Source organism: Sus scrofa, chromosome 3 (assembly GCF_000003025.6).
Source record: "Sus scrofa isolate TJ Tabasco breed Duroc chromosome 3, Sscrofa11.1, whole genome shotgun sequence".
NCBI lineage: Eukaryota > Metazoa > Chordata > Mammalia > Artiodactyla > Suidae > Sus > Sus scrofa.
Genome location: NC_010445.4, coordinates 15,961,761 through 16,237,097, shown reverse-complemented (window position 1 = coordinate 16,237,097; position 275,337 = coordinate 15,961,761). Strand labels below are relative to the sequence as shown.

Genomic DNA, 275,337 nt, shown 5'->3' with positions numbered 1-275,337 from the left:
TTGGTCTTTTTAAGGCCACACCCACACATGGAGGTTCCCAGGCCAGGGGTCACATCAGAGCTACAGCTGCCGGCCTACGCCACAGCCACACCAGATCTGAGCTGTGTCCTTCGGCCTACACCACAGCTCCTGGCAACGCCGGATCCTTAACCCACAGAGCGAGGCCAGGGATCAAGCCCACAACCTCATGGTTCCTCGTGGGATTCGTTTCCGCTGTGTCACGATGGGAACTCCAAAGCACCACAATTTTCATAGCAGCATTATTTACAATCACCAAGAAATGGAACGAACATAAGTATCTCCTAACAGATGAATAAAGATAATGTGATATATACATGCAGTGGAATATTATTCAGTCATAAACAGAATGAAAAGTTGCCATTTACAACATCATGGATGGATCTGGAGGGCATTACTCCAAAGCAAAAAAGAAAAAGTTAACAATGAAAAAGAGAATGATGTCTATGGAATGACATGGAGAAAACTCCAGGATATAAATGAAAAAAAAAAATCAAGGTGTAGAATGATAGGTATTTGCTATTGTTTGATTATAAATGCTGAGACTGCTTCTGGAAAGACACCCCACCCCCCAAAACTGGTAAGAGAGTTGGCTCAAGGGGAGAGGAATTATGTGGGTTGGGGAACAGGGATGGGAGGGAGACTTTTTGCTGGAGGAACTTTTATACCTTTGGAATTTTACACCATGTGCAAAAAGGGAAATTAAAAAGTGGGTAAGATATGGAAACACCCTAAATGTCCACTGACAGATGAATGGATTAAGAAGATGTGGTATATCTACACAATGGAATACTGCTCAGCCATAAAAGAAGAACAAAATAATACCATTTGCAGCAACATGGATGGAACTGGAGACTTTCATACGAAGTGAAGTAAGTCAGAAAGAGAAAGACAAATACCATATGATATCACTTATATCTGGAATCTAATATACAGCACAAATAAACCTTTCCACAGAAAAGAAACTCATGGACTTGGAGAACAGACTTGTGGTTGCGAAGTGGGGGGGGGGGGAGTGGGATGGACTGGGAATCTGGGGTTAATAGATGCAAACTACAGCCTTTGGAATGAATAAGCCATGAGATCCTGCTGTATAGCACTGGGACCTCTATCTAGTCACTTGTGATGGAACATGAAGGAGGATAATATATGTGTATGTGTGACTGGGTCACTGCTGTACAGCAGAAAACTGACAGAACACTGTAAACCAACTGCAATGGAAAAAATAGAAATCACTTAAAAAAAAAAAAAAGAAAAGTGGAGGCAAGTGACTGTGCTGGGTAGGAAGCAAGCAAAGGCAGAAGATGGCTCCAGTGTGGTATGGTGTCGTCTTGGCTGAGCCAGTGTCCTTCCTCCAGAAGCAGTGCTGACAGCAGACGAGCTGCAGCCACGTGCAGGGAACTTGGGGTGGAGAGCAGGAGCTACGGGCGAGGCTCCGCCAGTGACTGCCTTCAAAGTAGGCACCTTGTCATAATAGGAGAAAAAGGGATTCCATGGCGTGTCTTCTCCATGTCATTCCTGTGGCAGCCGAAGTGAAGTCATGTCTTAAAATTTCCCCCAATTCTGCTTGGGCAGTTGTAACAGTTGCCTTTTTTTTTTTTCCTTATTCTTGCCTGCCTGGGGCATGTGAAAGTCCTGGGGGGCAGGGTGCAGGCAGAAATCCAACCAGTGTCATGGCTGTAACCAGAGCCACAGCAGTGACAAGACTAGATCCTTAAGCTGCTAGGCCACCAGGGAACTCCAACACTTGCCATTTTTAGCCAAACAGTTGAAACGTGTGAAATTGACCATGCGAAATTAAAACTCTGTAAACTCAGTGTGAAAAAAATTTAAATACACTCCCAAAATGATGCCAAAAAAAATGCTTAAGAAAATTGCCTTTGGTCAAAAGCACCCATAGAGATACCTTCAACTACCCAGGACTAGAAAAAAAAAAAAAATCAATTAAAAAATTTTGCTGGAGACCCCTGAAGCAGCAGCCAGCTTGAATTTAAGAGCCACTATGTGTGGTTCTCTGCGCTCAGGCCATCAGGAAATAGCAACCCAGGGAGCTATGAGCCCTAGGTAAGCAGTGCGGGGTGGGTTTACCTCCTTGTGGATGCTGCCAGGCATAGGTCTCAGTTCTTTTTCTGCCCCTCACTCTAACTCACATTTTTCTTAACAAGTTTGAAAGAAACCTGATGACGTCACTTCATCTGCTACCCTTCTGATCAGCATGTCCCCTGCCTGCTTTTAACACTGATGTTGTGTAATTCTAATTAAACATTATATGTTCATCTTGGATGTATATTTTGCGTGACAAACCATCCCAGACCTAGTGAGGCAATAACCATTTTAGAGCACTCATGAATTCTCTGGGTCCGAATTTGGACACGGCCCAGCAAGGACGAACCGGCTCTGTTCCACTACATTGGGGGTGATCTCCACGGCTGGGGGCTGGAATCATGTGCCCCGGCACTTGCAGGGTGATGATTGGAAGCCGGTGCTCGGCGGGGCTGAGATACAGCGCCACCGTGTGGCCGTTCTCACCTGGTTTCTGCTTCTGAGAACATCTACAGGTGCCATCCCAGACTCTCCCAACTGGCATGGCCCTTTATGAGCTAGGCTTGGTGTCGCTCACGCCATTCTCCACTGGCTGAAGCAGTCCCAGGCCTGTGCAGGTTCAGAGCGTCAATGCTCTCTCTGCCTGGGAGGAGCTCCAGAGAATGTGGGGACACCACACTTGCTTATTTTCTGTCTCCCTTCTATGAGGGCAAGGACTCTCTCAGTTATCTTCCACTGTATCCCTTGTAGGCACACAAAAAACTGTTATTTTCAGTGTCCATCGACAGAATTGCAAAAAGATGTGGTGTGCATACACACACACACACAGCCAACAGAGTATTACTCAGCCATTGAAAAATGAAATACTGCCATTTGCCGCAACATGGATGGACTGAGAGATTATCATACTAAACCAGAGAAAAATAAAACCATATAACTGGCAATGATATGTGCAATCTAAAAAATGATATAAATAAACTCATTTACAAAACAGAAACAGGCTTCAAAAAAACTGTGGTTACCCAAGGAGAAAGGTGGTGGGAGGGAGAGGTTGGGGGTCTGGGACTGGCATGAACACATGATTGTATACTGAATATCAGATGGTCAACAGGGACCTGCTGTGGAGCACAGGGAACTCCCCTCAATATTCCGTGATAACCTAAATGGGAAAAGAATCTGAAAAAGAAGAGATACCATACATGTATAAATGAATCACTTTGTTGTTCAGCAGAAATTATTGCAACATTGTAAATCAACTACACTTCAATAAAACTTTAAAAAAATGTTGCCGATGCATGCTGTATCACGCTCATGTGTACAGTGTCATTTTATTCCTAGTTTTTTTGTTTGTTTGTTTTTTAAGAAAGCTTCTCAAATGGCAAGAGCATCTTCTCAGGTGTCTGTGGGGATCGCCAGATGGCCCAGCCACCTCACGTTTTCTGAATTCACACACTGTCCTCAGAGCCCCCAGCCCTTCCATCCTTGCTACTTCCCAACACCGTGGTCCTGCCAGAACCTACAAGCTGTTGAAGATGCCCTCAGATGTGACAAGGAATGGGTGTGACTTACGAGTTCCCAGGACCAAGTGGCATTTGCAGGTGCAACAGTGTCAAGAAGAGGAGGGGCCCCTGGGTTTGCAAGGCAGGTGTGCCCACACCGGAGGGTGAGTTCCCTGGACCCCGAAAGGTAACAGATGGAGCTCAGAGACCTTCTGGGTTGAGAATTCCCCCTACTACGATGCCACCTCGATTCTCACTGAATCCTTATCCTTTTGGCCAAGATCCTGAACTTCTCCATACACCCTGGCACTTTGCTCTCAGCAGAACAAGAACTTGACATTGGGAGACCAGCCAGGCCTTGGGGGAGGACCACACAGTACTTCCCTTTGGGGATGCCTCTCAGCCACCGTATGCCATCTTGCTGGGATGACAAACCCAAGTCACCTGCTCTGCTCTAGCAACTGGACAACCCATGGTGGCCCCTCCACTGGACACATCCTCTCTCCTAAGCCAAGAGCCTGGCTTGTGCCCTACATGTAACTGATCAGTGTATCTGTCATGGGATCATGCACCTCAAGGGCAGAGACACGGGGCAGAAAAATGGCTAAAGCCACTCCGGCAGCAACTCTGAGGTAGGACAGCTGAGCAGTTTCTACTACTGATGCCCTCTCCCCAGCACAGGTGCCAGATTCCTGTCTGCTCCAAAGCCATGGCTCCATCTTCCCTTGAACCCTGTAGCATGTCCCACATTTTTTTTTTAGGGCCACACCCACGGCATATGGAAGTTCCCAGGCTTGAGGTCCAATCGGAGCTACAGCTGCCGATGTACACCACAGCCACAGCAAGGCAGGATCCGAGCCAAGTCTGTGACCTACACCACAACTCACAGCAATGCTGGATCCTTAAGCCAATGAGCAAGGCCAGGATCAAACCCGAATCCTTGTGTATACTAGTCAGGTTCATTACCGCTGAGCCATGACAGGAACTCCTCCCAGACTCTTCTCATGACCTTCCTATTGCTAGAGAGGTGAGCTGGGTTCAGTGACCCCACAGGGTAACAGAAAAGCTAAGCATGGGGGGTGGTGAGGAAGGTGCAGAAGTCACGGAGGGAAGGGAAAGCGAGAGGGACACGGGGACCCTTGTCATTCTTTTCCAGCACTGGAACATCCTGTATTTGTGGAAGCCTTTGTCTGATGAGGCTGAATAACCCCTGGGTGTAGACATGAAGAACAATCAGGGCCCTGATGGAGGTGTGTCCCCCACTCCCACATCCGCATGTTGAAGCCCTAACCCTCACCCCCAACGTGACTGTATTTGGAGACAGAGCCTGTACCGGGTAGTAGTTAAGGTTAGATAAGGTCATAAGGGTGGGGCCCTGATATGACAGGATTAGTGACTTTATAAGAGACACCTCTCTCCACTTCCCCGCCACCCCCTCCAAGCACGCACAAAAATGAGGTCCTGTGATGACACAGCCAGAGGGAAGCCACCTACAAGCCACAAAGGGAGGCCTCACTAGCAATTGACCGTGCTGGCACCTTGACCTGGGACTTCTAGCTTCCTATGAGAACATCAGTGTCTACTGTTTCAGCCACTCACTCGGTCTAGAGTATTTTGTTAGGACATTCCTAGCTGAGGATAGGAGCACATGACCCAAGCTCCAGCAGTCAGGGGCAGCCATCCATGTCCCATCAACCAGAAGCATGTAACAAGGAGTGGGTGGATCTGGCAAATCCCTTTGGTGAAGAGGTGAGCTGAAACATCCAGCCCCAATGGCAGCTTCCAGGATCGGGGTGGGTGGTGCCAGCCCTATTGGCGATCTTGTGTGTCTCCAAAATGGTCTCCACCGAGCTAGTGCTGTGGGTGTTCTTACTGTCTGTACAGCCTACAAGCCTCTTTCCTTGGTCCTTTTGGTGACTCTGTGAGCCAACCAATATCAGCCCTTTTAAAAAATTAAACCAGGAGGAGTTGCCTGGTAGCCTAGAGATTAAGGACTTGGTGTTGGTACTACTGTGGCATGGGTTTGATCGCTGGCCAGGGAATCAACTAGGAACCATGGAGGCTGTGGGTTCAATCCCTGGCCTCACTCAGTGGGTTAACTTTTTTTGCTGCACCCATTAGTGAGGTAGAACATACATACCACAAGCATACAGTTGGCTGAAGTTTTACAAAATGACTACCCTCATGTAATGAGCATTCAGACCATGAAAGAGAACAGTAATGCCCCACCCCAGAGGTGTTCCTCAAGCCTCTTTCCAGGCACTACCACCTTCCTAAAGGTAACTACAGTCCTGACTTTTTTTTTTTTTTGGCCACACCCATGGTGTATGAATGTTTTCCGGTCAGGGAGTCCTGATTTCTAAAAGCACAGTTTAGTGGATCACAGAGAGTAGATTCCTTTGTGTCTTGCTTTTATTGCTCCATGTTATTTTTGTGAGATTCATGGATGAGGTTGCATGTAGCAGTAGATCCTTCATTGTCAATGCTGTAGAGTACTCCTTACCATGAATCTACCACATGGTAGCTGTTCGTCTCTTACTGGGTGTTTAGGAGTTTTTCACCTGGGATCTATTATAAACAGTGATGCTATGGATATTGCTGTCTGGCATACTGTTGAACACAAATAAGCATGTCTTTGCATCTGGGAGTGCACCTCTTGGGCCCTTCAGGTACCGCCCGTGGCAGATGATACCGAATGGTGTTTCAAGGTAGTTTTACTAACGTATACTCCCATATAGTAAAACGTATAGTTTTACTAACGTATATACTCCCACCAACAGTGTATTGAAGTTCCCTTTGCTCTGCATCTTTTCTAACATTTAGAATGGTATTTTTATATTTTAACCACTCTGATAGCTGGGTTTATTGGCCATTTGCATATTTCTTATTTTGAAGAGCCTGTTTTATTTCTTTAATTTGTGTGTGTGCGTGTGTGTGTCTTTTTAGGGCCGCACCTGCAGCATATGGCGGTTCCCAGGCTAGGGGTTGAATTGGAGCTGTAGCTGTTAGCCTACACCACAGCCATAGCAATGGACAGATCTGAGCCACAGCTGTGACCTACAGCACAGCTCATGGCAACACCGGATCCTTAACCCACTAAGCAAGGCCACGGATCGAACCTGCGTCTACATGGATGCTAGTCAGATTCGTTTCTGCTGGGCCACGACAGGAACTCCTGAAGAGCCTGTTTTAATATTTTGCCCATTTAAAAATTTGGTGATCAACATTTACCTGATTTTTTTTTAAACCACACTCACAGCATGCAGAAGTTCCTAGGCCAGGGATCAAACCTGCCAGCGACAATGCTGGATCCTTAACCTGCTAAGATCTAATTTTTTACTTAACGAGCTAAGTCATTTTTCGAATAATGTATTGCAAGACTCTCCTCTCATTTTGTGACTTGCCTTTTCAATCTCTTAATGATACAGTCTGATAAGCACTTAGGTTGTTTCCATATTTTGGCTATTGTAAATGACACTGTGATGAACATAGGGGAGCATCTATCTTTTCAAATTAGTGTTTTACAATTCTTTGGATAAATACTCAAAGTGGGATAGCTGGATCATATGGTAGATATAATCTTTACAGACTGTAAATGGGGATTTTAAAGTAAGCGATTTACAGCAATCCCACTCCTGGGCATTATCTTCAAAGAAAACCATAATTCAAAAAGATGCATGTGACAAGGGGGGCAGACACCAGAAGTAAGAGAGGCTACAACTTTATTATCCATAAAAAGGTCGCCGCACCAAAATCCTATAAAAATGACAAGACAGAGAACTATAACTCAGATGAGGGAGAAAGGAAAAACCCCAGAAAATCAGCTAAGTGATGAGGAGATTCTCAGCCTCCAGGAAAAAGATTTTAGATTGTTGATGCTGAAAATGATGCAAGACATTGGAAATAAACTGGAAGCAAAGATGGATAACTTACAGGAAACACTGAGCAAAGAGATACAAGATGTAAAACAAACAAGAAGAGATGCAAAATACAATAACTGAAATAAAAAATTCACTAGAAGCAGCTAACAGCAGAATACAGGAGGCAGAAGAACGAATAAGCGAGGTGGAGGACAGATTAGTAGAAATTATGGATGCAGAAAAGAAAACAGAAAAAAGATTGAAAACAAATGAAGAGAGTCTCAGAGAACTCTGGGACAACGTTAAACACACCAAGATCCGTATTACAGGGGTGCCAGAAGAAGAGAGAGAGAAGAGGACAGAAAAAATATTCCAAGAGATAATAGCCAAAAACTTCCCTAACATGGGAAAGGAACCACTCACTCAAATCCAGGAAGCACAAGTACCATATAAAATAAACCCAAGGAGGAATACACCAAGACACATATTAATCAGACTGACCAAAATTAAAGACAAAGAGAAAATCTTGAAAGCAGCTAGGGAAAAGAAACAAATCACATACAAGGGAACCCCAATAAGGTTATTGGCAGATATTTCAGCAGAAACTCCGCAGGCAAGAAGGGAGTGGCATGATATACTTAATGTGATGAAAGGAAAAGACCTCCAACCTAGATTACTTTATCCAGCAAGGCTCTCATTCAGATTTGAAGGAGAAATCTGTAAAGGTTTTGATAAGCAAAAGCTGAGAGAATTCAGCAACACTAAACCAGCCTTACAATAAATACTAAAGGAACTTCTCTAGGCAGAAAAGAAAAGATAGCAACAGGAAACAAAAATACCACAAATGACAAGGCTCACCAGTAAAGGTATATATATAGCAAAGATATGAAATCATCCATGTGCAATTATGCCACCAAAATCAGAAATCATGAGAAGAGGTGGGTATAAATGCTGGACACCGGAGATGAACTTGCAATTAAGAGAACAACTTAAAACAATCTCATATACATATAGACTCTTATATCAAAACTTCAGAATAACTGCAAATCAAGAATCTGCAATTGATACGCAAGAAGAAGATATAACAACTCAAATACAACGCTAAAGATAGTCATCAAACCAGAAGAGGAGAAAACAAGAGAAGAAGGAAAGAAAAAAGAGCAACAAAAATCCAAAGCAATTAATAAAATGGCAATAAGAACGTACATGTCAATAACTACCTTAAATGTTAATGGACTAAACACCCCAACCAAAAGACAAAGACTAGCTGAATGGATACAAAAACAAGACCCATATATATGCTGTCTTCAAGAGATCCACTTCACTTCTAGGAACACATACAAATTGAAAGTGAGAGGATGGAAGAAAATATTTCATGCAAATGGGAATCAAAAGAAAGCTGGAGTAGCAATACTCGTATCAGACAAAATAGACTTTAAAATGAATACTTTAAGGGACAAAGAAGGTCATTACATAATGATCAAAGGATCAATCCACGAAGAAGATATAACAATTTTAAATATCTACGCACCCAACACAGGTTCACCACCATATATAAGGCAACTGCTAACAACCTTAAAAGGAGAGATCAACAATAACACAATCATAGTGGGTGACTTTAACACCCCACTTACAGCAATGGACAGATCAACCAGACAGAAAATCAATAAAGAAACACAGGCCCTGAATGATGCATTAAACCAGATGGACTTAATAGATATTTATAGGACGTTCCATCCAAAAGCAGCAGAATACACATTCTTCTCAAGTGCACATGGAACATTCTCTAAGATTGATCACATCCTGGGCTACAAATCCAACCTTGGTAACTTTAAGAAAATTGAGGTCATATCAAGCATCTTTTCCAACCACAACGCTATACGACTAGAAATCAACAAGAAAAAAACTGCAAAAAACACAAATACATGGAGACTAAACAACATGCTATTAAACAACCAATGGCTCACTGAAGAAATCAAAGAGGATATTAAAAAATACCTAGCAGCAAATGCCAACAAAGGTACGACACTCCAAAACATATGGGATGCAGCAAAAGCTGTTTTAAGAGGAACGTTTATAGCAATACAAGCCCACCTCAGGAAACAAGAAAAATCTCAAATAAACAAGCTAACTTTACATCTAAAGCAGCTCGAGAGAGAAGAACAGACAAGACCTAAAGTTAGTAGAAGGAAAGAAATCATAAAGAACAGAGCAGAAATCAATGAAATAGAAACAAAGAAAACCATAGAAAAGATCAATGAAAAAAAAAGCTGGTTCTTTGAAAAGATCAACAAAATTGATAAACCTCTAGCCAGACTTATCAAGCAAAAAAGAGAGAGGACTCAAATCAATAAAATTAGAAATGAAAAAGGAGAAGTAACAATGGACATCACAGAAATACAAAGGATCATAAGAGACTATTATATGCAACTATACGCCAGTAAAATGGAAAACCTAGAAGAAATGGACAAATTCTTAGAAAAGTACAATCTTTCAAGACTAAACCAAGATGAAATAGAAAAGATGAATGGACCCATCACAAGAACTGAAATTGAAATTGTGATTTAAAAACTTCCAACGAACAAAAAGTCCAGGACCAGATGGCTATACAGGTGAATTCTATCAAACATTTAGAGAAGAGCTAACACTTAACCTTCTGAAACTATTTCAAAAAAACTGCAGAGGGAGGGATACTCCCAAACTCATTCTATGAGGCCACCATTACCCTGATACCAAAACCAGACAAAGATCCCACAAAAAAAGAAAACTATAGGTCAATTTCACTGATGAACATTGATGCAAAAATTCTCAACAAAATACCAGCAAATCACATCCAACAATACAGTAAAAGGATTGTACTTCATGAGCAAGTGGGCTTTATCCCAGGGATGCAAGGGTTCTTCAACATCTGCAAATCCATCAGTGTGATACACCACTTTAACAAGCTGAAGAATAAAAACCATATGATCCTCTCAATAGATGCGGAAAAAGCCTTTGACAAAATGCGACACCCATTTCTGATAAAAACCCTTTAGGAAGTGGGCATAGCGGGAACTTACCTCAACATAATAAAGCCCATATATGACAAACCCACAGCGAACATCATTCTCAATGGTAAAAAGCTGAAAGAATTCCCGCTGAGATCAAGCATGTCCACTCTCGCCACTACTCTTCAACACAGGTTTGAAAGTCCTAGCCACAGCAATCCGAGAAGTAAAAGAAGTAAAAGGAATCCAAATTGGAAAGGAAGAAGTAAAACTATCACTGTTTGCAGATGACATGATACTATACCTAGACAATCCTAAAGACTCTACCAGAAAACTGTTGGAGCTTATCCACGAATTTGGCAAAGTTGCAGGATACAAAACTAATACACAGAAATCAACGGCATTTCTATACACTAACAATGAAAGAGCAGAAAGAGAAATTAGGGAAGCAATCCTGTTTACCATCGCATCCAAAAGAATAAAATACCTAGGAGTAAACCTACCTAAAGAGACAAAAGACCTCTACTCTGAAAACTACAAGCCACTGATGAAAGAAATCAAAGAGGACACAAATAGATGGAAAGATATACCATGCTTGTGGACTGGAAGAGTTAATATTATCAAAATGACTATACTACCTAAGGCAATCTACAGATTCAATGCAATCCCTATCCAATTACCAAGGACATTTTTCACAGAACTCGAACAAAATATTTTGAAGTTTGTTTGGAAGCACAAAAGACCCAGACTAGCCAAAGACATCCTGAAAAAGAAAAATGGAGCTGGAGGAATCAGGCTCCTGGACTTCAGACTATACTACAAAGCAACACTTATCAAAACCATATGGTACTGGCACAAAGGCAGAAATATTGATCAGTGGGACAGGATAGAAAGCCCAGCATTAAGCCCACGCACCTACAGCCAACTCATCTATGACAAAGGAGGCAAGAATATACAATGGAGAAGGGACAGCTTGTTCAATAAGTGGTGCTGGGAAAACTGGACAGCCACATGGAAAAGAATGAAATGAGAACACTCCCTAACACCATGTACAAAAATAAACTCAGAATGGGTTAAAGACCTAGATATAAGACCAGACACTATCAAACTCTTAGAGGGAAACATAGGCCAAACACTCTCTGACATAAACCACAGCAACATCTTCTCAGAGCCACCTCTTAGAGTACTGACAATAAAAACAAAAATAAACAAATGGGACCTAATCAAACTTAAAAGCTTCTGCACAGCAAAGGAAACCCTAAACAAAATGAAAAGACAACCCACACAATGGGAGAAAATCTTTGCAAGTGAATCAATGGACAGGGATTCATCTCCAAAATTTATAAACACCTTCTGCAGTTCCATACCAAAAAAACAAACAACCCCATCCAAAAATGGGCAGAAGATCTAAACAGACAGTTCTCTAAAGAAGACATACAGTTGGCCAAAAAACACATGAAAAGATGTTCAACATCACTCATTATTAGAGAAATGCAAATCAAAACCACCATGAGGTACCACCTTACACCAGCCAGAACGGCCATCATCCAAAAGTCTACAAACAATAAGTGCTGGAGAGGGTGTGGAGAAAAAGGAACCCTAGTACACTGTCGGTGGGATTGTAAATTGGTGCAACCACTGTGGAAAACAGTATGGAGATTCCTCAGAAAACTAAACATAGAACTACCATTTGATCCAGTAATCCCACTCCTGGGCATCTATCCAGAGAAAACCACGACTCGCAAAGACACATGTACTCCCGATGTTCACTGCAGCACTTTTTGCAATAGCCAAAACATGGAAACAACCTAAATGCCTGTCGACAGAGGAGTGGATCAAGAAGATGGTGTAAATATACACAAGGGAATATTACTCAGCCATTAAAAGGAATGAAATACTGGCATTTTTAGCAACATGGATGGACCTAGAAATTATCAAGCTAAGTGAAGTCAGCCATACAATGAGACACCAACATCAAATGCTTTCACTGACATGTGGAATCTGAAAAATGGACAGATTGAACTTCTTTGCAGAACAGATGCTGACTCACAGACATTGAAATACTTATGGTCTCTGGAGGAGACAGTTTTGGGAGTGGGGGAATGTGCTTGGGTTAAGGGATGGAAATCCTGTGAAACTGGATTGTTATGATCATTACACAACTACAGATGTGATAAATTCATTTGAGTAACAAAAAAAAATTTTTAAAAAGTTACATGCACCCTGATGTTCAGATCATCATTATTTACAGTAGCCAAGACATGGAAGCAACTCAAATGTCCACTGACCGAAGAATGGATAAAGAGGATGTGGTACATACATACAATGGAATATTACTCAGCCATAGAAAAGAATGAAACAATGCCATTTGCAGCACCATGGAGTGACCTAGAGATTTTCATGTTAAATGAAATAAGTCAGAGAAAGACAAACATCATATGATATGTGGAATCTAAAAAAAAAGGATACCAATGAACTCATTTGCAGAACAGAAACAGATGCGAGCTTACAGTTACCAAAGGGGAGAGCTGGAGGGAGGGATTGCTTGGGAATCTGAGATTGGCACATGCGCACTGTGGTTTATGGAATGACTGGCCAGTGGGGACCTGCTGTACAACATAGACAACTCTACCCAACATTCTGTGATAATCTATATGGGAAAAGAATCTGAAAAAAAAATGAGTATGTGTAGATGTATCACAGAATCGCTTCGTTGTACAGCAGAAATTATTGCAACATTGTAAATCAACTATATTTCAATTAATATAAAAAATTAAAATTATACCCCCCTAAAACATAAAAGTGAAGATGTGGAAAAAAAAGGGATGTAACAGTTACAACACTAGAAGCATCGGGTGTGCCAAGAACTCTGGAAGGAGAGGAAGAAAGTTAGGGATTGCACTTAAAGTCAGAGGAGTCAGCAAGTGTCCAAGGAGAGAGATGGGGTCTAGCAAATAGTGGGTGCGTGGAACCTGGGGTGTGTTCAGAGGAATGGTGGGAGAGGGACCCAGGGACCAGGGCAGCTGACCACGCCTGTCCTTAGGGGCCACTCTGAGGAGGGTAGCCTTGATTTTTAGACAAGATGGGCAGTCATTGAATTTGGACACTGACAGATAAACTGGAGACTGAGAGTAAATCCAGAAAATAATTTGTCTTTTTTTTTTTTTTCTTTTGTCTTCTTTTTTAGGGCTGCACCTGCAGCATATGGAGGTTCCCAGGCTAGGGGTCGAAACAGAGCTGTAGCCACCAGCCTATGCCACAGCCACAGCAACACCAGATCCAAGCCACATCTGCGACCTACACCACAGCTCAGGGCAATGCTGGATCCTTAACCCACTGAGCGGGGCCAGGGATTGAACCTGAGTCCTCATGGATCCTAGTTGGGTTTACTGCTGAGCCACAACAAGAACTCCAGAATTTCTGTTTCTGATACAGTACAGGCTGACAAGGGAGAACCATTCAAAAAAAAAAAAAATGCGAACTAAACTTCAGGGAAGCTGATAATCGACAATGTTATATGTCAATTATATAACCATTTTAAAAAAGTTTAATTAAACTTATTTATAGTTGACAATGTTATATGTTAATTACATCTCAGTTTAAAAAAAAAAAAGAAGTTGGATCCTGACCTTATACCATGTATAAAAGTTAACTCAAAGTGGATCAAAACCCGAAATTTAAAACAAAAACTTAAGACTGTTACAAAAGAACTTAGGGGACAATATTAATGCTATGAGATTTGACCATGATTTCCTGGATATCACATGAAAGCACAAGAAAAAATAAGTTGGACTTCATCAAAGTAATTTTTGTGTACTAAAAAACACTACCAAAAGAGTAAAAAGACAAACTACAGAATGGAAGAAAATATTTGCAAATCATTTATCTAATCATTTATTCATCCCCAGAATGGGTAAAGAATTCCTACAACTTAACAACAATGAAACCCCAAACAGCCCAATTCAAAAATGAACAAAAAGAATGTATATATGTATGTGTGACTGGGTCAACTTGCTGTACAGTAGAAAATTTACAGAACACCATATAACAGCTATACTGGAAAAAAAATCATTTTAAAAAATTGGACTGGAGTTCCTGTCGTGGTGCAATGGAAATGAATTCGACTAGGAACCATGAGGTTTCGGGTTCTACCTCTGAGCTCGCTTAAGTGGGTTGAGGATCCGGCTTTGCTGTGAGCTGTGGTGTAGGTTGCAGATGCAGCTTGGATCTGGCGTTGCTGTGGCTCTAGTGTAGACTGGTGGCTACAGCTCTGATTAGACCCCTAGCCTGGAAACCTCCATATGATGTGGGTGCAGCCCCAAAAAGACAAAAGACAAAAAATAAAAATTAAAAAATTTAAAAATGGACAAAGAACATACATAGACATTTCTCAAAAAAAGATGTACAAATTGCCACAAACCACATGAAAAGATGCTCAATGTATTAGTCATCAAGGAAATGCAAATTAAAACAACAGTAAGATAACAACATTATACTTAGGGTGGCTGTAATTTTTTTGAAAAGGAAATAAAATTGTTGAGATGTGAATAAATTGGAACACTCATACCGATATGAACATGAGATGGTGCAGACACTGAGGAAAACAATTTTGTGGTTCCTGAAAAAGTCAGATATAGAACTACCAAATAATTTAGCAATTTCACTCCTAGGTGTTTCACCAAAAAGAACTGAAAGCAGGGACTCAAAGAGATGCTGTAAACCAGTGCTCATAGTAGCATCATTCATGATGCCAAAAGGTATCAACTACCCAAGTGTTTATCAACAAATGATAAACAAAATGTAGAAGATACATGTAATGGAATATTACTCAACCATCAAAAGGGAAGAAATTTCGATGTATGCTACAACATGGATGGACACTGAAAACAGCATGCCCGAATTAAATCAGACAGACACAGACAGATAAATATTCTATGATTCCACCTATACGAGGTGTCTAGAGTAGGTAAATTCATAAAGACAGAAACTAGCATACAAGTTACCCAGAGGCTGAAGTAGGGAATAATGGAGAGCAATTAATTAGTTAATGGTGACAGAGTTCACATCGGGCATGAAATTTTTCAAAAAGGTTTTGTTACACAACATTTTTTCTGGCCACACCCACGGCATGTGGAAGTTCCTGGACCAGGGATCAAACCTGTGCCACAGCAGCAACAACGCCAAATACTTCACCACTACACCACCAGGGAACTCCTAAGATATTTTTGATGCCACTGTACACATAAAAATAGTTCATATAATTATGATAAATATGCTGTGTATATTTTACCATAATAAAAATATTCAATGGGCAATATGGCACAGTATAAATGAGTAAAGAAATGGCTAGAATGGTTTTGGATTTTTATCACCTGCTATGTAAAGTTATCTTGATCTGAGCACATATTTTACAATGTGATTTATTATCTCATAAGATTTTTTTTTTTAAAGAATGGATATATTTATTTTTTTGTCTTTTGTTTACGGGGGCGTACCCATGGCATATGGAGGTTCCCAGGCTAGGGGTCTAATTGGAGCTGTAGTTGCCAGCCTACACCACAGCCACAGCAACACAGGATCCGAGCTGCATCTATGACCTACACCACAGCTCACAGCAATGCCGGATCCTTAACCCACTGAGCAAGGCCAGGGATCGAACCGTGTCCTCATGGATGCCAGTTAGACTTGTTTCCGCTGCGCCATAACAGGAACTCCTCATAAGATGTTAATATAAAGTGAAGTAATGTGGAGAGGGAGTTCTCCTTAGTCCTAACTTCCAGTCCTTCTGTTTTGTTAGCCAGAGGCAAGGACTACTAACATTTTTAGGGAATCCTTTTTAGTTAATATTCAAGGCATTTAACTGTGCATTTTTCACTAATTACAGTTATATTTATTGTCCCATGCCTTACTTTGTTCACTTATCCATATATCTTAGAGATCTTCGCATATCAGTGCATATACAGCATCTTATTCTTTTTAACGACTTGCATGCTCATCAACTGGTAAATCATCAAAACCTCCCCTCCAATGGACACACAACCATGTGTCAAAAATATGTACTCGAAATTTTGTATATACTTCCAAACTTTCCACTGAAGAAATGATGACCTCTTTTTAGAATCCCATAAGTAACATATGAGAATACCTATTTCCCACATGAAAAATATTGAGCATCTCACCCAATATTTAAGAGTCGTTTATATTTCTCTCAATGTGATCTGCCTGATCATATTCGTTCCCACTTTTCCTACAGGCAGGTGGTCTTTTTTTTTGGCTGTGCCTGTGGCATATGAAAGTTTTGGGACCAGGGATTGAATCCATGGCGCAGCAGCAATCTGAGCCACTGCAGTGACAAAACTGGATCCACGGTGCCAGCAAAGAACTCCCAGTCTTTTTACTGACTTCCACAAATTTTGGTAATCTAGAGAATTTTTACCATCTAGGGAATTTACCTATTTTTTTATAACAGGGGTTATCTTAATTGGATTAACTCCCAAACAGAGTCCAAAGTAAGAACGTTAGTTTCCCTGGGAGCACAAGAGAGGGAATGAAGATATGACACAGGAGAGAAAAATCAAGAAAATGAGTATTGGTGAATGGTTTACCACTGTGGACACCGAGAGCTGAATCCTGCTTAGGACTCTCCAAAAAGCCATATACAAGGTACTTTAGAAATTTCCTGCCAAGGGATGAGGAAGTTGATGTCTTTATCCAACAATTCACCACCTCAATAGCTGATGCTGCCCTTATGGATGTAAAATCCCTACCTTTCTGGGCTGCACCGTACACAGGCTGAGCCAGCCCTGCAGGCAGAGAAAATCCTTGGGTCATGAGACAAAGGACACAGGCGCCGGGGTGAAAAGCTGTCAGCATGATTGGCACCTGTCGATGGCAGAAGACCTTGGAAGGGGGTCAGAGGATGGACGGGAATGAAATATTAGTAGCATCTGCTAGAGTCAGAATTCTACACCCACATCCCATCTGTTTGTCTTTCAACTTTTTCACAAGTTTTTTTTTTTTCTTTTTTGGCACAGAGAAAATTTTCATTTTGATACTGTTGAATTTAAAATATTTTCTTCTGGGACTTAAAGGTTTTATATCACACTCAAGTCCTTCGCTGCTCCAATTAAAAAAAAAATCCTCCCATGGTTTATTCTAGAGGGTTTTTAAAAAAAATTTTTTTTTCTTTTTAGGGCTGCCCCTGAAGCAAATGGAAGTTCTCAGACTAGGGGTCAAATCAGAGCTGTAGCCGCCGGCCTACGCCACAGCCACACCCCATCTGAGCCGCATCTGCAACCTACGCCGCAGCTTATGGTGGTGCTGGATCTGTAACCCACTGAGCGAGGCTGGGGATAGAACCCACAGCCCTGTGGATACTCTTAGAACCAGAACCAACAGCTCAAACAGCCAGCTCCCGTAGACAACCAAGAACCAACCAGTCCAGAATGCGAATGCCCAACATTTTGACTTTGTTCATCTACAACCCACACTCTTACCTTGGAACATTCACACCCTTTCCTCCCACCCTTCCCAGGACCTGATCTTGGAACTTTCTCATCTTCTCCTCCTACCCTCAACCACAAGCCCCTCTAAGACCTACCACCCCCCATAACATTGGGGAGCCTGAGCTGGCTCTCAGTTCTCCTGGCCATTTGCCATCAAACCTACTTGAAGCCTCAACCCTCCAGACTCCCTGCCTCTATTTACTTCAGCCCCAAACCCATAGCCCTTTCCCACTCTAATAGATACTGGTCAGGGTCTTAACCCACTGAGCCACAACAGGAACTCCCTATTCTAGAGTTTTTAATTTCATCCTTTTAAACATTGACACATTCTGGAATTTATTTTGACATAAGGTGTGAGGTAGGGATTTATATCCGTCAAGGTTCCTTCCTAGCTCCAGGTGACTGAATCTATTCTAGCTAATTTAAACAGTAAGGGAGTTTAATAATGAAGGTAAAAATAGCCCACAGAGCCCTAGGAGGTCCAAAAATTCCTATCGTTGGCTGAGCTTTCAGAGCCTTCTCTCAAAATCACAGTTTGATCTAGGCCACCAAGGAGCTCATACCTTTGTCATAATAGAAAGCCACCTGCTGGATGAGAACCTACTGCCAGAGGGGCTAGCCCTAGAACCATCTGACATGATCACAATCCATGACAGCAGGATAAAAAACCCACTCCCAGCCCCAATCCCCACATGTCTCAATTCTGAACCCAAATTCTTGCAGGAATGTATCTGAAGCAATACCTGGGTGTTGAAGGTACCACTTTTCCACCCTCTGTGTATAAGAAAGCACATTAGAGAGAGAGTTCTGTGAAGCAGCCCATGGCAAAACCCAGTTTACCCTTTTCTTCTCAAGGGCCAGCTGTCCCCAGTTCATTTTCTTGCATTATTTCAAATTCCACTTTTGTCCGCTATGAATTTCTGTACCTATGTGAGCCTGAGTTTTCTACTGCATTTTATTCTCACATGCCTACTTGTGCAAGTTATTCCTGTATTCATCTTACCATGTCTTACTGTCTGGTCATGCTCATCCCTCCACATGCCTGTGATGCTTATTTTCAGGAAATTTCATAGCTCTTTGTGCGAGCTTACTAGTCACATGAATTCTGGAATTGGTTTAAATAGCTCAAAATTAGTATTTGTATAGGAATTGCATTAAATGAATTATTAAATATTTTGAGAAGTGAATCTTTATAACACCAATTCTTTGGAGCCAAGAACATGGTATTTCTTATCATTTTTCAAAGTCTTCTTTTGAGTCCTTTTCAGTAGTACTGTAAAGAGAACATTTACATGTGGTTCTTGAGCAAGTGTTTTAACATCTCCCACTGTTGCAGACTCTGCTCCGGATAAAAGTCAGCCCTGAGATTTAATGAGACTTCAGTGGCAAAAAGCCAGAATAATCATTGTGTTTTGAAAAGCGAAAACAATTTTTCTGTTTTAAGTGAATAATGGAACCTCTAAGTCATTGCTCTCTTGGCAAAATAAACTCTTTAATGGCTTTTTTTTTTTTTTTTTTTTTTTTTGCCTTTTTAGGGCTGCACCCACGGCATATGGAGCTTCCCAGGCTAGGGGTGGAATCAGAGTTATAGCTGCCAGCCCACGCCATAGCTACCGCCAGGCGGGATTTGAGCTTTGTCTCCAACCTACACTACAGCTCACAGCAACGTCGGATCCTTAACCCACTGAGCAAGGCCAGGGATAGAACCCCTGTCCTCCTGGATACTAATTGGGTTTGGTAACTGCTGAGCCACAATAGAAACAGCTTAATGGCCTTTTAAACTAAACAAATGGGTCCATTTGGGGGAAGCACACCTGTGGCAGGTGGAAGTTCCTGGATCAGGGACCAAACCCACACCATGGCAGTGACCCAAGCTGCTGCAATGACAATGCCAGATCCTCAACCCACTGTACCACAAGAAAACTCCCAAATGGGTCCATTAAAAAAAATTACACTGTCTTAGTTTTCTAGGGTTGCTGTGAAAAAGTGCCACAAACTGAGTGACTTAAAACAATAGTAATACAGGGAGTTCCCATCGTGACTCAGTGGAAATGAATCTGACTAGTATCCATGAGGACACGGGTTCGATCCCTGGCCTCACTCAGTGGGTTGAGGAACCGGCATGGCTGTGAGCTGTGGCATGGGTCACAGACGTGGCTTGGATCTGATGTTGCTGTGGCTGTGGCATAGGCCGGCGGCTACAGCTCTGATTTGACCCCTAGCCTGGGAACCTCCATATGCTGTGGGTGTGGCCCTGAAACAAACCCACAATAGTAATTCACCCTCTCACAGTTCTGGAAGCTAGAAGTCTGGAGTCAAGGTGTCAGCAGCACTATGCCCTCTGAAGGCTCTAGGGAAGACTCCTCTCCTGCCTCCGTTTGCTTGGGGAGGTTGCTTCCAAGCCTTGGCGTGACCTGGCTTGTGGCAGCATAAACCCACCTCTGGCTCCAGCTGCAAAGGGCCTTTTCCTGAGTCTCCTCTGTATCTGTAGATCTTTCTCTGTGTCCTTCTAAGAACAGCAGCCACTCAACTTGGGGTCGGCCCTAATCCAGTAGGGCTTCCTTTTACCTTGATTATATCTACAAAGATTCTCCTTCCAAGTCAGGTCCCAGTCACAGGTCCCAGGGGTTAGAACTGCACTGTACCTTTTTTGGGGGCTTGGTTGAGCCATAGTCTTGAAATTATTTTGCTTTCATTGAGAGGTTTGGGGTGGTGATAAATGGTTCTTTTCTGCGGACCGAACCCTATGCGGTGTTCCCATCAACTCTTCTAGCAATTACAAGATAAACTATTAGGAAGGAACAGCTGTCCTAGCAGCTCTAAACAGCTCATTTAGAAATAGAACAGATTTTTAAATAAAGTCTACTGGGTTTTTTTTTAAACAAGTAATTTCTGTGTTTGAGTGTAGCTGTTTCCTTGGCGAATGGGAACCTGTGATTTGGTTTCTGTTTTTGCTTTTTTAGGGTCGCACATGTGGCATACGAAATTTCTCAGGCTAGGGGTTAAATCAGAACTGCAACAATAACAACAAAAAAAGAATCTAACTAGGAACCATGAGGTTTCAGGTTTGACCCCTGGCCTTGCTCAGTGGGTTAAGGATCCGGCATTGCCATGAGCTGCGGTGTAGGTCGCAGACACAGCTCAGATCCTGTGTTGCTGTGGCTGTGGTGTAGGCCTGGGAACCTCCATACGCTGCAAGTACAGCCCTAAAGAGACAAGATAAAATTTAAGAAAAAAAAGAAAAGAAAAGAAGCAGTCACTGGCCTAAGCCACAGCCACATCCATGCCAGGATCTGAGCTGCATCTGTGACCTACACCACAGCTCACAGCAATGCTGGGATCCTTAACCCACTGAGCGAGGCTGGGGATGGAACCTGCATCCTCACGGATACTAGTCGGGTAACACTGAGCCACAAGGGGAACTCCCAGAACCTGCAATATGGATTACATGTCCTGTCAATAGAAAGGAAAAAGTGGTGGAAATAAGTGTTATAACTGGAAATTTTAATCAATAAGAAATTTAAATGCCAAGGAGGTTTTCATATCATTTAAATTGGATATGCTCTTTAGTCTCAAGTTTTTCTTATACAATGAACCTAATTTGGACAGAAGAGGATTTTTATTAATACAGATGGTTATTTTTATAAAAGTTCAGATCTGTCAACACGACCATGTAGGTCCATCTGCTCTCCATGTGACATGTGATGGGTGGTGTCAGTCCCAGGGAAGTTTTTTTTTTGCTTTTTTAGGGTCGAACCCGAGGCATATGAAGGTTCCCAGTATAGGGGTCGAATAGGAGTTATAGCCGCTGGCCTACACCACAGCCACAGCGACACTGGATCCAAGCCACATCTTCAACCCACACCACAGCTCACGGCAATGCCAGATCCTCAACCCACTGAGCGAGGCCAGGGATCGAACCCACATGCTGATGGACACTAGTCGGGTTCATGACCGCTGAGCCACGACGGGAACTCCAGTCCCAGGGAACCTAAGCCTCGGCTTTAGAGTGTGTGGGATCAATCCATGAAGCATTCAGCTATGTGCAGTCCAACTGAAACGGAATTTACAAAAGTGAGGAAACACTGTTTACTTAAGGAGAGGGACTCGAGCAAGACTAAAGGAGAAACCACAGCAAGGGGCTGAGTCTGGCTTGAATTTGGTGCATCCCAACCTGCTCCAGTCTGCTGGTATCCTCCTCTTGGTGTTACTTGCAATTGAAGAGACCAGGATAGACTGGGTCTCTTTCCTTCTAATATAATTGGGTTTTGAAGGGTGAAGCAGCAGGTCCCTTTCCTGGAGCCCTCCCAAGGGATTTCTCTTGAGCCGAAGGGATAGTTACGCTAAGAAATGAGGCTGGATAAGCTTCCTCTCTTTGGACCTGAGGTGACTGGGCCTGATCTCTAACGAGGGAAGATGTTTCAAGGCTTGTCCCCCAGGAAGAAGGGACTGGTTCCTGTCACGGCAGGCAACCTTGTAACGGAGCGGGAAGGCACACCTGGAAGTCTGGGCGTGTAGGCTGTGCAGCCACATCTAGTAACAGGAGTAAGTTACTCTCCTCTTTGGAGTGGGTTTCCCTTCGGCTGCCTCTAAACCTGCAGAGAAGTTTTATCAAAATACAACTTCTAAGATTTCAGCAAGATAGCAGAATAGGAAGAAGTCACAGCCTCGTTCCCCCACAGAAATACTGAATAAAAATACACACAGGAGTTCCCATTGTGGCGCAGTGGAAAAAAATGCTACCAGTGAGCATGAGGTTGCAGGTTTGATCCCTGGCCTCGCTCAATGGGTTAAGGATCCAGCATTGCCGTGAGTTGTGGTGTAGGTCGCAGACTCGGCTCGGATCCCGTGTTGCTGTGGCTCTGGCGTAGGCCCATGGCTACAGCTCTGATTCTACCCCTAGCCTGGGAACCTCCAAATGCCGCAGGTGTGGCCCTAGAAAAGACAAAACAAAACAAAACAAAAACCTCAACCTAAATTTACACCTCAAGGAGCTAGAAAAATAAGAATGAACTGAGACCAAAGTTAGCAGACAGTAATAGTAGTTAGAGCAGAAATAAATGAAGTTAAAACTAGGAAAACAATCTTAAAAATGATGAAAGCAAGAGTTTGTTTTTCAAAAAGATACAAAATTGACAAATCTGACCTTAGACTAAGAATAATCAAACTAATAAAATCATAAATGAAAGAGGAAACATTACAACAGATGCTACATAAACTTAAAAAGAGACTACTATGAAAAATTATATGCCAACAATTAGGATAAATCGAGAAGAAAGGGCTAAATTCCTAGATACAGCAAATCAAAAGTCTGAATCATGATGAAATAGAAAATCTGAACTGACCAAGAATGAACAATGCACTGGAACAAATAATCAAAACTCCAGGACCAGATGGCTTCGCCAGTGAATTCTACCCAACATTTAAGAAAAATCAATGCCCATCCTTCTCAAATTCTTCCAAAGAATTCAAGAGAGAGAATGCTTCCAAACTTCATGAGGTCACCCTGATATTAAAGCCAAACAAACACACTAACAGAAAATTATAAGCCAATATCTCTTATGAATATAGATGCAAAAATTCCCAACAATACTAGGAAGATGGAATTTAAAAGCATATTAAAAGGATAATACACCACCATGTTTATGTTGGATTTATCCCTGGATTGAATGGATGATTCAACATAGAAAAAAAAAATGATACACCACATTAACAAAATAAAGGATAAAAAAAAAAATCACATGATCACCTCAAGAGATGCAGCAAAAAAGTATTTGACAAAATTCAGCACCTTTCCATGACAAAAATGCTCCACAAACTAGGCACAGAAGGCATGCATCTCAACATAATAAAACCAAATGTGGCAATCCCCTAGCTCACATCCTACTCAAACAGGATAATGTTGAAAGCGGTCCCTCTAAGATCAGGAACAGATCAAGGATGCTCCCTCTGGCCACTTCCATTTAACATAATACTGGAAGTCCTAGCCAGAGCAATTAGGTAAGAAACAAAACTGGAAAGGAAAAAGCAAAATTATCTTTGCTTATATAATCTTATAATGTGGAAAACCTAAAGATTATACACACACACACTTAGAATAAATGAATTCAGTAAAGTTGCAAGACACAACATACTAAAAAGTCACTTGTGTTTAGTTTCTTTCACAGCCAAGGACTAGACCTTTTTTTTTCCTGGTCTTTTTAGGGCCACACCCACGGCATACGGAGATTTCCAGGCTAGGGGTCGAATTGGAGCTGTAGCTGCCAGCCTATACCACAGCCACAGCAACGCCAGATCTGAGTTGCATCTGCGACCTACCCCACAACAGCTCACGGCAACACTGGATCCTGAACCCAATGAGCAAGGCCAGGGATCAAACCTGCAACCTCATGGATACTAGTCAGGTTTGTTAACCACTGAGCCACCATGGGAACTCCCTAGACCTCTTTCTTTTTGAACGCAGCATAATATCCCATTGGATATTGGATATTGTGTACATACCACAATGTCTTTATCCATTCATCCACCTACAAACACTTGTATTTCTTCCATTATTGTAGCTATTGTGAATAATGCTGCAATGAACATGAAGTGCAAACCTCTCTTGGAGGTACTAATTTCAATTCCTTTGGGTATATACAGGAGAGGAATTGCTGGATACTATGGTAGTTCTATGTTTTGTTTTTTTAAAGAAACACTGCATTATGTTCCATAATGACTGCACCAATTTTTAATTTTTTGTCTTTTTAGGGCCACACCTGTGGCACACAAAAGTTCCCAGGCTAGGGATCAAATCAGCATTGTAGCCACTGGCCTATACCAGAGCCATAGCAGCTCAGCATCAGAGCCGTGTTTGTGACCTACAGCACAGCTCAAGGCAATGCTGGATCCTTAACCCACTGAGCAAGGGCAGGGATTGAACCTGAGTCCTCGAGGATACTAGTCAGGTTCACTACTGCTGAGCCACAACGGGAACTCCACGGCAGCACCAATTTACATTCCCACCAACAGTGTGCAGCCTTGCAAACACTCATTGCCTTTATTTTTTTTTAATGATCGCCATCCTAACAAGGCTGAGGTGATCATTGTATTTTGATTTGCAGTTCCCTGATGATGAAAGTTGAGCATTTATTCGTGGCACATGGAGGTTTCCAGGCTAGGGGTCGAATCAGAGCTACAGCTGCTGGCCTACATCACAGCCACAGCAACACGAGATCCCAGCCATGTCTGCAACCTACACCACAGCTCACGGCAACACCGGATCCTTAACCCACTGAGCAAGGCCAGGGATTGAACCGGCAACCTCATGGTTCCTAGTCGGATTCATTTCTGCTGCACTGTGACAGGAACTCCCTGTTGGCTATTTTTATTTATTCTTTTGAAAACTGTCTGGGCGGGGGGGGGGGTCTGTTGTCCATTTTAAAATTGTTTTTTGTTGTTATTTGGTTTGTTTTTTGTTTTTTTCTGTTTTGCTAGTGAGTTGCCTGAGGTGCTTATATATGTGAGATATCATCCCCTTTTAGGTACAGGGTGTGCAAATAGTTTCTCCCAATCCATTGGTTGCTGTTTCATGTTGTTAATTGTTCCATTTGCTGTGTAGCAGTTTTTGGATTTGGTATAATCCCACTTCTTGACTTCTGTTTGAGCTTTCAGACACAACAAGAGAAAAAAAACTCAGGCTATCACCAATATGTGGAAACCAAGAAAGGCGAATACACAGACACAGAGTATAAGAGTGGTTACTAGAGGCGCAGAGTTAGAATAAATGGGGAGACGTGGGTCAAAGAGCACAAAGTTGCAGTCATGCGGGATAAACACATCTAGAGACCTAACGTACAGCGTGATTAGAACAGCTGATCTGTAGTGAATACTGGAAATTAGCTCAAGTAGATTTCAGTGCTTTTATCACACACACAAAAGATAACTCTGAGGAGATGATATGTTAATTAGCTTACCATGTCTCTGTATCTATCATGTCTATATACCAATCAGGTTGTATACCTTAAATATATAATTTTTTAAAATTTCGTTCCTATATATTAACAATGAATCATTCAAGGAAGATTACGATAACAATCCTGTTTGCAACAGCATCAAAAAACAATTCAAGACTTAGGAATAAACTTATCCAAGGGGGGTGAAAGACTTGTACACTAAAAATTACAAAACCTTATAAAAAAAATTGGAAGATACACAAATAAATGAAAAAACACCCCATGTTCATGGATTAGAAGATTTTATATTGTATTTGTTTTTTGCTTTTTCGGGCCACACATGTGTTCCCAGGCTAAGGGTCAAACTGGAGCTGCAGCTGCCAACCTATACCCACAGCCATAGCAACACCAGATCTGAGCCACGTCTGTGACCCACACCACAGCTCATGGCAACACCAGATCCTTAACCAGGGAGGCCAGGGATTGAACCTGCATCCTCATGGATACCTATTGTGTTAGTTACCACTGAGCCACAACAGCGACTCCAAGAAGACTTTATATTGTTGAAAAATCCATACGACCCAAAGTGATCTATGGATTTGATGTTATTCCCATCAAAAATTCCAATGGCATTTTAAAAAACAGAAATAGAAAAAGTCATCATAAAATTCATATGGACATGGATAGGACCTAAAATTGCCAAAGCAGTCTTGAGAAAAAAGAACAAAGCTGGAGGCATCACATTTCATGAGTTCAAAATATATTACAGAGCTATAGTAATAAAAACATCATTATAGTATTGGTATAAAGACAGACATGTAGACCAAGAGAGCAGAATAGAGAGCCCAGATATAAATCCACCCACATATGGTCAATTCATCTTTGATAAGGGTACCAAAAACACACACGAGGGGGTAGAATAGTTCTTCAACAAATGGTGTTGGAAGACTGGATTCATATTCAGATAAATGAAACACAACATCTGTCTAACAAAATCAGCTCAAAGTGGATTAAGGACCTACGGACTTGAAACCATAAAACTCTTAAAAGTAAAACCTAAGGAGAAAATCTTCCTAACACTGTTCTTGGCAATGACTGGGGATCATACCAAAAACACAGATAGCAAAAGCAAAAATGGACGAATCAGACTACACCAAAGTAAAACACTTCTTCACGGCAAAGAAAATAAGTCAAAAGAATGAGAAAGCAACTGATAGAATGGGAAAATATATGTAAATCGTATATCTTAAGTTCCCAGGCTAAGGGGTGAATCAGAGCAGCAGCTGCTGGCCTACACCACAGCAATGCCAGATCCTTAACCCACTGAGCGAGGCCAGGGATCGAACCCAAACCCTCGTGGATACTTGTCAGGTTTGTTACCACTAAGCCACAATGGGAACTCCATAAATCATATATCTGATAAGGGGTTAATATCCAAAATATATAAAGAATTCATACAACTCAATAGCAAAAACATAAAACCTAAACAACCCAAGTAAACAATGGACAAAGGACTTGAACAAACATTTCTCCCAAGAACATACACAAATGGCCAACAGACACAGGAAAAGATGTTTAACGTCACTAATCATCAGGGAAATGCAAATCAAAACCACCAGGAGACAGCACCTCAATCCTGTTAGAATGGCTATTATTAAATTAAAAAAAAAAAAAAAAACATAAAAGAACAAGTGTTGGCGAAGTTGTAGTGAAATCAGAACCCCTGCACGCTGTTGGCGGGGGGGATGTAAAATAGCACAGCAACTAAGAAAACAGTGTAGACTCCTCAATAAAAAACAAATAAAAATAAATAAAAATAGGAGTTCCCATCATGGCTCAGCAGAAACAAACGTGACTAGTATCCATGAGGAGGCAGGTCTGATCCCTGGTCTCACTCAGGGGGCTGAGGATCTGGCATTGCCATGAGCTGTGGTGTAGGTTAAAGATGTGGCTCAGATCTGGCATGGCTGTGGCTGTGGTGTAGGCTGGCAGAGCTACAGCTGCGATTCGACCCCTGGCCTGGGAACCTCCCTATGCTGTGGGTGTGCCCCTAGAAAGACAAAAATAAAGAAAGAAATAATAAAAATAGAATTACCATATGAACAGTAGTCCCACTTCGGGGTACTTTTCCAAAAAGCGAAAGCAGGGCCTCAAGGAGGTATGTGCACTCCCATGCCCACTGTGGCGCTATTCACAAGAGCCAAGATATGGAAACAACTCAAGGATCCGTCAACAGCTTCATCAACAGGGAAATCATAGTACATACAGAAAATGGACTTTCTTCCTTAAGATAAGGAAATCCTGTCACATGCTCCAGCATGGGTGGACCTTGAGGACATTATGCTAAATGAAACAAGCCAATCACAAAAAGACAATTACTCCAGGATCCCAGGTATGTGAGGTATCTAAAGCCATCAGACTCACAGAACAGAAAAAGTGGTCACCAGGGGGTCAGGTGTTGGGAGACATGTTTTTATAATATTTTCTTAGCCTCTTTGCTGAAAACTCCATCTGGTCCTTCCTTACGTTGTCCCGTCTTCCTGCTTGAGAAACAGTTCCAGTGATGGTAAGTGACTTAAGCTTAAGAACAAAGACCTAAAGGCATGGGTAATTCGCGGGGTCAGCTGAATGAGGACATAATACATTGGTCTAGGCACGCCGGACCTGTGCAGGTTGTCACACCATTTGCACAAGCATGATGTGTCCTCTAAAGAATAAGAGAAAGAGGAAGCTCATGGTCAAGTGGTTTATGAGTGGTCGTCAGCAGAATGTGCATTAGCAAAGAGAACCAAGGTGCAAACCTAGGCACACAGGGTTGCCGCAAATAGGCATGCCCTTTGCAGAAGCACAGTGAGGATTCTCTGGAATGCTATGCATAGAGAGCTAACTCAAATGCTAATGGTTCTTAAACGCCTAAAGTTTAAAGTAAAAGTTTAACCATCTACCAGCTAAGTGACTTAAAATAATAAAAGAACTTATAAAATAATAATAATAATAAAAACCCTGTATACTGCACTTACAACCCCCTTTTCACTTGACATAATCCTCAATAAAAGCAGTGTAGTTTCTTGAGGCAGGGCTCTTGGTCCCTGAGACCTTGAGTCCCCCGGTTCACACCTTAAGATAAATGTCTCTGTGTCTTGTTTGATGTTAACTTTTTTTCCTTAAGTTCCACAGCACCCGTTCTTCAGCCCTATCCTGCGGAGCTGGTCTTGGCAGTCAGGGAGGTGAAAACAGGAATTATTCAACAGAGTTTCAGTTACACAAGATGAAAAAAAGTCTTGCAATCCATTGCATAACCGTGTGCATATATTTAACAATACTGTACTACACACTTAAAATCATTAAGAGGGTAAACTTATGTGTTTTTTAACCCCCCACACATACTCACAAAAGAGCAGGGTAGGGCAGTGTTTTAAGGAAGTATCTGGAGGAATCAGGCTCCCTGACCTCAGACTATATTACAAAGCTATGGTTAACTGAAACAGTATGGTACTGGCACAAGACAGAAATAAAGATCAGTGGAACAGGATAGAAAGCCTAGAAGTAAATCCATGAACATAGGTTAGATAATCTATGACAAAAGAGGCAAGAACATACAATGGAGAAAAAAGACAGTCTCTTCAATAATTGGTTGTGTTGGGAAAACTAGGCAACTACATGTAAAAAAAAAAATGAAATTAGAACATTCTTTTATACCATATGCAAAAATAAACTCAAAATGGCAGAACGACCTAAATACAAGGCCAGAGACTATAAAATTCTTAGAGGAAAACATAGGCAGCGCACTCTGATATAAGTCACAGCAACATCTTTTTGGATTCACCTTCTACAATAATGAAAATAAAACCAAAAATTAACAAATAGGACCTAATTAAACTTAAAAGCTTTTGCACTGCAAGGGAAACCATATACAAAATGAAAAGACAACCCACAGAATGGGAGAAAAATCTTTGCAAACCAATCAACTGACAAGGGAGTAATCTTCAAAGTATACAAACATCACATGCAGCTGTATAATCAGAAAGAAAAAAACAATACAATCAAAAAATGAACAGAAGATTTAAATCTTTTTCCCAAGAAGACAGATGGCCAAAAAGCACATGAAACGATGTTCCCCATAACTATTAGAAAAATACAAATCAAAACTACAATCAGGTATCACTTTACACCAGTCAGAATGGCTATCATCAAAGTCTATGAACAGGTGTTCCCACTGCGGCTCAGTGGTAATGAACCCAACTGATACTCCTGAGGACAAAGGTTCGACCCTTGGGCCCATTCAATGGGTTAAGGATTCTGTGTTGCCGTGGCTTAGGCTGACGGCTGCGAGCTCTGATTCAACCCCTAGCTTGGGAACTTCCATATGCCACGAGTGTGCCTCCCCCCAAAAGTCTACAAACAATAAATGCTGGAGAGGGTATGGAGAAAAGGGGACCCTCCTACTCTGTTAGTGGGAATGTAAACTGGTGCAACCACTATGGAGAAACTATGGAGGCTCCTTAAACTAAAAATAGAACTACCATATCATATAATCCAGCAATTCCACTCCTTAGTATATGTCTAGAGAGAAACCATGAATGGAAATATATGTACCCCAATGTTCTGTGCAGCACTATTTGCAATAGCCAAGAACTAGAAGCAACCTAAATGTCCACAGACAGAGGAATGGATAAAGAAGATGTGGCCCACATACCCAACGGAATATCACTGAGCCATAGGAAAGGCGGAAAAAATGCCATTTGCAGCAGCGTGGAGGGATCTGGAGATTATCATGCTAAGTGAAGTCAATCAGACAGAGAAAGACCAGTATCACATGAGATCACTGATATGTGGAATCTTAAAAAAAAAAAAAGATACAAAAAGAACTTATTCACAGAACAGAAACAGACTCACAGATCTCAAAACCAAACTCCTTTTTTGGGGGGGGGGGTCACACCCGTGGCACATGAGGTTCCCAGGCAAGAGGTCGAATCGGAGCTTGCAGCTGATGGCCTTCACCACAGCCACAGCAATGTGGGATCTAAGCCACACCTGTGACCTACACCACAGCTCACAGCTGGATCTTGAACCCACTGAGCGGGGCCAGGGATCAAACCCACATCCTCATGGGTACTAGTCAGGTTTGTTTCTGCTGTGCCCCAATGGGAACGCCTCAAACCCAAACTGACGGTTACCCAAAGGGGAAACGTGGGGGCAGGGGAGGGATAAATGAGGAATTTGGGGATCAACACAGACACACTACCATATATAAAATAGACAACTAACAGGGACCTACTGTACAGCACAGGGAAATCTACGCAAGACTGTGTAATCACCTATCTGGGGAAAAATCTGAAAAGCAATCGATGTATGTATAACTGATTGACTTTGCCAGGCACCTGAAGCGAACACAACATTGTACATCAACCAAACTCCAATATGCTTTAAATGAATAAATGGAAAGAACAGTCAAAACCATGGAGACAAGAACGACAAGGGTGGCAGAGAGACGTCAGCAGCACGGCTGATCGAAATGCTCCCTTTCTCTCTCCCCTTCACTCTGCAACCAGTAGAACACCCACAACTCCAAGATGCTCCTATCCAGCACACAAGATTCTGGAGCATTCCGCCCATCTGCACATCATCTAAAGAGGGGTGGACTGGAGCAGAAACAGGAGGTGGAACCAGGGAAACTGGGGAGATGGTGCCTGCACTCCTGGCCTTCTGGCGAGGATGGCAGAGCCCGCAGCACCAGAGAACCTGGTGGCAGCAGGGAAGGTGGTGCACGTGACTCCAGCCTCAGGCAGCAATGGCACCTGCAGCCACAGGTAACAAGGAGTGACAATGGAGCCTGGGACTCATTCCTCCAGCTGCTGAAGTGCCCCCAACTCTGGCCCCTGCCCCTCCCCGTCCCACAGTGGTGGAACCCAGGAACTTTACAACACTGAACACAGCAGAGGCGCCCTCACTACCCCAGCTACCTCCTCACCGTTACACATCCCTGTGAATCAAGGGATCCCAGACATACACAAAGAGCCCACCATCCAAGTGCCCCAGGTGGTGATGCCAGAGACATTGGTAACAGCTAGACACCAAGGACCCCAGAGGCACAAGAAACAACAACCAGAGCACAAAGCAACACCTCTGACAGAGGCTGTGGACAGTGGGCAGGGCAGACTCTCTTACAGAACCAGAGGCAGCTCAGGGAAGAGAAACCAAACACGTGTGCTCTAGCGCCACCTACTGGAAAGCAAAAGAAAGGCCTCTAAGTTCTAACCTGATGAATCTTTATTTAGACTCAAATAAAAAGGTTTTTGTCATATCAAATGTGCCAGCAAAGGAACAACTCATCTAGCACTATGAAGAACGACAGTAACCCTGTGCTACAAAAATTAAAATTACAATTCTCCAAAACACAATCTTAAAGTCATGGAATATTGCAATCTACCATAGAGAATTCAAAATAACCGTTAGGAAGAAACTTAGTGAAAAGAAACTCAGAAAGGCAGTTCGATGAGCTAAGGAAGAAGAGCAATGAACAGAAAGAATTTTTTATCAAAGAGATTGAAATTATAACATGAACCAAAAAGGAGTTTCCCACTGTGGCTCAGAGGAATGAGCCCAACTAGTACGTGGGTTCGATCCCCAGCCTCACTCAGTGGGTTAAGGATCTGGCGTTGCTGTGATCTGTGATGTAGGTCACAGATGCAGCTCGGATCCTGCATTGCTGTGGCTGTGGCATAGGATTGCAGCTGTTGCTATGATTTGATCCCTAACCTGGGAACTTCCATATGTCATGGGTGCAGCCCTAAAAAAACAAAACAAAACAGAAATGGAGCTGAAGAACTCAATAAATGAGATGAAGAATGCATTAGAAAGAATTAGAAGGGGAGTGTCTGTTGTGGCTCAGTGGTTAACAAATCTGACTAGGAACCGTGAGGTTGCGGATTTGATCCCTGGCCTCTGCGCAGTGGGTTGGGGATCTGGTGTTGCTGTGGGCTGTAGTGTAGGCCAAAGATGCGGCTCAGATCCCATGTTGCTGTGGCTGTGGTGTAGGCCGGCAGTTGTAGCTCTGATTAGACCCCTAGTCTGGGAACCTCCATATGCCATGGGTGCGGCCCTAGAAAAGACAAAAAGACGAAAGGAAGGAAGGAAGGAAGGAAGGAAGGAAGGAAGGAAGGAAGGAAGGAAAGAATTAGAAGGATGTCCCTGGTGGCTCAGTGGGTTAATGACCCAACACCCTCCATGAGGATGTAGGTTCAATCTCTGGCCTCACTTAGTGGGTTAAGGATCTAGCATTGCCCCAAGCTGTGCCACAGGTCACAGATGCGGCTCAGATACAGTGTTGCTGTGGCATAGGCCGGCAGGTGCAGCTCCAGTTCAACCCCTAGCCTGGCAACTTCCATATGCCACAGTTGTGGCCATAAAAAAATAAAAAAGCACTGGAAATACAGCAGACCAAATGGAAGAGAGAATTAGTGACCTCAAAGATAGAAATCTAGACATGGTAAGTAGAAGGGGAAAAACAAGTAAGATATCAATAGATAGGGAAATTCTCTGAGAACAAATTGACTCTTCTAGGAAGGGCAACATTAGGGTAATGGGTATCCCAGAGGGAGAAGGGAGCAGAGAGTTTATTTAAAGAAATAATAGCTAAGAACTTCCCAGACTTGGGGAAGGAACTGGATATATAAGTTCATGAAGCCAAGAGAACCTCTAATTATCTCAATGCAAAAAGGCCCTTTTAAAGACACATTACAGGGCGTTCCCATCATGGCTCAGTGGAAACCAATCTGACTAGCATCCAGGAGGATGCAGGGTCAATCCCTGGCCTTGCTCAGTGGGTTAAGGATCTGGCATTGCCGTGAGCTGTGTCGTTGGTTGTGGGTATAGCTTGCATCTGACCGTTGCTGTGGCGCGGGCCAGTGGCTACAGCTCTGATTTGACCCCTAGCCTGAGAACCTCCATGTGCCACAGGTGCGGCCCAAAAAAGACAAAAATAAAATAAAGACATTAAAATTGCGAAAAGTCGATGACAAAGAATTTCCAAAGGCAGCTAAGGAAAAAAGGATGGCAACCTACAAAGGAGCCCTTATTAGGGTATGAGCATATTTCTCAGCAGAAACCCTATAGGCCAGGAAGGAGCAGAATGACATTCTCAAAATACTGCAAGACGACAACTGTCATCAAGAATTCTCTATCACAAAAAGTATCCTTCAGATGTGGAAGAGAAATAAAGACCTCCCCAGGCAAACAAAAGCTTTGAGAATTCAACAACACTAGAGCTGCCTTAGAAAAAAATGTTGAACTCTTCTACCAGCAACAAAAAGGCCAAAAGTATGCAAAATGTTGAGTAAGGTTATAGACAATCAGAAAACTGCAACTCTTTATTAGAACTGGTTTTTAAACACTTTATTATAGCATAAAGATGGAGAGCAGAAAAATAACTATAGCTACTTCAACTTGGCAACAAATTCACAGAATAAAAAGGGATAATTTGAGACAAGAAAAGCACAAAAACCAAAGAGGAAAGGACAGAACCTATAGAAGTAAACGAAGATAAAACGCGTTCAGCAGAAAAAGAACGATTTTATCTATGAGACATTTTCTATAAATCCCATGTAGCCACAAAATGGAAATCTAGAGCAGAGACACAAAACATAAAAACTGATAAAACTTAAAAAAAAAAAAAAACTAAACCAAAATGGCAGAGAGAAACACATAGGAAAAAAAAATCAACAGTGAAGGTATGTAGCAACCAGAAAAGATAAAATGGCAGTACTAAGTTCTCATCTATGAATAAATCACTCTACATGTAAATGGATTGAATTCACCCATTTTAATGACACAAAATGGCTGGATGAATTAAAAAACAAGACCCAGCTATATGCTGCCTCCAGGAGACTCACCTCAGCTCTAAGCACAAACATAGGATAAAAGGATGAAAGCTGATACCCAAGTAAATGGAAGCCCAAAAAAAGTGGGTGTGGTCATACTCAGACATAATAGACTTAAAGCTGAGAAAGGTAATAAGAGACAAATATAGACAATATATAATGATAAAGGGGGCAACTCATCAAGATATAACATTCATTTATATATATGCATCTCACATAGGGACACTAAAACATATTAAGAAGTAATTAATTGTCCTAAAGGGAGAAATCAAAAGCAACACAAAATAGTAGGGAACTTTAATACCACATCTATGGATAGATCATCCAGACAGAAAGTCAACAAAAACAGTTTCCTTAAATGACACATTACAACAGATGGATTTCATAGATTAGTACAGAACATTCCATCCAAACACGAGAGACTACATAGTTTTCTCAAATGGATGTGGAATTTTCTCAAGGACAGACCATATGTCTGGATACTAAACAAGTCTCAGTAAGTTTCAGAAGACTGAAATCATATCAAGTATCTTTTCCAATCATAATGGTATGAAACTAGAACTCAACTACAAGAAGAAAAGTGGAAAAATTACAATTACGTGGAGGCTGAACAACATGCTACTGAACAACTATTGGGCCAGGGAAGAAATCAAAGGAGAAATAAAACATTAACCAAAGACAAATGAAAATGAAAATACACCACAGCAAAATCTAACAGTACTAAGTTCTCATCTACAAATAAATCACTCTACATGTGAATGGACTGACTTCACCAATTTTTAAGTATTGCAACAAAAGCTGCACTCAGAGGGAAATTTATAGCAATATAGGTTTACCTCAAGAAACTAGAAAAATTAAAAAAAAAAACCAATCTAACCTTATACCTAAAGGAACTAGAGAAAGAACAACTGAAGTGCAAAGTCAGTAGAAGGAAGGAAATAAAGATCAAGAGCAGAAATAAATGAAATAGAAACTAAAGGGACAATAGACAAGATCAATGAAACTAAGAGCTGTTTTTTAAGAAAGATCAACAAAATTAAACAAACTTTTAGCTAGCCTAAGGAAAAAAGAGAACTGTGATAAATCACAACCAAAAGTGGAGAAATAACAATGAAGAGCACAGGATTATAAGAGACTATCATGAACAGCTATATGCCAAACAAACTGCACAACCTAGAAGACATGGACATATTCTCAGAATCATAAAACCTTCAAAGACTCAGTTGTGGAGAAATAGAAAATCTGAATAGACTGATCACTAGCACAAAGATGAAAATGGTAAACCAAAAAGGTCCCCCAAACAAAAGTCCAAGACCAGAGAGCTTCACAGGGGAATTCTACCAAACATTCAAAGAAGATTTAATACCTATCATTTTCAAACTCTTCCAAAAAATTAAAGGGGAAGAAACACATCCTAACTTATTTCATGAGGCCAACATCACCCTGATACTAAAACCAGACAAGGACAAAATACACAACAAAGGAAAATTACAGGCCAGTTATCTCTGATGAGATAGATGCAAAAATCCTCAATAAAATATGAGCAAACCAAATACAGTAATACATTAAAAGGACCACATACCATAATCAAGTGGGATTTAGTCTAAGGATGCAAGGATGGTTCAACATCTTTAATAAATATTTTGAGCACAGCAACAAAATGAAGGATAAAGACCATACGATCATCTCAACAGATGCAGAAAAAGCATTTTATAAGATTCAATGCGCATTTATAGTTAAAAACTCTCAATAAAGTGGGTACAGGAGTTCCCATTTTGGCTCAGCAGAAACCAATCTGAGTAGCCTCCATGAGGATGCAGGTTTGATCTCTGGCCCTGCTCAGTGGGTTAAGGATCTGGTGCTGCCATGAGCTGTGGTGTAGGTCGCAGACGTGGCTCAGATCTGCTGTTGCTACGGCTGTGGCTTAGGCGGGCAGCGGCAGCTCTGATTGGACCCCTGGCCCGGGGAACTTCCATATGCCGCAAGTGCGGCCCTAAAAATAAAAAAAGTGGGTCTAGAAGGAATGTATGTCAACATAATAAAGGGCACATGTGACAAACCCTCAGCTAACACCAAACTCGGTGGTGAGCTATCCCTCTACAATCAGGAACAAGAAAGGGATGCACACTCTTGCCACTCTTATTCAACATAAAATTTGAAGTCCTACCAAGAGCAACTAGTAAAAAAAAAAAAAAAAAAAAAAAAAAAAAAAAGTCAAACTGTCACTGTTTGAGCATGACATGATTTTACATATAGAAAACCTTAGGAGTTCCCGTGATGGTGCAGCAGAAACGAATCTGACTAGGAAACATGAGGTTACAAGTTTGATCCCTGACCTTCCTCAGTGAGTTAAGGATCCGGTGTTGCCGTGAGCTGTGGTGTAGGTTGCAGACGCAGCTTGGATCTGGTGTGGCTGTGACTGTGGTGTAGGCTGGTGGCTATAGCTCCAGTTGGACCCCTAACCTGGGAACCTCCATGTGCCGGGGGTGTGGTCTTAAAAGGACAAAAAGACCAAAAAAAAAAAAAAAAAAAAAAAAAAAGAAAGAAAGAAAGAAAATCCTAAAGACTCCGCCAAAAATCTATTAGAAATTATAGGCAAAAAAAATATGGACATTTTTATTATTTTTTGCTTTTAGTGCCTTACCTGTGGCATATGGAGGTTCCCAGGCTAGGGGTCTAATCAGAGCTGTTGCTACCAGCCTACACCACAGCCACAGCCATGCCAGAGCCACAGCCACGCCAGATCTGAGCCGTGTCTGTGACCTACACCGCAGCTCACAGCAACGCTGGATCCTTAACCCACTGAGCTAGGCCAGGGATCGAACCCACAACCTCATGGTTCCTAGTCGGATCTGTTTCCACTGTGCCACAATGGGAACTCCTGGACATTTAAATTTTTATTATTTTTTGCTTTTTAGGGCCACAGCTGCGGCATATGAAAATTCCCGGGCTGGGGGTTGAATCAGAGCTACAGCTGCCGGCTTACACCACAGCCACAGGCATGTGGGATACCAGCCACATCGGCAACCTACAGCACAGCTCACGGCAACACTGGATCTTTAACCCACTGAGCAAGGCCAGGGATCAAACCCACATTCTCATGAGATACTACCTGGGTTCATTACCACTGAGCCACAATGGACCTCCATAATATGGACATTTTTATAATCTAGAGATTCAATGCATTCCCTTTCAATATCCCAAGGACATTTTTCACAGAAGTGGAACAAAAAAAATTCTCAAATGTATATGGACCCCTAGCCTGGGAGCCTCCATGTGCCACAGGTGTGGCCCTAAAAAAAGACAAAAATAAATAAATAAAAATCAAATGTATATGGAACTGCAAAAAACTGAATAGCCAAAACAGAGAAAGAAAGAAAAAGGAACAAGGCTGGATGTACCACACTCCCTGATTTCAACTTAGATTTCATTACTACCAAGAAATAGTCATCAAAACAGTGTTTTTCTGGTATTGTCAGAAAAATAGATATATAGATTAATGGAACAGAACTGAGAACCCAGAAATAAAACCACATATATGGCCACAAATACTTAACAAAAGATCAAAGATCGTACAACGGAGAAAGGATAGTCTTTGATAAACGGTGTTGGGAAAACCAGACAGCCACACACAAAACATTAAACTAGAGCATCATCTCACACCATCCAGGAATATCAACTCAAAAAGGATTAAAGAATGTAATTCCTGAAACCATCAAAGTCCTAGAAGAAAACATAGGCATCATACTCCTTTCCATCAGTCTTAGCAATATCTTTTTAGATAGGTCTCCTCGTGGAGTTCCCGTTGTGGCGCAGTGGTTAACGAATTCGACTAGGAACCATGAGGTTGCGGGTTCGATCCCTGCCCTTGCTCAGTGGGTTAACGATCAGGCGTTGCCGTGAGCTGTGGTGTAGGTCGCAGACGCGGCTCGGATCCCACGTAGCCGTGGCTCTGGCATAGGCTGGCAGCTACAGCTCCGATTCAACCCCTAGCCTGGGAATCTCCATATGCTGCGGGAGCGGCCGAAGAAATGGCAAAAAGACCAAAAAAAAAAAAAAAAAAAAAAAGATAGGTCTCCTCGGGCCAGGGAATAGAGCAGAAATAAACAAATACAACTACATGAAATTAAAAAGTTTCCACACAGCAAATTGGTGCCCATCCTCCTTAAACTCTTTCAAAAGGTTGAAGAAGAAGGAATACTCCCAAAGACATTCTATGATGCCACCATCACCCTCATTCCAAAACCAGACAGAGATACCACCAAAAAAGAAAACCATCGCCCAATATCATTGATGAATATAGATGCAAAAATTCTCAACAAAATCTTAGCCAACCGAATCCAACAACATATCAAAAAAATTATACACCATGACCAGGTTGGGTTCATCCCACGTTCACAAGGATGGTTCAACATACGCAAATCAATCAGCATCATACACCACATTAACAAAAAAAAAAAGTCAAAAATCATATGATCATCTCAATAGACGCAGAAAAAGCATTTGACAAAGTCCAACATCCATTCATGATCAAGACCCTCGCCAAAGTGGGTATAGAGGGAACATTCCTGAATATCATCAAAGCCATTTATGATAAACCCACAGCAAATATAATCCTCAATGGGGAAAAACTGAAAGCCTTCTCACTCAAATCTGGAACAAGACAGGGATGCCCACTCTCACCACTGCTCTTCAACATCGTTTTGGAAGTCCTAGCCACAGCAATTAGACAAACAAAAGAAATAAAAGGCATCCATATAAGAAGAGAAGAGATAAAACTGTCACTGTATGCAGATGACATGATACTATACATAGAAAACCCTAAGGACTCAACCCAAAAACTCCTTGAACTGATTAATAAATTCAGCAAAGTAGCAGGATATAAGATTAACATTCAGAAGTCAGTTGCATTTCTGTATACCAGCAATGAAATATTAGAAAAGGAATACAAAAATACGATACCCTTTAAAATTGCACCTCACAAAATCAAATACCTCGGAATACACCTGACCAAGGAGGTAAAGGACCTATATGCCGAGAACTATAAAACCTTAATCAAAGACATCAAAGAAGATGTAAAGAAATGGAAAGATATTCCATGTTCCTGGATTGGAAAAATCAATATTGTGAAAATGGCCATCCTACCCAAAGCAATCTACAGATTCAATGCAATCCCTATCAAATGACCCAGGACATTTTTCACAGAACTAGAACAAACAATCCAAACATTTATATGGAACAGCAAAAGACCCAGAATCGCCAAAGCAATCCTGAGAAACAAAAACCAAGCAGGAGGAATAACTCTCCCACACTTCAAGAAATACTACAAAGCCACAGTCATCAAAACAGACAGACAGACGAATGGAACAGAATAGAGAACCCGGAAATAAACCCTGACACCTATGGTCAATTAATCTTTGACAAGGGAGGCAAGAACATAAAATGGGAAAAGGAAAGTCTATTCAGCAAGCATTGCTGGGAAACCTGGACAGCTGCATGCAAAGCAATGAAACTAGAACACACCCTCACACCATTGCACAAAAATAAACTCCAAATGGCTGAAAGACTTAAATATACGACAGGACACCATCAAACTCCTAGAAGAGAACATAGGCAGAACACTCTCTGACATCAACATCATGAATATTTTCTCAGGTCAGTCTCCCAAAACAATAGAAATTAGAGCAAAAATAAACCCATGGGACCTCATCAAACTGAAAAGCTTTTGCACAGCAAAGGAAACCAAAAAGAAAACAAAAAGACAACTTACAGAATGGGAGAAAATAGTTTCGAATGATGCAACCGACAAGGGCTTAATCTCTAGAATATATAAGCAACTTATACAACCCAACAGCAAAAAAGCCAATCAGTCAATGGAAAAATAGGCAAAAGACCTGAATAGACATTTCTCCAAAGAAGATATACAGATGGCCAACAAACTCATGAAAAAATGCTCAACATCGCTGATTATAAGAGAAATGCAAATCAAAACTACCATGAGATACCACCTCACACCAGTCAGAATGGCCATCATTCATAAATCCACAAATAGCAAGTGCTGGAGGGGCTGTGGAGAAAAGGGAACCCTCCTGCACTGTTGGTGGGAATGTACAGCCACTATGGACAACAGTTTGGAGATACCTTAGATATCTATACATAGAACTTCCATATGACCCCGCAATCCCACTCTTGGGCATCTATCCGGACAAAACTCTACTTAAAAGAGACACGTGCACCCGCATGTTCATTGCAGCACTATTCACAATAGCCAGGACATGGAAACAACCCAAATGTCCATCGACAGATGATTGGATTCGGAAGAGGTGGTATATATACACAATGGAATACTACTCAGCCATAAAAAAGAACAAAATAATGCCATTTGCAGCAACATGGATGGAACTAGAGACTCTCATCCTGAGTGAAATGAGCCAGAAAGACAAAGACAAATACCATATGATAGCACTTATAACTGGAATCTAATATCCAGCACAAATGAACATCTCCTCAGAAAAGAAAATCATGGACTTGGAGAAGAGACTTGTGGCTGCCTGGTGGGAGGGGGAGGGAGTGGGAGGGATCGGGAGCTTGGGCTTATCAGACACAACCTAGAATAGATTTACAAGGAGATCCTGCTGAATAGCATTGAGAACTTTGTCTAGATACTCATGTTGCAACAGAACAAAGGGTGGGGGAAAATCTGTAATTGTAATGTATATATGTAAGGATAACCTGACCCCTTTGCTGTACAGTGGGAAAATAAAAAAATTATAAAAAAAAAAAGTTTCCACACAGCAAAGGAAACCACCAACAAAATGAAAGATAACCTGTGGAATTAAGGAAGACGTTTGCAAATGACGTATCTGTTAAGGGGTTAATATAAAAAAATATAAAAAGAACTCAAATAACAACAAAAACAACCTGATGAACAAATGAGCATAGGAGCTGAATAGATATCTTTTTTCCAAAGACATACCGATGGCCAACAGGCATGAAGCAATGCTCAACATCACTAATTATTAGGGAAATGCACCTCAAAACCTTAATGAGATAACACCTCACGCCTGCTAGAATGGCTATTCCCAAAAAGTTAAGAAGTAAGTATTGGTGGGGATGTGGAGAAAGGGAATCCTGGTACAGTGTTGGTGGGAATGTAAATTGGTGCAGCCACTATGTCAAACAGCATGGAGATTCCTCAAAAAATTAAGAATTGAACAACCAAATGATCCAGGGGTCACACCTCTGGAGTTATTAGCCAAAGAACACAAACACTGGAGTTCCCATCATGACTCAGCAGAAACGAATTTGACTAGTGTCCATGACGACGCAGGTTCAATCCCTAGCCTCACTCAGTGGGTTAAGGATCTGGTGTTGCCATGAGTTGTGCTGTAGGTCACAGATGCGGCTCAGATTCTGCATCGCTGTGGCTATGGTGCACGCTGGCAGCTGCAGGTCTGATTCAACCCCTAGCCTGGGAATCTCATATGCCTCGGGTACAGCCCTAAAAGGAAAAAAAAATACATAAACACCAATTTGAAAAGATACAGGAACCTCTATGGTGACATTTACTCCAGCCAAGATGTGGAAACAATCTAAGCGGCTTACACACACATACACACACGTATACTGATATCCTCATGGACATTTAATCAGGTTCTTAACCCACTGAGCCACAACAGGAACTCCTAAAATGCACTTCTTACTGGAACTGTGGTTCAAGAGGCTGGAAGGTGCTTGCTCTGGTCGCTGCTCAAGGCGATGGTGCCGAGTTGGCTTCGGAAGCAGAGAACAGCGCTGAGAGACCAGGTTGGGTTGCCTTGGTCTGGTTCCAAGCCCAACTCCGATTTCCGGCCTCAGAGCAAGCCCACCTCCAGGGTAAAGGATGCACCCTCAGACCCAGTGCCTGTCAGTAGAAGCCCCGGGGGGCACAAGCATCTCCTGCAGCTTTCCTTCCTTTGCTCAATGGCAACACTGGTGCTAGGCTTCCTGAACTTTCTCACCCAGGTGGAGCCGCTGCCTCAGAGGGTAAGTATTTTCAGGACCGCAGGGTGGTGGGTGGGTCTCCTGGGCCTTGTGAAACCCAAGGACAGAGGCTCAAGGGGCCATTTGGGATGGTGACCTAGGGGTCCAGGGCGGCAGCTAAGCACCTTCCTCACCTCGGTCCTAATTCTACCTGTTCTGCAGTACTTGCTTCTTAACCACCATCTATCTCCTCCTAAAAGCCTTCGTTTTCTCTCATTTTTTGCACTCTATTTTTGGTTGAGATTCTTTCTGGTTTCATACTTTTAAATATATCCTGGGATGCCCTCTCTTTGCCAGGCATTGTTTTCCTGTGGCATAAATCTTGTCTTCTCCCAAGCATGAGATGCTTGGGAGAAAGGCCTTATGTGCCTTTAAATTTTTTTTAAATTAAAGTACAGGTGATTTGCAATGTTCTATCACTTTCTGCTGTACAGCAAAGTGACCCAGCCATGCATGCATGTACGTGCTGCTTTTCAAACCATCTTCCAGCACATTGTCCCCCAAGAGACTGGACAGAGTTCCCCCTGCTGTACAGTAAGACCCCACTGCTTATCCATTCTAAATGTAAAGGCCCTTTAAAAGATGCCTCGCAACGACTCATTGGACTGAATCAAATTACAGGCTGAGATTGGTCAAATAAGGACCACGTCTATTTAGATTACGAGGATGAGGGCTTATTTCTCAAATTCAGGCTGAAAACAAATTACGATAATGAGTACGAGTCATAATAATCACCACTCAATGTTTTTGTGTGTGGGTGTCATCTTAAGTTAAACTGATTTGTTCTTTTTGTTTGGCTCATTGTTTTCTATGCCAGAACTGGGCAGGTGCGTTATGTGGATCATTTACTCTTTGATCCTAACAGCCCTAGATGTTACAAATTATAACCACTGGTACCATTTTGTCAATGGCTACACCAAGATTAAAGAGGCCAGGACTTGTCCAGTGTCATGTTGCTGGTGGGCAGGAGAGTGGAGACCCAAATCCAGGCTTGAGCCCTAAAGCTAGGGGCTCCGTCATCACTTAGAAAAAAGCAAAGCAACGCACTCAGCTCTGACGGTCATCACAATCATGGCCCAGTATTCATGGACCACAAAGTGGCTTCACCATTTGATCCTGGAATCTAGGACTTTATCCTTTGGTCCCATCCTTGGCAGGTTCTGAGACACTGTCAGGTGACGGCAGACATTGGGAAGCGATGATAGGTGTAACTGTTGGTTCTCCAAGCACAGGGGCGCTGCCCAGGTCAGGTGGGGAGAGCCGAGCCAGCAAGTGTCATGGGCACAGGTGGATGCACCGTGGGGGGGCGCTGGACAACAGTGTGGGTTTTGCCCCTTTAGGATGCGTGTGATACATCAATGAGGCGCTGCTTCATAAGGTGTGCCCCCTTGGGCACCTAAAGTCTTAAACCTCATGACATGGGTCATGATGAAGGGCTCAAGTTTGCAATCAAGAAGACTGGGGTTTGAATTCCAAGAATGAACCACACGGCTGCTTCCTGAAGAAATGACTTAGCCTCACACTAACTTAAATCCCGTGTCTGCAGCGTGGGGATAATGATAAAAGAGATATAGTGTGCTCAGTACTCCCCTCTGCGCCTTGTCATGGGGGATGCTGAGAAAATGGCCCCAGGTACCCACCTCCTGGTTATTACAGGATGGCCCAACCCATCCTGAACCCGATTCCATGATCTGCATATGGTCCCTTAATTACAATAACATCGAGGTAAAAATGACTATGAAAGGGCCTTCAGGAGAGACTTTTGTCCAGAGATGAGAACTCCATCTTGTTTAAAATGATGAAACCATGCCTTAGGTGAGGTTAAGGACCCTTCTGGAGGCTTCATGCTATTACGTGATAGAACCAGGTCTGTTTGATCTGTTCTTAATGTCACAAAAATTAACACGAAATTCATGTGGCTACATGGAAACTCCTTGGGACACACCAGAAAGTCATTATTCTTTAAAAAGTTATGCAAAAACAGACATAGAACAGAGGTGTAGTTGCCAAGGGGGCTGGGGGAGGGAGTGGGATAGACCGGGAGCTTGGGGTTAGTAGGTGCAAACTATTACATTTAGAATGGATAAGCAGGAGTTCCCGTCATGGCTCAGTGGTTAACGAATCCGACTAGGAACCATGAGGTTGTGGGTTCGATCCCTGCCCTTGCTCTGTGAGTTAAGGATCTGGCGTTGCTGTGGCTGTGGTGTAGGCCTGTGGCTATAGCTCCGATTAGACCCCTAGCCTGGGACCTCCATGTGCAGCGGATGCAGCCCTAGAAAAGACAAAAAGACAAAAAATAAAAATAGAATGGATAAGCAATGGAGTTCTACTGTACAGCACAGGGAACTATATCTAGTCTTTGGGGATAGAACATGATGGAAGATGGTATGAGAAAAAGATGTGTGTTTGCATATTTATATATATAATGTATATGTATTCCTGAGTCACCATCTCTATGGCAGAAACTGACAACACTGTAGTAAATCAACCATAATAAAAATCAGTTAATAAAAAAATTTATGCCTATCTAGTATGCAGTACAGACATTAAAAAAACCTTCCTGAAACTCTTGGTGGGTGGGTTTTATTTCAATACTGATCAATACTTGGGTATTTAATCATCATTAAGCACTATAAAATAGACAATTACGGGGCATGACTGCAGCCATAGCAACACTACTGCTCCCCACTCTTCTTTTCTCCCCGTAAATATGAGAGACCTGTTATTTATGTGAAGTACAAAAATGGCTCATGGACACAGAAATACCAGACCTATGAGACAAACACAAAATCCAAAATGTGGCACCACCAAAGTTCAGATCATTTCAGGAATATTATCAAGGGCAAAATAATAGCTTTAAAGGAAAATCATGGACATTAGATCCTAGACATTTTGGGATAGCAAGTACGATCACGGATTGTTCTATGGGGACAAAGCCAAGATGAGTTACCTGAAAATTGCACGAGATTTGGAAATGTCCGGTAGCCCTCACTTCCCATCACCATGAGGGCGTTTCACAGAAATTCAGCCTCACTTCTGGCTGGAGGAGTCACGCATTTTCCGCACGTGCCTGAGTTTCTCTTTTCAGGGCGGTTGGAAGGGCTGCCTATGAAATGTGTTCATGGATCATTTCACAGGAAAAGGATGGGGCTGTCTGCACGGAGTTCTAGGAATGACCTGCTTTCTGAGACTATGAAGCTCTGCAAAGGTCAAGGGGCAGGGAGCTTCCTTGCAAAAACTGAGGTCCTGGAATTCCTGTCGTGGCGCAGTGAAAACGAATCTGACTAGGAACCATGAGGTTGTGTGTTCCATCCCTGGCCTCACTCAGTGGGTTCAAGATCTGGCGTTGCCATGAGCTGTGGTGTAGGTCGCAGATGCAGCTCGGATCTGGTGTTGCTGTGGCTGTGGTGTAGCCCAGCGGCTGTAGCTCCGATTAGACCCCTAGCCTGGGAACCTCCAAGTGCCTCTGGTGCGGCCCTAAGACGACCAAAAAAAAAAAGAAAAAAAAAAAGAAAAAAAATTGAGGTCCTTTTCTCTTCCGTGCCTGCCTGAGTGGGACTTTCTGATGACCTCGGGTGTCTGGGGTCACAGACGTGTTCTCTGCCCTGGGAAGAGTCAGTTCCCTCTGGACATCACGGGTTTTCTTCCGGGTCCCTTTTTATCTTTTCTTCCAGCTAAGCCTGTGATATCCGTGACCTCACGTAATACTGTTTCCTGTCCCTGGCCATCCCAGGACTTCCTGAAGGCTGGGGCTTAGAAGGAAGACTGATCACGAAAAATTGTGTTCTGCCTTCAAGGTGGCCTTGCCGGTGGCCCGCAGGACCACAGGGGCGTTCTCCAAGGACACAAAGCGTTCACTAGCTCAGTGCATTCCTGTGGGGCTGGGGATGGAAGGTCCATCTCAGTGCCGTGTATTTGCCAGGTGTTTTGTGGGGACAAGTTGGGGCAGAGGCTAAATAGGCTCATAAATTACTACCGACATATACCAAGTTCAAAATGGTTTTTACCTAACATTGCTTCTCATGAAAGGTATTCTGGAGAGTCTAATCGCCATCCACCTGGGGGGCAACTGAGACTTTGCCAAGGGAAGTGAGAGGTTGCCAAGGCTGGTGGTTGGCAGAAGCAGTGCTAGAATCCTTTTCTTTTTAGGGCCAAACCTGAGGCATATGGAGGTTCCCAGGCTAGGGGTCGAATTGGAGCCGCAGCTGCCAGTCTACACCACAGCCACAGCAATACCAGATCAGAGCTGCATCTTCTACCTATACTATAGCTCACAGCAACAGTGGATTCCCTGACTTACTGGGCAAGGCCAGGGATCGAACCCGCATCCTCACGGACACAACATCAGGTACTTACCCAGCTGAGCCACAGCAGGAACTCCTGCAATCTGATTTCTGACCCCAGGAGCCCCTTCACCCCAGAGGCCCGTCTCCCTCCTGGTGAGGTTGCAGGAAGGAGGGGCCCCAACACCAGTTGCTACTCCCCTGTAGCGGAGTGGCTGTCTCAGGGATGGGCATTCACCACTAGTCCAGCAGGGCCCAGAGTTTGATAGACAGTGAGGGTCTGAGTCAGGGCTTAAGAAAACCAAAAAGCTTTAATCACTAATAAAGGCACATTTCAGTCAACCTGAAATTTGACAACAGTTCCCACTGGGTCGTTCCCCCACCCCCACCCCCCCCGCCTTTTCTAGGGCTGCTCCCTCGGCATATGGAGGTTCCCAGGCTGGGGGTTGAATCGGAGCTGTAGCCACTAGGCTACGCCACAGCCATAGCAACGTGGGATCCGAGCCGCGTCTGCAACCTACACCACAGCCCATGGCAACGCTGGATCCTTAACCTACTGAGCAAGGCCAGGGATCAAACCCTCAACTCTTGGTTCCTAGTCGGATCCGTTAACCACTGAGCCATGACGGGAACTCTGGTAGTTTTGTTTTTCTTTGAAACTATTCAGGTTTGGGATGTTTGGCCTCAATTAGAGGCAATCTGGTAACCAAGTCTGCAGCGTAAGAACGCTGCAAAAGGCCCTGGCCGCCCCTCCCTCTACAAGGTGGGCCAGGGCCGCCCCAGGGAACACACAGCCATCCGCAGGCTCTGTGCCCCAGACCCCGTTTTGTTCTGGTTACACGGCTCCTGAGAGATGCTGGAGAGGATCAGGGCACAGATGATCTAGAAACCCCAGCCTCTGCTCCAAGAACACGTCTCACTTGCTTTCCCATTCGGACACTCTATTGCCGCAATATATGAACAAATTCCATCTCTGTTACTTGCCTAGAAGTAAAAATCAGAAAGCTCTCTACCTATTTTTCTTCTCTGCCTCCATCTTTTAGTAGAAATCCTACTTTTAACATTTGCCATCAATTACTGTGCAACAAAATAAAAACTATGTAGATTTTTTACTTGATGTGGATGCCGAAAGAATTCACCTTCACAGCATCAGTAAGTGTTTTCCAGGGTTCCCATCGTGGCGCAGTGGAAACGAATCTGATTAGTATTCATGAGGACACAGGTTCGATCCCTGGCCTCATTCAGTAGGTTCAGGATCCAGCATGGCTGTGAGCTCTGGTGTAGGTCGCAGACGCAGCTTGGATCTGGCGTAGCTGTGGCTGTGGCATAGGCCGGCGGCGACAGCTCTAAATGGACCCCAAGCCTGGGAACTCTGATGTGCCTCGGGTGCAACCCTAAAAAGACAAAAAACAAAAAAAAAGGTGTTTTTTTCTCCAAATACATCTTTTGAACAGAAAAATAACATGAGATATTCCCCACAGAGAAAAAAGTAAGCACATCTGATTTCTTAGTGGGTTCTGAGAGTATAATTGCCTTGAGCATCAGGAAGTATAATCTGTATCTCTCCCAACACAATGGGATGTGGTGCAGTGATGTATCTGCAGATGCAGTGATGTATCTGCAGGTGCAGTGATGTATCTGCAGGTGCAGTGATGTATCTGCAGATACACAGTAGCCTCCCCTTAAATTCTAAGACCCCCCAATGGATGCCTGAAGCCTCAGAGAGTACCAAGCCCAATATATACACTGTGATGAAGTTTAACTTATAAATTAGGTACAGTAAGAAATTAATAATAAAATAGAACAATTATAAAAATACACTGTAATCAGACACAGAGAACAGACTTGTGATTGCCGAGGGGGAGGGAATGGGATGGGCTGGGAGTTTGGGGTTAGCAGATGCAAACTATGACATTTAGAATGGGTCACAAGATCCCACTGAACAGCACTGGGAACTCTATCCAATCTTCTGAGAGAGACTATGATGGAAAAAGAATATAAGTATGTATATATATAAAAAATACGTATATGTCACTTTGCTGTACAGCAGAAATTGGCACAACATTGTAAATCACCTATACTTTAAGAAATGATTTTTTCCATTATAGTTGGTTTACAGCGTTCTATCCATTTTCTACTGTACAGCAAAGTGACCCAGTCGCACATATACATATACTGCCTTTTTTGCACATTACCCTCCATCATGCTCCATCTTAAGTGACTAGATATAGTTCCCAGGGCTACACAGCAGTAAATCAACTATACTTTGATAAAAATATATGACAACCAAAATTATATAAATATGGTCTTCCCAAATATCTTGTACAGATTGAATGCTCCCCCCTGCCTTTTTTTTTTTTTTTTTTTTTTTTTTTGCCTTTTTTATCTTCACTAAGCACTTATGTACCGGAGCTGTAATTTGCAGTTTCAGGTGGAACAGTAAGCCTAGCACAATTTTTTTTTGCTTCTTCACAATTTCTCGGACAGGTTTGTTCTTACCCTAGATCTTAGCAATCTCAGTATATGATTTTTTTTTTTTCGTTTTCTTTATTAAGTTGAGAACTTTCACATTTTCACTTAAAAGCAGCAGTTTACAGCTTCTCTTTGGCACATGCAAATTGCCAGCATCACTCCTCTGGCACTCTGGGGCCATTTGTTAAGTAAAATAGGGTTAAATGAACACAATCCATCTGGGAACAGAGCTGGCTACTAAGTAACTAGCGGGTGGATATGTGGGACAAAGGCATGATTCACTTCCTGGGTGGGACGGAGCTGACAACGTGAGATTTCATCACACAACTCAGCATGGCGAGCAGTTTAAAACTTAAGAATTATTTCTGGAATTTTCCATTTAATATTTTTGGATTGCGGTTGACTGCAGATACCTGAAATCACAGCATGAGAAACCACGGATAAAAGACAACTTCTGTATCTCCTTTATTACCTATGGGTTCCTTGAGGGCAAAGGGCGTGTCTTTCTTGCCACTGTGTTCTCAGCACCTGGCATCGTCTACCTGGTTTGTTTTAAATAGATCAAGAAAAAGCTCTCTTGTTTATTTTAAAGGTTGGTTCTAAAAGCCCCGGGAAGTCTAATCTTAGAAAGGGAAAGAAGTTTTTTGAAAACACATCATCTTCAGACAGTGAACTCACTCACTGAAAGGCACCCGATTTCCTTGCCAGTTGGAACAAGTTACTATAGATGCCCAGGTTGCTGGACGGAGACAGGGTAATAGTCATGGAAGCCCCCTAGTCCTCTGTCCTGGAGCGAGAGAGAGTACAGAGCACTCCCCCTCCAACAAGATTCAAAGGAGCTGCTTTCCCAAGCCCGTTGTGTGCTAGACATTGTTCCAAGTATTTTATGTGCATTATTCCATTTAGATCATCAGCAATGGATGAAGCAGCTATTCTGAGCCTTCTTTCAGAAATTCAGATAGTGAGGCTTAGTGAGATCAGGTGAATTTGCTTGCATGTCTTAGCTGACTTTAACGAGCCACAGAAACCACCTAGAGCTTGATTTTAGGGGGAAAAAAAAAAGGTAAAGCGGGGCTAGGAGGGTTCATTTAAGGATCCCAAGATATTTTGCTGAACCCAAGGGCAGACTTGCCACTTGATTTAGGAAGGTGCTGAACTTGAATCAGGAAAAGAGCTGGGAATCCAGGAAACCCACCTGTGGTTCATATCTCTCTCCTCCTGCAGAATTGGTGTTTTTTTTGACTCTTGGCTTGGTGAGGATAATGACTGACTCAGAGATCAATCATGTACTACAGGTCCAGCCACTTGCAAAAACCTGATCCTCTGTCCTGATTCTAAACTCCTTAGAGAGACCATTGTGGCTTCTTAGAAATGCCTGGAGCCAGGCACACATATACGGTAGCAAGAGTCTCTCCATGCATAGCAAGACTGAGAGACAGATTACAGGCAAACCACGGGAAGGACTGTGGAATGAGTAGACACTAAAGACCTGCCTGCTGACTGTACCAACTTCACACAACTAGTTAGAATTAAATTCCTGTTTTTCCCAACTCTGTTTCAAACAGATTCTGGGCTTTTTTTCTACTCCTATGACACTTAAAAAAAAAAAATCTGTTTGAATTTAGTGTTGTCACTGTTGTGGCTCGGGTTTGATCCCTGGTCAGGGAACTGCCATGTGCCATGTGCGTGGCTAAATAAATTTTAAAAACCTGCTTGATGATTTCTTTTTGGTCCCTTTTAGCCTCCCAAGACGGCATCACTTTAAAAACCACCTTATCTCAATAGATACAGAAAAACATCTGACAGAATTCAACATCCATTCATGACAAAAACTCTCAAAGCTGGTATAAAAGCAACACATCTCAACCTAAAAAAGGCCATTTATGACAAATTCACAGCTAACAATCATACTCAATGGTGAAAAGCTGAAAACCTGCCCTCTTAAAAAATCAGGAGCAAGACACAGATGCCCACTCTTGACAATTCTGTTTAACGTACTATTGGAAGTCCTAGCCACAGTAATCAGACAGAGAAAAGAAAAGGCATCCAAATTGGAAGGAAAGAAGTCAAAATATCACTATTTGCAGAAGACATGATATTGTATATAGATGACATGGTATTATCTATAGAAAACCCTAAAGTTTTCACCAAAATACTAGAGTTCATCAATGCATTTGGCAAAGTTGTAATAGATTTCATTATATTAATTTTATCCTACATTTTTTTTCTTTGTCTTTTTAGGACCGCACTCCATAGCGTATGGAGATTCCCAGGCTAGGGGTCTAATTGGAGCTGTAGCCACCGGCCTACATCACAGCCACAGCAATGTCAGATCTGAGATGCATCTGCGACCTACGCCACAGCTCACGGCAGCACCAGATCCTTAACCCACTGAGCAAGTCCAGAGATCGAATCCACATCCTCATGGATGCCAGCTGGATTCTTAACCTGCTGAGCCACAATGAGAACTCCCTACTGTGTTTCTATACATAGATCTAATGAACTATCAGAGAGAGGAAGCAAGGGAGTTCCTGTTGTGAAGTGGCAGGTTAAGTATCTTGTATTGCTGCAGCTGTGGCTTGGATTTGATCCCTGGTCCAGCTGGGAACTTCCATATGCTATGGGTATGACCAAAAAAGAAAAAAAAAAAAAAAAGAGAGAGAGAAAGCAAGAAGAAAATCCCATTTTCCATCACATCATAAAGAATAAAAATACCCACCTAGGACTAAATCTAAGAATGTAAAAGACCTACACTCAGAAAAGTCTAAGGTGCTATTGAAAGAAACTGAAGATGACACAAACAGAAAGATATACTGTGTTCACAGATTGGAAGGATTAACACTGTTAAAAAGACCATACTACCCAACAAGATCTACAGATTCAGTGCAATCCCCACTGAAATAGCAATGGCATTTTTCACAGAAGTAGGACAAATATTTCTGAAATTTGTATGGAAACATCAAAGACCCCAAGTAGCCAAAGCAATCTTGCAAAGGAAGAGCAGAGCTGGAGCAATCGTGCTAACTTCAAGCTATACCACAAAGCTACAGTCATCAAAACAGCATGGTACTGGCATAAAACCAGGCACATATTTCAATGGAACAGAACACAGAGCCCAGAAATAAACCCGCACCCTATGGTCAATTAGCCTATGACAAAGGAGGCAAGGACGTACAATGCCTCTTCAATAAGTGGTGCTGGGAAAATGACAGCTACACATAAAAGAACGGAATTAGAGTATTTCCTCACACCACATGCAAAAATAACTCAAAATGGAGTTCTCTTGTGGTGCAGCAGGTTAAGCACCGGGCATCATCACTGTAGTGGCTTGGTCACTGCTGTGCCGCAGGTTTGGTCCCCGGCCCAGGAACTTCCACATGCCGTGATGTGGCCAAAACAACAACAAAAAAAGCCAAACGTACAAACCCAAAACCCAAACAAAAAAACCTTCAAGTGGACTAAAGATCTAAATGTAAGACCTGAAACTACACAACCCCTAAAAGAGGAAGAACACTCTTTGACAAGCTTGAGCAGTATTTTTTTTTTTTTTTGCATCTGTCTCCTAAGGCAAAGAAAACAAAAACAAAGATAAACAAATAGGACCTAATTAAACGTAATAGCCTTTGCACAGCAAAAGAAACCATCAACAAAACAAAAACACAACCTACTGAATGAGAGAAAATACTTGCAAAGTATATGACCAATACGGGGTTAACATCCCAAGTATATAAACAGCTCATACAACTCAATGTCTAAAAAACAAAAACCCAATTAGAAAATAAGACAATCTGAACAGACATTTTTCCAAACACGACCTACAGATGGCCCACAGGCACGTGAAAAGCTCAACACTGCTAGTCTTCAAAAAAATGCAAAAAACCCCCAGTATCATCTGACACCTGTCAGAATTGCTATGACCAAAAAGACTTCAAATAGGGAGTTCAGGGGGTTAAGAACCTGACTGCAGCAGCCTGGCTTGCCTGCAGAGGGGTGGGTTAAAGGACCCTGCATTGCCACAGCTGCAGGGTAGATTGCAGCTGTGGCCTGGATTCAACCTCTGGTCCGGGAACTTCCATATACCTTGGGTACGGCCATAAAATAAAAAATAAAATTAAAATAAAGAAGACCACAAAGAAACAAATGTTGGCGAGCATGTCGAGAAAAGGGAACTCTCACATGATATTTGTCTTCCTCTGTTTGACTTCACCCAGCATGATCATCTCTAGGTCCATGCAAATAGGAGGCTCTTATTTTAAGGTCATATTACACGATGAGCAAAGCGGGATCCAAAGGAGACAGACCCCCGAGAAAGGAACAACCCGGGAACCACGTGAGGTACCCACTGGGCCTTTCTGCCCTCTCCTGAGTGAGGTCTTCCCTCCTCCGTAAATCTCCTCTCAGACAGGAGCCCCTTCCTTCAGGTGAGCTGACTTTACTCAGGATGTGCTCCAAGGACTTGTCCTTTCTAGTGTCCTGTTTTGTTTTGTTTTGTTTTGTTTTTTTTTGAACTTCTGGTCTTGAGTAAAGGAATCCCAGTCTGCTAGGTTTTTCTCAAAAAAACCTACAGGAGTTCCCACTGGGGCACAGTGGGTTAAGAATCCAACTGTAGTGGCTTGGGTTGCTCCCGAGATAGAGGTTCTATCCGTGGCTTGGCTCAGTGGGTTAAAAGATCCAGCACTGCAGAAGCTGTAGCAAATGCAGCTGGGATTCAGTCCCTGGCCCCGGAACCTCCATATGCCATGGTGTGGCCCTAAAAAAATATATACATATACATTATATATATTATACATAATATATACACACACACTTTTTGATACAATATATGTGGTATCAAATGATGCAAATGATTTACGAAACAGACTAACAGACATAGAAAAGGATAATTACCAAAGGGGAAGCGGAGGGAGGGGTATTATCAGGAGTTTGGGATTAATAGATACACACAAGTTTATATAAAATAAATCAACAACAAGGACGGATAGCACAGGGAACTATATTCAGTATCTTGTAACAACTTCTACTGAAAAAGAATCTGGAAAAGGGTATGGAACTGAATCACTTTGCTGCACACCTGAAACTAACACAACATTGTCAATCAACTCTTCTATAAAAGAAAAAAACCAAAAACCAAAACCAAATGAACAGGAAAAAAAAACTTGTTACCACTTTAAATGAATTGGACCAACTTAACCCAAAACAATTTAGAACTCCAATGGCCATTACTGGGACCTTTTGATCTCCCCAGACTTGCTTTTCTTAGACCCAAACTAGAGGACCAAGACTCTAAAGTTAAAACAAACTGAACGGGACGCCTATTTCGACTGGTGTCTTGAAAGCATACTCGGGACTCTACAACTGTCCTTTTTGCCAAATACCGTTTCCAGATCAATCAACGCTAACAAACAACTGAAAGAAGACAAAACAGCTTCTGAAGCCTCCATCCTCCCCCCACACCCTCCTCCTTCTCTAATTCTCTCGCTGAATTTTTTTTCTCCACACCGCTCCCTACCTCTTCCTTATCTGATCCCACTGGGACCCGTGCCTTTATAAAATCGGACCCTCTGAAGATCTAACGCGAAGCTTCTCAATTCCGACGTCCCCTGGAAGAAGGAAAACTGCAAGCTACCGTCCAAGACTTTGCTAAAGTAAAGATCCCCAGACATTTGCGGAGAAATTTAACGTAAGGGTCCAGACTTACCGACCAGATTTCTCAGACTTACACCCCGGAGCTCATGCGTCTCGGTGAGAGCCAAGCCCAAGACTGGCTGAAAACAGCACACGGGGAGACGCACAGAAATCTCGAGATCCGCAAATGAGAGCCCCTTCCCCTGCCTTGATAGACCTTCAGGCTCAGGCACTCTTCAAAGGGCTTCACCCGGCCTTATTCCAATCAATGATTGATTGGAATAAGATTCAGGCTTGCGCCCCCACGCCTCGTGAGCCTCCGCGTGATTATGACAGGCAGCTCCAATCATCTTCAGGGAAAACTCGGGCTTTCCTATGGATGTGGATTCCACTTGGGTAGCCTTCAACCCTGTTTGTTAAAGGGCTGAACGGGAATCATTCCCTTCCAGTGAACAGGGCCAGGGCGGACTGAGATATGGCGTTGCCTCCTAATTCCCGGGATCGGGACTCTGAGGACCCCAGGGGCTTTTGCAAGCCTTCGTCCTAACCAACGTGGAGTGGGAGGTCTGTCTTTGTCCTTATTGACACCGTAGCTGCTACACTCTCAGGGTTCAGCCACACTGGACCGGGGGCTGGACCCCAGGGGACTGAAAGAGTTAAATTGTGGGTGGGTCTCTAAGAAATCTTAACCTGTTCCTCCCTCTGACCCCATCCCTTTTGGTAGGGTCCTCCAAGAGACACTCAGCCTTTCTCCTTAGTTCCTCTGCCCCTACCCATGTATTAGGTGGCGATTGTTTTTGTTGTTGTTGTTGTTGTTTTGATATTTATCAAATGTCTTACTCAAGGCATCTTTTTAAAAAATGATTTTTATTTTCTCCATTATAGTTGGTTTACACTGTTTGGTCAATTTCTACTGTCCAGCGAAGTGACCCAGTCATGCATATATATGTACATATTCTTTTTCTCACATTATCCTCCACCACGCTCCATCCCAAGACTAGATACAGTTCCCTGTGCTGTACAGCAGGATCTCATTGCTTCTCCATTCCAAAGGCAATAGTCTGCATCCATTAACCCCAGACTCCCAGGCCCTCCCAGGCCCTCCCCCTTGGCAACCACATAGGTGGAGATTTCTTCAAGAAGTATTGTCTACATTTTCTTGCAAAAAAGGGGAGATCATTTTATTTATTTTCTTTCTTTTTTTTTTTTTTTTGTCTTTTTGTTGTTGTTGTTGTTGCTATTTCTTGGGCCGCTCCCGCGGCATATGGAGGTTCCCAGGCTAGGGGTCGAATCGGAGCTGTAGCCACCGGCCTACGCCAGAGCTACAGCAACGCGGGATCCGAGCCACGTCTGCAACCTACACCACAGCTCACGGCAACGCCGGATCCTTAACCCACTGAGCAAGGGCAGGGATCGAACCCGCAACCTCATGGTTCCTAGTCGGATTCGTTAACCACTGCGCCACGACGGGAACTCCCTATTTTCATTTTTTTAAATTGAAGTGTCGTTGATTTACAATGTTGTGGTAGCTTCAGGTGTACAGCACATGGGTCCCGTGATCCATATCCATTCTTTTTCAGATTCTTTCTCCTTATAGGTTATTACAAAATATTCAGTATAGTTTCCTGTGCTCTGTCCTAGGCCCTTGTTGGTTGGTTCTCTGTGTTATATATATAATAGTGTGTCTATGTTAAGCCAACCTCCTGATTTAATCCTCCCCCTCCCGCAACTGGGAGATAATTCTGGAATTTGACAGTAGGGTTGTTAAGGAAGGGCTCACTGCCCGACATGCGTAGAAGCCAATACTATGGCACTGGTTTTGGGAAAATAAAGCACTTTATTGTGAGGTCAACTGGCAAGGAGATAGAAGCAGGGCTCAAATCTGTCTCCTTGATCAGAGTTTGGGGCAAAATCTCAAGGGTTGGGGGTCAGGGGAAATTCACTCTTGGAAGAAATTGATTGGTTAGCTTCAAATCAGTGCATATATGGTAATCAAGCTACTGGGCCTCTGGAAGCCTGATTTTCCTTCTTGTAGGATTCTCCCTTCCTAAAGGGCCCCCATGGCCACCTTTCTATCAGTTCTGTAGATGGAAGCTGTGTGGTTCTGGGGTCACCCTGGAGACACAGGTTCCGGTCTTGCACACATGCAGTGCTGTCTGTGAAACAACTCCAGATTTGATGCATCACCAATCTGTTTTAAAGGTGCAAATCCAGTTTAAGCTGGTCAGTGTTTTTTGTGCTCTTTCAGTAGCAACCAAAATAGCCTTTCAAGGTGGAGCCCATGGAGACTGAAAGAGCCCATCCTTACCTGGGATCCTTTAGTTTATCAGGTAAACAATTTGCATCTCTGCTTCCCTCTTTGCAGGAAGACAGCACTGACAGCATTTACACGTTAAAACGTTTAGCCTTAATGGGACACAAAGTCTCCAAAGAAAAATTGGAGTTTATTCAAACTCAGATTTCATGGTTGGGGCACCTGCTCTCAAAACAAGGACTACATTGAGATCCAAATCGGTTTCATGGCTTTCTGAGCTTCCCCAAGGGCAAAGCTAAACTTGGGTCAGCTGGCTACTGTTGCAATTGGAAAAGCTTGTTAATTCCCCTGCCTTTGGCCTATGAAAGCCTTTTGCTAACAGCCTTTTCTTTCTGTGATCACCTGAAACCTGTTTCTCTTCCTTCCTTTATGGACAATATTCCTCATGACTGTTTTGACTCATCACCTCCTGACCTTCAAAAGGACATGTAGGACCCGCCTTTTGGATAACACTGACTTTTTGTGGCTTATCGATGATTTTTCTATAGAACAGTGAAACGGCAAATCTTATGCTGGGTATGCGCCTGCAAGTCCCCTTGACGTCATCGAGGCAGCACATTTGCCCTTGGCTGGCTCAGGCCAACAGGCTCTGACTTGAGCCTGCATTTTGGCCGAGGGCAAAAGAGGAAATATCAATGCAGAGAGTAGCTATGCCTTTGGAGGAGCTTATGACTTAGGAGTGCTCTGGAAACAGTGAGGCTGCCTCACGTCCAGTGGGGACAGAATTTAAAATGGCCCTTATGGCCAGGAATTATTAGATGCCATACTCTTACCAGCCATTCTGACCAATTATCAAGGTCCTTGGGCATTCTGACCTTGAGTCCCTGGAGGTCAAAGGAAACCACCTCTGTGATATTTTTGTAAAGAATGCTGCTCTCAGGGAAGCCAACGACTAAACCTCCGCCGTGGTGTGTGGTCAGGCCACTCCAAATGGTTGTCCTTTTCCTCTTTGCACATTTCCTCCTTGCCCAGTCCCTGCTTCACCTACACTCTACCTGTGTGAGCCTACTTGCCAACCCCCCGCCTCAGCTAGTGATCGCTAATCCTTAATCCACAATGGCTCCACCTGCTAGTTTATTAAAAGGGAACATCTGGTCTGTGATGGTTGTTAACCTGAGGGGCTACCAGGGATGAGCCCTAGCTGCCGGTTTCCCTGGCAACTAATGAGCCAACCTGAAGTCAACTGCCCCTGTAAACAGTAGCCTTCTTCTCCCCAGAGTAGCAAGAATGTTGTCATGCCCTGCCTATTGTCTGTCATACCTGATGGAGTGTCACTCCGGGACATTTATTGTGGACGTGCAAGATCCCCTGTGCCATAAACCGTGGTTCCTTGTAGAATGTCTGTTCCTCATATCCTACAGAATAATTTTTAAGCTTTATATGTGTTGACTGTCAAACTTTTGTAGAATCAACATGCCTAATAGGGTGATGCTGGCTCAGTGTTGCAAGGTGATCTTTAGTACTTTTGATTTTTTTTTTTTTTGGTCTTTTTGCCTTTTCTAGGGCTCTTCCTGAGGCATATGGAAGTTCCCAGGCTAGGGGTCAAATCGGAGCTGTAGCCGCCGGCCTACAACACAGAAACAGCAACTCCGGATCCAAGCCTCATCTGTGACCTACACCACAGCTCATGGCAATGCCAGATCCTTAACCCACTGAGCGAGGCCAGGGATCGAACCCGCAACCTCATGGTTCCTAGTCGGATTCGTTAACCACTGAGCCACGACGGGAACTCCAAGTGCTTTTGATCTTGATAAGATCTCTTTTTATTGAAGTATAGTTGTGTTAGTTTCTGGTGTAGAGCAAAGTGATTGAGTTACGTGTAACACACGCATTCTTTTTCATAGCTTTTCCATTATGGTTTATTACAGCATATTGAGCATAGTTCCCTGTGCTACACAGTAGGACCTTGTTGTTCATCTGTTTTATTTTTTTGTCTTTTCAAGACCGCACCTGAGGCATATGGAGGTTCCCAGGCTAGGGGTCAATTCCGAGCTGTAGCCGCCGGCCTACACCACAGCCACAGCAAATAGGGATCCAAGCCTCATCTGTGACTTACACCACAGCTCACGGCAACGCTGGATCCTTAACCCACTGAGCAAGGCCAGGGATTGAACCCGCAATCTCATGGATACTGGTTGGGTTCGTTAACCACTGAGCCATGAAGGGAACTCCCCCTTCCCACTCTTTCCTCTTCGGTAACTAAATTTCTTTTGTCTTTGATTCTGTTTCTGTTTTGTATAAGTTCATTTATATCATATTTTAGATTCCACATGTAAGTGATAACGACATTTGCCTTTTTCTGACTTACTTCCCTTGGTATGATAATCTCAAGGTCCATCCATGTTGCTGCAAATGGCATTATTTCATTCTTTTTTAATGGCTGAGTAGTTTTCCTCTGTGTGTGTGTGTGTGTGTGTACATCTTCTTTATCTGTTAATGGACATGTCTCGGCTAGTGTGAATATCCCTGCTATGAACATCGGGGTATATGTTTCTTTCTGAATTAGAGGTTTCTACAGATGTATGCCCAGGAGTGGGGTTGCTGGACATAGGGCGATTCTATTTTTAGTTTTTAAAGGAGACTCCATACTGTTTTGCACAGTGGCTGCACCAATTTACGTTGCCACCAATAATAATGGAGGGTTCCTTTTTCGAGGCAAGGATATTTTAAAGGTGAGAAAGCCTGTGTTAGAGCATGGGCGCTGGTGCTCTGTCCTGCCCCTGAAGAAAGCAATGTCTTCTCACTCAGCCAACAGCTTGTTCTGTGGCCGTGGACATTTATCACCAAACTTCTCTGAAATAATATTAACTACAATTTACTCTGCCTGTACTGTGGGAGAGGTTTAGGCTTTGCATACATTATCAGCTCCATTTTAGTCATGAGGCAATAAAGGCTCAGAGAGGTTAAGTGATTTGCCCAAGGACACACAGCTGTTCAACAGCAGAGCTGGGGTTAAAGTCAGTGTTTCCTGATTGTAGATGCCATATCCTTTCCTCCATCATTTAGAGAACAACTGAATTTATAAAGCTCCCCAAAAATGCTCAGGGGGAAAGAAAGAAGAAAGAAAATAGGCAAAGTTCTGCTGTTTGCTAAACTTGAATTTTGTGTGTGTGTGTGCTACTGTTCGTTATCTTTTTCAGTCCTAGGACAGTAAAACTCAACAGCTTTCAGCTCCAAATGATGGCGAAGACTTTGTATTTAAAAAGGGATCTGTGGTGTTGGAGTTGGGACATACACACCTGAAGAGACACTCTTTTGAGACTGAAAGAGAAGTGGAGCTTTGCACGGCCACTGGTCATCAGTAGAGCTTTGCACAGGACACTGGTCATCAGTGGACCCAACAGGAGTTGTCCTCTGAGGTCTTAGGACTCAAGGCAGGAACGGTTATGAACACCAACCAGGTGGCTTGACTCTTGAGTAGGTCTGGGGCAAAAGTGCCTGGATCTGAGTCTCTGAGTCCAGCTGGAGTGTACAGGTGTCTGCTGAGGATGCCGGGTCTCCCTCTGTGTCCGTCAGATGAGGGGCGGGAAGGATCCCGGGCTTCTCAAGAAAAAGGACAGTGGAAAAGCCATAACCCTTCCCCCAAAGACTTGACTTGTGATCTGGGATGATGTGACATAGAGCAATGCTTTTGAAACTGCAGATCATGGCTGGCATGAAGAACAATAAAAAAAGAAAAAAGAAAAGCAGTGAAACAGAAAATAATAGACACAAGAGAGTGCATGAAATAAGGGAATTTTTTTCTTGGCAAAACCTGTGATGATATATGATGTACACACAGGCTGAGTCATGATGGAAAATGGAAAATGATAGAAAATGGGTTGCTCCAAAAATGTCCATGTAGGATGCCCTGCTTGTTTGCCCTTCTGTGGTTTACAATAGGCTAGACTATTTGGAGAAAGGCAGAACATTCAAAGACTGATTAAAGGAGATTCGGGAGTTCCCTGTTGGCTCAGTGGGTTAAGGATCTGGTGTGGTCACTGCTATGGCCTGGCTTCGATCCCTGGCCTGGGAACATTCACATGCTGTGGGTGAGGCCCAAATAAATAAATAAATAAAGACGTAGATCTAAGATCCATGTCATGAGACTCAAGGACAAGAAAATGTGGCAGTTGTTTCACTGGCACCGAATGCCTGGGCTGAACTCAGCCTTGGAGGAGAGCTACAGGAAGCAAGGTCAGGGCTAGCTCACACTGTCTGCCCCTGGCGAGGTGAACTGTGGCGAGAAGCAGGTGTTCTACTCCAAACCCTCCTCTCCTCCCCTTTCACTGGGAACCTTCTACCACCTCCTGTCTCTGCGTGATTTGTGTTATAAATGCTCCCCGGCTTCCCCGGCGGCTGTCCTAAGTAGCCTCACAGCATCCGGACCTCCTAGTGCCCCAGCGAGGTGCAGGACCTCGATATGAAACAACTCACATTCCTTCTTGGGCTTTTTGCTCTTGCAACTTGCTCTCTAGGGCCAGGGTCATCTGTTAAGGTCCTGGTCACACAAGGGACAGAGTTTAAGACCTCAAGTTCCCAGAACCAGGGAAGTTTCCCAGGGTTTTCAAAGGGCAGGGCGGAAGAGATCCTTGAAAGGGAACATGGATGAGAATAAAGATTGGATGTCTTTCTAAATTTACCAAAAAGCTTATTTAAAAAAAACAAACTTCTGGAGTTCCCATCATGGCTCAGTGGTTAGTGAACCTGACTAGCATCCATGAGGTTGCGGGTTCGATCCCTGGTCTCACTCAGTGGGTTAAGGATCCGGCATTGCCATGAGCTGTGGCGGGGGCTGCAGACGTGGCTCAGATCTGGTGTTGCTGTGCCTGTGGCATGGGCCAGCAGCTGTAGCTCCGATTCAACCTCTATCCTGGGAACCTCCATATGCCTTGGGCGTAGCCCTAAAAAGACAAAAAAAAAAAAAAAAGGAGTCACTGCAAGGAAGACACCTTGACCTCCTTTGTCCTCCTGAAAGCAGTAGTCTCCCACATGAACCGTGACCCCTCTGGACCAGGAGGGTAGAAGGTATATTATAATCAGAGACAGGATTTAGGGACCACAGGGCTGTAGAAACACTGTTTCTTCATTAATTTGCTACCCCAAGCCCCAACCCCTTCGTCTTGTTGCTTCATGAATTTATTGCTTAAAAGCTGCCTGCTTTGGTCACTTTGAGCCTCATGTTTGTGTGGGTTCCTTTATGTTTGCAATTCAATTTGCTTTTCTTCTGCTCATCCGTCTTGTGTCAATTAAACTATGCAAACCGCTAAAGAACCCAGCTGGAAAAGTCTTCGTCCCTACACCTCCGAAAAAGGGACAAGAACGGGATGAAACCATAATGCACTGCTCCGTGATGGGCTTCTCTGCCCACCCCACCACATCTGCCTCTTTCTTTCTTTTTTTTTTTTTTTTTTTTGTCTTTTTCAGGTTGCACCTGCAGTATATGGAAGATCCCAGGCTAGGGGTCAAATTGGAGCTACAGCTGCTGGCCTACACCACAGCCACAGCAACTCTGGATCAGTGCCTTGTCTGCAACTTACACTACAGCTCAAGGCAACACCGGATCCTTTACCCACTGAGTGAGGCCAGGGATCAAACCCTCATCCTTATGGATACCAGTCGGGTTTGTTAACCCCTGAGCCATGACAGGAACTCCTCTACTTTCTATTATCACGGACATTATGGAATATTAGGTCTCTATAGAACCCGGAGATATGTCTCATTTATAAAAACTACTTAATACTTTACAATAAGGAGGGATCTCAACTTATTTAACTATGTGCTATTGATAGTTATTTTTAAGTCTTCTCCATAGAAAACATCCGTGTATACATACCCTTAAAATTTAGATAATTTTATTTCTGGAGGATAGATACCTAAAGGTAAGATACACATACTTAAAAATTTAAACATACCACCAGGTTGCTTTCCTGAAAGGTGTAACAACTTACACTTCCATCAGTAAACGTGTGAAAATGCCTGTTCCCTTGGTCCCTCCCCCACACTGATACCCCCTCACCAGTATCAGAATTAATCTTTTACGTTTTGCTCAATACGATGGCTAGAAAAAGACTTTTCATTATTTTGCATTTCTCTGAGAGAAGCTGACCGTCTTATTTTGCATTTATCTCTAGTGCCTGGGGTTGAGCCTAAGGACTTTTTTTATTGGTTTGTCCTGATTTGTTGGCATCCCACCTGTCTTAAATGTTTATTTTACTTTCAATCATATTTTCTCTAAACTCTCTTGAGCTATCTTTTGTCATTGAGACATTCTGCTTTTTTATGTGGTTAAATCTCTTATTGTTTTCCTTTATAATTTTGTAGGTTCTGTTTTCCTTAAGAATGCCTCGTTCAGGCAGCTCCTGTTGTGGCTCAGTGGAAATACATCTGACCAGCATCCATGAGGACGCAGGTTCGATCCACTCTCGCTCAGTGGGTTAAGGATTCGGCTGTGAGCTGTGGTGTAGGTCGCAGAGAGGGCTCGGATCCAGCATTGCTGTGGCTGTGGCTACAGCTCTGATTCTACCCCTAGCCTGGGAACTTCCATATAACTCCTGTGCGAAAGACAAAAAAAAAAAAAAAAAAAGCCTCTTTCAGGTATTTTCCTGTATTTTCTAACATGTTCCTGATTTTATTTTTACACTTAGTCCTATAATTCATGCAAAATTAATTTTCTCCATGTTATGATGTAGGAGTCCAACTCAGATATACAATCAATAACACAGGGGTCATTGAGCAAATCACCCATTATTTTGTTCACCATATCGAAATATCCAGAACATTTTGTTTCTACTTCTTTCGTAACACATTTGCTCCAACTTAGCAGTTTAAAATGCATAAACTTGTTACCTCACAGTTCTGTATGGCAGAAAGCCTGTTGTGGTGCAGGGGGTTAAGAATCTGACTGCGGCAGCTGGGATTGCTGCTGAGCTGTGGGTGCAATTTCCAGCCTGGCACAGTGAGTTGAAGGATCTGGTGGTGTAGCTGGGGCTCAGATTCAGTCCCTGGTCCGGGAACCTCCATGTGCTGAGGGTGTGGCCATAACAAATTTTCTAAACAATTCACACACACACACACATACACACAAATCTTATGCTAAACATGTAATAAAAATGTTTATGCTATTGCTCTCATAAACTTTGGGACTCGTTGACAGTAAGGATCTTGGAGTTTGGGGACATTTTATTAAGGACTAACGCTTCTGCGGGTTGCTTGGGAAAATGAACTACTGTGGGTGAATGTCTGACTTTTCTGACGCAAGAATACACTGTGTAAAGTTGCCTCTGTGAACATCAGCTTTGGGGTGAACTGACACCTGAGAATGAGGGCCCTTGACTCTGGTTTGGGGGGGTTCATAGTTGCAAGAAGTTTATCTTCTGTATTCACACCCACTTAATACCGGAGGCTCACTCAGCTTTCCTGAATGAAGTCAGAATGGCCTCTTTGTACCTGGTACTCACTGCTCTGGAGGATGTCTGTCTTTCTTAGACGAGCCTCCAAGGGAAGTTTCATGAATATTTCAAGTTATACCTTCTGTATCTCGAGAAGATCCATCAAGCTCTTTTTGCTTGATTTGGTAACACAAATGTTCCTACTTTACACGGTTGTAGTGTTCTTTAACTGGTTTTTACTCAAAAGCAAATCCCAACTGCAGTGATAACAAGCCTCCTTTTTTTTTTTCTTTTTGGCTGCACCTGCAGCATGCAGAACTTCCCTGTCCAGGGACTGAACCCAAGCCACAGCAGTGATAACATCAGATCCTTAACCTGCTAGGCCACCTGGGAACTCTGACAAACCCTGTTTTGTTTTTTTTGTTTTTTGTTTTGTCTTAATGCCCCACCCACGGCATATGGAAGTTGTCTGTGACCTACACCATTTCTCACCGCAACGCCAGATCCTTAACCTGCTGAGCAAGGCCAGGGATCGAACCTGAGTCTTCATGGATACTAGTCAGGTTTGTTACTGCTGAGCCACGATGGCATCTCCTTTGATAAGCCCTTTTAAAAATAATATTCTATACTAATATGAAATCTTACTTAGGGCAGCCTGTTTAACAAAATTATTGAACTCCTGAACAATCACCACATCTGAGAAAGCCAGGCAGTAGCTCATTCAAACTTTACAGAATTATCTCTTTATACCCATTTCATTAAGAAATGCTTCCCTCTTCCCCTTTGTCACACCAATGTATGCCCCAAACCTTTCTGTAATCTGCAGTTTTAGCTTTCTTTTATTTTTTATTTTTATTTTTTGTCTTTTTGCTATTTCTTGGGCCGCTCCCAAGGCATATGGAGGTTCCCAGGCTAGGGGTTGAATCAGAGCTGTAGCTGCCAGCCCACGCCAGAGCCACAGCAACGCGGGATCCGAGCCGCATCTGCAACCTACACCACAGCTCACGGCAACGCCGGATCGTTAACCCACTGAGCAAGGGCAGAGATCGAACCCGCAACCTCACGGTTCCTAGTCGGATTCGTTAACCTCTGCGCCACGACGGGAACTCCTGCAGTTTTAACTTTAAACCCCAAACTATTTTACTTTGATTTACCTGCAAGATTCCCAGTCTTGATCGTTTCTATCTCTGCACAACAGTGACAAATGAATGAACTTGTGGCCCCTTTCCTTCAAAAGCACGACAACCATGCTTGTCTGCCCCAGTGAGAGTGCCACTCAAGACTCTTTTGGCATTAAAGTGGCCAGCTCTCCGGGCAGAAAAATCTCAGATACGAGTGGTATTGAGTACAGAGGACAGGTCCGCTCCTCTCTGCAGTAGAAAGGACTCTGTTCTTTTCGACTCCATTCACCATTTATCTCCATTCTTTCCCAACCAAAAATATGTAGGAATTTGGTGAAGCTGATGACTCTTCGTGGGGTGTTTGGAAGGGGCTCTGGGCCACTCAAGCATGTTTGCTCACAGTGCTGTGAAACTGTTTTTGGAATATCCAAGCTGAGAAAGAATTTGGTCAGGATTAGACTCTTAGCTCAGGAGAACAGGTGCCGCTCTAAAATTACATTTAGATGCATTCGTTTTGTAGGTACCACTAATAGTCACGTGGAGATGAAAAGCAATGGCTCTCATCATCTCAGCCGTTAATACTATTAGTGGCCAACTATGTATTCACAACCACCTCTAGTGTATGTGCAGCAGCAGAAAATTATTTTCAAAGAGTCAATACCTTAAATTTCAATAATCTAAGAGCAGGTACACAAAAAACTATAAATAAGGAAACTGGCTGCTACCAAAATCATAGGGACCTTATGATGGGGGCCTGGAGGAAGCAGGTAGGTTGCAATGGGATGTGGGGCTGATGCCTCCCCCCATCACAGCCCATGGAACACGTGTGCATGACACCCTGTGGTAAATGAGAGGGGCTGTTTGCAGGCAGAGACAAAGCCCTGAGGGCTGAGGGCATCTGCACAGACAGAAACCACCCGTGGCACACCAGCGTGCATGGCTGTGAACAGTGGGAAGCTCTAGCTGAGCTGACAAAAACTCAATCGAGCTTTAATGGTGGATTTGAAAAAGTCATTTGGAGTTCCCGTTGTAGCTCAGCGGGTTAAGACCCTGACTAGTATCGTGAGGATGTGGGTTTGATTCCTGGCCTCGCTCAGTGGGTTAAGGATCCGACATTGCTGTGAGCTGTGGCGTAGGCCGCAGATGTGGCTTGGATCTGGCCTTGTTGTGGTGTGGGCTAGCAGCGGCAGCTCCAATTCCACCCCTAGCCTGGGAACTTCCATATGCTACAGGTGCGGCCCTAAAAAAAAAAAAGTCATTAGCAGCCAAATTTGTCATTACTCGTCCTCACTGCTGATGGCAGGGGACCCTCCCCACCCCCGCCCCGCCGGAGAGCATGCTTCTCAGTCCTCAGATATTTACTCCACAACCACTAGATCCAAACCATGGGGGGCACACACACAACTGGCTCATCTCCTGCCCCCAATCGGGTGTGTCAGGCGGGCGTTTCAGCAGCTCTCTGGAATACGAGGTAGGGCCAAATGAGGGCAGTTCAGAGTGGTATGAGGTTATGGAGGCTGGGAGCAAGTAACTGTGTGGGACCAGGGAAGCTGCCCAGAAAAAAGCTGAGCCAACAGAAGCAGCTTAATCTGCAACCTCACTCTGACCAAATGTGCACAAAAAAGCTTGCATGGAAAATGCCAAACAAAGAGATAAGCCCTGAGGCAATCCATTTCAGCAGTGGGAAGATGATTACGAACGACAATTAGTAGAAGGTAAATTTTTTTATTTTTTATAGGTTCAGGAACATGACTCAGATGGATCTACATTTGACACTCCTTGAGGTTCCGGCTTTAGAAGACATGAGTATGAGGATGGGAGAAACTTAAGGCAATGCTGGCGAAACCTTCTCCTTTTCTGCTGGAGATGCAGCCCTTGAACATTTTTTAGCAATTACCACTTTCAACCTGAAACACTGCTCTCACTGTTGTGGCTAGAAATAAAGTATAAACCTCACCGGTTAAAATTATTTCCCGGGACTTCAAATTTAGATTACTTTGTCAAACAATAAACTGTCTAAGTAAAATGGAACCAGTGAGGGGGTTACTTAGAGATTGTTATCAAAACAGTTCAATTTCGGCATTCACACCAGTGCGTATTCCCAAATTATCAAACCAGAACGCTTCGAACATGAAGAGAAAAAATTCTGACTTCATAATATCTATTGAAATTATTGTAAAAGGGGCATTTCTGGGAACTTGAATTAGCAGCAAATTCTATGTGCTTAGAAAACCAATCAGAACCTGTTCAAGGGAAGAACTCTTTTTTCATTTGAAAACTGCTGTCCACGAAATACATCTGCATGGTCATTTTGAGTGAAGCCCTACTCTGTATTCTACACTATCTCTTTTGAAGACAAATAGATTTTTTTTCTTTTTTGGCTGCCCCATGGCACATGGACTTCTCGGGTCTGAGGTTTCAACCTACGCTGCAACCGTGGCAACGCTGGATCCTGAACTTACTGTGCCGGGCTGGGAACTGAACCTGAGTCCCAGTGCTCCAGAGATGCTCGCTGCTCATCCCGCTGCACCACAGCAGGAACTCCAAAGAAAAGGAGATTTTGAAAAACTTGCACACTGTCTATTTAAGTGTTCAAATACTAAAATACTTAAGTTCAACTATATCTCAGATAATAGTAGCTAAGATTTACCAGGTATTTAACAGAACAGGCCCTGTTCTGAGCATTCCTCATACTGAATTAAGTCCTGCTAAGAACTCTCCAATCCTACCAAACAAGAAGCAGAGAAAAGAAAGGGAGTTAGGAAGCTGTCTAGAAATACAAGCCATAGTTTAACAAAAATAAAAAGTGGTTTTATTGATTGCATATAATTTCAGCTCTAGTAATATATATTATAAACTTTGAGAATTAAAAATGACTATAATCTAGGTTATGGCAGCATGTCTGATGAATATTATTTAAGTCCTGCTCACTCATCATACATCTATTTTTCAGATAATCAGGAAGTTACCATCCAGGCTTTCTATTAGGTCACGATGTCACGACAGAGTTCCCCCATACACGAGTTTCTTTTAGGTAGGAATTAGACACTCTGTATTTTCTTTTCTGGCAAATACTTCCTTTCTGTCATACAGATACATCCTCCCAGTGTACAATGTACTTTTTATCCACAAGGGTTGTCTGGAATGACTTTCACCCTGGAAAGCTACAAAGGCCTACGGCAGCAACGAGATGCTACTCCGGGCTTTATCTTAGATTTTTCACTTTTGCCTAAAACCCCGTTTTATAATTAAAACTACATCAATCCCACATTATAACACTTACTTAGGAAAGTCTTTTTGAATACATGTTTGCCACAAAGATGGAAAAACATCAAACCTTCCGAGCAAGTTTTTGGCAGATCACAGAAAGAAAACAGGATTGTGGGAAACGAAAACGCTTTAGTGTTGGCCAGCTGAAGACACTGGAGACTGTCACTCGAATTTCTCATCTCCTTCTTCGACATCTTTCAGGTTGAGCACCTCCAAAGAACCTTTGCCTTTCGTCTCCTTTTTTATCAGCTCATCGATTTCTCTGAAGCAGCCGGGGTCGATGAGACACACCTGAAACATTTACCACAGCTGTTGACCACACGAGGAAGAGCAATCCAACAGAAGGGACACCGTTTAACTTCCTCTGAGATGAACACACCACACTTTCCAGATCTCTCTACAACCGCAGTTCTAGGCGCATCAGACAAGACAATGCACAGGACAATGGGCCCAGCCTCTGCACAGCTTCTGGCCCAGCCTCTGCCCCTAAGTACACATGCAGGCCCTGGGACAGGCATTAACCTCCTGGCTTTTCTAGACGCCTAGGACTGTTCTAGATTCCTTAGCTGTAAAATGTAGCGGCTGCATTAGAGGACTCTGGTCCTTTTCACTCTACAATTCAGCATGAAGGTACGGTGCAATGAAATCACCTCTTTGTAAACACATTTGAAGCAATAAAACCAAGAAGCCAGAAGGCCTATTCAAAAACTAGGAGCAAAGTTTTGCAGATTTTAGAACTTCAGAGAGTGTCAGAGTGTTGCTCACGGCTAGAGTGGAAAGCTCAACAACCAATGCTCTGGAGCTCACTCATCTGTCAGGAAGCTGTCTAGCTCTGAGACAGGTATTTGCAGACAGCTGAAGGTGCTCTAAGTCTGGGGGGTCCGGTGAAGACCCAAAGAAATGAGGCTTTTTGCTGCTTCTTTAAATTGCTGTGTGGTAAATGAAATGGACAAACTTTTAGGCTTAGTTCCAATTTCCTCCTAATAGCAAACTCACTGTAAAAGATCTTTCCTCACCGAAAATGAAGACGACCCACGTCGTGTCATCATGATTAATTTAACCAACAAACCAAAGTTGTAAGTGGTCTGGTTTGATGTGGACCTTGACCTTTCCCCGAATTCTAGCTAAGGCTGTTTCTGCAAATGTCTTACTAGTCACACCTTCTAACTGTTTGTGAAATTTACGACTAGAAGATCGACGTTTCAGTAACACGGAAGTAAAGAAACAGCAGTGTGTTAATCTTACAATTTCCAGCTGTTGACCGTAGTCTTCACTTTCAATAACCTTGATCAGAGGCTTGAGCTTTTCTTTCAGCTTCTTCCCTTCGTTCACTGGAAGAATGAACCGCAGTCTCATGTGAGCACGTTCTATCTTCATGTTCTCCTTCAACTGCTTTATCACTTCCAAAGCCTAGCAACACAAAAATGACAACATCTGCACTGTCTTTGTTTCTTCTGCTGCGTTATCGTGGAAGGTATTCAAAATAAAGCAGTTCCCAGAAGCTCCCAAGTGGCACAGCAGGTTAAGGACCCAGCATTACAGCAACTGCGGCTCGAATTCCATGCCTGGCCTGGGAACTCCACATGCTGTGAGTGTGGCCAAAATACAAAACAAAACAAAGCAGTTTCCATCTAGCTGGACTGGATGAAGTTTCTGAGATGACAAGAAGAATGTAAGCAACCAAAGGGGAAAAAAAAAAAAACCAGATAAACTGGACTTTAAGATGAAAAACATTAGTGCTTCAAAAAACTGCCATTGAGTTCCTGCTGTGGGGCAGCGGGATGGATGGTGTCTCTGCAGTGCCAGGATGGGGGTTCGCTCCCCAGCCTGGTGCAGTGGGTTAAGGATCTGGTGTTGCCACAACTGTGGCATAGGTCACACCTCTGGCTCAGATTCAAGCCTTGGCACGGGAACTCCATGTGCCCTCCACACACACACACACACACACACACACACGAAAAAAAACAAAACACTACTGACTGAGAAAGTGAAAAGATAACCCATAGAATATGAGAAAACACTGGCAAATCATACATTTGATAAGGTACTAGCATAAAATATATAAAGATCTCTTGCAACTCAATAATGAAAAGGCAATCAACTGAAAAATGGTCAAAGGATCTGAAGAGTGATTTCTTCAAAGAAGACAGAGGGTCAATATATCAATAAACACATGAAAATATGCTCAAACCATCCATCATTAGGGAAATGCAAGTCAAGACCAGAATGATACTCCCAGGATGGCTATAATCAAAAAGGTGGACAATAACAAACATCATTGAAGATGTGGAAAAACTGGAGCCCTTGTGCACTGACTGGGGAAATGTAAAAAGACCCAGCTCTTTTGGAAAATGGTTGGGCAATTCCTCAAAAGGTTAAATGCAGGTACCACATGCCCTATCGATTCCACTCCCGGGTAGAGAGACAGGGAAATATAGGTCCCCACTAAAATTTGTAATGAATTTCATAGCAGCATTATCAATAGTCGCTAAAAAGTGGCAACAACCCAACTGACCATTGACTGATGAATGAACAAAAAGCGTTTCCATACAATTCAGTCCTAAAAAGGAATAAAGTACTGCCTTGTGCTACAGCACGGATAAATCTTGAAAGGGCCACATATTGTATGATTCCATTTATATGAAAGGTACAGACTCGACAAGTCCATAGAAACAGAAATAAAATTTGTAGTTGACAGGTAAGGATTTCACTGTGGGGAGATGAAAACATTCTCAAATTAGGTAGTAGGGAGGGTTGCAGAAACTTGTGAATAACACGATTGAATTCTATGCTTTTTTTTTTTTTTTTTTTTGCTTTTTAGGGTCACGCATGCAGCATGTGGAGGTTCCCAGGCTAGGAGGTGAATAGGAGCTACAGCTACCGGCTTATACCACAGCCACAGCATCGCCAGATCTGAGCCGCTTCTGCTATCTACATTCTAGCTCACAGCAACGCTGGATCTTTAACCCACTGAGCAAAGCCAGGGATTGAACCCACAACCTCATGGTTCCTAGCCAGATTAGTTTCCACTGCACCATGATGGGAACTTCCGTTTGATTTTTTTTTTTTTTTTTGATTGAATTGTATGCTTTTTTTTTTTTTTTTTTTTTTTTTGTCTTTTCTAGGACTGCACCCGTGGCATATGGAGGTTCCCAGGCTAGGGGTCCAATGGGAGCTACAGCTGCCAGCCTACACCACAGCAACTTGGGATCTGAGCAGCCTACGCCAGAGCCACAGCAACGCAGGATCCGAGCCGCGTCTGCAACCTACACCACAGCTCACGGCAACACCGGATCCTTAACCCACTGAGCAAGGCCAGGGATTGAACCTGAAACCTAGTCAGATTTGTTAACCACTGCGCCACGAAGGGAACTCCTGAATTGTATGCTTTAAAACAGTGACATTCATCGTGTGTGTCATCTAAAAATAATAAAAATTCTAACAGGTGGAGTTAAAAATGATTCTTTAAAAATCCAAGTTTTATCTTTCAAGGTCTGACTTCAATAGGAAAATGAATCCTCGTACATTTGAGTTTGGTTAAAAAAAATCCCACCACTCCTCTCTAAACCTCCTGTCCTTTCCTTCCTCTCTCCCCAAACCTCCTACCCTCTTGCTTCCAAGTAGCACCATCTTGTTATTACGGACTGATTACTTTATTTTCCTCAGGGAACACTGATTTTCACGGAGGGTTTTTGATGACAGTAAAAACCCACTCACCTGCTGTTTTGTACTCTTGTTGGGTTTGACTGAATAGTGGATGTCCTTCATGGCTCTCTCGATAAGGATGACAGTGTACGGTCTCTTTGTTTCAGGGTTCACACATTTGTCAGCCACAATAGTTGCAATGTCCCTAAACATCTGCTCCAGCTGTGTATGTCGTTCTTTATCAGACACCTGAACCTCTCCTTTAGTCAAAATCTAAAAAAAAAACCAAAAAAACAAAAAAACAAAACCAAAACCCCAACGAGTTTAAGAAAGCAATGTCTTCATTTTTTTAATATCTTTTTTTTTTTTTTTTGTCTTTTGGTTGTTGCTATTTCTTGGGCCGCTCCCACGGCATATGGAGGTTCCCAGGCTAGGGGTCGAATCGGAGCTGTAGCCACCAGCCTACGCCAGAGCCACAGCAACGCGGGATCCAAGCCGCGTCTGCAACCTACACCACAGCTCACAGCAACGCCAGATCCTTAGCACACTGAGCAAGGCCAGGGATCGAACCCACAACTTCATGGTTCCTAGTCGGATTTGTTTCCACTGCGCTGAGACAGGAACTCCAAGAAAGCAATGTCTTTATTTCACATTATTGGCTAACTGACCATGGAATTAATAACTGGGGAGAAAATTAAAACTAAAATTAGAATTAAATTTCATTCTCTGATACTGATACTTGGCAGTAATTTGAGCTTTGCTTAAAGGATGCACCAGATTATCTTGTTCTAAAATCATACTCATTTAGGTGAGGGGAGGGGTAAAAGTAATCTTAGTGAAGGGTGTAAATGATGAAATACTTAAAATTTTATTTTCAGTTATGTTACAATAAAAATACATAAATGGATGAAATAAGGCAGTTTAGTAGGAAATCTAATTTGGGGCAGCTTTGACAAAAATATCCATGTCTTGAATTACTAAAAATGATGCTGTAAACACCAAATTACTTCATGGTAACTGTTCATTCCAAAAAATAATACTTATTTTAGAGTTCCCATTGTGGCTCAGTGGTTAACGAGCCTGACTAGTAACCATGAGGTTGCGGTTTGATCCCTGGCCTCACTCAGTGGGTTGAGGATACGGTGTTTGTCGTGAGCTGTGGTGTAGGTCGAAGACACAGCTCAGATCCCAAGTTGCTGTGGTGTAGGCTGGCAGCTGCAGCTCCGATTGGACCCCTAGCCTGAGAACCTCCATATGGTGTGGATGGGGCCCTCAAAAGACAAAAAAACAAAAAAAAGTAACCAACCCCAAAATAATACTTATTTTTATTAATTATTTTTATTTTTTTCCATTATAGCTGGTTTAGAGTGTTCTGTTAATTTCCTACTGTACAGCAAGGTGACCCAGTCACACATACACATATACATTCTTTTTTCTCACATTATCATGCTCTATCATAAGTGACTAGAAATAGTTTCCACTGCTATACAGCAGGAGAAAATAATTGCTAAAAATAATACTTTAAAGTTTAACCTATCTCTAAGTACTTACACCACAAATGGATATTAGGGTCGATTATGCTGCAGTGGTTAGAACGCACCTGCTTACAGATTTCAGTCTGGTCATCTGTTCCAAATGCACTGATGAGATCTTCCTTCTTTGCAACTTGACCTTTAGAAACATTTACAAACACTGAGTGGGTCTGTAGAACTTCATCAAGATCTTTTTCCCTTGTGAGAACAGGAGAGAAAGTCCTAAATAAATACTTTTGCAACTTGGAAGTTCGTTCACATATAAATCCAAGACGGCAACGATACAAATAGTAAGAAACAACTACTTCTAAACGACCCTTGGTGCCCGGGGAACGTTTTCCAAATTGAGAACTCCATTTGTATTCACATTTACTCACTGGGGAAAAACATCGTGGGAATATGCGTGAATCACTGAGGGGTGGGGTCAGGCTGCCGCCAAGGAATTCCGTTCTCTAGATGGCAGCAGTGAATATGCTACGCACTCTAGTTAAATTACTGGGCTTAGATCTGTGACATGCACAAACTATAGAAGTACCTGGAAGACTACGACCTTTGCCTTGATCATCATTCCGAGAAAAGAACCACAATTAGAAGGGTTTCTTGGCCGTAGCTTTTATGACATTACAGCAAAAGCAAAAACCAAACCCCAAACCACACCAACAAAACAAAAAAGAGAACGTTCGCTTTAGACGCTAAGCGCGAGCAGCAGGAGTAAACTTCCCACTTCCTTCCCTGACAAGACCCCAGCATGGCAAACTCATTAGACAACCAGAGGGAGGTGGGCTCCAAGGCTATCAGCTCCAGCTCCCGCCAGGGATCGGAGGGAGAGGGTCACTCACACGCCGCTCCGCCAGCCGACGACCTTATTTTTGTAGCAGGCGATTTCAAAGCGCTTCCCGGCTCGCTTCATCCGTACCACAGCCACATTGGTCAGGCGTATCTGGTTGGTGGGGGTGAAAATCGACATCGCGGCCACTCAGCGACCTTGGGACCGGCGAACCAAGGTAAACCCGCGCCGCCGGCCTGAGGCCACCTGCGCCTCGATGTAACCACCCGGCGAGCGGCACAGTCACGCCCGCAGACTGGGCGACGCAGTGACTAACACCCTCGCGGGCCACCCCAATACACCCAGCTGACTTATTGCGCAGGCGTCAGGTGTTGCGGGAACCGCGCGAGGAAGAGGGGGCAAAAACGCCTGCGCATTGTGGCTTTTACGACATCATTCGGCGCCGGAAAGAGTAGCGCTCTTCCTTGACGTAATTTACTTTCGCGAAAGAACCAAAGAGCTCTGATTGGCTGGTGGAGATGTTTGGGGACCGGGTGGAAACTCTGACGCCGGTGCCTCATAGTTCCGGGAGTTCAGGGCCACGCCCCCCTTAACTTTACCTTATATAAAAATTGTAACACAAAATACTTAGAGAAAAGTGTAATGAGCCCCCATGTACCCATCATTCTTTCCAACAATTATCAATATTTTGCTTTTCTTGTTTCATTCTCCCTCTTTTTTTTTTGGTTGGAGCATTTTAAAGCAAATCATCTTGTGGTTTTAGCTTTAAATAGTGAAACTTCCAACAGATACACCTAACAAGATTAACCATAATCCCCTAATAACACCTCCTAGCCAACTCACAATCAAATTTACCCTAAATAATGCCTTTTTTACAGTTGGTGTGTTTCAACTGAGATTCAAATGGGATCACAAATTGCATTCGGTTGATTATGCCCTTAGTCTCTTTTAACGCTCCTCACCCCCCATTTTTTCCCCTAAATCACTCCTGTCTAATTCGGCTTTTCTCAAAGTCCGTTCCCTCCTCTATGCGGATTCCTGAGTGTGCAGGAGCTTTCCAGTTTCCATTCTCGGAGCCCTGGGCAGGGCTTTTCTCTGGGCCCATTCCTTCCCTTTCTGAGCCAATCCGACGGGGCCGGGAGTGCTCTGGATTACACTCACCAAGTTCTGGGCGGTGTTTTTTCTGGGCCCGCCCCCTTTTCCCTCTGAGCCAATCCGAGCGGGGCCGGGAGCTCTCCGGTTTCTTTTCACCAAGCTCTGAGCGGAGCTCGCCTCTGGGCCCGCCCCTTCCCCCTCTGAGCCAATCCAGACAGGCCTGCGAATGGCATGGCTGCCCCCAGTTTCTCAGGCTCTGGGCACACGGCTAATGCTACAAGGAGGTTCTGGCGGTTTCCCAGTATTCGCGCCGGACGCTAGGTTTGTTAGGTCCGCTGTCCTGGGCTCCAGTCGCGCCGCAGGACTTGGGCTCTAAGAAGAATGGGTAAGGGCCCCCAGCGGGCAAGATTCCTGGGGCGGGAAGGGAGAGAGCCGTTTTTCTGAGACCCTCGGGCCCCTTCCCCCGGAATACGTTGACCTTCTCACCCTGGGACCAGTGTTGCTGAGGACAAGGGAGGACTGATCCCTGCTTGTGACCTGGCTTTGGCCTTTTGAGGCTAGGAGATGAGTATAGACCTATGCCCCTAAACTCATGTAAAGGGCAGAAAAAACCGCCTCTCCCCCTCACCCACGGGTGTTGAGGACTTTTGGTCCTTTCTAGGATGGAGTAGCACCTGTAAACCCCCAATTTTAGATTTCGGCTTTTAAAATTGCCCCCAAGTTCAGCATTTAAGGCCAGGTCCATCCATAGCTCCCTTTAAAAAGTGGGACTTGAGGTCAGTTACTTGTGCAAGTAGCTCTTGGTCTCTAAAAATAAAATTAAAAAAAGAATACTTTCGGTTTTATTTTAGGGTTTTCTTATGGAGCAGCATAACAAAACAAAATTAACTTGGTTAATTAGTATAATTCCACATAAAGTGTTTTGACTTTATGTTCATTCTTTTCCGAATGCTATAACCAAATGAAATAAAATTTTATATATTTTTTGAATTAGCATTACAGTCAGAATTATATCACGTTACCACATAATGTGTTGTTTTTTGTTTGTTTTTTTTTTTTTTTTCTTTTTTGCCTTTTTTTTTAGGGCTTCACCCGTGGCATATGGAGGTTCCCAGGCTAGGGGTTGAATCAGAGTTGTAGCTGCCGGCCTATGCCACAGCCACGGCAAAGCCAGATCGGAGCCACGTCTGCGACCCATACCACAGCTCACAGTAACGCCGGATCCCTAACCCATTGAGCAAGGCCAGGGATGGAACCCTCATGGTTTAGTCAGATTCGTTTCCTGTGCCAGGACGGGAACTCCTATAATGTGTTGTTTTTATTAGAGTTGCTTTTTATATATTTCTTAGCTGATTTGTTGAATATGAAGGTTGCTTTGTTTTTTTCCCCCTTTAAAATAAGGATGGGTATCTTTGTTTATGTAGCTTTAAATAAAATTACATTAATGTATCATTTTAAATTTAGATCCTTTGGATACGTGGGACTTCTCCTCGCCTTTGATATCATTATGGATAAACAGGTTTTACATATATTTGGGCTTAGCCTTTGGCTTTAGCCTTTGGATATGTTTCCAGATTGTTATCAGGAAGCAGGTAAGTGGACTTATTTTTTTTCACAGGGAAGTATTTGGTGTCGGTTTTTACAGACAATTCAAAATGCAGATTTTTTTCTAAGGCTTCCAGAAAAGTACAGAAAAGCTAAGGAATTTTTATTTTTTGGCTGCGTCTGCAGCATGAGGAAGTTCTGGGGCCAGGGATGAACCAAAGCTGGATCCTTTAACCCAGGGCACCGGGCTGGGGATGGAACCTACACCCCTGCTGTGACCAGAGCTGCTGCAGTCGGATTCTTAACCCCCGTGCCACAGCTGTAACTCCTCAAAGGAACTTTTATGTTTGGTCTCTAGACATATTTTTTTTTTTTGTCTTTTTTTTTTTTTAGCTATTTCTTGGGCCGCTCCCGCGGCATATGGAGGTTCCCAGGCTAGGGGTCGAATCGGAGCTGCAGCCACCGGCCTACACCAGAGCCACAGCAACGCAGGATCCGGGCTGCATCTGCGACCTACACCACAGCTCACGGCAACGCCGGATTGTTAACCCACTGAGCAAGGCCAGGAATCGAACCCGCAACCTCATGGTTCCTAGTTGGATTCGTTAACCGCTGCGGCACGATGGGAACGCCCTCTAGATGTATTTTTTAATGCAGAAATATTTTTTTGGTCGGTTTTTATAGACTAAGTTGTTTACCTTGTCTTGAATGGGCAGTGTAAGTCTTCTTAAGATATAGGAAGACTTTGGAATGAAAAATTAAACTTTTGCAAAAGCAACAAACCTGTTCAGCACCTTTAAGGGGTAATAGTCTTCTCTTTTCTTTCCACTAATTAAGAATCAGAAAATAAGTTCCTATTAATGATCCACTACAACGTATTATGAATGAAAGTATGCGTAGTTTGATCCTGGAGGGAGCAGCAGTCGTTATAGTCTTAAGAAATGTGCGCCCTCCCTTTAAAGAACCTGATTATATGAAGGGGTTAATACACAAGGAGTACAGTCGAGAGATTAAGAGAATAATAATAAAATCAAGGTCAGTATCTGTCCTAATGAAGTTGGGAAAAGAGTCACATTTAATGGATTTTGTGTTTATTTCAAGGACAAGAACTCACAGGAAAAGACTGTTCAAAATGCATCACGGAATTTGATGACCAATGGCTCTCTCTCTCTTGAAAGGAAGGAAGTCTTTGTGTCTGGAGTGAAGATTTTCTATGGTTCCCAGACTGGCACAGCAAAGGTGAGAACTTTGTATCCTACTTTTCCTTGGGTTGCCTGATCTTTTAAGCAAATCTTTGAAAAGCCCCCTGTACCAGTGACCCAAAGTGGTCGTCTAACCTCTTTTCATCTTCTTTTTTCCTTTTGCTAGCCTACATTTTTCCTTTGTGGGGCAGTAGGTGGGTTTTATGTCTTGTGCCCAATGTCACTGATGAGGGGGTGTCTAGTGGGCATTATCCTGAGAGGTCTTTGTCCTGAAGCTTGCTTCTGCTCAGTGGAATGGAGACTTGGAGTTCCATTATTGGCGCCTGTGGGTCTAAACATAGGGGATAGTGAAAAATGGCAGCAGTAGTGTCCAAGATGGGCCCTTACTTTCACAACTTCACACATCTATTTAATGAAATGTGTTTTGACTTCTGATAGTGTTAAAAGTGTTAACGACACGTTATCTAATACAGGTGAAATACAGGCTGCAGATACATAGCTGAAAGATGCCTTAACTAGAGCTGGATGCTGCCTGCTTCTTTGTTATGAAGGTTGCAGCTATTGCTTTCTAGGAAAAGGTTCTAAGGCTAACACTGAAAATGAATTTTAAAAATGCTCAATATCGATATTTCGGTAGCCTATTAGAAAGGGATCTGCTGCCCTCTTGTGGATGTTTTGCAGAATACGCCCTTTTAAAAGATTTTCAGTTCTCAGTGCTGGTGCTTTGCTCCACATCCTAATTGAAGGTACTTGGAATTAACTTCAGTCTTAAGCAGCAGAGGCAGGAGGAAATGTCAGAAAAGAATCTGAGCCGCCAAAACCAAGTCCTTTTATGTTACTCGTAAAAGATCTCATTCCCAGCCTCTTTTATGTGTGCTTTTACATTTTTAAAAAATATCAAATTAATACTTGCAGATGGTAACAAATCCAGGTGTACAGAGAGTTCCTAAGAAAAATACTCTTTGGAGGATCTATTTTAACCATTTCTGTTTTTCGTTCCCCTGGGGCTTATTTCTTTAACCTCTTTGTTCTGAGTTTCTAGATTATCTAACAAGTTAGATAAAAGTTAATGACTTCTATGAGTCTGTTCTTCGGATCTCAGCAGCTTAATATTGTTGCTCACATCTTGGTTGATAAAAGGTAAATGGCCCTCCTTAAAGGGGTGCCGCCCGAATTTCTCCTTGGCTTTCATGTCTGATTGAATCATGTCTAGCTGGGTATGGAACACTTGGTCAAAGTTTTTCCGCACAACTTTGAAGATATTACTTCCTTGTCTTCAGCAGACAAGGTCAATCCCCTCATCCCTTTGTAGGTGGCTTTTTTGCTGTTGTTTTCCTTGGAAGCTTTTATTTTTTATTTTACTTTTATTTTTTGTCTTTTTTTGCCTTTTCTAGGGCTACTCCCAAAGCATATGGAGGTTCCCAGGCTAGGTGTCTAATGGGAGCTGTACCGCCAGCCTACGCCACAGCCACAGCAATACAGGATCCGAGCCACATCTGCGACCTACACCACAGCTCACAGCAACACCGGATCCTTGACCCACTGAGCTAGGTCAGGGATCGAACCCGCAACCTCATGGTTCCTAGTCGGATTCATTAACCACTGAGCCATGATGGGCACTCTCTTCTTGGAAGCTTTTAGAATCATTCCTTTATCCTTGATGTTTGGAGCTTCTGTGAGAAGGTGTCTAGGTTGGGTCTGTTTCAGCTATTGTATTGGATACTTGGGCTCTTTTGAAGATTTGTGTTCATCAATTCTGCTAATATTTCTCTTGTAAACTTTTTTCCCTTCCATTTTCTCTGTTCTTTATTTCTGGGACTCTTGTTAGCAGACGTTGGACCTTTTAGATGGTCTTCATTTTATTTTATTATTATTTTTTAGGGCTGCACCCACGGCATATGGAGGTTCCCAGGCTAGGGTCGAATAGGAGCTGTAACTGTGGGTCACAGCCACAGCAACACCAGATTCGAGCCACATCTTCGACCTACACTGCAGCTCATGGCAACCCCAGAACCTTAACCCACTGAGCAAGGCCAGGGATCGAACCTGTGTCCTCTTGGATACTAGTTGGATTCGTTTTTGCTGAGCCATGGCGTGATGGTCTTTATGTCTCACATTCTTTCTCTCACAGTTTTGTTGATTTTTTCTTTACACTCTGGGTTCTTGGATTTCAATTCCAAACCTTTTTATGAATGATTTAGTTTGCCCATGTTTTAACTGCAAAAATGCCATTCTTTTCCATTTTCGTAGCATCCTTTGCATGTAAGAGTGTATTTCAGTGAGTTCCATTCTCTCCCTGATCTTCATAGGATGTGTAGGAGGCGACTCAAAATTAGCATGCTCCCGACTCAGCTCCCAGTTCCCTGCCCAGGCCTCTTCCCCCTCTAGTCTCTGCCATTTCGATAAATGGCAACGTCATCCTTCCAGTTGCCCAGTTCAGAAAGAACCTTGGACTTTTCTCTTTTTCTGACTGCCCGCACCCAGTCTGTCAGCAAGTCCCGTGTGTTCTACTTTTAGAATAGGCGCAGCTTCCGGCCACCTCTTGCCACCTTCACGGCTGCTGCCCTGGTCCCGGCTGCCCTCCCCCCTGTTTTGTCTGGGCTACTGCGGTCCTTTCAGCCTCGGGCTCCTCCGTTCAGCACCTCCCTGACCTCAGCGTCCGCTCAACTGAGCAACCACAGGACCTGTGAGAACTGAGCTGAAATCGCGTTAGTCACCTTGGTTCAAACCCTGCGATGACCCCCTCGTGCACTTATTGTAAATGGCAGCACCGTCCCGGTGCCCGGAGGCCCTCCCGTCTGGGTCCCGTTACCTCCTCCCCACGTCCTTTGTCCCCGCTTTTATCAGCCTCTGTTCCACGTGTGCTCCTGCCTTGGCCCTTTTCACTCATGTGTCCCTTTGCTGGGGGTGGCCTCATTGCTTGCTCTCTCATTTCCTCCAGGTTTGGCTCAAATCTTTTTTTTTTTTTTTTTTTTTTCTTCCTTTTTTAGGTCCTAACCCGCAGGATATGGAGGTTCCCAGGCTAGGGGTCTAATTGGAGCTGTTGCCACCAGTCTATACCACAGCCATAGCAACACTGGATCCAAGCTGCCTCTGTGAGCTACACCACAGCTCATGGCGATGTTGGATCCTTAACCCACTGAGCAAGGCCAGGGATTGAACCCAATCCTCATAGCTCCTAGTCGGGTTCATTAACTGCTGAGCCACAAAGGGAGCTCCTGGCTCAAATCTTTACCTCTGAGGCTCGTGGCAGTGTTTTTTGACACCAGATACTTGTTTTTCCCCAGCAACAAGCTGACGCTGGTAGTGACTACCCAGGTTATTGTCACACCTCCCTGAGACACCTGCCCCAGGTCCCAGGGGCCACCTGTACTTCTGACCGCCCAGCCGTAAATTCCCACAATCTCCCCTAAGGCTCGCCGATTCCCTAGAACGACGCACAGAAGGCTGGGAATTGCTGCACGAGCGCTTTCCTGGTTTATTCTGATGGATGCAGCTTGGAAAGACAAATGGAAGAGACGCAGAGGGCAGGTCTCAGGGGAGGGGTGGTGGCCCTTCCAGTCCTATCTGGGCCATCTACCTCCGGCCTATTGGTGTGTCCCCACCCCTGTCATTTAAGTAGGACTGATTGAATTAAGTCATTGGCCTTGGCCCTCTTTGATTGAACTTCACCTCCTGCCCCTCCTCTGCTCACTGGGTGAGAAGGCGAGAAAGGTCTAAGCCTCTACCCCCAGGGTTGGTTTTCCCATGACCGGCCCCCATCCTGAAGCAACTCAATTTCAGGGCGGGGGGCGGGGGGGGGGGTGGGTGGAGCGGGCATCTATTTGTTTACTCTGAAGTCCAGTTTCTATTGGAAAAGGATAAATTTTGGGTTTTTGGCCGTGCCTGAGGCATGCGGACGTTCCAGGGCCAGCGATCGAACCTGCATCACAGCAGCGACCAAGCCATAGCAGTGACAGCGCCAGATCCTTGTCCTTCACCTGTTGCGCCACCTGGGAACTCCTGAATTTTTTTCCTGGGTTACCAAGTTTTCCCTTTTTCTTTGAGTATCATTATGTATTTTCATCACGTCAGTCTGTCAGCTCTTTTCTTTTTTGATCGTCAGATTTTCACACTTTGGCTTCTGGGCTTTTTAGCTGACTCCTGCATCCTCACCCTTTCCTCCTTTCTATAAATTTTTTCGGCTTTCCTGACGTATAATTGAAGCATGTGAGAAATTGTGTGGTAGAGGTGAGAACAGTATTTGTGTGAATGATGAGACCTGTCAGTGCCAGGGTAAGTTTTCCATGACAGGTGCCTCATCTCCTCGCCATCGGAAGGAAATGAAGACTGTATTTTTCACTTATTTAGCTTATTGAAGGCTTCACTGGGTTTTTTTTTTTTTTTTTTTTTTTTTTTTTTTTTTTTTTTTTCCTGTTAGGGGTTTGCAGCAATTCTGGCAGAAGCAGTGACCTCCCTTGACCTGCCTGTGGCAGTGGTGGATCTGAAGGCATATGATCCGGACGATTATCTGCTAGAAGAGGTTGGTAATTGTCTTTTTTTTTTTTTTTTTCCCCCTTCAATCACAACTTTCCAATTGTATTGACCTCCTGTGTTCTGGGAGAAGTAGACTCTTCAGAGTAAATTCAGTGTTCACGCTAAGAGACGGCAGCTGGCTGCGTTTTCAGGGTCCATCAGATCAGTGTGGTCCGGGCGTGGATCTGAAGTGATGTGGCCGGGGGTGGCGTGGGGCCCCCGGGTGTGCTGTGTCACTTTCCTGGGGCTGAGATTAGGGTGGAAAGCTTGGGCGGTCTGAAGTTCCTTCCTGCTTTGACTCCGAGACGATTTGTGTGGCTGTGTGCTGTGCACGTGAACCGCGCGTCAGCCTCTGGCATCCTTGGGTGCCAAAGAGTGAGCTTGAATCTGCTCTAAATTATTTGTTAAAAATTCTTAGCAAACTCGGAATTCTTACTCATAAGAGATGACTTAGAACTTCCCTCCTACTTGGAGCTGTTAAGGTAACACAGCAGGTGAAATGCTGGCTCACAGCACTTAGATGTGTTTTGTGTCCCATGGAGATGATGGTGCCAAGTGAGTGTTAAGTCATTTTAAAGTTTGATTGCTTTAATTTTTCAAGTAGTTTATTTTTTAATTTTTTTGTCTTTTTGCCTTTTCTAGGGCTGCTCCCACGGCATATGGTGGTTCCCAGGCTAGGGGTCTAACTGGAGCTGTAGCTGCCGGCCTACACCACAGCCACAGCAACGCGGGATCCGAGCCACGTCTGCAACCTACACCACAGCTCACGACAGTGCTGGACCCTCAGCCCCCCGGGCGAGGCCAGGGGTTGAACCCGCAACGTCATGGTTCCTAGTCGGATTCGTTAACCACTGCGCCACGACGGGAACTCTGAATGTCGGCGTTTTAAAAAGGATTTTCTTCGTTGTGATAACAAGTCTTGGCAACTCTTCTGAAACAGTTACTTTCTTGGTTAGGTCACTAGTAAGAGTGTCTGTGCCTTCCTGGTTGCCACCTACACGGATGGTCGCCCGACGGAGAGCGCAGAGTGGTTCTGCAAGTGGCTGGAGGAGGCAGCCAGTGACTTTCGATTTGGCAAAACCTACCTGAAGGGTATGCGATATGCCGTGTTTGGCCTGGGAAACTCCGCCTATGCCAGCCACTTCAACAAGGTAGGTACGAGGTAGGCACGTGCTGAGGCATAGGGATGAGTTCTCTTTTAGTTAAAAAGTCACCCACACGCATCCATATATAAGTGGGCATATTTTTTTTTTTTTTTTTTTTTTTTGTCTTTTTAGGGCCACACCCGCGGCATATGGAGGTTCCCAGGCCAGGGGCTGAATTGGAGCTACAGCCGCCAGCCTACAGCACAGCCACAGTCACACCAGATCTGGGCTGCGTCTGCGACCTACACCACAGCTCAGGGCAACGCCAGATCCTTAACCCACTGAGTAAGGCCAAGGATTGAACTCTCGTCCTCAGGGATATAATTGGATTGGATACTAGTTGGGTTCATTAACCACTGAGCCACTACAGGAACTCCAGGATGGGCATATATGAGGTGGTCCGCAAACTTTGGTGGTACTTAATAATAAACTTTTTTAAACTTTTTGTGTTATTCTTTATTGCTGGGAATTGCTACCGAAGAGTAGGCGCTCGGTACATTTTTATAGAACAGAAGGAAAGAAAGTGCCTCCTGTTGTCTAGCAACTTAGTGCCCTGGCTTCATGGCATAGCCTTCAGCCTTCTGTCCCCAGGCAGGACCTTGTGGATGGAAGGTCTCTTATTCTTTGGACTTTCTCTGTTGTGGAACAACCTTTACCGCCCAAGCAAACTGTTCAGTAGAGTTGAACTCATTGTCTTGTTTGTTGTTTTTGTTTTTTTGGCTGAGCCTGTGGCATGCAGAAGTTCACGGGCCAGGGATCAGACCTGAGCCATGGCAGCGACCTGAGCCACTGCAGTGACAAGGCCAGATCTATAACCTGCTGAGCCACATGGGAACTCCAAACTCATTGTCTTTTTTTTTTTTTTGTCTTTTTAGGGTAGCACTCATAGTATATGGAGGGTCCCAGGCTAGGGGTCGAATCAGAGCTGTAGCCACCAGCCTACACCACAGCCACACAACGCCAGATCTAAGCCTTGTCTGAGACCTACACCACAGCTCATGGCAATGCCGCATCCTTAACCCACTTCGCAAGGCCAGGGATTGAACCTCTGTCCTCATGGATGCTAGTCAGCTTTGTTTCCGCTGAGCTATGACGGGAACTCCAAAAACTCATTGTCTTTTAATCATTACTTTTTAAAGGGAAATAGAAGAAAAACATTCACTGCCCTTTATGTAATAAAAATCCATTGTTTTCCTGGATTTTTCTTTCTAAGTGAAATTAAGTTGGCTTCTTTTCTTTTGCATTCTGTTTGAGGTGCTTTAGTTAGTTAGTTAGTTATTTGGAAGTTCCTGGGCCAGGGATTGAACCTGTGCCACAGCAGTGGCATCACAGGATCCTTGAAATACTAGGCCACCAGGGAGCTCCAGGGAAAAACGTGGAGGCTCTCCGTTTCTTAGTGGTTCTGAAAAGTGACCAGAATTTTTTCTGTGTACCCTCTCCAGATAGGGGCCCAGCCCGGCTCACCTGTCTTTGGTAGAATGTGAGTAGAGAGGAGGGTGGAGATCCTTCTTTCTTCTTTTTTTGGTCTTTTTAGGGCCGCACCTGCGGCACATGGAGGTTCCCAGGCTAGGGGTCCAATTGGAGCTGTAGCCACTGGCCTACGTCAGAGCCACAGCAACATGGGATCTGAGCTGAGTCTTTGACCTACATCACAGCTCACAGCAATGCCAGATCTTTAACCCACTGAGCGAGGCCAGGGCTCGAACCCTCATCCTCATGAATGCTAGTCAGGTTTGTTAACCACTGAGCCCCGATGGGAACTCCTTTTTTTTTTTTTTTTTTTGTCTGCCATATCGTCAAAGGAATTAGAAGGTAAAGTTCAGATATGCAAATGCTCTGTTTGCTGCCTTGCCACGCAGGAAGGCTGTTGCGTTTTTTGAACTCTTAACTCTGCTTCTTGATAACCCCGTGCCTCACCCCAAGTGATTCATATTGCAATAAAGTGCATTTCTGGCTTATGACATCATGAGTCTTGCCAAATGGGCTCCATCTATACTGTGTTGTTTAATTGTCTTTGGCCCCGTTGGTTTTAGTATTACATTTTGGAACCCATTGATTTTGCTACTGAGTTATTTCATTCTGACCATAATTTGGATTCAGAATTTTCAGATCCTTTAGGTACTGACTCTTTGTTGAAGAAAAAGATTTGGGGAGTTCCCATTGTGGCTCGGTGGTTAACGAATCCGACCATTATCCATGAGGACACGGTTCGATCCCTGGCCTTGCTCAGTAGGTTAAGGATCCAGTGTTGCCATGAGCTGTGGTGTAGGTCACAGAGGTGGCTCGGATCCCGAGTTGCCGTGGCTGTGGCATAGGCTGGCCGCTGCAGCTTTGATTCGACCCTTAGCCTGGGAATTTCCATTTGCCACAAATGTGGCCTTAAAAAAGCCAAAACAAAAACAAAAACAAAAAACAAAGATTTGTCTGCTCTTTTGGGAAAATAAAATCTTCAGCATCTTATCAGAAAGTATCTGCAGCCTTTGAGCCCTGGGGCTGGAGGGCTTGAAGCCCTGTGGCTGAGTGGTTCCTTCTTCCCAACGGAACCCCAGGCTGTGGCAGAGCAGATCTGCGGGCCTCTGACCTGGAGGGCTGGCTGTGTGTTAGCTCACTTGTCTGTTTGTCCCGCAGGTGGGGAAGAACGTGGACAAGTGGCTGTGGATGCTGGGAGCTCATCGCGTGATGGCCCGTGGGGAGGGTGACTGCGATGTGGTTAAAAGCAAACATGGCAGCATCGAGGCCGACTTCACAGCTTGGAAGGCCAAGTTCATCTCCCGACTACAGGCACTCCGTCAGGGAGAGAGGAAGCCCTGCAGTGGTAACTGCAGGAAAGGCAAGTGCGAGTCTCATCAGCGCGGCACAGGGCAAGCGGAGCCAGGGCCCCAGGCTCAGGAGGGATTTCGTCGGAGAGATGCCGAGGTATGTAGCCCACATGTCTGGCTCTCGCTGTTCTCCTCTTGTGTTTGGAGATGTGTCACCTTTCCCTTTGCTTGGCTCCTGGTTAGAAGGATGATCTGAAATTCACGGGGGGTTTAGAGAGAGTATGGCTTGAGGTTGAGCCACGTTGTGCTGGGTGCCTTCTTGTGTCTCTTCTGTTTTTTTTTTTTTTTTTTTTTTGGTGGTCTTTTTTGTCTTTTCTAGGGCTGCAGCCACAGCATATGGAAATTCCCAGGCTAGGGGTCGAATCGGAGCTGCAGCCAGCAGCCTACGCCAGAGCCACAGTAATGCGGGATCCGAGCCACATCTGCGACCTACACCACAGCTCATGGCAACGCCGGATCCTTAACCCACTGAGCAAGGCCAGGGATCGAACCTGCAACCTCATGGTTCCTAGTCAGATTCGTTAACCACTGAGCCATGATGGGAACCCCATGTGTCTCTTTTGTAATCCTTGCATTGCTGGAGTCCAGTAGGTTTCTTTTTTCTTTTTTGTTTTTATGGCTGTACCCGCGGCATATGGAGGTTCCTAGGCTAGGGGTCCAATCAGAGCTGTGGCTGCCAGCCTATGTCATCGGAATGCCAGATCCGAGCCACGTCTTTGACCTGCATCGTAGCTCATGGCAACGCTGGATCCTTAACCCACTGAGCAAGGCCAGGGATCGAGCCTGAGTCCTCATGGATATTAGTCGGGTCCGTTAACCACTGAGCCGCGACGGGAACTCCCTGGAGTCCAGTAGGTTTCTACCACAGTTGGCAGGTCAGGGAACAGGCCTGGAGAAATCGAATATATCCTCTGCTAAGCTTGTAGCTTTTTCACCCCCAAGCTGCGGGTTCCTCCTGACCTCTCTCTCTGTCTCTTCTTTGGCTTTTTAGGGCCGAACCCGCAGCGTATGGAAGTTCCCAGGCTAGGGGCACATCGGAGCTACAGCCAGGGATCGAACCTGAGTCCTCGTGGAAAACGAACCAGTCAGGTTCGTTACCGCTGAACCGCAGTGGGAACGCCCCCACCTCTCTTATTCACTGACTCCAGTCACTCAAACTTGAAGGCCACAAGGCATCCCCGCTGCCTCTCTTCCATCCCTCACATTCTAAACATTTCTCTTTCCTCCTCCTTTAGATGCTCCCCATTCCTTTGAAGCGCCTCTTTTTTTTGTTGTTATTGTTGCTCTTTAGGGCCGCACCCTCAGCATATGGAGGTTCCCAGGCTAAGGGCTGAATCAGAGACACAGCTGCCGGCCTACACCACAGCCACAGCACCGCCAGATCCGAGCCACGTCTGAGACTGCACCACAGCTCACGGCAACGCTAGACCCTTAACCCCCTGAGCGAGGCCAGGGATCGAACCCCAAAACCTCATAGTTCCTCGTCGGATTCATTTCCGCTGCACCACGATGGGAACTCCTGAAGCTCCTCTTATCAGGCTGTATCCCTGCTGTTGTCGTTGGGCCACCTGGTCACCCGCATCATTCAGAAACAACTTTGCGTCTGACTCCCTGTCTTTCTCCACCCTGGCTCCTGGCGTTCCTCCTTGTGGCCAAGGATCCACATGGCTGATTTATCCAGCACCCTGGCCCACCACTTTCCTGCCCTTCACACCCTCAGGAACTGTTTTCTCCACTGACCTTGGCCTCCCATTCCATGCTCACCTCTGACAGGTCACGTTCCTGTGACCTGAACTCTGACCTCTCTCTGGTGCTCCTCCTTGAAAGTTCTTTGACCCCATATTTTTTCCACTGGGTGATGCTGACTGCTTGCTTACTTTCCTTCTGTCCTTATTCAGTTTAACTTTTATACTCATCCTCCTATAAACATCATAAATTGCTTTGCCTTCCACAATTCCACTTCTTCCTTTTTTTTTTTTTTTTTTTTTTCTTTTCCCCGGCTGCACCGGTGGCATGTGGGATTTCTGGTGCCAGGGATTAAACCAGCGCCACAGCAGTGACAATGCCAGAACTTTAACCCATTGGGCCACCAGGGAGCTCCTTCCACCCCTTCCTCTGACTCAGTTTGCTCAACCCCAGGCCAGGTTGAAACCCGTCTGCCTCCTCATTGACCACTGATTTGTGACCACGGGCTCAGGCGTGCACTCAGAACTGCCCCCAAATCTCTGACCTCCTTTCCCAGATGGCCCTTCTCACTCTTCAGGACAACTGTTCAGGGCTCTTTCTCCCTACCCCTTCCCCCAGCTCTCAGATGAAGGCGCCAGAGAATTCCCTTACAGCCTCGTCACTCTGTCTACAAACCCTACCGTCTTCTCTGCCAGTGAGACCAAGGATCCGGTTCCTGTTAAAGCCTGCCCTCTGCAATCTCTGAAATCAAGGACTTGGTTGCTTCATATGCTGTGTGTCTCTCTCCTGTGTTGTTCATCTCTCCCGCTCCACTGGAGGGTCTCCAGAAAAACATACACATGCTTTGCAATCACCTGTGTTTACTTAGACCCAAAAAGCAAATAAACAAGTCTTTCCTTTGCTCTCTGTCTTTCAGCTGCTCTTTCCTTTTTCTGCTCTTTTTCTAGGTGGTCTTTTCGCTTATATTTGTTTATTTTCCCTCCAGCTGGCCCTTAACATTTTAAAAAAAATTTAAAAAAAATTTAGAGACGTTCCCCTTGTGGCTCATTGGGTTAAGAACCTGACACAGTGTCTGTGAAGATGCGGCTTTGGTTCCTGGCCTTGCTCAGTTGGGTTAAGGATCTGGCACTGCCACAAGCTGTGGCATAGGTGGCAGAGGTGGCTCAGATCCATTGTGGCTGTGGTGTCGGCTGTGGCGTCGGCTGGCAGCTGCAGCTCCGATTTGACCCCTCGCCCAGGAACGTCCATACGCCACACGTGTGGCTCTAAATTGGAAAAAAAAAAAAAAAAAAAGGTAAAATATGCATAATATTGAATTAACCATTTTAAGATACATGCAGTCCAGTGGTATTTAGTACATTCCCAGTTTTGTGCAACTATCTACACTGAAGTCCAGTACCTTCTCATCAGCTCCAAAGAAACCCCCTTAACCATCACGCAGTGACTTTTCACTCCCTTTCCTGCAGCCCTGACAACTTCCACTTGGCTTTCTGTCTCTATGGATTTCCTTATTCCAGATGTTTTATACAAGTGGAATCCTTCATACGTGACAGACTTTTTTTCATTTAGCATAGTATTTTGGAGGGTCATCCTTGTTGTAGCGTGGAGCTTGGGTATTTAAAAAAGAAACCCAAGGCGTTCCCTGGTGGCTCAGTGGGTTAAGGATCCAGCGTAGTCACTGCAGTGGTCGGGGTTGCTGCTATGGTGCAGCACTGATCCCTGGTCTCAGAACTTCCAAATGCCGCAGGCGTGAGCCAAAAAGAAAAAAAAAAAAAAGGCAAAGAAAATGAAACCTGAGAGCCCTGCTTGATTCCTCCCTTTTCCTTATTCCCCCATGTAATTCCTCTCTTAAGTCTGGTTGGTTCTTCGTTTAGAACAGGGGTCAGGGCACATTTTGTGTGATGGGCCAGCTTGTAAGTAGTTTTAGCTTCGTGGGGCACATGGTCTCTGCTGCAGCTGTCGCTTCCACCCTCGTATAAAGAACGTAGCCATGGGTAATGTGTAAATGATGGGCACCCTTGGATTTGGCCTGAGGCTGGCCCACCTCCAGCCTAAAGTATCTCACGTCCATCCAGTGAGCTCTCAGTCGGGGAGGGTTTGGTGGACGGTTCGCTGTGTTGCCCACGTGTTGCTGAAGCCTTGATGTTGCAGGAGGAGGAGCTCCTTGGGAGCACCAGTGAGGAGGAGTCTGGCTCAGAGGACCAGCAGAGTGGCAGTTCTGTCATTGACGTCGAAGACCTCGGCCAAGTGATGGATCGTGTGAAGAAAGAAAAGGTAACTGTGACTTGGGAAGCAGTGAGCTGGGGGCCGGAGGTTGGTTACCGTCTCGTGTCTGTACTGGTGCGTCGTCCCCCTGAGATCATCCCTGGACAGTGTTCTTTCTTTGCCTCCTGTCTTGAGATCTCATTTGAGACCCGTTGGGTCTCTTGACATGAGCTTGGTGAAGATCTACTTCAGCCCTGGGGAAATGAGCTCGGCGTAGGATGGGCAGCAACTGAGAAAAGGGCGCATGGTTGGAGGTCTGTTACCCAGTGTCGTGGCTGAAGGTGACAGGGTGGGCAGCGTGACGCGATGGGCTTGTGTTGCGATTCCAGGGAACTCCCATGTGCAGGTGCCTCCCTGTGGTGAACTGAGTGGTGCTGGGCTGAGAGACGGCAGCGTGGTCTGTGAGTGCTGCGATCAGCCGCGGTGCAGGCCTAGGCCTCTAAGAGAGGTCAGTCTAGCTTGTCATTGTCTTGGTGACTCAGTAGGTGCAAGAATGTCCAGTGCAGTAAGATTTTATGAAGATTCCAGTGATCTAAAATTGAAATCAGAATTCTGGCTTCATGGGATTTGTGGCATCTCTTTGGCACCAGGACACAGGTTCAATCCCCAGCCCAGCACAGTGGGTTCAAGGATCCTTGCTGTCACAGCTGCGGTTCAGATCCAACCCCTGGCCTGGGAACTCTGTATGCTATGGGATGGCCAAAAAAGAAAAAAAAAAAAAAATTGAGATGATATATGTAATAATACAAAAATATAGGATTAACATATACACACTACTATGTATAAAATATGTAATCAACAAGGACCTACTGTGTGGCATACAGAACTCTCCTCAGTATTCTGTAATAACCTATAGGGGAAAAGAATCTGAAAAGGAATGGGTAGATGTATACATGTAAGTGAGTCACTTTGCTCTACACCTGAAACTAACATAGCATCATAAATCAACTCTACTCCAGTTTAAAATAAAAATTGAATTAAAAAATATAATACTCGCAATTTCTGTTTGCGCTTTGGGAAATGAGAATATTCTCAACTAAAAACTTATCCAATGCGTAAGTCTTAGAAGCAAAAGAAGGAAAACTTTGGGAACCTCTAAGAAAATCAGTGATAAAGTTAACACAGACTCAAAGAATTCAGTAAGGTGGTAGGAGGTAATAAGGTAAAAAGTCAAAAGTCTTTGTGTTTCCAGATAATAATTGGTAAGACGCTATAGTGGAAGAGGAGACCTCCATTTTCAGCAGCCGCAGAAGACAAATAAGTATGTAGGACTACTTTTAAGAAGTACTCTTAAGTCTTTTGTAAGGCCTATAACCCAAAAGTACCCTGAGTGTAAAACTCTGTGCTGTCGAAAATGAATTTAAAATTACGATCTTTCTGGAGTTCCCGTCGTGGCGCAGCAGAAACGAATCCGTCTAGGAACCATGAGGTTGCGGGTTCGATCCCTGCCCTTGCTCAGTGGGTTGGGGACCCGGCATTGCCGTGAGCTGTGGTGTAGGTCGCAGACTCGGCTTGGATCCCACGTTGCTGTGGCTGTGGTGTAGGCCTGCAGCTACAGCTCTGATTAGACCCCTAGCCTGGGAACCTCCATATGCTGCAGGAGTGGCTCTAGAAAAGACAAAAAATAAAAAAATAAAATAAAATAAAATTGTGATCTTTCTTATTGCAGAACTTTGTTACTTATTTCCCAATACTTTGACGTTTCTGTGTTGTCTCTGTCATTTTTAGAAGCTTTTGTATTTTGGAAGCCCTGGCGGAGGAGCTGTGAAGAATGACGAGTGAGGGGATGTAGGTTCAGAGCCTGGCCCAGCCAGTTCGTAACCTGGCCGTCTCAGGGCCCGGCTTAACCTTCTCTGGTCTTAGTGCCTTTGTCTGAGACACATGGATCGTAATCTCTGCCTTTGTCATACTGTTGTGAGTTAGAGGAGAACGTGTACATGAAAGTGCATTGTAGCGACTTGGAGTTCCCGTCGTGGCTCAGCAGTAACGGACCCAACTAGGATCCATGAGGTTTCGGGTTCGATCCCTGGCCTTGCTCAGTGGTTTAAAGGATCTGGTGTTGCCGTGAGCTGTGGTTTAGGTCACAGATGTGGTTTGGATCCTGCCTCGCTGTGGCTATGGCATAGGTTGGCAGTTGTAGCTCTGATTCGACCCCCAGCCTGGGAACTTCCATAGGCTGTGGATGTGGCCCTAAAAGAGCCAAAAAGAAAAAAATGCATACAGCCTCTAAAAGCCTAACAGACTGAAATGGGAAGTAAATTTGCTTGGATATTTTAAATTTGCTTATGTATTCTGCTATAGGTGGTCATTTAGTCTGTTTCAGGTTTTCTCTTCTTGTCATTAGCACTAGTCTGAGACCTTTTTTTCTTTAAAAAATGTATTAATTTTTGCTTGTTTTGTGTTTTCCCCAAGTGGATATACTGGGTCAAAGCAAATGTATAGTCTTATGGCTCTTGATTAAAAATCTGAGTAATTTTCCAAGGTGAAACTGTCTTAGAATAGATTTCAGTATATGAGAGCCTTGATTTAGATTGATTTCTGTATCTACTAGGTTGAGAGAAGATATTTATTTATTTATTTGTTTTTTGTCTTCTTAGGGCCGTACCCGTGGCACATGGAGGTTCCCAGGCTAGGGGTCGAATCGGAGCTGTTGCTGCTGGCCTACACCACAGCCACAGCAACTCCAGATCTGAGCTGTGTCTGTGACCCACACCACAGGCCACACGGCAATGCTGGATCCTTAACCCGCTGAGCAAGGCCAGGGATCGAACCCGCGTCCTCATGGTTCCTAGTCGAATTAGTTTCTGCTGTGCCACAATGGAAACTCCTAAAAGAAGATATTTAACGCTTTATTTGCAGTGCATAAAGAATTTGGAATAACTTTTGTTCCAACTTTAAGATATGATTGACAAATTAAATTGTGTATACTTAGGTTGTACAGTATGTTTTTTTTTTTTTTTTTTTTTTTTTTTTGTCTTTTTGTCTTTTTGCCATTTCTTGGGCTGCTCCCGCAGCATATGGAGGTTCCCAGGCTAGCGGTCGAATCAGAGCTGTAGCCGCCAGCCTACACCAGAGCCACAGCAACGTGGGATCCAAGCCGTGTCTGCAACCTACACCACAGCTCACGGCAACGCCAGATCGTTAACCCACTGAGCAAGGCCAGGGACCGAACCCGCAACCTTATGGTTCCTAGTCGGATTTGTTAACCACTGCGCCACGATGGGAACTCCATGTACTGTATGATTTTTTTAAGGTTACGATGTGATGATTTGATATATATATATACACATATATATATATGTATACACAGTCAAGTTAACACATCCATCACTTCATCTAGTTAACATTGTGTGTGTGTGTGTTGAAAACACTTAAGATCTACTTTCAGCAAATTTCAGGTGTATTGTAAGAGTTTGGAATAGTTTGTGGTGCATTATTTTCTCTGCTTTGTCATCTAATGTCCATTAGAGGGCACTGGAGAAAAAGCACTGGGGAAAAATTTGGTCATCCATGTAAATTATTTTTCAAAGTGAAATGATTTTGGATTTTATGAACTTTAAGCAGATGGCTTATGATATTTCAGGTTTCTCACAGACATTGCTCATAAAAATCATCAGATCTAGGGGGAAACATATACCTGTATCTCCAAGTTCAGTGCAACATGAAAATAAGCTACCCGTTTCTGTCATTATTATTATTATGTTATTTATTTATTTGGGCTGCAGGTGAGGCATATTCCAGGCTAGGTTGGGGTCAAATGAGAGCTACAGCTGCCGGCTTACGCCACAGCCACAGCCACACCAGATCTGAGCTGCATCTGTGTCGTATGCCACCGTTCATGGCCACGCCAGATCCTTAACCCCACGGAGCAGGGCCAGGGACCAAACCTGCGGATACTAGTCGGGTTGGTTTCCAATGAGCTACAACGGGAACTCTTGTTTATCATTATTATTAGGTTAAAGCCGAGTTTCCAAGTGGGTCTTGCGTGTTCATTTTGTTTTGGACACAGTATACTCAAGTCAGTGATGCATGTGTGCTGGGTTCTTGTTTTTCACATATTTATTCTATTTCATTAGTCATTTTCTTTGGGGTCCTTTCGCACATGTTCCTGAGCTGCTTTCTGCTTGGTCAGCATTATCGTCACACCAGATTACCTTCACTGTTCCTGTGGAGGAGGCAGAACGCTCTAGTACCTAAGAGCGTCAGCCGTCGAGTTGGGCCAGAGCCCTTCTCTTGCAAGGGTTCTTTTTGAATAACACTCACTAATGTCCATGGCATCACACTCTCTCAGCGTGTGTGTCTGGGCAAGTTGTTTCACCCTCTGTGCTTCAGTGGGAGATAGTAACAGTAACTGCTTTATAAAGTTGTTATAAAGATTCAATAAGTTAATCCATTTAAAGCCTTTATTTTACTGCCTTCCACATATTAGGTCCTTGATAACGAATAATTATTAGTGTCTAAGAAGATGTCCTCGGAGTTCCCTGGTAGCCTAGTGGTAGAGTACTCGGTGTTGTCAACTGCTGTGGCTCGGGTCACTGTGGTGGCACAGGTTCGATCCCTGGACTGGGAGCGTTTATATGCTGTGGGGGTGGCCCGAAAAAAAAAAAGATGTCTTCAAATGGGATGTATTTGGTGTGAGTAGAATACAGCCGTGGTTTTCTACCTCCCGCCCTCTGTAGCAGGTGCAAGATAGGAGTGGTAATTCTAGGGCCGGAGAGAATTGGGAGGGTGGGAGGGGTATTTAAGAACAAGAGAACTAGAACTTGAAACTCTGCAGAAGGAGAGGGGATGGGGTGCTAGAGGGACATGGCACTTCTGGGGAGCTCTGTAAGGAGTTTGGTTGAGAGTCGAGGAGGGTGTTCGTGGAGAGGTGATGGGTTGAGTGTCGAGAAGGATGTGCATGGAGAGGTGGCGGGGAGGAGGCAGGCAGGGCCAGCGTCCTGGAGGCCTTCTCACCCTCTCTGGGAGGGCAGGGAGCCCTGAGCTTTGTCCTAAAGGCAATGGGAGCCACGTGGTTTGATTGAATAGGCTGAGGGGGTTGAAGGTGTGGGGGGAGAGCGCCAGGGTAGCTTCGGAGGATTAAGAGAAGTCAGACTACATCTTGCATGAGCTCATTCGGTCCCCACAGGCGTCCCGCCGCCTGTGCTGTTAGCACCTCCACTTGCCCTGTTTACAGGATGGGCCACAAGCTCCGAGAAGGAAGCCAGTTTGTCCAGAGGCACGTGGCTGCCAAGTGGTGGGGCCAAGCCTAGGCTCCATCTCTTTGGTTCACTCTGCTGTGCTGCCTCCCTGGGGAGAAGTGGTTTCCAGAAGGGAAGCTGCAGAGTCTAAGTGGAGAACAAGGAGTATGGAAGCGGCTGGCCGTGCCGAAGCTGTTTGTTTTCTGTCTCTCATGTTGTGATTTGTCAGTGTAGAGCAGATTGCTACTTATCTTCTTCTCCTTCTTTTCTGCAGTAAATAAATGTTGCTAAAATACTCCCCACAGCGTGTTCTGGTTAAGCAGACAAACAGTGATATCAGTGTCATTAGTTGGGGAAATAGATGGCGATGCTTGGTAATTCCTCACCAGAGCAACGCTGCACTTTTCGGGAAGGAGCTCAGCGTGTCCAGTTCTGATTACAAGGTTGGATGGTACCGCAGCAGAAGAACATGAGGCTGGTTCTCCTTTCCTAAGTATTTTTAAGGCTTTAAGGGTTTAGTTCACCCACAAGCATATGGTAACATCTCTTCAACCCCAAGACCCTGCCTTTTAACCAGCCTGATTGAGCCATAGCCTGGACAGCCAGGAGCACTTAATAGTAAGGTCTGAAATTATTTCCCTGAGTTAGGTTATCCGAAGTAGAATCACTGGGCCAGAGGGAAACACTTTAAAGCTCTTGGCATACCTGGTCAAAGTGCTTTCCAAAAAGTTCGGAAAGCATTCTTAAAACCTAGTGTACACAAAAGCTTTGAGCCCCGTCGAAAATTGGTCACTTTAAAACTGAGCTATGACAGTGAGGGACATATGGGGATTCTGTTATTAAAGAAATAGGAAGCTCTAGAAGGGGAGTTCAAGTGCAGAAGGTGGAGTTTCAGATACACCCGAGGAGGGGTTTGCACTATTGAATGTTGCCAGATCTAGAATCTGCTTTCCAGAGCTAGAAATAGCTAACTAGTAGCTTTGAGGCATTTACTCTTTTTTTTTTTTTTTTTTTTTTTTTTTCCCGCTGACAACATGCCCCGGATATCAATACTGATGATGTCAGCCTGGCTCCAGGCCCTCAGGCTGACTGTGTGGGAAAATGACCTCTAGGAGTTCCCTGGTGGCCTAAGGGTTAAGGACTTGGTGTTGTCACTGCTGTGGCTCTTCTGCATGCCTGGGTGTGGCCCCCCCCCCAAAAAAAAGTGACCTCTAGAGAACTAGAGAGTCCAAATCTGTGTGAACTGATAATGAAGGGAATCGCTGGATGGTAAACAAGCATCAGTGAAATAACCAGATAGACAGATTTGAACAATCAGTCAAAAAGACTTTTTCCTAGAAGCAAAAGTGGTAAAGAAAAGCCTGTTTGTTGCAGCACACCTGTTTGGCACTTAACTATCCAGGTGGAATTTTTATCTTCAAATCTTTCACGCCTCCCATTTTTGTCTTGTTTTTATCCTAAGCAGTGTTGGGGGAGGGGAAGGGCGAGGTAACTGATTTCTGGGATGAAGGTTTGAAAAAGAAATTAGGTGATGTTGTCTCATAGCTTTTTTTTTTCCTTTTAAAGAAAATTAGGACCACTTTTTGGTTCCCAGGATTACAGCAGATTCATATACGTCTGTCTGTCTGTAAAGAACTTTTCCCTTATTTATAGTCATTTTCCTTGGTGCCCAGGAAGCGAGCTGATGATCGGCTGTCCCTTTTGCATGTCAGGAAATAGCAGCTTGGAGAGGGCATTTGTTTTCTTTCAAGACAAGAGCGATGGGTGTGGGAGTTGGGAAGGGGTGGAAGTAGAGGTTGGAGACCAGGGAGACTGTTGAGTTTGGCTATTGTAGTTGTCCCTTAGGTGACACCAAGGCTGGGGGCTAAAGCAGGGGCCTTGTGGACGGACTGAATCCGTACCTTGGGAATTAAACGTTTAGAACTTGGTCACTCTTTGTCCAGTGAGTGTTTAGGAGGGGGAGGAATCAAGGTTGACCAGTTCTGGGTTCTTCATTTATCTCTGCCGTTATAGCCATTATTAAAAAAAATAAATGAAAAGTAAATAAAAAATTAAAATATACAGGTCCTCTGTCAGTTGTTACGTTGCTATATTCTAGGCAAACGGAAGAAATGCCTGCACATTGGAGATTAGAATTCGAATAAGAATGGGGCTTTGCACTTCCTTGGGGAGTGTTGTGAGCCGTTGCATTTCTTTTTCAGAAATGAAGTTACTGCTGCGTATGCAAGATAGGACTAAATTGCCATAGAGGGAAAGAATGCTAAATGTTTGCCTTGAATGCTCAGGACCTTTAATCATAGCCTCCCATCTCTTTCCCTGTAAACTCTGTGTCCAGATGATTGGATCTGGAGTAGCTGCACTCACATTTTATCAGAGATAATTTCTCTAGTGATGGGCCATGGACGGTGGTCCATGGCCATCCTTGAAGAGACTGTTCATTTCTTAGGGGTCAGAAGTTTGCGTTGAAAACCATAAGGAGGTGTCTGAAGCTCTGACCATGGGTGGTCCGAGGCCAGGGTCATGGGCTGGATCCAGTTTTGGATTTATGTGGTCTGTGGGGTCAGCAGATAAGCTGGCGATGTTTTGTGGTGACAGGTTTTTGAGGGCAGATATTGCCACCTACTGTTAATTCTTGCATGATTAGTAGGGAATTACAGCAACTTACTGTAGAATTACTTCAGAGACATCTAAATGCTCTCAAGGTCAAGGTTAGTTCATTTTGCTCTACCGCAAGCCTTCTCAAGTTCCCATCTTTGCTTTTAGGTCTGAAATAGACCTAAAAAAAAAAAAGAAGAAGCCAAACGATTCTCTTATTTTTAAATATTTTAACAAAATAATAACTGTAGCTTTTAAATTTTTAAAATGAAATGCCCAGCATTAAACTGATTACTTTCATAATGGATAAGAACAAATGATCGATGTTTGTTTATACATTTTTTTTTTCGTTCCATCTGGAAATGTGTAGTGGAGAACTCTTTTAACAGAAGCAAAATCGTTCATTAACTTTGCACTTTGATTATATTTAGTAATTTGGAAGGCCGACTTTGACAATGCATAGGGACCTGCTGTGGTTGGAGGTTTCTCATTAAGTACATTAGCTCCTCTATTTTTTTTTTTTGTCTTTTGTGTTTTGTCCTTTCAGGGCCACTCCTGTGGCATATGGAGGTTCCCAGGCTAGGGGGCTAATTGGAGCTGTAGTCGCCCGCCTTCGCCAGAGCCACAGCAACGCCAGGTCCGAGCCAAATCTGCAACCTACACTGCAGCTCCTGGCAGTGCTGGATCCTTAACCCACTGAGTGAGGCCGGGAATCGAACCCGAAACCTCATGGTTCCTAGTCGGATTCATTTCCACTGCACCATGATGGGAACTCCTCATTAGCTCCTCTAAAGTGCTTTTTCACTGACTTCCTATTTACGAGGAGTCCCTGGAGTAACAGATGAAGTACAGAAATTAACTCTGAATTTCACTGGTGTACTTTCTCTGCTTTTAAATGTTTTTTTAAAATGCTTAGTCTTGTTTTACATGTTATGCACATAGAGAACTTTGAGCAGACAGAGCAGTACAGCCGATCCCTAGTCCCTACTGCCCAGCTTCAAACATGGACCATCCTCTGTTCAGACACAGATCGGAGACATCCTGTCATCTTGTGAGGTGTTTCCATTTTTAGGCAGCAGGGGCATCACTGGGAGCCCGCCTCCTGATTCACCAGGGGCTGGACGTTGACAATGGATAGGCCTGAGGGTGGCTGGGGGCTTGGTGGTAAGGGCTCCTACCAAAGTGAGTTGCTTTGGATTTCTGCAGGTCTTAGCAAGGACTGATGAGTGTCTCCTCTGAAATGTTACTTTGCGTGTTGTCTTGACCTTGGAACTTCCCAGCTAGGGGTTGAATAGAAGCCGCAGCTGCTGGCCTATGTCACAGCCATGACAACACCAGATCCGAGCCATGTCTGTGACCTCCGCCTCCGTTTGTGGCAATGCTGGATCCTTAACCCACTGGGTGAGGCCAGAGAGTGAACCTGCGTCCTCGTGGATACAAGTTCTGAACCCACTGAGCCACATTGGGAACTCTGTTGAATTTGTTAATTAGCACTTTAGCCAAATGCCAAAAAGACATTGCGATACTTCCTTTTTTTTTGGCTACGACCATGGCATGTGGAAGTTCCCTGGCCAGGGATCAAAGTCACACCACAGCCATAACCAGAGCCACAGCAGTGACAACACTGGATCCTTAACCTGCTTAGCCACCAGGGAAGTCCAAGGTAACTTTAAAATATATATACAGAATTCCCCTTGTGGCTCAGTGGAAAATGAATCTGACTAGTATCCATGAGGACGCAGGTTCAATCTAAAAAGACCAAACACACACACACACACACACACACACACACACACACACACACAAATATGTATACATTTAATGAGATTTAAAAAGAGAGGAGGGAGTTCCTGTTGTGGCACAGTGGAAACTAATCTGACTAACAACCATGAGGTCGTGGGTTTGATCCCTGACCTTGCTCAGTGGGTTAAGGATCCGGCGTTGCTGTGAGCTGTGGTGTAGGTCACTGGCAGCTGTAAATCCGATTCGACCCCTAGCCTGGGAACCTCCATTTGCCTCGGGTGCGGCCCTAAAAAGGACAACAACAACAAAAAACCCCAGCATGATGCAGGGCCTGGTACAGGGATCAGAGTCGTGCTGTGAATTTTCTAGTGGCCGAAGTCAAAAGGAAACACAATCCCTCTTAGGTTATGCTTCAGATTTCTTTCTGTCACTGAAGGCAAATTTTCACCATGGGATTTTCTAACAGAAGCCTTTGGGGCTGCAGGTGGAGGTGGTAGCGTAACTTGGTTTCCGAGCAGATGGCTCTCTGGGCATTTTTGACTTGTTTTGGGGCTTTGCAGATGTTATAACCAGCAATGGCTATAATTTAGTGAAGTCCTGTTACATATCAGGCATTGTGCCCGGTTATTTGATCTCATTTAGTCTTCAATACAGTTCTGCTCCACAGATACTACCTCCCCCGGCCCCTTTCAGGTGAGACAATGAAATGCAGAGAAATAACTTGCTGAAGTTGGGTAGCTGCCTGTGCTCAGATGGCGAAAACTATTTGACATCTAGAGAAGTGGATTTTCAATTTATGTTGTGTGGGTGTATGTGTTCGAGTATGTGGTCACTTTTTCTGAGAGCAAAACCACAAAGACTCGGGCATAGCTTCAGCTCATCTCTTGGCTGGACATGGGGTCCCTTCGGATGGAACAGGGGTGTGGGCTGAGGGTCGTGACGAGCCTTTTTACCTGTGCTGCAGGTGGATGGTGGTTGCGCTGTCTTTTTCCCTGCATGGTACCAATTCTGGCTTTCCTTCTTTTCATTTTAATACAGAGAGAAAAGGCGCAGCAGGAAGGGGAAACTGGCGTGTTGAGGAGTGCAGTGAAGAACGAAGCCAATGAACCAAGAGCTATGATAACTCCCGCTCTCCGAGAAGCCCTTACTAAACAAGGTGAAAGTCCTTAGGAATTGTTACAGTCCGATACCCTTAAGTGTTCCAACTTATCGCTTCAAAGAGGAAGCCAAAAACTAGGGATTGCCCAGAGGGAAAAAGATGAAGTCTCTCTCTCTGTAGTTGGCTCAGCCACGGTGTGGTGGTGGCAGCTGTAGCTAAGTCACAGTCTTGTTTCTGTGGCTCACTTAAACGCTGGCTGCCTGGACCAAGTCTCCTCTCTGCTTGGTTTATTGGGATGGAACTTGACTGTCAGTGAGGCTCAGGTATGCAGATGGAAGATGCACCCATTGGCTTCTTTGCACATCACAGATTCTTCTTCTTTTTTTATTTAACAGCTGCACCTGCGGTAGGTGGAAGTTCCTGGGTGAGGGGTTCCCAGACCTCCATCACAGCCACAGCAACACTGGATCTGAGCTGCAGCTTCGCCCTACACCACAGCTTGTGGCATCGCCGAATCCATAACCCAGTGATCGGGTCCAGGGATTGAACTTGCATCCTTAGGAACACTGTGTTGGATTCTTGACACGCTGAACTATAACGGGAACTCCTACATTGTTTTATTTTTATTTTTTAAAGTATTCTGTTTTATAGTCTTTGTCGGCTTATTAGCTGTAGCACTGTTTTGTTATTTAGTGGTTGCTCGAGATTCTATACTATAGGTGTCACAGTATATCCGAGTGGAGGTTATACCACTTCATGTGGCAGAGAAGAGCCTTCAGTACGTCTGTTTTTCCCCCTTAACTTCTATGCAATTGTTATCATTCATTTTGCTTTTACGTATGTTTTAAGCCATGTACCACACTGTTATTTTTTGGTTTAAGTAATCAATTATCTCTTCACAATTTAAATAATTTTAAATGATTAGAAAAAATCTTATACGTTGACTCACGTAGTTGCCAATTTTGATACTTTTCATTCCTTTGTGTAGATCTGTATTCTGTGTGCTGGCCTTTTCCTTCTGTCTGGACTCCTTTTAGCATCACTTGTATGTGGGTTTGATGGCGATGAATTATTTCAGCTTTTGTTTCTCTGCGATAGGCTTTATTTTACCTTCATTTTGAAAGGGTTTTTTTTTTTTGTTATTTATTCATTTCTGCTTTTTTGATGGATAGTTTTTGATGGGTGATAGATTTGTAGGTTGGCAGCTTTTTTCCTTTTATATTGTCCCACTGTCTCATTGCTTCTCACAAGGGCTCTGCAGCCATCTTTTCTTTGTTTCTTTGTTCCTTTGTTCCTTTTTGGCTGCCCCAGGGATATGGAATTCCCGGACCAGGGTTCAGATCCAAGCCGCACTGCCACAAGCTAAGCTACAGCTGTGTCCCAGCGCGCCCAAGATGCTGCTGATCCCTTTGTGCCACAGCGGGAACTCTCCCCTCCCACACCCCCCGACCCTGGCTTTTTTTTTTTTTTTTTTTTGGTTAAAAAACAGTGTAATTATATAAATATGTCCTCACAATTTGTTACATCTTATTGATTCTTCAATATAGGCATTACACCATTCTAGGTGATGTGATAAACAAGACATTATAGACCTTACATCGTACCATGGAAAGAAATGGTTATTAATAATACAATTGTAGAACTGTATTATTTAATTGTGCAGTTGCATTCTTTAATTATAATTATCATAAATTCTTTGATGGAGAGGAAGTCAGAATCAGATCCAAGAAGACTTCAGCATTCCAAGAATGATGTCAAATGACCCCTTTCATGGTGGATTATGCATTTATTTACTATGAGATATATTTCTTCTCCAGAGATTCCTTGTTTGTGTTTCGATTGTAGATTTTTGGTTTGCAGTTATTCTGAAGTTTTGATATAAGAGTTTATATGTATATGAGAGTGTTTTAAGTTGTTGTTAATTGCAAGTTTTACGTTGTTCTTAGTTGCAAGTTCATCTCCAGTGTCCTGCATTTTTACCCACCTCTTCTCATGATTTCTGATTTTGGTGGTGTGACCCTGGCTATTTTTAAGATTTTCTTCTAATTACTGATCTTGAGCAGTTTTAATTATAATATATCTAGTATAGTTTTCTTCAAGTTTCTTTTGCATGGGATTTGTTGAGTTTCTTAGTTCTGATTTTGGCCATTAATTCTTCAGATATTTCACTGCTACTCCCTTTCTCTCTTCCTTGGGGACTCCAATTATATGTATAATAGGCCACTTGAATTTGACCCACAGCCTGCTCTTTTCATTTTTTAAAATTCTTTTTTCTGTCGTGCTGTACATTTTTTGATAGTTTCCACTGCCGACTTCAGGTTTAACTCAGTTATCTTTATCTTCCGTTAGTTATATTCAGTGTAATTTCCAGCTTAGATGTAGTTTTCATCTCTAGAAGCTCAGTTTAGGGCTTTTTATATCTTTCATGTCTCCTCTTAACTTTTGGAGCCTATGGAGTACTTAACTGTTTTAAGGTCCATATCTGCTAACATCTGTGTCATTTCTGGGTCAGTTTGGTTGCTGGATTATTTTCCTCATTACTGGTTATGTTTTCCTGTCCTTTTGCATGCCTGGTAATCTTTGATTGGATTTTGCATCTAATTTTACCTTTTTGGGTGCTCAATATTTTTATATTCCTATAAACTTTTTTTTTTTTTTTTTTTTTTTTTTTTTTGCTTTTTAGGGCTACACTCAAGGCACATGGAAGTTCCCAGGCCAGGGGTCAGACCGGAGCCATACCTGTCAGCCTACGCCACTGTCACAGCAACATCAGATCTGAGCAGCGTCTGCCACCCACACCAGAGCTCATGGCAACGCCAGATACCCAACCCACTGAGCGAGGCCAGGAATCGAACCTGCGATCCCATGGTTCCTAGTCAATTTGTCTCCACTGCAGCACAACAGGAACTTCCCTATAAATATTCTTGAGCTTTGTTCTGGGATGAAGATAAGTCACTTGGAAATGGCTTGAGCCTTTTAATCTTGCCTTTATGATTTTTGGGTGAGACCAGATCTGAGTCTCTCTGCTGTACAGCTAAGTTTTTCCCCACTAATGAGGCAGAACACTCCTATGTACTCTTGCTTTGCAAATCTTGAAGTTTTTGTTTTCTTCTGTGGCTGTGCCTGTGACATGCAGAACTTGTGTCACATTAGTGACCTGATCCACAGCAGTGCCAACACCAGATCCTTAACCCACTGAGCCACCAGGGAACTCCTGTTGAGGTTTTTTTTGTCTGACTGGCAGGAATGGACGTAGTTCCCAGCTGACTGTGAGCACCAGGTGTATCTCTGATCCCTTCAGATGGTTCTTTCCCATTACTGGGTGGTTTTTCTCTCACCTATACACTAAGCAGTGCTCAAGGAAAGACTTATAGGAATCCCTTGCAGACTCTTTTTTTTTTTAAATGGCCACATCCACAGCGTATGGAAATTCCTGGGCCAGGGATTGAATCTAAGCCACAGCTGTGGCAGTGCCAGATCTTTTAACCTATTGCATGGGGCTGGGGATTGACCCTGTGCCTCTGTAGCAACCTAAGCTGCTGCAGCCGTATTCTTAACCCACTGCACCACAGTGGAAACTCCTCTCTGTAGACTCTTTTAGTTCCGTCTCTCTGTAGCTTTTGTCCCTCCAGTACTTGATCCTGCAAACTTTAGCCACCAGGGCTCCCCAGACTCTACTTCTGTGTCCTCAACTCGGGGAAAGTAGCGAGCTCTGCCTGGGTTGCCTCTCCCTGCTGCACGGCCTGGAAGCTTTCAAGGCAGGAAGCTCAGGTAATGGTAGGGCTCGACCTTGTCTGTTTCCCATCTCTCTTGGATCATTGTCCTTTGTTGCCTGATGTTTTGTGTCTTAAAAACTGTTCTTTCATATATTTTGTCCAGTTTTCGGTATTTCAGATGGGAGAGTAAACCCTGTTACTCCTTCTTGGTTAGAGACAAAATCCTGCACTGTGATTCTTAGTAACTGCAGTGTGCTTTGTGGTCGGCTGTGGGTCTCTGCACCCTGTACGGTGCGGGGTTTTCATACCTACCTAAATGCAGAATTTTATAGAACCCTTTGTTTCTTGGGAGAGAAAGATATAAAGAACTTACAGGGTCTGATTTCTACAGGCGTGGTATAAGCAACATATAATGTAGGAATCCGAAAGGAGAACTAGAATTTTTCTCTGGGAATCTGTTAAATGCTTATTATTCTGTATCTGAGATTAGCTATTCCTTTGGACTTGTTTCGTCTTCAAGTAGAGATGCAGGGCTTTATTTACATGCAAGATGTTTACCTACATGTGGAAGAGGATAAAAGATGAAGCCCTGTAATGTTGCCACTAGAGACTTCTAATCCAAATTGACATTATTCCATTAATCATCGCACTGTGAATATGCATGTTTAACCAGCCACCGATCCACTTACGCCGTCATCCAGACTGTATTTCTCCATTTAGCTCATTTGTCTGCAAGTCAAGAGTCTTTTTGTGCCAGAGACTCATGGTAATTGTGGCTTATTACTTGAAGCCCTCCTGAGGAACTTTATTACTGAATGCTTTCTGAAATCAGAACGTTCTCCTTGTTTGCTCTGCTAGTTTGTTAAAATGGGGAAATGTGATTGCTTTGGCCTGGCCCTTCCATGCTTTTCCTACCTTATGCAGCTCAAAAGATTTAAATGGTAGGTCGTGGAACCGTACTGAGAATGCATGTCGGATTCTTAGAATTTGATTTTTCCACTTTTGGGGGCGGTATTTCTTTATTTTATTCTCCTGGTACCCATCTGATTCTTTATCTCTTCTTGAAGATTATTGATGAGAGTTCCCCAGTTGTTCATTTGAAGTGTATTGTGACTTGCTTTTGCTGGATGGCTCAGCATATGGTTTATTTTTTATAAATGTTCCTTGGGTCCTTGAAAAGCCTCCTATGGTTGTTGAGCGCAGTGCTCTGTGTTATTGATCAGGTTTACTGTGTTGCTTCAGATCTTGGAGCTCTATTAAGTTTTTGGTCTCTGAGATCTGTTAGATACTGAGAGGTCTTAGACTCTCTCCCTGTGATTTTTGGATTTGCCTGTGTATTTTGAGTCTGTGTTATTAGGTGCATACGTATTTGAAATTGTTTTTATCATTCTGGTGAATTAAACCTTTCGTGTTTTCTGCCATTGGGTTGCTTGTCATTATTTAAACAAAGAAAAATGATTTTGCTATAGTTTTAAAATTACTTTTTGATATGAGGCTTTGAATCAATTCAGTATTATGTTCCCTGTTTTTTCATTCAGGTTATCAGCTGATTGGGAGCCACTCTGGGGTGAAGCTTTGCAGGTGGACAAAGGTATCTGTTTCTGTTCGAATGCTGTTTCTGTTTTATGCAACTTTTTTGTTGTTGTTGTTGTTTTATGCAACTTTCATGTGGCTATTACATGCCATGAGTGTTACCATTTTATTTATTTATTTATTTAGGGCCGCATCCACGGCATATGGAGATTCCCAGGCTAGGGGCCCAACTGGAGCTGCAGCTGCCAGCCTACGCCACAGACACAGCAACATGGGATCCAAGCCGAGTCTGCAGCCTACACCACAGCTCACGGCAATGCCGGCTCCTTCACCCACTGAGTGAGGCCAGGGATTGAGCCCTCATCCTCATGGATACTAGCCAGGTTCGTTAACGCCGAGCCACAATGAGAACTCTGAGTTTTACCATTTTAAAGGTATAGTTTACATTTAATAAAATGTAATGATTTTGAATGGATTAGTTAAATGAGTTCAGCTGGAACTCCCAGCATATTTTGATGGGTGTAAAAAACCCTTATCCACCATCTGAATTACGATATAGACTATTTTCCTCACCCTGATAAGTACGTTCATTAATGCCCGTTTCTAGTCAACACCTCCTCCCCCACAGCCAGGCCGCAGATGTTCTCATTGCTGTCGTTGTCTTTTGCTTTTGCCTGTTCTAGAATTTCACATGAATAGGATCATATAATGTGTAGTCTTTTGCAGATGGCGCCTTAAACTCAAGCTGATGTTGCTGAGATTCACCCAGGGTGTCATGTGTATCAGTAGTTCACCCTTCTTATTGCTGTAGTATGAACTTTCCATGGTTTTTAATCTGTTGATAGACTTTTGGGTTGTTTTCAGTTTTTGGCTACTGGCAATGAAACGGCTGTGGACATTTTTGTACACTGCTTTTTTTTCGCGTGTGACCATGCATTTCAATTTCACTTGGGTACCTACTTGGGTGTGAAATTGCGAGGGTCGTGGGGTTGGTATATGTTGAACTTGATAGGAAACTCCCAGTCTGTTTTCAGTGTGGTGGTGCTATATGTTACACTTGCATCAGCAATTTATGAACGTTGCTACATGGTCTCTCCGTTGTGTGGTATTACAAATATTTTAAATGTCAACCATTCTGGTGAGTGGGAAATAGTACCATTTTGATTTTAATGTATATTTTGCTGATGTTCCTGATGATAAGGAGCACCTTTTCGTGTGCATATTGGCCTTTCACAGTTTGTGAAGTGTCTATTCAGATATTTTACCCAAGTTGAATTGTTTGACTTTGTATTATTGATTTGTAGGAGTTTTTTATTTATTGTGGATATGAGTGTTTTTGTCTAATGTGCACTGTGAATATTTTCTCCTAGTCCGTGGCTTCCTTTTTCATTTCCCTAATGGCATCTTTTGAAATTTTTAATTTGAATCAAGTCCAGTCTATCGTTTTTTTCTCTTTTGTGGGTAGTGCTTTTTGTATATTAAGAAACTTTTGCCGACTTTTAGGTCACAAAGATGTTCTGTGTTTTCTTCTGGAAGTTTCATATATAGTTTTAACTTTTATGTTTAGGCCTGTGAATTAATTTTTATGGGTAGTGTGAGGTAAAGTCAAGATTGTTCCTTCTGGAGTTCCCATCTTGGCTCAGTGATTAACGAACCTGACTAGTATCCATGAGGATGCAGGTTCAATCCCTGCCCCTTGCTCAGTGGGTTAAGGATCTGGCGTTGTCCTGAGCTGTGGTGCAGGTTGCAGATGCAGCTCGTATCCTGCATTGCTGTGGCTGTGGCCTAGGCTGGCAGCTACAGCTCCGATTCGACCCTTAGCCTGGAAACCTGCATATGCTGTGTGCGCGGCCCTGAAAAGACAAAAAGACAAACCTGCCCTTTGTATGGATTTTCAGGTGTTTTAGCGCCATTTGTTGAAAAAGACTTTCCTTTTACCATTGAATTACTTTTAAGCCTTTGTAGAAACTTCAGTTAGCTGTATATGGGTAGTCCTCTTCCTGAGCTATGTTTATTCTGTTGCATTGATGTGTTTGTCTGTCCTTAAGCCAACACTGCATTATTTTGATTACTGTGGTTTTGAAATCATGCATCAGAAGTTCTCTGCCTTGTTTTTGTTTTTGCTTTTTTTGCTTTTTTTGTTTTTTTTTGGCTGTGCCCACAGAATGTGAAAGTTCTTGGGCTAGGGGTTGAACTCTCACCACAGCAGCGACCTGAGTTGCTACAGTGACAACACTAGATCCTTAATCTGCTGTGCCATAAGGAAACTCCCTCTGGCTTTTTTTTTTTTTTTTTTTTAATTTTTAAGATTCTTTCCCTTTTTTAGGGTCCTTTGCATTTCCATATACATGTTAGTATCACAGCCTGTGAATTTCTCTTGAATCTATTTGTTTTGTCTTCTTAGATTTTGTATTTGTCTATTTGTCATCTCTTCAGCACAAGGCCAATTATATGAACTGTAATTTCTTTCTTTCTTTTTTGGCGGTACCTGTGGCATGCTGAAGTTCCCAGGCCAGGGATTGAACCGGAGCCACAGCAGTGACAATGCCAGATCTTTTTTTGTTTGTTTGTTTGGCTGCATCCACAGCATATGGAAGTTCCTGCGCCAGGGATCGAATCTGAGCTGCAGCTGTGACTTGTGCCAAAGCTGTGGCAAAGCCAGATCCATAACCCACTGTGCTGGCCTGGGGATTGAACCTTTGCTGCCGCAGAGACAATGCAGGATCTTAACCTGCTGTTTCATAGCGGAAACTCCTTATTTTGTATATTCTTGATGCTCTGGCACTTGCTTGGCTGCACCCACAGCATGTGGAAGTTCCCAGGCTGTGGATTGAACCCCCGTTGTAGTTGCGACCTGCATCACAGCTATGGCAACACCAGGTCCTTAACCCATTGTGAACTTCCTTTTATTTTATTTTTTAATGAAAATACAGTGACATACAATATTATGTTAGTTTCAGGGATATGACATTATGATTTGACATTTGCATGCATTATGAAGGGATCACCGTGCCAAGTCTAGTACCCATCTGTCCCCATACAAAGTTATTACAATATTCTCGACCATATTCCTTCTGTTGTATATTGTAGCTCCGTGATTTATTTATTATATCATTGGAGTTTTGAACCTCTTAATCCCCTTCCTCTATTTTGTTCACCCCCTCTCTGCATTCTGGCAGTGACCCATTCTCTGTATCTGTGAGTCTGTTTCCGTTTTCGTGTGTTCGTTTTGTTTTGTAGATTCCGCATGCGAGGGAGAGCATGTGCCATTTGTCTTTCTCTGACTTATTTTACTTACCATAGTGCTCTTCAGGTCTCTCCACGTTGTTGCAGATGCCAAGGTTGCCGTCTTCTCATGGCTGAGCGATGTGTACCTCAGTTTCTGTATCCGTTTCTCTATCCGTGAGCACTGAGTTGCTTCCATATCTTGGCTGTCGTAAAAAAAATGCTGCCTTGAACATTGGGGTTCATGTATCTTTTACAGTTAAAATTTTTGGTTTTGGGGGTAAATAGCCAGAAGTGAAATTGCTGGATCGCATAGCAGCTCTATTTTCAGTTTTTTGAGGAACCTCCATACTGTTTTCCAGAGTGGCTGCAACAGTGCACAGCCATAGCAGGAGCGCTTGAGGGTTCCCTTTTCTCTGCATCCTTGCCCAGCACTTGTTATTTGCTGTCTTTTTGATGAGGGTGATTCTGAAAGATGTGAGGTTGGATTTGCACTTGTGGTTTGCTTTGCCCTTCCCTGATGTGATGGGTAGGTAGCGATATTCAGCATCTTTTCCTGTGTCTCTTGGCCATCTGTATGTCTTCTTTGGAAAAATGTCCATTCAGGTCTCCAGCCCATTTTGTAATTGGGTTGTTTGTTTTTGCTGTTGAATTGTATGTGTTCGTGTACATTTTGGTTATTAACCCCTTATTGGATATATTGTTTGCAAATATCTTCTCACATTCAGTAGACTGCCTTTTTGTTGTTTTTGATAATTTTCTTCATTGTGCAAAACCTTTTTTGACTTGATGTAGTTCTATTTGTTTATTAAAAAAAAAATTTTTTTTTTTTTTTGTCTTTTTAGGGCCACACCCATGGCATGTGAAGGTTCCCAGGCTAAGGGTCGAATTGGAGCTGTAGCTGCCAGCCTACGCCAGAGCCACAGCAATGCTGGATCCGAGCCACATCTGCAACCTATACCACAGCTCACGGCAATGCCGGATCCTTAACCCACTGAGCGAGGCCAGGGATCAAACCCATGTCCTCATGGATACTAGTCGGGTTCGTTAACCACTGAGTCATAGAGGGAATTCCTGTTTGTTTATTTTTGCTTTTGTTTCCCTTGCTTTAGGAGACATATCTGAAAAATATTGCAAAGAGTGATGTTAAAAAGTATGCTGCATATGTTTTTTTTTTCTTGAACTTTTTTGAGTTTAGATCTTACAGTTAAGTCTTTGGTCCATTTTGAGTTTATTTTTGTAAGAAAGTAGTTCATTTTGACTCTTTGGCATATAGCTGTCCACTATTCCCAGCATCATGTATGTATGTTTGTATGTGTGTATTTATTTTTCTTAGGGCCACAGGTGCAGCATGTGGAAGTTTCCAGGCTAGGGGTTGAATTGGAGCTGCAGCTGCTGGCCTACACCACAGTCACAGCAACACCCGATCTGAGCTGCATCTGTGACCTACACCACAGCTCATGGCAGCTCTGGATCCTTAACCCACTGAGTGAGGCCAGGGATCAAACCTGCATCCTCATGGATACTAGTCAGATTTGTTTCCACTGAGCCACAACAGGAACTCGCGTCTTTTCTGCTTTAACCTTCATACATCGTGTGCTGCTTCCGTTCCCCGCCCCCCTCATCCTGTCCACCTGACTGGATCCTACCCATCTGTACCAGTCGGGCAGACAGAAACCACCCTGAGTATTTTAGCAAAAACAGACTTCATAAAATAAATGAACTGAGGGTGTACAAAGCCATCGCAAAGCCTGGGGCGGTGAAGGTCAGAGAGAACTGCTTCTTGCTTTGAGAAAATCCGAAAGCGCTGGACTCACAGGACACCGAGTGACGTGACCTGAGACGCTGGAAACATTAAAGCCAATGTTTCCCAGGTGCTCCCTTGGCAGCTGCTGCAGACTCAGTGTTGGTTGCGTGCCCTGGTGTCTGCCAGCTGCTGCCAGCGAGGAATGATGGTTTCTCCTTGCTTGTCACCTCAGTCTTACATAAGCACCTCTCACTGGTGGCGTCTGAAGGAGAACCCTTCGGTCCAGGGACTCTGAGAAATCCCGCGTTAGGGCTGCTTCTTCGCCTTGCTTGGAAGGGCAGACACGGGTCTGAGAATTACCAACACAATCTTCCTCTTTGGATTCTTAGCATCTGTACGCACCCTTCTACCTGTATTTACATTTTCAGATGATCCTAGAGACAGACATTTGCTTCTGCCGAACCCGTTGCCACTGTTAGTCGTAAAAGTGAAGATGCATCATTCCCTCTGTCCCTTCCCTCTCTTTTGAGATCCTCTACCTAAGATGACATCGTAAGGTTAACCACCACTGACCTGGCCTGTGTAGGATAGTCGGAGAAGAGGAGAAATGATTAAACACATCAAAGCAAGGAAGATGCCATGTATATTTACAACCGTGCTCCTATTTGCAGCTGGTCGTGGTTGGCATTTATACCTTCCTTCTCCCGCTAGCCAGGCCACGTTTCCTTTGTGCTCCTAGCAGTCCCTCTGTCTGATGCTTCCTTACCTGGCAGGTGATTCTGTCAATGAAGAGTTCGAGCCAGTAGGGACCCTTCTGCCGTCTATCTTCTCTTACCTTCCGCTATAAAGGAGAATACTAAAGAGGCACTCCAGAGAGCCCCCTGGTTCCTGACAAAGCTTTTGTTTCTATGGCACGGGGAGCTCAAAGGAGCCAGGTGCCAGTGTTCACTGTCAAGAACTGTGGAGGGTCTGCTCTTGCAGCCTCCTCACAAGCCACCAAGTTTGCCTGGCAGAGGACCCAGGACTCCTGGGTCAAAGACAAAAAGCACAGCCCGCCGGCTGAGATCCATGTCCAGGTGGGGAGACAAATTTCTGGTGCTTCCTGCTGCTCTGTCTTCCCTAAATCCTCTTCCTGTTTGTATTTTTTTTTTTTTTCTTTTTAACAGCTTTTTGAATCAGTTTAGAATGTGTTTTGCTCTGTAGTATGCAATAGATATTTAAATCAGGGGTTTGCAAACTTAAAGGGCCAAATGGTGACTTTTTTAAGGTTTGCGGGTCATATGACTTTGTGGCAGCTTTACAGCTCTGCCATTGTAGCCCCAGAGCAGCCATAGACATTAGTAAACAAACATGGATGATACGATGCTGACAGAACTTGATCCACAGAAATGGATGCTAGTCTGGATGTGGCCTGCTGGCTGCAGTTCACTGACCTCAGCATCGAGCTCTCCATCCCCTGTTAAAAATGGAAGAGGCTGAAATGTTACCCTCCTTGCAGGCTAGCGGGTTAGACCCGCTACAGTTTCATGGATGCTGGCAGAAGGCAAGTAGTTTATTACTCGTAATAATAGCAAAAGCCAGAATATCATCATTTGCTCTGGTTCCGGAGCCCCAGGTCCCATCAAGCAGCCCTAGGAAGGCCAGGTGTAGCACCTGCACATAGGCTATAGGAGAGGAGCCACAGGCTTTGGGAACACGAATCTTTTATAATTGGCAGTCCTCCTGCCTGACCGTTGCCCTAGAGGAGCACATCTTCATTATACTCTGGAGTAAACATACCTGTCCTTTACTCCAGAGGGAGACCCTCTATCTTCCAAGGCTATTATTCATTTTATAAAGCTTTTTGAAAAGACAGTCTAGAATCAGGGCAGTCAGGGCCTCTGCTTGGAAGACATTCACAGAGAGAGAGAGAGAGAGACCCAAGGAGAATCATCTTCCAACCCCCCTCCCCCATTCCTCCACCCCCGCCCCCCAGTCTGCTGCTCACAGAGCCTGTCTAGCAGTGGTGTCTTGCAGTCATTCAATGTGCATCTGCTGGGCTACGGTTGTATTTTCTCAGGCTCCTGTTTGCCTTGAGGATAAGAATTCATGAATTCATGCGTCTCAGGCTATCTATCATTTTTTCCCCCTAAGTTCATAACATGAACACTTTTAATTCGAAGCATGTATTGCTCTCAGGTGTTTTCCTTTTCCATCCTGCTTATCTACTAATTTTCAGATGTGGGAGCACTTCCTTTTAAAATACAATGTCTGGGAGTCCCTGCCGTGGCGCAGCAGAAACTGAATCCGACGAGGAACCATGAGGTTGCGGGTTCGATCCCTGGCCTTGCTCAGTGGGTTAAGGATCCAGCGTTGCCGTGAGCTGTGGTGTAGTTTGCAGACGTGCTCGGATCTGTCATTGCTGTGGCTGTGGGGTAAGCCAGCAGCTACAACTCCGATTCTACCCCTAGCCTGGGACCCTCCTTATGCTGCGGGTGCGGCCCTGAAAAGACACACACACCCAAAAAAAAAAGCAATGTCTGAAGACTTCCAGTCTGGACAAGGTGGCACAAACCCATCCTTTTTCTCCCTGATCCTGCTGGGCACAATTGTAAACCCTGGGAAACACAAGAGACAACCACGCAAGAACTCTGGAGTGGTTTGGGACCCCAGGCCTGGAGGAGCAACAGCAGTAGGATGCTGACATCCCCCCACCTAAAGAAGAAGGCAGCCCAGACCCTGTGCTTACTGAGCCTTAGTCTAGCAACAGAAGGCCACTCATTTAGGCTCATTCCTGCCTGGCCTGGCATGGGAGTCCCACTGACAGATTCAAGTGAGCCTGGAACCACTGGCAAAGGGGATCAGTTGGGAGCCCCACCAACAATAAGCAAGTGGGACAAGTGCTGGCCTTCTCTGCTGGACCCAAAATTCCCATCTCCTGCTGAGAGATACCATGTGGTCAAGTGAAAGGGGAAGGAGAGAGACCCTTTCTTACTCCTGCAGCGATTAACCTGCCTGTGAAATGTTCTCCATGCCTGCTGGACCTGAGACCACCCTCCCTCCACCGAGAGATACTACGGGTGACTGTGGTGGCCAGAGGGATTCTGCCACACAAGCAGCCTGCCCTGAGACTCCCCTCCTCTATCGCGAGACCCTAGTAGGTCACCCTGGAGAAACCCCTACCACCCCCTGTAATGGTACCAGCCGAGATCAGTGGGAGCCCAAGCAAAATGACATTGCAGAGCCTTTGAAAATTAAACTGCCGTTGGAGTCACAGCATATGAAAATACTCCAGGGCCTGTAAGTTCAACCTATACAAAATGCCTGCTGCTAAAATGAAAGAATGAAATAGGATTTAGAGCCTTCTAGCACAGTAGACAAAAAACCTAGGATACAGTAAAAATAAATAAATAAATAAATAAATAAAAATTACCTGTCATTCCAAGAACCATGAAAATCACAACTTGTACAAAAAAAGATAATGAACTGACACCAACACTAGATGAATCAGATGGTGGAATCATCTGACAAGGATTTTAAAGCAGCTGTCATAAAAATGCTTCAGCAATCAGTTGCAAAGTCTCTGGAAACAAATGAAAAAATAAAAAAATCTCAGCAAAGAAATGGAAGTTATAAAAAGAACCAAGAGGGAATTATAAAATTGAAGAAATACAGTAACAGGGGAAAAAAAAAAACAAAAAACAACCCTCACTGAACGGGTGCAGGTACAGAGTGGAGATGACGGAGTGTGGAGTCAGTGACCTTGGGAATCAATAGAATTCCTCATGACTAGGACTAGTCCATAGAATTTACCCAATCGGAACAGCAGAGAGCAAACGCCAACCAGGATAGAACCAAAGAAATCCACAGGAAGACACCTTAAAATTAATGATCTGAAGACTAAAGAACATAAAAGTCTTCAAAGATGGTAGAGATAAACAATATATTAACATCCAATGTCTTAACCTGAAATCATGGAGGCCCAAGGGAAGTGGCTCACGTTTTTTCTAGTGTGGAAAGAAAATAACTGTCAATCATGAACTCTGTGTCTGTTAGAACATCATCTTCGTGAATGAAGATTAAACACAGACATTACTGGGTGAAAGAAACTGCAAAGAATTTGTTTCTAGCAAATCCGTCATTACAGATGAGCTAAAGGAAGTTCTTCAACCCTAAGGAAGTAATAAAAGAAAAATTCTTGGAGTACCAGAAAGGAAGGCAGAATGATGGAAAGAGCAGAAATACAGATACATGCAGCAGATGACCATTTTCCTCATGAGCTTTATAAATCATATTTGGTGACTGAAACAAATTATAATACCGTGTGATACTCACGACAATGATATTTAATTTAAAAGAGGGAAGACTTAAGGGATCTGAAAAGAAGTGATATTTCCACACTTCACTTGGAGTGTGATAAAATGTTTTTACCAGTAGACTATGGTAAGTCACGTGTGTGTGTTTTTTTACTTGGAACAACCACTACAAAAACTATACAAAGAGATAACAGTCAAAAACACAAGAGAGGGAGTTCCCGTTATGGCTCAGTGGAAACAAATCTGATAGTATTCATGAGGACCCAGGTTCAATCCTTGGTCTTGCTCAGTGGGTTAAGGATCCTGCATTGCCGTGAGCTGTGGTGTAGGTCACAGATGCAGCTCAGATCCCGTGTTGCTGTGGCTGTGGTGTAGGCTGGCAGCTACAGCTTCGATTGGACCCCTAGCCTAGGAACCTCCATATGCCTTGGATGTGGCCCTAAAAAGACCAAAACAAACAAACAAACAAAAAAAACAAAAAAACCTCCAAAAATCAAAAAGCCCCACAAGATAAATTACGATGGAATCCTAAACATATTCAACCCACAGGAAATCAAGTAAAGAATAACAGAAATGAGGATCAGAGGAAATAAGTAGGAAACAAATAATAAAATATTGCCTATTTAAAAAAATAATAAAATAAAATAAAAAAATTAAAAAAAAAGACCCAATAAAATTGATTAGTCATCAGATACCAAAAAAAAAAAAAATAGTGCTTATTTTAGGGCTAATTATCAGTACTTCAAATGTAAATATTCTAAATATATCAATCAAATGAATAAGATTGGCAGAGTGGATTTAAAAAAATGACCTGAGGAGTTCCCTGGTGGCCTAGTGGTTAAGTATTTGGCGTTGTCACTACTGTGGTTTGGGTTTGATCTCTGGCTCCGGAACTTCCACATGCTGTGGGTATGGCCAAAAAAAAAAGACCCAAATATAAGATGTTTACAAGTAACTCATTTTAAATTCAGTGACATAGGTAGGTTGAGTAAAATTGTAGAAAAATATATACCAGGCCAACAGGTAATCTACTATGTAGAGTTGCCTCTATCAATACCAGGTTAAGTAGACTTCAGAGCAAAGAAAATTAATACAGATGGAGAGTGACTTTTTGTAATGATAAAAGATCTATCTGCATTATATGAATATGCCCAGACATCAGAGGCACAAAATAAATCATGCAGAAACTTATATAATTGAAGAAATTAAAAAAAATCCATAATTACAGTTGGTGACTTTGAATTCCCCTCTTAGCAATTGCAGAACTACTAGACTGAAAATCACAGGGCTATTGAAAATCCCAACAACAGAATTAGTAAGATCTAGTTGACATACAGAGAATATACCACCCAGCAATAGCAGAGTATGCTTTTCTTCCAAGTGCTTTATGGAACATTCACCAAGATAGACCATGTGCTAGGACATAGAACAAACCTTAGCAAGTTTATTTATTTATTTAAAACAATTTTTTATTACAATTGATTTACAGTGTTCTGTCAATTTCTGCTATATCGCAAAATGACTCAGTCATACATACATATATTATTATCTTCTATCATGTTCTATCACAGGTGATTGGATATAGGTCCTGCTGTGGTGACAGTAGGACCTCATTGCTTATCCATTCTAAATGTAATAGTTTGCATCTACCAACCCCAAACTCTTTGTCCATCCCACTCCCTCCCCCTTGTCTTTGGCAACCACAAGTCTGTGCTCCATGTCTGTGAGACTGTTTCTGCTCTGTAGATAGGTTCGTCTGTGCCATATTTTAGATTCTGCATGTAAGTGATATCGAATGGTATCTGTCTTTCTCTTTCTGGCTTACTTCACTTAGTATGAGACTCTCTGGTTGTATTCATGTTGCTGCAAATGGCATTATTTTGTCCTTTTTATGGCTGAATAGTATTCCATTGTGTATATATACCAGATATTCTTAATCCATTCATCTGTCAATGGACATTTAGGTTGTTTCCATGTCTTGGCTATAGTGCTGCAGTGAACATAGGGGTGCCTCTATCTTTTTGAATGAAAGTTTTATCCGAATAGATGCCCAAAACTGGGATTGCTGAAACATATGGTAGTTCTATATTTAGTTTTCTGAGGTACCTCCATACTGTTTTCCATAGTGGTTGTACCAATTTACGTTCCCACCAACAGTGCAGGAGGGTTCCCTTTTCTCCACACCCTCTCCAGCATTTGTTATTTGTATACTTATTAATGATGGCCATTCTGACCAGTGTGAAATGGTAACTCATTGTAGTTTTGATCTGCATTTCTCTAATAATTGATGATGTTGAGCATTTTTTCATGTGCTTGTTGACCATCTGTATGTCTTCTTTGGAGAAATAGCTATTTAGGTCTTCTGCCCATTTTTCGGGTTGTTTTTTTTGTTGAGTTGTATGACTTGTTTGTATATTTTGGAGATTAAGCCCTTGTCGGTTGCATTGTTTGAAGCTGTTTTCTCTCATTCGGGAGGTTGTCTTTGTATTTTATGGCTTCTTTTGCTGTGCAGAAGCTTGTAAGTTTGATTAGGTCCCATTGCAAACTGGACCTTATTTATTTATTTAGTCTTTTGTCTTTTTAGGGCCACACCCACGGCATATAGAGGTTCCCAGGCTAGGGGTCTAATCAGAGCTATAGCTGCCAGCCTACACCACAGCCACAGCAATGCCAGATCTGAGCCTTGTCTGTGACCTACACCACAGCTCACAGCAATGCTGGATCCTTATCCCACTGAGTGAGGCCAGGGATCAAACCCGCAACCTCATGGTTCCTAGTTGGATTTGTTTCTGCTGCACCACAGCGGGAACTCCCGGAGCAGATTTATAAGAATTGAAATTACACAGGAGTTCCTGTGTGGCTCAGCAGGTTAAGGATCCAGTGTTGTCACTACTGCAGCTCAGGTCGCTGCTCTGACCTGGGTTCAATCCCTGGCCTGGGAACTTCCACATGCCACGTGCCTGACCAAAAGGGAAAAAAAAAAAAGAAATCACACACAGTGTATTCTCTGACCACGGTCAAAGCAAACGAGAAAATAACAGGAGCAAAAAAAATCCCTAAATATGTGGAAAAATAAATGATACCTTTCTAAATAAGCCGTGGGCCAAAGAAGAAGTCTCAAATGAAGAGAAAAAAACATAGAGCTGAATGATAGTAAATATGAAACATTATATATCGGATGTAGTTCAGGCAGTGCTCAGAGGGAAATTTATAGCAATGTATACTTATGTTAGAAATGAGGAAAGATCTCAAATCAGTGAAAAATCAGTGAAAACCTAAGTAAATGTAAATAAGAATCTGAATGTAAATCTAAATAAATGTTTATAAATTGGAGGATTCAATATAGTAGAACATCAATTTTGCCCAATTGATCTGTGGGTTTGATTCAGTTCCTGTGAAAATCCCAGGAGGGTTTTTGTAGGGATAGACAGGCTTAGTATAAAATTTGTAAGGAAAGGCATAGGAACCTAAAATAGCTGAAACAGTGTCAAAGAAGAATAAAATGGGAAGAATCAGACATCCTGATATCATAGTTTCCTGTATTACACCCGTAATCAAAGTGGTATGGTGTTGGCAGAGGAATGGACACAGAACAGAATGGAGATCCCAGAAATAAACCCACAAATATGCTTAACTGATGTTTTACAGAAGTGCAAAAGCAGTTCCTTGGAGGAAGGGTAACTTTTCCAACTACTGGTGCTGAGGCAATTAGATATGCATAGGCAGAAAACCCCAACACCCTCCACCCCCCCGCCACCAAACACAGACAACAAAAGTATACACAGACACACAAACACAGGTTGTCTTAAATGTCACACCTTATATAGAAATTAATTCTAAATGGATTAGGGCCTTAAATCTACAGTGTGAAACCATACAACTTAGAGAAAACAGTTATTTATTTATTTAGTTAGTTAGTCTTTTGTCTTTTTAGGGCTCCACCTGCGGCACATGGAGGTTCTCAGGCTAGGGGTCGAATCGGAGCTGTTCCACCCGCCTACGCCACAGCCACAGCAACACCAGATGGGATCTGAGCCCCATCTGCGACCTACAGCACAGCTCACGGCAACACCAGCAGATCCTGAACCTACTGAGCGAGGCCAGGGATCGAACCCACAACCTCATGGTTCCTAGTGGGATTCGTTTCCACTGCGCCACGGTGGGAACTCCCAGAAAAGTTTTTTTCAAGAAAAATATGCCGTCATTCTTCTGTCCCTTTATCCTTCTGGCCTGTCTGTATTTAGTTTGGACATCTCACCTTTGGGGGCTTCTCATTGGTCCCGAGGGCTGACTGGGTTGGTCCTCTCTCCCACGGGCTCCAGTCATGCCACGATGGACGTTTGTCTTTTCTCTGCTTGCCCAGCATCTGAGTCTTTACATGTTTGGGGAATTTCTGTTGCATGGGCTTTGTTTGGTGTGAGGGCCCACTGCCTGCCTACAGAAACTAGGAAGGACAGATTCTATCTCTGGGTACCATGTCCTGGCAACTTGAGTATAACGGTGTCATTTAAAATAGTCTTTCTTTTTAGCCAGACACTTTGAGCATGGAGTGAGTGATGCAAAGGGACTCAGACGTAGAGAACTCAGCTGTGCTGGTGGCAGCAGCATTTGCCTTTCAGGGGGGCACTAGCGATGCGATCCAGGGACGAGTGGTGTTAGGTACAGCACATGGCTTGTGGGGCATTGAGTGGTGGTCCTGCGACCAGCCTTCTTCATTCCTGCCTTTCTAATAATTCAATGAGGTATGAGATCCTTTCTATAAATTCCTTTTCCATTTAGTCAGTTTCTGTTGTTTGCAAAAGAGTCTTGATTGATTCAATCCCTCATCTTAATAATGGTGTACATTTTTCTTGCTTACTTGTCATTTCCTCCAACCAGATCACGGGCAGGGGCTCAGTCTTATTAGTCCTTGCACATTCACCACACAGCATGTTTGAGGTATATTGGCTTCTCTGTAAATAATAAATGAAACATGCAGGTCTTCAACTTTGTTTCTCCACTGGCATGACATTTAGTGGTAATTACTTTGTGTCTTTGGCATTCGGTGGACTTTTAGTGTTCTGTGCTTTGTAAGATTTGAATATTTTATTTACCTTCTTGAGTACTTTGCTGGGAACTTGCAAAAGAGTTTGTAGGCACAGTTATCCTGAACTGTGTTTTTCCTTCAGTCCTTTTTTTTTTTTTTTTTTTCCTTAGTGGATATACTAAGTGAGCTAGACAGGGGAACGCCTTTTATCAGGACAAAGAATAAGACTTCATGATCAACTGACACAGGAACAAGCTGGTAGATTTTATGTGGACAGCACGGTAGTATCAGTACACTGATGTGTATTTTTCTTGAGATATATGTGTGTGCATAAAGGCTATCTCTCTGTATGTCCTGTTTGTTCCTGTGGTTAATTCCGAAGTATTTCAGTCACTTGGGCTCAAGTTCTCAGTTATTTTGGAGGATTTCCTCTGCTTTGTCCCTCTCATCAGGACTGGCATTGATTGTACCTCTTTGGTACCTTCCCTTGTCCTCTGCTCATGTTTTGAGCCAAGTCACCATGACCTTTCCTGCATAACCGCCTCACAGGCTCACTTTTACTGAAATCAAGCCCATCTTTCACAGAGCTCCTGGCTGGATCTTTCTGATGACACTTCAAGGCGCTCCATAGTATCCTGTGATTCCAACCCAAAGTTGGTCTGGGTATTTGTTCCGATTGCCCTTCTTACTACACTTAACCATGGTTCGGAGTTCCCGTCATGGCGCAGTGGTTAACGAATCCGACTAGGAACCATGAGGTTGCGGGTTCGGTCCCTGCCCTTGCTGTGAGCTGTGGTGTAGGTTGCAGACGCAGCTTGGATCCCGTGTTGCTGTGGCTCTGACGTAGACTGGTGGCTACAGCTCCGATTCGACCCCTAGCCTAGGAACCTCCATATGCTTCAGGAGTGGCCCAAGAAATAGCAAAAAAGACAAAAAACAAACAAACAAACAAAAAAAAACATGGTTTTACCAATCCCATATTAAATAGTGTTTGGAATAATCTGTTTCTTCTGTACCTGCTGCTTGCCCCCTCCGCAGCCCAGTATGTTCAAATTCTGCCATTCCTTTGACAGAGAACATGCTCGGGGATGCCTTCCCTTACCCACGCTCCTTTATTCGATGCAGAGATACTCTTTCAGATAAGCACCACCGCTTGTCTTCTGGGAGCCAATCTCATCTTTCCTTTGGCTTTAGCTACTATGGTCCTCGTATTTGAGGCAGTTGAATGGATTTGAAAATGAAAGCATCCATGGTCCTCCCTGTAGCGGTGTCCAAGGTAATGGATCGTAGGTTTATCTCATTAGGTTTTAGAAAACCCAAAGCGCTATCGAAAGCCGAACACCTTCAAAACACTATAATCTGCCTCATGCAGATACCGGTAGGGATATTTATGGTTATGAAACACATGGTTTCTTCTTTAAAATGGTGCCTTGGTGTTTCCTTTCCTTGCTTGGAGACTTTTATTCAAATTATCATTTGTTTCGTGCTTTCACAGTCCATGCTCCGAGGGAGAGGAGGTTGCTATAAACATACATTCTATGGCATTGAAAGCCATCGCTGCATGGAAACTACCCCAAGCTTGGCATGTGCGAATAAATGTGTCTTCTGTTGGCGGTAAGTAAAAACGAATGGCCATGGCGACCAAATATGTAATGATCTGTAATAATCAGTTTCAGCCCAACCCTGCACTCAAATGTACCCAAAGCCCCGTGTTTTTACAATTAATCCCCTTTTCCATTCCTATTATATTTTTGAATTGGGTTGCTTTTTTTTTCCTGGACTAGTTTTATCAGGGGGTTGCCAATTTTTAGTTTCTTTTTTTTTGTCTTTTTGCCATTTCTTGGGCCACTCCTGCCGCATATGGAGGTTCCCAGGCTGGGGGCCGAATCGGAGCTGTAGCCACTGGCCTACACCAGAGCCACAGCAACACAGGATCCGAGCCGTGTCTGCGATCTACACCACAGCTCACGGCAACACCGGGTCCCCGACCCACTGAGCAAGGGCAGGGACCGAACCCGCAACCTCATGGTTCCTAGTCGGATTCGTTAACCGCTGCGCCATGACGGGAACTCCCAAACTTTTAGTTTCTTCAGCCCTTGCTTAAGCTTTATGGATCTTCTCCATTGTGTCTTTGTTTTCTTGTTTAATACTCTACTACTCTTTCTTTTCTCTCTGTTCTTTTTCGAACTTAAATTGGACTATTAATATTCAGTCTCCTGTAAGTTTTTACGTAGAAATTTTCCTCCAGCTACTTCTTTAGCTGTATTCCGTAGAGTTTGATTAGTTGAGCATTATTCAGTTGGAAATATTTTCTAATTTCCATCATGACTTCTTTGTAACTCATGGATCAAAGAAGTCTTTTTTAAAAACGAGATTTTGGTGATTATATTTTCGTTATTAAACTTTAGCCGAATTTTATTATTGTTGTAATACATGGGTTCTAATACAAAATACATAAAATTCATGAAGTGCTACATGCCTAGTATATATAGTCAAGTTTAAAAAAAAAAAAATCTATCACATGGAGTTCCCTTGTGCAGTGGGTTACAGATCTGGCATTGTCACTGCTGTGGTGTAGGTTTGATCCCTGGCTGGGAACGTCCACATGTCACGGTCCTGGGGGGAAAAAAAAATCTATCATATACTCATGGAAAGAGTGTACTTTTTAATTATTGGGTAATAAAACAGCAACAAAATTATTCTGTGTTGCTTATTTTTTGTTTTCTCATTGTTGAGTAGTCCTTTTCATCTGTAATAATACTTTTTTGCCTTAAAGTCTGAGTTTTCTACTATTAACGTAACTCTATTAGATGTCTTTTTTGGGGGGGTCTTTCTTTTTTCCTTTCTTTATGTAACTTCAACTTTTATGTGTCCTTATATTTTAGTGGGTTGCTTAGAAACAAGTGTTTGGCTGGATCAGTTTTTAAAAGTCATCTTTATTGAAGTTTTATTTATATATATTCGAACGTACCTGCCTAAAATGTACAATTCAGTGAGTTTCGGTAAACGTGTGCCCTGGGCGACTATGCCCATGGTCAAGATGAAGTACTTTTTGTTGTCCGTGGAGGTTCCCCTGTGCCCCCTCCCAGTCAGTTTCTCTCATCTCCTGCCAGCCCCAGGCAAAGTGATTTGCTTCCTGACATGATATGTTACTTTTTCTATAGACTTGCATAAAAATGGAATCATTCAGTATGCATTTTTGTATCTGGTTTCTTCTGCTCAATAAAATGTTTTTGAGATTTTGATTCACCCAGGTTGTTATATCTCAGTAGTTTGTCCCTTTTTATTACTGAAGAATAGTCTGTTATATGGTTGTACCACAGTCAATTTATTCAACTCTTTTGAATATTTGAGTTGTTTCAAGTTTGTTTTTTTTTTTAGGGCCGTACCCACAGCATATGGAGGTTCCCAGGCTAGGGATTGAACTGGAGCTGCAGCTGCTGGTCTTTGCCACAGCGACAGCAACGCAGGATCCGAGCCGTGTCTGTGACCTACACTGCCGCTCAGGGCAACGCCGGATCCTCGACCCATTGAGTGAGGCCAGGGGTATAACCTGCGTCCTCATGGTTACTAGTCGGGTTCATTACTGCTCAGCCACAATGGGAACTCCCAAATTGTTTCCAGGTTTTGACTTGATAATGAATGAAGCTTTATGAATATTAATGTACAAGACTTTTGTAGACAAATGTTTTCACCTGGGTGTGGAATTGCTAGATTTTTAAATAGCCACTTGGACAATCTCTCTTTTAACTGGTGAGTTTAGTTGATCTCTTTATAGTCATCTTTTTCTTTATAGAAAAATTCTGACAGGTATATACATTCTTCATAATTTTTTTTTTTTTTTTGTCTTTTTGCCGTTTCTTGAGCCGCTCCGGCTGCATATGGAGGTTCCCAGGCTAGGGGTCGAATTGGAGCTGTAGCCGCCGGCCTACGCCAGAGCCACAGCCACAGGGGATCCGAGCCACATCTGCAAGCTACACCACAGCTCACGGCAATGCCGGATCCTTAACCCACTGAGCAAGGCCAGGGATCGAACCCGCAACCTCATGGTTCCTAGTCGGATTCGTTAACCACTGAGCCACGATGGGAACTTTTCTACATTCTTCATAATTTAAAAAAAAATTTCTTTTTATGGCCACACCTGCAGCATATGGAAGTTCCCAGGCTAGGGTTTGAATTAGAGCTGTAGCTGCCAGCCTACACCACAGCCACAGCAACACCAGATCTGAGCTGTGTCTGCACCCTGTGCTATATCTTGCAGCAACGCTGGATCCTTAACCCACTGAGCAAGGCCAGAGATCAAACCTGCATCCTCAGGGAACTTAAAACCTGCTGAGAACTCCAAGGAATATCTATTTTTATTCTCTTATTTTGTGCTTTTTTGTTTGCCTTTGTACATTTTTTTTTCTTCTATTTTTCTTTCTTTCTTTTTTTCTATTCAAGATTGGTTTTATAGTAAGGCATCAGTTTTTGTGTTTTGTTGTAGGAGACTTTTCAGATTATCTTACTGGAAATTGAAGCCCTGAGTGTTGTGTAAGCTGGCTGCATACAGTGTATCCTATGTAGAATTGAATCTTTCATGTAAAATGGGAAATCACCTAAATTGTAGACATCTTTTCCTTAGGGCCTGCCCCTCGTTCATTTTTCTCCTTCATGACAGCTCCGGGTTCTCTAGCTCCTTAGTCCTTGTGTCTTCATGTCAGCTCATCTTGTCGTGATCACCCATGACTTCCTTACCATCAGCTCTAACGGGGGTGACTCCATTCTGTTGTAGTCGAACTCTAGCGAAGCACGCTCGACAAAAAGGACTTCTGCAATCTCTTCTGGTTTTTCCCCCAACCTTTTGGCAGTTTTTCCGTTTCCCCTTGTTGGCGCTTTTTTGGCTCCTTCTTTGCCTGAGGAGGTCTGTCTGCTTCTGTCCTTGGCGTTCTTGAATCGCTCTGCCTTGTGATGGGAGGCATCGCAGGCCATCTCCATGGCTTCCCTGCACACTTGGGGTTCCACACCTTTCTATTCTTGATCTCCAAGCCTAGTCTTCCTCCTGAGTCTTCCTCTTCTGTTTGTGATTGCCTGTTTTGGATATATTCTTTCAGATGATCCACAGGCGCGTCAAGCCCAGTTTGTCCCCAGGAGTTTATTATGCTCTCTGTTAACCGTTCTTTCCTGTCTTGGTAGTGGCAGCCTTGGCAATCCAGCGCTGAGACCGAAAAGCTCTCTTTCTCTAACTCACTGTGTCCATTTGTGTATTTAATTCTGTTGATCGTACTTTAGGTCCTCATTATTTTATCCTTTAACAGCCAAAATGATTTAATAGTCTGTGTCATTAATGTATCTTTCATATTGGAGCTATACCTCTTAAAATTTTTCTTTTAATTTAAGTGAACATAAAAGTAGTCCAGGCTTAACATAGAAAATTTTAGAAAATACCAAAAACTATGAAGAAAAACAACTATCTGTGATTCAAGCATCCAGGGAAAACATTGCTAATGCTTTATGCTATTTGCTTTCTGTTTTTCCCCCTAAGTCTTTCCTCTTATTTTAAAAAAATATGAGATCATCCTCTACTTTGTTTTATGTCCTCTTTTTATTTTTTTAAATATAAGACTCTTGCTCTATCATTAAAGGCTTATATGCATAAACTTTTTGTTTTGAAATAATTTTAGTTTACGGAAGATTTCCAAAGGTGGCATGGAAATGATGTGTCTTTCACCCATCTTTCCCTACTGTTCAGACCTTCTTTTGCCGTGGAACAAGTATCAAGACCAAGACATGAGCGTTGATTCAATACTGTTAATTAAACTAGAAACTGTGTGAGTTTTTTTTCCGTTTTCCTGTTGGATCCAGTTCAGGATCCTACATCCAATTTAGGTGTCACATCTCTAGTTTCCTCCAGTTCTTTAGGCTTTCCTTGTCTTTCACTACCATGACAACTTTTGAAGAATATTAGGTATTTTTGGATTTTTGGAAAATGTGACTTTCTCAGCTTATCATATTGGGGGGTACATATCATATCTAACTGTTATTACTGAGGTTTTTTGGTTTTTTTTTTTTTTTGCTGCACCTGTGGCATGTGGAAGTTCCTAGCCCAGGGATATAACCCGTGCCTTAGGTACAACCTCTGCCACAGTTGTGGCAACACAGGATCCTTAACCCACTGTGCCACACAGGAACTTCCTATTACTGTTTTTTGAACATAGAAAGAGTAGTATAGTGAATTTCTGTGTACCTACTCATATATCTAATCACACTCCATTTACCTACCATAGTCCTCACTATTTTGATGCAAATCCCAGCCATTACTGTTTTATCTGTACATATTTTGATTGACATATAATATAAAAATTAAGGCCTTTAAACAAAGGATATAATACTGTCATCCTGTCTTAATTTCTTTTATATGTTTTCCCTTTAGTTATCCAGAGATATAGTGAAAAACTGGAAAGTATCTTTTTGGACATTCTGTTAAATCAGTGGTTCTCAACTGGGGCAAAATTTGTTTTTTCACCCCATGTGGAAACTTAGGACACTTGACCGTGTCTAGAAACCTTTTTTTTTTTTTTTTTTTTGTCTTTTTTTTGTCTTTTTTGCCTTTTTCTTGGGCCACTCCCACAGCATGTGGAGGTTCCCAGGCTAGGGGTTGAATCAGAGCTGTAGCCGCTGGGCTACACCAGAATCACAGCAACGCAGGATCCAAACCACGTCTGTAACCTACACCACAGCTCACAGCAGTGCTGGATCCTTAACCTGCTGAGCAAGGCCAGGGATCGAACCTGCAACCTCATGGTTCCTAGTCTGATTCGTTAACCACTAAGCCACAACGGGAACTCCTAGAGACCTTTTTTTTTTTTTTTTTTTTTTGTCTTTTGTCTTTTTGTTGTTGTTGCTGTTGCTATTTCTTGGGCCGCTCCCGAGGCATATGGAGGTTCCCAGGCTAGGGGTCCAATCGGAGCTGTAGCCACCGGCCTACGCCAGAGCCACAGCAACGCGGGATCCGAGCCGCGTCTGCAACCTACACCACAGCTCACGGCAACGCTGGATCGTTAACCCACTAAGCAAGGGCAGGGACCGAACCTGCAACCTGATGGTTCCTAGTCGGATTCGTTAACCACTGCGCCACGACGGGAACTCCCCTAGAGACCTTTTTGATCATTGTAACCGAGGAAGGTGCTACTGGCATCTCCCTAGTAAAGGACAGGGTTGCTCTTATATATCACATAACATAAAGGACAACCCTCCACAACAAAGCATATTCAGTCCAAAACGTCATTTGTGCCGAGGTTGAGAAATCTTGTGTACAGTGGTCCAGAGGTGTAGAGTAAGAACTTCGCAAGAGTGTATTTGCTGTTTTTACTATCCTTTGGCTACTGTTGGCATAAGTTTAACTTTTATATAAGCTGTAGACACACAGTACATCCGTACTCTCTTTTGGTTATACTGTCAGTTGTTTTTAGAGCTATTAAAAGTAAAAAAGTGAATTTAATTTTTCCTCATTGTTTTCCTTTTCGGCACTCATCATTTCTTTCTACAATCCAAGTTGCTACCTGGTATCTGTTTCTTTTGCCTGAACAACTCCCTTTATCATATCCTGCAATGTAGGTTTGCTGACAAAGAAATTTCTTAAATTTTGTCTGCCGAAGTATTTATTACTTCATTTTTTGAAAGATATTTGCACTGGGTATAGAATTCTGAGTTAACAAGTTTTTGTTGTTGTTGTTGTTTTTTTGCTTTTTAGGACTGTGTCTGTGGCATATGGAGATTCCTATGCTAGGGGTCGAATTGGAGCTGCAGCTGCCGGCCTACACCACAGCCACATCTTCAACCTACACCACAACTCACATCAACACTGGATCCTTAACCCACTGAGTGAGGCCAGGGATCAAATCCGCAACTTCATGGTTCCTGGTCAGATTCATTTCCACTGTGCCACGATGGGAACTCCAAGTTTCCTTTAAGCTTGTTGGAGTTCCTGTTGTGGCATAGTGGAAATTCCTAAGCATTCTTTTAGGTGTCATTATAGTTTTATCTGGCTTATTTGTGTTGTCAGAAGTAATTTTTAATCTTTGTTCTTATGTAATGTGTCCTTTTTCTCTAACTTAAAGAGTTTCTCATTTGCTTTGTTTTTATTAGTTTGGATATGGTATTTTTAGGCTGTTAAAAAATATCTTGGTTGTTCTATGAGCTTCTTGGATATGTGGTTGTTTATCGTTAACTTTGAAAAATTGTTGGCCATTTTTTTTCTGCTTTGTTCTCTCTGTTTCCTTTCTGGGATGTCAATCATTTGTATTTTGGTTCTGGGATTCAAATTTTGTGTGTTTTGGACCTTTTGATGTTGTCCCATAGTTCTTGGATGATCTGTCCTTTTCTTCACTTAAAGTTGTGTGTGTGTGTTGGTTTATTTATTTTTTATTTATTTTTTGGTCTTTTTGTCTTTTTTAGGGCCGCACCCGCGGCATGTGGCAGTTCCCAGGCTTGGGGTCCAATCGGAGCTGTAGCCGCTGGCCTTCACCATGGCCACAGCAACACCAGATCTGAGCCACGTCTGCAACCTACACCACAGCTCACGGCAATGCCGGATCCTCAACCCACTGAGCAAGGCCAGGGATCAAACCCACATCCTCATGGATACTAGTTGGGTTCACTAACCACTGAGCAACAACAGGAACTCTGTCAGTTGGTTTATTTAGATTGGCCTCTCTGAATTTTTTTCATTTTTTTCCTCAGGAATTTATAGTGAACCATTGATCTGTTGAAGGCCTTTTTTTTTTTCAGATTTATTTTTCCTATTTGATTGTGTTTAATTTTCATGTTGGTGCTGAATTTACCCACCTGGTCTTGCATGTTGTTCACCCTTTTCTGTCAGGGCTTTTAACATATCAAAGCATCGTTTTAAAAATATTTCCTGTCAGATAGTTTCAATACTTGTGTCAAAAGAGTTTGGTTCTGTTGATTGCTTTGTCTACTGGAAACGTGTTGTTGTTGGCTTGCTTTTTGGTATGACTCATTTTTCTGTTTAAAGTCAGAAATCTTTTTTCAAATATTAGAAACTGAGGTAAATGTTTTTGTGGGTCTGGAAACTGGCACACTTTTCCTTTCTGGTGTCCTTTATAGAAGTGTTTTCCTCTGTGTCTGATTCCTCCTGCACTGCCTCTAGGTAGGGTCTTGCAATAATATTCAGCTGGTGGTCGTTACTGGTTGCTTGTTAGCCTCGTGGTGTGTGGCTGGGAGAGGGGGGGGGCCCTGATTGAGTCTCATTCTTAACCAGGCCCTTCTCTTCTCCACCTACCCTTCTCTGCTTGGTGTCAGGACGGAAAATTAGTAAAATACAGCTGTAAATAGCTAAGCTTTTATGAGGCAACCAACTCTGATTTTGTAATTATATGGATTTCTTCATCGGAAGAGACAAGCTGAAATCTTAATGCAGGGGGACCTTTAGAACTTTGGCCTCTTTTTTTTTTAAGGCACCACACCAATCCAGTGGGTACTGAATGGCGGTGGAAGATGGACCAGCCTGATATCATCTTAAAGGAAGCCATCGAAAACCATCAGAACATGATCAAGCAGTTTAAAGGTACTTATGTTCCCTCTACAAAGGAATTGCTAATAGCCTGAATTAAATCGGCAGAGGAATTGCCTCTTTGGCAGGATTTTGTCCCTGCTGGCAACCTCTCATTGAGGGAAGTGAAAACTTTGTAGAAATATTATGTCCATTTTGGCCTTTTTAGTTTTTACTGATAACATTATGTCCCCTACGGGGGAAGAACTAAAAAATTTAGTTCAAAGCATAGCTACTGTAATACGGCGCACTCCGGCTGTTAAGTTTCGCCTGGGAATGTATCACCATCTTTCCCCCAAAACCTTTGCTATTGTTCCATCTTGGTGGGCACAGAGCAGCCTTAAAAGGGACTGAAAATTCTAGATCATTGGAAAAGTCTTAAGTAATATCTATCTGTTAGAGAGTGATGGGAAAGCATTTTCGTACAGATGCCTTATAAAGAAGGAGGGTTAGTGTGAATGGAGTTTCCTCCCCATAATCCACAGTGATGTGCAGAATTCTGCCTCTCAGTTTTTAGAATTTCCTGATTGAGTTCTGCATCACAGTTAAAGGTATGCGACTTTACTGGAGATTGCTGGTTCTCAAGCCGTAGGGTGCCTCCTCCAAATCCCTTGTTCAAGTAGAGATTCCTGGTCGTCTTCCCTAGCAGATAATTCAGTGAAGTCTGAGGTGGGGACCAAGAATGTGCCTTTCCAACGGATTTCCGGGAGGTATGGATGTTGTTGAACTGGGACCCATGTTTCGAGACCCACTGCTCTAGGTAGATGTGGTGCGCTGGTGAAGTGACGGCTTTAGACAGACAGCTGCAGAGGGTCCACCGAAATTTGTTTGGCTCCCTGTTAAATGTGTGTGCTTCCGTCCTCCCCCTGCCTCTAGTTAGTTCTCCCTCCTTTCGTCTGCCTTCCTTTCTGATGCAACAGCCACAAAAAATGAATTCCAGCCAAGGTTGTCTTGATACAGTTACTCTTGTGGTGCGAACATCCTAAGTGAGCGTCTTTGTAAACCCTGGTAATTAGCATTTTGAAGATCAGGTGACCCTTTCATGCAGAGCAGTGTATTCTTTCAGGTCACTGCTTCTTGAGATCATAGCGCTTCTGATAGTGTTTTTCTTTTTTTCTTTTTGTCTTTTTAGGGCTGCACTCGCAGCATATGGAGATTCCCAGGCTAGGGGGGTCCAGTCAAAGCCATAGCCACCAGCCTACGCCAGAGCCACAGCAACTTGGGATCTGAGCCGAGTCTGTGACCTGCGCCACAGCTCATGGCAACACCGGATCCTTAACCCACTGAGCAAGGCCAGAGATTGAACCTCTGTCCTCATGGATGCTAGTTGGGTTCGATGACTGCTGAGCCACTATGGGAACTCCTGATGTTATTTTTCTAACACCACCAAGCTTCTCCAGGTCTCAGCAGACATGGCCTGGGTGTCCAACAAATTTAATTCAATCCTGACACTGTCTGGAGACAGCATCAGACCTCACAGGTTAAGGGCTCAGTCCTACAAGACTGCCCCCACCTCAGATGCCTGTCCCAAGTGTAGGGTGTTATCTATGCTCCAGACTGACTGGTAATAAATCGGAAGTTCCTGCAACCTCCTCCTTGGATTCCGTTAGTTCGCTAGAGCGGCTCATAAAACACAGAGGAACATTGACTTATGTTTACCAGTTTATTAGAAAGGGTATCACAGAGGTTGCAGCTGGAGAGAACATACGGCCAGGTCTGGAAAGGTCCTGAGGGCAGGAGCTCCCGTCCTCGTGGAGTGGGGGTGCACCATCCTCCTGGCGCATGGATACAGCCACCAATCCAGAGCTCATCAAGTCTTGTTTAAGAGTTTTTAGAGAACTCAATTTGTAGCCCCACTTCCCTTTCTCACCAGTCCTGGGGCGTAGTTGACAATCCTAACCCTAAACCCTTGGTCCTTCTGGTGACCAGCCATCCTGAGGCTATTTATGGTTCTACCCTGTGTCACCTCATTTGGACGCACTCAGGTGTGCTCAAAAGGGGCTCCTTATTTTTTAGCACCATAAAAAACAGTATCACCGTTCTGAGTTCTTAGGAGAAATTGGAAAAGTAATACACATAGTGATTCAAGATCAATAGGAATTTATAGACTATAATTATCCCTTTATTTATTTATTTATTTTTTTGTCTTTTGTCTTTGTTGTTGTTGTTGTTGTTATTGTTGCTATTTCTTGGGCCGCTCCCGCGGCATATGGAGGTTCCCAGGCTAGGGGTTGAATCGGAGCTGCAGCCACCGGCCTACGCCAGAGCCACAGCAACGCGGGATCCGAGCCGCGTCTGCAACCTACACCACAGCTCACGGCAACGCCGGATCGTTAACCCACTGAGCAAGGGCAGGGATCAAACCCGCAACCTCATGGTTCCTAGTCGGATTCGTTAACCACTGCGCCACGACGGGAACTCCTATCCCTTTATTTTATTCTTTATGAATTTTCTAGGCAAAGTTGACCTGTGCATCTTTGTGTATGTCGGTATGTATGTGCTGACTTGATGCTATACATCTGCAAAGATGCTAATAAATATTTAAATATTCCATCTTGGCTTTTAGTCTCGAGCTTTTTTTTGTCTTATTGGGGCCACATCCACGGCATATGGAGGTTCCCAGGCTAGGGGTCTAATTGGAGCTGTAGCTGCCAGCCTCCACTACAGCCACAGCAATGCTGGATCTTTAACCCATTGAGCGAGGCCAGGGATCAAACCTGCATCGTCATGAATACTAGTCAGATTCATTTCTGCTGAGCCATGGTGGGAACTCTTCAAGTTTTGTTTTGTTTTGTTTTTTAAACAAATGATTTTCTGTAACTTGGATAAAGCAGTGTCTCATCAGTTTTTTGGAAAATTAAACGAAACTCTAGTGAAAAAGCAGTAGGTCTCTACATCAGGAATTTACTACATTTTCTTAGATTCTTTGTTGATTTAGTTAATATTATTGATTGTTGATCTTCCAGTGAACCATATTCGAAATTTGCCTTTTAAATAAATTTCAAGGCGAAGTCTTATTTTCTTTTGGATGGTTATTAGTCTGAGTTCTCCAGAGGAATAGTCAACAGGATGCTGTGTGAGTGTGTGTGAAAAGAGTGGGAGAGATTGATAGAGCAAGAGACGGACTTAAGGAATTGGATAATGTAATTATGCAGACTTGGCCAGTCAAAAGGATGAATGAAAATAATCCGATGGGGTAGACCAGCAGGCTGGAGATGAAGACGGAACTGCAGTTCTAGGAGTTCCTGTCGTGGCTCAGTGGTTAATGAATCCGACTGGGAACCATGAGGTTGCCAGTTCAATCCCTGGCCTTGCTCAGTGGGTTAAGGATCCGGCATTGTCATGAGCTGTGGTGTAGGTTGCAGACACGGCTTGGATCCTTCGTTGCTGTGGCTGTGGCGTAGGCTGGCGGCTACAGCTCTGATTCGACTCCTAGCCTGGGAACCTCCATATGCCACGGAAGCGCCCCAAGAGATGGGAAAAAAAAAAAAAAGAACTGCAGTTCCAATCCCAAGGCCTTCTGCTGGCAGAATTCCTTCTTGCTTAGGGGAAGTGAGCCTTTGTTCTTTGAAGGCCTTCAGCTGATTGGCTGTGATTCATCCCCATTCTGGAGGGCAGTCTGCTTTCCTTGAAGTCCTCTGACTAAATGTTAATCTCATCCAAAGGACACCTTCCCGGGAACATCCAGAGTAATGTTTGACCGGATATCCCGCCCGGTGGCCCAGCCAAGTTGCCACATAAAATTAACCATCCCGGATAGTAATATGAGAAGCAGGCAAATGCTACTAATTTTATCTTTATAGTCTAATCAGTTTGTTTGGGTTTAGTAACTAAAGAACCAGTTGAACCCTTAAGTAATGGGATGATGACCAGGGATGTGTGTTTCCTGGACATCTGGGAATCCTTCTGAATAAATTGGGGTCCCAGGCGGTTTGCAAGGGAGGAAGCAGCCCTGGGGAGCTGACATTCATTTCCTCCATTCCGAGATGTCCTTGATGCAGAATGACAGTCTCAGTTTTGATAGTAATTTTTCTGACAGGAGCATTTTTGCAGATGCACTTTAAATGGAAATAAGTGATGAATAAATCATGAGGCCGCCTTTCTTCACGTTAATAACATGTGTTGGGTGAGCGCGGTGAGCACACAGGCTTTGTTGTTGGCCTGGCTTGTTGGAGCGTTTGTTCTGTGCAGAAAGGTGTAGCTGGTTAGTAACCTTGTGCTTTTTGCTATAATCAGTAGGCACCTCAAACAGTTTGTCTTCAGGTGCCCGTGGTGTAAGAGACGAGAGTTTTAAGATACATCTTGTCTTGGCTGGGGGACGACAGACACAGGATTGCAGGGAGCAAGAATAGAGCATGTCTGTGGACAAGTGAATCCTGAGTAGGGGTGAGAATGCCTAAGGGGGAGGGGATGACCCCCAGGAATTCCACAACTGCCATTCATTTCATTTAAAAAATTTTTTTTTAGTTTTTTTTTGTCTTTTTAGGGCCACCTCTGTGGCATATGAAGGTTCCCAGGCAAGAGGTCGAATCAGAACTGTAGCTGCTGGCCTACACTCCAGCCACAGTAACACCAGATCCAAGCTGCATCTGCAACCTACGTACACCACAGCTCATGGCAACACTGGATCGTTAACCCACTGAGCGAGGCCAGAGATCAAACTTGTGTCCTCATGGATGCTAGTCAGATTCGTTTCTGCAGAGCCACGACGGGAACTCATTTCATTCTTAAAAACAGCTTTTGGAGTTTCCTGATGGCCTAGCGGATTAAGGATCCAGGGTTGTCACTGCTCTTGTTCAGGTCACTGCTGTGCACAGGTTTGATCCTGGGCCTAGGAACTTCTGTGTGCCTTGAGTGCTGCAAAAAAAAAGAAAAAAAATGAGTCTCTACTTTGCTCTTGCAGTTCTCACAAAGGATTTTTTTTTTAATGCCTTAATGAATTGGCAAAATGTTACCATGTCAGCAAAGCACCTATTTGATCAACAGTAAATTTCCTAGAAAGATTTTCAGATTGCAACTGGTTGATGTGTGTTCACCGACTCTCTTCTGGGTACTTGAGCAGTCTTTTTTTTCCAGTAATAGTAGAAAACAGGTGTGTATTTGAAGGTGTGGTAGGCCATAGCTTGACCGGCATGTGGGTATAAAGAGGCTCTCATTCCTTATATTTTCACAAAGAGAACTCCCTTACTTTCCAGTCTTTGGATGCTGGTGACTATTTGTTAATGCTTTTTTACTTCATGCTGTGCTTAATCAAAACATTGCTTTTGTGAAAATCTGTCTCATTGCTGTAATAACCATGCCAAATCTTGCTGTGAAACCATAATATTAGAAAAGGGGGGAAAAAAAAGGCAAAAAACTTGATTTTTAAAGGATGAAATACATCATTTGTAAAAATCCAGAGTTCTTCTGGAAAACTGGTGGTCTGCAATACAAAAATGTTATTTTCTTTTTATTATAACTTTGGCAAAGTGATAGAAGTTTCAGAGTATTGGTTGTGTTTTTCATCTTCTTGGCTCGAAGCAGAAAGTAATCTTAAGAGTTCGGTTGATGGTTGTTGACCATGGCCATTCAGCTAGGCAGTGAGATCTTGTACCTTCACTCAGTCTTTATCAATGCTTATACTCTAAAATTTTCTTGTCTTTTTCTTTTCTTTTCTTTTTTCTTTGGAGGGGAGCCTGCCTGCAGCTTGTGGAAGTACCGTAGCTGCAGCAACACCAGATCCTTAACCCACTGTGCCAGGCCGGGGATCGAACCCACACTGCCACAGGGATGACACCAGATCCTTAATCTGCTCTGCCACAAGGGAATTCCCTAAAGTTTTCTTTCTTTCTTTTTTTTTTTTTTTTTGTCTTTTTGCTATTTCTTGGGCCGCTCCCGCGGCATGTGGAGGTCCCCAGGCTAGGGGTCTAATCGGAGCTGCAGCCGCCAGCCTACGCCAGAGCCACAGCAACGCGGGATCCGAGCCGCGTCTGCAACCTACACCACAGCTCACAGCAACACCGGATCCTTAACCCACTGAGCGAGGCCAGGGATCAAACCCGCAACCTCATGGTTCCTAGTCGGATTCGTTAACCACTGCGCCACGACAGGAACTCCAAGTTTTCTTTTTTAATGAACCTAAATTCCTCCTGCAGTCGGTGAAATCCCTATGTTCTATCTTTTATTCATCTTTTATGATCTGTAAATAAAAGCGATCCTCCTCCTTTCTGGGTGGTCAGCTTCAGAGTGAGGACGGTGAGGCTAGTGCAAGTCACTCTGCCTCTTCTGAACCAAGTCCCTCACCTGAGTGCAGCTCTAACACTCATCTTACTTTTGTTTTGTTTTTGTTTTTATTTTTGTCTTTTTGCCTTTTCTAGGGCCGCTCCCTGGGCATATGGAGGTTCCCAGGCTAGGGGTCGAGTCGGAGATGTAGCCGCTGGCCTATGCCAGAGCCACAGCAACGTGGGATCCGAGCCGTGTCTGCAACCTACACCACACAGCTCACGGCAACGCCGGATCCTTAACCCAATGAGCGAGGCCAGGGATCAAACCTGCAATCTCATGGTTCCTAGTTGGATTCGTTAACCACTATGCCATGACGGGAACTCCTCCTCTTACTTTTGATGCTAAATATTCAGGAATGGGAGTTCCCTTCCGTGGCTCAGTGGTTGATGGACCCAACTAGGATCCATGAGGATGCGGGTTCGATCCCTGGCCTTGCCCAGTAAGTCAGGGAATCCACTGTTGCTGTGAGCTATAGTGTAGGTAGCAGATGCAGCTCTGATCTGGTATTGCTGTGGCTGTGGTGTAGGTTGGCAGGTATAGCTCCAATTCGACCCCTAGCCTGGGAACTTCTGTATGCTGTGGGTGCAGCCCTAAAAAAAAAAAAAAAAAAGATTGAAGAATGTAACGCTAGTTTTCATTGCAGCCCCTAGAAGAGAGTATCCTCCCCAAATCAGAGCTCCTTAGCAGAGATTGGTCTGGAGAAGTGGTTAATCTCCGATGTAGAATTACTCACAGATGCCCTTCAGGAAACTGGTTCCCCTTTTTCTTCCGTTTCTATATTAGCGCTCTGATACTATTCCTCTTTGCCCCCTTGTGGCTTAAAAAAAGCAAAACAAAATAAAAAACCAAAAGGAAAAATATATTCCTGGTTTCCTTTGTTGGAACTAAGGACGCATTTTCCTACGGGGGGGGAAAATTTGAATTTGATTAGGTGATATTGAAATAGACTTGTTAGTACCATAGTTTAGGTGTCTTACAGATTAATTTGATATTGGGAGGTTTGAATGGTAACTTAATCTCCATTTAATAATTACCGTATGTGGGGGAGAATACGAATTTCAGGTTTGATCAGAAACTCAGGAACAGGACTCCCATACAGGCGGTTTTCAAAGGCATTTCCATCTTAGTTTGTTATGATGTGGGTGTCTCCACTTAAGCCTCTCTTTAGAGGTCACTCTTTTAACTCTTTAATAATCGCCCTCACTCTGGCTTGGAGTCCTTTGTTTTTAAAGGGTGCTTTCTCACCCCAGGATGAGCACGTGCTCTTTCTCCCATGGGTCCGGTTCCATCATTTGATGATCTTATTTTTGCGTCTGATGAGACTTGTTGTGACATTGTTGTTTCTGCCTCTGAATTTCCAGCTTTAGCTGAGGGGTCAGCCTTGAGCACATTTGGAAGATATTCTGATCTTTCAGATGCTTCCTTTTTGTGCTTCTGTTCTCAATTCCGAGGGCAATCATTGTCTTTTCAGTTATTTCATTGATCATTAAACCCGCTTTCTTCCCATGACCTTTATTAGCTTTGCCTTTGTATGCACGCAAAATTAACTTTATATTGATTACAAGTGGGTCAGCGTCTCAGCGCAACTCAGCATCTTTTCAAAATACTCACTGTCTCCCTCTACATGCCACCATGGCAGGGAGAGATGGTTTTCGGAGGATGGGGTGCAGGTTTCTTTAGCTCATTTCCCCATCAGTTCAGCTGACATCCCGTGCGTGAACAGGATTTGCGAGGAACGTCCTTGGTGCTGAAGGTGCAAAGGTCAAAAAGACTTGGTTTGTGGCCAGATGCGTTTATTCAGAGTTTAAGTATGTGAGTATAGGGTCTCCAGCAGATGGTCCTCAGGATGAGGTAGGGTCAAGGACACATCCAAAACCAGCGTGGGGGAGGCGGAGAGGAGAACACCGCCTGCTAATTATTTTCTGAAGCTTATTTATTTATTTATTTATTTTGGTCTTTTTAGGGCCACACCCACGGCATATGGAGGTTCCCAGGCTAGGGGTCGAGTTGGAGCTGTAGCTGCCGGCCTACACCACAGCCACAGCCACGCCAGATCTGAGCCATGTCTGCAACCTATACCACAGCTCACAGCAATGCCGGATCCTTAACCCACTGAGCAAGGCCAGGGATCGAACCCTCAACCTCATGGTTGCTAGTTGGATTTGTTTCCGTTGCGCCAGGATGGGAATTCCCGAAGCTTATTTATTAAAAAAAAAAAAAAAACCAAAAAAACAAAAAACCCAAACCAAAAAGCAAAACCCCTCACGGTGGAAGTGAATTTATCAAATGTACCTTATATATGACTTTCAGCTGGGATGGGTAATTCGGAAGATCCTTGACCAGGACCTGCCTTGTTACAGAGAAGAAAGAAGAAAATGTTCTATTTCTGATTGGTCCAGTCTTTAGAGATAGGAGTATTCACTCATATTGTTCAATGATTCAGTAAAAAAAAAAAAAGAAAAAAAGGACCAAGTATTCCAAACAAAGATCCGTTATTAACCAGTTCCCCTGCCCTCCCCCCAGAAAACAAATGGGCAAACTCTAGGTTGAACCCTGTGTCATTTTTATCGTCAGGGTCATTCAGCTTGTTGCCGTGACATTATGGTAAAAATTCTGGATTCTCCAGTTTCTGCTTCGGCATCTCTCAGTGCCATCAGGTATGCCTCCTGGGTAGTATGAGGACTCATGGTTGTCCGGGATCAGGAAGCTGTTCAGGTTAAGAGGAAAGTCACAAAACGTGCCTAAGGGAAAAAAACCCAAAGCAAAACAACAAAAAAAACAAAAGCGGAGTTTACTTGTGAAACGGAGAAGGTTTAGAGAAACGCCAAGTGCACAGGCTGTGTGTGTGTGTATGAGAGGCAGACAGACGCACCTACAGGAAACTGTCCCCGTAGCTTGGCTGCTGAAGTGTAGCTCTGCTGATCCCCGGGCTGCCCTGCTGCTCCACGACTGCCTTCCATCCGAAATTTGGCGGATGTCTTATTTCCTGACATGCTTCTCTGAGGACAGCAAAGGAAAGCGTGAGCTTGATTCCCTGAGGGCCTTGTTTTGGGGAGGAGCCCTTGACACGCCTCTGACAGTGCGTGTGAAATTGAAATGTTCTTTCCAAGGAGAAAACCCCCAGGGTTTTCCATATTCTCAGTGCCTTTCTTTTGAAAAAATTAGGATAATTAAAAAAAAAAATTCCGGAATTTTTCTTTTAAAAGGTTGACCCACAGGGCTTTCTTTCCTCTTGGTGTGTGTTTGTTTGTATAGTTGTCTACATTAGCAGGTCTGATATTCGTAGTTGTAATTCTAAGAGAAGATGGCTGTTCATCTTTTTGCTTTTAAGCTTCCCTTCTCCTTCTCTGGCTGCTCCCCGATAGTTTCCTTTGCTCCCCTCCCTCCCCCGTCCCCTTTCCTCAGTCTTGGGTTCTCTGCTCCAGCTACCCTGCTGCCTTGGTAAATCTGCCTTGGCCCTGGCTGGAAATACCATCCATTTCACAAAATGTTTATTCCCGCCCAGGCCTTGCTCCCAGAATCCAAACTTGAATGATGGCCACACATTCAGCCAACAGACATGTTGAACTTGACGTCGAAAATCCAACACATGATGTCTACTTCCATCCCTCTACTCCCTCAAAACCTGCAACCCCCCCTGCGTCCCCCTAAGGCTGTCTTTGACTCACCTGTTGGTGACTCTGTTGGTTAGGTCAGAACCTTTGTAGAAATCATTGCCACCTCTCTTCTCGCATAATTTATAGCCAATTCACGAGAAAATCCTCCAAATATACCTTCAGAATAGAGCCTTGGACTATACTGTCAAGATCGATCCAGCCAATGAGCCCTTCATTCCACCCCAGCTGCCACCACCTTGGTCCAAGCCGCCATCCTTTGTTGCTAGGGTTATGGAATAGCTGTGTGGCAGATTAGCCTCTCCGCTCGCCCCTCCGTTCTCAACGTAGCACCCAACCTGGTCCATTGAAAATGAAAATTAGAGAGTTCCCATCGTGGCTCAGTGGTGAACGAACCCGGTGGGTGTCCATGAGGATGAGGGTTCAGTCCCGGGCCCCACCCAGTGGGTTGGGGATCTCCAGCGTTGCCGTGAGCTGTGGTGTAGGTCGCAGACGCGGTTCAGATCTGATGTTGCTGTGGCTGTGGTGTAGACTGGCAGCTACAGCTCTGATTTGACCCTTAGCCTGGGAACCTCCATATGCCATGGGTGCGGCCTAAAAAGACAAAAGGCAAAAAAATTAGATGAGGCTACCCCTCTCAAAACCCTGCCAAGGCCACTCAGATTCCTTGGACATGCTCCCACCTTAGGGCCTTTGCTCTGGAGTCTCCTGCCTGGACTGCTCTTTCCCTCTCTAGCCTCAGCCCCGTCCCTCATCTCCTTCAAGTCAGATCTTACCTGTCCAGTGAGCTTATCCTGACCACACTCAGTCACAGGGCGGGAGCCTCTTTTTCTCTCTACCCTGTTCTACCTTTTCTTTCCACATGCTTATCACCTTCTCATATACTAAAGAGAAGGATTCCTGCATGGTACTTGCCAGCCCCATGGAGCCCTTTACCCTTTTTTATTTTTGCTTTTTAGGGCCACAACCAGAGCATATGGAGGTTCCCAGGCTAGGGGTCCAATCGGAGCTGTAGCTGCCCGTCTACACCACAGCTACAGCAATGCGGGATCTGAGCCACATCTGTGCGCTACACTACAGCTCACAGCAATGCCAGATCCTTAACCCACTGAGCAAGGCCAGGGGGCAAACCTGCATCCTCATGGATGCTAGTCAGAGTCGCCTTAGCCACTGAGCCACGCCGGGAACTCCTCCATTTTAATTAATGAAAATTAAGTCCACAAATTCAGTCCCTCAGTCACACGAGCTGCATTTCAAGTGCTCAAGAGTCACATGTGGCTGGCGACTACTGTATTAGGGCAGACAGAGAGCATTTCCATCATCTCAGGAAATTTTGTTATGAGGGGTAGGCAAGATGGGCAGAAGGGTGTCAAAAGATACAGACTTCTCCTTTTAAAATCCATCAGTCCTGGGACGTACGGTACAGCATGGTGACTCTAGTTAATAATATTGTGTTGCGTATTTGAAAGTTGCTAAGGGGATCCATCTTAAACCTTCTTACAAGGAAAAAAATGTATAACTATGGGTGGTGACGGATGTTAATTAGACTTCTCATGGTGGTCATCTCACCATATATACAAATAATGAATCATTGTGTTGGGCACCTGAAACTAATATAATTGTATCGTCAAGTATATCTAAATAGAAAAATTTATTGGACTGCTCTGCTATAGAATTTACTCATTTATTATGTTTAGTGTTTATTCTGTCTCACATGCAAGAACATAAACTTCACAAGGCATGGGTTTTTCTCTTTTTCTTTCTTTCTTTTTTTTGGGGGGGCCACACCCATGGCACATGGAGGCTCCCAGACTAGGGGTCGAATCGGAGCTATAGCTGCCAGCCACAGCCACAGCCACAGCAATGCGGGATCCAAGCCACGTCTGCGACCTACACCACAGCTCACGGCAACGCTGGATCTTTTACCCACTGAGCAAGGCCAGGGATCAAACCCGCGTCCTCCTGGATACTAGTTGGGTTTGTTAACCACTGAGCCGCTCTGGGGACTCCCATCTAATTCTAAGACTAATCATCTGTCAGTACCTACATCAGTATTGTCTTATAAAACACGGTAGTTGTTATATATGTTTCTAACACTAGACATCAAAAATGAAAAGATAATGTGAAAAAGAAATTCATATTGATTTACAGGAATAAGGATTCATACCTTGATAGTGAAGAAGCAGCAATATGATTACTTGATGGTAGCCTAGTGTAACTGATAACAGCACTGCGTCACAGTAACCCAGCTCCTAACTAACATGAATTGTAATACACTTCTTATGGCGTATAATGTTATGGTCCTATTTATAATACAGCACTGGAAACGTTGTTATATTTAAAAAAAAAAAAACTACCTGCCTGTGATGATAGGCAGTTTCATCAGGAGAGAGAGAGGCATCTTGTAAAGTAGTGTGATTCTTCGAAAGCAAAGTTATAAAACAGTAAGAAAACTAACACGCTGTTAATTTTACGTTTACTATCACTCACTTTATGCCCGTGAAAGGATATGCTGTCCCTTTGAATACGGTTGCCCACGATGTATAATGAATGCTTAGGTGATGGTGACACGGAAACGTCTCACAGAGGTCTTGCTGTACGGTTATTAGATTTTCACATGAACACACACACGTACACAAACAGATTCGTGTGTTCATTGTACGGCGTGGTGCGTATTTACTGTGCAGTAGATGGAAGTGGATCCTCATCTTCACGCTGAGCAGGAGGAGGGGGAGGGGAGGGGTTGGTCTTGTGGTCTCAGGGGTGGCAGAGCTGGGAGAGGCTGGTAGAAGAGGCAGGCATTCTCGGGCGTTCTGTAAATACAGCCTCACTTCTGCCTGATGTTGTTGCCTGTTCATTTCTCTTTAAGTATTGCTGTACGACGCCACGCCTTCTTCCACCATCTGCTTTCGTCTCCGTGCCCTTATCTAAGAAAGGGTCCCTGTCGTAAAAGAAGGCCACAGCAGTCTTGCATAACCAGAACCCTTCTGCCGCCTGGTCTGGGGTCCATTTGTTCTCTGGCCCTGCTGCCTCTCTGTCTTCTTCCTCATCATCTTGGCCCTGGGGTGGAAGCACTCGTCTCCGTCAAGTCATCTTCTGTTCCTTCCTCCAGTGCGGTGTCTGTTAGCTCTTGAATTTCTCCAAGATCCACATCTGGAAGCCCTCCTTCCCCGTCCCCACCCCCACCCCCTTCTTAAAACCATATCCAATGTCTCTTTCTTGCTTTCTGTGATGGGCTCTTTCATAAATCCTGGGAAGTCCTGCCCAACAACTGGACACAGTTCTCTGCAGCAGGAATTTATGGTTTGTGGCTTGATAGTTTTCATGCGTTTTTCTCTGCCAATGATGGCATCTGCAGTGGTGTGATCCTTCCACGCTTTTGTAATGTTCTGTCAGGGATCTGACCGTCCTGACCGTAGAGTACCATGCATATCTGTCCTTCTGACTCCCTGACCTCAAGGCTTGACTAGAGACATTGTGCTTGGGGGCAGGTAGAACTCCTGAGGTCTGGATGGCCAGGGCATGGTCCAGTATCACAGAACTTTAAAAGACAGCCCCTCACCAGCAAGGTGCTTCCTGACATCAGGGACAAAGCATTGATGGACCCAGTCTAGAAAAATATTCTCATTGTCCAGGCCTTCTTGGACAACCGAAAGATCGGCAGCTGGTGCTTCTCGTTTCTCTTCCAGGCACAGGGGTCAGTGGCTTTATAGTGAAGGGTGCTCCTGATCATACAGGAAGGGACAGGCTTCTGTCCAGAACGGTAAAGTTAGCCTTTCCATTCCTGCTTTAAATCCTAGTGCTGGCTTCTCTTCCTTACTCATAAATATCCTTTGCAGCTTCCCCCCCCTCCCTGCCCTAGACTAGGACACTTTCAATGACATTAAAAACCTGATCAGGCAGTTGTCCTTTCTCCGTTGTGGTTTTCTTTGCTGGGAATTCCTTTGCTGCCTCTTGGTTGGCAAACGCCGTTTCTTCTGTTATCTTGACATGTTAAAACCAAACCTCTCTCTAAAATCATCAAACCATCTTTTGCTGGCACACATTCTCCAGCTTTAGATCCTCCACCTTCTTTTTGCTTTATTGGCTTTTTGAATCACATTCGCCTATAGGTGATGCCTTTCTGTAGCAGTCTCGTACTCACATAAAAGCTGCATTTTCGGTATGAGATAAAAAGACATTTCACAAAAAGGGTTTCCATGTCTGCTGGCGGAGCTGCCTCGACGGCTTCATGAATTCCTTTTTTCTTTTTTTGCAATGGCCCTCATGCTGGATTCATTTCTCTTGAAGTGGCCGGCACCTGCCGCTGCAGACCTCAATTTACGGTGCATATAAAGCGTTCACCTTTCTCTCGTCATGTCCTGACTTTTTTCTCTGCTGCTTGTAAGCCCTTCCAGCATCACTAGCCGCATGTTGTATGGGTCCTGTGGTGTTATTCAAGGGTCATGGTGTTGCACTAACCCCAGTGAAAACTACAAGAACCACGAGAGTTTGCTCTTTACGGCAATTCTCAATTTACTGGAGAGACGAACCGCTCATGTGGAGGTGATGAGCCTCACGCGGCAATACTTGCAACACTTGTGCTCAGTAGCAACAGGAGGTGGCTATGAAATGATGCAATAGGTACTACTTTATGCAGTTATGATGTAATACTGTCTCTTTACATTTGTTTACGTTTTTTCCTCGACTGCGAATGGTGTCGTGTATGGTCCATCAGTGAAGTTTTGATATGTATATTTTATGGTAGTAAATGATGAGACTGGTATCTACATTTATTTTATGCATTCTCAACAAACCTAACTTTTTCTTAATTTAGGATATTTCTAGGCCCTGGGGTACATCTGTGAGCTTTTTCAAATTGTCACAAATCTCCAAAAACTTCATATGTGTGTGTGTGTGTGTGTGTGTGTGTGTGTGTGTGTGTGTATCTCCACGTATAAAGTTCCCACCTTTGTTGCTCAGGGGGCCATTGCATGTTGAACTGAATGGAATTATCATTTTATTTAAAAATTACTTTATTGAATTTCTATTTCAGTTCATGAAATAATTATTTTAATAAAAAATATTTGCAGCTAACAGTTTTGGATTGCTTTTGTGCTGAGCCTGGCACCAGACTAGTTATTTCATGGGGCTTGTTTAATTGCATTCTTAGAACTGTGTGCAAGTGTGTGTGAAGTCCCCACCATAGAGGCCAAGGAATAGGAGTAGAGAGGGTAATTGGCTTGACCCAGGACACACACCAGCCTGTGGTAGAGCCGGACTTGGGACCTGGTGCATCTGACTTCCAGTGGTTAGGGCCTAGCCAGTGCTCAGTTATTCTGCTTCCTGAGCTTTGGGTTAATTTTGCAGTTCAGATTAAATCTGCCCTTTTACCCATCTTTTCATAGGGAAATTAAAATGAATGCCTTTTTTTTTTTAAACAAAAGGAAATATTATACTTAATGCTGAGTTGTCTTGGCAACACAGAGTGAGTTCAGGATCAAGTTTTATTTAAAACCTCGATTCACTTGAGTGAAGAGCTTAGGTTTCAATACCTTAAAAAATGATTCATCCCCAAATACTGACATGAAATACATTCTTAGAATTGCAGTTAGAGAAGAGATAAAACCTGCCACTTTTCGATTGTCCAGATTTTAGCCTGAATTTTGTTGATTTGATATCTTGGGTATTCTTGCAACCTGCTTATTTCCAAGTAGATGGTGCTCGTGTATGTGTGAAATGAAGTCAACCTCCTGGAAACAAAGGCACAAGCCAGCAGTGAAAACTAGCTTCATTTTCGCCAGATTTGTTGTTGTTGTTGTTCCGGGGGTGATGGTGACTGGGATTGAAGCAGTTTGGGAAACCAGGATAAAGGTGATGATAAAAACAAATCCTTGATGGGTGCTCTTAGGGTGTGCGCGCCTGGCGCTCTCCTAAAGCTTTTCCATCTCTTAGTCCCATTCTCTCCTTTAATTCCCATTTCTCATTTCCATTACTTCATTTAATTCTCACAAGCATCCTTTGAGCTAAGTCCTGCTTGTAGTTAAGTAAATGACATTTCAGAGATGGCCGTTACATGACTGAGAGGTCATGTGAAGAATCCGGATCCTTTAGGGAGAATATAGTTTTCAAAAAGAACCTGAAGATGATGGATGGAAATATATACAGCAAAAGGAGATACATTTTTATTTGCGTTTTCACGCTCTTTCCAGGTCTTTCCAGCTCTGTGTTAGATTGAGGGGCTTTCACGCGTGCTTTCAGCCTCGAGGCAAGAGCGGTGCTTCTCGACCCCCGCCGACACTCGAGTCACTTGGGGAGCGGTTCAAAAATAGGGGTGTTTTGGGAGTTCCCATTGTGGCTCAGTGGTTAACGAACCCGACCAGTATCCATGAGGATATGGGTTTGATCCCTGGCCTTGCTCAGTGGGTTAAGGATCTGGCATTGCCATAAGCTGTGATGTGGGTCGCAGATTCGGCTTAGATCCCAAGTTGCTGTGGCTGTGGTGCAGTCCGGCAACTGCAGCTTCGATTCAACCCCTAGCCTGGCAACCACCATATGCCTTGGATGAGGCTCTAAAAAGACCAAAAAAAAAAAAAAAAAAAAAAAAAAAGACCCAAAATATGCGTTCTCAGTTTCATCCCCAGAGATTGCAGTTTAATTGGCTTGGGATGCTGCCTGGACCCTGGGTTTTTTTTTAAAGATCTTCAGAAATTCCAGCATCACTAGGGTGGAGAGCCAGTGGTGTGTGCCCATAGTTTCCCAGACTTGTCTGCATATCGGAAGCGCCTGGTGAGCTTCAGAACCTGATGCTCTTATGCCAGTTCCCCAGAGATGGTGATTTCCTTGGCGCGTGCTGGGGCCTGGAGCTCGGAACTTTGAAGATTCCCGGGGCGGTTCCTGTGTACCTACAAGCTTGGGGACGCCTGGTTCAGGCAGTGGGATTTGACCCTGGCTGCACCTTAGAATCACCTGAGGAACTTTTAAAGCTCCCAGGACCCCGGCTTGCACCCACTCCAGTTAAAGTCAGTCTTTGGCGGTAGACTTGCCAGCAGTAGTCGATACCCTCCAGGTGATTCCAATATGAAGCCAAGGGCGAGAACCACAGGTTTCTTTTTTGGAGGGTGGGGTGGGGAGGGGGTGCTGTGTGCAGCAGATTGGTATGCCATCTCAGGTCCCCAACCAAGGCTGCAGCAGTGAAACGCCGAGTCCTAACCGCCAGACCACCAGGGAGCTCCCTTGTAGTTTTCTCCTTTTTCTCTCCTCTGTTCTTCTGGACCAGAGCTACGTTCAGTTTATCAATTCAAAATACCTGAGGCATGAGGGGGCAATGATTGGTATAGAAGAGGCTTTTCCTATGTAGCTGTACTGAGTTCATTTTCTTCAGCCAGCGTGAAAGAATGCAGAGCTAAGCAACTTATGGAAAGTAATACGTTCCATGTTCCAAGTAATTAGCTAATAACAAAGTTAGTTTTGCCTGCTTGTATTGATGTAGTTTAATTAGTACTAAAACCACTGATGAGACTGCTGATTTAATCTAGGGGTTTTTCTTCCCCTCTGATTTAATAATTTTGGGTCTCCCCCACTGCCCCACCTCTGCCGCTGTTTTATATTGTTTGGCTGGTATCAAAAATGACTTTGCCCTCTAGTATCAAGGAGCCATTAAGAAAAATTTTAAACATTGTAATTAAGGGGAGTTCCCGTCGTGGCTCAGTGGTTAACAAATCTGACTAGGAACCATGAGGTTGTGGGTTCGATCCCAGGCCTTGCTCAGTGGGTTAACGATCCAGCGTTGCTGTGAGCTGTGGTGTAAGTTGCAGACTCGGCTCAGATCCCGAGTTGCTGTGGCTCTGGCGTAGGCCGGCGGCTACAGCTCCGATTAGATCCCTAGCCTGGGAACCTCCATATGCCGCAGGAGCGGCCCTAGAAAAGGCAAAAAGACCAAAAAAGAAAAAAAAATTGTAATTAAGAAAGATAAAAGCGATGCCTTCTATGTGTGCCTTTTTGACTTGCTCCTTTTTGCCGAATTCTGCAGGAGTACCAGGTGTCAAGGAAGAACGCTTTGAGGAAGGAATGACAGTCAAACACTGCGCCTTGTCCCTTGTGGGAGAACCCATCATGTACCCAGAAATCAACAGGTTTGTGAAGCTGCTGCACGAGTGTAAAATCTCCAGCTTCCTGGTCACAAACGCACAGTTCCCTGCGGAAATCAGGTGAGCGGTCCAGCTTGTTACGGTGCTGCTGCTTAAATCTGTGTTTGACTGAAAAGTCAAACTAACAGGCGTTAATAAATTCAAAAAAGGATTTATTGATTCCCAGCTACACACAGATGTTGGCCTTGGGGGGGCAGTGATGGTCCTGCTCTTAAAAATCTCTTCTGTTGGGAAAGATAACACTAGTTTTTCAAAAACAGAGGCACAAATAAATTGCTGGAGGAATTCAAAAGAGAAGCCTTTTTTTTTTTTTTAAGATAGGAGAAGCAGAACAAAACATCTCAGAGAAGACATCGTTACATTGGGGTCTTAAACCATGGCTAGGATTGGTACTTGGGGAGATAGGAAACTGTTGATTTTTAATAAGAACTGTCTGAGGAGTTCCCGCTGTGGCGCAATGGCTTAAGACTCCCGACTGCAGTGGCTTGGGTCGCTGTTGAGGAGCAGGTTCGATCCCCAGCCCAGTGCACTGGGTTAAAGGGTCTGGCATTGCCACAGCTCAGATTCAGTCCCAGGTCGGGGTGTGGTGTATGCCATGGGTGTGGCCATTGAAAGAAAAAAAAAAAAAGAACTATGCAAGAAAGATATGGAGTTAGGGTGTTTACATACCATTATGTAAATATCGTGGATTGACCCACAGAGTGTGTGAAAGATTCTGGCAGCTGGAAAGCAAGTTGGAGAGGGTGAGATTGGATTGTAGAGGACTTGGAATGCTCTTCTGCAGAGTGATCTTGCTTTCTGCAGAGTCATCCGTTGGCATGGTGTAAAGGGGGTGAGCCAAGAGGCGGGAAACTGGATGGGAGATTTTATGTGTGTTTAGGTAAGAGTTAGAAGGATGAAAGCAAGACAGAATGAAGAGTCTTAAAAAGGCAGCCTTGAGGCCTGATAGATAAGTTTGTTTGGCTCTGTGGGCCCTGCTTAGAAGAGGTCATACATGATGATTCTGAAAGTTCCAGCAGTGTTGACTGCTGTGACAGTCTAGGGCTCTTGTAAGGAAGGAGCAGGTTTCGGAGGTAAGACGACGGGGTTGGTCTGGCTGACTGGGAGGGAGGGCGTGGAGACGACCATCTCCTGGGGCTTTGTGTTATGCTTGTACTGTGCACAAATTACAGCAGCAAACCCCTTAACTTTCCCTGAGTTGTCATTTACTTGTACCTTCTTCATTAGACTTGAGTTCCTGGGCCAATGGCCCCTGCTTCTTTATCTTTATGTCACTAAGTATTATGCGGGCACACTGTAGGTGCTCACAGACGGTGGGTGGAATATTGGGGAGATTCCCCCCTAGGAAGACATTTAATAATTTAAAATTCAAGTGTGTTTTGTAAAAATCGGCCAGTAAGATGTAGCAAGAATGATCTTACATGCAAACACATGCACAAAGTCAGTTTAAAATTTAACATCACAGGAGGGCACAGTCTTTAGGGCATTAGCCTGCTGTGGCCTCCTTTGCCTGGGAAAGCAATACAGCTACATTTTTCTCCTTCACTCCCCTACCTCACCCCCAAAAATTAACATCGTAGGAAAACAGAGAGTTGATTAAAATTATTAGCTCCCAGGCAGTAATATGGAGATCAGTAATATTATCACAAAGATAGCTAAGGTAGTACTTTCTGAAGTCGTATAAAAAGATAGAAGTTAAAAGTTTGTAAAAAGTCAGTGTGTAAATTTTGCATAGGGTCACCATTCTTTTTTTTTTTTTTTTTTTGTCTTTTTGTCTTTTGTCTTTTGTTGTTGTTGCTATTTCTTGGGCCGCTCCCGCGGCATATGGAGCTTCCCAGGCTAGGGGTCGAATCGGAGCTGTAGCCACCGGCCTACACCAGAGCCACAGCAATGCAGGATCCGAGCCATGTCTGCAACCTGCACCACAGCTCACGGCAACGCCCGATCCTTAACCCACGGAGCAAGGCCAGGGATTGAACCTACAACCTCATGGTTCCTAGATAGATTCGTTAACCACTGCGCCATGACAGGAATTCCACCATTCCTATTTTTATTCGTTTTTATTTTTATTTATTTTTTGTCTTTTTAGGGCCGTGGCATATGGAGGCTCCCAGGCTAGGGTTGAATCAGAGTTACAGCTTCTGGCCTACACCATAGCCACAGCAATGCCAGATCTCATCGGTGTCTGTGACCTACACTGCAGCTTACCACAGCACCAGATCCTTAACCCACTGGGCGAGGCCAGGGATCAAACCTCGTCCTCATGTATACGAGTCAGATTGGTTTCTGCTGAGCCATGACAGAAACTCCACCATTCCTATTTTTAAAGTTTTATGTTTAAAATCTTTGACTTTTTGGATGGCTCATGAGGGTGAATCGGATAGAGTGGTGTGGGGACACACACGCATACTTGCATACATAGAAAAAAACGAGTCTGTCCCAAATTTAAGACATGCTGTTGTCCCTGGTATCTGAGCAGAATTAGTTCCAGGACCCCCTGTAAATACCAAAATCCATAAATGCTCAAGTCCCTTTTATAAAATGCTATATAGTATTCACATATAACCCATGCAATCCTCTCCTGTACTTTAACTCGAGATTACTTATAATGCCTGATACAGTGTAAATGCTGTGTAACTCGCTGCTGGCAGGTGGCAAACTCAAGGTTTGCTCTTCGGAACTTTCTGGAAACCACCCCCCCCTTTGTCTTTTTAGGGCTGCACTTGTGGCATATGGAAGTGGTCAAATCAGAGCTCCAGGTGCCAGCCTACACCACAGCCACAGAAATCAGTGCCAGATCCCAGCTGCATCTATGACCTACACCACAGCTTGCAGCAATGCCAGATCCTTAACCCACTGAGCGAGGCCAGGGATCGAACCTGCATCCTCATGGACACTAGTTGGGTTCTTAACTTGCTGAGCCACAATGAGACATCCTTGAATATGTTTGATTCACGGTTGGTTGAGTCTGTGGAGCCTCCTGAAATGCTTAAAGGAATTGAACTTCTAGGAGTGGCATGTAGAATGATGACCAGAGAGAGTGATCCATCGTCTGATAATACACAGTATTCTTGTGAATGCCATCAGGGATTGAGGAGAGATGATAGAGAATTAAATAAGACGTGTATGTGAACGCCGTCCAAGAGAAAACGGAAAGGAAATACTTCTCTCGGTGCAGATAATGCCGTTTTATTTCTGTGAATCAGGAGGAATCTAAATACTAATTGTCTCTGGCGTCCTAGTTTCCTTCAGGAAGAACAAGGCTATGGCACAGAGGTCATGCATTTTGGAAATTAGCCCTAATGTTTCTCGCGCTAATTCTATACTTTGTTCATTTGACTCAGCTGTTAGGTGAACTTCCTGCAACCATTTCATCTTCCAGCACATGCTAAGAAGTAACAATGGTCTCCGGCTAATTGCGTGGGGACTACTTTTTTTGCTGTTAATGAAATATTTCTTTTCCAAATGACTGCAGGACCTGACCCATCTTCTGGTCATCTTTGGAAGACAATCTTGACTTTGTCAGCTGATCTTCCCTGGACCCACCTGCAGGCATTACATTCAGGCTAGGGGCCTTTTCAGGACACTTCACTTTTCTTGAGGAGGCTCTTAGTCTCCCCTCCAGCTCCAAAGCATATGGCTCTTTGCCGACAGTCCTCCCACCAAAGGGAGTTGTCACAGCGAGTGGTCCCCGAGGGTTTGTGGAAGAGAGAAGCCAATACTGTTGCAAGTGAGAAAGCTGGTACACGCTAGGTAGCTTTATGTTTTTGTTTGTCATCACACAGGCTAATTAATAAAAACGACAAAAATGTGTAAGACACCTAATGATAGAGCTGGTGGTGATTGAACGATAAAAGGCCTTTCTCTGGAGGAAAAGCCCACTTGGTTCCACAAAAACAAGTGCCTTTATGATGGGTTTTTTTGTTTTTTTTTTTGTTTTTTTGCTTTTCAGGGCCACACCTGCAGCACGTGGAGGTTCCCAGGCTAGGGGCCCATTTGGAACTAAGCTGCCGGCCTAAACCACAGCTCACGGCAATGCCAGATCCTTAACCCACTGAGCGAGGCCAGGGATCGAACCTGCAACCTCATGGTTCCTAGTCAGATTCACTTCCTCTGCGCCATGACGGGAACTCCTATAATGGTATTTTTGATGTGCATGTAACTGGTAACTCATAGCTTGTATCAGTTATCTGTAACCACTTGCCCTAAAACGAAGTCACTCACACTAGCAACCATGTATTTAGCTCATGAATCTGTGGATCGGCTGGGCGGTCTTTTCATCTTGGCTGACTGTGCTGGTCTCAGTGGTGTGCATGTGTCTAGTAAGTTGATGGATCCACAGGGCGGCTGGTTTATGATGGCCTTGCCTGGGACAACTGGGGCCTCCATGTAGCCTTTTATCCTCAGCAAGCCTGAAATTGATCACATGGTGGCAGGGTTTCAAAGAGCAGCCAGAAAGGACAAACCCCAATGCACAGGCATCATTCAAGCCTCTCTTGTGCCACATTTGCTCACTCGTCCTTGGCCAAAGCAAGTCACATGGCCGAGCAGGGAGGCAATGAAGGGACCTTCAAAGCTACAGGTCAACAGGACACAGGCATAGAGGAATTATGGCCATGTTTGTAGGCTACCGTATAGCACAGCAGACCGTATCTTGTACTTGGCAAGGAGGGTAACCTTGAACCTACTGGGACTCAGTCTTTTTTGGAACTCAGCTTTTAAACACTTTTAGGTATGCGGGAAGGCTTGGAGGTTTCTTAAGAGCAGAAGCCTCAGACTGACAGTTGATAAGGAGTAGGTTTTATTTGTCCTGCACTGTTGTTGGTTTTTTTTGTTTGTTTGTTTGTTTGTTTTTGTTTTTTTGTTTTGTTTTGTTTTGTTTTGGTAAGCCAACATTTAAGATCCAGAGATTTTGCATAAGAGAGATTTCTGACCTTGGAAAAAAAGACATCTAGCAAAAATTGTCAAGAGCCAAGTATGAAGCTCTGTTTTCACAACACCAGAACACTTCACTCCTAGCTGTTTTTTTTTTTGTCTTTTTGTCTTTTTGTCTTTTTGTTGTTGTTGTTGCTATTTCTTGGGCATATGGAGGTTCCCAGGCTAGGGGTTGAATCGGAGCTCTAGCCATCGGCCTACGCCAGAGCCATAGCAACGCAGGATCCGAGCCGCGTCTGCAACCTACACCACAGCTCACGGCAACGCCGGATCATTAACCCACTGAGCAAGGGCAGGGACCGAACCCACAACCTCATGGTTCCTAGTCGGATTCGTTAACCACTGCGCCACAGCGGGAACTCCTCACAACACTTCTGACACCAGATGTGTGGTTTTCCCCACATCCAGCAGTTCTCCAGTTTTCTGCAGAGGTGTGTGTGGGTATGGGGATGGCCCTTCTAGTTCAAGCTGTGTACAGGGAAGAGGAGGCAAAAAACAACTAAGTTAAATTTTAAAAAGGTTTGTTGGAGTTCCTGTTGTGGCTCAGTGGGTTAAGAACCCAACCAGTATCCATGAGGATGCAGGTCTATCCCTGGCCTTGGCTCATTGGGTTAAGGATCCGGCAGTGCTGTGAGCTGCGGCATAGGTCACGGATGCAGCTCCGATCTGGTGTTGCTGTGGCTGTAGTGTAGTTTGGCAGCTGCATCTCCACTTTGACCCCTAGCCTGGGAACTTCCATATGCCACAGGTGTGGCCGTAAAAAGGAAATGCATAAAAAATTTAAAAGCTCTGTTTTTTAAGGCTCAGGGTTGAAACTTGGCTTAGAAATGGGTGAACATCCATGGTTCCTCAGAAAAATGGCTGAGTCTTAATAAGAGCAGTAACCTTTGTCATGTGTTACCATGTCCTCTTCCATTCCCACTTCTCTGGCTCTGCAAACTAATAGTTTACTACAGTCATGGTAAAAACCAATAGCCTTGCAGCCAGAGGAAGGGACACAGCAGAGCTGGAAACCTTTCAAAGTCCCATTCCCAGAGAATTGTCCTTATATGGCTTGCATGGCAGTTCCCTGGAAACTCACTCACAGGGGTTGTGTTCACTCAAAGTGATTCAGAGTTTGTCCAGTCCAAAAAGCCTTTTGCTCGGGTGTTTCTCATGAATAATTATCGGCAATTGTTTAGCTTCCCAGCTGCCTGAGGCAGCAATAACAGTTGGTGCAAACAGGAAGCTAACCACATACTTTAAAGGAAAAGCTGGGGAATGAGATGTCCATAGGGGACTTTGAGAAGCTCCAGCATGTTCCCAGAAATCTGGAAGACCACATACATGGGCAGGGCTGTGAGTATGCCCGGGAAGACTTGAAAGGCCCTGTGCTCTCACCTCTACTTGATATTGATGCCAGTAGACAGTGAAAACTAAGACAGAGTTGTCAGCTGCCTACTTGGGCATTGAAGGCTTACCCTAAGACACACACAGAGCCCCTCAACAAAGACTAGGGGACTTATTGATTGAAGGCATTTAAGGATATCTTTGAACATTACCTGACAACTAAGCTAACCAAACAGATATTTAAGTGCCTAAGCACAACCAAGAATACAGAAATTACCAAACTGGTTCAGTAACAGCAAAAACAGCAAACTGAAAACAGAAAAGATCAAAAGCCTTGGTTGGGAGATACCAGATTTAGAATTGCCACATAGTGTTATTTGAAATGCCCAGCTTTCCTAAAAAAAGTCATGAAGTAGAAGAGAAACAAGAGATCATGACCCATTACACAGGGAAGAAAAGAGTTAATAGAAACTGTCCTTTTTTAAGATAGATTCCGAATGTAAGTTTTGGCTATTTGGGTCACTTCAGTTATTTTTTTTGTCCAGTAGGAACATCAGAGTCACTACTGAAACTGCTTGATTTCTTACAAACATAAATCTCTCCTCCTTTTTTTTCCTTTTTCTGGAGATGAGTAGGTTTCATTCTAGGTAGAGTCTTGATAGGATCATGATCATTGATTATCCTGGGGAGAATGAGGCCTCATCGCTGCAGAAAGGAAAAAGGGGAGAGGGGTTTTTATGTTGAGTTACAGTGCATGTCTATAAACGATCGTTCGTAACTCAGATTTCAAATCAGCAGGACGAAGGGTCATCACGGTCGTCATATCAAGATTCATTGGGCATTTCCACCAGGGACCAGGCTCAGGGTTGTATATCCCTTTTATTGCAGAGTCCTTTTTAATTGTTCTCAACAGCAATGTGAGATTCTGAGACCCGGGAATTGTTATGATGGTTTTAAGGATATAACTGAAAGGATTCTAACTGCGTAGAGAGGAGACAGACAAATGACTCAGCCTGGAGCCTCATGGCCCGTTGTGGGGAATAGAGGCCATCAGCTGGCAGACACAATATCCCTGGGGCCCAGAAAGTTTCTCCAAGGTCCTTTTACTGCTTTGGGGCCCCTTAGGAATGAGCTCTCTTTTTCTCTTCTCCGTTCTTCTCTGCTCCCTAGTAAAATTCCTGGATTACAGCACCTTAGACTTTTAGTACTGGCAAAAAATTCCTTATTGCTAGTGTCAGTGGCCAGGGCTCCCTTGTTTTGGCAAAATGATGGAAGTTTGTAAAACAGCTATGGCCTTTGAAATTTGCTATTCATAATCTTAAGTAGTGAAGGAGACATAGTGAAAAGGTCAGGCCATTTCCATTTTGCATCAGGCAGCGTCATGACAAAGTCCTGTAAGCATCTGATGATGATAGCCAACAGTAACCATTAAGACCGTCTTTTTTTATTTTTGTAAAACATGAAGTCCATTTAAAGTAGCTCGTCTGTTATTAAAGAGGCCTCCAGCAAAAGGGGCATCGAGGCAAAAGGCTGCCATGACCACATGCTGTAGTTTTGCATTTTCAGTAACCGAAGTCTCTGCTCTCAGGATGACACATTATTGAACTTTTAAGGATTCCCTTTATCAGTATTGGAGAGAGATGAAAGCCATGAGAGTCTGCTAGTGTTTTTAATCATTCCTTCCTAACTTTGATCAGAACTTCTGCACTTTAACAACTTAGAGTTTCGACCTTTCTGACTTTTCCATATGTCACTAAGCCAGATCATTACAAGCATTTGTCGGGCTTGAATTTCCTTAAGAGTTCTGTCGGCGGAAGTCAACGATATCTCCTAAAAAGTCGCGTTGAGTGTCTGTTTGTATGGCCAGATGCAAAGAAAAATGAGGTTCCCGACCTTCAAGTCTTCCACCCCCAGATTGATAAGGCCGGTACTGATGGCTATAAAAAGCACACAAACCACTTTGATGGTGAATTTTATGGCACGTGAATTATGTGTCAGTTTTAAAATGTGCATAGACTTTGAAACAAAAAATTTTAAACAATATTCTAGGGGTAAGTACAAATTCTAGAATATTTATAGAAAATGGGAGCATTTGGTCAGGATTATTAAGGGGGAATTTCTTTTTTTCTTTGGAAATTCATTGAAGAGAGTGAATTATGAGACCCATTTGAAGGGAGAACGGAGAGACTTTGGAAAAAGAACAATCTGGGCTTAAAACATGCCCGGCAAGAAAACTGGTAGATGAGGACATTGTGAAATGAGAGAGTCGATACGTTTGAGAGACGTGGAAAATGAATGGTATGCAAGGATATAGATGAAGAAGGCAAAGAAAAACAAGAGCCTGCAACATACATTTTTCTTCTAGGTTATGCTCTCTTATAAGAGCTTGGCTGGTGGTGTTCCAGCTCTGCATGACTTAAGGCTCCCCGAAAAGGTTATTGCTGGCCCACACAAGGCTTGAACCCCACCCCGGCTCTCAGAGGCATCAGCGTGGTTCTGTGCCTTTGAAAGGAGACTGGAGCTCTCTACGTTCTTCCTGTTTCTTCAAAAACTTGCATCAGGGAATCGATGATGAGAGGTGGCCCATCTGTGCAGACCCCTGTAAAAGTCTGAAGTGGTGGAGTTTATGGGGAAACTGGTCCGAGAGCCCCCTTTAATTGTGCTGAGCTGATGGAGTCAGACCTTAAAGCTCAGTCAGTCTTGTTTATTTTCCACCGAAACCTAGTGCTTGAAGAGAGACCAGTTTTAAGTAATTGAATGTTTTCAATTTATTAGGGATCGTCTCGTCATTTTTAAAAAATAACCAGCTGACATCCCATTCTGCCACACTGAAATCATTGCTTCAGTCTTCTGGGAGATGTTGAAGCCTCTAGACCCAGTGAAATGTTTAATCACCACATCTGTTACAGAGTTGAAATTTAACATCGTGTAAAGGCTGACGTACATGTAATTTTCTTTTTCTGTTGTGTGTATGTGTATGTGTTTTTTTTTTTTTTTAATTTTAAATTACCAAGGAACCTCAAACCAGTTACCCAACTATATGTCAGTGTGGACGCTAGCACCAAAGAGAGCCTGAAGAAAATTGACCGCCCGCTCTTCAAGGATTTCTGGCAAAGATTCCTTGACAGTTTAAAAGCCTTGGCTGAAAAGGTAAGACTTATGCATCTTAAAAAATATATGGAGAGTTCTTTTTCTTTTCTTTCTTTTTTTAAGACTAAAATCTCCTTTTTTTAGGCTTCCACTTTTATTATTCAATAAATATTTATTGAGTTCCTCTTAAGTTTCTTTTTTTTATTACTCAAATGAATTTATCACATCTGTAGTTATATAATGATCATAACAATCCAATTTCACAGGATTTCCATCCCACAGCCCAAGCACATCCCCCCACCCCCTGAACTGTTTCCTCCAGAGACCATAAGTTTTTCAATGTCTGTGAGTCAATATCTGTTCTGCAAAGAAGTTCAGTCTGTCCTCTTTTCAGATTCCACATGTCAGTGGAAGCATTTGATGTTGGTGTTTCTCACTGTATGGCTGACTTCACTTAGCATGATAATTTCTAGGTCCATCCATGTTGCTAAAAATGCCGGTATTTCATTCCTTTTAATGGCTGAGTAATATTCCCTTGTGTATATATACCACATCTTCTTGATCCATTCCTCTGTCGACAGGCATTTAGGTTGTTTCCATGTCTTGGCTATTGTAAATGGTGCTGCAATGAACATCAGAGTCCATGTGTCTTTGCGAGTCATGGTTTTCTCTGGCTAGATGCCCAGGAATGGGATTGCTGGATAGAGTTCCTCTTAAGTTTCTAGCACTCTGCCTGTGTATATCATATGTTCTTCATGTATTTAGGGGGAGGGATACGACTCTCAAGCTAATTAATAAAACGTAGTACACAGTGCACAGCAACCCTACAAGAGGAGTCAGCAAATAGTGTATGTTTAAATAGGAAGTTAATTTTCCAGGACTGCTAGGACCACATTTCCTACTCATTAAGGAACTCAACCCCAGAAGGTCCAAATTTAATGTTTTCTTGCAAACATTTGCCTCTTCTTCCACCTACCTATTCTTTTCGTCCTAAAGTAACCTCTGGTTCTTCTTTTCCATTGACCCTCCCTCCCTTCGCCAACAGTGGGTATTTTCTGTTCATTCCTCTTCTCTTCTTCTCTTGCAGCCATTTCTCTCCTCCATTCTCTTTGCTTCCACCCTGCAGTTGCTCACGCTCTGCCCACATCTAACTCATACCGAGAGCCACTACAGGAGCTTAAAAAATTGTAGTTTCCTATTCCTAGTGGGATTTGAGCATCTGCCTTTTAAACATCTCAGGTGAAGTTCGATGTGCAGTCAGATGTGGGGAGGGGGGTCACTGTCCCAGGAGACCCCGTGGCGGCCTGGCTGCAGGGGACATTGCTGGGCTCAGGGTTCACCATACTCCCAGGAATGCTGTGCCTCCCTGCTTATCTTGCCATTGCTGCAGCTGTGCCCAGTACTTTTGCCACGTCTTGAGCGACCTCCTCAGAGCCTCGACTGTCCTTTCTTTCGATTCCTTTGACTTGTAGAAAAATTCCCTGCAGCCTTCAAGCCTCACTTTCGCTACTACCTCTACGGCGAAGCCTTTTCCAGTCACAAATAGCTGCCCCTCTCGCTCCCTTCCTAAGTTTTTTTTTTAAATCTGTAAATCCACTTCATTTACTCTGTTTCATCCTAGCTTCTCTCTCCCCAACCGGCTTCCTTCCTCATGTCTGAATTCCACCCAGTGTCTAACTCAGCACCTTTTACGGCGTTTGCTAAGTGTTTGTTAAAGGGATGAGGGAGTGGAGACTCTCTAGAGCTCTGTAGTGCTAAGACGTACTGTACACACTTTCAGGACCTTTCAGCTCGTCGCCACTTCCTTCCCCCTGTCCCCCTTTTGTGCTTGAGAAGTTAAATCAGTGCCTTTTTTGGTGGTTAACACTGACATTATTTAAGATACGCAAAGAGGCACTGGTTTCTGATCTGCCTTGGATTATTCATAAAGAGAGCAAGTCAGATGCTTCTTAGGTCCTCCATTCTCTGGATCTCTGGACCTCACCGTCAGCTGTATCATCTTCACTTGTTGTAAGACAGGAGATGCATAGCCTAGACATCAGAACGGATTTAGATGGCAGTAAATGGCAGGAGCTGGCAATAGCGAACACACGTAAGATCGTTATCTCGGCCGTATTCTGAGTCACGGTGTGGAAGATGAGCAGTAGGCATTCGCAGAATGGCTTAATAGCTTCCTTTTTTGGTTTGGGCCACAGCTTTCCAAAAAATGAATTCTTATCTTGGAGTTTCAAGCCTTTGGATGTCAAATTCATTTGTAAGTACTCTGGGTTGAATCACTGATAGCAATGCAGTAACTTAAAGTTCTACACTATCTTCTCACCCATGCGCTTCTTACATAGAGTATCATTATTGTGTCCATGTGACTCTAGTTGAAAAAGTTTCCTTGGGCTATTTAAACTATCTGCCTGCACTTGAGGGCAGTTGCTTTCTAAGCATTTTGTATGATTAGTTTATGTTTCTCCTTCTTGTGTTGTTTATGTCATTCAAGCTATGTGATTTCTTTATGAATATCTGATATTACTGGCACATTAGATACCATCAAGAAAGGTCTGCTTTACTGCTATTTCATACTTGAAAATAAGACCATGACTGAACTTATTAGCTAGGGTCAAATATATGATTCCTGTAATCTCATATCATTTGAGTTTTTATTTTTTTATTTTAATTTTTTCATCTTTTTAGGGCTGCATCCGTGGCATATGGAGGTTCCCAGGCTAGGGGTCGAATCAGAGCTGTAGCTGCCGGCCTCCACCACAGCCACAGCAACACAGGATCCGAGCCACATCTGTGACCTACGTCACAGCTCACAGCAACACCGGATCCTTAGCCCACCAAGTGAGGCCAGGGATCGAGCCTGTGTCCTCATGGATACTAGTCAGATTCGTTTCCGCTGAGCCCCAATGGGAACTCCCTCATTTGAGTTTTTAAATGAAAACTTTGAAATAAAAGTGATACTTGAGATATTTTAATTAGAACATCCATGCTGTTATCTACTGTTACTTGTTTAAGCTTCTAGGATACTTGAATGAGGAAAGACAGGTGAAGGGAAACAATTTCTTAAACTTTATAAACAAAGAAACCTGATTTCCCCCAAGCTTTCAGCCTACATATCAGCTAGTGCAAACCAAAGTAGAAGAGGGTAGCATCTTTTGTTGTTCACTCCTGGCAAGTGTAATGTTTACATTTCAAGATTTTCATGCTTTGTCAAAATGTTCCTTTTCAAATATGAAGGGAGAAATATATTGGTACTTGAGTATGTGGGGCTCAAAAGCAATTCCAAGATAACACAACATAAAATGTGTTAGCATTAATTTCCGTACACAATAGCTGCTTGTCAAACAGTCCTTTTTTTTTTTAAAGAAAGAGAAATCCATCTCGTGCAAGACAACACTGCCTACCTTTGGCAGCAGGCTTTTATCAACAGTGTGACCAGATGTGTTTCTGCTGGCACATTATTATGCCATGTTGAGAATCCAGTAGGAAGTTGAACTAATTAATCCCTTTCCATGTTTGAGCAATAATATTGATATTTCTGAAACCTTATGTTTGTCTTTTTTTTTTTTTTTTTTTGCCATTTCTTGGGCCGCTCCTGCAGCATATGGAGGTTCCCAGGCTAGGGGTCCAGTTGGAGCTGTAGCCACCGGCCTACGCCAGAGCCGCAGCAGCGCAGGATCCGAGCTGCGTCTGCAACCTACACCCACAGCTCACGGCAACGCCAGATCCTTAACCCACTGAGCAAGGCCAGGGATCAAACCCTCAACCTCATGGTTCCTAGTCGGATTCGTTAACCACTGCGCCACGACGGGAACTCCTGAAACCTTATGTTTGAAAGACAAAAATAAATGCCTGCATTACACATTCTTGGATATCAGAAATGAACATCAGTCCCTTCTCTGTGGACATGAGCAGTCAGTGACTGATGTTATCCGAGTTATGTTATTTTGATGTTGAGAAGGGCTTCTTGTGCATTAATGAGGTGGCTGCACCTGCGGTATATGGAGGTTCCCAGGCCAGGGGTCCCATTGGAGCTGCAGCTGCCAGCCTAGGCCACAGCCAAAGCAACACCAGATCCAAGCCGCTTCTGTGACCTACACCGCGGCTCACAGCAATGCCGGATCCTTAACCCACTGAGCGAGGCCAGGGATCAAACCGGAGTCCTCAAGGATACTAGTCCGGTTCGTTTCTGCTGTGCCACGACCGACCTCCCCTTTTGCTCCTCACTTATTTGGATTATTGTTATTTTTTTTATTGATTTGTAGGTGTCCTAACATATAGTCTAGGTGAAAGTGTTTCTGTCAGATACATCTGCTCAAGGTATCTTCTGGTTTGTCTTTGCCTTTTTACTTTTAATGATATCTTGCAATGAACAGACAAAGCCCAAGGTATCAATTGGTTTAAATTTTATGGTTAGTGCTTTTCATGTCCTGTCTATGAAGTCGTTGCCTCCCCCAAGGTCATGAAGATATTCTTCTTTTTTTTTTCTTTTTTTTTTTTTGGTAAAAGCTTTATTAGTTTTTCTTTCATATTTGGGTCTGTGAATCATCTCATATTAATTTTTCAAGGATAACTCGAGGAGGGTTTATTTACTAAGGGCTTAATTAGAAAAGTGTGTGGGAGGAAGAGGGGAACCACCGGAATCGTGCCAAGGATCGCGGGGCTGGCAGCACCAGAACTGTTGCCACCCCGGCCCCAGGGACAAGGGGAAGGGGAGGTTCCTGGAAGCTGGACGGGGAGGGACTGCTGTAGAGCAGGCTCTCTGGAGAGGAGGAGGGATGCTCCGTCCACGAGGAAAGACGCCTTTTTCTCTTCCCTTCTCCACTGGCTGCTCCCACTGGCCAAACCCCAAAGGAAGCCCGAGGGCACGGGAGCCTCGTCAAGGCAGTAACAGTTGCAGTTTCCATTTCAGTGTTAAGACACCAAGGTGTTCAGACAGTTTATGCGATGCTTTCAAGGTCACACACACACACGATTGGTGGAACGGGAAATTCAATCCAGGTACATGGGACTCCGGACGCTCACCGCTGTTACTGTGGATACCACTATACTGGACTCTTTGTCTATATGATAACTTCTTGCTTTCATCTTCAAATCTGATATTTTAACTCTTTGCCCACCTGCCTCTTTACAGAGTCCAGTTTGCACAGAACCTCAGAACCTTCTCCATCTTGGTACTACTTCCTGTCATCTGGACCCTGCCCCCTGATATTACCTTGGTTCTCCCTGTCTTAGCAGCTAGATGTCTATTCACTGTTTTTTTTTTTTTTTTTTGCTTTTCTGGGTTTTTGTTGTTGTTGTTTTGGGCGATGCCCGAGGCATGCGGACGTTCCTAGGCCAGGGATCAAACCCGTGCCATAGCAATGACTCAAGCCACTGCAGTAGCAACACCAGGTCCTTAATCACTGAGCCACCAGGGAACTCCTCTGTTCACCATTGAACAGCTCTTGTAGTGCTAACATTTCTTGTGGCAATGGGATAGTTCTTCTCTTTGGAACTAAGGGTGTGGTACACACAAGTCAGAGTGTTCCCAGGTATCCAACCAAACGCCACATTATACAAGTCTCCTGCCAGATGCTAGGTGTATGCTGGCTCAAACCAACAGAGTGGAAATTTGATGGAAGTCAGATCATAGTGGGTTATAGAAAGTGGATATGTTAATTGTCTCACATTCAAACACTTTTGTCTTGAGCTCTTATTTTATCAATCTGACATGTATTTGTTTTTCCTAAATGTTTGCACCAACGCATCATATAATTTCCCAGGGCTTACACTAGTAATTAGTCATCTTAAATGTGTTATTTGATCACCATGTGATCCAACGTTTACTGAAAAACATTGACGTCTCTTTCATACTCCATCTTCAGTTGTTTTTGTTCTTCTCCCTTTAGAGGCTTTCAGGCAGTGATTGTTTTTTTGTCATTAGTATGTAGTCAAAGTATTTGACTGGAACCTACTGGGGGATCTTTCCAGTCATTGGCCAGGGAGCGTAGTGCAGGGAGGTGACTCCACCTGGTCCCCCATCAGCCCCATGACCTTGGCTGAACTACTGAGCCTCTGGAAGCCTTTGCTTCCTCACCACTTCCTCGGGATGAAAGTAGTTCCTGATTCACCGGATTGTATTGAGGGGCTAAATGATATAACACAAGTAAAACTTAGAGTACACTGCTGGGCACGTGAGCGCCATAATGTTAGTGCTGTTATTAATAAAATTAGTTCTGACTTGAAGTTGTAATCATTCGCCTCTTCCGACTCATTTTTGGTCACAAATAATTCTCAACCCTTTGGAGACTTCTTTTTACTGCATTCCTTTTAGCCAACTCTTACATTGAGCATATGGTGCTTCAAGTCTTGTGCTGCATCCCAGATACAATTACAACTAGGATGTGGTCCAAGCCCCAGGGGAATTGCAGTCTTCTGGGGACAAATATAGGCAGACCTCATTTTGTGGTGCTCTGCAGATACTGCAGTTTTGACAGACTGAAGGTTGTAGCAACCCTGTGTCTATCAAGTCTGTCAGTGCCATTTTCCTGGCAGCATTTGTTCACTTTGTGGTTTTGTGTCCCATTTTGGTAATTCTCACAATGGGTCAGACTTTATCATCATTATTATATTTGTTTCGGTGACCTGGGATCAGCCATCTTTGACGTCACTACTACGGCCCATGGAAGGCTTAGATGAGAGCATTTTTTTAGCAATGCTAAAGTGTTTTTTAATGAAAGTATGTACATTTTTTAAAGATATGCTGGTTATCACACAATAGCCTGTGGCGTAGTGTAAACATTTGCAGGCACTGGGAAACCCAAAAATTCATGTGATTTGCTTTATTGTGCTGCTTGATTTATTTCGTTTTTGGTCTGGAGCGGAGCCTGCAAGATCTGTGAGGTTTGCCTTTGGACAACTAAGCAGCCAGTTTTAGCACATGGTGATGGGACCTAGGATAGTGGTGTGCACAAAGCTACACAAGATAAGAGGAGACCTGGGATCAGAGCTGGGAAGGATCCCTCAGCTGTGGTTAAAAATCAGCAAAACAGATCTATTCCACTCAAAAACTGAGACATGACCTTAAAGATCTAGCCCTCCTCTGGTTAATAGGGTCTGGCACACAATCAGGGTTTTTTAAAAAAATCTGTTAAAATACTTGTGTAGTCCTAAAAACACTCCCCTTTGACTGAAGCTGAAAAAAGCATCTTTTAATGTATATACTAATTAGGTACTTTTTTTGACTTAAAAACTGTATTGAACAAAAACATGAGTAATAGTTGTATAACTATGAGGTCATGGGTGCTCTCGTAACATGTTTTCCAGATTTCATTAAAAATAAACAAAATCTATGACAACATTAGGGAGGAACAATTTATATTTTGTCTTTAAAATCTGCTAGAATTTTCTATAGGTCATTACTGTAGGAGTGGATAATTTATCTAGTAGAAAATTTCTAGATCTTGACGGCTTCAACAGCCAAGTCCACAGAGTAGTAGCCATTTTGGGCGGGTGACTTTCAAATCTTTTTTTTTTTTTTTTTTTTTTTCCATCTGAGAAAGTATCTTTTACATGAAGCTCACTGTGTATTAAGGTCAGCCCTGAAAAGATTGTGGCTTGAATGGTAGTGAATAATACTGACACACTGCAGCTCCGAAAAGAAGAAATGGTTTTTAAAATCTAGTTATCCCCAAGTTAATAGGGTTTTATCCACCCTTTGACCTGCTATTCATATTATCAGGTCGGCTGAAGGGTATAGGAAGAGACATCCCTTCCAAATACAGGCACAACCTGCAGGCCATCTCCCTGTCAACTGTTGGTTTCCACCTTTTTGCTTTTAATACCCAAACATATACAGCATAGAAGTCTTTCAGTACAATGTTTTTCTAAGGGCACAGTTCATATTTATTTTCCAAAACTTAATACAGCGTTTATTTATTTTATTTTATTTTATTTTCTTGCTTTTTATGGCCACACCCATGGCACATGGAGGATCCCAGGCTAGGGGTCTAATCGGAGCTGCAGCTGCCGCCTACACCACAACCACAGCAACACAGGATCCAAGCCCGGTCTGCGACCCACACCACAGCCCACGGCAACGCCAGATCCTTAACCCACTGAGCAAGGCCAGGGATTGAACCCACAACCTTGTGGTTCCTAGTCGGATTCGTTTCTGTTGCACCATGATGGGAACTCCTTAATATGGCATTTATAGCAGCATAACCTGCCAGAAAAGTCTCGAGTGGCTTTCTAAATACAGTTGGTAGATCGTCAAAGTCCACGGCAGATGATTTGAAAAGTCAGCGCAGCAGCCAGGGGAAGTTTGCTTCTTGATGGTGCTGGCACGGAGGGAGGCCACTTTACTGATGAGTTAAAGTTAACCTTGTTTGTTTTCACTTGTTAAACCAGAAAGTAGTGTTTTACATACTTTACAGACTAGTGCAATAGTTGGTACACTTGTGGGCATTTTACCCTGTTTTAGCTTCATTTTAAGAAAATCTCTGGAGGCTTTGAAGTTCGTGTGTAACATATTTTTAACTTTTCCCATTTAAAATAATGGGAAATATGCTTCACTCAGCATTTTTATACATGCTATTAGATTTCAGGAACAGGTTACTGGTCTTAGCGGGGAGATGCTTGTGTTACTGTAGTTTCATAATTAATTAACTAGTGGTTATGATGGTTCTTGAAATGTATTGGTTGTGTGTTTCCTGTGGTCATTTTTTCTGGATGTCTTTCTGCTGCCCACTCTATTTTAAATTGCATTTTTCAGGTTTATAGTATTCAAGGAAGTATGACCTATATCCTATTTCACTATCATTGTAGTTCCTATTTAGGCCAAAATTTGAGTTTTAGGTAAATAGTTGTAATCACACTCACTTTATCTCCTTTGCAACGTAAATGTTTTCTGTCTGTTGATGTCATCTTGCTCTGTTATTTACTGATAATGATGGATTGCCTTCTTCTAATATTTATCAGTTTTCCTTTGTATTTTTACTTTTTATGATTTTCTCTTATGTATGCATAAAATTTAATATATAGATCATAAACAAATGTTTAAAGGATCTAAACTACAGTCATTCATTCAGCAAATATATATTTTGCTACTGGGAATAAGTGAGTAAGACACGTAAGGCCCCTATTCTCTGGTAGGAGAGACAGAAAACAAATAAATAAAGATGAATATACCATTTATAGACCACCGAGCACAATGTGGTAAGACAAACAAACTTTCAGTAAACAAAGCCCAATCATGTGGTAATTCAGAAGAGTCACCTTTAATTTTAATTAGATAAAAAGAAATCAAAACTGCAGTTACAGATATTGGTAAAATAGTGGAAGTCAGAATAATGTATGACAATATCCAGAATTGAACCAAAGGTAAATTGTATCACTTGGGATTCAGATTAATGACATATAACAGAGACTCTTCCCCCTGCCCCTGCCGCCCCTGCGATAGTGAGTAGGATAATCAAGTTAGAAAGGCTTTTCCTTCTAATGTCACAGAAGCCCAAATCCAGGTGAACCAAGGACTTGATCCAGTGGCTAGGAGATAATACAAAATATATGTATTGGTTTCTGTCCCCAGTTCTGGCACAGATCTCCTAAAACTCTTATAATATCCTAAGCAATAAAAGCATCTTACGTTCTAATGCTGGTTTTGGACTCCCATTGCTGACACAGAGTTCCTAAATCCCTTGAGATTTTCTGAGAGTCTTTTGTTCTAATGAGGTGATTCTTGGTGGGCTTGTGGATGGGTACTGGTCAGCAGAAAGACCAAGCTGTGATGAAACACTTGGAACCTTCAGCCCCATCCCATATCCTACAGAAAGGGGAGAGGGGCTGGAAATGGAGTTAATAATCCCTCACGCCTGCAATGATGAAGTCTCCATGAAAAGCCCATAGGCACAGGGTTCAGGGAGCTTCCAAGTAACTGAAAACTGGGAGATTGGTGCCTGGAGAGAACATGGAGGCTCCTCACCCTTCCCACGGCTCTTGTGTCTGGATGCTCATCCGTATCTTTATCATATCCTTTTATAATAAACCGGTGTATATTAAGTAAACTGTTTTCCTCAGTTATGTCAGCTATTTCAGAGAATTAATTGAACCCCAAGAGATCATGGGAATCTCTGATTTATAGCGGATCTGTCAGAAGCACAGGTAACAAGCTGAACTTGGAATTAGCATCTGAAGTGAAGGTTGTCTGTCTTGTAGGACTAAGCTCTTAACCTTTCGGATCTGGTGCTACCTCCAGGTAATAATCTCAATTAGAATTTCGTTGTATCGAAGGATACGTAGTTGCTGTCACATGCCTACTTGGTGTGTGTGGGGGGAACCCACACCTCTGGTGTCAGAAGTGTGAATATGGAGCAAGTGTAGAGGTAAAGGAGAATCACGGGAGAGAGAGTGAGTTTTTCCTTTTCGGTGGCTTCTCAGTATCATCAAGAGGCCCAGGTTCCTATCTGACAGTCAACATATGACTTCCATTCTGACGTTTACTTCATGGTCCAAAATGCTTGCTAGAGCCCCAGCCATCATGCTGGCATTCCAGCCTTTATTTTGAGCAGACGGTACAAGGATAGGTCTAAGAGGGGCACATCTTCTTCCTTTTAAGATAATTTGTATAATGCTTCCCTTTTGGGCAGGATTTAGTCGCTTGGCCACATCTTGCTGAGGGAGGCTGGGAAATAGAATCTTTTAGCCGAGTATGCCGTTGTCCCCAAGTTGTTCAGATATTCTGCTTATAGGAAGAAGGGGTGAATAGGTATTGATAGGCGACTAGCAATCTACATCAGGGAACTAAGCATTAAGTTCAAATGTTAAACAAATAACAACAAAATAGGTCTATTAGGAAGAAGGAAGTAATTAAGATAAAAGAAGACGTCGTTACTTTTGGGGGAATCTCCCAGTGTTGGACTAGAGAAGGTTATCGTTGCCTGTCTTCAGAGGAATCTCAGTAGTTTGGGGCAGATGGAAGGCAGATTGGATAGCATTTTTAAGGACAGAAAAAGCAATCTTGAAAGGTAGACGGGAGACAGCCCGGCGGTTTGTTTGGAGATGTCGTTTATTGTTTGGCTTGAAGTGGAGGAGGCCTGCACATGAACAGTGGAGGGAGTGAGGACGATGTAAGAGATTTATCTTTCTATCGTGTCTTGGGCAGAGGTGTGTCTTGTTTCTGAATTCCAGAATAATAATAATGGTTGTATTATCAGTGTCCAGGATTCCCGAGTTCCTGTGATGTAGGTGTTATACTCGGTACCGTGCGTTTCATAAGATTTAAAAAAAAAAAATCAGTCCTGGCCAACAAGTTGGCTTTTTTGAGAGGTTAGGTATGTTTGTCCCAATGTTGCAGAGACCATGGATTTTCATCTGGCCAAGGGCTGGGGAGGGACACCCTGGTGGTTTGAACAGACATTTTAAAAAAAAAATGACCATCATTTTCAATTTGTTTTCGGTGATACTTGCTTGGACATTTCAAAAAGCATGAAAGGAAAATTTTCATGTTTATCAAAAGTGGTTTGCGGTTTCAAGTGATTGAGATCCATTGTCACAAACCAAGGAAGTCATCAGCCCCCATCCCTCAGAGCCAGTGGGCCTTCCCCCCCCCCCCCCGCCACCCCATAGATTTCATCCTCTCTAATTTCTTCCAAATGGAGTCATTCAAGACCATTCATTTCAAGGGCGATTTAAAAACCTTGAGATGTGGTATTGCTGCTTGGGAGATGAGAATTGAACCTTTTTGTGAGAATCATTGTGCTCGATTTATGAAAAGAGTGTGGCAAAAAGGGCTGTTCAAAAGAATGATCAGAAGCTAATTTCTTTTGCTTCCTGAAACCAGAAAGAAGGAAGCACTTTCTGAAATTGACATTTGAAGACCCCCATTAGTGCCTTTGGGAAGTGGAGACAGAGGAAACCGTATGTTTTGTTTGGCCACGTGAAGATCACTTGCTCCTTTGACGTGGCCCATAAGAAGCTAGCGTGGGGCAGAAACTCGTCTGCCACTTTATAAGAATCAAAACATTATGCCATTAGTTCCTTCAGAGTCTGAGACATTGGATTGAAATCAATACCATTGATATGTAGCCATGTGCACCTTCACTTCAGCCGCACAGTGGGGAAAAAGGATATTTTGCCTGTGACAAGCTAAAACTGTGAAAAATCACGTAAATAGAATTTGAGCAACCCTGGGAGTTGTTTTATTTCCACCACTTTTAGAGTCTTTCTGATGAGATATCTTCTAGCTTTGGAGTTTGTAAAGCAAACAAACAAACAAAAAAATGTTCCGAGAATTCCTGTCGTGACTCAGCGGAAACGGATCTGACTGTTATCCATGCGGACACAGGTTCAATCCCTGGCCTCGCTCAGTGGGTTAAGGATCTGGCGTTGCCGTGAGTTGTGGTGTTGGTCACAGCATCAGCTCGGATCTGGCATGGCTGTGGCTGTGGTGTAGGCCAGCAACTGTAGCTCCGATTAGACCCCTAGCCTGGGAACCTCCATATGCTGGGGGTGCGGCCCTAAAAAGACAAAAAAAAAAAAGTCCCAAATCAAACAAAAACAAAAATCCCTCTCTGCCTGTATTAAAACCCCGAAGGGAATTTTGGTAATTGTCTTCCAGTCACTCACGAGCTGCCTGCCTCTCAAGGTGTCAGGAGGCCCGATCCAGGGGTGGGCGGAAGCTTCCATTTGAGGTTACCCTCAGGAGCACTTCTGGTTTTTCCTCTTCCAGTTCATGATGGAGAATGGTCCTCCTTTGACTTGATGTACTTTGAAAATAGCTGGAAGACCGTGAAGACACTGGAAAACCCCTGAGTGGTAGGGCTGTTTGTGCTTTTATAACCCATTACAAATTCAAGTGCATCTTCCCCGGGGGAAAGGCAGCGATTACTTTTTGGACTCCTGGTGGCCAGTTTCTGGGGGAGGTTGGATGTAGGGCCTGAGAAAGGCTGGAGCCGGTCTTATTTTCCAGAACTTACTCATCATGATCTCGAAGAGGAAAACACCACAAAACCACCTCCTTCCTGTCCATCTTTCTAGATGGTCCTATTGAGTGGAGCTGAGTTGTTGAACAGTCGTTTCTTTACCAAAAGTAAAGATGACCTTTAAAAAATCCACATAGGAGGAGAAGTCACGTTTGAAGAGTTTAATTTAGCACAGGAAAATTTAGACCGAAATTAGGAATTACAGCAAATCAGTGGAATCCCTTCTAAATAATATGTTCATTAAATAAAAGGACAAAGGAAATCACACTGAATACACACTTAATAACATTTTATAAATCTTTAATTAGTAATGGGTACTACTCAGTTAATTTCCACTTCTCTGATCCTTGCTTGCAGTAATGTTTTAGCAGCCACGTGATAATTGCAGGTTTGTTTTATTCTATGTCTGTGCATAGTAAATAAAGCATTTGTTTTTTTCTTTCCTGTCTGATCCATCACTAAATTGTTGACTTTTAAGTTCCATCCATTGTAGTTACAGAAACCAGAGAATTTGATGCTTAAAATTAAAAGCCCAGGGATAAATTTTATTTCATCTAGTTTGGCATATTTTTATTTTATTTATTTATTTATTTATTTATTTATTTGCTTTTTAGGGCTACACCTGTGGCATATGGAAGTTCCCAGGGTGGGGTTGAATCAGAACTGCAGCAGCTGGCCTGTGCCACAGCCACAGCCATGCAGGATCCGAGCCACATCTGCGACCTACACCACAGCTTACGACGTCACTGGGTCCTTAACCCACTGAGCAAGGCCAGGGATAGAACCCGTGTCCTCATGGATGCTAGTCAGATTTGTTTCTGCTGAGCCACGATGGGAACTCCTGCTAGTTTGTCGCATTTTTAAATGTGCTCAACTCAGAATTAGCCACCTGTAATGCCACCCAGGGCAACTTTATACCTGACCTCACCAGAATTAGCAAAATTAGAATTTCCTGTCTCCTGATAGGTTCTAAAGTGAATTTTTATGGCCTGTGTTTTGTCTTTTTTTTTTTTAATTAAAATTTTTTTTTTTTTTTTGTCTTTTTAGGGCTACGCACATGGCATATGGAGGTTCCCAGGCTAGGGGTCAAATCGGAGCGATAGCCGCCGGCCTACACTGCAGCCACAGCAACTCGGGATCCGAGCCATGTCTGCGACCTACACCACAGCTCACGACAGTGCTGGATCCTTAACCCACTGATCTAGGCCAGGGATCGAATCCGCAACCTCATGGTTCCTAGTCGTATTCGTTTCCACTGCTCCGTGTCGGGAACTCCTGTTTTGTCTTTTAAATTATTGCTCATGAAATCCTAAAGTGTCCACTGTTCCACCTTTTATTTTCTATTCTTTTTGGCTGTCACTAATACCTACATCTCTTTTTTTATCTAGCATTCCCAGTGGTGATTCAAAAATCCCTGTACATTCTCATTTAAATGTTCACAGCTAAGAAAAACATATACCGGCATAAACCTACAAGTGATAAAAATTTTACAAACAAGGCACTGGTGATGACTTAAATACGTCCTAAAATAATTACCATCCATCAGTGCATATATATATAAAAATTAAAGAAATAGAAGAAAAAATACTTTTTCCTTGAGATGAAAACTGTTAGGATTTTCACTTAACGACTTCCTAGTGCAATGTACAGCAGTATTCATTATATTTATCATGCTGTACATTTCAATACTATCCATAGTATTTATTTATGACCAGAAATTTGTACTGGTTTGGTTCTTCTTTTTTTCTTTTGTGGCGTCTTTGATTTTCATTGACTTCCCAAGGCTTTTTATTAAGGACTTAAGATAGCTTTTATATGTATTACACACGTAAGTATATATATGTATAATATATATGTATGTGTATATCTATATTTATTTTTCTAAGTATGGTATGAGAGAGGAATTCTTTTTCTCCTGTATGGATAATTGATTGAGCCAGCATCCGTTGTTGAATAATTCATTCTCTACCCTCTGATTTGCAATGGCTTCCTGATGTAATCAACTTTTCATGCATTCATGGATGTTTCTGAACTTTCTACAGTGTTATATTGATTAATTTTTCTGTTTTTCCCATTGCCACACTAAGTTATTCTAGTTCTGTAATAAGACAACATTAAGTGCCAGAAAACCCGGTCTTCTTCAAAATTGTCGTGTTTATTCTTAGCCCCATACTGCATTTTCATATTTATTTCAGAATCAGTTTGTCAGTTTTCACACACATATACACCACACACACACACACACACACACACACACACACACGCACATAAATTTGAGATACTGATTGGAATGGCATTGAATTTGTAGTTTAATTTGGGAACGTTGCCGTGTTTACGAAGTCATATCTTTGGTTTAAAGTTGCTTGTTCCATCATTTTAATTTTCTTTGACTGAGATGTATCTTCCACTTGTAGATGCCGTCGTCTGTCTTTGTGAAATATTACATTCCCACACATCGTTTGGAACTGCTTGCAGGCTCCTTTTGAGTAGGTGGTTGTTGTTGCTCGCGTGTGTGCTCTAACAGGCAGCTGGGTCCAGTTCCTGGTCACAAGGCTGTTGCATTACGTATTTTTAGCCAGCTTTATCTATTTGGTTTTCATTTTTCACTTTATCTGTGTGTCACTGCAGTGGGGATGGCACATCAGAGGACCTTTGGGTACCCCTTTGACGGTACTGTGTTCATCAATGCATTTTTTGGGTCAATTATGTAAATTAGATGGATGAGGATTTTGGATGAAAAGCGTATTAATTTTTGGCATTTTTATATAGCAAGTACGAAATACCCTTCTTCAGGCTCTTCTTGCTGTTCTTCCAGATTCACTTTCTTATGAGTCAGATGTGAGGTAGAGTGTTCCACACTCAGGCACATCTTCTCACTAACAAGCTTTCCAGGGAGGAAACTTTATAGGCTTCAGGGACTGAGTCACCATCTAATGAGTCTGGGTTTATTCGTGTGGGGGGCGGTGGCAGGGGGTTCTTCTTTTTCCCGGAGCCAAGCTTAGGCACAGGGAGTTTAACGGGTAGGCTAAGGGCAGTCTGAACACCCCTTGACTACAAAGTATGTGCACTCGCACAGTTAATTTCCCAGGAAGGGAGCCTTTAGTCTTTAATATTTGAGACTTGAACTTGTGAATTGTTAAAAGTAATACTTCTGGAGAAACAGATCTATAGGACTTATTGATTTTAGAGTTGTTTGGTTTCTAACTGCCCTGTTATTCTTTTTAGATTTACTCTGTCACTGGTTCTGTGCGACGTGTTTGGGGTATATTGAAATGTCCTTCTCATGCCCCCTTCTGTGCACTTGGGGTCCAGGTGTTTCTGTTCATGTCTGCTGCACGATGATGGAGTGATTGTGCCTGAAGGAGCCAGAAATTTTACTTTTTTGTCAATATCCTCGGACATCCAACTCAGTGTGCTGCTTAGGTGACGTGTGTGTATGCACCCTGGTATAGGCTGTAACAGGGTCTTCTGCTTATTGACTTGTGTGGCATTATTTCTCTGACTTCTCCTTACTCTTATGTAGATAGGCTGCCTGCCACATTCACCTTGTGGCGGTGGCCGTAGATGTCTCGATATAGATCTCCTGCATGGAGAGCAGAGAGAGCGGCCCTATGATTTTGTAGCCGGTCCGTTCTTCCTCTAGAAATCTTGCTTTTTATTTTTCCTTTTATGGCCATACCTGCGGCATATGGAAGCTCCCAGGCCAGAGGTCGAATTGGAGCCGCACCTGAGGGGCTTCGCTGCAGCTTGTGACAACACTGGCTCCTTAACCCACGGAGTGAGGCCAGGGATTGAACCTACATCCTCACAGAGATGATGTCAAGGTCCTTAACCCACTGAACCACAATGGGAACCCCTTGCCAAATATTTATTCTCTTTTATTTATTTTGGTTTTGCCTTAAGCTCTTTACATTCTGTCTCTCTTATTAATCAACTTTTTCGGGTTCCCTGTTGTTCTTATTTTCTTTGCTTTTCCTTGCATGGCCCTGTTGTAAATTTCTGTATTTGTGGTTTTCAGGGCACCGGTCATTTTCACACCGTGAAAACTGTTCTGTTCCAAATGCCAGTACAACTTTACCTCTTTTTTTCTTTCCCATCCTCCAAAAGGTAGAGGAACACTGCTCTGTATCACTCCTTTGCTTTTTTGATGTGTAAATAGTGCTGCTTTTTGTTTTTTTTTTTAATCCTCTAGTGCGGATTTTGTCCCCTCCTACTGAGTATTTACTTAAAGTTTTTCTTTGTCTCATCCAGCTGCTGGTGCACCTAGCCTCTTTTGTGTTTGAATTTTGCACTTCTTAGCCTTCTCTTTTTGTGCTTTTCAAAAGATAAACTTGCACCCCTTTGACTCTATGTCCATTATGCGGTGGGCCCTCCAGGTTCACGTTGGCAGGTTCAACCAACCACAGACAATGTTTGGGGAAAAAAAAAATTCTGGAGTTTCAGAAAGGAAAACTTAAATTTGCCTCACAGAACAACCGTTTCCATAGCATTTCCATTGTCTTTTTCACTGTTTGCAAAGTGTTCAGTATTATAAATAATCTAGAGGTGATTTAAACTATAACTAGAAATGATTTAAAATGTACAGGAGGACATGCATAGGTGATAGGCAAATGCCATGACATTTTGCATAGCCTTGAACATCTTGAAGATTTTTTTGTATCTGCAGGTGTCCTAGAACCAGTCCTTTTAGGATGTGGAGTGCTGACCGAATGCATTATAACACGGGTGTGTGTATGTGTGTGTGTGTGTGTGTGTACGCGCATGTGGGTGCATGTACACACATCCACGTGTATATATATGAAATTTTTTTAAAAATGTGTGATTTCACCCTCCTACTCCTTCACGCGTGGAACATTTTCCTGCATATTAACCATGTTACCAGGAAGATGCCAAGCTCTTTTCTTTTTGCTGTTGTTCAGTAACGTAGAAGTACATGACACCGCAAACCCTGGCTGTGCTTCATCTCGTTTTCAAGTTGATTGGCATGGTGTGCTGAAGTTCTGCAGAACCGAAGGCCGATCTTTTTCTACTTCCTTTAACAGATTTCTGGTCCTTGAGCAGGAGAATTTTGTTTAAGGCATCTGTTTTAGGATGGTTGCAATCAGGCATATCAAGAAACTGTTAAACTGATCCTGTCTCATCTGAAGGGTCAGTCCTATTAAACTATGTGTGTCTCTGTGTGTCTATACATCTTTTCTGACCCCACAACTTTAATTGTATTTCTTTCCCAGCCTTTTTTGTTCCCCCTGCATATATGTACTTATGCCATTAATACTCTGGTACATAAAAATGACTCCTCATTATTAAGCCTTCTTCAAAAATAATTATTCTCAACGGGAGCAAGGGTATGGAACAAAACAGTCCCACACCCTCTTCCTCCCCCTCTCACAGAATCACGTCTCTTGAGCTCTCTTCCTGTTAGGAGTGTGTTTCTCTGCCATGCTGGGATTCACATGTTCTGAAGTAATCATCTTTAGTATTACATAGATGTGCCATAAATCGTCTAGCTATTTCTTGGGACTGAACATCTTGAGAGTTTATAATATCTCATTAGTATAAATAAAGCTGGAAGGAACATTCTTATTCATCAGTATTTGTCCACAAATTTTATCATTTCGAAAGGCATAAATTTTTAGAAATGCAATTATTGGATCAACAGATTTGACTATTTCTCAGATTCTTTAATCATGTTGCCTTGTTGCTTTTCAAAATGTTTGTCCTGAATTGCTTTTACCATCAGTGAATGAGAATGTCTGTCTTGGTATACTTGAGGCAGCATTGATGCTATTAAAAAAAAAAAAAATCTTTGCCAATTTGATAAGCCAAAATGGTACCTCATTACTGCTTCAATTTGCATTTCTTTGATTACTAGTATCTCAGTACCATATTTTAGGAGACCATTTTATCTTGTTTTGACACAGCCTCAACTTGAGTCTGTCTTGGATTGCAACTGTCAAGATAAATTGTTGAAATTAAGAGCTATAGTCCTGGGATATAATAACCTCATCCAGAGTATGTAGCATTGAAAGCAACAGAATTAGAACTAGAAGCTGAATTAGAAGCAACAGAATTCTTTTTTTTTTTTTTTTTTTTTTTCTTTTTACCATTTCTAGGGCCGCTCTCATGGCATATGGAGGTTCCCAGGCTAGGGGTCCAATCTGAGCCGTAGCCGCTGGCCTACCCCACAGCCACAGCAATGTGGGATTTGAGCCGCGTCTGCGACCTACACCACAGCTCATGGCAACGCCAGATCCATCACCCACTGAGCAAGGCCAGGGATCGAACCCGCAACCTCATGGTTCCTAGTTGGATTTGTTAACCACTAAGTCACGATGGGAACTCCACGCAACAGAATTCTAACTCATAACTGTGTATTTAAACATTTTTTTATTACAGATTTTTAAAACATTAAAAAGAAGAGGGAATAATACAAGGAGTTTCTTTGTAAACATGATCTTAGCTTGAAGGCTATCAGCATTCAACATTTCCTGTTTCATCTATCTCCCCACTTTCTTGGGGGTGGAGGAACATTGGAATATTTCAAATCAAATCACAAATAGTGTCATTTTATCTATGAATACCTGTGTATAACATATAAAGACATTTTAAAAATTGAATGCTTCCTTCCAGCACTTGGCATATTCATTTTTTATTTTCAAGAGAAGTTTTAAATTGAAGTATAGTTGATGTACAGAGAATTTTTTTTGGGGGGGGGGTCTTTTTTTTTTTTTTTTTTTTTTTTTTTTTTTGTCTTTTTGCTATTTCTTTGGGCCCCTCCCGCGGCATATGGAGGTTCCCAGGCTAGGGGTCGAATCGGAGCTGTAGCTGCCAGCCTACGCCAGAGCCACAGCAACACAGGATCCGAGCCGCGTCTGCAACCTACACCACAGCTCACGGCAACGCTGGATCCTTAACCCACTGAGCAAGGGCAGGGACCGAACCCACAACCTCATGGTTCCTAGTCGGATTCGTTAACCACTGCGCCATGACGGGAACTCCGATGTACAGAGAATTTTTCTTGAGCTTTACAGCAAAGTGATTTAGTATTTTTGTAGAGTATATTCCATATTTTGAAAACAAACGTTTTTAATTGTGATGAATTCCAACTTTTCTAGTTTGTCATTTGTTTGTTATTCTTTTGGTATCATATCTAGGGGCCTAATCAAGATCACAGAGGTTGTCCCTACGTTTTCTCCCAAGAGTGTTATCATTTAAGTTTTTCATATAGCTCTTTGATCAACTTTGAGTTAATTTTTGTGTATCGGATGAGGTTGGCGGTCCTGCTTCAGTCATTTGCACATAAATATCCAGGTTGTCTTTGGACTGTTTGTTGAAGAGATTGTTCTTTTCCCGTTAAATGGCCTTTGCACTCTTGTGAAAAATCAGTTGTCCATATAGGTGTGGGTTTATTTCTTGACTTTCCACTCTCTGCCATTGATCTGTATGTCTGTCCTTAGGCCAGTGCCACACAATCTCTATCAGCATAGTTTTGAGTAAGTTTTGAAATCAGAAAGTGTGAATCCTACAAACCTCTTCTTTTTCAAAATTATTTGGGGTCCATATGCATTTCTTTTCTTTTTTTTTTTTTTTTTGTCTTTTTGCCATTTCTTGGGCCGCTCCTGCGGCATATGGAGTTTCCCAGGCTAGGGGTTGAATCGAGCTTGTAGCCACCCGCCTACACCAGAGCCACAGCAATGTGGGATCTGAGCCGCATCTGCAACCTACACCACAGCTCATGGCAACACCGGATCCTTTAACCCACTGAGCAAGGCCAGGGACCGAACCCGCAGCCTCATGGTTCCTGGTCAGAGTCATTAACCACTGCGCCACGACGGGAACTCCTCCATATGCATTTCTGTAGGTAGGTGTCTTGAGAATCAGCTTGTTTTTCTGCAACATGAACAGTTGGAATTGTGACAGGGATTTAAAATTCTTTTTTGTTGAGGTGCAATTCAGATGACATAAGGTTAATAACTATTTTAGAGTGAGCAATTCAGTGGCATTTTAGTGCATTCAGAGTGTTGTTCAGTCACCACCTCTACTACTACCTAGACATTTTCACCCCGTCGGAATAAAACCTTGTGTCTGTTACATAAATAGTTACTCCCCGTTCTCCCTACCCCTGGTCCCTGTTACCCGAAAATCCACTTTCTATTTGTGTGTATGTATAAACCTATTATAGATATTTCATGTAAGTAGGCTCATGTAGTATATGATTTTATTTTATTCTGGGGATAAACTCCACATATTCAGCAGGTGTACTATTTTAAAATGCTGTTGGATTCAGTTTGTTGAGAACTTCGACATTTTCCTGTGATATCGTTGGTTTGGTTTGAAAATAATGCTGGACTCAGAGAAAGGGGTTAAATCTTCCTGCTTGTATTTTGGGAAGAATTTGAGAATATTCTTACAGTATTTGGCGGAATTCAGCAGTGAATTTTTTGTACATTTTAAAGTTCTTTTCTTTTTTTTCTTTTTTGTCTTTTTAGGACTGCACCTGAGGTATATGGAGGTTCCCAGGCTAGGGGTCAAATCAGTCTATAGCTCCTGGCCTGCACCACAGCTCACCATGACGTGAGATCCTCAAGCCACTGAGCGAGGCCAGGGATCGAACCTGTATCCTCATGGATACTAGTCAGATTCATTTCCGCTGAGCCACAATGGAAACTCCTTTTTTTGCTTTTTTAGGGCGGAGCCCACGGCATATTGATGTTGCCGGGTTAGGGGTCTAATCGTAGCTGTAGCTGCCAGCCTGCACCACAGCAACGCCGTACCTGAGCCACGTCTGCAACCTACACTGCAGCTCAGGGCAACTCCAGATCCTTAACCCACTGAGTGAGGCCAGGGTTCGAACCTGCATCCTCATGGATACTAGTTAGGTTCATTACCACAACGGGAACTCCCTTATGTTGTTTTCTTCATGGTTTTCATGGGAGTTACAACTAAGATCTTTAATATATAGCAGTCTAGTCTGTGTCGATCCCATGTTAACTTAGTAGTATATGAAAACTCATTTTCTCTGCGACTCCATCTCTCTCCTTTATGTTGTAAATTTCAGAGACTACGCTTTATACATTGCACTGCCCGTTAACATAGATTTAGAATTATTGTGTATGTTTTTAAAATCACATTGAAGCAAAACGAGAAGTTACAAACTGAAATTAGAATAGAACTGAATTTTTTATTTACCTATTTCGTTTCCTTTATCACAGTTCTTTATTCTTACGTTTTCACGTTGTTCTCTGGTGTCCCTTCTTGTCATCCTAAAGGGCTCCCTCTGGAATTTCTTCTATGTCAGGTTCACTGCTGGTGGTGAACTGGCCAAGCTTTGGTTTATCTGGAAATGGCTTAGTTTCTTTTCTGTTTTTGAAGTGTAGTTTTACCAGATGTAGAATTCATGGTTGATAATTTTTTTTTTCCTCTCTGCAATTTTAATGTGCTATCCACTGCCTCCTGACTATTAATGGTTGGTGATGAGAAATTGGCTCTAATCTTATTGAGAATCCTTGTCCATGACAAGTCATTTCTGTCTTGCTGCTTTCAAGATTCTCTTTGTCTTTTGACAGTTTGACTATAATCTGGCTCTGTGTGCCGCTCTTTGAGTGTGTCCTACTTGAAGTTTGTCGAGCTTCTTGAGAGATTTGTGTTTTTTTAAGCACGTTTGGGAAGTCATTGGCCATTGTATTTTCAAATGGCATTTGTGCCGTTTTCTCTCTCCTTCTGAGAGTTTCATACTGCGTATGTCGGTACACGTTACGACATTCCATGAGGCTTTAAAAAGAAATACGAATAATGAACTTAGAGCCCTTTTCTTCTGATCCTTGGAAGTAAGGACAGTGTCTTGATGTGGTTCCTTTTATGATTTCTCTTCCTATTGGATCAGATTTTCTTCACCGCATCTTATGACATTGTCTTCGCCCTCTTTCCTTGACCTATAGTTTCAGTTATCATGAAGGGTTAAATTGGTTGGTTACTTCATTTATTTAGGGAGTAATTCTGTAATGGCTTTTCCTGCTTGTCTTCTTCGAATATGAAGAATACTTCATTTGGCGGCCTCACGAGTTACTCTTTGAATCTGTTTTCTCATTCTTTGCTTATTTCCCCTATCAGACTGGCACATTTTGTTTTGTCTACCGCAAATAGTGTAAAACTTAGTTAATTAAAGCCATTTGAAGAACAGATGTGTTTTCTAAGGACTTTAAAAATTCATTGCCCAATTTCTCATAGAGGTAATAAATGTTCCTTTTAGAACCAATGATCATCCCTGACAGATTGTTTCTGTTTTAAGTTGGTTTTTGTTTTAAGAGGTTTAGATGTACCATTTTGACAAGCTTATGATTTGGTCCGTGTTTCATTTGGCTTTTACAGATTGAGGAGACAGGCAGGAGCAGTGGCATCTTACCTCGCTGGTTTCCTGGCTCCCTCTCCTCTTTTGGGATACCCATTGTTGCTAATTTCTTTTCTGACTCTAGCTGTGTTCATTTACTGGACCGCAATGTAAACGAGACCACCTTTGGCCCTTTGGTTGCCTTGCTCACTGCTGTGTCTCTGGCACCTAACTTCATGCCCTGTGTCTAGAGGGACGTGGTCATTGTTGGTTGAGTTAGTTGAGTTGATGCCCATGTGCATGAATGAATCTGTGGAGCTGCTGCTGGTGGTATTGCTGATGGCAGCCAAAATATACTCATACTTTTGCATCTTCCAGGCTGTGTTCTACCTTCCTTATTTGTTTTAGTTCTTTTAATGTTACAACAATATTATGATCTATCGATACTGTTACTCTTCCTGTTTTGCAGAGGCACAGAGAGCGTGCCTAAACTCACACAGTCAAGTCCAGAGCCCAGGAACTTAATCGCCACTCTTTTCATCATCTTATACCTTCTCCTCTTTTCTCTCCTCCTTCATAACTATTCAGGCCCTTTTCTACGTTGCAGTTAATCCTCCCCCTCCTCCCCCCTCCCAGTTCCCCCTGGTAAGCATTTAACATTTACCTTTGGAATTTGGATCTCTGTTTTCACTCCATGTCTTTTCAGTCCATGAATTGCTTCCCTCTAAGAAACATACGTTAAAACCCAGATTTAAAATCTGTCGCCAGAAAAGAACAGGTCTAAGTTTTAAAGGTTACCGTCTAGGTCTCTTGGCACACGGCCCAGCTGCATATTCGCTGTGATGTTATGTTCAGATCCACAGCCTCTCCCCTCACTATTATTGTCTCTGTGTCTACCACTGGGCGGGGAGAATCTTTGACTCTCAAATTAAACCGAAAAGACATGAAATTATAAGATGCCAACTCCTTGACATTTTTTATTTTCATTACAAATCCCATTGTAGCCTGAGCAGCAAGTAGCCAAACTGTTTGCCTGAACTGGATACCTTCATCCTCACTGGTATATTCCATGACATTGAACCACCCCTGTCCCTACCTAATATGCCACATTCAGAAACTCCTGCAGTGATAACCAATCTAGAACCCATGCAAATTAAAATTACTAACTAAATCCCCATATTGGGGGGGAGGTTAAACAAAGTCAGTTACTACAATCTAGTTTGTACTCCACTTTTTTCCTTTTTTTTTTTTTTTAATCTAAAAGGATAAAATAAAATGTTAATGTCTGCTGCAAAGGAAATTCTAGCCGTCACTTCCCAAGCAATGTCTGCACTCAGTTTTTCATGTACTCTACTGGAGTGTAACACTGCTTTCCTCTACAGATATTCGGAATTCCTTTAACTAATGTTAAACAGACTTTAAAGTCTCCAAAACCATCCCATCCAACAGGCTCCCACAGACACGGTGAAACCCAGAATGTGGAGTTGATCATTTGAAATAAAATCTAATCAAATAGAATCTAATAACATTCCTTTTTTTTTAGTAAGCCCATAGTGCTTCTCTCTGTCTCTGACAATCTGAATATCTGTATGCTACCGATAGAAAGGTAAATATATTAAAATTATTTGTTAATCAGGAGATAGGAAGAAAATAAAAGGGAAAGCCATAAAATGGATAAAAATATTTCTTTCTTTTTTTTTAATGGCTATAGGTGCGGCGTATGGAAGTTCCCAGGCTACGGGTCACATCAGAGCCACAGCTCCTGGCCGACACCACAGCCACAGCAATGCCAGATCCAAGCCACCTCTGCAACCTACACCACAGCTCACGGCAACGCTGGATCTTTAACCCGCTGAGCGAGGCCAGGGATCGAACCCTCATCCTTGTGGATACTAGTTGGTTTTGTTTCTGCTGAGCCACCATGGGAACTCCTAAAAATATTTCTAATACAGTTAATAACAGAGTTCTTACAGCCAGAATACATAAAGTATTTGAAAAATCAAAACAAAACCCAGTAGTGAAAAGACAGCTATCCTAATAGAGAAACATTCAAAAACTCAAACAAGTGCCTCACAAAAGAAGAGATCGAAATGACCAGGACACACTCAACTTCATTAGTAATCGAAGTGCTAATGAAAAATAAACGAGGCAGGAGTTCCCTTAGTGGTTCAGCGGTTAACAGACCCCACTAGGATCCCTGAAGACACAGGTTCTATCCCTGGCCTCGCTCAGTGGGTTAAGGATCTGGCGTTGCCGTGAGCTGTGGTGTCAGTCACAGAATCGGCTCAGATGTGGTGTTGTCGTGGCTGTGGCGCAGGCCATGGGCTACAGCTCGGATTCGACCCCTAGCCTGGGAACCTCCATATGCTGCGGGTACAGCCCTAAGAAGACCAAAAAAAAAAAAAAAAAAGAAGAAGAAGAAGGAGAAAGAAAAATCCACAGTGCAGGAGTGGGTAAAGTTGAAAGGACTAACAGCAAATGTCATTGGGAAGAGGCAGCTGGAGCTCTGATTCGCTGCAGATAGAAGGGCGGTATGATGACTTGGGAAGCCGGTTTGGCGTATCTGTGACCCAGCATTTCCACTCTAGGAACATTCAAGAAGCACGTGTGCGCTTATGCATCAGGACTCAAGTACAGTAACACACGTAGTAACGTTATTTTATAACAGACCCGAACTGGAGTAAAAACCAACCAACCAACCACTTTGACTGGTAGTGTATTCCTGTATTGGAGTACTGAACAGCAGTGGAAATGTGTCTACAGCTACAAACAGCAGCATGGATAATCTCACAACCTCAAATTCAGTCAGGGAAGCCAGACAAAAGAGTGTACGCCGTAATAGCATTTCATAAAATTTCCCAAAGCAGGACAACTAGTGGTATAAGAGATAACAGCATTATTTTATAATGGCTAAAAAAGTGGAAATAATCCAGATGTCTGGAAATGGAATGGTTGAATAAATTCCTGTATATTCATGTAATGGTATACAAAGGAAACGGACAAATTTCAACATGCAGCGACAGGGATGAATTTTATAAACACAGTGTTGTATGACAGAAGCAAGGCCCAAAAGAATATAATTCCACTTACACAAATTTCTTTCTTTCTTTTTTTTTTTTTTTTTGCCATTTTCTTAGCCCGCTCTCGTGGCATATGGAGTTCCCAGGCTAGGGGTCCAATTTGAGCCGTAGCCACTGGCCTACACCACAGCCACAGCAACATGGGAGCCATGTCTGCAACCTACACCAGAGCTCACGGCAATGCCGGATCATTAACCCACTACTGAGCAAGGGCAGGGATTGTCCCGCAACCTCATGGTTCCTAGTCGGATTTGTTAAACACTGCACCACACTTATATAAATTTTTAACATAGGCAAATGTCTGAGCGTGGATGTTGAAGTCAGGGCTTTAGATATCTTGGGGTCAAAGGGAAAATGGCTGTGACTTGGTGGCAAGTGTTTTCTTTGTGTTCATCCCTGGAGCTATACATTCATGTTTTATGTACATTGCTCTGGGTATGGATTTTTTTTTTTTTTTCTTCACAGTTTGCAAAGGTTTAGCAATGTGAGATAGTCTGCCCTGGATTCACCCTGTGTGGGTTCACATCCCAGCTTGGCCTCTTTCCACCTGTGTAACTTGGGAAAATTTATTTAACAGCACTAGGGCTCAATTTTATATCTATAATGTGACGATAATAAACCTATTTTGTAAGATTTGTTGCAAAGACGAGGCAAATATTGGAATCTTTGCTGAGCTATTGAACACTTAGAACAACAGCTGGCGCATAGTAAGGGCTGACTCACTGCTCACTTTTCTATTGTTATTGTCGATTTCATTGCCCACTAATTTGTTGAAAGGAATTTTAAACCCCCTTTAGAATGCCATTGTATTTAGAAATCCATCCAGGCTCTCTGTGTAGGCTCGTTTTTTTGTTAGGGTCTCAGAAAAGTTTGCGTCTTTCACTGTCCATGTTATTTCATAAATAATCTTTGGGTGTTTTGTAGCTGTATTTTACCATCCAAGTAGGATTTCCTTTGCCTTCTATTTTGTAACTGTACAGCTAGTATATATGTAGTGTGTATATGGCTTGAAATAGCTAATACTTGGTATGACTTAATTGCTGCTGGCTCACTTCTAAGACTTATGAATATGAACATTTTAAATTCTGTGTAAACCCCCCATGCTGCACAGATGGAAACTGAGACAGAGAGGTTAAGATGGCTAGTGTGTGGTCTGGGATTGGGTCTGACTTCAGAATCCACATTGACCCCACTAATCTGCTAGGAAGGCTGCTCATTTTTATATTTTTATTTGGTAACTGTCCAGTTTTACTTAATCTGACTTTTTAGTTGATTTTCTTAGGTTTCCTTCCAAGAAGTCAGCTCTGTCATTTGCAAGTAATTGTTTTTTGTACACTATTCTTACCTTATTGCTTTGATTTTAACTTTCAGAGAAGTGTTTATAAAAATAATAGAGTCGGGAGTTCCCGTCGTGGCGCAGCAGACACGAATCCGACTAGGAACCATGACGTCGAGGGTTCGATCCCTGGCCTCACTCAGTGGGTTAAGGATCTGGTGTTGCTGTGAGCTGTGGTGTAGGTTGAAGACGCGGCTCGGATCTGGCCTTGCTGTGGCTCTGGCATAGGCCAGCAGCAACAGCTCCAATTAGACCCCTAACCTGGGAACCTCCATATGCTGAGGGTGCAGCCCTAAAAAGACCAAAAAAAAAAAAAAAAAAAAAAAATAGAGTGGACATTCTGTTGTTAGTCTGACTAAATGGAAATGCCTCTATTTCTTAAACCTGTCATCACTTTTTTTTGGTCTTTTTTTAGGCCTATATATATCTTTGGCGTATGGAAGTTCCCAGGCTAGGGGTTGAATTGGAGCTATAGCCACTTGCTTACCCCACAGCCACAGTGATGCGGAATCTGAGCCGCATCTGCGACCTACACCGCAGCTGATGGCAACTCCGGATCCTTAACCTACTGAGAGAGGCCAGGGGTCGAACCTGTGTTCTCACAGCTACTGGTCAGATTCATTTCTGCTGAGCCACAACGGGAACTCCTCTTAAACCTCCCAGAATGACGTGGACTACTGACTGGAGAGTTTTTTTTGTATTAAGGATGCGTTTTTGTTGTTGTTGTCTTTTCGGCACCTCACCTGTGGCATGTGGAAGTTCCCAGGCTAGGGGCTGAGTCTGAGCTGCAGTTGCTGGCCTACAGCACAGCCACAGCAACACAGGATCCATGCTGTGTCTGCAACCTGCACCACAGCTCACAGCAATTCGGGATCCTTAACCCACTGAGTGAGGTCAGGGATCAGACCCGCAACCTCATGGATCCTAGTTGGGTTCATTAAACACTGAGCCATGTCAGGAACTCTAAGGATGTGTTTTTTATTTTTCGAGTTTACAATCTGGTTTTTCAGTTGTTTATTCTGGTTTGTTTTAGAATCAGGGATGGGTTTTAAGCTATAGCAAATGTCTTTGTGTATCTAAAAGATAACTGTATGATTTTTCTGTGTTGAGCTACTAATGCGATGAATTGTTTTAATATACAGCTTAATATTGAATTATCTTTGCATTCCTGGAATTTTTAATAGAGTGCTGAATGTTGTTTGCTAAAATTTCTATAAGATTTTTGCATATATAAGTACAAGTGAGTTTGACCTGTAGTTCTCTACAATTTTTGGTAGGTTTTGGCATTGGGTGAAGTCTAGCTATGTAAATGGAATCTGGACTATTTCTGTCTTTTCATGCATGATACTGCACTTTTTTTTTTTTTTTTTTTTGTCTTTTTAGAGCCACACCCATGGCATACGGAGGTTCCCAGGCTAGGGGCTGAATTGGAGCTGTAGCTGCCAGTGTACACCACAGCCATAGCAACACCAGATCCAAGCCATGTCTGAAACCTAAACCACAGTTCATGGCAATGCGGGATCCTTAACCCACTGAGCAAGGCCAGGGATCGAACCTCTGTCCTCATGGATGTCAGTCAGATTCGTTTCCACCGAGCCATGATGGGAACTCTGATACTGCATTTTTAAAATAATTTTTTTAGTATATATTTTCTCGTATGGCTCCCTAATACTTTTCATTAAAGATCTCTTGGTTATCCGCAAACATAAGTAAAGGTAGAGAAGTTGGTAATTTTTTAAAGTATAATTGATATATAATATTTTATAAGTTATCAGTGTATAATATAGTGATTCACAACTTTTAAAGATTGTGTTCCATTTTTATTTATTTATTTATAATTATATTTATTTATTTATAATTTTATTTATTTATTTATTTTGTCTTTTTTGCCATTTCTTGGGCCGTTCCCGCGGCATATGGAGGTTCCCAGGCTAGGGGTCGAATCGGAGCTGTAGCCGCCGGCCTACGCCAGAGCCACAGCAACGCGGGATCTGAGCCGCATCTGCAACCTACACCACAGCTCACGGCAACGCTGGATCCTTAACCTACTGAGTGAGGCTAGGGGTCGAACCTGCAACCTCATGGTTCCTAGTCGGATTCTTTAACCACTGCACCACAACGGGAACTCCTCCATTTTTAATTATTTTGAAAAACTGGCTATAGTCTCTGTGTTGCACAGTATATCCTTGTAGCTTATTTTGTACGTGATGGTTTATATGTCTTAAATCCCTACCCCCCTCCCCTCGCCCCACTGATAACCACTTGAGGCCGTTTCTTTTTTTATTATGTTCTCCAGTTTGTTACAGCTGTTAGATTCCACATACAAGTGATATTATGCAGTATCCTATGTCTGACTTATTTCACTTGGCACAGTGCCCTCCCAGTCCATCCATGTTGTGGCAAAAGGCAAAATTTCATTCTTTTTTTGGCGGAGTAGTATTGCATGGTGCATGTATACCACCTCTTCTCTATCCGTTCATCTGTTGATGGACGCTTAGGTTGCTTCCATAGCTTGACAATAGTAAATAATGCTGCTGTGAACAGTGGGGTGTGTGCAAAGATTGGTATTTTGTTCATCGCTCCCCTCAGTTTTTCTCTTGAGTATTTTGAGCCTTGCTCCTTAAAGCATGGTTGGAGGTTTAGCAGCACGGGGACTACCCAGGACCTTGCTCCCGAGGGATGCAGTCGTGTACACATAACCACAGGCATCGCATCTCCTTTGCTGTGTTCTGTTGGTTATAGGCAAGTCACAGGTCATGCCCCCGACTCTTGTTATAGATTTTAAACTGTCGTTAATCATGTTGTTTTGAGGTGTTTGCGTATGTCTTTGAACTTTTAATAATTTTCTAGGGTCCTGAAAGGAGGCTATAAAGTCAAAGCATGTAAAGTTTTGAAAGTCTGGATGCCTGTGGTCTAATGGCTTTTCAGAAAACCAGTGCCTGTTTTGGTTACATGGTAAACAAATGGCCATATTGACAGTTCATCAGTGTGCCTTGTCTGCCAGCTAGAGATCATTTCAATAAAGAGAAAGCAGGAAGGAGGACAAGAGTAGTTAGAAATGCTTATCCTAAGTAACTTGAGCAATTGATACCTGAAAGCATAAAGGGAATATGAATTTATTTTCAACAGTCAAACTATTAGGTCAATTTACGATTTCTAACTAAACAAAATTCAGTGTATTTGTTAAAGAATCTGGGTGTTTTATCTAGTGTTGGATTCTAGAGAAAAGAAATATGCCAGTATCTGCCCCTTTATAAGGCTCCTGGGAATCTTAATGACATAGTTTACATTTTTTTCACCTTTCTACAAAACATAACTTTAATTCATAGAAGTTCATGTCAGATTTCACTTTACCTGGGCTCTCTATGGGTTGAAGAAATTTGAAAATCTTCGTCGGTAGTAAAAATGAGGTTGGCTTTTCCTCTGTTTCAGCAACAACGTACTGTATACAGACTGACACTGGTGAAAGCGTGGAACGTGGATGAGCTCCAGGCCTATGCCCAGCTGGTGTCCCTGGGGAGCCCCGACTTCATCGAGGTGAAGGTAAGCCCCTGGCGGCCGGTGCTGGGCACGTTTCCCACGGTGCTTTGTTGGCCACGGTGGAGTCACAGTCTTCTGAAACGCTACGGGAGGTCCTGGATGTTTTATGTATTCATTCAGAAATATTCATCAAGATCCTGGCACTGTTCTAGGCTTAAAGCAATAAGGACTAAGCACAAAACTTCTGTTTTAGGGAGAGGCAGACCATCAACAGAAAACGAACGTGCTGCCCACTACATAGTAACTTTATCATGCTGAGAAGCAGCATACTATTATAGTGACGAATTGGCTGGCTTTTCAATGAACTTTTACTATGGAAAACTTCAACTATATACAGAGGTAGCGGGACTAGTCTGATGAACTCCCATCCGTCCATTACGCAGCTTCAGAAATTACCAACTCGTGTTTCAACTGTATTCCTATCCATTTTCTCTGCTCTCGTTGTTTTGAAGCAAATCCTCATGTTATACCATTCCTCCGGAACTGTTTTCGTATCTATTTATAAAGGATATGCACTTATAAAGGGTATGCACTCATTTTAAAAGCTTATTCTGAATTCTGGTCCCGCAACTAAAACAGTTTCAACAGTCATCTCTCAAGTGTTGAAACTTTTAAAGTTTCAGACTTGACCAGTTATATTAATAGTATTTTTAAAAATTGAAATAGAGTTGATTTGCAATATAGTGTTACTTACTTGTATATAGCAAAGCGATTCGGTTTTATATATATATAGTTTTTAGGTTATTTTCCTTTATAGGTTTTGTAAGATATTGAATATAATTCCCTGTGCTATGCAGTGAATCCTTGTTGCTCATCTATTTTATGTATAGTAATGTTTATCTGTTAATCCCAAACTAATTTAACCTTCCTCCCCTCTCTTTCCTCTTCGGTAACTAGAAGTCTGTGAGTCTGTTTCTATTTTGTATGTAGATTCATTTGTATTCTTTTTTAGATCCTTTGCATAAATGATATCGTAATATTAGTCTTTGACTTATTTCATTTAGTATGATAATCTCTAGGTCCATCCATGTTGCTACAAATATCATTATTTCCATTCTTTTTTATGGCTGAGTAATATTCTATTGTGCATATGTGCTACATCTTCTTAAACCAGCTGTTGAAAGTATTTTTTAATCTGGAACCAAATAGGGTCATAATTGGATTATTTCTCTCTTAAATTTCTTTTATTCTATTAGTTCCTCTTCCATGTGTTTTTTCCCCCCTCTTGTGATTTTTTTGTTCTTATTGAAGAAAATGAATCATTTATTCCTGTTAGTTTCCCATAGTTATATTTTAAATTTTTTCTGACTGCATGTTCTTCTGCCCCTTAATATTTCCTGTGGATTGGTAGTTAGATGAAAGAGGATTTATTAGATGTGTGTGTGTGTGTGTGTGTGTGAGTTTGGATTTCAAGATTATTTCATTGGTGCTAGTGTGTACTTCCAGCAGGTGGCATGTGATGTCTGGTTGTCTCTGCCATATTTTTGCCAATGTTTCTTTGGGCTAGATCCCTGTAAGTGGATTGGAGTGTAAAGGGTAAATTCATGTGATGTTTTTGCTCAGTACGGTGGTTGGCTGTTTCAGATTTCATAAGCAGGAAAGCTCTTCTGAGGAGATGACCCTTAAAAAAAACTGATAGCTAAAGAGTAAGAAGCAACACAATATGCAGAGGCCTGGGGTCAGCGCATTCTGGGCAGATGGCACAGCTAGTCTGCAGAGGTCCCCCGTGATCTCTGTGGGGTGGTTAGAGTTGGCTCTGATACAAGATGAATCAGAGGTGGGCTGGGGCCAGATTTTGTTAAGCCTTTCATGCAAGGATTAGACGTTATACACAGTTTTATGATAAGGTTTTTTTGTTTTTTGGGTTTTTTTGTTTGTTTGTTTGTTTTGCTTTTTAGGGCCGCACCTGCGGCATATCCAAGTTCCCAGGCTAGGGGTTGAATTGGAGCTGCAGTGGCCGGCCTACGCCAGAGCCACAGCAACGCCAGATCTGAGCCACGTCTGCAACCTACACCACAGCCCACTGCAACGCTGGATCCTTAACCCACTGAGCGAAGCCAGGGGTCGACCTGCATCCTTATGGGTACCAGTTAGATTCATTTCCGCTGCACCACAATGGGAATTCTGATAAGGTGTTGTTGTTGTTGTTGTTGTTGTACTGGGAAAGAGTTTTAAGTGGGACAACCTGATTTATGATTTAAATGATTGCTTTGCTGTTGTCATGAGTGGATTCAAGGAGGCAGGGGTAGACAATAGGTATAGACCAGTAACTAAACTATTGCTTAATCCAAGCCAGAGGTGTACTGGCTTGGGCAAGGTCATTTGTGATATATTTGGAGAGCATAGGTGCCTTTGGGATAAAATATGGGAGTAGACCCAACAGAACTTGTGGCTGGATGACATGTGGGGAGTAAAAGAACACAAGGAATCAGTAATAGTGCCTGGGTTTTTGGCTTAAGCCGTCATGTGAATGTGCAAACAGATTGCTAAGATGGAAAAGACCCGTGGAGGAGGGAGGCAAATTTGGGGAGTCATTTCATGGGTTCTGTGTCGGCCTAAATAGTTAGAGATATCTTTTAAATACCCGTGTGTAGGCTCAAATAGGCCATAGATTACATAAGCCTGGGGTGCTGGGGATAAGACGGAGCTGGCGGTAATGATTTGGAAATCATCAGCATGAGCCAAGAGTTCAAACTCTAGAGTATTTTTTATTTTCTTATTTTTATTTTATTTTATTTTTTCGTCTTTTTAGGACCATGCCCACGGGCACATGGAAGTTCCCAGGCTTGGAGTCGAATTGGAGCTGTAACCACTGGCCTTATGCCACAGTCACAGCCACACCAGATCTAAGCCACGTCTGTGACTTATACCGCAGCTCATGGCAATGCCGGATCCTTAACCCACTGAGCAAGGCCGGGGATCGAACCTGTGTCCTCATGGATGCTAGTCAGATTCATTTCCACTGAGCCACCACGGGAACGTCCAAATTCTAGCGTATCAAGAGGCAGAGAACTTTCTTGGACAACTAAGAATATGCAAAATGAAAGAAAGTGACCAGAAAATTCACCTCGTCTCTTAAAGCTCCACTTTTCAGTTTATGTTCCTGAAGCTGGATGCACTGGCCTATCAGAGCCTAATCCCAGCTGTCTTTTTAGTAAGTTCAGTGCTCAGTATTACTGTCTGCTGGTGGGGTGAGGAGGTGGGAGCACTTGAAATACTGCTCTCTCAGTGTGTAGCAATCTCCAGTGAGGTCAAAGCCATTCTTTTCTTTTGAAATTGCCCTTAATTTCAAAAGGCTGCCCTTGGCAAGAGCTCTAATGATGCAGAGATACAAACTACATCTTAAATATATGCATTGGGCTTAAGAAAACCTTGCCAACATCAGGGATTAGTGGTGTTTTAATTCATGATTTAGCTATTAAAGAATGCTGCCTCAAATTATGTTGCCGTAAAACCTCTATTATAAAACAGCTTGGCTGGATCACACAGTCACGTTTTTTCTCCTTCCTTCTTTGCAGTCATGTTTTCTCTAATGAACAAGGGATTTTACAGTCTGAAAATATTCAGTCAAAATTATTTTTTGAAGAAAGATGGCTACTTTGTAAACAGTGTAATTCTCTGATGGGTTTTTTCATTTCTGTTTGTTTTTGTTTTTTTTTTTTTTCCTTTGGCTGTGCCTGGGCCAAGGGGTCAAACCCATGCCACAGCAGTGACCTGAGCCCCAACAGTGTCAATGCCAGATCCTAAAACCCGCTGAGCCACAGAGAATTCCTGTAGTTGGATAAACTATTAACATAACTAAGAAATAGACGAAGCCTTCTGCCTACAGCTGAGATGTTACAATGACACAATTTCTTTCTTTCTTTTTTTTGATGGCCGCACCTGCAGCATATGGAAGTTCCCAGGCTAGAGTTAAAACAGAGCTGCAGCTGCCAGCCTGCGCCACAGCCACAGCCACAGCCACAGCCACAGCAATAGCAATGTGGGATCTGAACCACGTCTGCAACCTACACCACAGCTCACGGCAACGCCGGATCCTTAACCCACCGAGTGAGGCCAGGGATCAAACCCTCATCCTCGTGGATACTAGTGGGGTTCTTAACCCGCTAAGCCACGATGGGAGCTCCATGACGTAGCTTCTTTCAAACAATTTCCATTTTACTCTTTTATCTCTGCATTTAACAAATATCGTTGGGCTCTCTCCTTGTGCCAGGCCTCGTCAAAGTGCCATAGGTACAAATTTTGTGTGCAAATTTGGATATTCTGTTTGGGAAGTGGGTGTCTTATTGAACAAGGCAGAGTCGACAAAAGCCAAGTGAGCTACTTTGAGAGATATTTTTTTCATTGAAAAATTCTTGGAGGGATGTGTAATCTAATCACAGTTTTCAAATGCATGCCCTATTCACATGATAAAATACAGTGTAACAGACAACAATTTGTGTTGTACCCAGGTAAAGCGTGGTGATGATCCCTTGTCTCTGGTAAGAGACCTGTATTATCAAGTGCCCAGGTCTTTGGCTTGTGATCTAATCCGCTCTCATTTGTCCAGTAAGTTTGTCCAGTAATGAAGTATCTTTCTCTTAAACTGAAATAGGAAAAGGATGTTGACAGAACGTAGTGTGCTATTAAGAAACAAAACAGCTCAAAAAATAATATTTTTTATTTGATTAAATTTTATCATTACGTATTTGGATATATTTAGTATGGAAGGATACATTTCAGGTTGTGAACAGTGTTTTATCTGGGAGAAGGGGAAGGAAAGCCTTATTGTACTTTTCATATTTCCGTGTTGTGAATTCTTGCAGGGAGCCTGCATTCCTTTTATAATTCAGATGATTGAAATGGAATCAGTAAATGGAGAAGGCCTGCTTTCCCATTCCGTAGGGTTAAAGAGGCACCTTTTGGTTGTTGGCTTATTAAAGTTCCATTTTTCCATAGTGGAGAATTTTTAAAAAATACTAAGAAACTGAAAAGTATTTGGGAAGAGCTCGCACTATGGCACCCGAAGATAACCCCACGTTCCTCCAGAATCAGGCACTTAGAAGGAAATAAGTAAGAGTATGATGGACCAGCTTTTGAGGGACTAGTCAATCCGTGAGGCCCGTAGGGCATTTCGGGGCAGAGGAACGGGCCGTGCCCGTGGTCCTCTGCAGCTCCAGCCGAGACGGGACGTGGATGTAAAGGCGGAAGACCAGGCCCTTTCCCCTTGAGGGAGAGGGCCGATTAGGAGAAGTTTCACCCACGGACACACCTCGGCACTTGGGGGCTTTTCCCTTGCTTACGCTCTTGGTTAAAAGGAAAAGTCTCCCAGGGCCTCACCCTCCAAGAGAGTGGGTATTAAAATTTAATAGTCCCTCCAGGTCACGTAAATGCCCCGAAGGTGTGGACCTGCTAAGACAGGCTGACCCCGGGCTGGTGCTGTGCCGGGCTCCGCACACAAGACCAGTCCTATCCTTCGCCTGGGTTTCCTGGACGTGTGTGTGGAGGGAGAGTAGGGAGGAGTCTCTCGCGTCCACGTGGGGAAGGCTTGTAAGCCTGGATTTATGCCTAACACGTAGGACAGCTTTCTTATCCTCCTCCTTGAGCCTACATTTCCTCGGTGTTACAATTAGAAGAAGAAGAATATCAGTCAATAGATTTGTTTTGCGAATTCGGTGGGGGGGTGGGTACTGTGTGCCTGGATTCAGGAAACGTTTAGATCGCCTTCCATCAAGTACATTTATTTAAAATAAATCAATAGACACTATTTGTTTTTCTATTGATTTTTCTCTTCGCTTTCGCTGCTAGTCTTGTAAAGTATTTCTCTGTTCCATTTGCTGTAAATTAACATGCATTTTAGTTTCATTAGGCTTCAATAGGCCTATATTTGCTAGCCTGGGACTCTTAACCATCATTATTTGCTTGTTTATGAAAATGCGTTTCGTGTTGTAAACACCTGCCTTACCGAAGAACTTTCATAACACAATCTATTTTTAAGTGAAATACTGTCTTTGTATTCTCTGCCTAGCGCCGCACCTTGAGAAGAGTAAGTGCTCAGTAATTATTTGTTGTCAAATGATTTAAAACCCTCTTCTCCTGAGCTCCGTGACAGTCGAAAGAGCTCCATCCTTGCAGAATGCATCTTGCAAAATAAATGTCTTAGCTTAGCCTCACTCTTTCTGCACTCGCTAGGAAGGAATATTACCCAGTGCTCACGTATGCAGCAATCCTTACATGCATGGGTGTTTATCAGTTGGCTGATAATCATTAAAGAGTAGAAAAATCCCGAAAAAGATGAATGAGATTTTTATATTAGATTGGAAAAGGGTTCTGGAGTTTCATGTCCTAGAAGATTATGTGACTTGATCGTTAGGTGGTTCAGAGTAGATTGGTTGGTACAGAGAAGAGCAGGGCACAGCTCCTGCCCTCTAAGAGATCAGGATCTAGACACGCCACTATGCCAGTTATCTGACGAGGGATATGCACAGGGATTGGGATTAGATGGGATGGGGGTTCCTGACTCAAGATTGAAGCAGTGGTGGGGAGTTGAGCCATGTAAAGCCCAGGTGCTGAGCGGGGCAGTCCAGCAATATTAAAAACAAATTCATGGAGTTCCCTTGGGGTGCAATGGGGTAAAGATCTGGCATTGTCACTGCAGGTGGCTCAAGTCACTGCTGTGGCCTAGGTCCTAGGTCCAGCCCTGGCCTGGAAACTTCAACCTGCCACAGGCAAAACATTTAAAAAAAAAAAAATTCCTTTGAAGTATCTACTATCTACATGGTTGTTCCTAAAATTCATCCATCATAAACAGTATTTAAAGTGAAATAAAGTTCATTTTTATGACTAATTTGACCTAAAAATCATTTTCATGTTTTCTTATACACGTGGGTAAGTTTAGTACCATGTTTTAGACACGCTTTCTTAAAGATTTTTTAAACTATGGCATTATTTGCTTTTTTATTCAGCTAAAACGCAAATTCAATTTAATGAACTCTATAAATTATTGGGCTAATAAAGGAGATTCTCTTGTTGATTGTAATTAAGCTGGCTCGCCTGTCGTTTATCTTCAGCAAAGTCATCTCAGTGTAATAGACCAGAAGTCTTTTTTGCAGAGCCACCTGGAATAGAGGGTTTTGCAGAAGTCATGTGAGTTTTCGGCCCCCTCCCAGCTCTCCCATGTGTAGGGTCAGGGTCACTCTGCAGTGCTCATCTGTCGGCTTTTCATTTAATGTCATCCTGTCACCTCCAGTCTTTGCATCTGTGTCTGTGTGTGCACACATGTGTGTGTCTGTGTGTGTGAGAGAGTGGGCGAGGGTACATCTTCTTATTTTCCTTCTTCCCGACTTAGTCGCAGTATTATCTAAAATATTCAAATCTCTTGCCGAGAGTTTGGTCTCTTGGGTATTTAGAGAGTCTTCAAAGTTAAGGTATCCCTTGTTATTGAAAATTAATCATTAGTCACTTATGACTATGTAACTTACCAAGTAGAGAACTTAATTGAAACTTTTGGGTCTTATTTGTCTGGGCTGATAAGTAGAATTCAAAAGGGTTGGAAACCAATTTATCTTACTGCCTTTGTCCTGCGTGGAAATTTCTATGGGGTAGGATACGTGTATATACACGTAGGTGTGTATAACGATAGATATATATGTATTTCTACAAATGTATAATTGTCTTGGCATGATTCTTTGTTTACACATATCCACATACAAAATGCATGCCAAAGGGATCTCCTTCAAGAATAATTTTTAAGGGATCCCTCTCTGGCCCTTTGCCGAAAGTTTACCGACCTCAGATCTAAACTATGCAAGAAAGGGGAGCTTATCACACTTTCCCAGTGGATACATTTTTCATTGAATTTTTATGGGTGTCACCTATGCCTCCACTATTGTATGAGGATGTTATAATCTCATGAGAATTCATCTATTTTAGTGACAAATGAATCTGAATGGAAAGATACGTTATTGGTTCAGATATGTTGTTGTGACTAGTCGGTATGGATGGTGACAGAGCACAGGCACCCAGGCACCAGCATTGTCAAAGAGTGCAAGGAGCCCCGGTGCTGTCATTGTCACCCACTACTCGTATGAGCGCCTAAGCAAATTTTATCATCTTTGTACTGCCTTCCTCCCTTTAAAATATGGATTGGATTGGATTGGATTGGATCGGATTGGATCGGATTGGATCAGATCGGATCAGATCGGATCGGATGACCTCTAGAAGGCTTCCTGACCCTGAAGCTCTCACCGTGTGACACTGAAGCAGGTCTGGACGCTGCCTCTAACTGTTGTCGTGTTTCCACAGGGCGTTACCTACTGTGGAGAGAGTTCAGCGAGCAGTCTTACCATGGCCAACGTGCCCTGGCACGAGGAAGTGGTGCGTTTTGTCTCGGAGTTGGTGGGTCTGATCCCCGACTACGAAATTGCTTGCGAACACGAACATTCCAACTGCCTCCTGATAGCTCACAAGAAGGTAAGAACAACCCAGCTACGCACTCTGCCGTCGCCCTGGGCCTTCCTGCTCCTTTGCCCCCTTTTCTCTTCATTTTCCCTCACCTTGTTGTCGTGGGTATCTACCTGGTTGCTGCCTTTCCTAAACCAGATATTAAGAAAGCCCTGAATTCTGTCTGTTGGGCTCATGACCTCTCTTTCCTGTGTGAGACCGCATTGTTTTCAGCCCTCACCCGGGCACTTGAAGTGCTTTCTGGCTTGTAATTGGTGCATCCTGAGAACCAAAACAAAACACCCTTGTAATAACCTCTAGTCCTCTCCCGGAATGACAAGGGAAAGCGAAACTAGTAAACAACCCCCCTGTGAGTGTTTCTGACTGTCAGAAGACATATTGAGGTATTTATCAAATGTTAAATCAGTTTGAATCTTGGCTTCCGCAGAAATGTTTATGGGATTTTGGTTTTTCCATTTTTCCCCTTTAGAATTTTTGTTGCCAGAATTTGGCGTCTGTCTCCTGGTGCCAAATTGAAATGCAGAGACAGAGTTTTGGGTAAAGGAGAAAAAAGTATTGCATTGCCAGGCAAACGAGGGTCACAGCAGGCTAATGCCTTAACGACTGTGCCCTTCCTTAGAAAGAATTGCAAGGAGTTTTATAGTTAAAAGGAGAAAAATAGGTTTTTAGATAGGAATCAAGAGGGGGACAAACACGCATTCTTCTTTCTTTGGGGGAATCCTGATCCTCAAAGCTGGAGTCAGGAGATCTCGGTATGATCCTGATGGTGGTCTACTGGGTTATTGCCTAGAATAACAGTACTTGCCAGAAGGACATCTTTTATTTTTTTTATTTATTTATTTATTTATTTATTTTTTGTCTTTTTGCTATTTCTTGGGCCGCTCTCGTGGCATATGGAGATTCCCAGGCTAGGGGTCTAATCGGAGCCGTAGCCACCGGCCTACACCACAGCCACAGCAACGTGATCCGAGCCATGTCTGCTACCTGCAGCACAGCTCACGGCAACGCCCGATCCTTAACCCACGGAGCAAGGCCAGGGATTGAACCTACAACCTCATGGTTCCTAGTCGGATTTGTTAACCACTGCGCCACGACGGGAACTCCTTTTTATTTTATTTATTTATTTATTTATTTATTAAAATTTTTTTTTTCAAAAGGACATCTTGATCAGAGATTAGAACAAACTAGGAAAATTCTTGAAAAACATCATGTGCTAATAATCTTTCACCCACAGGCGCTTATGCTCAAGGTGCCTCATCTTTGGCTTACTGATGATTGTGTTTAGGGTGCAGTTAAGTCAGGGAGAAGGACAGGAAGGACTCTAAGCTGTTCAATTTTAAAGTATTCTTTTCTAAAAGAAGCATAAGGATTGCAACTTTTCTCTTAGGGGTATAAGATGCCTATATTATTATGTGTATCCCTTGAGAGGGAACCAGGACCCTGCCCCAAGGCTGGACTGTTGTTTCTTGACTGTCCGTCCCTGGTCTCTGCGTCCCCTTCCTTCCCTGATCAGCAGCTGTCTGACCCTGTCCCTGGGAACTCAGGGACGGTCATGCCAGTTGAGTGAGGCCCGCTTCCTAAGAACAAGAAATGGGGGACCCAGAAAGGCTTTTGCGCCCAGGAGCCCCACAGGACCGTGCTCGGTTTCATTTTTTATTAAACGGACCAAGTACCCGAATTTAATGTATTTTTTAAGTAAATGATGCCTAACAAAGGAAAAACTCAGTTTTGGGTAGAGGTAGGCCATGGAAGGGAAAAAACTAATCAGAAGGCCAGTGTTAGAATAGCAGTCATAATGATGTGTCCTTATGAAATCTTTACACAGAAATAATGTAGTGTCTGGGATTTGATTCAGAATCATATAAGGTAAGAAGCACATGGCTGTGTGGATGGATTGAGGGTTGTCGAGACTGGATGATGAATACATAGAGGTTCGTTTTACTCCTCTGCCTGGTTTCCGGTTCCGATTCTGCGTTAAAAATGCTTTTTAAAAAAGTAGACATAGATGAACCTTGAAAAGATTCTTCTAGATGAAAATTTGACACAAAAGACCACATTTTGTATGATTCTATTTGTATGAAATGTCCAGAATAGGTAAAACCTTAGAGACAGAAAGTAGTTTGGTGGCCGATGGTGGTTGGGGGAAGAGCTGATTGGGAGGTGATGCTAATAGGTTTGGGATTTCTCTTTGGGGTGATGAAAACGCTCTGAAATTATATAATGGTGTTGATTGAACAACCTCGTGACTGTACTAAAAACCACAATTCATATACTTTATGAGGTTAAAGTTGATGGTATGCGAATTATATCACAATAAAGATAAATTAATACCAAAGAGGTAATAAAGGGTAGGCTAGCTTTTTTTTTTTTTTTTTTTTAATAAAAATACTTTTTTTATGCAAGTAGAGTCAGGCTTAATTTGAACATGAAAGACTCACTTTTTTCCCTCCCCCCCAAACCTTAGTGGCTTTCTGAATAGCCTCTCAGATTAATGGCATTTAATAATATTAGAATCACTCAATTAAAATTTCACACGGTCTAGTCTCAAACAAACATGAGGTGAAAAGGCCCTTATGCTTTGGGTGCAATTAGATTTTATATAGCCGACCTAGAGATCTGTCAGACCTAAATATTTAGACAAGAATATGTTCTGGGAGCATCAAGGAACAAAGAAATAAAAGCTACCTAATATTTGAAATGTTGATTAAAGTAGCTGTGAAGACAAAGTAAATCTTAAAAATTAAAGCCAAATCTCTTGACCTTTGTTTTCTAGCTTTTTATTTGTCGTTACTTTTTTTTTTTTTTTAAGAACTGATACACTTTTATTTTGAATTTTAAAATATAGGGCTTAATTCCATTATTTGTCGTTACTTTTTAAGGTAAGATATTACCTTTACAAAAAATAAGTTGCTTGAAGGGACAGTGCTCTGAAAAATCCTGCTGTTGGTGGTGAAGTTCTCTTTTCCTCTGTCAGTCTGTTCTTTACACCATGGACAAAGAAGTCTTTATAGAATGGAGGTCTCTGTTGCTTAGTTGCCTTCAGGGACCTCCCCTGCTTTTATCATGAAAATCAACATCCTTGCTGTGACCTGGAGGCTCCCACCTCTCCAGCTCTTCCCAAACCCCTTTTCCTTCTCTTTCTGCACTTTTATCAGCCACAGTAGGTCTTATTTTTCCTCCAGTTAGTCTGGGAATTATATACTTTTTCTGTTCTTTTAGTGATTGCACTAGAAATTACTACATGGATCCTTGACTGGTTGAAGTCCAATGTTAAAAGATACTTTTACCCTCTAACTGCAAAACAAGGACTTTAGAACACTTAATCTCCATTCATCCCTTCCCAACTCCCGCTCTGTGATTGTCGTGTGTGTGAATTATAAATACGTGCAAGGACAGTATTGCTATCACTTCATGTAGGCAGTGTGTACTTTGATTTACCTCCCTTTTATTTTTTTTCTTTTTTCTTTTTCTTTTGTCTTTTTGCCATTTCTTGGGCCGCTCCTGCATCATATGGAGGTTCCCAGGCTAGGGGTCCAATCGGAGCTGTAGCCACTGGCCTATGCCACAGCCACAGCAGCGTGGGATCCGAGCCACATCTGTGACCTACACCACAGCTCACGGCAACGCCGGATCGTTAACCCACTGAGCAAGGCCAGGGATCCAACCTGCAACCTCAAGGTTCCTAGTCGGATTCGTTAACCACTAAGCCAGACGGGAACTCTTGTAGGCTGCTCTTTTTCTAATCTTTGGCTCAGGAGAGCAGGCTTTACTGGGACTTCAAAAAAGGTTTGCGCCCGTTGGTATTTCTGGATTGTGGGCTTTTAACCAGGCCTCTGGGTTCTTGCACTCAGTTTAGGATTTATGAGCCCAAAGTGAACCCCAGGGAACACACCACTGTGTTTCTCAGGTCCCAAGGTCCCCAGTCAGTGTACCCTCTTAGCTCCACGTTTCAGGCTTGTGTTTGTTTTCTGTATAATATCTAGGGGTTTTAGCTGTAGAAATACAGTAATGGTCCAGAACCAGAAGTCGCCCCCCCCATTTTTGCTTAATGTCCTTTCCATTTTTTAAAAATTAAAAAAATATATATTTTATATTGTTCTATAGTTAATTCAGAACCAGAAGTCTATGACTACACAGTTTTAACATTTACAGTTTTTAGTTTACTATCTCCCCAGTGAGCAGTAATACTGGCCCACTTGGCGCTGTTTGTTATTAATAGACTGTTTCTGTGTAAACTCATTTTCTTTATTTATGTTAAAAGTGTCACCCAGTACAGTTGCGTGGCTGCCTCTGTAGTATTACTGGAAAGATTTTTATGAAACTTACGTGAAAAAGATCTTTTCCTCATCCTAACCAGATCCCATCAAGGCCCATGTAATAATAACTAGGCTCGTCATTTATAGATGAATGCCTTTTTAAGGGTAGTAAAAGCAGAGTCGTAACCAAAAGGCAAACAAAGGAAAGAAACAGAAAAAGACAAAAAACAAAATCCGCCAAACAGATCATTCAGCCTGCACATAACTGAGAGTGGGTATTGACTGTTCAGCATTCTCATTGTTTATGCTGCCAGTTCCATGCTTATTGTTCCTCTGCTGTATTTTTGAAACACACAACCTCTCAGAGTATGCAAGAGAAAACCCTGAGCGTTTTGTGTGGTTTTAATGGCTTTCACAATCAGGCCCTTTCAGCTTCATTTCATACGCACTCCCCAGGCCTTCTCTAGGCACCGTCATGTTGCTTCCTCCCTCTGCGTATTTGCCCAAGCTGTCTCTCCTGCTAGAAATGCCCTCGTTATCCCACCTCACCTCACCTGGTGAATTTCCGCCCTTTAAAACTGTAAACAATACCTCCCCCCCCCCCCCTTTCAAGAGCTATAAGGCTATTTTCTCTAAGAAGCTACAGGTTCCTGGAACACAAGGACTGTCATTCCCAGCACTTTCTAGAGTATCTGGTACATGTTAGATTCGCAGGGTTTGCTTAGTGAACTAACAGGCTCTGCCCTTTCATTGTCTTACCTTTTGAAATGAAAGACATTGTTCCGTCTTCCTTACTAATTTTAGTACCTGCTTATCTTCTTCCTTATCGTTTATTCACCCTTCATTTATTCAATGAGCATTTATTCTACTGAGTTTGCTACTTAATAGGTCCTCAGGAACCTCCTAGTGGTTTAATCCAGTTGTTTTCCCAGTCACCCTTCCTGTCTTTTTCTGTAGCAGGAAACTGAAGCATGCTTGTCAAAAGTCTCACCTGTGTACTGCACGGTACTTTTCTGGTTCTAGTTAAAAGCTGGCCAGCAGAAATAAGAACACTGCCAGAAAGTGTAGCATTAAAAAGCTCCCAACTGTGGCATTTCTTTCTTCGCCCATTTCAAAAATTTGAAATTCTCTCTAAGCCAGGATAGCTCAAAATATAAGGTGAATCTTTAAAAAAAAAAATTCTAGAGCTATCCCAAGCATTGGTTGGCTGTTTATATTTAGATAACCTTGAAAGATCTTGTATTAAATTCGTAAGGTTTTGGAGTTTTTGTCGTGGCTCAGCAGTTAATGAACCCAACTAGTATGCTTGAGGATGCAGGTTTGATACCTGGCCTCGATCAGTGGGTTAAGGATACGGCGTTGCCATGAGCTGTGGTGCAGGTCACAGATGTGGCTCGGATCCTGTGTTGCAGACCAGCAGCTACAGCTCTGATTCAACCCCTAGCCTGGAAACCTCCATAAGCTGTGAGTGTGGCCCTAAAAAAAAAAAAAAAAGAAAAGAAAAGAAAAGAAAAATTTGTGAGGTTTTCATAGTACGAAATAGACTCTGGAGAATCCTTATAATTTGTGTTATCCTATCCATCCCCAGAATGTTCTGTGGTCGTTTGCAGTGCAGTGATCTTGGTATTGTCATACTCTACATGACACGCAAAGCATTTCTCAATTCTAACAGTGGGATAGTCTTTTAAAAGGATGGTTATTTTTAAATATCTCTATAGAACAGTTTTGTCATGTAGAAGCGACTTTTAGACTCTACCTAAAGGAGTTTCTGCTGTTGATAAGACGTAGGTTAAGTGGGGGAGGAGAGAAGACGGGAGTAGAAAGTTCAGTGAGCATCTCTGACTTTGAACAAAGAAAAGACAAAAAGGACTCACGTTACGATACATACGTCAGCATATTCTAGTTCCAAGGTTGAGCTGGAGGGACAGAGAGATGACGACGGTTTTCCCGCAGGAAGTAGTTGGCAAGAGGAGGGTTGACCTGTCTGTGTGCTTTGGAAAGGCCAGCTGGGATGAGGAGGTACAGCCAGCCTTCTGCTTCTGGGCTCCCAGCCTAGCAGCTTCAGTGTAACCACGGTCCTGTCTGCAGACTAGTAAGACCATGATGATCCAATACACTTTGATGATTTTAGCTCAGACACAGCGAAGTCCACTCCACATATTTGTAGTTTCTAATTTTAGTGGATCACTGCTACTGGAAACTAAGTAGTAGCTTAAATGCATGGCTTGCCAAACCCACATAGCAGTTTTAAAACTAAATTCTTTTTTTTTTTTTTTTTTGTCTTTTTGTCTTTTAGGGCCACGCCGGTGGTATATGGAGGTTCCCAGGTGAGGGGTCCAATCAGAGCTGTAGCTTCTGGCCTACACTGGAGCCACAACAATGCAGATCCGAGCTGTGTTTGCAACCTACACCATAGCTCACAGCAACGCCAAGTCCTTAACCCACTGAGCGAGGCCAGGGATCAAACCCATGTCCTCATGGCTGCTAGTCACGTTCCTTAATCACTGAGCAACGATGGGAACTTCAAAGCTAAATTCTTAGTTTTAAAAAAATAGACTTAATGTTGTAGTATAGTTTGAGATTTACAGAAAAAATGAGAATGTCGTGTAGGTCCTGAATACCCTGGATTTTCCAAATATTGTCATCTTACAACGATAGAATACTTGGGTTACAATTAATGCGCTAATACTGATACTTTATTATTAGCTAAAGTCCCTAATTTGTTTAGATTTCCTTAGGGTCTACCTAATGTCCATTTTCTGTTCTAGGATCCCATCCAGGGTAACGCATTACCTTAGTTGTCATGTCTCTTTAGGCTCTGTTTGGCAAGGGCGTTTTCTCATACTTCCTCAATTTGATGACCTTGACAACTTTGAGGCGTATGCATTAGGTATTTTGTAGGATGCACCACTACTGAAATTCGTCCCTTGTTTTTCTCATAAGACATGGGTTATGGATTTTTAGGAGGAAGGTCACAGAGGTAAAGGGCCATTTTCATTATATCGTATCAAGGATGCACACTCTCTGTATGATTTATGACTGTTGATTTGGACCTTGATCAGCAGGCTGCTGTCCTGTTTGTCAGGTTTCTCCACCATAAAATTATTCTTCCCCTCTCCCTTTCTGTAGGAAAATTATTGATTTCTCCTTTCTCCTTTGGACGTCTGTCTCTGGATGCAGCCCAGATCTGGGGCATGAGAGTTAGACTCCACATCCCTAAGGGTGAAATAGCTGCATAAATTATTTTGCATTCTCTTCCATAGGTTTACCTCTGCTGCCCATTTATTAACTTATTCAATCCTTTTTACATCAATATGGACTCATGGATATTTATTTTATAGCTTTGGGTTACAGTCCAATTCAACTGTATGACTTTTATGCAAATTGTTCCAGTGTTGGGCATGAGGGGCTCTTTGAGTTGGCTCCTGTGTTCCTTTGACGTACCCCCATTCATGTGTGTGGGGGGGGATTGTTTTTGCTTATTTTGAGCACTTCTTTCCTTTCTGGCACTCTAGGCTCCTCTTTTATATTTCCTGCCTCAGTCCTAGAATCAGCCGTTTTTCTCAAGAGCTGCAATTGGAGAATGGGGTTAGAAATCAAGATCTGGGGAGTTCCCGTCGTGGCGCAGTGGTTGACGAATCCGACTAGGAACCATGAGGTTGCGGGTTCGGTCCCTGCCCTTGCTCAGTGGGTTAAGGATCCGGCGTTGCCGTGAGCTGTGGTGTAGGTTGCAGACGCGGCTCGGATCCCACATTGCTGTGGCTCTGGCGTAGGCTGGTGGCTACAGCTCCGATACAACCCCTGGCCAGGGAACCTCCATATGCCGCGGGAGTGGTCCAAGAAATAGCAACAACAACAACAAGACAAAAAAAAAAAAAAGAAATAAAGATCTGGGTGAAGACATGCTCGTTGCTACTGGGGTGGCATTAGTTTTAGGCCCTCTCAGATGACAAAGCAAAGAAATCATATGTATGTACACATGTAGGTAAATGTTTCTATATGTACCATTTGTATTTATGTTAAGCTAAACACACTGAAGTCTCAAACTCAATCCGTTACCACAGGACTTTTTGTAGTCTCTATTTGCTTATCTGTAAACTCACACTCCAAAAGGGAGAAACCTAGCTTCCTTATCAGTCATCTATTGAATTGATTGTTCAACTCCAGAATGTGCATATAGAATTTTTCACCCTAGAATACAATGCTTATGTGTAGTTCCTTTTGCCTTTAATCTTGCAGGCGCCACGCATTTCCATGATTACTTTAGGTGAGTGCCCTTTCCAATCCATCCCCTTCATTGAAGTTATTTCACACATTTGTAATTTAGTGAGATTCTCTTGTCACAATCTGTATCTCTTCCCAGGTTCCCCTGACCTCTTAAATGATTTTTTATTAAAAATTTTTTTTTCCTTTTTGGCTATACCCACATCATGCAGAAGTTCTTGGGCCAAGGATCAAACCCACACCACAGCTGTGACCTAAGCCACTGCAGTGACTATGCCAGATCCTTAACCTACTGAGCCACAAGGAAACTCCCTAAATGATTTTTTTTTAAACTTGTATAAAGTTCAGAATTTGTGCTATAAAGTTACATAGGTTTTGAAAAGTGCACAATGCCATGGAAATATGAATGAGCTTATTTGCCATCTGTACATCTTTGGTCAGATCTTTTGCTCATTTTTTAATTGGGCTGGTTATCTTCTTCTTCTTCTTTGGTCTTTTTGCCATTTCTTGGGCCACTCCCATGGCATATGGAGATTCCCAGGCTAGGGGTCAGATCGGAGCTGTAGTCACTGGCCTACGCCAGAGCCACAGCAATGTGGGATCCGGGCCACGTCTGCAACCTACACCGCAGCTCACGGTAACGCCAGATCCTTAATCCACTGAACAAGGCCAGGGATCAAACCCGCAAACTCATGGTTCTTAGTCGGAGTCTTTAACCACTGCGCCACGATGGGAACTCCTGGTTATCTTCTTATTGTTGAGTTTTAAAAATATGTTTTGAATATAAGTCATTTAACCGATATTTTTTGCAAATACTTTCTCTCAGTCTGTATGACTTTGTTCTCTTAACTGTACTTTTTCCAGAGCAAATGTTTCTCATTTTAACAAAGTCCAGCTTATCAATTTTCCTTTCATGGTTCATGTCACCAGCAAATAGAGACAATTTTACTTCTTCCTTTTCAATTCTGATACCTTTTATTTTTTTCTTGCCTCATTGCTCTACCTAGAACTTCTGGCACTATGTTGAGTAGGAGTTGTAAGAATAAGCCTCCTTGTTTTATTTCTGATCTTAGAAGAAAAAGCTTTCAGCCTTTCGCCATAGAGGATAGGCTTGTCTTATGGTCTTTATTGTCTTGAGATAATCAGTGTACTAAAGGCCATAAGACAAGCCTATCCTCTTTTCTTCTGTGCCTAATTTGTTAGGAGTTTTTATCTTGAATAGATGTTGAACTTTATCAAATCCTTACTCTGTGTCTTTTGAGATGATCTTAAAAACTTTCAAAATGTACATTAGACCAAAACATAAGATATGAGATATGTATATATGTGTATATGTATATACGACTATTGATGTAGCTGATGTATTTTGTTGTTGTATATATACGTCTGTTGATCTAGTTGATGTATTCCGTTGTTCGAGTCTTTTGTTTCCTTAGTTATCTCCTGTCTGGTTGTTCTATTCACTATGGGGTATGAAGCATTAAAATCTCCCACTATTATTGCACAACTGTCTATTCCTCCCTTCAGTTCTGTCAATATCTGCTTCATATATTTTGATAATCTGTGATTAGGTGCATGAATGTTTACCATTGTTATGTTGTCTTGCCGAATTGAGTCTTTTACTGATAGACAATGTCCTTCTTTGTCTATTGTAACCTTTTTTGATTTGACATCTATTTTGTGTGATATTAGTATAGCCACTTCTGCTTCTTTAGGTTACTGTTTTCGTGGAATAGCTTTTTTTCATCCTTTCACTTTCAACCTGTTTGTGTCCTTGGATATAAGGTAGAGCTTTTGTAGACAGCGTATAGTTCAAATATGGAATGTTTTATCCATTTTTCCAATCTCTGTTTTGGTTGAAGAGTGTAACCCAGCTACACCTCTGTGGTCAGAGGCAGCAGTCAATGACCAGAAGACAGATTCCCAGTGTTCGGAGGACAGGATCCTTGGTGCCCAGCCTGTCTCCCATGGCCTGCATGCAGGCTGCTCCCGGAACATGTTCCCAGTGGCCCACCATGGGCGTGGGCAGTGGGGAATGGGTAGCTACTGCCTGTCTGAGCTCAAATTGACTGACATCAGCTGCAGTTGATAGGCCAGACCTTCCCCTCAAAGTTGCAAGCCTTCAGTAGACTTCAGAGTTCCAAAATAATTACATCGGATAAGATTCTGCCCGTGTAATTTTTGTCCGGGTGGGAAGGAGTATTCCTAATGCTTCCTACTCCACTGTCTTCCTAGAATCCTGTACTCTTAGATTTTACAAGTTGATTCTTAAGTTTAGTTCTTATGTCAACCGGCATTGCTGTCCTCTTTGACCACAATGCAGGGAGTTCTCAGTCCTCTTTCCCACAGTGAATGGATGTTTGGATGTGCAGTCGTATAAATCCCACTTGCATCCTAATTGTTCCTGCTGGGTGCAGTTTCCCTCTGGATCACGTACGTGGTGGAGTTAGTCTTCTCCCCCACTGGAGCATCTTTAGTCCCCTCTTGCTCCTGAATGATAAGTTATCAGAGTGAAAAACTCTGAGTTGAGATATTTCCTTCCAGCACTTTGCAGAGGATATTTTGTTGTCATCCAGCGTAATCTTTACATTATCTCCTCGAATCTTTCATCATCAGTAAGATGTCTAGTGGTATCATTCCTTAGTTTGTGTGTCTGCCGATAAAGTCAACGGGCAGTACCATTTATTAACGTCGCTTTGATAACACTCTGCCTGCATGAAGTCATTTGATCCTTACACGAGTCTTAGGAATAATAAATACCGTCTTCCCTCCTATTCCCAAGGAGAGTCTCAGACTGAGAGAGGACAAAGCTTGTCCAAGGACAAATAGGGCACAATTAGAATTCAGTCCCATAGCTTGCAAAAGACAAAGCCGTCTCTGGACCCCTGCGTTATACTACCTCTCAAGTGCGTCAGGGCGCGCAGACAAGGGTCGGGAGGGGCCGTGTCCGTGGGAAGCCAGGTGCAGGGTCCTCTGGGCCGGCTCCCCAGGCAGCATCTCTTCCTCTCCCTCAAGGTCATCGTCACCAAGAAAGTTTCTTGCCGAATTTGAGGTCCTGTAGGTCCTTAAGCACTGATCACAGAGGCCTCCCTCTTGGCTGTAGAAACGCACAAGCTATAAAGGGAGGAGATGAAGAGCTGTCACCTCCCACACCCTCCCCCGCTGGAATAAGAAGGGAACTGTGTGTCTCCATTAGGGTTCAGTGCAGTGTTTTCCTAACAAAACCTACCGGCCGAATGTGTTCCCCTCCGTGTTACATGTGGAACTCATTCTTATCGGAGGCCTGATTGTTCCCGGTAATTACTTTCAGAAAAATGTCAGAGAAGATTGCCAATTCGGGGACATTCCTGAGAGGACTTAGCTCCACTCCAACAAAACGGGGGATTAAGATGGAAACTCCAGAAACCGAGCTTCCAGATGATCATTTTTTAATTGCACTTGGCTGTATCTCGAATTCCATCACATGGTCATGGTTTTACCCCTTGAATTGGCTCCCGAGGCAGCTGAGCCATGGGAATACGACTTAGGGAATGAACTGCAGAGTGGCAGCTCTGCTCGGCGTCTCACTCTGGCAGGCAATCCGATGCACTTGGAGGGCCGTCTTTGGGATCTTTGCCTCCTCGTACCCAATGAACAAGCAGTGCACTTGCAGCTGCCTCAGGCAAAAACAAAATTCATGAATCTGGGAAATTCAGAAGGTATTACTGCAGCACCCTTTTCTTGTATTCCAAAATCACTTCACCCTGTAACTGCCCTGGGACCCTCTCCACTCCTTCCCAGTTATCATGTACTTCTGAGTTCAGAGAAGGTCTGGCAGGGCCCCCTCTTCCACCCTTTAACCAGTGCCAGGTGTTTGGTTCCGAAGTTACTGTATGTTTGGAAGAGCTAACTAGAAAATAATTGATACGTGGACCGCATAAAAGCCCTTCTTAAGAGTGTGAAAATGAAAATGGTATGTGTGGGAGTTCCTGTTGTGGCGCAGTGGTTAAGGAATCCGACTAGGAACCATGAGGTTGCGGGTTCGGTCCTTGCCCTTGCTCAGTGGGTTAAGGATCCGGCGTTGCCGTGGGCTGTGGTGTAGGTTGCAGACGCGGCTCGGATCCTGCGTTGCTGTGGCTCTGGCGTAGGCCGGTGGCTACAGCTCCGATTGGACCCCTAGCCTGGGAACCTCCATATGCCGCGGGAGCGACCCAAGAAATAGCAAAAAGACAAAAAAAAAAAAAAAAAAAAAAAAGAAAATGGTATGTGTGATTCTTATTTTGGTATTATTCTGTTTTGTTCACTGTAATGTGGACTTTGAAGTCTGGTCATAACAGTAAAGGATTGATTTTACCCAAAGAAAGAGCTGACCTTTGTCTTCAGCTTCCAGAGGTGATTTCTAAGCTCGTGGAATGTCCTGCTGGGTACGACTGTCTTTGCTCAGCTGGAGGCACCTTGGGCCAAACTAGATCATCTACACTGAGCATGTAATTTGGAGTCAGGGCTTTGGGCTCCACTGTAGCTGCTCCGCTTCCAGAGAGGCTGGAAACAGGTCAGCCCCTTAACGAGCAACTAAGGCTAGGTGACCAAACCCCATTAAAAGCCCTTCACTGAAGCTCAGGCGAGCCCCGCAGGTTGGCAGCACTCCATGCCTGTTGTCAGACATCCTGGGTGAAGGTAGCATGTTCCGAGACTCCAGCAGGAGAGGACCGCTGGAAGCTCCGTGCATGGAACTCTCCTAGACGATGCCCAAGTGTCTCTCCCCGTGGCTGACTTTAATCCCTATCCCTATAATGCTATAATAAGCCATACTATAACAGCTTTCAGCAGATTCTGCGGGTCCTTCTAGTGAACTGTCAGAACTGAAGATGGGCTTGGGAACCCCTAAATTTGCCATTGGTGGCAGAAGTAGGGGGGGTAGTCGGGGCAGCGGGGGCTCCTGAACTTTGTATTGGGGGGTATATCCATTTTCTAATCCTAGCCTCACCGTTTTTCATTGTTCTTATCTGCAAAATAGGGGTAACTTCTGTTTACAGGGTTATGGTGATGGCTAAATAAAACTGCATGTGTCTGTACATCTAGAACAGTGCCTTGCCTATGGCAAGCTCTTCATAAAAGATCTTCCCTAAAGGTGCCGATGATTTGATTCAGATAAAATCCCTACAGTGAGGACTTGCTTGTCTTCATCTGTTTGCTGACTCTCTCTTTACTTTGTATCAGGGAAGATGAGGATGAAATTGTCTTCTGCCTTTTCTCATCACCCACTTTCCTATTCTCCTGCCTTCCCCGCGTATGTCTGCCGTACAGGCCTTTACAGTCATTGCAGTGAGAGTTTTAGGAAGAGGTGAAATAAATGCCTGCTTCATAGGATCCTCTTAAACATTTGCAATAATAATGAACCTATTCTCCATTATTCTGTTTCATGAAATTTTCCAAGTGTGAAAGATGAGCAAATTAGGAGAACAAGGCCCCGGGGACAGCAGTGGATTGTTCTAGGTGATAGGAGGCCGTGGAATGGGCCCATCTGGCAACAGGACCACACACACATCCTCAGCAGCCCGGCATTGTCTAGTCAGGCCATCCCATGTTGCACTTGTGATGTATTTTTGAGATCCTCCGTGACCTTTTGAGTTTATTTGTAGTTCTGCATAGGTTTGCCTCTTCCCTTAACTGTTGAATTTGAGGAATTCAGTCGGATTCGTTAACCACTGCGCCACGACGGGAACTCCCAGCTTCATCTTTCAGTGTTATTTTTATGCCAGCCATACTAAAATTTGCCCTTTTAGCTTCTCCCTTTTGCATGGAACACTCTGACTTTTTCTGAGCTGTTATTCAATATGATTATTCTCAGATTGTCTTGAAAGGGGGTTTGTGTAAATGCAGATTTATCTTAGGGCTCTTATGGTTCAGCATTAACTGAGGAGTAACCTACGGTGGTAGACTGAAGGTTTATGTCTCTTCAAAATTCCTATGTTGAAATCCTACTCACCTCCCCCACCCCCACTGCTGAATGGCCATATTTTAGATTCAGTCTCTAAAGAAGCAGTTAAGGAGTTCCCGTCGTGGCTCAGTGGTTAACCAATCCGACTAGGAACCATGAGGTTGCAGATTTGATCCCTGGCCTTGCTCAGTAGGTTAGGGATCCAGCATTGCCATGAGCTGTGGTATAGGTTGCAGACGCGGTTCGGATCCATCCCACATTGCTGTGGCTGTGGTGTAGGCTGGAGGCTACAGCTCCGATTTGACCCCTAGCCTGGGAACCTCCATATGCCACCAGAGCGGCCCTAGAAAAGGCAAAAAGACAAAAAAAAAAAAAAAAAAAAAAGAAAGAAAGAAAAAAAGAAGCAGTTAAGGTTAAATGAGGTCATAAGGATGGGGCCCTGATCTGATGGGTTCGGTGTCCTTACAAGGAGAGACATGAGAGCACCCCCGCCCCCAGCCCCTGCCTGTGCACTCGGAGAAGATGCCACGTGAAGCAGTGGTGAGCAGGGGGCTGTCTTCTGGAACCTGCATCTTAAACTTCTAGCATCCAGAACTGTGAGAACATTAATTTTTGTTGTTTAAAACACGCTGGCTACGTTTTTTTTTTGCCATGCAGCCAGGCAAACGAATACACCAGCCTTCGGTTATATGCACTTAGTCTTCTAGCTTGTTTTCTTAGACATTGGCGGTCAGAGTTGACAGTTGTCAGATATAAGCTTATAGTTGTCATATTCGTGCAACTAATTTCTTGCATTTTAAGCCAGAGTAAAATTCTATAGTTAAAAGAGACTGGAGCTTCAGATTGCACTGGGAGTTGGGAAATCAGTTTAATTGGTTGCAGCCAGCAGTTTTTAAAATGAAACACATTGCCTATAATTTTGTGAAAGTTTGTGTGTCAGAGCATATATGTGTGAATGTGTCTACTAGATCGAGATATAAAATTATTTCTCGAGAGTTCTTTTTGTGGCTCAGTGGTAATGAACCTGACTAGTATCCATGAGGATTTGGGCTCAATCCCTGGCCTCACTCAGTGGGTTAAAGGATCCAGTGTTGCTGAGAGCTGTGGTATAGGTCACAGATGCGGCTTGGATCCTGCATTGCTGTGGCTGTGGTGTAGACTGGCAGCTGCAGCTCTGATTCAACCCTTGGCCTGGGAATTTCCAAATGCTGCACATGGGACCCTAAAAAAATAAAAATAAAAAATAAATAAAGATTTAAAATCCATTGCTTTAGTCCAAACTTACCTTTTAGTTCCTCCTAGAATATCCGGGACCAGTGATTCTCTTTAGAGTTTGAGGGGAAAGGAAAGCCAGAATTGTGGACCCTGAGGGTCCTGAGTTCAGACCTAGAGATCCGAACCCAAAAAGGGAAGGAGAGAGGGGAGAGGAGGAGTCCAAAAACCAGCATCCTCAGCAGGGTAGGTGGGGGGGGGGGGCGGGACTACAGAAGCAGGTACAATGTGCTCTCGTTGGGCAGGTTCAGGTACAGCCAAGTCCTGCGGCAGGGGAACTGTCACAGTTGTCCAGAGGGAGGTGGGAAGACTTTCCACAGAAAAGGACATTTATGAAGAGATTTGAGGCTTAAGTGGGTGTTAATCAGACAGAGGGAACAGAACGGGCATCAGGGGGGGTGGGTGGCTCCTGAGGAGCCTCCCGTTGGAGGTGTGAGATTGAGACTGTGTTCTAGGTAACAGACCTCTGTTCTGCTGTAAGCGTAGCCATCCCAGGCGGTCTGCAGACGTTGGAAGCAGCAGAACTGCCCTCAGTCAATCAGGCAGCCGGTAGACTCTTGCCAAATCCTAGAAGGGAGCGCCTGCCTTAGGGCGGTCCTGGGGCCTGGCCATGGAAACGCAGCCAAGGGAGAAGTGACGGGGCCTGACCATGTTCTGGGAGAGAGAGGCACCTTCGACACTAATTTTGAGGTTCAGCACCCGGGATGACAGTGATTGCTTTCACCGGCGTGGAGAGCATTCGAGAGCAGTCAGTCATGGGAGGGAAAATGATGGGGCGAGGTGGATTTTACACCTCGAGTTGTAGAGGTGATGGAGCTCTTAGGGCAGCTTTGCAAGGAATGATCTTAGTAGAAGAAAATTTCTCATGAGTCATAGGTAGACTAAATGTTTCCATTGATTTGGCATTTTTTTCCCTTAGAAAGCTCCTAGCTGTTGGGTTAAAAAAAAAAAATAGATGTCACTTAAATTCAGCATATTTTAAAATTCTAAATCCAGGAACCTGTATATTTTCTATATTCTTCTCAGCTAGAAGTGAAATTGTTACTTAACTTGGTTCATAATCAGGTTTTTTTTTAAAGAGATGTTGGCATCGCAAAGATTTGTCTGTCAATAAATCAAGTATCAACGTATTATATACTTACATGACTGAATGCCAAGTGGATGCTTGGAATTAAAAGCCTTCACACTTCAATCCATAGTTCCTTCAAAGCCTCCTCAACTTTCTGTTTCCTCATGCCTGGTCATTTTTTTTTTTTTTTTTTTAACAATGACTTGTGAGCAGCAATTTTCTTGAAAGAGTACAAACTGGATTATTCCCCTTTATTGAATTCAGATTCTTAACATGGCTTTCCACTAATGAGATACTGTATCCATGCTCAACTGAAAAGGCAAACTTGAGTCATTGAGTTAGTGTTTCAGAATGAGAAGTCACCGGTTAAAACTTCTCTAATAACAAGCAAAATTTAGTAATGAAAAGATTCCACTAGGCGCTACTAACACAACCACGAAGATTCATACCAGAGAAAAAGTGGCAACAAGAGGAGTGGGAATTAGCTTGAGTACTAACACAGGGCAATGCCCTAAACTTCATCAGCCCTTTTTCAGTGATTCTGCTGGAGGAGAGAGACTTGACTTTCATTTCCAGGATGTATTCTTTATTCAGCAGCGGGGTCTTCCAGGGCCATCTCGGCGGTGGTCCCAAGGGCAAAGAAGCTGTCTTTTGACTGTATATAGAACATTCTGCTTTGATATGGAACCATGTCTGGAGCATGAAAGGATTTTCTTTAACATGATAGGGAGAAAAGATCAGGCTGGCTTTTGATTCTTTTTGATACTTATTTGACATTTTTTTAATGGATGTTTTCACTTCTGACCTGACTCCTTTTTTTCTTGCCAGTTTAAGATTGGCAGAGAATGGTGGACGTGGATCGATTATAACCGCTTCCAGGAGCTCATCCAGGAATACGAAGACAGTGGTGGATCAAAAACGTTCAGCGCAAAGGATTACATGGCCAGAACGCCTCACTGGGCACTATTTGGTGCCAGTGAAAGAGGCTTTGATCCCAAGGACACAAGATATCAGAGAAAGAACAAAGCAAAGGATATTTCCGGATGTTGAGATTATCTGAATGTAGGATCCTGAAGGACACAAACCGATGGCCTCAGAAGGTTCTCGGATTCCACTGTGATTTTCCTAAGGACAATGACCCAAATGATATCTCACACGGAGAAGAATAAGGAAGAACACGGGGACACCACTCACACCGCAGGCTCAGGAGACGGCACCCAACACTTTGAGTGGCGGGGGCTCAGCCTCACCATTTCTTTACAGAACTCAGTCCTTTTTCTGAGTTTACTTTTGAAAGAAAATGATTTTGAGGAGGGTGTACACAGTCATTATTAGAATTTAACTGAGTTTGGGACTAGAATTTGGAAGACGCCCTCGGATGCCATTCCTGGGCATGTCATGCAGAATGAACACCTGTTCCTCTTCCTCCGTCGTGGGCTGCTGGCCTTTGCTGATCGTGTTACCCTGAGGCGGCATATCTGCTCCCTCCCTTTCCTACACCTTCAGATAACATCTCCTGAAAGTAATTTAAGTGGTCATAATTATCAATTATTTTAAGTACTGCATGGATTTCTTTAAATTTTTGCTTCATACCAACCCTTCGGAGATTGAGTTGGATCTAAAACTGTCCCAAGTCTCATTTCTTTCCCATCCAGATTGCTTGTAGAAGGTAATATGTGGGCTGGATTCGAGTAGAACCTCCAGCCGAAGGAATTGTCCCATGATGTCACTGAATAATTAGTCTCTAAACTTTGAAATAATGAGCACAATTTGCTTTCAGTTTAAAAAGTCAGTGTTGAAGGCCCTCGGCACTGCACATCTGGCGGGTTTCCCTCTTCTTTCATTCTTGGAGCCTTCGCTCCTTTTTAGCAATCTGTTCTGTAAGGTTCCAGTTTTCTTTCTAATTGAAAATGTCATTAAATACTTCATAGTTTTTGAAAGGTGTTACAGGTGTTTTAAAAATTCCTTTATCCTAAAAATTTAATTAATAAAATGTCTTTTGTGAAGACTTGGACCACACATTGTCTTCTGAGCACTTTCTGGTCCTGTGGTTCTCAGCCCTTTCAGACCCACCTCCTCCTCATAGATCAGCTGTTTTGTAACATGCTCTATTCTCTGCTGAAGTAAAATTCAATGAGGTAGAATCTGCCTAACTCAGTTGAAAACTGGGCACTGTATTTATTGCTAAAGGATAGAGTCGAAACACATCTCTCTTGTGCCACAGGATGAGACAGGGACAAAGGATCACAGGATTCAGATGTTCTTGTTGAACCCAGCACACCTGCAAGCGTGTTCATTCTCCCATTCTGCTGACCACTGAGACAAACTAGAGGCAGCAGTGGTCTAGGCCAGTGAGGCAGGGCCTCGCTGGATAGAGATGGATAAACACCTCCAAGTAGGATGAAGTGTTACAAAGCAAGAACTCATGCTAAGCAGCACACAGATGGGCTCCTGTTTGTGACAGTTAACTGAGCAGACAGCTGTTAGTAAACGCTTTGGGGGCTGCCCTGAGGAGCAGGGCAGGAAGCAGAGCATGCTGGGCTTTGGATCATCCCTCAGCCTCTTTTTCAACCAGGCAACTCTGCTTTTATTTTTTATGTATTGAGGTTCTGCTTAAGATGTGATTTGAACGAAGATAATTCTGTTGCTTCAAAGAAAAAAAAAACAGCAAACCTCTCACCTCCAGAATGAGCCTTTCTGGCTCCATTACCTTCAGGTACATAAATGAGTAATTCTTCTTGCCTTCCACCCTGGAAATGTTTGCTTTATATTCAAGCAAACATTCAAAAAGAAACCCAAGACAAAAACATGGCGTATCCATCCCAGTCACAACAAAAAAATTTTTTAATGCCCAGGGGGAAAGAATGTAATGGGATCTCTGTGAAAAAAATTTCAGTGTTTCCTGAGCAGTATTAACGCACAAGAGATTGGGAAGCTTGAATATTCTAAGAAGGTGAGCTGTTTGAAAAATAGCATTCTAGATGTCCAGTGGAAGTTATTGTTGGAGGCTGGGCAAATGATTGCAACATTCTGCTGAAAACTTAGCCAGGTAAGAATAGTTACAAAGTTCTAGAAAGGAAAATTGCCTTATAAGATATAAAACACATTATCTAAAATAATTAAAACCACTTAAAACAAGAGATCAACATCCAAAATGACAAGAGTAAGAATCTCTGCTTAGGAGTTCCCGTCATGGCACAGTGGTTAACGAATCCAACTAGGAACCATGAGGTTGCGGGTTTGATCCTGGCCTTGCTCATTGGGTTAAGGATCCGGCATTGCCGTGAGCTGTGGTGTAGGTTGCAGATGCAGCTCGGATCCCACGTTGCTGTGGCTCTGGCGTAGGCCAGTGGCTATAGCTCCAATTCAACCCCTGGCCTGGGAATCTCCATATGCCGCAGGAACGGCCCAAGAAATGGCAAAAAGACAAAAAAAAAAAAAAAAAAAAAAGAATCTCTGCTTACTCTCCTTCTAAAATAGTGAAAATATTGGCAAAACAACTAAAATCAATTAATTTTAGAACTCTAACAATTTAACCAAAGGTTTGTATTGAGCTGAAAATCATCTATTAAGAGAAACTACTGAACCTTAATAAAATGAACAGCTTACATCCATCAGAAAGCATGGGGGCTGGAAGATGGGTTGATATCTTAAAAGAACTAGAAGAAAAGACTTTGAACCAAAAATTCTATATCTAGCTAAATCGTCCTTTACAAGTAGAGAAAAAATTGAGGAATTTTCCAGATAAAAAGTAAGAGAATTTATCACCAGCAGACCTGCCTACAAGGAGGAGTCCGCAGGCCCTGATGAAAATGTGTTAGACACTAACTTGAAACCAGACGAAGAAATAAAGAGCACCGGTAAACATCACTATGTGAATTTTATAAAAGACAATATAGATGTATTTTTGTTTGTGACCCTCCTATCTGCTTTAAAAGATAGCTGCCTAAAGTCAATAATTATAAACTGTTGATGGACTTAGATGCAATTTGTATAATAACAGTAACAGCACAAAATTAAGTGGGTCTGATTCCAAAGCAGATTGTTTTAAGATGCTAATTTTAATCTCAAGAGCAGCCTCTAAGAATAAATTTAGAAATTATAGGTAAATATATATGTGTAAAATATATATTTTTATATAATACATATTTTACATATTTTATATGTAAAATAAATATATAATATATAACTTTACTCCCAGTTTCAGTGTGTGGATTTTTCCCTCACACCAGACAATTCTCCAATACCAGCTGGGTAACCTACAATTCATCTTAATTCTTGACACTGTCTATGTGGAGATAGCATCAGATCCCACAGTTAAATGCTCTGCCTTCCTAACTTCAGATGCCAGTTACAAGTCCAGGTTGTCACCTGTGCCTCTGACCAACCAGCTAGAGATTGGAGGTCCCAATGACCCCTTCCTTGGTTTGGTTCATTTGCTGGAGTGGCTCACAGAACTCAGAGAAACATTTTACCTACTAGATTGCTGGTTTAGTATAAAAGGATATAACTCAGGAATAGCCAGATAGGAGAGACGCATAGGGCAGGGTACCTGGGGAGGAAGCCAGGGCTCCCATGCCCTCTCTGAGCACACCACTCTCCCCGAATCACCACATGGTCACTAACTGAGATGCTCTCCAGACCCGATCCTTTTGGGTTTTTATAGAGGCTACACTACATAGGCATGGTTGATTACATCATTGGCCATTGGTGATCGAACTCAGTCTCCAGCCCTTCTCCCCTCTCTGGAGAAGGTTTCAACCCTCTCATCGCATGGTTGGTTCTCCTGGCAACCAGCTCCTTTCCATGAGTGCCTTCAGAAGTCACCTCATTAACATAACAAGACACCGTTTTTTGTTTGTTTGTTTGTTTTTTCTCTCATCACTTACGAAATTCCAAGGGTTTTAGGAGCTCTATGCCAGGAACTGGGATAAAGACCAAATATACATATGTATAGATATCTCTATACATATATATAGTATAAATTACGATGTCACAAAGAAGCGAGATCAAAAAGGTACACTAGAAAATATCTATTTAACATGAAAGAAGACAATAATAGGAACAAAACAATGAAGACATAAGACATTGAAAAAACAAATAGCAAAAAAGGCAGAAATCTTTCCCTAGGTAAGTAAATTAAATATATTAAATGTATATTATGTAAGTAAATTAAATACCCCAATCAAAAGAGGCAGATAAATTCTAATTATCATAATTATTTGTAATTACCTGTTATTAGAAAGATGTAATGATTATGAATATACATGCAGCTAACAACAGAGCCCTAAAATAAGTGAAGCAAAACCTGGCAGAACTGAAGGGAGACAAGTCAATAGTAACTGGAGACTTACATAACCCATTTACAACAAAGGATAGAACAACTAGGCAAAGATCAACAGGGAAATAAAAGATTCCAGCAACATTATAAGCCAACTACCCTAACAGACCTGTCTAGAATACTCAACCAACAACACATTATTCTCAAGTGCCCATGGAACATTCTCCAGTATAGACCATATGTTAGATCACAAAACAAGTCTCAATAAATTTAAAAGGATTGAAATTATAAAAAGTATATTCTCTGACCAATGGTATGAAATTAAACATCAACAGCAGAGGAAAATTCAGGAACTTCATAAATATTAAGAGAAATTAACCACAGCATAAGTAAACAGTGAGTCAAAGAAGAAATCCATGGAAATTAGAAAAGCCTTAGAGATGCATGAAAGTAAAACACAACATAACAGAACCTATGGGATGCTGCTGATGTAGTGCTTAGAAGGAAATTTGTTGGTGTAAATGCCTACATTAAAAAGAAGATACCGGGAGTTCCCATAGTGGCACAGTGGTTAATGAATCCGACTAAGAATGATGAGATTGCGGGTTGATCCCTGGCCTTACTCAGTGGGTTAAGGATCCGGTGTTGCTGTGAGCTGTGGTGTAGGTTGCAGACACAGCTCGGATCCTGCGTTGCTGTGGCTCTGGTGTAGGCCAGAGGCTACAACTCCGATTAGACCCCTAGCCTGGGAACCTCCATATGCCACAGAAGCGGCTCAAGAAAAGGCAAAAAGACAAAAATAAATAAATAAATAAACAAACAAATAAAATAAAAAGAAGATACCTCTCTGGAGTCCTCTGTGGCCCAGTGGGTTAAGGATCTGGCATTGTCACTGCAGTGGCCCAAGTTGCTTCTGTGGCATGGGTTTGATCCCTGGTCCAGGAACTTCCCCATGCCACGCCAAAAAAATAATCCCCCAAACCAGAAGGTACATCTCAAATTAATAACCTAAACTTCCATCTTAAAGAACTAAAAGAACAACTAAACCCAAAGAAAGCTAAAGGAAAAAATAATAAATGCTAGGGCAGAAATAAATGAAAGAAAGAAAAGCAGTAGAAACAATTAGTGAGACCAAAGTTGTTTCTTTGAAAAAGCAACAAAATTGACAGACCTTTAGCCAGACGCACCAAGAACACAAGATGTAAATACTAAAATCAGCTATGAATGCACAACTTTGTGAATATACTAAAAATTATACTGGACACTTTAAATGGGTGAATTTTAAAGTGTATGAAATATATCTCTATAATAAACTTTAAAAAAAAAAAAAGCACAGAGGCAAACCTGAATGTTTATGAAAACCAATATAGGATAAAGGAGGCATCATAAATCAGTGGGGATTTGGGAGAAAAAAGCTATGTCGTTCCGTTCTTTATACCAAATACAAAAAGTCAAATGGAACGAAAAGCTCAGAAGAAAGCTTGGATGAGGAAGGCCTTCCTTGACCACCGGCTCCCAACTTGCTCATGCCTCAGAATTACCCAGAGGGCTTGTTAAAACAGCTTTGTGGACCCTGCTCCAGAGTTTTCTGTTTATTATAGGTGTGCAGTGCAGGAGAATTTACTTTTCTAACTGGTTCCTGGGTTATGCAAATGCTGCTAAGAGGCCACGCTTTCAGAACCCTGTGTAGATAGAAAACCAGTGTAAGAGGCAGGGGGCCAGGGGAGGAAGTAGAGGCAGGCAGAAGCCCGAGCACTCTCCAGGGCACGTAGGGGAGGGTCCGGGTGCATCTGAGTAGCTGTGGGAAGGCCACAGCGGTGGCAGGATGCTGCAGAAGAGGTAGGAGAGGGCCGGGAACCAGGAGCACGTAATGGTGATGACTCAGGGAGAGGTAGGCCAGGCCAAGCCCTAGGAGCAATTATGCAAAGGCACTTCGTGATTAGATTTGCATCTTAATAAAACCCCTCTGGCTTCGGCCTGGAAAATGGCCTGGAGAGAGCAGAAGGGAAGGAGAGGAGCTGGTAGGGATCCTGGAACTAGCCAGAGGTAAGGCCTGCGGGGTAGCATTTGTGTAGTGCACACCGCTGCCTGCTGAGCTGGGTGGCTGGAATAGGGGGCAGTGGGTAGATCTGAAAGAGACCTTAGGCGGACACACTGACAGATTTGGCCACAAACTACCTAGATGGGGGGCGGGGGGCGGGGGCAGAGGTGGGGAGGGGCAGGGAGGCAGGACAGGTGAGTTGTCAAGGATGATGCCTGGGTTTTCTGGCTTGGGAATGGGAAAAATGCCAGTGTCGGGCTCCAAGCTGGCTAAACTGGAAGAGGGCCAAGCCCCGGGGGAGATCCTGAGTTGACGTGTGGCTTTGAATCACGCCAAGACGTCCAAGGGGAAGGTCAAGCCAGCGGCCAGGCATGGAGGTCTAGGGTGGAAGAAACTGTAACTCATCCTGGTGTAGGTTCTGCCCTAGAGCCGAGGTCACCTGCAGAGCCCATGTAGAGGGAGGAGGAGAGGCCACACCTCCAGGAACTCTGCAGGTCGTGGTGGATGGGAAAGAAACCCCCAGACATCGTCAACAGGGGAGGCAGGAGAGTAACCAGGCCCATGGAGTCCCAGAAACCCGGGTCAGGGGCGGAGATGGGTGAGAGCAGGTGAAGAACAGATGCACAGTGTCAGAGGCCAGTGAGAGGCGAGCCACAGAGGAGGACAGAAAAACGTCCCTTCCTGGGGTGGGAGGGGTCCTGATGAACGCTTGAAGGCTTTTTAATGACAGATGTGGATGATACGATGCTAAGGTTAAAACCCAGAATTCCACACTTACAATTCTCGCTTGAATTATGGAAAACTCACATGTGGGAAGAAACCTAGAAATGAATATTATTTGAATGAGACTAGCACAATAAGAGGTATGGGAAAGGTGTTTTCAGCCGCTGAAGCTTTTTCCTTAAATAAGATCCCAAATTTGGAATTCAGCCTATAGTTGGAATCCCACATATTCACAACAGCACAGCTCATCCGCTGAAGGATTATTTAACCTTTGCTGTTGTTGTTTTTCTTTCAGTGTGCTGGGTTGCTCTTCTCCCTTTCTGTTTAAATAGAGATTGATGAACTCTTCCCGGGGCACCACGGATTGAAGGCAAGCTGGCAGTGACGAATCCTGTTGGCTGTTGGCCTGTGCGGTGTTTTTGTCCTTTTCTGATTCCCTTGCATTCAGTGTAACACAGTGCGATACGCTCAGGACCAGGTTTTGACGCTCCTGGGTACCGTGTTGTAAATTCATTGCCTTTTCTGGGGAAAAAGACCCAGTTGTTGGGAAGGAACTCTGGTGCGTTGCGATTTCTCCTCGGTGATTTCAGGAATTCCAGCCTAGGTGTTAGAGAATTTATAGTGGCCACTGACCTCAGTCCAAAGCCAGGATGTCTGCAACAGGCTGGGAGGGAAAGTGCCCACCTCTGGGTGAGAGAGGAGCTTGGAAAGGGAGCTCTTGTTTTATCAGCCACCTGCCTCCTCCTTCCCCACTGCTCGGAAGGAGTCCCCGCTTCCTCAGGGCTGTTCTGAGAGCTGCGTGTTCCTTCCACTCCAGCTTCTTCATTCGGAGGGAAATGAAGTCTTTCAGACCTGCAGTGGGTGGTAAGGGCTGCTGTGGGGGGATTTGTTCTTTGTTCGTCCCGTGACACCCCCACTTTAGGGGGATGCGCTGGCCTCATGCACTGTATCAGGAGGTGACTGGTGGAGGCTGAGCTCTTAGTCTCCCCCCCCCGCTATGGGCCTTGACATTGGCCTTGTGACCTTGAACCAGGCAGCTGCTATGACCGCCCTCCCGGGGTATGGGGACGGGTCCAGATGGGAGTGGGACCAGCTGAAGGCCTTCCCTGGATCTTCAAGTCGGGCCAGCAGGGGCTGATCTGAGAGACGGAGCCCATATCCTGCCAGGGCTCGATGCCGACGTCCCATCTTCACAGCTTCCCTGAACGCCCCAGTTGCAGGAGCCTCAGATCACCTTTCACTTGGGTTCATCGGAGCTGCTTTTATCCCTTGCAGTATAGTCTGGCTAATGTCATAGCACATCATCAGCGCAAGTCCACTGTCTGCTGCCCACCTGCCACCACCCCCGGAATGTCCCTGTCCCCAGCGATGCCCCCTCTTCTGTCTGCCGCGTCTGGTTGGAGGAAGGGAAGTCTCGTGCGCCTGGCCCAGTGTCTCTTGGCCTGTTTCTCCAGGACCTTCCGTCTGTGGCTCCTTTCACTCCAAGCCAGCCAGTGGCTCCTGTGGCCCCAGTAGCCTTGCTGCAGGCCCGTGTCAGGCCCACAGCAACGTGGGGATCCAGGCTGCCCAGGAAATCCCACCCCCGCCAGGCTCAGCTGGAGCCTGTACATGTGATAAAACTCCCTCCAGGTTCCACTCCCTTGGGCCGTTCACACCTTCCCCCCGGCCCAGGGTCCACTCTCCCAGGGAGCCCATTGCCTTGCTGACACGTGGACTGACACGTGCACAGAGACCCAGTCACTAGAGTGGGCCGGGAGCTCCTTTCCCGGGGCAGCCCACCCGAGCTGGCTTTCTCCCAGTTTCAACATGATCCTCTCATCACATAAGTGACTTCTCAACTCCACAGTTTCTTTTCTTTTCTTGGTTGTGGCATGCAGCGGCTGAACGTTGCATCTCAGTTCCCAGACAGGGATTGAACCTGGGCTGCAGCGGTGAAAGTGTCAAGTCCTAACCACTAGACCACCAGGGAACTCCCCACATTTTCTCCTCCTGATCACAGTACCCTCCTGAGCACACCTATCCCAGGCCCCACAAGCCACATCCAGCCTGAGAAATATTTTTGTACAACCATGAGGCAAGAATGGGTTTTACATTTTAATTGGATGGAAAATGTCGGGAGTTCCCACTGTGGCTCAGCAGGTTAAGAACCTGACATGGTGTCCTGCGGGGATGCGGGTTTGATCCCTGGCCTCACTAAGTGGATTAAGGATCCATTGCTGCCACAAGCTGTGGCGTAGGTTGCAGATGTGGCTCGGGTCTGGTGTTGCCGTGGCTGTGGTATAGGCCAGCAGCTGCAGCTCCGATTCGACCTCTAGCCCGGGAACTTCCATATGCAAAAATGTAAAAAGAAAAAAAAAATCACAAGAATAATATTTCATGGCATGTGAAAATCACATGAAATTCACATTTCCGTGTCCTTAAGAAAAGGTTTATCACAACACAACTACACCCATGGATTTGCAATTCTTGCTCTGCCCAGCTGTGAGGATTCAGGAAGCTAACAGAGACCTTGGGCTAGCTTGTCTTTGGGCCAGCATGGCAGCCTCCTCTCTTTGGGACCCCAGGCTCTCAGGTTGCCACCGTCTCAGCTAGCCTTGGCCATGAGCCAGGGTTACCCCAGATTCCATGCTGAGTCCTGAGATTTGTCACCACCAGCTCTTACGGCTGGCTGACCTCCAGGCTGGGTGCCTGGGGAGCATCTGAACTAGAGGTGGGCAAGTGTCAGCGTCGCTGATGGACTGACATTGAAAGAGACGACCCCAGGGGTCCAACAGGGTACATGTGGCTGCAAGTAACTGTCCTATGTCAGTAGCAGTGGAAGCACGAGGGGCATGTAATTATCTCATGTGACCAGGGATCTGGAGGTGAGGCTCCTGCATTTGCTTTGGTGGCTCCACCAGATCAGCAAGACTCAGATTCTTTCTTTCCACTTTACTGCATGGTCACCATGTTCAAAGGCTGTTCAGGGCAACAAAAGACTTTATCTTTGCTTGGCTCTTGTCCTTCTTCAGGGAATGTTTGCCTTTCCCAGAAGCCTCCAGGCAGACCTCCCCATACACCTCCTTGGCCAGAACCAGATTTTTTTAAAAATTTTTTTTGTATTACTCAATGAATTTATTACATTTATCGTTGTACAACAATCATTACAACCCAGTTTTATAGTATTTCCATCCCACACCCCCAGCGCATCTCTCCCACCCCCCAAACTGTCTCCTTTGGAAACCATAAGTTTTCCAAAGTCTGTGTGTCAGTATCTCAGAACCAGATTTCATATTCCCCCTGTTGGGCCAGGGTCCAGGACTGCCTTGGACCCAGGAATTCCACCTGCTACCTGAGCAAAGTCAGGGTTGGATCAGCAGGACGGGGAGGTGTAGCCTTGGCAGCGACCGCCCTCGATGGCCAGTGGGGAGGGATGCCAAGGACGTTTTGGACCAGTGAGAAGACAGCCCCGTCTGTTCTTGCCCTGGTGAGTCGCGCCTTATGAGGCGCATTGGAGGAGTGAGAGGCACCGAGGGGGGATGAGCAGGGGTGCAGCTCAGTGTTGGGGCTCAAGGCCCTGCGAGAGGAGGGGTGTCACCGAGCTGGGAACCCAGCTTAACGCCTTCAAATGCCTTCATCTGCTGGGGCTATAAAAATATGGGGGTTGTTGGCTGGGCGCTTCAAAGCAGGAAGGTTTGGCATCCCCACCCCAGCTTTCCCTTCCAACCCTTCTCCAGTTGCCCAGGTCTGAAGTGATGGTTGGTGGTGAGCAGGGCCAGGCCAGGGTCTTGCCGAGGGAGAATGCCAGTGTTGCTGGATTGTCACCATGTCCGCTTGTCTGGTCTCCAGATCAGGCGGTTTCCCTTCCCCCAGCCAGTCTCCCCTCTTCTCAGTCCTCCCTCACCCCCACCAGTAGGGACCTGTGTGGGTGTCCTTTTTTCTTTTTTTTGTCTTTATAGGGCTGCACCTGCGGCATATGGAGGTTCCCAGGCTAGGGGTCCAATCGGAGCTACAGCTGCCAGCCAACACCAGAGCCACAGCAACACCAGATCTGAGCTGTGTCTGTGACTTACACCACAGCTCATGGCAACGCCGGATCCTTAACCCACTGAGCAAGGTCAGGGATTAAACCTGCAACCTCATGGTTCCTAGTCAGATTCGTTTCCACTGTGCCACGATGGGAACTCCTTTTTTTTCTGTTTTTTAGCAGCCGCAGCCTCGGCATATGGAAGTTCCTGGTTCAGGGATTAAATCTGAGCTGCAGCTGTGACCTATACCACAGCTGCAGCTGTGCTGGCTCCTTTAACCCACTGAGCTGGGCCAGAGATCAAACCTACATCCCCACAGTGACTGAGACCTCTATAGTCAGATTCTTTTATCATTATCATTATTATTATCATTACGCTTTTTAGGGCTGCACCTGCAGCCTATGGAAGTTCCCAGGCTAGGGACTGAGTCGGAGCTACAGCTGCCGGCCTGCACCACAGCCACAGTAACACAGCATTCGAGCCACATCCGTGACCTATACCTCAGCTCATGGCAACGCCGGACCCTTATCTGACTGAGTGAGGCCAGGGATGGCACCTGGATCCTCCTGGATCCTAGCTGGGTTCTCAAAACCCACTGTACCCCCGCAGAAACTCCTGGGTGTTTGTCCTTGCGTGCCTGGGGTTGTAATGGCAGTCCTCGTTCCCCAGTAAGTCATCCTATTCCCCAGCCCTTGCTGGCAGGGTTCCTGGGACTCCTTCCTGGCCTGAGTCACGGGGGCCCTCTCTTCCTGGGCTCTTTCTGGCTCCTTTGCCTTGGGGGCCAGGGGGTGTTCCCGGAGGTGACAGTTCCATCTGTTTTCTGCAGGACCTGTCAGCCACAGGTCCGTGTGCGGCCGCCTGCTGCCAGTGCTCAGTGCACAGGCCATTAGGTAGAGCCCTACCCGGCTTTTGTGTTAAAAGCCCATTATTTTAATTCCCAGAGCTTTCACAGGGAACAGGCAGCAAAGGCAGCACCAGCAGCGCACTCTGTCTGCCTTCTAATTATGATCATTCATGACTCAGAATCTCAAATCGGTCATTGCTTTGGCCACCGCATCCTGTCCCACTCTTCCCCGTGTCCCCTCCGAAAGAGTCAGCCCATGGCTTCCGGGGAGGCGGGGCGGGGGATGCTGATGTAATTTGGAAGATTAGAGAGACTGCCGGGCAGGGCGGGAAAGCGATGCCCTCTGCAGCAGGGCGAGGGGTAGAGGGAGGACCAAGTCTTCCTTCATTCAAACCAGGAGAAATCACATCAACCCCTCATCCCGCCAGCACGGCTCATCTTCCTGTGCTCTGTTTACACAATAACGTGTGTGTGCTCATGTGTGTTTATTTAATTTTATTGGAAAATAAGAAAAATAGCCCCCCAAAACACTGTCTCACACAAACATGCCTAGAAATAAAGTGTGTTTATAAAGCTTTTAGATTTTATCTCATTAACGGACCACACTCCGCTGACCTGATGGGACTCCTACAACTAATTCCTGGGCACGGGGGTGTGGGGGGGAGGCGGGCATCGGGGTGCTTCTGCACGTGCAGGGTGGGCCCCTTCCCATGGGGGTGCCGAGGCCCCTCGCCACCTTCCCGCTATGGTTAAAAAGCTTTCAATTTCCCTATTTCAGGAGCCTTGACTCCAGCCCTCATCCTTTCAGGTATCCTCCAAATAACAGCTGGAAATTTGTCTCCAAACGCAAGCTTCGTTTTTCTGCATTCTGATGCCTGAAAAGTCAGGCTAGGTGGAGTTCCCTGGTGGCCTAGCAGGTTAAGGATTTGGCTTTATCACTGCTGTGGTGCGGGATCGATCCCTCGCCTGGGAACTTCTCTATCCATGGGAGAGGCAAAAAAAAAAAAAAAAAAAAAAGAAAGAAAGAAAGAAAAAAAAGTCAAAGTGAAGAAACCCCCTTTCTCACTTCCGGTAGTTTGCTGCGGAATCTGCTCCTGGCCACACCGCTGACTCCTCTTGGGCAAAGACCAAAGTGATGCCCCTGCCCCAGATCCAACAGGTGCCCCTTTCATCCCACCCAACTCTCTAGCTTTTGGTCCCAGGGCCACTTGGCTCTCCCTTTCCCCTCCCTGGCAGCTCTGACCTCCTCCACCTGCACCTCCTGCCCGCTGAAGTGATTCTCGCCCCAGCTTTCCATCTCCCCCTCCCCCCACCCCCACACTGTGACGTCATCCTGCCCCCCGCCCCCCCTCCCTTCCCCTGAGCCTTGATCCCCACCCCCAACGTGGATGGCCCCCTGGGGACTCCTCTGCACCACAAGCCTGTTGTTTTTTTGTTTGTTGGGTTTTTTCGTTGTTTCTTAGGGCCACATCCATGGCATATGGAGGTTCCCAGGCTAGGGGTCCAATCGGAGCTATAGCTGTGGCCTACACCACAGGCACAGAAACGCAGGATCTGAGCCACATCTGCGACCTACACCACAGCTCACAGCAATGCCAGATCCTTAACCCACTGAGCAAGGCCAGGGATGGAACCTGCAACCTCATGGTTCCTAGCCAGATTCGTTAACCACTGCGCCACAACGGGAACTCCACCACAAGCTTGTTTCTCCAGCTGCCTTGGGCACCTGAGGGCCTTCCCAGCTCCGCCTTCTGCCTGCCTGTTCACCCTTCAGCACACGGCCAGGATATTACGGCCCCTGGGAGACCCCCACGCCCCCACCTGAGGGAGCGGCCCTTTTCCTTTGCACACTTGTAATAGTGTCCATTGCACACGGGGTTGCCTTGCACTGGCCTAAGTGTTTGCCTCCCCTCCCCCGACCTCCCCCGCCCTCCCCCACCCAGACGGGATCCCCCAGCAGGAGGTCGTGTCCCCAGCGCCTTCCTCTGCCTGTGCAGGCCCCTTGCAAAGCCATTACCTCCTGCCCAGGAGCGATCATGGGAATCGTCTCCTTTGGCAAATTCAAAAAATAACAGATCGCTCACTGCCCTCATTACCTTCCCTTCCCTCCTCGTCAGCCACTCCTCAGGGCCCCAATATCTCCTGAACACTTTCTAATGGACTCATTTATAAAACCGGTCTCTTTTTTTAATAAGTCGGGGGGAACGTGCCACGTCTGTTACTAATGGCCTCTTTCAAACCTCCTGGGCACCTCTTTTGGTTTGAAAAGGCCCTAAATGGTTCTCTGAGTTTGGGCAGGACCAGGCTGTCCTTTTAAGGTATAAAAACAATCTGCAGGCATCTCTGAAGGACTCATCATAGCTATATCACAGTTTTCTTCCAGTGGATTACAAATCTTTTGTACTTTTGGCTTTTTTTTTTTTTTTTTTTTTTTTTTGCCCTGATATATGGTGTCAGCAGAACCAGGGCCCGCATTCAAGGGACCGTGGCTCCCTGGGGGCCGCAGTAGTTTATAGGTTGTGTCCACGTGTTTGCTGACCCTGGACCCAGCCCTTCAGCAACCCCCCCCCCCGCCCCCGCCGTGCTTCTTCTCTGGGAGAGATTGTCACCTCTCCTGTCCCACTAGCTTCAGCCTTGGCTGTCTGCCTCCCTGGCTGTCACAAGGTCCTTGCAGGTTGTCTGGGAGGGAGCCTGAAGCCCCCCAGCCCCTCCACCCAGAGAGCCCGCTCATTCTTCTCTCCTGTCCTGGCAACAGCATCTGACAGTTTCACCCTCTCGGGCCATTGAGATGTTCATTTCCTCTCAGGTACAAATGGAAATGAGATGAAATAAAATGGTCCGGAATTATTTGATGTTTTTCTAATTTGATTCCCAGCAGCCCTATGAACCCGATCATCTATCTCATCAGTGCCACAGAACCAAACACAAGCACAACCCGGGGGTGGGGGGGTATGTGGTCCCTGCTCTCCCCTGAGACCACGAAAACCAAGTGCCCCCTTGAGAGAGAACCTTTCCTATGTTGTCACAAAGAGATGGATTCCCCAAAGGGACTGAAAGGCACGGAGTAACTTCTGAAGGAGTTCTGAGAGAACTTTGTTCTGGTTTATGATCAGTTTACTCTCCGTTTCCCCCTGCCTGTTTTCCTCCCGTGAGGCTTCTGCAGGAAGCTTTCATTCAACAGTCACAGCCGTCACGGTAGCTTTGAGCATCCCGAGATGGGCCGTGTGGTTCCACCTTAGGAGTCCCTGTGAATGTTCCTTTTCCTGCCGTGTGGAGCGAGGGGCAGGCCGGACGTCGGAATGCAGCTTTCCTTGGCTCCATCGCAGCTTTGGAAGGCTCCCCTGTGTACTTCTTCCTGGTGCAGGTGCAAGCAGCTCTTGTCGTCTGCTCCTCAGGCTCCCCAATCTGGTTTAGAGGCAGGTATGTGGCTTCCAGAATAACTTTCCAGTCTTCTGATGGCAGGCAGCGTGATGAGGGTTAATGATGTCCCAGTTGTCCAAAATGGGCTGGAAATGAGGTATTCAGAAGATGGAGTCTTTGAGGTTGAGGCTTTTTAATGTGCCCGTGCGTGTGTGTGTTTCAAGTCCTTCCCTGTGGAAATCTTCCAGTGTAATTGAAATATTAGCCAGTCTCGTAACCACTGCACACACAGCACCCAATGGGATTTTAGATAGAAAATCAGGAGTTCCCATTGTGGTGCAGAGGAAATGAACCTGACTAGGAACCATGAGGTTGCAGGTTCGATCCCTGGCCTCGCTCAGTGGGTTAAGAATCTGGCGTTGCCATGAGCTGTGGTGTAGGTCGAAGATATGGCTCAGATCCTGCATTGCTGTGGCTCTGGCGTAGGCTAGCAGCTGTAGCTCCGATTCGACCCCTCGCCTGGGAACTTCCATATGCCTCGGGTGTGGCCCTAAAAAGCAAGCAAGCAAGAAAATCAAATCCTTAAGGGCTGGAAGGGATCCTCACAGTCCGGGAACCCGATTTCCTGCCAGTGTTTCCATTGTTTCTACAGAACCCTAACCCGGTGTTGTCCAGTCCACAATGGGCTGCCCCTGGTGATGAGACCTTGCCCTTGGAGGGAAGGGGATCACTAGGGAGCACTAAGGAGAGACTACTTTGGTTGAGTTGAAATAGCTTTCCCAGTAGGTCTCATGCTCAGTCCGGGTTCTCACCGTTGGGAAGTTCAGAGCCAGGTAAAATCACTCCCTAGCTTCTCTTCTCTGGACCAACAAGCAGTCGCTTCCACCATTGCTCCTGTGACAAGGCCTCAACTCCCCATGGATTTTTGGCACATTCTGCTCATCCGTTTCTATCTTAGGAAAACCGGAAGCCCGGGTTTCCTGAGCAGAGCGGCCACTCTCTCCACTCGGAGATCCTGAGGGGTAGCCTGCCCGGAAACCACAGCATCCTGCATCCTGTCAGGCCACAGCCTCCTCTTGCTCTCAATACAGATGTGCAAACAGGGACTCAGGACCATGCTACACACACACACACAGGACCCGCTGAGACTTCAGATTCAGCAGTAGGACTCGGGTCCTTAACCTGAGAGCTTTTTAAAACTTGTTAATGAGTTTATTATTAAGGTATAACTGACCTATAATAAATGGCATATATTTGAAGTATACAATTGGGTCAATATAACCTCTGTATCTAGGCATCCGCAGAACTGTCATCTCAAAACAGTAGATATTGTCCATGACCCCCCAAAATCTCCTCGTATCCCTTTATAGGTAATTTTTTTAAAAAATTACAGTTCATTTACAATGTTTTGCCAATTTCTGCTATACAGCAAAGTGACCCAGTCAAATATACATTCCCTTTCTTATATTATCTTCCATCATTGTCTATCCCAAGAGACTGGATGTAGTTCCTGTGCTGTACAGTAGGACCTCATTGCTTATCCATTCTTTTTTTTAAACTTAATACATTTTATATATTTATAGTTGAATAATGAGCATCATAACCCAGTTTGACAGCCTTTCCATCCCAAACCCCCAGTCCACCCCTCCCCCCAACCTGTCTCCTTTGGTGACCATAAGTTTTTCAAAGTCTGTGAATCAGTATCTGTTCTGCAAAGAAGTTCGCTGTATCCCTTTTTTAGATTCCACATATAAGTGATAGCATATGACGTTTGTGTCTCACTGTCTGACTTCACTTAGCATGATCATTTCTAGGTCCTTCCGTGTTGCTGCAAATGCCATTAAGTCTTTCCTTTTTACAGCTGAGTAATATTCCATTGTGTATATGTACCGCATCTTCTTTAGCCACTCCTCCGTCAATGGTCATTTAGGTTGCTTCCACGTCTTGGCTATTGTATATCACGCTGCAGTGAACATTGGAGTACGTGTATTTTCTCAAGTCATGGTTTTCTCTGGATAGTTGCCCAGGAGTGGGATTGCTGGATTGCTCATCTATTCTAAATGTAATAGTTTGCATCTACTAACCCCCAGTCCCTCCTGCTCCCTCCCCTCTCCCCCTTGGCAACTCCTTGTATCCCTTTATAAACTCTCCTCTCCTCCTCCCCAGGCAGTATTTTTAAGTATTTTTAAAGATATGTTCATTGTTTTTTTTAAGACGTAATGCACAATTCATAGACTACAGTATAGTGTAAGCATGACTTTTATAGGCACTGAGAAACCAAAGCATTCCCGTGACTCATTTTATTAGGATATTTGCTTCATTGCAGTGGCCTGGAATAGAACCTGCAGTATCTCCGAGGTCTGCCTGTACATGTTAACCTTCGAGGAAAACGCCAGACTCCTTTACAAAGCGCTTGTACCATTTTGCATTTCTACCATTGGCGTATGAGAGTTCCACTTCCTCTCGTGTACCCATACATGCTTCAGCCGTTTTTATAGGTAGGTAATGGTCTCTCCCTGTAGTTTTAATAGGTGTGTACTGTGGTTTTATAGCTATGTAATGGTATCTCGCTGTAGTTTTAATCTGCATTTCTATAATGCCTAATGATGTTGAGCATCTTTTCATCTGCTTTTTTCCCCCTAGAGATATCTTCTTTAATGAAGTTAAAATCTTTCACTCATTTTTGAAAATTGCGTTGTTTGCTTATTGTTGAATTTTGAGAGTTCCTTATATATTCTGATTACAAGTCCTTTATAAGATATATATTCTGAATATTTTCTTCCAGTCCATAGAGTATTTTTTCTTTTTCTTTTTCTTTTTTTAATACTTGAAAGAAGTTTCAAATTTTGATCGTGTAATTTATCGCTTTGTTCTCTTATGGCTCACGCTTTGGTATTGAATTTAAGAAAAGGTCTTGAGATTTTTCTCTGATGTTTTCTTTTGGAAGTTTCATAGTTTCAGTTTTACATTTGGGTCTCTGATCCATGTTGAATTAATTTTTTGCACATAAGGCAAAGTATGCATCAAAGGTCTTTTTCTCTTCCCTTCTCTCTTTTTCTCTTTCTGCATATAGATAACCAGCACCGTTTGTTGAATGAGTCTTTTCTTTTCTGAATTGCCTTTGTAGCTTTTTTTTTTTTTTTTTTTTTTTTGTCTTTTTAGGGCTGCACTTGAGGCATATGGAAGTTGCCAGGCTAGGAGCAGAATGAGAGCTACAGCTGCTGGCCTATGCCACAGCCACAGCAATGCCAGATCCAAGCCACGTCTGTGATCTACATCCAGCTCACGGCAACACCCAGTCTTTAACCCACTGAGCAAGGCCAGGGATCAGACTTGCACTCTCATGGATGCTGGTCAGATTCATTTCCTCAGAGCTGCAACGGGAACTCCCCATGCCTTTGTATCTTTATCAAAAATCAGTTGTCCATATATGATCTTCTGACCTACAAACAAGATATATCATTCCAGTTATTATGTCTTCTTTAATTTATTTCAACAATATTTTGTAGTTTTCAGTGGATAGAAAATTTTAGGTGTGCAATATAATGATTTGATAGTTGTATATCGTGTGAAATGATCACAGTAAGGCTAGTTACCATCTTTCACCATACAGTTACACAGAGTTTTTTCTTGTGATGAGAACTTAGAAGATCTACTCTTTGATAACTGGATGCTTGCACCTTTTGACCCTCTTCACTCCTGTTGCCCCCACCCCCCACCCCCAGGAGGCCACCAATCTCTTCTCCGTATCCAGGACATCCGTTGTTTGTTTGTTTGATTTTTAGATTCATGTCCAAATGAGATCGTAAGGTTATTTTATTCCTCTGTCCTAGTTCATTTAGCAGAATGCCCTCAGCGTTCATCCATGTTGTTGTAAATGGCAGGATCAACCTTTTTTTCCTTACGGCTGAAGAGTGTTCCATTGTATGTATGTACCACATGTTCTTATCCGTGCATCCACTGACGGACACTCAGGTCGTCTCCATGTCTTGGCTATTGTGAATACTGCTGTAATGAACATGGGGGTTCAGATAGCTCATGAAGATAATGATTTCATTTCCTTTGGGTTTATACCTAGAAGTCAGATTTTATTCGTTCTACTAAGCTCTTCTGCCGATTCCACTAATCATGTCGTCTGTGAATGAAGACATTTTCCGTTATTCCTTTATAATTGGGGTGACTTTTGTTTTCTTTTTCTTGTTTCATTCCACTGGTTTGAACCTCTAGTTCAATGTTGAATAGAAGGGCTAAAAGCAGAAATGACTGTCATCTTCCGAATCCTAATGGGGAGACGAGTTGATTGTGATTAAGTGTGATGTTAGCTGTAGCTATTTTGTTTTGTTTTGTTTTTGTCTTTTGTCTTTATAGGGCCGCACCCGAGGCATATGGAGGTTCTCAGGCTAGGGGTCTAATCAGAGCTACAGCTGCTGGCCTACTCCAGAGCCGCAGCAACGCCAGAACTGAGCCGCGTCTGCGACCTACACCACAGCTCACGGCAACACAGGATCCTTAACCCGCTGATCGAGGCCAGGGATCGAACCCGCAACCTCGTGGTTCCTGGTTGGATTCATTTCTGCTGCGCCACAGTGGGAACTCCAGCTGTAGGTATTTTGTAGATGCCCCTTTTCAGGACTGAGGACGTTTTCTTCTGTTCCTAGTTTAACGTGAGTTTTTATTAGGAATGGGTGTTAGATTTGGTCAAATGCTTTTATGCATCTCTTGGGATATTTGTACAGTTTCCCTTTTTTATTTAGTCTTATTATGGTGAATGACACTGATTGGTTTTTGAATGTTAAACCAACCATAGGTTCCTAGGTTAAATCTTTTTATCCATCATGAATTTCCTAAAGTTTTGCTAAAATTCTTTACTTCTATATTTACAATGGATATGGGCTATAAGTTTCATTCTCCTGTAATGTTCTTGTTTAGTTTTTGTATTAGAATAATGTTGGACTCATAGATTGAGTTGAGAAGCATTCCTCTCATTGTTTTCTGGTACAGATTGAGCAGAATTGGTCTTATTTTTTTGTTAGATGATAGACTTCAACAGTGAACCCATCTGGGCCTAAGAAATTTCTTTGTGTGACGTTTCAAACCTGCAAATTCCTTTTCTTTGATATAAGCTTTTCAGGTTATCCCATTTCTTCGTCAGTGAGCTTCGTGGCTTTCAAAAAATTGGTGCATTTCATCTAAGTGATTGGATTTATAAGCATAAAGTTGTTTATAGTATTTTCTATAATCCTTGTGATATCTGTTGAATTTGTGGTGACATTATCTTTCTTCTTCTGAATGTCTTCTCTGCTATGTATCACTTGCTTCCTTCTAAATTTATTGTGATATGCTTTATGGCCTAGAATATGGTCTACTTCAATAAATATTCTCTGGGCAGCTGAGAATAATATGTAGTCTGCCATTGCTGGGTAAAGTGCTCTCAAATGTTACTCTGACCAGGTTAATATTGTTCAAGTCTACTTTATCTTTGCTGATTTATTTATTCTAACAGTTATTGAGAAAATGCATATGAAACATCTGCCTGTAATAGTGGATTTTTCTATTTCTTCTTGCAGTCTCAGAGTTTTTGCTTCATTTATTTTAAAACACTGTTATTATTCACATTTAGAGTTATCATGCCCTCTTGATTAATTGACCCCTTCATCATTAGGAAATGACCTTGATAATATTCTTTGCTCTGAAATCTACTTTGCCTGATATTAATATACCTGCTCCAGCTTTCTTTTGTCTACTGTTGTATAGTATAATCTCTTTTTGTTTGTTTATTTACTTTTTTGTTTGTTTAGATTTGCTTATTTGTTCATATGTACATGTAGTTTAAAGGCAGCATGTAATTAGGTCTTGCTTTTTTACCCAGTCTATCTGTGCCCTTTATGTGGGATGTTTCAAGTAATGTAGATTGAATGTGGTCATTAATTCTGTTAGGCTTAAATCTGTCAACTTAGTATTTATTGTCTATGTGTCCTGGCTATTCTTGGTTCTTTTTCTTCTTTTTCTCCCTTCTTTGGGTTTAATGAGTATTTTTTATGATCTCATTTTGTCTCCTTTGTTGGCTCATTAAGTCTTAACACTTTTAAAAAATTTTATGTGGCTGCTTCAGGGTTTATTGCATATATTAAGCGCTATTATTCAACTTCACATGGAGGATGAGAACCTTTCCTGAGTAGACTTCCATTTCTCCCCCAAAACTTTTATGCTGCTGCTACCCTGTGTTTTACTTTTGCATATACTATGAACTCCACAATACTTTGTTTTGATTTTTGTATATGCTGTCCGTTATCTTTTAAACATATCTATACAACAATAACGTATATTTACCATCTCTGGGGTTCCTCCTTCCTTGGTGGAGATTTGTGCTTTCACTTGGTATCTACTTCCTGCTGCCTGAGCTATTCCTTTTACAACATTTTCATATTTGGACTCTGCTAATAATGAATTCTTTTAGATTTTCTATATCTGAAAACGTTTTTATTTCATCTTCACTTTTTTTTTTTTTTTTTTTTTTTTGTCTTTTTAGGGCCTTGCCTGTGGCATGTGGGAGTTGCCAGATTAGGGGTCGAATTGGAGCTGAGCTGCCAGCTGACACCACAGCAACATTAGATCCAAGCTGCATCTATGACCTACACCACAGCTCATGACAACTCCAGATCCTTTAACCCACTGAACGAGGCCAGGGATTGAACCCAAGGCCTCGCGGGTACTAGTTGGGTCCATTACCGCTTTGCCACAGCAGAAACTCCCCATCTTTACCTTTTTGAAAAACATTTTTGCAGGGTATAGAAGTCTAGGTTCTCAGCCTTTTTTTTTTTTTCCTCATTGCTGTAAAGATGTTGCTCTGTTGTAGTCTCATTAATTTCTCTTTGTTTGTTTGTTTTTGTTTATTTTTAGGGCTGCACTTATGGCATATGGAGGTTCCCAGGCTAGGGGTCCAATCAGAGTTACAGCTGCCAGCCTACATCACAGCCACAGCAACGCAGGATCTGAGCTGTATCTGCGACCTACACCACAGCTCACAGCAACGCCAGATCCTTAACCCACTGAGCGAGGCCAGGGATCAAACCCACAACCTTATGGTTCCTGGATGGATTTGTTTCCACTAGCTTTGTTTTTTTTTTTTCCATCTGACTGATGGGAACTGGCATTATCCCTGTGCCTGTGTGTGAGCACTGGGCATTGTCTGCCCTAATCCTTTTGGATGTTTCTTTCCCCAGCTGTAAGTAGTTTTCCTTGTACTAATGTACTGATCAATTTGGTTGAATCCTCCAGGGGAACTTTCTATGGATCTCTGAAGTTCTCCTTCTGTGTCCCTCTGTCCTTTGCTGTACTTGGTTCTGCAAACTTGAATGACTTGCATCTCCCCACACTGTCAAGCTGAGGGATTTTTAACTACACAATTAGGAAAGCAATAGGCAAAACACACACTTCACAAAGTAAGAGACTAGGATAAAACAACCATATAACATGACAGAATCTTGGGTTTAGCTTCATCCTTCCATCTCAAGATGTGTGTTTGGGGGAACAGGCATTAGCTTCTATTCTGGAATGATCTGGTGGCTAGGGATTATTCTTAGTGCTTGCCCGTGGCAGGGTTTATCACAGAAGAGCTCACTATTGAGGCAGCACCTCCTTCTTTGATGCATGATCGGGAAGTTGAAGTCAAGCCTTGTGGTTGAACGGGATTGACTGCCTTAAGCACTGCACTGTACTTAGCTTCTGTGCAGCTTTGCAGGAGGGCGACTTCTTATCCACAAGGCTTTCCTGCAGGGGATCAGTCTTGGAAAGGTTAATTTTTACATTTTAGATGAAATTTTAAATTTTAAATTAAAAACACTCAGCAAAATAAAACCAAATATGTGCACAAAATACATGTCGGAATGAGTTAAAAAAAAAAAAAAAGCTAATGTGACCTCAAGCTAAATTAAAAGAAATATTTCATTGAAAGCAAGGGAGGTGATATTTAATGAACTCTGGCATCCTGCTGAGGGGGCAAGAACTGTGATGAGACGGTTGACCTCCTCGCCAACTCCACAATCCTTTCCCCCCGTATCTGTTTCATTAAATAATTAAATATCTGTCATTTAAAACTGCTTTCAGCTCAATAGTCTATAACTTGCAGCTAAATATTCTTCACTAATGTAAACTTTCCCAAGGAAAATTAATTGTTCCCCACTGTGAGCAGATATGTGATCCGATGGGACTAGACTCATTGCCTGACACACAGTAAGGAATATAAATACGTATTGGATGATGCCTGCAAAAATGAATTCTCCTCACATCTGCCTAGCCTCGCCCCTTTTCCTCCATTGATGGATAAAGAATATGGAGCCATGATTCTCAGAGTCTGATGTGTCAGACTCCCTGGTGGGTGTTAAAACCCAGATTCCCAGGCTCTGCTGCCCAGGGATTCACCTTTGGTAGATCTGGGATGTGACCCTGGAGACAGCCTTTGAAACCAGCACCTAAGAAGATTCTAATGTTTAGAGTCTTCAGGCTGCTTTGAGAAACACTGATGCAGAAACTCAAGGACAGCTCAACTATATACATGGAGATTTCCCCAAATTTGGAGGGTATGTTTTTGCAGCACTGCTCAAATTATCTTTAAAGGCTCTTCCTGTGTCTCTAAGGCTCTTTATGTGTCTTTAAGTGATGTGGAGAAAAATCTCTCTTGCAGGATATTTATCCAAAATTGTTTTCCTGGGACACATGAGAGGCGGGCGGCGGGGGGGGGGGGAGGTAGGAGAAAGACCGTCAAATACAGGTGGTGCATTAAATCCCCTTTTTCTTTAGAGAATGTATTCAGTTGTTCTAGATAGGCCTCCTAAGAACTTTTGAACACATTTCCTTTTTGTTCAAAAGAAAATCTGTGCACTTAATCACTCTCAGAGCAGGAAGGCTCTTAACAGATAGGAACATTGGGACCAAAAACGTGATATTGGAATCAAAAAAGCATATTTCAGTCCCATGAAATAAAATTTTATAAAGGAAGTAGTCACTGTGTTTTTTTATCATATTTATTGTAGAGTATTTAGATAATATGGAAAAAACACACAGAAGACAATAAATATCATTATTTATAGTTTAATAACCCAAATATAACTATGATTAGAGTTCCTTTGTTTACACGAAAGTATAATTTTTCACTCTTAAAAAATGAGAATGATGATATTCAGCATATGTTTTCCACTCAAAGGTTTTATGACCATTTTCCTCCATGCTATCAAATATTCTTTAAAAACCTATTTTTCATGATTGCAACACATATATATTTTTTCTAACACCTGCCTATTTCTGGATATCTAGCTTATTCTTCTCGTTCTGCTATTAAATGTGAAAGCTCTCCTTCATTTCTCCTTGTCTCTTTCTTTCTCGTATTCTCTTTCCCTTCCTCTGTTTCTTTCCCTCCTCTTTCCCATCTCGTGTAAGGATGTCCTTACCCAGCATCCAGGGAAACAGGCTGGTGAGGGAAAGAGGGGCCACGTGGAGGCCCTAGTGGGGTGTCCCCAGTGGCTGTGGAAGCAGGCAGGGGAGTTGGGGTGCCACATGGAGGACTTGGCGGCAGCATACCCAATGGGTTTTGGCCGCATTTCTGATTAATTCCCAGGTATGAACTTAGTGGGTTCAAGGGGCTTCATTTTTTTTTTAAGGCTTTCAGATTCTCATCATCAGTGCATGGGAGACCCATCCAATGATATCTGACTAGTGTTAGTCCATAAATCCTTGTCAGTATGGTCAGTTTTAAAAAAATCTTTAGTGGAGTTCCCTGGTGGTGCAGTGGGTTAAGGACCTGGCATTGTCACTGCTGTGACTTTGCTTACTGCTGTGGTGTGGGTTTTCTCCCTGGCCCGCCCCAGAACACCCGCCTGCTGCAGGCACAGCCAAAACCAAACGAATTTTAGTTACCAGCAAAGTTCAAAGTTCTTGATGTTCATGAGCCCATAAACAGTATTTCTTCTTTTTTGAACTGTCTATCTATGTGCTTTGACTGTTTTTTTATTGGCGGGTGAGTATTTTACATCCTGATGAGAAGCTAATTGATCTTGAAGGTAGTTCATCTTTTGTTTCCTTAGAAATCTTTTTCTCATCTGGTCCGTTTCTCAGTTTTTGTGTTTTTGCATTTTGAAGTAAGTAAAGATTTGATTGATTTTTACATAGTCAAAATAGAAGTCTTCTATAAGGACCATCTTGAAGCGGATATATCGAACTCTGAACAGGAAAAAAAGACATTAGAGGAAAAAACTGGTGAAATCGGAATAAAGTCTAGAGTTTAGTTAATACAAATGTCCCAGTGTTGGCTTCTCAGTTGGACGAAAGCACCATGATAATGTAGGACGAGGATTGTGGGGGAAGATGAGTGAAGAGCGTATGGAAACTGTGCTATCTTTAAAATTTTTCTGCACATCTAAAATTTATTCTAAAATAAAAGTTTTTTTTTTAAAAAAACAAGCAAAAAATCAATATTTAAATTATTTTTATCCACTTTTTATTTTTATTTTATTTTTTATTTTTTTTATTTTATTTTCCCACTGTACAGCAAGGGGGTCAGGTTATCCTTAGATGTATACATTGCAATTACAGTTTTTTCCCCATCCTTTCTTCTGTTGCAACATGAGTGTCTAGACATAGTTCTCAATGCTATTCAGCAGGATCTCCTTGTAAATCTATTCTAGGTTGTGTCTGATAAGCCCAAGCTCCCGATCCCTCCCACTCCCTCCTAATCCACTTTTTAATTGTTTTAGACTCAGAAAGTTTTTGCCCATATCATGCATATAGTCATATTTTTTCCCTAAATGTTTTCATGTCTTTTCTAAAATTTATTTGTAATTTTTTTAATGTTTTCATGTATTAAGGCTTAGATTTTTATTTTACTCTTTTGTCTCTTTATTTTAGTATTTGCAATGAAATCCAAGATCTAACTTGATATTTGCTCATATATTCAATTATGTTCTCTAAAACCATTCATGCCGTAAGTTACCCTTTATCACTGATTTGATGTGCATCCTTTATCATACACATGTAAAATTTGTGTACCTCTGACTTTTTTGTTACTGGTCAAGAGGGAGTAACAGGGATTAGCTTTTCCCATGTGCCTCAAACAACCAAAAATTGGGCAAAATATCCAAAATTTATTTTTATATTAAAAAATAAAAACAGACAGTTCCCACTGTGGCACAGTGGAAATGAATCTGACTAGTATCTATGAAGATCCCCGGCCCTGCTCAGTGGGTTAAGGATCCCGTGTTGCCGTGAGCTATGGTGTAGGTCGCAGATGTGGCTCAGATCCTGCGTAGCTGTGGCTGTGGTGCAGGCTGGCAGCTGTAGCTCCGATTGGACCCCTAGCCTGGGAACTTCCATATGCCATGGGTGCAGCCCTAAAAAGCCAAAACTTAAGAAAATAAAAAATAAAATAAAATAAAAACAGACAAAATATGTGAAGAATGGTAAAGCCTGGAAGCAGGAAACAGTGAGCCCCATGTTTGCCCCAGTTTGTAGCCTAAGGAGAGCTTCCAGGCTGTGGTGCAGAGAGGGGAGACCAGGCAGAGCCCACCAGGCTTGAGGATGCAGGGCTGGGGCTGCAGGGAGACGAAGATGTGTCGAGTTTTCAGGGCAGGGTGCTGGAGAGAAGAGGGCTGCCGAGAGAGGACGTCAGACATCTACAGAGGGTACTTCGTCTTTAGCTGAGTTCCATCAGAGGAACTGCTTGGCATTGGGAAAGCATCCTTTAGTTATTTGTGTTTTAAATGATTTTTATTTTTTTCCATCAGAGCTGGTTTACAGGGTTCTGTCAGTTTTCTACTGTTCAGCAAGGTGACCCCGTCATACATACATATATACATTCTTTTTTCTCACATTATCCTCCATCCTGCTCCATTGTGACTAGATAGAGTGCCCAGTGCCCCACAGCAGGATCGCCTTGCTTCTTCATTCCAAAGGCAATAGGGGAAAGCATCCTTTAAAAGATTAGCAGGAACAATCCTCAGAGTTCAGATTGGAGCAGAAAGAGTTCCCGTTTCCCCCAGCCATAATCGCATCAGATAGAGTACTAAAAATGTGAGGGAAATGGAACAAAAACCATATGTGATAAATAGAAAACAAATAGCAAAATGGTAGAATTAAATTTTACCATATCAGGGAGTTCCCGTCATGGCTCAGTGGTTAACAAACCTGACTAGTAACCATGAGGTTGCAAGTTTGATCCCTGGCCTCGCTCAGTGGGTTAAGGATCTGGCATTGCCACAACTGCAGCGTAGGTCACAGATGCTTCTCCCATCTGGTGTTGCTGCAGCTGCAGCTCCAGTTCAACCCCTAGCCGGGGAGTTTCCATATGCCATGGGTGTAGCTGTAAAAAGAAAAAAAATTTTACTATATCATTAATCACATTAAATGTAAATAATATAAACACCCCCCCCCTTTTTTTTTTTGCTTTTTAGGGCCGTACCTGCAGAATATGGGAAGTTCCCACGCTAGGGATTGAATCAGAGCTGCAGCTGCTGGCCTATGCCACAGCCACAGCAATCCGGGATCCTAGCTGTGTCTGCGACCTACACCACAGTTCATGACAACACCAGATCCTTAATCCACTGAGCGAGGCCATGGATCAAACCTACATCCTCATGGATACTAGTCAGGTTTGTTACTACTGAGCCATGACGGGAACCCCGAAACATCTTTTTAATCAAAGGCCATATATAGACATCTTTTCAGTTAAAAGGCAGAGATGTCAGATTGGATGAAAAATCATGTCCTATCCTCAAGAAGCCCACTTTAAACATGAAGACACACAAATCAGTAACAAGTACAAAGAAGGAGGGAGTTCCCATCATGGCCAGCAGTTAACGAACCTGACTAGTATCCATGAAGATACAGGTTCGATCCCTGGCCCTGCTCAGTGGGTTAGGGATCCTGCGTTGCCATGAGCTGTGGTAGGTCACCGACATGGCTCAGATCCTGAGTAACTATGGCCATGGCATAGGCCAGCAGCTACAGCTCTGATTCAACTCCTAGCCTGGGAACATCCTTATGCCATGGGAGTGGCTCTAAAAAGACCAAAAAAAAAAAAAGGACAAAGAAGGAAATAAATATACCATGCCATCTCCAATTTTTTAAAAAGCTGAGTAGCTATATTATTATCAAGCAGGTAGATTTGAGAGCATAGAATGTGATCGGAAATAAAAAGGCCATTGCATAAGGATTAAGAGCTCAGTAAACTGGAGTTCCCGTCGTGGCGCAGTGGTTAACGAATCCGACTAGGATCCATGAGGTTGCGGGTTCGGTCCCTGCCCTTGCTCAGTGGGTTAACGATCCGGCTTTGCCGTGAGCTGTGGTGTAGGTTGCAGACGCGGCTCAGATCCCTCGTTGCTGTGGCTCTGGCGTAGGCCAGTGGCTACAGCTCCGATTCAACCCCTAGCCTGGGAACCTCCATATGCCGTGGGAGCGGCCCAAGAAATAGCAACAACAACAACAACAACAACAAAAAAGACAAAAGACAAAAAAAAAAAGAGCTCAGTAAACTAGGAGGACACAATGATCCTAAAACACTTAAGCATCTAAAAAGAGAGCTTTGAAATATATGAAGCAAAAACAAAACAATAGATTATAGCAGAAATAGCTGTAACCACCATTATAGTTGGATATTTCAGCAGTCTTCTCAATAACTGATAAAACACAAAGACAGAAAATCAGTAAGGATGTGGAAGAACTTAAACAACACTATCCATCAGCTTGACTTAATTGATATTTATGAAGTACTCCATCCATCAGCAGTATCGGGAGGAACAGCTCCTCTGACCCTCTTAGGGTCTGTGTCTGGCCCAAGAGTTTCAACTAATGTAAGGAAGATTAACTGGACAAAAGCTAACAGATTTATTTAACATTTTTACACGTAGGTGGGAGACTTCAAAAGGAATGGAAGCCCTAAAGAAGCTGTTAGGCCCTTAAGCTTATATACCTTTTTCACAAAGCACAGTAAATTTTGTGGATGTGACAAGGCAGAGGGGCTTGGGCCAGGGGCAGTGAATTGTAGAACAGGGACCAGAGAATATATGAGGAGGCTAATGCAAGATAAGGGTTATTTTAGTGAATTTGTTTGTACAGGTGCATTTTGGCATCAACTCCCAGGCTTTGGTGATAAGAATAGTCATCTGTTCCTGGGGTAGGAAGGGTACCTTTCGCTTAAGAAGTTTTATGCCCGCTTTTATGTAAAAAGGGGGAAAGCCAGGAGTTGTGTGGTGGCTCAGCAGGTTAAGGATCCCATGTTGTCACTGCTGTGGCTGAGGTTAGTTTCCTGACCTGGGAACGTCCACATGTTGTGAACACATTCAAAAAATAATGAGGGGAGGGTGGGGTGGCGGGGGGGGTGAGGGGGAGTCAGTGAGCCCTTCTCATCTGCTGTGTCTCAAGTGCCTTCACCTCAAAAGAATTAATATGCCAAAGCAGCATATTTTGGGTTGGCAATTCTGAACCCTTCCAATAGCAAAATACATATTCTTTTCAGAATAAAACCATATCCTAGGCCAGAAATTTGATACATTTATAAAGATGTGACATAAAAAGTATAGTCTCTGATTACAGTGGAATTAATTTAGAAATTTATTAGAGAGAGATATCTGGAAAACCCCAGATATTTGGAAACTAAATAATACATTCTGAATAATCCATGGGTCAAAGAAGAAATGAGAAGAGAAATAGAAAATATTTTTGAGATGAATAAGGTGAAAATAAAACATCTCAACATTTGACATTCTAGGTAGAGCATAGAAGGCTATTTATAGTAATAAATAAATGCTGATAATCAGCAAGAGAAGAAATACCTTAAACCAATAATTGAAAGTTCCCCATCAAGAAATCAGAGAAAGATCAAAATAAAACCAAGTCAAGCAGAGGGAAGGAAACAGTAGGGAAAATCGATGAAACTAAAAGTTCAGTCTCTGAAAAGATGATTAAAATTAACAAACTTCTTTCAAGGTTGGCAAAGACAAAAAGAGAAAATACAAATGACTAATATTAGGAATGAAAGAGGGGATGTCACTACACAACGCCCACAAATTTAAGAAATAAAAACGTGATGGAAGATAGTATGAGGAAAAGAATGTATACATATGTATGACTGGGTTACTATATGCTGTATAGCAGAAATTGACAGAAGACTAAATCAACTATACTGCAATAAAAAATAAATAAATACATGGAATTCAGATTAAAAAAAAGAAATACCATAAAAATCTTTACACCTGTAAATTTGATAACCTAGATGATGGGACCAATTCCTTCAAAGAGTACAAACTACTAAAATTGAATCAAGACAAAATAGACACTCTTAATATTCCTATAACTATTAAAGACATTGCATTTGTAGTTCAAAACCTCCCCTCAAATAAATTCTAAGGGTATTAGTTTGCTAGGCTGACATAACAAAAATACTATAGACTGGGTGGCTTAAGCAACAGAAACCTGTTTTCTCGTAATTCTGGAGGCTTGAAGTCTGAGATCAAGAGGTCAGCAGAGCTGGTTTCTTCTGAGGCTTATCTCCTTGGCGTGCAGGTGGCTATTGTAGACAGCCATTTGCCCCCTGTGTCTTCACATGGTCTTCCTTCTATATGTGTCTATATCCTTATCTCTTTTTGTAAAGATACTAGTCGTATAGGATTAGAGCCCACTCTGATGACCTCATTTTAAGTACCTTGTTAAAAATCCTGTGTCTGAAAAGAAAATCATGGACTTGGAAAGTAGACTTGTGGCTGCCTGATGGGAGAGGGAGGGAGTGGGAGGGATCAGGAGCTTGGGGTTATCAGACACAACTTAGAATAGATTTACAGGAGTTCCTGTCGTGGCGCAGTGGTTAATGAATCCGACTAGGAACCATGAGGTTGCGGGTTCAATCCCTGCCCTTGCTCAGTGGGTTAATGATCCGGCGTTGCCATGGACTGTGGTGTAGGTTGCAGACGAGGCTCAGATCCCACGTTGCTGTGGCTCTGGCATAGGCCGGTGGTACGGCTCCGATTCGACCCCTAGCCTGGGAAACTCCATATGCCGCAGGAGCGGCCCAAGAAATAGTAAAAGGACCAAAAAAAAAAAAAAAAAAAAGAATAGATTTACAAGGAGATCCTGCTGAGTAGCATTGAGAACTAAGTCTAGATACTCATATTGCAGCAGAACAAAGGGTGGGGGGAAAAATGTATACATGTAAGGATAACTTGATCCCCTTGCTCTACAGTGGGAAAAATAAATAAATAAATAAATAAAAAGGATACTGCAGCAGACAAAAAAAAAAAAAAAATCCTGTGTCTAAATAAAGTCACATTATGAGGTATGAGGTATCACCTATCACCAGACTAGAAGATTTCAATTGTGAATTCTACCAAACATTTAAAGAAGAAATAACTTCAATTTTTCATAATCTCTTCCAGGAAATAAACACTTCCCAAATAAGTATAAGGCCAGCATTATCCTAGTATCAAAACCAAATAAAGACAATGCCAAAAAAACCCTACAAAACAATACCCTTCATAAACACGGACATAAAAATATTAAAAGATTAGTGCATCAATTTCAGCGATATATAAGAAGAATACTGCACCACCCCCAAGTGGGTTTTATTCCAAAAATGGAAGGGTGGTTTGGCATTCAAAAATCAATCAAGGTAATCCTTGATTACTGTTAACAGTCTGTGGAGCAAAAACCACACCATCATATCCATTGGTATCAAAGAAGCATTTAACTTGATTCAGCATCCATTTGTGATTCAGCAAGATACAAGTAGGAAGAAGCTAACTTGCTCAACTTGATGAAGGGCATCTATTAAATACCTATAAGTAATATCATATTTTAATTTTGAAAGATTGAATGTTTTCCTCCTAAAATTGAGTATAAGGGAAGACTATCCACTCTTACCACTCCTATTCAATATAGTATTAAAAATCTTAGCCAGTGCAATAAGGCAAGAAAAAGATTTTAAAACATATATATGAGAAAGGAAGAAATAAAACTGTCCACATAATTATCTGTGCAGGAATCCCATGAAATTAACAACAAAACTGCTGGAATTAATGAATAAGGTTAGCAAAATCACAAAATACACAATGAATATGTAATGGTGTTCTCCTGTGGTGCAGCAGGTTAAGGATCCAGTGTTGTCACCGCAGTGGCTCAGGTCACTGCTGTTGCATGAGTTTTGATCCCTGGCCCAGGAACTTCTGCATGCTCAGGCACGGCTAGGAAGAAAGGTTATATGTCTATATATTAACAAAGAATGTTGTAAAAGAAAAAATTGAAATCATGATACCATACACAATAGCTCGTCCAAAAGAAAAATTTTAGGTGTAAATCTAATAAAACATGCACAGGATTTGGATGCTAAAAAGCACAAAACAGTGATGAAAGAAATCAAAGAGGACCTAAATAAATGGAGCAACATACCATGTTCATGGCTTGGAAGACTCAACATAGTAAAGATTACTCCCAAATTCATCTAGTATGTATAATAAAGAATTTTTTGTCTCTCAAAGAGAGGTATGGCCATTATCCCTGGCTTACCTCTAAACCTTTGGCACTTCCCCTATGTCTTTATTATTTATGATGGTCCCTTCAGACCACGCCTGATAGTGTATACTATTGAAGTTATTTGTGGCAGGCTCCTTGGACCATGTGATAGGAGTCCAGTATCCAAGGAGCAGCCAGGTGGCGGGGAGTGCTGGAGATTGAGTTCAGTTGCATGGACCATGAATCAATCATTCATGCCTACATAATGAAACTTCCATAAAATCTCTGGATTCTAGAGCTTGAGTGGACTTACCCACTTGACATTTGTGTATGTGTGCTGTCGCACATCATGGCTCAGAGAACATAACATTATCCGTGACTCCATAGGGAAAGGATGGCCCACCTCAGACTCTGCCCTTTGTGTTTCTTCCTTTGGCTGGTTCTATTATGATGAGCATAATAGCTTTCCTTGAATTCTGGGAGTCTTCCTAGCTAATTCTTGAACCTGAGGGTGGTTTGGGAAAACCTGCAAACTTGCAGTTGGTTTCAGAAGTCTTAAGCAAACTTGAAAGTCTGAAGGACAATGTGCCCAAACCTTACAGTTTAACTAACTCCAGGTAAGTATTAATGCAGTTCTTAACAAAATTCCAGGAAGAAATGTTTGTATGGATAAGTCGATTCTAAAACTTAAATGGAAAGCCGAAAGGAACTAGAATAGCTAAAACAATTTTGAAAAAGGAAGAATAAAATTGGAGGACTCACACTATCTATTTGTAAGAATTACTGGATAACTATGACAATCAAGAAAATATGGTATTTAAAAAAGCCAAATAAGGTCTATAGTTTAGTTGATAGCATTGTTGTTAGTGTCAGTATCCCGGCTTTGGTCATTGTACTGTCTTTCCACGGGGGGATGCTGAGTGAAACATACATAAGAACTCTCTACACTATTTTAGCAGCTTTGATGTAAGTCTAAAAGTATTTCAAAGCGGAAAGAAAAAGCAAAAAGCAATTAGATCTTTGATCCCCACTTCCTCCCTGCTACACAGCCCATGACTTCCTTCCTCCACCTGCTAAAGACCAGAGGTGTGTTATCTGATAAGTGGTTAATGGGGGCCACTAAGCTACATAGTGAACTCTACTGAAATTAAATGATCATTTATATTCTGAAGCCACCCCTAGCCCTCTTCCCTTACTAAGCCCCCATATTCTGGCCACCTTCTGCTGAAAATCCTGACCAGCCCAGGGAGAGACTTAAAGATCCCACCACCAGGAGTTCCCATTGTGGTGCAGCAGAAACAAATCCAACTAGCATCCATGATGATGCAGGTTCGATCCCTGGCCTCGCTCAGTGGGTTAGGGATCTGGTGTTGCGATGAACTGTGGTGTAGGTCACAGATGTGGCTCGGATCCTGAGTTGCTATGGCTGTGGTGTAGGCCAGCAGCTGTAGCTCTGATTTGACCTGGGAACTTCCATATGTCACAGGTGTGGCCCTAAAAGGCAAAAAACAAAACCCAACCAAACAAAAGACCCTGACACCTGGGTATTTTCAACGAAATGGCCCAGTCAGACCATCTTCCATGCAGGGCCATAGTCTGAGGATTTACATGTTCCAATCAGCTTCTTAGACCTCAATTTCTAAGCAAGAATAGAGCACCAAGAATATCAGGCTGAGGCAATGCTCTAATGTGAAAAATTATTATGCAAACCAGCAACTAGCAAGTATCCAGGAAGAAACAGACAATTCAGGAAAAAGGAAACTTTAAAAAGAACATATCATTAATAATCTCAGGGAAGTAAGAGAGCATAATATGTTCATTAAGCAAGAGCATAACAGGATGCTACCTAAAAAAAAAAAAAAGACACTCAGCACAAAAAGGAACACCTGGAAAGTAAAAGCATGATGCAAGACATGACAAACTCAATAGAATATTTGAAATATAAGACACCTCCATAAAGTAGAGCAAAAGGAGATGGAAAAGATAAAATTCAAGGACCGCTTGAGGTAGTCCAACATCTTAATCATGGACATTCTAAAGACAGAGCACAGTGAAAAAGAAGCATGCATATAAGGAGAGAAACAGAGCCAGAAATTTTCCCAGAACGGAAGCTACGAATGAAAATAGACCCACGCCATGGCCATTCATTCATCCATCCATCCATCCATCCATCCGTCAATAAATACTGTGTCCTCACCTGCCTTTCCTTCTCTTGTATAGGAAAGAGAGCTCTCTGGTCCTTCTTCCTCTTCTTCTAAGAACATCAGTCCTATCAGATCAGGGCCCCGACTCTTACATGACTTTGTTTAATCCTCCCTCCTTCCTTCAAGTCTCCATCTCCAGTGCAGTGACTTTGCAGCAAGGGGCTACTGTGAGGGCTTTAGCCCATGAGTTTTGGGGAAGCGCAATTCAGTCCATAATAACTCCTAACACTGAATGAATGTCGTAGCAAGATTTATTTTTGACACTTAGGCACTTTTTAAATATATAATAATATGGGTAACTAGATATTATTTCCTTTACTGTTACACATCTTGGGTCCGTGTCAAGTCTTTTTGCATCAGTCAGAACATCCACAACACTGTAAAAGAGTAATTGTGCTTGGAGTTCCCCTTGTGACTCAGTGGGTTAAGGACCCCATGCTGTCTCTCTGAGGATGCAGGTTCAAGCCTTGGCTTCACTCCGTGAGTTAAGGGTCTGGTGTAGGTTGCAGATGGAGCTCAGATCTGGGGTTGCCATGGCTGTGGCGTAGGCTGCAGCTGCCAGCTCTGTTTCCACTCCTGACCTGTGAACGTCCATGCACTACAGGTGCGGCCACAAAAAGTAAAAAAAAAAAAAAAAAGTAATTGTGCTTTTCACAGTTTCACAAGTACTCAATTAGAGTGAAGGGAAAATAAAGATATTTTCAGACATGCAGATTTCTCCAAGTATGACCCCCTGCCCTTGTGCTGTCTTCCTTTGTGCTATCAGAGAGTGCACTCCAGCAAAATGAGGGGGAAAAACAAGAAGTAGGAAAAACTGGGACCCAGGAAACAGGGATCTGACACAGGAGAGAGGTGAAGGGACTTCTCAGAATGGTGGTGCGGGGGATCCCACACGGACACTGGCACCACGGCCAGAGGGCAGCAGGGTCTCAGGGGAGCCGGCCAGGCGTCACCGAGAGAAAGTGTTTCAAGAATCCGACATTGACAAATATCCGTTGCACTGGCATATGGGGAGTGGAATTGTGGACAACTGAGGGAGTGGTTTTGAAATACTGCTGGGTACATGGCAAAATGCAGTGAGACGATAGATCAATCAGTGGCTGCCGGGGGATCCAGGGGAGCGAGGGAGGAATGAATGAGGGGAGCACAGGGGATTTTTAGGGCCAGGGAACTGTTCCATAAGACGCCGTAATGATGGCTACATGTCATAATAGAGTTGGCAAAACCCAGAGAATATGTAACACAACAAATGAACTCTGATGTAAACCGTGGACTTGAGTTGGTACTGATGTATCAGTATTGACTCCTCCATTGTGACAAATGAATGTATCTCGGGTAATGCCCCATGTTAAAAATAGGGGGAACCCTGTGTGTAGAGGGAGAGGGGATATATGGGAAGTGTATACTTTCTTTTTTCTTTTCTTTTTGTGGTCTTTTTAGGGCTGCACCTGCAGCATATAGAGGTTCCCAGGCTAGGGTTCAAATCCGAGCTGTATCTGCCGGCCTACACCACAGCCACAGCCACGCGGGATCTGAGCTGCCTCTGTGACCCACACCACCGCTCATGGCAACACCGGATCCTTAACCCACTAAGCGAGGTCAAGGATCGAACCCGCATCCTCATGGATGATAGTCAGCTTTACTTCTGCTGAGCCATGACGGGAACTCTGGGAAGTGTATGTTTTCCATTCAATTTTTCTACAAGCCCAAAATTCCCCGAAGAAGTGAAGTCTATTTAAAAAAAAAAATGCTATGAGAAAACCAACACATTTATTAACTCCAGGGGAGACAGAAGATGTTTTTCAAAGGAAAAGGACTCATAAGCTATGACAGGGACTATCTGTGTGAACGGGTCGAGAGTGATTTACCTCCAAGTACGTTCGCGTTGTAGACACGGCGGATGGGCTGGGATTAGAGGCTGGGGCCTGAAAGAGGCCAAGTCCTCCTCTTCCAGAGGAAGAGCTCCGTAAAAATGCCTAAAACCGAAAAGCCATGTGTCAGGGAATTGGGGGTGGGGTTAGCCTCGTAGGCTCGTACTTGACTTTTTAAAGAGTCTGACTAACACAATTTCCAGTAAAAACGAAACCTTGAAATACAATTCCACATCAAAAAATATATTCAATCTCAATGCTGTTAAACAGCTCTTAAAAATTCTTGTGGGGTTTGTTTTAGAAGTTTTCCTGTTGTTTTGAATAGCTTCTCTCCCCATGCTCTATTTGTTTGAAGTGGAAAAACTGTTGATTTTTAAAGCCCCTCCCCCTTTATTGAAGTTTCTTATTTATTTCAGAGTGTTTTTGGACACAACTGGATTTTTATTATAACTTAATATTTAATTTCTTGTTGTTATTACTTATGGTATTACATTTAATATTCAATTTTTATAATTTAATGTTCCCATTGATAATATATGATGATTTTCACTAAGGTTAAACATTTTGTATCTGTTTCGGATCTTTCTACATCAGTCAGAACTTGCATGAAACTGCAGAGTAGTGGTCATACTTGATGGCATCCTTATGTTCTTAATTTTATAGGGCTGTCACAGTCAAAATTTCTTATACTGTATATTATACTGTTGGCTGTTGAATTAAGAGGCAAACTCTTTGTCCTGCTAAAGAAGAATCCTTTTAGTTCTCATTATGGTATTTTATCAAGAACAGGTATTAAATAGCATAGGTCTTTGAAATTCTGATTTTTATTATTGGACCTAATTTTTATATAATTTCCTAATATTATACATCTTAGTATTCAACTGTCCTTTTTACATTTTTTTTTCTTTTTTGCTTTTTAGGGCCACACCTGCAGCATATGGAAGTTCCCAGGGTAGGAGTCGAATTGGAGCTACAGCTGCTGGCCTACACCACAGCCACAGCAATGCCAGATCCGAGCCACATCTGCAACCTACACCACAGCTCACAGCAGCACCGGATCCTTAACCCATTGCATGAGGCCACAGATTGAACCCTCATCCTCGTGGATCCTAGTAGGGTTTGTTAACTGCTGAGCCACAAAGGGAACTCCAGTATTCAACTGTCTTAAAGTCCTAGGATAACCTCTGATTGGCCATGACTCTTTAATTTATGGTTAGATTTGGTTTGCTGTTATTTCTACTTTATATTCATCAGTGAGGTTTGGGTAGCGTTTTCCTTTCTTCTGTTGTTTGTTTTTGCAGATTTTGATATCAGGGTTCTAGTGTTTTATTTTCCACTTTTCTATGTTTAGCATCAAAACCATGTATCCTTTGAAAAGTATCAGGTGTTCTTGTTTACGAAATCAGACTGAACCCACATTTCCCTTTTTTGTCTCCTGACTCCCTCTGCAATGAGAGTAAGGAAATACGAGAGAATGTGTGGGTTGGGTGGGAATTTAAAAGCAGAGATGGGGGGAGTTCTTCTGCCAGGGTCCCCAGAGAAGTCTCAAAGCCAGAGTGAAGGACAGCGGGCAAAGGGGAAGGAGGCACAGATCCAGCTACAATCTCAAGGTTGGTCTGCGGAGTAGCTGCTCCGTGGTGGCTGGTCCGCTGCTCTGCCCTGTCCCTCGTGTGTGCCAACAGCAATATCCTGCCTGTGAATTTCATCCACCCAAGACTTCTTTGATGGTCAGAGCCACCATCTATTCAGGTAGCATTAATGAAATGATGACATGATGCTTTTTTTTTTTTTTTTTTTTTTTTTGGCCACACCTATGCCATGTGGAAGTTCCTGGGCAAGAATCCAGGCCACAGAAGCCACCCAAGCCCCTGCAGTGATTCCAGATCCTTAGCCCCTGCACCACATGAGAACTGCTACATGATGCTTTCTTAAGACTTAGAAGTCTTAAAAAAAAAAAGCAAACTATTGCATTTGGAGTGGATAAGCAATGAGATCCTGCTATATAGCACAGGAAACTGTGTCTAGTCACTTGTGATGGAACATGATGGAGGATAATGTAAGAAAAAGAATATGTATATATATGTGTGTGTGTGTGTGTGTGTGTGAGTGACTGGGTCGCTTTGCTGTACAGTAGCAAATTGACAGAACACTGCAAACCAACTATAATGGAAAAAATAAAAATCATTAAAAAATAAAGACAGAATTCTTAAGAAAATTTTTAAATTACTTTTTACTTTGCCCATGATTTTTTTTAGGTTTTTTTTTTCTTCAGGTTTTATTGAAATATAATTGATTTACCATGTCATGTTAGTTTCAGGTGTAAAACAGTGATTTAGTTTTATATGTATGGGTTATTTTCCATTTGAGGTTATGACAGGATACTGAGTGCAGTTCCCTGTGCTACACAGTAGGTCCTTGTTGGCTTCTGTTTTATTTATTGTATGTATATTCTAATCCCAAACTCCTAATTTCTCTCCCTCTCTCCCCCCTTTCCCCTGTGGCAACCATAAGTTTGTTTTCTATGTCTGTGATACTTAGAATTCTTATTGTTATACCTACACAAAGATTTTTTTTTAGAATTTTTAAAAATAGATTTTATAGGAGTTCCCATCATGGCACGGCGGAAACGAATCCGACTAGGAACCATGAGGTTGCAGGTTCGATCCCTGGTCTTGCTTAAGTGGGTTAAGGATCTGGTGTTGCCGTGAGCTGTAGTTGTAGGTCGCAGACAGTGGCTCGGATCTGGCATAGGCTGGTGGCTATAGCTCCGATTAGACTCCTAGCCTGGGAGCCTCCATATGCCTTGGGGCGGCCCTAAAAAGACAAAAAGACAAAAAAAAAAAAAAAGATTTTATATTTTATAAGTGAAAGAATTGAGTAAGGCATTGAAACTTGAGCAGGTATCAGGATCACCCCCCACCCCCACCCCCCAAGTTTCTGATTTGACGGTGGGACCCCCACATTTGCATTGTTACAGGTAAGCTGATGCTGCTGGTCCCTGAGCCACATTTTAAGCGGCACCGAATTCATGACTAATGCATCTCCATATTCAGAGTTCACTCTTCTGAATCACCTTCTTTTCTTGCTGTTGTTACTGCTCTTCAGGGCTGCATTCACGGCATATGGAGGTTCCCATGCTAGGGACTGAATCGGAGCTACAGCCACCGGTCTACACCACAGCCACAGCAACTCGGGATCTGAGCTGCCTCTATGACCTACACCCCTGTTCATGGCAATGCTGGATCCCCAACCCACTGAGCGAGGCCAGGGATGGAACCCACATACTCATGGATACAAGTCAGATTTGTTTCTGCTGGGCCACAGCGGGAACTCCCTGAATCACTTTTTAACTCCAAGTTGTTAATGTGCATGATTTCCCCACAATTTTGTGACCCATTAAGAACATAGATGATGCATTATTTTTAACAAGAATCTATTAAAGAATAAGGGCTACTGGTGCTGGGCCCTTTAGCTTGTTTTGTAGGTTTTTTTGTGTGTGGGGGGGAGGCATGCCTGTAGCATTTGGAAGTTCCTGGGCCAGGGATCGAACTTGTGCCTTAACAGCGACCCAAGCTGCTGCAGTGATCATGCCGGATCTTTAACCCTCTGTGCCACAAGGGACTGCCTGCTTTTGCAGTCTTAAAAGCCTGCCCACTTTTTAAAAATAACTTTATTGAAAAGTAATTGGCATAACATAAAATCCACCTGTTTAAAATGTACCATTAAATGATTGTTAGCGTATTCACAGAGTAGTGAGAACGTTGTCACGATCTAATTTGAGACCATTCTCATCACGTCCAAGGAAGCCTCCTGCCTGTTTACACTCACGCCGCGTTCTCACTGTCATAGGCTCCCACCCATTTACTTTCCGTCTCTAGGGTCTTGCCCTTTCTGCACAGTCCGTGTACCTGGAACTATACAATATGTGTTCTTTATGCGTTTGGCTTCTTTTCACTGAGCAGGTTTTTGAGGGTTTTTTTTTTTTGTGTGTGTGTGTTGTAGCAGGTGTATCAGTGCTTGATTCTCTTTTATTACCAAACAGTTCTTCCACTCCACAGATATGCCGTGTTGTGTTTGTCCATTCACCAGTTGAGAGACATGTGGGTTTCTTCCACTTTTTGACTATTAAGAATCATGCTGCTGTGAACATTCAAGTACAAGTCTACGTGGATGTTGAAAACGAAAGACAGACATCATATGATGTTTCTTTTTTTTTCTTTGTCTTTTTGTCTTTTTAGGGCCGCACCCACGGCATATGGAGGTTCCCAGGCTAGGGGGCTAATCAGAGCTACAGCTGCTGGCCTACACCACCACAGCCACAGCAACGCCAGACCCGAGCCATGTCTGCAACCTACACCACAGCTCACAGCTCCTTAATCCACTGAGCGAGGCCAGGCATTGAACCCACATCTTCATGGATCCTAATCAGGTTTGTTTCTGCTGAGCCACAATGGCAATTCCTATAATGAGTTTTGAAGTCAAGAGTTTAACTCCTCCAGTGCCTGGGTCCTTTTGAATTTTCATGAGAGTTTTAAGATCAGCTCCTCAATTTCTGCAAAAAAGCCAGCCGAGCCAGCCCATTTTTTATTCTTACTTGGGAATGTTGTTAAATATCTCTTTCATCTCATCCACTCTCCTAGTCCTCTGCCTTTTGCTTTCTAGAGTTTATGTTGTTGTGTTTTTCTTATAAGACGCTGACACTTGTTTTGGAAGTATTGATGCAGGCATTTATAATATCTGGGTGTGTGAGGGGCAGGACAGTTTGCTTCTGCATAAAAAAGACTCAAGAAAAATTCCCACTTTGCCCTAGTGATTTGAGGTGTCACCTTTATCATGCATTAAAATTCCACGTGGGAGTTCTCACTTTGGCACAACAGAATCGGCAGCGTCTCTGCAGTCTAGCATACACGTTTGATCCTTGGCCCTGCACAGGGGGTTAAAGAATCTGGCATTACCTCAGCTGTGGCATATTTCACAACTTCGGCTCTGATCTGATCCCTGGTCTGGGAATTCCATATGCTGTGTGGTGGCCTAAAGTGAAAAAAAAAAAAAATTCTTCATGTACTTGTATTTATTTTTTGATATTCTATTCTTTTCCACTGGTCTATTTATCTGTCCATGTCCGAACACTCCACTATTTTATTTATCAAAGCTTTCTAGTATTTTTTTTTTTTTTTTTTGGCCGTGCCCGTGGCAAGTGGACTGAGCTGGGACAGTGCCAGTGGGGGATGGAGAGGATAAAACAGACATTAGGGATAGGCCAGGGGTTGAACCTTTGCCACAGCAGTGATCTGAGCCACTGCAGCCACATTGCTGGATCCTTAACCTCTAGGCCACCAGGGAACTTCTTTCTACTCTATTTTAATATCCGATAGGATTAAGGTGCCTTTCCGTTTTCATTTTGTGGTGGCTTTCTGGTTATTATTGAATGCTTGTTTTTCCATGTGAAGTTTATTGTTATTTAGTGACATTTTCTTTGTTACCTAATATGTGACCGTTTCAGGTAGATATACCACATGTGCTTGAGAAGATGGATTTTCTGTTATCAAAGGTGAAGTATGGAGTTCCCATTGTGGCGCAGTGGAAATGAATCTGACTAGGAACCATGAGGTTGCGGGTTCGATTCCTGGCCTTGCTCAGTGGGTTAAGGATCCGGCATTGCCATAAGCTGTGGGTGTAGGCTGGCAGCTACAGCTCCGATTTGGCCCCTAGCCTGGGAACCTCCATATGCCATGGATGTGCCCCTAAAAAGCAAAAAAAAAAAAAAAGTGAGGTTTGATACATATCCATAACGTCTCTGGGTTTTTTAAAATTTATTTCAGATTCTTACTTATTTTTGGTCCACTTCTCTAGTGCCATTGAGCAGGTAAGACTGAGCAAGTGATATTTGAATTCTACTGACTTTAGGATTTAGCCTTTTGTTCCATCAGTGAGAGATTTTCATTGGTTCCTGGTGTTTTGTAGAATCTCACCTCCATACCCTTGTCATGCAGCCGCCTGCTGTCCTTGTGGTTTTTCTTAGATTAATGGTATGAAGCTTGGCTTCTTTTTCCTTCCACATTCCCATCGATTAGTCATAAACTTATTTTTCTCGCAAAAAAGAATTCATGGTGGAGTTCCTGCTGTGGCGCTGTGGGTTCAGACTCTGACTGCAGCAACTTGGATTGCTGCAGAGGTGCGGGTTCAATTCTCAGACCAGCACAGTGGGCTAAAGGATCCGGCCTTGCTGCAGCTGCTGTGCAGGTCACAACTATGGCTCAGATTCAGTCCCTGGCCTGGGAACTCCATATGCCTCGTGTGTGGTCTTAAGTCAAAAAAAAAAAAAAAATTTATGGTGATCCTGGGTAATGATTTACTATCACTTTTGTCATTTCCTGGTATGTCCTTGGATCTGGGGACCATGGTATATCTTGGGGTGTGGGACCGAGGCGCTGTCTGGGACAGAGTTGCCCTGAGAATTCTGGATCTAGTCATGGGAGGAGAATAGGGTATAAGGGGAGCCTGGAAAACTTTTGGACAAGCACTTGCCTAAAGTGAGGTGAAGGAGGGGGTGCAGAACCCCTTCCGTTTTTCCACATTTGCCGTTGTCACACCTGCTTCCCAGGAAAACCTCTAGAAGGCATGCTGGGAGCAGGATGAGCCCCAGCATGGTTATTTTTGCTGATTTTCACCCCTGGGAACCTTCTAGGGTCTCTCTACTCAGCAGTCAGCAAAGGCTGGCACCTGGTGATTAAAGAAGGCTGGGGAGTTAACAAACCTGACCAGTATCCATGAGAACATGGGTTCGATCCCTGGCCTCCCTCCATGGGTTAAGGATCCGGTGTTGCCGTGAGCTGTGGTGTAGGTCGCAGATGCAGCTCGGATCCTGCGTGGCTGTGGCTGTGGTGTAGGCTGGCAACTACAGCTCCAATTCGACCCCTAGCCTGGGAACCTCCACCTGCCATGGGTGCAGCCCTAAAAAGGCTGGCATTTCTTAACGTCCCGGAGGGACCAAAGCTCAGTGGACACTGGCCCTTCTTATTCTCAGCCCCCACCCCCTTTATAACCCATTTTCTCCTGCCAGGTACCTTTTGTGAACCCTTCACCTGAATTTCCATACAGGGGTGGCCTGGAGTGACTGGTGTCACCCCGGCTTTCAGAGCTATGGGCCGAGACCCCGCATGCTCCACGTGTGTGTGGGAAGAGGTGGAGGGAAAGGGGAGCGTCGGGTGCTGTCCGGGGAGGAAGCAAGAAATTCGTTTGCGGACAGAGCCAAAGGAATCCCTGGTACCCAGTGAGGACCGATGTTACAAAAGAAAATCATGCTGCCAACCTTGAAACCTTGAAACAGCGACAACATCCATTTTTACAAAGCCTGTGTTTGGAGCCACTTCAAAGGACTCACTGGCGTCAGTCTTGTGAGTTTCCTCATCCATCTGCCAGCTGGGCTTGTGGAGTAATATTTCATCATGAGAATGGACTTATCCGGGAGCGGGTAAGAAGATCGGAGACACGGCAGAGTTATGACCCATCGAGTCCAGCAGAGCCATCCGATTGCCGTCATAACCTTAACCTTTGGCGCTCCTGCTGTGGCTCCATGGGTTAAGAAGCCAATTGCAGAGGCTTGTGTCCCTGCGGAGGCCTGGGCTCAATCCCTGGCCCGATGCAGTGGGTTAAAGGATCTGGCGTTGCCGTAGCGTGGTATAGGTCATAGCAGCAGCTCAGGGATTCAGTCCCTGGCCTGGGAACTTCCATATGCCGCAGGTAGGGGCCATTAAAAAAAATTGTAATAAATAAATAAAAACAGGAGTTCCCATCATTGCACAGTGAAAACGAATCCGACTAGGAACCATGAGGTTGTGGGTTTAATCCCCGGCCTTGCTCAGTGGGTTAAGGATCCAATGTTGCCGTGAGCTGTGGTGTAGGTCCCAGATGCGGCTCGGATCCTAGTTGCTGTGGCTGTGGTGTAGACTGGCAGCTGTAGCTCCGATTGGACCCCTAGCCCGGGAACCTACATATGCCTCAGATTCGGCCCTAAAAATAAATAAATAAATAAATAAATAAATAAATAAATAAATAAATAAAAATAAAACATCTTTAGCTTTATGTGGCTGAAGGTCTCAGCCCAGGCCTCAATCGTGGCCTCCCAAGGGGTTCACCCCAGCACGGGGGTCTCCCCACTGGGCACACAGTCATGTGCGTGAGGGGTAGGGAGCTCCCTAATGGAGAGTCAGGACACAGTGGGACAACAGCCCCTCTGCCTACTGTCCCCTGTTCTCCCTCCTTCATCCGCTCTGTGGGTGATTAGATTTGTTTCTAGAACTCTTGGAAATAGGAGGAGTGACACAAAGGATGAAAAATAGGTTTTGGTGCCATACTGCAGGAGCCATTAATAAACCAACAAACACATGGCCACCTCGAGGGACAGCTCGGGTCAAGCACCAGTAGTTCCAGCACATCCTCGGCTCCGGCCATCGGCCCTCCGAGACCCTCCCAGCAAGGCAGGGGGCTGAGACGGGGCTGGGGATTCGCAGCCGGGTGCCGCGGAGAAGACCGTGACTGCTTCCTATCATCGATTGGGACGCAGACTTGGAGAAGGTTACTGGTCCTCGATGCATGGGTTTTCCAGGGACGTCGTGATAGAAACCAAGTACGGGAAGCTGAAAATAAGGAGAGCAAATGGAAGAGAACTTAGCAAACTGAAGAAAACAGAAACTCAGAGGGGAAAGGCTGCATGTGGCAGGGAGTTGCCTGTCTGAACTCCAGGAGACCGCAGGTATCTCTGAAAGTGGGGATACAGCTCCGGTTCAAATGAGGAGGGTTAGGAAGTTCCCTGGTGACCTAGTGGTTAAGGACCCAGCGTTGTCATTGCCATGTTGTGGGTTTGATCCCTGGCCCAGGAACTTCTGCACCCCACAGGCACGGCCAAAAAGAAAAAAAAAAAAAAACAGAAATAGGAGGTTGGTGGAAAGTCTATGAGAAGTTGATGTGCATGTCTTTCCTCCAGCTTGGAGCTGTGGATGGAATCTGTGGGAAGAGAACCTGAAGGGAGATGGATTCGTGTCCATCCATGAATAACGGAGTCACTTTGGTGCCAGCAGAAATTCTCACAACGTCGTAAATCAACTAGACTTTAAATAAATAAATAAATAAATAAATAAATAAATAAATAAATAAATAAAACTTTAAAAATAAAACAAAATCATACTTATCAAAAAAAAAAAAAAACAAGAAAACGGAGTTCACGTTGTGAACCCGAAATGAACCTGACTAGCATCCATGAGGATGCAGGTTCGGTCTCTGGATTCACTCAGTGGGTTAAGGATCCTGGTGGCTGTGGCTGTGGCATAGGCCAGCAGCTACAGCTTGGAGACCTCCATATGCCACGGGTGTGCTCCTAAAACGACGTAAATAAATAAATACCCCCAAACAAAACCTTGTAGCCACGGTGACTCTGTCCACCTTAGCAGAAGCTTGCAGGGCTCCTCTTTGAGAAGCTTGATCTAAGTGGAATCTGGACTCGGGGGCCCTGGGCCAGGGTACTGCAGTGAAAATAGGGGGTTCAGTACAAAGGAACACAGTGAATGGTATAGCATCCCCGTCTTTGGCTTCCACCTGCACTGGGAATATCTCACCGCCAGAGTTATACGTTTGTGTACCATTACCAATAGGTGGAGAAAAGCAGAGGAAATAATGAGACAATCGTGATTAATCCAAGGTGATGCTGTGTAAGAGAAACTGCTTCCAGAGTAAACCACTCAGCCCCGAATAACACTTATAGAAGTCCTGAATATTGATCAAATTATAACAACACGAGGGAAGGTTTATAAGGAAGTTAAATCCCCAACTTCAAAATTAAGTTAATATTTAAAACAATTAAGAGGAGTTCCTGTTGTGGCACAGCAGAAATGAATCTGACTAGGAACCATGAGGTTGCAGGTTCAATCCCTGACTGCGCTCGGTGGGTTAAGGATCTGGCGTTGCCGTGAGCTGTGGTGTAGGTCGAAGGGGTGGCTCGGATCCCGTGTGGCTGTGGCTGTGGCTGTGTTGTAGGCCGGCAGCTGCAGCTCCAATTAGACCCCTAGCCTGGGAATCTCTATATGCCATGGGTGCAGCCCTAAAAAGACAAAACAACAACAACAAAAAAACCTGACAAAACCCTAAAACAATCAAGAGATAGTAGGATAAATATGCATCATGTGAAAATGCTGAAAGTATTTGCTTTGTGGAGTGAGAATGGGGGAATATATTTTAAAGTTTCGAGTGTGTCTAATAGTTAATAAGACGATAATGTGTCTGAATTATAACTATGTATAACAGGTATTACATAATTTATGTGCGCACACGCACACATATACGTAATAGGTGGGGAGGATGTCACAGTTTGGAAAATACGTCAAAGGGCTCAGATATTTAAAAAATTATACCTTTATTTTCAGATTTTATTCACAAAATATTCTGAAGCTTTCAAAGTCGAGCATCTCCCGTCACTGTATTTAAGTGCAATTCAGCAAGGAGAGTGTAGTATTCTGACACCCCCCCCCGCCCCGGTTATAAGGTTTTTCCTTCTACAGCAGGAAAATACATGTCAGTCACTGATAAACATATAACTCAAATGAATCTTGAGGCCCTAAGTACGATGAAGAAACAAACAATAGTCAGGGGAGTTCCTGTTGTGGCTGAGTGGGTTAAGGACCCGATGTCGTCTCTGTGAGGATGTAGGTTTGATCCCTGGCCTCACTCAGTGGGTTAAAGATCCAGCGTTGCCACAAACTGTGGGTTAGGTTGCAGATGTGGCTCAGATCTGGTGTTGCTGTGGCTGGTTCGACCCCTAGCCTGGGAACTTGCATATGCCGCAGGTGCAACCCTAAAAAGACAAAAAGGAAACAGAGAGAGAGGAGAGAGGCCCAGACCCAGAACCAGACCAACCCACTGAGTTGCTCCTGACATGGCAACTTTGAGATAATAAATTACTAATATTGTTTTAAGCCATATAGGGTTTTTTTGTTTGTTTGTTTTGTCTTTTTGCCATTTCTTGGCCTGCTCCCATGGCATATGGAGGTTCCCAGGCTAGGGATCTCATCAGAGCTGTAGCCGCCAGTCTATGCCAGAGCCACAGCAACGTGGGATCCGAGCTGCGTCTGCAAACTACATCACAGCTCACAACAATGCCGGATCCTTAACCCACTGAGCAAGGGCAGGGATCGAACCCGCAACCTCATGGTTCCTAGTCGGATTCGTTAACCACTGAGCCATATAGGGTTTTTTTGTTTTGTTTTGTTTTGTTTTTGGTGATTTGTTACACATAGTTTGAGATGTGGGACTGTGGACTCTCGGGTTCTCTTGGCTCTAAGGGTTCATATGCTGCTTTCACATTTTACCCTCTCCCTGTGGGTTGCCCTTGACACGGCACCAGAGCAGGTGTTCTGGGCAGTGTCCAGGTCCAGTGAATCCCTGAGGTTGGGGAGTTTCTGTTGAGCAGAAGTCCCAGCATGTGATTGAAAAAAACCTTCTCCTCTGGTCAAGGATGTTCTGGGGGACAAGGATCACTGTCCCATTTTTGAATAATGAACAAGGAAAGGTGCGTCTGTCAGGAACAGGTCCCTTGGCCCTCTGTCGTCTCTTCATAGGCTTGTGATGTTCAGTCTTCCGGACACACGGCTCAGCAGAGGGCAGTGTGGTGCATCCCTGAGATGCATGGAAATTCATCTGTTGAAGCAACAGACTCACGACTTTGAAAAACTTACGGTTACCAAAGGGGACAGGTTGAGGGGGAGGGATGGACTGGGGCCTTGGGACAGAGATATTCTAAGATTACGTTGTGACGCTGGTCATACAACTCTCAATATAATAAAATTCACTGAATTTTTAAAAAAGGGAACATTTGGAGTTCCCATTGTGGCTCAGTGGTTAATGAATCCGACTAGGAACCATGAGGTTGCAGGTTTGATCCCTGGCCTCACTCAGGGGGTTAAGGATCCAGCGTTGCCGTGAGCTGTGGTGTAGATCACAGACACGGCTCTGCTCCTGCGTGGCTTTGGCTGTGGTGTAGGCCGGCAGCTACAGCTCTAATTGGACCCCAGCCTGGGAATCTCCATATGCCCTAGAAAAGGCAAAAAAAAAAAAAAAAAAAAAAAAAAAAGAAAGGAACATTCCTCTGTTGAGATGGGGAGTTTTCCCAAATTCCATGGCTCTGTGATTTGGAGGATAATTATTTCCTGCAATAAGCCCTAGATTTATATAGGACCAGAAAATGACACCCGCAAAACACAGTTAAGCATGTCTGAAGCCAGAATATCTAGTGGCTGTTGGTCTAGATATACAAATTGATTCACCTCATCCTAGAAATTATGCAATGCCACCTCCATCAGCACACAACGAGTTTGGATATATAGACTTTCTTTTCATTCCGATTTCCAACAGTAATCAAAATGTTTGAGGCTTTTGGCCCAGAAAGCCCTGCAGGATCTAGAGAAGAGGCTGTAAGAACCATGAGAAGAAGAATTAATCCAGAGCATAAGCGAACCTTGAAAACATTTCTGCTAAGTGAAAGAGGACAGTTACAAAGGACCACATATTGTGAGCCCATTTCTTTTCTTTTCTTTTCTTTTCTTTTTTTTTTTTTTTGTCTTTTTTAGGGCCACACCCATGGCATATGGAGGTTCTCAGGCTAGAGGTCAAATCGGAGCTGTAGTTGCTGCCCTACCCCACAGCCACAGCAACATGGGATCCAAGCTGCATCTGTGACCTACACCACAGCTCACAGCAACACCGATCCTTAACCCACTGAGCAAGGCCAGGAATCGCACCCGCGTACTCATGGATGCCAGGCAGATTCGTTTCCGCTGAGCCATGATGGGAACTCTTGTGAGTCCATTTCTATGAAATGTCCAAGGTGGGCAATCAATGGAGACAGAAGATTAGCGGCTGCCTAGGGCAGGAGACGACAGCTAAGGGACAAGGAATTTCTTTTGGGGGGGGTTGATAAAAATGCTCTAAAGTTAGGTTGTGGTGAGGACTGTAAAATTATGTGAATCTATTAAACACCATTGAGTTGGACACTTTTCCTGGGTGAATAGTGTGGTATGTGAATTGTATCGCAAAGCTTTAAAAGATAATGAATAACGTTCGGCTAAATTTTTATGCTCCTCTTATTTAACCCCCTGGTGTGGGCTCTGAAAATGTGTTAGGTTATCCGTGACGGAGGTGATAACTTTCCAAGGACGGACCATACCATGGTCCAGGCACCTGGATAGCACCTGCCAGCAAGGACCTATGTAGAGACATGGTTGTTCCAGAGCCTGGCAGTCAGGCTGTTTTCTGATCATTGCCATGGTATTGTGAGGGGCTCATCTGTTGTCCCCATTCACAGATAATGACCAGGCTAGGGAGAGAGTCAGTGTTCTCATGCTAATCACCAGTTCTACTACTGGAGCCGCGGGACCAGTGAGTGGAGGTTGGCTCCGTGTCCTCTAAGCCCTGCTGGCATTTGCTGGGGGTCTGCAAGTGCAGCCCCAGGACGAGACAGGTGGCGAGGCTTTGCTTCTAATTCCGACCCAACTTGCATCCAAGATCTGCCTTCTTCCAGTTTGCACCTCGGCCCTTGGGAGTCAGCACCTCCAGGAAGCTGACCCTCTCCGGAGCCAGTACAGCAATTTGAGGCAAAACAAAATCCGTCTTTAGAGAAAGCACCCCTGGCAGGGAATTAGGAGCTTTGGCATCTCGTCCTGGCTCTGCTGTTTGAGTTGACCAAGATCACTCCCTGCGTTCTCGCCGACCTTGCGTATGTCAGTCAATGGAAGTTCACATGAGAATCAAGGCTTAGGTCATTGTCAGTTCTAAACTCCATGAGCTATTGGTTTACACTCTTGGGAACAAACGTAGTCCACCTATTGAAGAGCCAACCGAAAAGGTGGTCCATCTGCACTTGCCTCTTTCCTGTTTGAAGTCGCTGTAGTTTTAAAGGCTTTGGCTCCTTTGCCTCCTGCCCAGCTTAGGTGCCTGAGCCTCTGTGCCCACCAGGAGCGGGGAGGCTGGGAGCATGACAGGACTCCAGAGAAGCTGCCTTCGACGGCTCGAGCCTCTTGTCTGGCCTCCATGGTTTGTCCCATGTCTTAGACAAGAGGAACATTCTGCCCCTCATGTGACATTTGCAGGAAAGGAATATAACTTAGAGCATCATCAAGCCGATTGCTTGAAAGAGCATCTCAGTGTTTTCTGGCTCCTTGCACCTAATGATGCTCGGTGTTCTTTCAGGGTCTTTGGTCGCTTAACGAGAGGGCGACAAGGCAGGTGACTGCAGTGATCTTCCTGTCTGGTCCTCTGGTTCCTGTTATCCCGCTGGTCCCATTGCAGAGGTTCCTCCAGCAGAAGCATGGTTTGCACTCGGCTGGTCTGGAGACCCCTGTGAGGAGCCTCATTGAATCAGCCGAGATGTCGCAGGGTTGAGCTGTGATTCAGCCTATGTAATGCACGTTCATTGTACAAAGCGAGCCTGATGCAAGAAAATAAGAGGAATAAGTTACCCATCGTCTCACCACTTAGAAACCACAACAGTCAATGGTTTCCAATTTTTGCGCATTATTTTAAGTACGAGGCACTCTGCTGTGTAATTGCCCATATTACGTAATGTCGTTTTCACAACAGCTCTCTGAAGGATGCGCTCTTTCCTTCTGCAGAGATGAAAACTGAGGTTTGGAGACGTTTGACAACCTGCCCGAGGCAGCGCAGCCGGTCAGTGGCAGAGCTGAGATTGAAATCCAAGTCTGGCCGACTCCAGGGGCCTTGTCGTGTGTAATCTCATTTCCTAACATTTGAGGGTCTTCTCTGCCAGTCTTTTTGTCTGCACAGTTTCAGTTTTGTTTCAGCCTTGCGTAAGTGTGGTGCCCACTGTGGGGTTTCTGGAGGTCTTCTACCTGCCGGACCCCCTCCACCCCCCGCCAAGCCCTCGGGTGTTCTTGGCTGTCAGATCTCTGCAGAATGTCACGCTGTAGAGACTCCGTTTTTGGAGGACTCTAAGACACTCTATCAATGTGGCAGGTCTCCTTCTGCTTGGCAGGGAGAAGTCTCTTTTTCAATCTTTCTTCAGTCCCTAATCTCTCAAACTTTACCAGCAATTCCTTTGTCTAAAAAGCAAAGACCCAGGGAGTTCCCATGGTGGCTCAGCCGTAAGGAACCCGACTAGCATCCTTGAGGATGTGGGTTCAATCCCTGGCCCCATTCAGTGAATTAAGGATCTGGCATTGCCATGAGCTGTGGTGTAGGCTGGCAGCTGTAGCTCCGATTCAACCCCTAGCCTGGGAACTTCCATATGCTGGAACTTCCACGTGGCCCTATAAAGACAAACAAAAAAATGCAAATACCCAAGCAAGTTGACTGTATCTGAGATGATCCCATGGGGCTATCCAGAGAGCCGGGGCTAGGAACCAAGAGGTTGGGACAGTGGGGGCTCAGGCTTGGGTGGGCTGCCTGCTACCTGCAGTGTACAGTAAGGACATTGGGGTGTGCATCTCAGCAGCCCTGGAGTTGGGGGGGGCGGTGCTGAGGAAGGGGCTTTGTGGCGCCCCCGCAGGGAATGAAGCCAGACTCTACCACGAAGTAGCCAGGTAGCCCTCCCTCCCCAGGTTGGAGCTGCAGCCTGAGGTTGTAACCTGGACCAGCCCCCACCACACACAGGGCGCCTCCCCCCCACATCCCCTCCCCCCTTCACTGCCCCCTGGGGCGCACTCTAGCGCCACCCCCCACCCCCTGTCTTTTTGTTCCTTCCAGTTTTCAGGAACATCAAATAAAGTCTCTTTCAAGAGGCTCCCCTGAGGCAAACAGCCCAGAAGTGGTTCCAGCAGGTGAGCCAGCTCGATGGGATTCAGCCTCTTTAATAGAGAGAGGCGCTTCCCTGAGATTAGACTGTCCTGGGCCTGATCCCTCAACTTCACAGGACATCAGGTTTAAGCTGTGAGGAAACTATTATAAGGAAAATGAGAGTTACAAAACAAAAAAGCTCCCAACTCTGCTTTTCTGACTTCTGCTAAGAGTATTTACAGACAAGATTGTGGCAGAAATCCAAGCCCCGGAGGGCCGGGACCACAGGTACTCAGCAAATGTCTTGAATGGGAGTTGGAGACGCCATCATGATTCTTTCTGGGAAAGGGGGAGTCGTGTGTCCTTTCTCCCCCCGTATGTTTCCAAAGGGGAGATGCCCTCTGGTCTGTGTCCCGGAGGAGGAGTGTTGGGGTGAAAACCTCCGCACCTTTCCCGCCGTGCCCTTGGTGAGTCACCTGTGCAGGGGTGGCCGATGTGCCCTCAGAACCCAGCAGGCTTTGAGCCACATCACCAGGGCTGAGTCACTGTGCTTCCGAAGCAAAAAATACCCTACCACGTCTCTCCAGCCCGGCTCCCTTGTGGGTGGGTGGGAAAGACCATGGGCTCCCATGAGGAAATACACCTGAGTCAGGACAGGGGCCCATTTTTGAGGGGGTAACTGAGTGTGGGAGGCCAGCCCGTGATCCTCCATGAAGCTGGCAGGGTAAGAGGAGACCCAGCAGGAATCTGGCCCCAGACACATGTGCCAACACAGTTCCGCAGGAAGGCCTGTTCTTTGGAATCATGGGTACTATCTGGCCCATTAATAAGGATGATCCTCTCATGCCCACTTGCCACGCCTCACCCCACCTCACAATTGCGTGTGTCCTCTTATCAGCTGGAGTCTTGGAGAAAGAGGGGAGTGACACTTGGGTCCTCGAACCTCCAGCAACTTCCAGAGTACTTGACCTTGAACTCATGCTCCAGCTGCCCTCCATGGTGGTCTTACTTTCTCATCCACCTGCCTTGGGGTTGAGTGGGTGGGGGTTCTTTCCCAGTGTCAACGTCCAAAGAAGCTTCTCCTGCCTTTGTCTTGTGCGTCAAAGCTTTAAGACCTCCTCTTTTGATCCTTCTCCTGTGCCTGCTCATCTTTTCTTATGACATTCTTCCGAGCTTATCTGTCCCTGCAGGTCTTTAGCCATCCCTGACCCACATCAAGAAGCAAACAGAGATACAGCCAGGTCGATGATGATTATGCACGATGCTTACACGTGATGCATGCATGCTGTGCACCTGTGCACCTCACTCCCATGCATATCCCTGGATTTTAAAGCCGGAATTTTTTTTTTAGAAGCAAAAAAAAAAAAAAAAAAGTTGCCCCAGATGCATTTGATAACTTTGTAATTAAAGTAGCCATTAAAATAATTAAATTTGGTGTTTTATAAGGAAGTCTACTTAGCATAGTACAGTCGTAGTCAATCAATGAATATTTATTGAATGAAGGAAGGCTATGAAGTAAAAAATAGCTGGTGGTAATAAAAAGATAAAAACATTAAATTTTATTTTAGACTTACTCTACATAGTGAAGAGGCAGCATAAATGAATCTTATTGTATTGTAAAAAAGGATATGAGTTACAGATTTACATATGTTTTTCCCATAGTGCCTTTGTGGAGAGTTTCATTTGCATCATGATTGTATTTGGTCTAGTAACAGTTCATGTTCACGTTACGCTAAATGACCACAGATCAATGTAGCGTATACACAACATCTTTGTAGACAGCACTTCTTAAACTTTCTTCAGTTCTTTATTTTTAATGTGGCTGAATGCATAGATTTTAAAAATGTTTTAATTAGTGTAGTGAAAAATTTCAAAATCTGTGATGATTCATGATCAAAATTATTAATGATAGTTAACAATGGTGACATCACTGCCATTAATGTAAACAATGGTGACATAGGTAAGAGAAGCTGTAGGTATTTGCCTATTTTGCAGGCCACGTATAAGATCACCCCTTTCTCTCTCACTCATGAAAGTATAGGACTTTCACTTCTGGTCAAGGTGGACTAACAGGAATCAGATTTGCTATCCCGCCTTAAATAACCAACCAACCCTCTCTCTTTCTCTTTATGTATATATATGTCTCTGCATATATATAATTATATATTATGTAATATACATAATATATATTATATATAAAATATTCATATATAGGCTATATTAATTATATCATCAGTATATTATATTATGTAATTATATTATTAACAATATATTTATATGGAATTACATATAATATATATAATTTTCAAAACACTGGAGATGTTTTGAAAAATGACAGATCCCTTAAAAATAAAAAAAAAAATGAGTTGGGCCCTCTAACTGCCTGGATACTCCTTTGAGAGAGTATCCAGGCATTGTCACAGGGAAGGGAAAGCCAGGCAGAGCCTGGTAGACTCCCTGAGCTGAGGAGAGATAACTGACAGTTTGAGGTGGGGGTGGTGAAAGTGGCTAAAATTCAGAGGATTGGGCACCAGAGTGGTGAAAGCCACACAGAGGATTTGAGATCTGCAGAGGGAAAAGCCCCTCAGTATTCAGCTGAGTATTGACTGGTGCCTGGATTGAGGAAACTACTCAAGACTGGTAAAAGAACTATCTGAAAAGAATAGGATAATAATGCTTGACCTTCACAGAGGCTGGGACTAAAGCTTGCACCTACCACTCAGAATAGAAAACCTCATGAGGAATTCCTGCTGTGGTCCAGTGGGTTAAGAATCCGACTGTGATGGCTTGGGTCACTGCAGAGGTGCAGGTTCGATCTCTGGCTTGGCAAAGTGGGTTGAAGGATCCAACCTTGCTGTAGCTTCAGCATAGTTTGCTGTGGCTCAGATTCAATCCCTGAATTTCCTATGTTGTGGGTGTGACCATTAAAAAAAAAGAAAGAAAAGAATGAAAGAAAAGAAAACCTCATAATTCCTGGGACATTTAGTAGATACTCAAAGTGTCTTTCCTCAGTAGAATAATTAACTCTAATTACTGCTCTGGGCCACCTAAGAAATATTAATATCAAGATCCAAATGGGAGTTCCCGTCGTGGCGCAGTGGTTAACGAATCCGACTAGGAACCATGAGGTTGCGGGTTCGGTCCCTGCCCTTGCTCAGTGGGTTAACGATCCGGCGTTGCCGTGAGCTGTGGTGTGGGTTGCAGACGCGGCTCGGATCCCGTGTTGCTGTGGCTCTGGCGTAGGCCGGTGGCTACAGCTCCGATTCGACCCCTAGCCTGGGAATCTCCATATGCCGCGGGAGCGGCCCAAGAAATAGCAACAACAACAACAAAAAGACAAAAGACAGAAAAAAAAAAATTAAAAAAAAAAAAAGATCCAAATGGATAAAACTATTACCATATAGCTGTGTCTCAGAACAAAATAAACAAACCCTCAAGAATATTTATAAGAATTTAAAAATAGGCATCACCCAACAAGGAAAATTCAGCGTCTGGTACCCAGTAAAAAACTACCAGGCATGCAAAGAAGCAGGAAAATATAACCCACAATAAGAAGAAAAATCAATAATCAAAAGGAATGCAGAACTGACAAAGATGTTAGAATTAGCAGATAGGACATTGAAGCAATTATTGTGATGGTATGTTTAAAAGGTTAAGTAGAGACATAGGTGATATAGTAAAAATGCAATCAAACTTCTAGAAATAAAACTCACAATATTTTAAGATGGGGAATACACTGGGTGAGATTAATAAGTTATTCATTTCAGAATAAAAGTGAATTTTTAGTGATTTGAAGATGTATCAATAAAAGTTACCCAAAATGAACCACAGAGAAAAGAGAGAAAAATAAGAGAGACTTTAAGCCATCTAATAAATGTATAAGGGGAGGTCATAGAGGAGAGACTCCTTCATAAAGCAGAAAAATATTTGAAGGGATAATGGCTGAAATTTTCTCAATAAAAATTATAAATTTGTAGATACACCCAAAGCAAAAGAAACTCTGGAAATATATATATACCAAAGTATATCATAATCAAACTACTTAAAACCAGTGATAAAGAGAAAATCTTAAAGTCAGCCAGTGTAAAAAGGCATGTGATATATAAAAGAACAAGATAAAGATGACAGTGGGTTTCTGGTTAGGAACAAAAGAGTTGAGAGGACAGTGGAACAACATCTTTAGAATACCCAAAAGAGTAAAAAACAAACAAACAAAAAATACCTTTCACACTAGAAGTGAAATATCTTTCAGAAATGAAGGTGAAAGGAAGAGTTCTTTGGATATGGAAAATTGAAACAATTAATTACCAGCAGACTCCCAAAATGTGAAATGTTTAAGGAATTCCTTCAGGCAGAAGGAAAATGATACATGAAGGAAATATGGCTCTACACAAAGAAATGAAAGAACACTGGAAATGGTAACTACTTACATATGTAATACTTTTCCTTATTACTTAAATTTATTTAAAATATACTGACAGTTTAAACAAAAAAAATAATGGAATATTAGGTTTATAACATATGGAAAAGTGAAATACAAGACAACAACAGTGCATAGGTTGGGAATGGGGAAATAGAAAAATACTACTATAATATTTGTACATGTGAGGTAATATAATTTCACTTAAAGATAAACTGTTGTAAGTTACAGATATATCCTATAAACCCTGAAGTAACCACTAAAATGACAAAACAAAGCCAACAAAGCAGAGAAAATGGAATAATTTTTAAAAATTCACTTAGTCCACAAGAAGATAGGAAAAGACAAAAAGGTAATTAAGGAATAAATGGAACAAATAGAAAGCAAATACAAGGATGATAGGCTCAAACCTAATCATATTAGTGATCACACTAAATGTAAATGATCTAAACATCCCAATAAAAAGGCAGAGATTTTCAGTTTGGGTGATAAAGCAAGGTCCACATATATGCTGTCTACAAGAACCACACTTAAATATAAAAATACAAATAGGTTAAATATAGATAATATGAACACTAATCAAAATAAAGCTGGAGTGGCTATAGCAATATCAGAAAAAGTAGGATTTAGAGCAAAGAGTATTCCCAGGAGTTCCCGTCGTGGCGCAGTGGTTAACGTATCCGACTAGGAACCATGAGGTTGCGGGTTCAGTCCCTGTGCTTGCTCAGTGGGTTAACGATCTGGCGTTGCTGTGAGCTGTGGTGTAGGTTGCAGACGCGGCTCAGATTCTGTGTTGCTGTGGCTCTGGCGTAGGCTGGTGGCTACAGCTCCGATGCGACCCCTAGCCTGGGAACCTCCATATGCCGTGGGAGCGGCCCAAAGAAATAGCAAAAAGACAAAAAAAAAAGAGTATTCCCAGCAATTTTTTAGAAGTTGATTTCATATAATAAAGAGATTGATTCATCAAGACATTATGATTCTAAATGTTTATGCTGCTAATAGCAAAGCTTCAAAATATCTGAAGCAAAAACAGATGAAACTGTAAAGAATAATAGACAAATCCATAATTATAATCAAAGATTTCAAAAATCTATATTAATATTTGAAAAAAGGGATAAACAGAAAATCAGCATAGATATAGAAGACTTAACACCAAGTTTTTATATATGACATTTATAGAATATATGTCTCAATAAATTTCAGAGAATCTAAGTAATAGAAATATGTTCTAAAACCACAATGGAATTGAATTAGAAATCAAATTAAATTCTAAATCAATAATAGAAAGATTTTTGAAAATTTCTTAACTCTTTGGAGACCAAATAACATGCTTTAAAATAAACCATAGGAGTTCCCGTCGTGGCTCAGTGGTTAATGAGTCCGACTAGGAACCATGAGGTTGCGGGTTTGATCCCTGCCCTTGCCCAGTGGGTTAACGATCTGGCATTGCTGTGAGCTGTGGTGTAGGTTGCAGATGCTGCTCGGATCCTGCGTTGCCGTGGCTGTGGTGTAGGCCGGTGGCTACAGCTCTGATTCGACCCCTAGCCTGGGAACCTCCATATGCCATGGGAGCAGCCCAAGAAATAGCAAAAAAAAAAAAAAAAAAAAAAAAGACAAAAAATAAAATAAAATAAACCATAGGTCAAAGAAGAAATTAAAAAATGAAGTTATAAAATATTTTAAATGGAATGAAGATCAAAATTCAACATGTCAAAATTTATGGGATGCTACTTAAGCAGAACTTAGAGGAGTATATACAACATGTATATTAGAGAAGAAGAAAATAATAATAATAATAAATAATCACAGCTTCCAACTTAAGACCAAAGAAAACGAAGAGCAAAATAAATCCAAGGCAAGTTAAAAGAAAAGGAAATGATAATCAGAATGAAAAACAAGTACAGTGGAAAACAGAAAACAATGAGAATATCAATGAAATCAGAAGTTGGTTTTTTAATAAGATCAATAAATTGGACAGACTTCTAGCCAAACCAGTCAGGAGAAAGAGAAGATACACATAATTATCACTATCCAGAATGAGAGCAGTAACATCATTAGAGATTCTATAGACAGTGAATGGGTAACAGAAAATATTCTGAATTACTTTTTTGCCAACATATTTGACAGTATAAATGAAACACATTCCTTGAAATATAAACTATCAAAGCTTATTTAAGAAGACATAGATAACCTGAAAAAAAAACCTACTTCTAGTGAAGAAAATGAACTTGTAGAGTAAAACATTTCTACAAAATAATTTCCAGACCCAAACATTCATTGGTGAATGTACTAAACGTCAATATACTTGACTAATTGTATGAAACAGTTAATGAAGAAATAACATCAATCCATTCAAATTCTTCTGGACAATTGCAAGGGAGGGAATATG

At 43.3% G+C, this 275,337-nt stretch overlaps 2 protein-coding genes across 4 annotated transcripts; one reads left to right on the top strand and one right to left on the bottom strand.

Moving 5' to 3' along the window:
* Positions 68,479–75,574, bottom strand: SBDS (SBDS, ribosome maturation factor). The gene is made up of 5 exons (NM_001244393.1): positions 75,219–75,574; positions 74,448–74,577; positions 72,920–73,120; positions 70,448–70,612; positions 68,479–69,493 (listed from the first exon to the last, which is right to left on the bottom strand). Exons 1-5 carry the CDS (start codon positions 75,344–75,346, stop codon positions 69,365–69,367), a joined length of 753 nt encoding a protein of 250 aa, NP_001231322.1. The 5' UTR covers positions 75,347–75,574; the 3' UTR covers positions 68,479–69,364.
* On the top strand, positions 76,446–267,525 carry TYW1 (tRNA-yW synthesizing protein 1 homolog (S. cerevisiae)). Of its 3 annotated transcripts, none has more exons than XM_021086357.1 (16): positions 76,446–76,646; positions 77,726–77,853; positions 78,908–79,045; positions 83,429–83,530; positions 84,480–84,674; positions 87,297–87,584; positions 91,325–91,447; positions 101,995–102,112; positions 107,310–107,362; positions 123,093–123,211; positions 131,056–131,165; positions 149,040–149,217; positions 158,436–158,571; positions 189,643–189,753; positions 198,034–198,201; positions 267,409–267,525. In XM_021086357.1, the coding sequence occupies exons 1-16, from the start codon at positions 76,643–76,645 to the stop codon at positions 267,412–267,414; spliced, it is 1,977 nt and encodes a 658-aa protein (XP_020942016.1). In that variant the 5' UTR covers positions 76,446–76,642; the 3' UTR covers positions 267,415–267,525. The 3 variants fall into 3 exon arrangements, with proteins under 3 accessions (XP_020942016.1, XP_020942015.1, XP_003481058.2); XM_021086356.1 differs by lacking the exon at positions 267,409–267,525 and adding an exon at positions 233,516–233,665; XM_003481010.4 differs by lacking the exon at positions 267,409–267,525 and adding an exon at positions 215,762–219,125.

What these genes read in the sequence shown, in the direction of transcription:
- SBDS (NM_001244393.1), bottom strand. Translation starts at nt 75,346, where the DNA reads ATGTCGATTTTCACCCCCACCAACCAGATACGCCTGACCAATGTGGCT. An exon ending in GTCGGCTGGCGGAGCGGCGT is followed by an intron (nt 74,578 to 75,218) that starts GTGAGTGACCCT and finishes TGTTCTCACAAG; the next exon opens with GGAAAAAGATCTTGATGAAG. An exon ending in ACGGTCAACAGCTGGAAATT is followed by an intron (nt 69,494 to 70,447) that starts GTAAGATTAACA and finishes TAAATGTTTCAG; the next exon opens with GTGTGTCTCATCGACCCCGG.
- TYW1 (XM_003481010.4), top strand. An exon ending in CAGTTCCCTGCGGAAATCAG is followed by an intron (nt 149,218 to 158,435) that starts GTGAGCGGTCCA and finishes TAAATTACCAAG; the next exon opens with GAACCTCAAACCAGTTACCC. An exon ending in TCCTGATAGCTCACAAGAAG is followed by an intron (nt 198,202 to 215,761) that starts GTAAGAACAACC and finishes TTTTCTTGCCAG; the next exon opens with TTTAAGATTGGCAGAGAATG.